Source organism: Acartia tonsa, chromosome 3 (assembly GCF_053477335.1).
Source record: "Acartia tonsa isolate MP-2025a chromosome 3, ASM5347733v1, whole genome shotgun sequence".
Lineage (NCBI taxonomy): Eukaryota > Metazoa > Arthropoda > Copepoda > Calanoida > Acartiidae > Acartia > Acartia tonsa.
In genome coordinates, this window is record NC_137262.1 from 19,260,286 (window position 1) to 19,548,643 (window position 288,358).

Consider the following 288,358-nt stretch of genomic DNA (forward strand, 5'->3'; position numbering starts at 1 on the left):
TAATTATTGGATAGAAGATTGGTTCTAAAATTATAGATGTATGATATTTATGAAACAAAATAACAAGGATGACAACAATCCTTGGCAGCCAAACCCTAAACCATCAAAGTACCAATAAAAATTTTCTTTATTCCAAGCTAAGGCAGTACCGATAGATCGATGGACAGTGTGCATTGGTTAGAAATGCCACCTCAAACAAAAATTAATGTCCTCTATAGCATTACAGACACACCGACTGAGTGATAGCTCATTGGTCTGAATTTCAACCGTCTATCTTATATAGGAGCCATGTAATTTGTGTTTACCCAATAACGTTTCAGCCAGACGGATATTTTGAATTATAAAGTAGACTCGGTAAACACTTAAAATTCAAATCAAGATTGTGTAAAGTTTCACATCTGTAGCAATAATATATGATTTTGGGAAAAATGTACTAATGTAAATTTCCTCAGAATTGTTATCCCTCTCTGAGTGGAAGAGAGGGGTGTCGATTTATCCTCATAATTTTTTTTTCTGATAAATAAAGTACACTCGATCAGAAAAGATGTTTTCGCCTAGATAAAAATGAGGGGGTATTATAATTATGGATTTTAACTTATACCTAATATTTTTTTTTATGGTTTTCATCATTGTTTTAGATCTCAATAACCTTATCCTATTATATAAAGTAGTAGGCTTTTTTTGTCTGCAACGAAGGATCTCGCTAACCGCTTTACTGATATGGTTCTCCCCCTAAAATGAAGCTTTCTATAGGTCCAGGGAGGGTTTTCACTATTTTGTGGGAAGGTATCTCCTAAAAAAGCCTCTATTTAACACACTCAAAATAAAAAACTTTGGACATCCTACTGAAATAATCAAACATAACCACTAATTATCAAATGTGGAATTGAGTTTAACTGATAAGAATATCTTGTTTCAATTCTTCATGAAGGAGAGAACAAAAGTAGAATTGACGGTTCTGTGATAAACAGTTGCGGAAATGAATTGGATTTTGTGCATACATAACTTATGAATTAATACAACCATCAATCAAGAAAGCATTGTCCATTGCAAGCAGAAAAAACATAGTGTATCTGCAGTCTGTTTTTATAAAAAAAAATGGATATTCAGTTTTAAATCCCACTGAATGTCCTACACAATTTGGATCACACCCCTTTGATGATTGTATAACATCCCTCCTTATATTTGTACTAGCGGTAACGCCCCAAGAGGCCTCTAGGGGTACTTGAGGTTATGATGGCTTGAATTCGACCCCTCCTACCTTTTTTTAGTTTTAAAAAAGTAGATTAAGGTTTGGGGTGGTGGTACCCTACCTAAAAATAGCTATAAAACTTCCCATGACCTATGAGATGTTACACTGTAAATGAGAACTGTATCGGTTCAGTGTTTAGCAAGATCCCTCACTACAGACAAAAACACCTTACTACTTTATATTATAGGATTACAATATTGATATCCCTATGTGAGGTGGGGTTAGACACATAGGTAGGCGAATCCACCACCTAAATTTTGCCAGAGGATGGATGGATACACCTCCAATCTGCACGCATCTGCTATTGATGTTAGGGGCGAAGTCACAGGTTATTTATAAGTAAGCAATAATTTTTCATCTTAAATTTAAATATTTTAAATTTTTTTAAATGATAAGAAATCCAAGAAACAAATTCAGGTCCTAAACTGTTAAGTGTTAGATAGAGTTGAAATTGTCCGAGGGGCAGGCAGTCTACTTTTAACCATCTTCAACACAACATTGTTAATATTTGATTTTAAAATTTAAATAGTGCAAAATGTCAAAGATTAACCATAAGGTAGGTTTTATTACTTCAAATTAAAAGCTGGAAGCATTATGTATACGGTAAGGTAAGACCCCTAAAAAGTATTTTTTAGCTTCTGCATGCCATATTTACTGGAAGTCTAAACCTGACCCATACATAGCAAACCATCTTTTCAAAAAAAATTTAAGCATCCAAACGGTTTTAAATTTGAGGCTTAGTCGCGGCTATCGTCCCTGGTATGATCATAGTTAATCTTTCTATTTCTTATTTAGTCAATTTCTTTGGCATTTTCACTGTCAGGTCTAAGCTATAATCTTTTTGGGAACATTCACCTTACCCCCCCAAAAAATATATAACATGTTACCTAAATGGTTCGTAACTATTTCAAGGTATTTTTAAATTCCATAAATACATTGAAGTACGTCAAACACTATTGCCCAAAAATGCATTGATGGTTTTATAATTGTATTAAAATAATGTTTTTTGCGTTATAAACATCCAAAACCTTTGAATAAGATGATTATAACAAGAATGGCAATATTAGTCCATGCATGGCATCAAACAAACAAAAAAAGGATAGTCGAAGCAACAAGAAAACATTTTTTAGGGAAAGATAGTCTATAGTTACTTTATATTATATCCATATAGTAGACAGGAAACATTCATTGCCAATAGCTTTGACGAATATTACAGAGACAATTTTTTGACGTCACCGAAACTGTCCCAATTTTGTATAACTTTTGCGGAACAAGTTCCAATTACGTCATATTTTTCTTTCCCGAAAAAGGGAGGGGGGGAAGGAAATCTCTTCAAAAGAGATGGGGAAAACCCCCTTTTCTCCCATCTCTTTTTTCTTCCCCCCTTCCTTCTCTTTTTCGGGAAAGAAAAATATGACGTAATTGGAACTTGTTCCGCAAAAGTTATACAAAATTGGGACAGTTTCGGTGACGTCCAATTTTTTATACTAACAAATTCTTGTTATTAAGATCCGCTAATTTGACTATTTTGTTTTTAAAAAGATTTCGTTTGTTATGCATTTTTAATTGGTTTTAAATTAATTATATTGTTAAGACTTTGTCTGATGTATCTGATGTCTTGGACGATGAGGTTAAGGTAAGGAAATATCATCTTTTTAACATTTTAGTTGCCAAGCCACACTTTATTAATATTTGTGTATGTATGTTTGTCTGCAACATATTAAAAAATTATTTAAATTATTTCTTTCAAATTTAGTTTAAACTATTATCATGAAGTTAAATTTAATCGTTTTCTGAATAACTTTTCTAAAAAATAGCTCTTAAAAAAACAGATTTATTAAAACAATAGATCGAAATTTCATTGTTATAAATTACTTTCATTGAAATATAAACTATGCTAAATAACAAATATCTAAGAATTTTTCAGGGTTCGGAAGCCGCGCATAAGCCTCAGTTTTAAACCTGCTTGTGAGCAGAAAAAAATTTCAGAAAGAAGGATTGTCTGCTAAAGAGACAGTTCTATACATCCAGCTGAATTTTATAGTGATAAAATGACGATATCAGTGAGGCTTACACGCGGCTTACGCGCGGCTTCCGATCCCTGGTATTTTTAAAAACTGAAATATTTTTATAACATTGTATCATAGACACTTTTCCGCGGAAAGGATATATGAAATTTAGAGAAATTTTTTTGTCCAGATTCCGCAATGATGGAAAAGATTAATTCTCCCCCATTTATTTTTATTCTATCAAATACAGATTTTTGTTGATTTTCCATTGCTTTGTTCTGAATAAATTTATTGTTAAGGACCCATGGTGTGATCCTGAAAACCCACGAAGAATCCGTTTTGAGGGTGAGATTATTTTTAGTAACTAGGCTACTCTACCTACAAGTTATTGTGATTGTCTACATGTTATTCTGTGTTTCCCTTCACCTCTCTTATCCATCCCTTCCCTTCCAAGTCACTAAACCTTTAACAATTCAGCGTTGTGGAGCCGGAGCCTCTTAATTTCTCTTTATTTATGTTTGTCTCTTTCACATTTTTTGTTTCTTTCACCCCAGTCCCATCAAATATCTTTCTTTTCTCTTTAAATATGAATATGCCAATTATGTTTAGCTTATCATCCTTGTTTATTCTTTCATCCTGGCGGCGGCTACAGGGCAGACTAGATGCTTTCATTTTCTAACTTTAGATCAAATACTTCTTTTTCTCTCCCTTCAAAACCATCTTTTGGGGACTTTCTTTGTGCGATATCTCTTAGTTGGTATAAGATGGGGTGTGGGCTGACGTACTATCACGTAATATACCTTAAAACCTGTCCTGAACTGATTAATTTACCGATTAATATCAGCTGGATTAGAACCGGTTCGCAACCCTACTAAAAAGCTTATTATTACAGACAATTTTCTAGTAATATTAAAATGAAAAATCAGAAAATCAATACCAGTTTTGTAGCCCGGGTCTTCGGCCCTTAAGGTCTGACAAAACTGGCTTAAATCTTAACATATTTTAATATCCGCGGAAAGCTGTCCATAATGCGATGCGATAAATAACTATTATTATTTAGATATTACCGCAGCCGCTTATAGAATCAGAGATGGGATTATTAAAACTACTTGTCCCACATCTCATATGAATCAGGTATAATTAAATAACTGCCAAGTCAGGCGCGTGATATGTTAGTTTGTTAAATAAACCTTATAAGTATTCATAGTAAGCGCAAAGTTAGGACAACATTAAAAATCTTTTATATTATAAAGTAAGTTTGTCAAAATGAGGTTTGGAGATTTGTGGCAAATAAATTTTTTTTTAGTTGCCTTTTCCCTGCAAACAATGACTTTTCATTTTGGCCACAATTGTTTAAAGTTAATCAGGGAGGAAGAGAACAATGTCTGATAAATCAATCTATGGTTGTTTCATCACCCTAATATTTTACAATAACCAAATACGAAATTTCACACATAAATATTTGCAGGGGAAAGATTATATTCGGTGGCCATTGTTCTTTCCCTGTATCCCTGGTGTTTAGAAAAATTACTTGTTGTAAAAGTTGACAATTCTAATCTTATTTTCTTCTCTTTCTTTAATTTAATTCAGAGATACAGAGAAAGGGGAATTAACAATACATTATTAAGGACATCGAAGCCTTTTATTTTTTCAGGTTTTTCAGGTTACATGATTTGTAAAAACTCTGGGCTTTGAACCATGGTGCACAAAAAAAGTATTTTTGAATGTCAGAGAATATGCAATATATGGTTGCTATCCAATATTCAAATTTAACCTCCCTCCCTCCTAACTCTGTAACCTTAAATATAATTTTTTTCAATGGTTATCGTAATGATTATCTATATGCACATTTTATAAATACATTTCATTTGACTATATTGATTCTTGTTTATTATTTAGGAGGTTGGAATGCAAATGTATTTTAAGAATGATTTCCTTCAAGCTACTGGTTCATTCAAGGTAATTTGTCATTTTTCAGAGCGGCTTGTTTTTTTACATTTCATTCATTTCAATACATAATACAAGCACAATCAAAAAGAAAAGAAAAAGTAATCTTCCTAACAGCTTGTTTATGAATATCTAAAAATCGTAACACAAATTAAAGTTTATTAAGTTTGGCTGTGAAAATTTGTAAAGAAGGTGTATCAACTTTTTTTTATAGCTAGCCGGTTCTTTTAGTAAGTAGTAGATGTAAAATTTTTCATAGAATTCAGATATGCAATCGGTTTTTTTGTAGACCTCTTATTTTTTAAGTAATTTAAGTTTAAAAAAAAAAAATTAAGTCGATTTTAAGGTACTAAAATGCAACAAAAAAAGAAAGAAAATGGCCATTATGAACAAAAATAGTAAGATCTTTAATTTGACACCTTACTTTTTCAATTCTGTCAGGTAATTATTGAAAAAATCGATTTTTTTAAACCCACGAGAATAAAAACTTTGAACTTAATTTTATTATTTCAGAGGTAAAAAAATATGGGTTCATATATACCTTTAGAATCAGAAAAATATTACGAATTCATTGTAAGCAAAATTGAAAAAAAAAGTTTACAATATAGTATATAAACTACAATAAAAGGAATTATATGAAAATATCATATTATATTGTACAGGCAACGTCTTAATTTTTGAATTGAGTATAAAAATAGGAAGGGGGTAAAGAGGGGGTAAAAAAGGGAAGATAGTGTTGCCTGAACAAAAAATACAATTGGCCATTTGTTTAATTTTTTATTTTTTTACTTTTTTTCAATTTTGCTTACAATGGATTCGTAATATTTTTCTGATTCTAAAGGTATATATGAACCCATGTTTTTTATGTCTGTTTGAGAAAATATTTAGGTCTAAAGTTTTTATTAAACCGAGGTTAAAAAAATAGATTTTTTCAATAATTACTCAACAGAATTTTAAAAGTAAGGTGTCAAATTAAACATCTTACTATTTTTGTTCTTACTGGCCATTTTCTTCTTTTATTTTGTTGCGTTTTAGTACCTTAAAACCGACTTAATTATTTTTTTAAAAAACTCAAATTACTTAAAAAATAAGAGGTCTACAAAAAAAACCGATTGCATATCTGAATTCTATGAAAAATTTTACATCTACTACTTACTAAAAGAACCGGCTAGCTATAAAAAAAAAGTTGATACACCTTCTTTATTAATTTGTCAGAGTTCAATACTTTTTTTTACTACTCACCAAGGACGTCCAAGGGGGGGGGGGTAAAGTGGTGATTTACCCCCCACCCCCTCACCCCCCAACTTTTTTTATTTTACCCCCCCACCACCCATTTAAAATTTACCCCTGCCAACAGATTTCAGGGGGGGTAATTACCCCCCCCCCCAAGCAAATTTTACCCCCGGGGTAAAAACTTTGGAGGGGGGTAAAAAAAATTTTCCCACCCTAGAACCAAATTACCCCCCCTTAAAAAATATTTACCCCCCCCCATATAAAAAAGCTTGGACGCCTCTGCTACTCACTATTATTTTTTAATAACAATGGTAAAAGTGTTATTGCTGTTTTCTTATTGATATAATTGCAATTTCAGCTATAACCAGCAACTAAATTAATTCGAAAAAATAATTCGTAAAGGTTTCGTGATTTTGGAGGTAACACAAGGTAATAAAAACGAACTTTTTATCTGCACCCCAAATATTATTTTAGGTTTATTTCGCTTGTTGACTATACCTTATTCCTGCATAATTGTCCTTGTTATTTCAGGAGCGTGGTGCCAGGTATACCCTGATCAACCTGCCAGAGGAACAGAAGAAAATTGGAGTCATCGCCGCTTCCGCAGGTATCAAAATATCAGGGACTAGCACGTGAAGAAAAAAACTATTTAACCTTCAAACTTTCTGACAATCAAAAAGATTAATTTACTACTCCTGCATGTATTTAGCATTAAGTATCAAAATAATATAATGATTAATGACAGAAAAGGGGGGAAAATAGTTTTTCTTTGGATAAAACACAAATTACATCTCAGAAAGAGGGGAGGGGGTGGAGGAGAAAGTATTGTAGATCTGTTTAAATGTTATTTGGCCAAAATGACAATCTCAAACATTTAATTAGTATTAGAATATTTGTACAGTAATTTATTTGATATAATTCCTGGAGAATATTTTGCTTATGAATCACATAACAGTTCCAGAAAGTAATTTATAGATCGTTCAATAGTGCACGTTCCCAATCGTTCATTATAGTATGACAATAAAATGTGAAAAAAAGCGCATTAAAAAAACACCTATGTCTTAAATTCTTTTTTTTGTTGTATAATATATAAAAAATACCACATGATAAGTCTACCTTTTTAAAAATATTTAAATCAAATGAGTAGTTTTTACCTTCTTAAAAATATTTTTTTTAGAATTTGATGCTGAAGCCATAACAAATGGTTTTGTACTAATTTATGGTTGACCAATACCAAACTTATATAATAGAAAGTTTTGCCCATATCCTGACTCTATAATATTCATTAAGCCGAAAAAAACCTAAACCTTCAAATTTCATGTGTTTTTTTATGGTTTTTTAAATCGTGCATTATTGCTCGAATTGTCACGAATGGGTTAAGTAGAACTGATTTGTTTACTGTTTTATCAAAGTTTTAAATACTATTATTGCACATGAATGATGTAAACTGTGCAATTACCATGGATATAGGGATGGAACAATGGACAATTGATTTAATTTTATACTTCTAGCTAAAAGTTCATGAAAACCAGATTTACCCAAAAAATAAAAAGAAAATAGAAAAAGCAAGTTTTATCTCATTTAGAAAATCAAATATGAGAAAGAGTTTTAATATCAAACTTGCCTTTGAATCTCGTTTAAAACTAATTCTAATATCAACTGAAATTAAAAACAAGAAAAATGGTTTTAACGATGGTTTATTACAAAAATATCACATTAGAGTTTCTATCTATTAAATAGGATTATTTGATTAAAAAGTTTTAGGCAATTCTTTTTTGCTTGTAATTGTGCTGATTTTTATTTGAGTTTGGTCTGCTAGAAACATAATAAATCCAGCGGCATTCTGCGTTAGTCCCAAAAGTTGTAAAACTTAGCTAAAATAAGCTAAATTGCGTAAGTTCGAGTACTCAAAGTCCAATACAAACATACAAACAAATAAATTTTAAATACATTTTCCATCCCTATATCCACGAAATGCTGCTTATGACAGCTCAAAATTAATGTTTAATTGTTATTTGTTCTGTGCATTTTAGTAAATAATAAAACAATGTTTAAAAATCGGCCCCTGAATTAGTCTATTAACAAAGATGGGAGTTTACAACATACAATCTTACTAAATATTTACCAGCTACCAGAAACAGAATTTACATGCTAGAAGGAGTATATCTCTGAAACTAGGATTAAATTTACTTCCCTTTCAAATATTTAGTTAAAATTAATTTGTCCCATAATCCTTTAACTTTGATGTCAGTACTCGCATGCATAAGTATTGTGTGCAGGGATTTTAAGGGATAAGCCATGGGATATAAAGTAAACATTTCCAATGATAATGAACAAAATAATAGATCAAAATTATTGGTTAAAAAGCCAATCAAGCTCTAATAAAAGTACCTATCATCAAAGCTACCTATATTGGCATCATTTTAAGGACATTGTATGGATTGTAATCAATATATATTATTATATTATGTTTAGGTAACCATGCCCAAGCTCTGGCGTACCACGGAGCAGATTTAGGGATCCCCGTCACTGTGGTTATGCCTATTGTTGCTCCTATCATGAAGGTAAATTTTTTTTACATTTTTTGCTTTTACACAATAAGTGTTCTGACACGACAAAAATAATATCAGAAAAGGATCAGAATCATTTTGAGAACATTTAATCTTTACCTATAGTTTTAAGGTTTTAAATATTTTAACCTAATCCAATGATTTTCTGCCTAGGTAGAGAAATGTAAGAGATACGGTGCTAGAGTGATTGTGAGAGGTGTTGATATTGGAGAGAGCAGGTTTATTTATAAAAAATTTCCACCATGAGCCTTAGTTTACAGAAGGAATAATTTTATTTATTTTAATTGGGAGTATACCTACACAATTTTACCGTCCATTGTCTTATCATTTAATACACATCAGTATTTGGAATACTACTGTTTATCTCATAGGATACATGCGCTGAAATTGGCCAAGAAGTCTGGACTTATTTACATCAACGGATATGATCATCCTGATATTTTGGCAGGTATAACTTTCTCATATGTATTTTCAACCAGAAGTTGTCCAAACTCACACCTACCTTTACAATGTAAACAGCAAAGAGTGTGCTCACATATTGGAGAATTAGAAGGATTTAGCAACTGGCAAAGATGAATATGTTACAGACGGACATTCATAAAGAAAGATCTATGCAACTTTCGCTTCTATAGATTAATAGATTGTTGATTTTAATTTTTAGGTCAGGGAACCATGGGCTTGGAAATTCTTGATCAGGTATAGAACTTATTTTTTAAAAATTTTAATAGCAAAACAACTTTACAACTCACTTTTTCTGTCCGTCCGTTAGTAAAAGAAATATGATTTTTCGGCTGCTATAGACAGCTGAATTTTTGTGCATAGATTCCCAGCATAAAATCCAGTCTGTCAGTAAGTCAGTTTGTAGCTTAATATATCGCTAGACCGATATGGTTCTCCTGTACTGTGAACGTTTTTACACATTCAAGAAAGGATCATGGGGGAGGGTACTATGCCAATAGTAATCGCTTCTTAAACAGCCCCCCCCCCCTATTTTTTTCTTTTTCCATTTTAGATTAATAGTGGCATGGAGGGTCAACTTACCTTCCCTCAAGTGTCATTAAAGGCCTCGTGGGGCGTAGCAACGAGTATTTATTAAATCAATTTTACAAGAACGCATTTGTACATAAAATCTCTGTTTGTAGGTACCAGACCTGGATGCTGTGGTTATACCTGTTGGTGGCGGTGGACTTATTGCAGGTATTAACAATAAATCATTTATTTCTTAGTTTTCTTCATGATTTCTTGCCCTACCAACATAACAGATTAGAAATACATATACTTTTCTTTATCAAATAACCGTATGATTTTTTAACACATTTTTAACTGAACGTTTTTTTTTTAAATAATTGAATGATTTAATCTTTCAGGATGTGCCTTGGCTATAAAAACGATGAAACCAGATGTTATGGTTATCGGAGTTGAACCAGGAAAATATTAAATATCTTTCATACTGAATGTATTCTAGTAATTTCTATTACCTAATGGCTTATTTAGATTCAGAATATGCAGTAGAAGGGAATGAATAGGACGACTAGCCTTTTCTTTTCTATTGATAGAAAACAAAAGAAACAATTCAAGACAAATCTGCCTTTTAAATCCATGTACAAATACTAAACAATATAATCATAATAACTAACTATAATTATTCAGGGAGGAAGGGAGGGGACAATGGATCAAAAATTCATATTTCTGACAGTCTTGGACTTTGGGTACCAGAACACATGCAATTTTTATTATTTTGTCAAATTTCAAAGACTTTGGGTACCAGCGCAAAGAATGACGCTAAAACAATTATTCCCAAAGCAGACAACTCTCACTGAACTAACCAAAAAAAATACTAGCAGACTATTTGGAAAATAAATTAAAAATTAGTTTATTTTGGTTTTTAAACAAGATAGTTTTCTTTTGAGAATGGGTGGGATTAACCAGAAATTCTACTGTGATACTTCTGTCACTATCCATTTTAATCAACCTCTTGTCAAATATGAAAACAAACCCCAATTATGCAAGTACTAAGGTCATACCTTTTATGATAAATTACAGACTATTCACAGGGAAATAAGACAGGATAACCTTGTGTCCCCTCCCATACTCCCTGATAATTATTTACCTTTAACACCAATCGTTGTAAATTAAATGAAAGCTAAATTATAAATAAGGAATAAGTTTCGTAACACATAATTAGTTTTTATTTTCATAGAACTTTTCTTAATTAATAACGTTAATGCTTCCTTTCTTTTGAAAAATGGTTTGATAACATTTTGCATAGTATATGTTAGTATTTTTAAAAAGCATTTGAGGTATAATGCATCTTAATTTAAATGAATTCATTTTAGCTGTTTTTACATCAACCTATATCTGTACTAATTCTGTTATAATCAGAACAACATTGCATGGTACATATGTGGTAATACGACAACCAGACGGACAGGCAGTTTACAGAGTTGCTACGCTGTGACTTATCATAACAAACCCACTGCACTAATCTTATTATATCACCATCTATCTCATGACCGATGTTGACCCCGCTATCTAGCGGTCAAACTGGCCTGCCTAAATGTGGGGAGGGGCTCAAACATGCAGCTATCACGCGCCCCTCACGCGCTTATATAACCGGGAGGCGCTGCCTCCCCTTTTACCACCGCTGCCCCCACAGCCCGTCTACCGCCGGGAGCTAAGCCCTAGCGTCCCACACCCCCTTCAAACCTAACCATTGTTATAATCTGTTTTATATATATAGTAAACAGTGCTTGTAAATATTATTCAGTTAAATATATAATTTCTGTATGACTAAATCCTGCTAGTTTGTTTTGGTAGAATAATTCAAGGCTAGGGCTCGTTGAACTCGAACTCGTTACCCTGTGGGCCGAGAACGCTCGGCTTACCAGAACTTGGTGTCAGCGTGTTTCAATCGAGCCTTACAGAAACTAGCCTATTCTACCTCTGATTGGACCCTTTGGCAAGTAAGGGGACAATCAGCCGCCAACTGAGAAGCCAACTGACCCGCGAGACGGCCTTTTTAGGTCGAATTTCCATCATTTTGAACGCAATATGTGGGCCTCTGGCCTACGGCAAGCAGATTTAGCCTGCTAAAAGCGCCAGTTAAGACGCTTTTCCGTACCGTGTAGGAGTAGCGCTAGGTGCGCAGCCACGGTAATCGGATAATTTAGCTCAGACGGCTACAGAACTGAGTCTAAATTGGCAAGTGTAGCTGGGACAAGCCCCAGGACACCCAGGCCAAACCTACGAGACAGACAGCTGGGTGCTGGTCTCCTTGAGAAGGCAATGTGTGGCTGCGAAGCTTCAGCACACAAGTAAGCCCTACCACTGCGACGGATAGCAGATTTTGAGCCACAGGCACGGCAGGACGGGACATTCCCTGCCGCTGCCTTCCAGGATTCGAACCCGAGGCGCTGCAGGACGGGCCATTCCCTGCCGTCATTTTCGGGATTCGAACCAGCGGCGCTGTAGGACGGGTCATTCCCTACCGCCGTCACCCCTCTGAACCTTGCAGGACGGACATTCCCTGCTGCCAGTGCTTCCAGAATCACACCTAGAGCTCCTAGTGATAACAACACATAAGTGTGTATAAATGTCAACCAAGTGATAAAAATAAATATAAAATTGTTGACCCAGTGATAATTAATAAGCTCTAGTGATTCGAAGCTACAGTCTAAGCCACCATGGTAAGCAATACCACCATAGCTGCGGTTCGGCCGCCACCGAAGTTTCTGCCAACCCCAGCCGAACGGGAGGCCCCCTTGTCTCAAGGGCAGGACCTCCACTTCCCCTACCATATCAGGGTGAGGTTTCCTACTCCTGACCCTGCCCAGCATGTACAGGTTGATGCCATGATCGATTCTGGCAACCATGTACCAGGGTCTGCTGTAATTTCTGAACACCTCATGCACGCAATGGGCGTGCAGCGCATGTTGATTCCGGACAACACCCAAATCCTGACTGCTAACGAGGAAGGCCAGCCCCTCCAGGTAATAGGAAAATTGAAAGAATTATATATGGCAGTCTCACACACCCTTATACTCCATCTTTACCACGTGACTGTGGTCCGGAACCTCTCACACCCTCTGAACCTAGGAGGGTATTTTCTCAAGGAGTTCGGAACTAGGCTCTGTTTCGACATGCAACCACCTTGCTTGTGGGTGCGTGGGGAGTTTATCCCACTCCGTGGCGTCCCCATTGACCGGGAGACAGCCGAGAGAGAGCTGAGTTATGAAGGGCCTCTGCCAGGCCCACTGCCAGAGCAGCCGCGTGTGGTCGAGAAAGGCACGCACTGGGTGGATGCTGCGCTCAACGTCCATAAGGGGGCCAACCTGCTAGCCATGGGGTTGCCCCCAGTGCCCAAGGTGCCGCGGGAGAACCTGCCAACAACGTTCCCGGAGATTGCCAGCCCTCCAGAACCAATCTTCTCCTCCGACACCTTTATCAACGGCCAGCCGTGTCCACCTGGCCCCCTCTACCTGGGACCCCCAGCCAGTCAACCAGCCAAGCCCGAGTCCAGACCCGTCAAGTCGCGGTCTGATGCACCCGGAGCCACACTCAACTCCCAGGAATCAGCCTCTCCCGGCGCCGTGCCCGTCAAGTCGTGGCCGGCTGCCTCCGGAGCCATGCATGGCTCCGCTGCCTCAGCCTCTCCTAGCGCCGAGCCCGTCAAGTCGCGGCCGGACGCCCACGGAGCCCAGGCTGGACCCAGCGCCTTGGCCTCTCCCAGCGCCGAGCCCGTCAAATCGTGGCCGGACGCCCTCGGAGCCACACTTGGCTCCGACACGTCAGCCCCTCCCGAGGCCGAGCCCGTCAAGTCGCGGCCGGTGGCTCCCGGAGCCGAAGCTGACCCCACACCAGCCACGTATAGGCTAAGCGCTGTCACTCCAACTGACGGCCAGCCACCCCAACTTCGCACGGCCAAGCGGGTGGTCTTGCCTGGCCGCGGTGTCATGGCGGTCCCTGTTGAGTTAGTAGGCCACCGCACCAAGGATGCCATCCAACTAGCTGCCCCAGAACAGAGGTTTGGGGAGGATCTTGTCATCCCAGAAGGCCTGTATGCCCACAGGCCTGGATCCGCCACTGTGTTTCGAGTGCTAGTGGTAAATGAAGGGGAGACGCCCCTCCTGCTGGACGCTGGCCTCCCAGTGGCAGGGGAGCTGGTCAAGCCCGACATTTTAGAGGTTTCTGATAAGCCTCCTCCGAGTCTCCACTCGTTCCAAGAGCCTGTTGAGCCCCCAGACATGCAGGAGTTGTGGGAGGCCCTTGAGATGGAAGACAACGAGTTCCTGCGCAAGGATCCCTTGCTCAAAAAGGAGGTTTGGACCATGTTATCAGAGTTCAGGGACGTCTTCTCCAACTCTACCCCCGGCTGCACAGATGTGGTCGAGCTGCAGCTGCGCCTCAAGCCAGGGACCCAGCCGATCCGCCAGAGATTTAGGGATCTGAACCCGCGGCAGGAGGCTGAGCTGGAGAAACAATTGGACACTTGGCTACAGGAGGGAGTCATAGAGCCGTCAGACTCCGCCTGGAGCAGCCCCTTGGTGCCCATCAAGAAGAAGGACGGGAGCACCCGCTGGGCCGTCGACTACAGAGCCCTCAACAAGTGCCTGGAGCTGGATAGCTACCCTCTGCCCAGGATCCAGCAGCTGGTAGAACGAGCTGGAGGGCACCGCGTCTACAGTGCCCTAGACGCGGTGGCCGCATACTACACCATCCGTGTGTCTGAGGACAGCCGGCCCTGCACCGCCTTCACCACCCCCAGAGGCTTGTATCAATGGAAAAGGATGCCCTTTGGCCTGGCTACGGCACCATCTGTCTATTCCAGATTTATTGCAGGGGTCCTAAACCCATTAGGCACAGCCAACCTCCAGTCATACCTTGACGACGTCCTGACCTTCCACCAGGATACCTGGGCCCACCTGGCTAGGCTCCGAGAGGTCTTGGAAGCCCACCGCAGGGGAGGAATCCGCCTCAAGCCAGCCAAGACTAAGTTGTTCTGAGCCAAGGTGGATTATCTGGGCCACACCCTCAGCCGTGATGGGATAGCTATGCAAGAGGATTATATTGACCGTATCCTGGACTGGCCGGCCCCCAGCACCCCCAAAGATTTGCTGGCGCTTCTGGGGTTCTTTGGATACTACCGCCTGTTCATCCCAGAGTATGCCGACCTCACCTACGAGATGAATCGGCAGAAGACGGCCAAGACCCTAGCCTGGACACCTGAGATGGAAGCTCAGCTGCTGCAGCTCAAGGACAAGTTCCGTCAAGCCCCCATCCGAGCGCTGCCCAGGTTTGACTTGCCAGCGGTATTCCAGCTCACCACAGATTTCAGCAGCCGCGCCATCTCTGCCATTCTGAGTCAATGCCAGGACGGCAAGGAGAGACTGATTGCCGCCGTGGGGCGCAAGACAACCGACCCCGAGACTCGCTACCCGTCCTGGAAGGGAGAGATGGCCGCCATTATGTATGGAATCCGGAAATTCCACGGCATCTTGTCCTACCGCAGCTTCCAGATCAACACTGATTCCTCAGCCTTGCTGCAGATGAAGTCACTGAACACATCCACAGGGATGGTGGCCCGCTGGCAAGAGGAGCTAGCGGCCCTAGATTTTACTGTCTGCCACCGTCCTGGCACCCAGAACACCAACGCTGACGCCCTCAGCTGCCGGGAGGACGCCAACATGCCAACGGCCAGCGCCGAAGAATTAGCAGAGCAGGCTGAGTATATCCATAACCTTGGCCAGCTAGGGGAGTCCGCAGCCAGCCGGCCCCCTGCCGCCCGACTGGACCCAGCTAGAGTGCTAGAAGCCCAGACACAAGACCCTCTCCTGCTCCGTGTCCGCCAGTGGGTGGCTGATGGCAGAGCCCCAACCAAGGCTGAGCTGCGCGGCAAGGAACGAGACGAGCAGCAGTACGCCAGCCGCTTCCCAGCCCTGGGACTTGACGAGCATGGTTGCCTCACCACCACTGACCAGACCCTGACAGGGGAACGGACAAGATACCTGCTGCCTTCGGCCCTCCAGCAGGACGCGTTCTTTCTAGCCCATGGGACCCCCATGGCTGGACACTTTGGAATGGACGCGACTATCGCCCGCGTTGCCATGCACTTCTGGTGGCCCAACCTGGCCCGTGACGTCCGCCTGATGGTTCAGACTTGTCCTGAATGTGTCCAGAAGGTTACCAAGGAAAGGTTGAAGCAAGGGATACATGTACCCTCCCGCCAGGGGTATCCACAGCAAGTCCTGTTCATTGACCTGGTGGGGCCGCTGCCAGAGACCCCAGCTGGGAACCGCTACATCCTCACCTGCCAAGATGGGTTCAGCCGGTTTGTCAGCCTCTACGCCATCCCCAACAAGCGCACCCTCACGGTGGCTGAAGCCCTGCTGCACCGCCACCTGGCCACGTTTGGATGCCCCCTGAAGATCCACTCCGATAATGGGATGGAGTTCACCGGCCAGGTATTCCAGGAACTGGCCTCCAGGCTTGAGATTGGCCTGACACATCCACCACCCTACAACCCACAGTCCAACCGAGTGGAAAGGTTCCATCGGACGCTCAATACAGGCATGCGTCTGTTTTTAGACAGAGACGACAACAACTGGGAGCCCCACTTGCCTGCCATTGCCTTCGCCTACAACACCAAGGCCTGCAGATCTACCGGCGTGACCCCGTTCCTGGCCTTCTTTGGGAGAGAGGCCAAGCTTCCGGTGGACATGGTGCTCCGGCTGCCAGAAACAGAATATGCCTCGGTTCCAGCCAACGTCCAAGCCCTCCTGCAACGTTACTATGCAGTGTATGATGCCATCCAGCAGAAGGAGGAGGGAGCCATCCGGAGGAGCGCGGCAGCCTACAAAGGCACGGCCAAGTATGAGGTTGGAGACTTGGTCTGGTACCTGGCCCCCCGCCTGGTGCCAGGGAAGGCAGCCAAGATCACCAAGAGATGGACTGGCCCCTGGAAGGTAGTGAGGAAAGCTACAGAAGTCCATTATGTCATCAAACCTGCCTCTCCAATAGCCAGGATCTCGGAAGTTACCGCGCATGTAGGCCGACTGCGCAAATACACTGGAGATGTGACTGCCCACCAGATTCCAGCAGACATTCAAGTTGACGTGGACGGCGACGAGGATGCCACCGAGCTGCCGGTTGGAGCGGCGGCGCCCGCAGCTAGCGACCCAGGACAGTTCCCAGTGCACCAGCCGGCCGCAGCCGCCCCACAGCCCAGCGGCCAGGATCGTGACCCAGTAGAAGAGGACCTGCAGGAGCAACCCAACGAACCACCGCCGCCGCCGCCAGTTCCAGAGCCCCCCAGAGATGCCATCTGGAATCCGGATACAGACATGGAGCACCTGCCAGCCAGCAGCGAGCCTGTAGGAGGAGAAGCAGCTGTTGCAATGGAAGAGGCCGCCCCAGAGGACGAAGCTGAAGCCATGTGCCCCCTGTTGATGACAGCCATCCCTATCCGGGTAGGAGCTAGGAGGCCAAGCAACCTGAACCAAGCAGGCGCCCCCATGGAATTTTATGCGCCCTCATCCATCGTCATTCCCCCCTTGGGAACCACCAGAGTTAGCCTAGGCCTCCGTGTCCAGCTACCCGCTGAGGCAGAGCTAGTCCTGCAGACGAGGCAAAATTTCCAGCGCCGGGGCCTGGCCGTCGCCAACCCCCGTCTAGAAGCCAACCAGGAGCTGACAATGCTGATATCCAACCACAGCCAGACCGAGCAACGAGTGTCCCGTGGAGCCTGTGTAGCCAGAGCTGTCCTCCATCGAGCTGTGCCCCAGGAAGAGCCTGTCCTGCGCAGACATAGGTTGTCGTATCCCCAGGTTCAAGGCCTGGTGGCTCGAGAGCCACGCAACCCTTGAAGGGGAGGTTGTGGTAATACGACAACCAGACGGACAGGCAGTTTACAGAGTTGCTACGCTGTGACTTATCATAACAAACCCACTGCACTAATCTTATTATATCACCATCTATCTCATGACCGATGTTGACCCTGCTATCTAGCGGTCAAACTGGCCTGCCTAAATGTGGGGAGGGGCTCAAACATGCAGCTATCACGCGCCCCTCACGCGCTTATATAACCGGGAGGCGCTGCCTCCCCTTTTACCACCGCTGCCCCCACAGCCCGTCTACCGCCGGGAGCTAAGCCCTAGCGTCCCACACCCCCTTCAAACCTAACCATTGTTATAATCTGTTGTATATATATAGTAAACAGTGCTTGTAAATATTATTCAGTTAAATATATAATTTCTGTATGACTAAATCCTGCTAGTTTGTTTTGGTAGAATAATTCAAGGCTAGGGCTCGTTGAACTCGAACTCGTTACCCTGTGGGCCGAGAACGCTCGGCTTACCAGACATACAGGATTCTCGTTCAACTTAATGTTGGTCATAAAGTTTACATAACTTCTGAAGATCTTATAACGACATATCGATTTTAAGTCAGTCAAAAAGTTATTTTTTTAAAATGTCATACAGTCAATTTAAGAAATCAAATCGACACAAAACTAAGTAATAATTTTTTTTCAATATAAACTTCAATTCCTCAGTTTTTTGCAAGTTAATTACTTTTTCATCATTTTATTTGATAACATACATCACAAAATATGCTTAATTATGTTGATTTCCAATCCTTACACAAATCATAATCTCAATGGTTAGTACGTCAATTAAAAGTAACAACCTTTTAACAAGGATTTTACCTAGCTTTATGGTCATAATACTTGGGGCCAGGGATGTCCAATGGGGGGTGGGGGTAGTTAAAATACCTCACCCCCTTAATTAATGTTTCTATTTTTGTTTGCTGTTATATACCCAACTAGCGGCTTCGCTTTTAAAAATGAATGTGCACCAACTATTTTCGAACATATTAAAAAAAAGAAAAAAATTGTGGGTGGGGGATCTTTTTGTTTTTTGTGGGGGTTGGGGGTGCCCCCCCCCCCCCCCAAGAAAGTAGCCTAAAACCACCACAGGACCAGTAGGTAAATTCCCTTATGAGTAGAATCCGATCGGTTCAGTGGTTACCGAGATCTTAAGGGACAGACGGACGGACGCACAGACAGACATCGTTCTACTTTGTATTATAGATATTTTAGCATATTTCTGCTTTTCTCAGATATAAGAGGCATTGGACATTGTGAGTATAACTTTTTATGAATCCTTGTTTATATTTTACTAGTGGTAGCGCCCTTAGCACCTGGAGGATCTGCATTCCATTCCAAGACATAAATTTGAAAATAAATTGGCTAAAACCATCCTGGGGTCTCTCTAAAGCTTCCTTAAAATGGAGAACTCAATCGGTTCAGTGGTAAGCGAGATCTTATCGTACTAATAAAAATAAAAGGATATTCAATTTAATATTTTCAAATAAATGAGACAGAATTTAATATATACTTATATATACCTATCGAGAAGGTGGGGGGGGGGGGGATTCATTAATTTTTCCCTATACATTAACAGAAACTTATTTTCCATTTAACCATCCCTGCCATCCTTGTAAGATGTAAATGGATTAAAATCTAAAAAAACAATTTAATTTAAAAACAAATTATCAAAGAAATGAAATTAAATAATATTGATGAAAATAAATTATAAAATATGCTAAATATTGAAGGAATACAAATATCTTACTCTTCAATGCAGGGATCTTAAGGGGTAAGACAATATACGATAAATTTATATACATTTCCCAAGGGTGATTTTTAAAATTAATCCTGCTATAGATCAAAAAACTTGGTTGAAGAGTTTGAACACTATCTGTTTTTTTAATTAATATTTATAAAAGTACCCAAAGTTTTTGAGACAACAAATAAGATAACAACAAAGATTTTTAATATTTTTCTAGAGTTTTGTAAAAGTTTCAGTACTGCTATGTTGGCTGGTAGACCTATACCTACTCTGACTAAGGTATGCTTAAAATTTATCTCAAACATTGAAGCTATTAACTTAGATTTTCTAATTATGTGCCAAACAAAAATCTAGTAGAAAGCAAGAAATCTGTTGTGACTTTGATAATGTAGACTGAATTACAGAAAGATAAGATAAGATAAGATAAGATTTATTTTCCTCAAAGGTACAACATATTTTATTAGATATATATCATACATTAAGTTACTATGCTTTGATTGGTTTGATTCTTCTGTTTTGTTATGTTTGATGCAGGTTTGATAACAATATACATAATAACTATTATTAAGTACCTAGCATGGAATTGGCCGAACTTCGTCTCCACCTAGTTACCAGGCCAGTTCAAATAGGATGAAGATAACATTTTACAAGAAAAATTCCATGCAACATTGTACCAGATAGTTGGCATAACCCATTTAGGGTTGTGGAGCCACTGGTGTACTTTGACGCTTGCCAAGCCGATACAATGTTATATGTGCAAATAAATAATAAATAATCTTAACAATGATAGAATACAATATCTTGCTGTGTATTTCAGACATCCTCCTACTATCAGTTGCAACTTCTCCAAGCGTAAATTCGGAACAATTAAGGAACCAAAACCTTCAAAAGAAGTCGCTATTCCCGTTGTGATCCCTTTTCAGCTCTACCTAGACAGATTCCTTTGTAACAAATTATTTTCATTATAGAGTGGAGTTATGTCCGGGTCTAAGGACACCTCCACACCAATAATTACAGGATAACGATAAATATCGCGATAACGCTGGTCCAATCCAAAAATCCAAAAATAAAATAAGATACTCTAATATATAACGTATCATGTACCTAAGTGAACAAGGTGTAATGATTGGTTTCGATTCCTACGGAATCTGATTTTTATTTCTTGAGAAGGGATATAATAATCCTCTGATGTACAAATGTACAAAATAAAGATAGGTCATGTGCGATTCCTACGGAATCTGATTTTGGTATTTTGAGATAATGGGAATGTGTCCCTAAATGTGTAAGGTTCGATTCCTCCGGAATCTGATTTTTATGTTTTGAGAACTGGTCACAGCATAGCTGTGAATGGGGCATCAATATGGGGGGGGGTGGGAGAGGGGGGGGGAGGTGAGGGGAGAGTGGTTTGTGCTCGAAAACGTTTACATTAATCTATTAATCTCACTTTTTTTTTTTTTTGAAAGAGAAGGGTGAAAGTGGGTCATGGTAAGATAAAAAGACTGTGGCGTGCTATTGCGCGCACAATTTGGTCATAGCTTAGCTTTTAGTGGAGTTTTAATCTTACTGTTGTTTAGGCACGAAAATGTTCGGAGAGGAAGAATACCAACAAATGTGGCAGCCGCTACGCAATAGATTGACAATAACATATCAACGACTTCTCAATATAGTTAATGGTGACAATGTCAGTGAGGAAGTGCGTCGTGAGGTAGCCCGTCTACTATACCAGCAAGGTTATCTAGAAACCGGGTTGGCACTCACTCTGTACAACCCAAACAAAGACATGGAGTATCATGAAACTAAATTGGGTGAAATTGCTCAGCGGATAACTGCACAAGAGGGGGCCTGTCTCCAACTTTAGCTCCAGAAAGTGGCCATTACCGGTCAGGACCAGTTATGGTCAAGTTCTCTACGACTTCATATACAAGATATCCGCAAAAATGTCCGCGAAAACATCCGCAAAACATACACAAAACAAAAATCGACAATAATCAACAGAAAAAAAAGCTGCAAAATCGTTTACAAGATGTGTCTGATATGGCTATTGAAAAAAAAACTGGTTTGTGAAAAATAATACTGTTAAAATTTGAAAAAAAAAAGAGATAAATATAATTTTAAAATGTACCATAAATTCATCGATTTGTTTTAATTAATAAAATCCCAGATATCTTGCTATGAACTTTTATTTTATTATTTGAAAGATGTATAAAGCAATAGGATGTCTGTAAATATGTTGCTATGGAATAATCTTGCATTAGCATCAAAAAATAAGGATAAAAAATATAGGTTGATGAAGTGAGAGACTAGTTAAGTAAGGGAGAGAAATCAAGGAATTTAAAAGGTATAGGGGAGGGGGGGGGGGGGAAACGAGGGGAAGAAAATGGGGCGTGGTGAGTGGTTTGTGCGCGGTCGTGGCTACCAGCCAGACAGACGGAGCGGCGCTTATCGTTTGGTATGTGCATAGGGGGGGGGGGGTGGGGAGAGGAAATAGGGGGTGGGGGGAAGAGTGGTTTCCTGGTATAGCACAGTAGAATGAAAGAAAAAAAAGGGCGGGAGGGAAACAATTGGTTGTGAAGCATAGGGGAAAATTGCGCGGGAAACGGAAGTGGGGAAAGTGTATTACTAATTAATAATTTAAATTAAAGATTGCATAATGCATGGTATTAAAACACAAAGGGGGTATAGATATGGGGTAGGTAAGGTCAAGGTTCAATTGTTTCCAAGATGTCAGATCAAGAAGAAGAAGTAGGACAAGGTCAAGGTGCTATACCAGACGGGGCGCCGGGAATTCCGGAGGAGGCTGGAGGTGAGGAAAATGTTCCCCTCCATGATCAGGTGCAGGAGCTCATCGCTATGCTCAATTCTAGCGATGAAGTCGATGATCCTGTACCCGTGCACGGCGTCCAGCAGCTGTTAAACCTCGCGGCAGTGCCTGATCTACTCCCATTTCCGGGGGTAGACAGGCGCTGTCTGGACCTCTGGTTTATGGTCAAGCGCAGGTTGATGGGCGTTGTGCACGAGGGCGACATGCTGATGTGGAGGAGATTCCGCAACGATGCCATCGATGAGGAGGTCCTCCGCATGATGTACTCCAACTATGGGTTAGTCGTGAGGTTAATATCAGTAATGCCCACGTACGCCCGTTCCTTCCAGGCTAACATGGATGCCATCGCCACAATGGACCGCCTGGTCACTGTCCAGCAGGACCTTCTGGAGGAGCTACTCCATCAGGAACCAGATGCCGTCGACGACTCCAGCGACTACGACGAATAGATGGCTATGCCCACTATTCATGAGCTTAACCAGTCTGCGATAGTCATCATAATAAATTTCGATATCTAAATTTAAATAAATAAATATATTTTCGGCCAAAATTCAACCAAAACTTTGTTATTTTTTATTATATAGATAGATAGAGGTTGCGCGATTCGTTAGCTGCTGGATAAAATAATATAAAGTCAAAAATGTAAAATGTAAAACAGTAAAAATGGATAAAAAACAAACTATGCCAAGCTACTCTATACTTGGGTATGTGTGTCGGTTCCTACGGAACCTATTCGTTGAGATATGAGGTTAAGGAAATGCTGTTTTATTGAATTTTGACAAAGTAGTTTAATGCTTACAGAAAGTCGAGGGCTAAAAAGTACGGATAGAAACTTAGTTAAAACAAAAATTCAATTTCAAAAATTCAAAAGAATTCAAAAGAACAGGGTTTTTAATATTAGCAAAGCAATTGTTGAATAAAAGTTAGAAAAATAATTGCATTTTAAAACTCAATCTTGTTTAGGTAATAAGTAAAACATTTTTGCTTGAAAATATTTTTATTATCAATTAATTTAATTTCAAGAGGAAGGTTGTTAAAAATAGTTGGGAAAGAGTTAAGAGGGGCGTGCAGGAGAAAGTTTCTATTGGTGCCCGGTTCGTAAGCAAAGTTGTTCCTGTTCCTTGTGCCATACGTATGTCTGTCTTGAACAAAGTTCCAAGTGTTTTCAAAGATTTTGGGAAAAATGCCTGATTTATAGGCGTGCATGAATTTACAAACATTGAATTCAATTAATAGGTTGAATGGAAGTATGCCATTAGATTTAAAAAATTCAGCTGTGTGAGCTCTGCTTGGCAAGTTTTCGATTATTCTAATGGCTTGCTTTTGTAGCTTAATAATTGGTGCTAACAGATACATAGGGCAGGCAGTGAACAGGAGACAACAATATTCGATATTCGACTTAATGTAAGACGTATAGAGTAGCTTTAGGTGTTTCTTGTCCAACAAATGACGCATTACTTTCATACTATAAATTATTTTAGACACTTTGCTATAGACTTTTTCAAGATGATAAGAAAACTTCATTTTCTCGTCTAATTGAATTCCCAAGTGTTTGATACTACCCTCGTTGGTACCGCTTACAAGATCCAACTTAGTGATTTTTGACTCATTATTTTCATTGTGATTGTTCATGTTTACATAAACTTCGAAGTTGGTCTTAGCAGCGAGCTCAGCAGGGGTGAGTATCTCTCGGGGGGAGGAAAAGACCATACATTTGGTCTTGCGGGGGTGTATGAGAAGCTTATTGGCATTGTACCATTGGGTCAGTCTGGGGACAAGCTCCCTTGCAAGGTTAATTAATTGAATAATATTCTGCTTTTCAATGAAGCCCACTGCGTCATCAGCAAAGAGATTGATTAGGATCTCTTCACTGCATGAAACAAGGTCATTGATAAAAATTAAAAAAAGAATTGGTCCCAGGACTGACCCCTGGAGTACGCCAATGATAATGAATTCAATAGTAGAGGAGAAAAGGCCCTTAAAAAATACACGCTGCTTTCTATTTGCATAATAACTACGGAACCACTTGAGTGCAACCCCCCTTATCCCTGAATTCTCCAGTTTGCTAAAAAGGATGTCCCTATTTATCATGTCGAAACACTTCCTTATGTCCAAAAATATGGCCATACAGGAAGCGTTTCGACTGAGTGCTTGGGTGATCATTGTGCTTAAGTTCAGTACATTGTGAAAGGTTGAGATCCCTTTCATGAAGCCAAACTGGCGATTGCTAAAAAAAGACCGATCCTCTAAAAACTTAACCAGCGTATCACAGACATATTTTTCAATGGGTTTGGAAAAGTTATCAATGAGACTAATGCCTCGATGATTATCTGCCTCGCTGAGTGAACCTGATTTGTGAAGGACAACTATTTTGGAAGTTTTCATTTTTTCAGGAAAAGTGCCATTTTGAAGTGATAAATTATAAACATGTCTTAGGGGAGTGGCAATGGTATCAGCACAGCGAGACAGAACATACATCGAGACATCATTGATGTCTGTGGAACGCTTAGGTTTAATGCTACGAATAATATTAATAACTTTGAAGGGGTACAATGGTTCAAAGAAGAGGGAGTCTTGACATGGGGGTGGTAAGTATTCAAAGAAATTTTTGGGGGTGGAAGGAATTTCAGGCCTTAGGGAAGACCCAATTTGACTAAAATAACGATTAAATTCGTTAGCTATTTCTTGGTCATTTTCAATTTTGTTAGGGCCTACTTGAAGGTATGTGCACTCAGGGGAAGACTTATTAAACCCAATGACTTCCTTAAGAGTTTTCCAAAGTTTTTTCCCATCCCCATTTGCATCTCTTATTTGTTTTCTATAATAGTCAATCTTTGCTCTTCTCACTTGCCTATTGTAATTATTCCTATAGACATTGTAAATACTTTCATTTTCAATTGTTTTATCATTTAAAAAGTTGCTGTACAAAATATCTCTATGCAATCTACAACGCAATAAGTAGTCTGACATGAAAGGCTGTTGGGGCTGGGTACGTTTGTTTTTTCGTTTTTTTCTAACTGGACACTTTTCATTATAAAGTCTCAAAAAGGTTGAAATAAAGTTATCGTAAGCTATGTTTGTGTTGTCCTGGCTTAAAACGTGATTCCAGTTAGTGTGGTAGAGTGCATAGTTTAAGGCATCAAAGTTTTCATCATTCAATTCTCTTTTTTCAAAAAAATCTGGAAGTTTTGGTTTATTTACTTTGTCTATTCGGAATGAATTAATAATTGGCAAGTGATCGGAGATTTTTGAAGTTAAAACAAAAGATGACATTAGGTTTTGAATAAAGTTACCTACCCCGAACAAATCAAGAAGGGTTGCAGTGGTTCTAGTAACTCTAGTGGCTCTGGTAACAGTATTTATGATACCGTTAAAAGAAAAAGACTCAATAATTCTCATGGAATTGCTGTTTATATTACTTATTTTAAAAAGGTCAAAATTGAAATCTCCTACAATGAAGTATGGTATATTTAATGCTGCTATTCTATCAATCAAGTCTAAAAAAAGTTCAAAAAATTCTTCGATTTCAGCATTACTCTGATTGGGTGGGCGGTAGCAATTTAATAAACAAAACTTTAGACCATTGTAGGAAATTTTTAAGCAAATAGATTCAAGGATATTTTCTTTAAATGAGGACTTATCAAATAGTTTATCTACTTTATAATATTTGCTTACTAGAATACCCACCCCTCCCCCCCTGTTATTTGATCGGAGTTTAACATGCCAATCATAATTATTAATCCCATAGCAATCCATATTTACATCCTTATTTAGCCATAATTCTTGAAAGCACAGAACATTTAAGTGGATATCATGTTGCCTGAAGAAGTCTACAGTGGAGACAATATCATTATATTTAGAATGTAATGACTGACAATTAATACTAAAAATATTGAGAAGGTTTTCATTGAATGTTTTCAGTTTCTGTACGATACCTTGTTCACTTGAAAAGACACAATTTATTCCGAATTCATTTTCGAAATCATTAAAGTAGTCGCCGTAAATCGGATTCATAAGATTTAGACCAATGTTATCGTTTAAGTTACCGTTATCCTGGTTAATTTGTTCATTAGGGAGGTTTGTCATAGTAGAGCTGGTCCAGGAGCACCGCAGGAGGAATCGTTTTAACGTCAAGTATGGACATCTGAAACACAGTAGATATTAATGGACAAATAAAGATAGTTAATATACAAAATATTATCGTTGAAACGAAAAAAATTACTATATTTACTATATTTATTCCGATTGTGTTTAGTTTATGTGTGTGTTGGGGGTGGCAACACATATAAAAGCTAGTTTAGTTCCCCCTACTCATTTTCATACAAGTTCCATATATTTTATATGCTAATCAGCAGAAAAAAAAAAAAGAAAAGAAAATAGAGGTATGATTGAGATCATAGTTTAGGATTAATATGCGACATAGACGCTCAAGCAAATTTAAGTAATGTATATATAATATTATTATTATACTATAAAGTCCACGTCATATGGATCAGGATTAACTCAAAAAATATTCAAACCGTTCCGAAAATAATAACTATGCTGAATGTCTTTAGTTAGGTACCTTTTTTCGCCGTACAAGATACTTAACTTCATGTTGAGATTACCGCCTTTGTTGCTTTCTTAGCTTTGGCCCTCGTGGCAACAGGATCAGAAGGTGCTGAGTCAACGGTAAATGCCCTCGTGGCAACAGGATCAGAAGGTGCTGAGTCAACGGCAAATGCGGATGCGGCAGATGCGGCGGCAGACGTGGCGGCAAGTGCGGCGGCGTGTGCGGCGGTAGGTGCGGCAATAGATGCTGCAGGTACGGCGGCAGACGCGGCGGCAAGTGCGGCAGTAGATGCAGATATGGCGGCGGTCACGGCGGCAGGTGCGGCGGTGAGCGCGGCGGCAGGTGCGGCAGTGAATTCTTCGGCAGCGGCGGCGGCGGATGCGGCGGCTGCAGGTGCTGACTGTGCAGCTGGTGTAACGGCGGCATGTGCGGCACTAGGTGCGGCGGTTGTGGCGGTTGCAGTTGCGGCACTACTTGCAGCAGAGTTTATGGGAGGAAACACAGCCAGGTCCTCAAGAACTGGGGCAAGGGCAGACGTTAAATTATGTTGAATCGTGCTGGCTGGGTGGGCAGTAATTGTACTAAACTGCCTTGGGAAGTCATCTTCTGTTAAATCAGCTTGGTTCGAGAAGAATGTTTTCCTTTCCTCAGGCGTTAGCTTGTTGAAACGAAGGATTGGCGGTGCCTCAGACAGAAAAAAATCTTCGCTTCCAGGTATGGGTTGGGCCATTTCCTTCAGGTCTTTGCCGAACGGGTTAAGGCAGCGTATCCAGCGGCTGCCGTTCTTGAGCTGGAATTGAACATATTGGCCAGCGACTTTGGCCCTCGAAATCTGGTTGGTGGCATATACAAAGGTCATGGTCTTCCTATTGAGGTCTGACATATCTTGTTTCGCCTGGACTAATCTGTTGGGAAAGAACGGGACCGGTGACACGTTATTCCTGGGGTTGAACCTCTTGATCTCGGCGTTGTAACGGTCGAGCACAGCCTTCTTATTGTTCATCCACGCGTCGAGGTAGGATCTAGACATAAAACGAAAGATAAAAACGGGGATCTGGCCCTTTGTATATGGGAGCATATGAGCACGCTCAACGATATCACAAAAATGTGAGGGGATATATTCTAATTCCCCTCGTTTAACGGCGGCTTCAAGGGTGGGCCTTATAATGTTTCTGAATATTATAAACTCAGTGATATTTTCACGGCTCCATGGCTGCTGAAAGTTCACTATTCTACAACTCCAATCGCGACATCTTTGCTCTCTTATCGAGTTTTGTAGGAGTTGAAATTTTACGAAATTTTCTCTCGACGATTCGACAGAGTTAAAATAGTCTTTTTGTTGTGTAATCGTGGTCCTAATCGCTTTTTGCTCACTTGCAACAGATTTAGCATCAACGAAATTTTCAATGCCTTCGATAGACTGTATTTTAACATTTAAATCTGAGACTCTCAATTTAATATCGTTTATTTCGGTTTTATGACTGGCAAAAGTACTATGGATAAGCTCATCCCTTACCTTGGCTATATTCGCATCGTATTCTCTAAACTTAACATCCAAAGCTGTGTCCAAATTTGTTTTAAATTTTGACCAATATTCTGGGTTGTCACACGTACTACAGGCCATGATGAAGTGAAGATGGCGGATCCGAGGGTGCTGAGTGAGTGTGTGCCAGCTGACCAATAGTGGGACGCGAAAAAATGTTAGCCAATGGGAGAGCTTATTTGTCGGGAGTACTTTGCGCCGGTAAAATGTTGCCAGACCGATAAATTATCAAAAAGATTAGCGAGTGTTTTCACTATAAATTGTTCATTAAATTAAATTAAAGCGATTAGGTTACACATAAGTTTAGATTTTTTAATTCATTAATGTTTTATTTTCACTTTTTGTGTTAACAATTGACCGATACGTTAACACATACACATTGCCAGGCCTAAATACGAGGTGCCCTCTGGCTACAGTGTCTTCCCTTTCCTCAAACTGCGGAGTGACCACGGGCAGTGGGGAGAGGGGAACCAGTTGAGAGAGAGGGGGAAGGTAGAACTGAGCTTAACACATGGGGTAGGGCGGGGAGAGCTTGCAAAATGCATGTTCTCAGCCCGACTCTCTGAACTAAACTAAACTAAACTAAAAGATATACATAATTAAAAACATTCTTCCTTATGTAACTTTAAAACCAAACAAACCAACACATAAAATTATGATAGGTAAATTATATTTTTGAAATAAAACACAAAATATTAAAGATTATGTGATTATTTAGGCTAGTTTAGCAGATGGTTTAACAGTTCCAACTGTTGGTGTTAACGCTTTTGCTACCGGAGCTCCAATCATTGATAAGGTAATACAAACAAAGATTCATTAGGTCTTTACAGGATTAAATATTTTAGCTGATGAAAAAATATTTGTTGTTTTTTTAATATACATTAGGTACTTTCTGTTTAAATTAATTACAACCTAATATTTATAAAGAAAGCATATATTTCGCTTCAATAATGATTATAAAATATAAAAAAAATCAATGCTTGTTTTTATAGTAGAGTAATGTAATTCACTATGTCTGTCAGTCCGTAACGTTGATGGAAATGGGGTATTCCTGTCCAGTTTTTTGTTTAGGAATGAATATTTCTTACCCAAGGGAATAAATGATGGACCGATAAAATATAAATCAAAATAAATGGTTCCCACATTCTAAAAATTTTCCCACGCTTGACATTATTGAAAAATGCTAAATAAATGGACATTTAAACAAACCAAAGATCGCGTTTTTTGCAATGGAATGAATATTTACATCCACTATTTAAGGGGTTGTTTATATGGGAATGGGGTTTTCTCGGCTGCTTTTTTATATCTAGAAGAAGGCTGAAACTTCATGTCGACATTCATTATGAAGCATAATTACTTCATCCAAGGCGTGTTTAGACTCCATTTTAGCAAGTTTTTGGCAATTTTTAAATTTTTCACATTTTCTTTGGTTTTTTTGGTCCGATTTTCTGTGGTATTCGGCAACCGTGAGCCATGCCTATGGCACCCCTGATCTGGGGTTCGGTGGAGGGTCAACGGCCCTCCCCCGAGTCCTGGGGAAGGGGTCTAGTGACCCCCTCCCTACGCTTAGAATTAATGATTGAATCTGTCATGTTTATTATGGTTAACTGTATTCTTAATTCTCCCCCACCCTTTTCAGGGATGGGGGATCATTATTGCCCAAACTGACCATTGTATATGTATTATTTATGCTTTTATGTTATGATTATTTATTCCTATCCATGTTATTATTGTTTGTTGTATATAGCGTCAGTATCTTTTAAACCTTCAATAAAGTGACAACTGAAATTAGATGTTGATCATTATCTAGTGAAAGCTAGAGAAGCGTAGCTTCTCTATAGTAAGGTGTCCACGTCTGTCACACTGCCGTAATCTAATTGAACTCCGATTTTCTGTGGTATTCGGCAACCGTGAGCCATGCCTATGGCACCCCTGATCTGGGGTTCGGTGGAGGGTCAACGGCCCTCCCCCGAGTCCTGGGGAAGGGGTCTAGTGACCCCCTCCCTACGCTTAGAATTAATGATTGAATCTGTCATGTTTATTATGGTTAACTGTATTCTTAATTCTCCCCCACCCTTTTCAGGGATGGGGGATCATTATTGCCCAAACTGACCATTGTATATGTATTATTTATGCTTTTATGTTATGATTATTTATTCCTATCCATGTTATTATTGTTTGTTGTATATAGCGTCAGTATCTTTTAAACCTTCAATAAAGTGACAACTGAAATTAGATGTTGATCATTATCTAGTGAAAGCTAGAGAAGCGTAGCTTCTCTATAGTAAGGTGTCCACGTCTGTCACACTGCCGTAATCTAATTGAACTCCGGTGTCTGCCATTTATCCTCGGCGGATACCACAACTTTGGTGACAGCTGTGTGAGATTACGGCGAACCACAAGTGTAGAGCAGACGCGCATCTGAGGCTAAGGTACTCCCAGCAGTGAATCTGGCAAAACTGACGCAAGCAACCTGAATTACCCACCCTGGACAGCAAAGTTTAACTCTGCATCCGGCAGTTGTGGAAGCGAGACAGCGAAATTCGACGAATAACCGCGAGCAGCGCTGATATCTAACGGAGAATTGAGCGCCAAAAGGGCTGAAACAGGCCTGCGGACCGGCTGAAACAAGCCAAATAAGTGTAACCAGCTGGAAATAGGCCAACTTTACTGCAAGAAATAGCAGGATCCGAACCAGTGGCGCTAGCAGGACGGGACATTCCCTGCCGCCATCAGCCGGATTTGGATCAGCGGCGCTAGCAGGACGGGACATTCCCTGCCGCCGATAGGCTGAAACATGCCACATAGCTGCAAGCTGCGAGCTAACATATGAGTGTAGTGCACCAGAACAGAGAAAAACTACGTCAACTCCGAGTATCCTGAGAAGCTACAACGCAGCCACCCATCTAGAAAACAGATATTATATCACATTTGCAGGGATTACCACCCTAGTGTGATGGCCAAACAATAGATTTATGAGCAAAGCTTGGCAAACAAATTGTTGTGTTGTGATAAATCTAAGAATAGAACAGGCTTGGATTATTGTGTATTGTGATAACAGCTAAAAATAGAACAGAGTTGGTAAACAAATCTGTTATGCAATTGTGATAAGGACAAAAATAGAAGCTAGATGTAATATAATAAAGACCCTGATATACAATCAAAACAATCTCAAGCCCACAGCACAACAACAATACACCCCTTATTCCAAGGGAAGGGGAGGGGCCCCTCTCCATTGAAGGCAAATACAATCAGGGTGATATAATAGATAAGCCTAGGATTAAGAAGAAAGGCCCTATTACACCAGCACACAGTTACCCCCCTCCCTCACAGGGGGAACGGACGGAGTTACCCCCGTCCCCTCACGCGCTTCCCCCTTCCTACCCACACTAGACTAAGTCCGTCTGTAGTGTGGGGCTAGCGATCGGACACACAGAGCGCCATTCACGGGTAGCGCAACAGAGTGCGGAAAATATCATAAATCCAACGGACGAAGCGGACCAATGAGAGAGCGAGTTGAGGGGTGAGAGCGCGTTTTCCCCGTGTGCGCGGATTTGACGGCGCGGACGCGCGTTACAAGGACAGGAGATTCCACGCACACACACACACACACTCACACCGGAGCGGAGCTACTCCATAGCATTTAACAGGGGTATTTTAGCAAATAAAGAATTGCAAGTTTCTTTCCTTCTAGCTCTAGTGTGATAAAGGAAAACCCAATCAGTTCCTGACAGCAGTTCAGACCCTCAACATCTATCTACCTCTACCAGCCTACCCTACAACCTCAACACCTAACTAGTGATAAGTACAGCTAAGTTATATCTTTGCAACTAAACTCCCAACCTAGTGATACAAACAGTGTTGGCTGTTAGGCTAGGAAGCCTCAAGTGACAAACCATTCATTTTAGTACTGTATAACTTTGTGCCCGCCGTTTCACCGTTGACCCAATGGACCAGCATCAAGCCCCAGGAGGTGACCAAGCCCCAGGATGGCTCCAGGATGACCCTCAGCCGGCCCCAGCCGAGTACCGCAAGCTGATGCTGAGCAATCTGCCGGAGTTTAGAGGGCCGCCCAAGCAATCCTGGTCGGCACATATCCGCAGACTTGAGATGTCATGGGCGGCTTACCGCGTGCCACCTCATGATTCCCTCAACCGCCGCAACGCCCTACTACTGTCATTGGTAGGGCAAGCGGCGGAAATGGCGTCCCATCTGTTTGGCGAGGCAGGCCAAGCCTTGACCTACGAACAGGTCAAGACCGAGTGTGAATTGCTATTTCGCCCTGCTTTTGAATCCCAAACGCTTAAACAAGCGTTTAGGGATTACAAGCAACACTCGACAGAACCTATACAAGCGTACATATCAACTAAGTGCGCCTTGTATAGGGACGCCTACAACCATGAGGATCTTGAGTTGTTGGTGGACGAATTAAATCGTGGAATTCGTAACGCCAATGTAAAACGCCTCATGATGAACCATGAAATTACGAGTGTACCTGAGTACACTCGTAAGGCCATGTTCACCGTGACCATGGTTACTAAGCAGCTGAAGGAAGGTGTGTGCTTAGTGGACTCGACCGACGGGCTGACTGGATCTGCCTGCATCCAGTTGCCCCAATATGACGAATCGGAGCCAATGGAGATTGGCTCCTTGGCTCCGGGTCTCCACCAGATGGGGAAGGTCGCTCCAGATGACAAGGTTCCAGGCCGCTGCTACCGCTGCCAGGGGAGAGGCCACCGAGCTCGAGACTGCCCAACGCCTGTGGAAGTTAGCCTAGAGGAGAGACGCACCCAGCCACGCCGTGACCGTTCTGCCAAGTGTGAGCGTTGCCACTATGACGGTCACACGGCGGCCGATTGTAGAGCTGACTGGGCCCAGGTAGCCAGCCGCAGGCGCACCGCCGACAAGGGTGCCCCTCCAGGGAAGCCCAGCAGAGTGGCCCATATGGAAGGGAGCGCGCCCCCAGCACCACCACAGCAAGCAGCCGCCCCCAGAGCTGCGGACCGAGCCGATGGGATGCCGCAGTTCGGGACTGTCCCAGCTAGGATCAACGTACTGGGCGGCGCGGCTGAACCCAACCGGGTTGGCCTAGGCTTCAGTCTTAACCATCTGGGGCCAGAGCTGATACAGCCCAACAACATAGCCGAGCCAGAGGTGCTGAGGCCCCAGCCTTTCAGCCTCAACATGATGGAACCTGCCCGACTGAGCCTACCCAGCAAGAGTGGAGGGGCGCTGCCCAGCGTCCCTGAGACGGTGTATGGGGAGGTCCTGGCAGCCGCCGAACGAGAGAGGCAGGAGGTGCTAGCCAGCACCTCTGCATCGATGTATGGGACGCCACCCGGCGTCGCCACCTGGGATGATGGGGGGGTGCTATCCAGCGCCTCCCACCTGGTGCCTGGGGCGACAACCGTCGCCGCCACCGAGATACCTGGATCCTGGAACGAGCCAGCCTCCAACCTGATGTCTGGGGCGACAACCGTCGCCGCCACCGAGAGACCTGAGTCCTGGAACGAGCCAGCGGTCCCAGAGGAAGGGGTGACACCCGTCACCCCCGGTCAGCCAGCGCCACCAGCCTGCAGGGAGAGCCCAGCTACATGCCATCCAGAGCCCCCTGCCAGCCAAGGGAACCCAGCTGCTCAACATCAGGATAAGTTGAATTTGTTAAATGTGTTGTATCCAAAATCTTGTAAACACCCAGCCTTGCCTGTGCCCCCTGCACCTGAGGCTGGGGAGATTGAAATTTGGGAAAATAAGGACTTGCCTGTGCCACATGCACCTGAGTTCCTAGGGCAGGGGAGGGCAGTGAGTAAGGGCGAGCCTGTGCCACATGCACTTCAGCCCCATGCCACTGGGCATGCTTTGGACAAGGGAAGGGAGCACTTAGGGCTAGGGGAGCCGACACCCAGGCAAGTGCCAGTCGCTTGCCAGTCTGTCATTGGGGAGGGTATCGGGGTGCCTCGGCCGCATACAGATAACGCTCAATGGAAACTTGTATCTAGCCAGGAGCAGCCCAGCCGTGTCCAGTCCCAAGAAGCAGCCGTGACCAGAGCTGAAGATCCCCAGCCGCGTGTACGAGGAAGATGGTTGCCTGGAAGCCTCTCCCATTGGTGGATGGTCCTGTGGGGCCTCCTGCTGGCAGCCGTGTGGCCTACAACCAGCTACGTCCTGGTGGGGTGGGACTGTGCCAACCCCACCCATGTCACGTCTTACAATAAAGAAAAGATGTGTAACATGGAGCCCCTACACCAAGAGGTGCCCCTGGGCCATGAAGTACACGTCCTGCAGCAAGTCAAGGTGAGGGAAACCACTGGGTACAGTTGTCAGCTCACCGTGTCCCAGTGGACATTCAGGTGTGGGGTATGGGGTCACCTCAAGGTGACCTCGGTCCCCACCCTCATGAGGCCAACCAAGATAGACCCAGAAGCGTGCCGAGACCTGGCCAGGAACCGAGTCTACACGTTGCCAGGCAAGACCCAGCCACTGACGTTCCAGCTGAACCACCCCCTGTTCTTCACCATCGACATGGTGGGCGCCCTCGTCAACAGCCCCGAGGGGGTGGGTTGTGAGGGGGAGGACATCCACTTTGAGGGCCAGCTATACCGCAACGAATTAGTGCTCCAGGAGCGACGGCTGCTGGTCAAGGAGGAGACCTATGTGGTGGAGGATGGACGGGTGGAGTCCCAGTCTGACCACTTGACCCTAGAGTGTCCCCATTCTGAGCTGTCCTGCATCACTGGAGAAGCAACCTACGTGTGGGACCACCTGGGGAGAGATTGCCCCTTGAGGCTGATCCGCAGCCTCCAGCCCAGCCTGGTGATGGATGCATATCTGGTTGACCATCAGGCTCAGTTTTTCATCAACATGACCAACCCCACCTCGATTGTGAACTGCGACTTCGAGGCCCATGCCACAAACAATCCAGCGCTGTTCGTGGCAGCTGACCCAGCCGCGGCTGCGCTGCCCAGAGTGTCGGCCAGGGATGTTGACGTTCCCCTTCAAGCACAGATACATGCAGGTTATATTGGGTTTACCCTGGAAACGCGCATGAAAAGCACCGCAGCAGAAGAAGTGGCGGCCAACTGCTGGAAGCTCCAGCAACTAGACCCGGCCCACCCGGTGCGTGTCCAGGGGAGCACGTTCTCGGTACTGAGGGGAGACATCCTGCTGCAGCTGACCTGCCAACGTCACAAGTACGTTGTCCGCGAACACAAGGAGTGTTGGGACAAAGTGCCAGTAGAGCCCACAGGTTTTGTAGACGCTGTGACACGGGTATACAGTGAACACGCCACCAAGATTCCCTGCTCCTCCACCTACCCCCTGACTGTGCACGCGGAGGAAGGCTGGATAGAGTTAACCCCCGCTCCCAAGAAGAGGCCACCCCCGCTGGATACGCCTAAGCAGTTGTTGACAGAACCCTTAGATGACTTCAGCTCAGGTGGCTTGTATTCGCAGGCTGAGTTGAACGACTGGCAACAACTGCTGGCGTTCCCAGCATACAAGAGTGCCATGCTGACCGGCCTATCCTATGGCTCCTGCGTTCAGCAAGGCAGCTGTTCGGCCACAGGAGACCATGGGATAGTGTCCTACAACATTGACCGACTGGCGGAGGAAGGAGAGGCAGCCCTGGATGTCTGGGCTGGATTTAGACAAGCCATCCACGAGTGGGGAGATGGCGCAGCCATACTGTGTTTGCTGTTGTTGATCCTCAAACTGCTGGGGGACCTAACCATCATCTCCCTGGCAGCCGCACAAGGAGGAGTCCGAGCAGCCCTGAATGCGATATCACAAGTGTTCCTGTACCATCCAGCTTTATATAGGAAAGCGTTGGCTAGAGCCAGGCTCAACCATGCCAAGTCCCGGGACTTTTCAGTGGACTGGGATGCCATTCCCATCGGCAGGGAAGCAGCAGAGGAAATGGTGTCTATGCAATCCACTGACAGCGGGCATGACCGCCCAGGTAGGCCAGGACCGCCCTCTGGCAGACCCCGCGGCCCCTCAGGAGGACAGGCCGCTGCTCAGACGATCAACCTGACAGCCAGTGCCCCAGCCGCTGCCAACAACAACCAGCAGGCCCCACTGCTGACTGTTCCAGCAACAACTGTGCCACCAGCAAACCTGATACCTGCCGGCGCTGACCAACGTGTCCAATCCAAGCCAGCCTCTGCCTTCTATCCCACATTGGGAGCCCACCAACCCTAAGAAGATACTCACCACTAGGATTCCATTGAATCATTATCGTTTGTATATATTTAGCCCTAAGGAGCGGGCCGAAGGCCTCAACCACTGTCGGAAGTCTGGTAGGGAAACCCCCTCCCAGCCTTCCGAGGGGAGAGTTGTGGTATTCGGCAACCGTGAGCCATGCCTATGGCACCCCTGATCTGGGGTTCGGTGGAGGGTCAACGGCCCTCCCCCGAGTCCTGGGGAAGGGGTCTAGTGACCCCCTCCCTACGCTTAGAATTAATGATTGAATCTGTCATGTTTATTATGGTTAACTGTATTCTTAATTCTCCCCCACCCTTTTCAGGGATGGGGGATCATTATTGCCCAAACTGACCATTGTATATGTATTATTTATGCTTTTATGTTATGATTATTTATTCCTATCCATGTTATTATTGTTTGTTGTATATAGCGTCAGTATCTTTTAAACCTTCAATAAAGTGACAACTGAAATTAGATGTTGATCATTATCTAGTGAAAGCTAGAGAAGCGTAGCTTCTCTATAGTAAGGTGTCCACGTCTGTCACACTGCCGTAATCTAATTGAACTCCGGTGTCTGCCATTTATCCTCGGCGGATACCACATTTCAAAACGTTTGTGGTCAATATTATCAAAATTAAATTTTCCGTCATCCTAAGGGATTTTTGAGTTTATATCTTCTAATGTCCTTCATTCTTTTTTATGATATATTGAACATTTGCTTGATTCACATTGTCGGTTTGTCAATCCATGTTTTTTTGTGCTTCGCTTCCCATGGATGTTTTCATCCTTGTTTCTTTTTTATCTAAAACTGTAAGCAATTATAAATGAAAGAAATATAAATGCGTCTAAAAATAAACTCTATTTTCAAATGAATAAAAAAACACAAGATTTCTGATTATCTTATTTGAGAGGAAAAAAAGTCTTGTCTAAATTTATTCTAATTATTCCCCTGACTATAGGTTCTTCTTTAGTAATTGAAAAGATAATAATGTAAAATTAATACCTTGCGTACAATTTAAAAAAAGATAATAATTACCAAGTATGAAACAATCTTTTTATAAATGACATTACTATCAAATATATTTACTGAATTTAAGAATAAAGATTAATTAATTAAAACACATATTGCATTTTAGTTAAGGAGGGGGTGAAAATTAACTGCAAATTACTTTGGTACTTTTTATTACAAAGTAGTGTTCAAACTTTTCAACCAACAATTTTAATCAAAAGAATTTCGTTTTAATTTACTTGGAAATGTGGATGTACATTATTTTTTCGTCAATTGTCTTATCCCTTATGATCTATAAGTTTTTTTTGGTTATTGGTTAATAATTGTCCCTTTAGATTGTATCAGTATCAGAAGCTTGGATTGCCATTGCAATTCTGCGGCTAATTGAGAATGAAAAAGCCGTCGTGGAGGGGGCCGGAGCCGTTGGACTGGCAGCTGTTCTTGCTGGTCTGCTTCCTGAACTACAGGGCAAAAAGTAAGGATGGATAGATTGATAGACATCAAAAGAAACAATGATGACAACATCCATAAGTAACGAAGCACCAAAAAAAACATGGATAAAAATACGGACAAAGAGATTTTTTGTTAAATTAGAGAATAGATCTTTTGGATACAAAATCACGAAACCTTTCTCAAGAATTTTTAATTTTTTTAATATTAATATTTTGTATGTTGACTGAAAGACTTGCGGTGAAAGTAAATTACATACTGGATGCTCAGAACAACGGAAAATTTTGTTTTGATATTATTTTCCTCAAAAAATATAAAAATTGAGACCAAAACACCAAATAAATATGGAAAAATATGAAATAGCCAAAAACCTGCTAAAAAGCAGTCTGATCGCCTTATATGCTTTTAGTTAATTCTGCTCCATTATGATGGGAATGTTGTTAAGAATTTTCAGCCTTCTTTCTTAAATAGGAGCAAAGAAAATCACGTTTCCTCCACTTCGTGCGTAACGGACGGACATTTGCAATTATAGAATAGCTTTGCTACTAAAAAGGGTAATTAGGGTAACACTTTTAAGTCTTCTATAGTTAAAGTTAGAAAGTATGTTTTTCTAGTAGCCTTGAAGGCTAAATAAGACTTTTGTTGATAAAACTGTCTACCACGCAGTTTCAACACATTGCATCACATAAAGTGTTCATTTCCACCAATTTTATAGCCTTCAACTCTCTTACATTAATTATATCTTTCTATTATTCTCTCTCTTTTATTGCTTGTGATTCTGATGACAATTTTAGGTAAAAATTTCTCCACAACCCTCTTTCCTTCCCCCCCCCCCCCTTGTTACCCACATCCCTTTAGTTACATAAAAAAAGCTTTACGCCAACTCTACGCCAACAAAATATTTCAATTTCAAATGGAATTAATTAGCTAAATCTCAGCCCCTGCTAAAATGAAACTGTAGATAACAGTAAATTAATTGGTAAAATTATGTATTTTGAAGAATTCTTTTTAAATGCAGTTGTTTAAATTGATTTATTTGCTCTCTTTTTCATGGGATATTTTATCCTTGTTTTTTTTAATTCAAAAATAAACTGAGAAAACCTAAAATTTCTTTCATTCCTAAGGTTTCAAAGTTTTTCCTTTTTCTTCATATAGTAAAACTAGTATAAAAAGTAATTTACATCAAATTACTTTATTCCTCCTAGTATGTAGTGTAGGACCCGTAACAAAGCCAACCTTTTCATAATTAGACGGACATCTTTTTTAATAGCTGAGAGAAAAAAATGTATCACTAGTTAAAATATTTTTTTTTAAAAAGGATGATTTTGTAGCAGTGGTTTAGCTAAGCTCAGGTTTGCTGGGCATGGATTATCCCTACAGGGTTAGAATCCCCGCAGGCCTTTCTTTGCCATGCACTATTTTTCTTCTCCTTCCCTTCTCTATCCAAACCTACAAACCTTTTTGAAGGTGGGGAGGGGGGGGGGGGGATAGAATATAAGAAGCCAATTGTTAGGAGGTTTTTATGGTCCATCATCTATTTTGAGGATTTTGCCAATTACTTATCCTCAAATTGAGAATTACATTTCTACAATTCATTCAAGAATCAGGGAAAGGTTTTTGTAGGATATTTGTTTTTCGATCAATATTTGTACTGTACATGCAAGTTCTAAAAAATAAGGTTTATCTGACTTTTTTTTTTGTTTCTTCTATATTCAAATATTGTATAATTGATAGTTTTTGAATTTGTATCCTAAAACTTTATGATATCTAAAGATCTTTCAATAGATATTTTACTTATTCTTAAAAGTTTAAAAAGTCTTTTTTTATTTTTGATTCTTGGTATGTTTTTAAGTTTCAATACTATTTTTCAAGAAAATATTTCATAAATATTTCCCCTCAAATTATTCCTTATAAATCTTACTGAAACCAATATATTTGTAAAATGATGACGTGTAAATCATAAAAGAAATTGAAAAAAAGTGTGAACAAAGAAAGGACGGAAATAATTTTGCCGATGAGCAATAGTCAGGAGTATAGGGATAGGATAATGGGCAATACAATTATCTTTCTCTCGTTTTTAGTGTTTATAGATCATTATTAGTAAGGAAAAAAATTATAAAAATTTTAATGTTACCTCCCTATCTTGCAAACTGCAAAAGTAATTCAATTTTAAAACGAGTGGAAAATATTTATTGGGAAAAAATTTTCATATTAACATTTTGATAATCATTTCGAAAAGTATTTTCTGGTATTCTAATTTATATTAGTCATTATACAAAACTTTACACAATAATCTTATTAGTTAGTAAGTCAAGGCTCAAAGAAGTGAAAATTTTTAACTTTTTATCACAATTAAAGCTTATTTAAAGTATCTAAACCTCATACTTTTTTGAATTGAGGAAGTTGAAAAAAAGCTATTTAATTTATTAAGATGTATTTTTAAACATAAGACTAGTTTAAATATCAAAAAAACTGAAAGTGATATTAAATTCACTGAAGTGAAAGAGTCCTTTCTTTCAAAATTATTTATTTATATAGTGGCCTCTTCAGTCTTTTGCAGTTTAGCTGGATATCAAAGTGATAATAGAAACAAGATGATTTTAAATAATAGAACTGACAAACATTTTAATAATAAAATATATTTAGGGTGGTGCTGCCTATTTGTGGAGGAAATATTGACACAACCTTGCTGGGAAGATGTCTAGAGAGAGGTCTAGCTGCTGAGGGTCGTCTGGTCACCTTCAGTGTCACTGTCAGTGACAGGTATGCTACTTAAGATATCTAAGATGTCTCTTTAAGACGTTTTATATCCTTTTAAGACATCTAAAACTTTAAGAGGAAAAGACACGTTTGGTAATTATGTTTAAATAAGCCTTGCATTTTACTTTGAACTTTTTCAAATCAAAGTTACCATTCTCACAAAAAAAATATTCTCGATTGTATTAAATATGTTGTTTAAGTCAAAACAACAAATTAAAAACTTTTCTCTTTACCTCTTAATTGCTCTTTTCATATCAAGAAAACGTTCTGGATTTAATTCAATAAATGATAAAACTGTTGTGTTCAGGCCTGGAGGTATAGCTGAGTTGACCCGCATAATTGCCAATGTTGGAGCTTCAGTCAAGGATATCGTCCACGAGAGAGCTTGGGTTAGGCAGAATACTTTCTCCGTGGGGGTAAGAGTTTCAGTTATATATTTTATTACTGAAATTTAGGGATTTTAAAAAAGCATTTGATTAGAATGGCAATAATACAAACTCCCTTTAGAGGTATTTTAAAGACAAGGGAGATTCCATCAAAGTGCTTAGTCGAGCACACATAACCCCGCCTCCAAAACGTTCAGGGTAGCCCAAAAAAATTAGAGTAATATAATTATATGTTCATGGCCCCAGAGAGCAAAATAGAAAATCTTAACTCACATCCCCTTTATTTTAATTCATTCAAAGATGGGAGGTGTCTTAAATTTTAGTTTTCATAAATCATTATTAATGTTGTTTATTTCTAAAAATAAATTTGTTAATTTTGTTTTTCAATTTGGTTCAATAAAAAAATGAAACCCCTAATTTACTGATTAATAAATTTAGTGAAATAAAAAAAATCTTTAAAAAAATTACCTAATTGATTTGGATAAACTGCAGTTTAGATGAAAATTTATGTTTTGTACTCATTGTTATAACCAGAATGAAAAGGCCAACAAATAATCTGAAATGCAGAGAGGGCACATGCCAAGGGAAAAAACGTGAAAAAAAATTTCTCCAACATATACATATGTTAGCTGCGATGTAACTGTTTATTATTGAATCTTGTGCAAAAAATACATTACTTCCATCCGTTTGGCTACAAAAACTGATTTAGTTCTTGGTTTTATTGTTTTAATATTGCGATTCCATCATTAGTTTACCGTTACCGACGGAAGAAGAATATAACTATTTTACAAGAATAAGAACGATAACACCTAAAACGATTAGGCTGTACCAGTTTGGGCGTTAGGAAGAAATCCGTACGTTTCTTACCTCTTATTATTGATTAGCTATGTTTCCTAATAACATTTAAAATTACTAATTACTACTTCGGAAGTTTTTTGAATAGTTTTTGATTATATGTAGATTTTTGTTTCTAAAAATGTCATATTTCAGCATTTTCAAACTTTTAAACTGATAATACAAAAAAGTTTATTCAAATATAACTTTTCTTACAAACTTTTTAAATTATCTTTAAAACTTTTTTATATCATTTTCTGCTAAATCTATTAAAACTAGGTCTTAAATAAAGATTTGAAAAATTAACATAAACGTATTCGACAAAATTTAAGGATTGTTTTTTCAACAATAGCACAAGCTGTATTTATTAATTCATGTTTTTTTCTTGGGATTAACATAATTTCTAATTTGATTAAATTAAGTTATTATGTTATTTTACTAAATTGAAATATCAATTGGATGGTGCAATATATCGTATGAAAAGGTTTACAAAAATTATAAATTAAACCTAAAGTAATATTCCTCTTTTAAAGATTTTCTTCAAATTTCAACAATCATTTTAGTAGCCAAAGACAGAGCATTGAAATCTAGCAAGGACGAACCTATAAAAAAATGGACTGTTAATAATTGCTACTCTCAAACACTTTTTGTTGCATAATTTGCCATAAAAATTTTAGAAAAAACTTCTTCATATATTAACATTGCATCTGAATTTTTGAATTTTCTTTTACAATATAAAGATAATATTACTTACTTTCAAACCTAAAATTTTTTTTTTCTTCAATAAAGTAAAATCCCCAATTAAAAAAAATTTATAAAAAAAATCCCCATTAAATTTTACGTTTCATGACTTTTCGCACCTAAGTAAGATTTGTTGTCTTATTTTATTAAAAATAATTTCCAAACGTTCTAATCGGTTTGTAAATTGTGCAAGAAAGGAAAATATTACAAAAAAAAGCATAAGTTTTATGAAAACTAATCCTGTTAAAACATATTTTTAGGTGAGAATTTTGGCAGAGACCAGAAACAGAAAACACAGCAGAGAAATGTTCAAATTATTGAAAGAAAACTATGAGGTAAAAGTTTAGAATATTAACTAGATCTATTCATAATAAGCAAGCAAAGCTGTTCTACAAATCATTTGTTCTTTTTATTTTTGTTTACATTGATAGTTAGACATTCTCTAAAAGTGCACGTGCTCGTCAGTCCTTCTGTCTGTAATGCAGGAGTGGCCCCATTTTTTCCAATCAGGTTTTTTTTGTGTTTTTATAAAAATTTTGGGGGTTCCTACGTAACCCTAAAGATTCATGTATCCTCCTTTTAAATTTGTTTCAGTTTCCTATTATCAATTTTTGTTTTATTATCATTCTTGAATTGATTAAACATAAATATTTCCACGAAAACTTTGAATTAACAGGATTTAATTATTTTTTTTGTAAACCTTTCTTTTGTCTTGAGCATGAATAAATTTAAGAAAGTAAATTTATTTGAATGAAACATATTTTTTGATACAGAAAAAAACTTTGATTTAATTAAGATCATGGAATATTATACGGGTACCCAAAGTCTAATAGACATGCTCTCTCGTTCGTTAGCTTAAAAACTTTGGGTTCTTTTCTAAAATCTCGATTGGTTGGTTTAAATTAACTGTATCCAATCTTTCGACCAATAATCGTAATCTACTTAAGGGGTATTTTTTATCATCATTTGGGATGCGTATAAATTTATCACCCGTTGTTCTATCCCCCAAGATATCTGATCAGATATATTTTCTACATCAGATTAAGGTATAAACAACAAGTTAAGACAAGTTGAGATTGGATTTCAACTAGCGGATTTTCTTTATTAGAATGGGTTGGCAAGTGAAAGAAAAAAGGCCAAACCATTCTCCGGGAGGTATGTGAAGCCTCTCTAAAAACAGTTCTGTATTTTGCGAGATCATAATGGACTTGCCCAAAAACTTTACTACTTTATACAATAGGATAAAATTTTGAAGGAAAAAAATGAGATTTGACCTTAATAATTCTAGGAAGTAACAGTACTCGGATTTTATGAGTCCCCACAGGATTATGTCTCTGGTAATCTTAACAGGTATGCTTTTAACAATTGGATTATGTTTCCACAAAATAAAGTTTTCAAGAAAAATAGGTTTTCATTGTTTTTCAATGTTATTAAGAGATTTTATTGTTTAAGAAAAGAAAAAAATATTGAACTTTTGTAGAAAAAAAATTTGGAACATTTTTTTCTGTCAAAAAAATAGATGCGATAATTTTTATAAATTTACAGAAAAAATCTTTAAACTGCAGATCATTGGAAACATTGAAAAAATAAATCTTCTTCTTTAGCAGATTACGCTTCCCTAATGGCCAAATTTGTTTTTGTTATTAATTATTGTGAATCAAATGCTTTAGTTAAGTCAAAGGCACAGTATTACACAAATATGTCACTTATTAATCAAATTTGGGTATTGTATGTATTAGACCTTAGTAAGCCCTAAATGTGAAAACTAAAAACTATGAAAATTAAAAACCTTTCATTGCAAAACTTCAATTTTTAATTACTAATATATTTGATGACCTTCCCAATGAAAAGCTACTTTGTAAAGGAGAATAATATCGGTTCGGCGGTTAGCGTAATCCTTCGGTACAGACAGACACACATAGCCATCCTGTTATTTTTATATAAGGATTGATTTTGTAGTTGTACCTCTCTCCTTTTTCTTACGGAGGAGGGTAGAAAATGCTTGGAAAGTATTTATCAGAAACTTTTTATGGAGGGTTTGTAATGTTTTACTGCAAAAAATCCATGCTTGTTTGATATCTGTAAATCTGGAAAATTACGCAGACATTTGTTCAGAAACTGCTTGTGTACACACCTATCAAATGTTCAAAATCAAAATGTTATTGCTTAGTAAATGTGCTTACCAAACTTGTCTAATTCTATCTTTGATGTGTTTTTAAATATATTTTATATTTATTATATACCGTTAGACTGGGTACATAATTATACAAAACATTAGCATAAGTAAACTAATTATTATTTTACAAGAATGATAATATCCATATAAGAGAGTATCCAATATCAGACGTTAGAACAAGCGAACATAACACTTGAAGAGTCTTAAACTAATATGCAGAATATTAATTTACTTATAAGTTCGCTTATAATACTAAACCTGGTTGTCAAAAAACGTTTAAAAAGCAACAAATATTAAATGGACTTTCTGCCAACAATGCAATGATATAGTGGTTCGCTGTCTTAATTATACCTTACTCTTAAAGGTATCATCATGCCAAGTTTGAAACCGATAGGACAATTCTAACAGGCCTAAGTTAACGACAAGAGCTATCCGTTACGGACGCTTTTAATAAACCTGTTTTGATCTAGAAACCTAAATGTGAAAAGATTTTCCTCAGTTAATTAACAAGGATGACAAAATCCATAAAAGCAAAGCTCTGAAATGGAAGGACAAACTAACACTAACACTTCTAGAGTGTCAGAACTGAATAAGCAAAACAAAATTGTAAGAAAATTTGTTGCAAAATTGATTAAATACATGATACTGTTTAAGGACATACTTACATATTTAGGACTTGATTATAGAGATGCTTCGTTTATAAGATTGTACCTTACATAACATAACATTTATTTAAATTTAGCATGGTTAAATACATTTAATAAAAATATAAATTATTAATTGTAATACAAGTAAGGAATCACAAAGTCAACTAGGACCGTACAAATGCGTAATCCCTAATTTGTTCATAAGATTTTGTTAATATTGGAGATGTAGATATTTGTTGGTTAAGGATTTTAGATAATATTTTCTTTACAAAAATATATTTCTTTAAAAAAATATAGGCGCTAATTAGATCAATATTACTCATTTTTACAAGGACGACATTTTCTTTTGGTGCATTTAAAACTATAATAGCATTTTAATTGTTGTAATAGGAATCAGTATTCAACAAATCAGATAAATCGGATAATTTTAACATACAAAAATTTGTTGTCAAAAAAATCAGTATTTTTTAAATAGACGTACGGACTTTCTGGTAACAATTATAGAGTTGCTACGCTTTCTAAGTCGTACCTAACTGTTACACGAATCATCATGCAAAGTTTGAAACCGATAGGACAATTCTAACCTGTTTAAATTAACAATAACAGCTAACCGTTATGGACGGACGGGTGTCCCTTGTTAGAAAAGCCTCGTTTTTAAAAACAATGACAATTGAAACCAATAGTAGCATACTTTATACACCTAGCATTTACTCGAATAAATTGTTTTAATTTCTCCTTTATAAGGGATGTTACAGGGTAGTTTTGTTACTTATAGAAATAATAAATGTACAGGTATAGATGTATGTATAATTCAGACATATACCTAGCCCAAAGTATTAAAGACTCTTTTCGTTTGCTAGAAAATTGCTTTCTGTTCTTTTTTTTATAGGGACTTGGCTGTGTTTATATGCCCGACGGTATCAGCTGATTTGAAAAACCAATTACAAAATTGGGACAGGGTCCCCGCCCTTTAGACAGAGTTACATATAGCTAATGCCTTCTGTATTCTATTACTTTAATTTAGAAATAAGACTAACAAAAATTTGACAATAAGAAATTTTAAAAATGTATTTAAGATTCATTAAATAGTTGAAATTCTATTTGGAATTATTTTTCAAATAAAAAGTTGTATTAAAAATGCGCAACGTATCAGAGAAATGTTAATGATTTTTAAACACTCTAATGTACCTCGGAATGTATAAAAATGATATATGACACATAATATATAATTAATATAATCAAAGTGTCTCAACAAATATCTTTTATAAGAATTATGTTTCATAACCGAAAATACACAACAAGTTATATAACTTTTATTAGATTTAATCTTTATAATATTAGTATTAACCCAAAAACTAATTAACCAGAAAGGAAATATTGGAAGCATTGGGGTGCACAGGGGGGTGATGCACGAAGTTGACCCGAAATTTTGACACCCTAGACAAAACTGAAATGAAGAGGGTTGTAGGCTGGTGTGAGCTATAGGGAGTGAAATACAGAATCAATAGGGTTGGATACACCCATCTACTCGCCTCTGATTATAGATAAAAACAGAAATGTTTTAAACCAATCTTTATAATCGTTATTCATGTTATATATTTCTGCATTTCTTTGGTTTATTTAGCAATTAGTGGTCGTATCTAACAAAATGTAATGAAATGTAATTGATCTAGCTTTTAATGATTGTGTTAAAACGCTAAACCTTTTAATGATCTAAAAAAATCAAATCAAGACGTACTATATTTAAAAAAAAACCTTTTATCCTATTAATTTCAATAGAAATTAATTACATAAATAAATAATTATATATTTTTAGTGAGAAGTTTGATAATATTGATGATGAAAATCCTTTTGAGGGAAAGATGAACAGACAGTATAATCAGGTTAATTTTGTTATCTTTATACTCCACTACAGGCCTCTAGGGGAAGGAGTGGGGGGGGGGGGGACAGTCGACCCATAATTTCAATTTTAGTTTTAAAGAGAAGCAGAAAAGTCAATTCATTCAAAAACGCAGATTATCTTGTATCTAAATTTGATATAATTCTTTCTTATAGGATCTTCAATCTGATGAGAGTAGCCATGAGGAGGAAGAAGGGGAAGGAGAGGGGGACAGTACTGATAGTGGTACATCCACCCTTGCCCTTGCCACCCCTGACCTCAAGGGGGCCAGTGTAAGTATCTATCTATATGGGAGCGGGATAATACTGATAGTGGTACATCCACCCTTGCCCTTGCCACCCCTGACCTCAAGGGGGCCAGTGTAAGTATCTATCTATATGGGAGCGGGATAATACTGATAGTGGTACATCCACCCTTGCCCTTGCCACCCCTGACCTCAAGGGGGCCAGTGTAAGTATCTATCTATATGGGAGCGGTATAATACTGATAGTGGTACATCCACCCTTGCCCTTGCCACCCCTGACCTCAAGGGGGCCAGTGTAAGTATCTATCTATATGGGAGCGGGATAATACTGATAGTGGTACATCCACCCTTGCCCTTGCCACCCCTGACCTCAAGGGGGCCAGTGTAAGTATCTATCTATATGGGAGCGGGATAATACTGATAGTGGTACATCCACCCTTGCCCTTGCCACCCCTGACCTCAAGGGGGCCAGTGTAAGTATATATCTATATGGGAGCGGGATAATACTGATAGTGGTACATCCACCCTTGCCCTTGCCACCCCTGACCTCAAGGGGGCCAGTGTAAGTATCTATCTATATGGGAGCGGTATAATACTGATAGTGGTACATCCACCCTTGCCCTTGCCACCCCTGACCTCAAGGGGGCCAGTGTAAGTATATATCTATATGGGAGCGGGATAATACTGATAGTGGTACATTCACCCTTGCCCTTGCCACCCCAGACCTCAAGGGGGCCAGTGTAAGTATCTATTTATAGGTTGAAGGGGAGAGGGGCCAGTACTGACAGTGGTACATCCACCCTTGCCCTTGCAACCCCTGACCTCAAGGGGGCCAGTGTAAGTATCTATCTATATGGAAGCGGAATAATACTGATAGTGGTACAGCCACTCTTGCCCTTGCCACCCCAGACCTCAAGGGGGCCAGTGTAAGTATCTATCTATATGGGAGCGGGATAATACTGAGAGGAGTTTTTAAATAGTTTATTTCAAGAATACACGGCCCCCCCCAAAAAAAAAGAGTATGGGGGCCCCCCATACTCTTTTTCATTCCCTACTCCCCCACCTCTCTTTATAAAGGCAGACGATAGGGAAATGGAAGAGAGAGGTGGGGACAAGGAGAAAAGGATATGAACAGGGAGAAAAGAGAATGTTTCATAGAATAGTTGCCAACTAAAAATGAAAATAAGTAGGCATTTTTCTAATATTTTTTAAAAAATCTACTTTCTAATTCTTCTGGTTTTCTTTTTCTATTATATTTTACAAGTAATATTTTAATACCACATCCTTTTACATTATTGGAAAAATATACTTTTTTTACTCTTAGTTGGCAACTGTTGTATGCTTTTCCCTTTTCTCCCTGTTCATTTCCTTTGCTCCTTTTCCCCACCTCCCTCCTCGATTTCCCTATCGTCTGCCTTTAAAAAGAGAGGTGGGAGAGAGAGGGAGTGAAAAAGAGTATGGGGGAGGGGGCGTGTATTCTCGAAATAAACTATTTAAAAACTCCTCTCTGATAGTGGTACAGCCACTCTTGCCCTTGCCACCCCTGACCTCAAGGTGGCCAGTGTAAGTATCTATCAATAGGAAAGGGGGATAGTTCTAATAGTAATACATCAACCCTTGCCCTTGCCACCCCTTACCTCAAGTATCTATCTATAGGAAAGGGGGATTGTTCTGATAGTGGTACATCCACCCTTGCCCTTGCCCCCCCCCCCTTTATTTTGCCATGGGGGTGACTCTATTTTATAATTATATATTTCTATTGATAGGTTGAAGAATTGAAGAAACTCTTGTCTAAAGCTGATATCTCTAGGCTCATGGAATCTTCTGCTGCTAAAAACTAATTAACAAGCTCAAATCCTTTGCCTTTTATCTTTCCTTGTTTAATATGTAATTTACATAGAAGAGTGACAGGGATATTGCATCTTAAGAAAACCTTTTTGCCTTCAAATTTTCAAAAATGATTTGTATTGAAAAATCATTGTTGTACTGAAAGCCCTGTGTTATAAGATATTTTTTACAGGCAGAAAAAATGGAGGCACTCTTGTTTTTCTACACCGTTTAAATTTCTTGTAATTAAGTCACTCTTGATAAATAATCAGTATTTTAATTTTTATAATTCTATGAGATACAAGGGTAGTGCAATGGGCAATAAATTGATCTTCCCTTAATTCTTAAGCAAAGATATTAAATCTTTAAATTTTGGAGAAAAGGAAGTGTTGTAGATTATGAAGCCGCTATTGCCATCTTTGATTATTCCCAATTTTTTTTCTGATTTATTTTATAATATTTTAATGTTGTTTTATAAATAACACATACTTTATTGAAAACATTCCATAAAGCAAATATCTAAAATTTTTAATGTAATTATATTGAATTGAATAAACTATATAATATAGATTAAGAAAAATTAAATGATATTAATAAAAGTGTATAAAATTTTCATGTCTTAAAAATGTGCTTTACTTTCTTTGGCGGTTATTTATACAAAATGCCCGTTTGTCAGCTACGTTTAAGGGGAACCGTGATTTTTCTCGGCTACTAATTATGATAGACGACTGGATTCCCCCTAAACCAAAGAGCATCCAATAAAGAATTGACTTGTTCCGTCAGTCTGTCGGTAATATTTTGGTGGTTATGATCTCTGAGCTATACAATTTATCACATCCAATTGCCTTTTATGCTTAGTTTTACATCCATTTGCTGTCCTGGTCTTATTTTTACATACTTGTTTAAGTTGTGAATGCTAAACTTCTTTAGTTTATTGTTTTAATGGGGTTTCCTTCGAATTTTATATTCCTTGTTTCAAATCAAATATTCTTTATTTTACACATGTGTCTTTAAACATACAAACATTGCAGGGATTCATATATTAAAAGGTTTGGATATTGGAAAGAAACCGAAGTAGCTGGTTTCGTCGTATTTTCACAGTAGCTTTGGAAAGGTTATTTTTTGGTTAGGTAAATATTAATGATCGCCTCGCGTGGCTAGAAATAGGAGAAAAGCTACTGTGAAAATAAGACTAAACACGCAACTTCGTTTTCTTTCCATGATCCACCAATGGTTTTTAAATACTTCATTTAAGTGTGTAGATCATTGTTGTGGACATGACCTCACAATTACATTTTGACTTAACACTTCTATTCTCATCCATAAAAGCGAAGCTCTTAGACGGAAGCACCAGGGATAAGGGATGGGAAACGTAGGAAAATATTATTTCAGGCCTATTTCAAGCCTAGGCCTATTTCTAGCCTAATAAACCAGTTTTGGGATAGCGCAGTGGTTCGTATAAAATGCTAATGAAAAAGCTGTGTGTGTGTGTGTAGATAAAGTATAGAATCAAATTCAGGTAGCTAGTTTAAAGTAAAAAACATAACTTTTTATAAACCTATATATTAATGGCTTTTGTTAAAAAGAAGTTTTTTCTCTCCCAAAATTTTTTATCTTTTACTTTGGTAATTTGAACTGTCAGAAAGCTATCGTTGGGTTTCCCTCAGACAGATTTTAGTTTGTATTATTTGCATTTTTATTAATGAGTAAAAATTTTATTTGAAAATTTCATTGCTAATTAAAATTCAAAATAAATAAATAAATATGCACTTGGGTAACATTCTATCAAGTTCTTTGGATACTATACTGGATATAATGTAATGATATATCTGTACTGTGTTGTATTGTACAAAAATTAGGGTGAAGGTGTTGTATCAACTCCGTACTAAATTTTTAAAATTCAAAATACAACATCTAATTTATAAACTACCATATGAAAATTCGTAGCTACCTTCTTTCCAAAAAAATAATCCCGTTATTTTTGTTTTTTCTATGTGGCCCTTTTTTAATGTTTAACTCTAAGCAGATTTAATAATTAAACTAATGTGATCTAACACCATTTATATTTATTTTTTCGTAGCAGACGAAATCATTATTTTTTCCAGAATTGTCTGCTTCTAAAATTTCCGCCATTTGTGATTTGGGCTTGTTTTGTATCAACCAATCACAGAACACTATTGGTTTAGAGCGGTAGCCAATATGAGCCGTCCGCCAGTAAGGTCATTAAATTAGGCAAATGGTAAAAGTTGCATGATCCCTTTCAAAACCAGGCCGAGACCTAATTTATGGCCAGGTTTCCTATCCCTTATCCCTGGGAAGCACAAACGAACATTAGCACTTGTAGAGTGTTAGACCTGAAGAAGCTGAATATTAATAGATAAAGAAAAACAAAATTGCATGTAAATTTGTTGCAACTTCTTAAAGGGTACGTACATTTTTATTACTTGATTATAGAGATGCTTCGCTTATAACATTATAAATCCAAAAATAAGATGAATAGGATAATTATAATACATAAATAATTGTTACTTAAATAATCTTTTTTAACTTTCTTGTAAAAACTCCTTCTAATCAAAAAAGGTAATCTTCTTTATTCTGACTTTTTAAAAGCTTTGACAAAAAGTAACACAAACAAAGGGAAGCAAAAACAATGTATAAACAAGGATGACAACATCCATAAAAGCGAAGCACTGAAACGGTAGGACAAACGGACATTAACATTTGTATAGTGTCAGAACTGAATAATCAGAATATAGATTATAAGAGTCGAACCAAAATTGAAAGTTAATTTGTTGAAAAAACTGCTGGATACAGGATAATGTTTATGGACATACTTACATTTTTAGGACTTGATTATAGAGTTCATTATTATACTTTGTTGTCAAAGAAATTAATATAAAAAAAATCAGATCAATCGGACGATTAAATCACATGAAAATTTGTTGTAAAAATTAAAAAAATCAACATGTTTAAAATGGACGTACGGACATTTTGGTAGTGATTATAGAGTTGCTGCGCTTTCTAAATCGTACCTAACTACTAAAGGAATCACCGTGCAAAGTTTGAAATCGATAGGACAATTCTAACATGCCTAAATTAACGAAAAAAGCTATCCGTTACGGACGGACGGACCGACGCTAATTATAGAAAAGCTTCGCTTTTAGCAAGGATGAAAATATCTATTTAAATCAGAGAAAATGTAATCCACGACTACTCTAACTTTATACATGTGAGAAGAGGATAGTATACTAGTCCCAAAAGTTTTATGAAACATCTTTCTTTAGGGACCTTTTTTAAATCCTGATTAAGTGTATAACTAGCATTATCCTAACCTTTCACCAATAATTCTAACGTATGAAAGGAATAATACTCTTGATCATAATTTTGGGTTATATATGAATTTATCTTGCGTTGTCTTATCCCTTAAGATCCTTGCTGTGACACTGACTCTTTGGATTTGAACTAAACAAAAATATAAAATTTTAGCTTTAAATTTTTGGAATAGCATCGTTTATACTCAAAAAAATAAATGAAATAGCTGTTATGATGTTTTAACGACCACAGACACACTGTCTTAACCTCTTTTCGAGGAAGCTTTGTGTTTATCAAGTACGAAATTAATTCCTTATCATTAATCCTAGAATTAAGCGCAAATGTCGTCTTTTTTGACTTTCCCTTCATAAAGTGACGCAGCATGGATTGTTTATATGCGCCCACGTTTTTCACTTTTGAATGAGATATGAGAGTGTGAAGATTGCGGAGAACAAAATTGGGCCTATCATTGGTCTCATAGTGTGTGAACGACCCTAGTATATCAGGGATTTGAAACCATAAGAGCTTCAGGTAGAATTTGTTAATTTGATTAAGAAGTATGGTGTATAGGACGATTATATGTAGTTTTAAAAAGGCTTTAGCCAGCTAAGCATGAAACTTAATTATGTTTAATATATGTTTTAGTAATTTTTATGTGCCTTATTGTTGCATTTAACAATGATTTATTAAACCAAATAATTTTCCTTTAAAGCCAAAGTTTCCAAAGATTTTTTACCGTAGAGAAAAATGATTTTTAAAAAGCAAATAAGATTACGTGGTTATAAATAACTGGAATTATGAACTAATTGATATTGTAATTTCAGGTCTTTGAAATAATTTCATCAATAAATCTATATTCAAACCTGCTGTTGAAACTTGATGGTTCCTGGTATTGGGGGTTTGTATGTTCGCCAACTGATCTCGTGAACTTCCCGCTAATTCGGAAGTCAAGCTCAACCAAAGTGTCATGGTTGAGACAATTTCAAAGTCTTAAAGTTTGATGGAGCTGCACAAGCGAATTTCAAAGGAATGGAGTTTGAAGGAGCTGCACAAGCGAATTTCAAATAACCTGATGGTTGAAGGCGCTGCACAAGCAATTTCAAATGGTTCTGAGGAATAGGCATTAGCATTCTTCAAAGAATCTGAAGAATAGGCGTTAGCATTCTTCAATAAATCAATAGCATATAGTGTATTGATGAAAAAAAAAACATTGACAATTTTTCTGTGAAATAATTACCTAGTGAATCAATATGGTGCTCACTAAAAAGCAGAAAATTGAGCGAGCTATCGCTATTGGCAATGAAAGGCTAGAGGTGTTTGACGAACAGATAAAAGTGTTTTATGAAAATCTAAAAGCCTGCCAAAGTTTTAGTTCATGTGAAAATGTGAATTTAAAATCAATTCGTGACATTTTTAGTGAGGTCAAGGACCAATCTGACCTAATAAAAAGTCTAAAACCTGCCGTGGATACTAGTGAGCTGCGCGAGTTCAAGCGTGATTTGGATGAAGCTAGTGAGCAGAAAACTGTTGCAGATAAAGTTTATGCGTCGTTGGAGCAGTGTACAAAAATTCTGTACTGGCTTGACAATGATTCAGACGACGCGAGGTCAAGCACTGTCGCCAGGAACCTCGACGTCATTGAGAAGGTGAAGATGGACATGGGAGTGCTTAAAATTTCCATGGAGTTGCGCCAAGAAGTACGTGATATGTACCGAAGGCTTAGAGAGATGGAACGTCGTTCATCTAATTTGGATGATAGTGGGACACCTGCCATGCTCTCCAGAAGTATGTCTGCCGTGGATATTCGGAGTTCCAACCCGCAGTATGGGCGCTGGGACAACAGTTTGTTGCCGTCGTTCGACGGAACTGACACGGATTACCCAAACTTTAAACAGGTCTTTAAGGATCTATGCAGAATTGTCTGCTTCTAAAATTTCCGCCATTTGTGATTTGGGCTTGTTTTGTATCAACCAATCACAGAACACTATTGGTTTAGAGCGGTAGCCAATATGAGCCGTCCGCCAGTAAGGTCATTAAATTAGGCAAATGGTAAAAGTTGCATGATCCCTTTCAAAACCAGGCCGAGACCTAATTTATGGCCAGGTTTCCTATCCCTTATCCCTGGGAAGCACAAACGAACATTAGCACTTGTAGAGTGTTAGACCTGAAGAAGCTGAATATTAATAGATAAAGAAAAACAAAATTGCATGTAAATTTGTTGCAACTTCTTAAAGGGTACGTACATTTTTATTACTTGATTATAGAGATGCTTCGCTTATAACATTATAAATCCAAAAATAAGATGAATAGGATAATTATAATACATAAATAATTGTTACTTAAATAATCTTTTTTAACTTTCTTGTAAAAACTCCTTCTAATCAAAAAAGGTAATCTTCTTTATTCTGACTTTTTAAAAGCTTTGACAAAAAGTAACACAAACAAAGGGAAGCAAAAACAATGTATAAACAAGGATGACAACATCCATAAAAGCGAAGCACTGAAACGGTAGGACAAACGGACATTAACATTTGTATAGTGTCAGAACTGAATAATCAGAATATAGATTATAAGAGTCGAACCAAAATTGAAAGTTAATTTGTTGAAAAAACTGCTGGATACAGGATAATGTTTATGGACATACTTACATTTTTAGGACTTGATTATAGAGTTCATTATTATACTTTGTTGTCAAAGAAATTAATATAAAAAAAATCAGATCAATCGGACGATTAAATCACATGAAAATTTGTTGTAAAAATTAAAAAAATCAACATGTTTAAAATGGACGTACGGACATTTTGGTAGTGATTATAGAGTTGCTGCGCTTTCTAAATCGTACCTAACTACTAAAGGAATCACCGTGCAAAGTTTGAAATCGATAGGACAATTCTAACATGCCTAAATTAACGAAAAAAGCTATCCGTTACGGACGGACGGACCGACGCTAATTATAGAAAAGCTTCGCTTTTAGCAAGGATGAAAATATCTATTTAAATCAGAGAAAATGTAATCCACGACTACTCTAACTTTATACATGTGAGAAGAGGATAGTATACTAGTCCCAAAAGTTTTATGAAACATCTTTCTTTAGGGACCTTTTTTAAATCCTGATTAAGTGTATAACTAGCATTATCCTAACCTTTCACCAATAATTCTAACGTATGAAAGGAATAATACTCTTGATCATAATTTTGGGTTATATATGAATTTATCTTGCGTTGTCTTATCCCTTAAGATCCTTGCTGTGACACTGACTCTTTGGATTTGAACTAAACAAAAATATAAAATTTTAGCTTTAAATTTTTGGAATAGCATCGTTTATACTCAAAAAAATAAATGAAATAGCTGTTATGATGTTTTAACGACCACAGACACACTGTCTTAACCTCTTTTCGAGGAAGCTTTGTGTTTATCAAGTACGAAATTAATTCCTTATCATTAATCCTAGAATTAAGCGCAAATGTCGTCTTTTTTGACTTTCCCTTCATAAAGTGACGCAGCATGGATTGTTTATATGCGCCCACGTTTTTCACTTTTGAATGAGATATGAGAGTGTGAAGATTGCGGAGAACAAAATTGGGCCTATCATTGGTCTCATAGTGTGTGAACGACCCTAGTATATCAGGGATTTGAAACCATAAGAGCTTCAGGTAGAATTTGTTAATTTGATTAAGAAGTATGGTGTATAGGACGATTATATGTAGTTTTAAAAAGGCTTTAGCCAGCTAAGCATGAAACTTAATTATGTTTAATATATGTTTTAGTAATTTTTATGTGCCTTATTGTTGCATTTAACAATGATTTATTAAACCAAATAATTTTCCTTTAAAGCCAAAGTTTCCAAAGATTTTTTACCGTAGAGAAAAATGATTTTTAAAAAGCAAATAAGATTACGTGGTTATAAATAACTGGAATTATGAACTAATTGATATTGTAATTTCAGGTCTTTGAAATAATTTCATCAATAAATCTATATTCAAACCTGCTGTTGAAACTTGATGGTTCCTGGTATTGGGGGTTTGTATGTTCGCCAACTGATCTCGTGAACTTCCCGCTAATTCGGAAGTCAAGCTCAACCAAAGTGTCATGGTTGAGACAATTTCAAAGTCTTAAAGTTTGATGGAGCTGCACAAGCGAATTTCAAAGGAATGGAGTTTGAAGGAGCTGCACAAGCGAATTTCAAATAACCTGATGGTTGAAGGCGCTGCACAAGCAATTTCAAATGGTTCTGAGGAATAGGCATTAGCATTCTTCAAAGAATCTGAAGAATAGGCGTTAGCATTCTTCAATAAATCAATAGCATATAGTGTATTGATGAAAAAAAAAACATTGACAATTTTTCTGTGAAATAATTACCTAGTGAATCAATATGGTGCTCACTAAAAAGCAGAAAATTGAGCGAGCTATCGCTATTGGCAATGAAAGGCTAGAGGTGTTTGACGAACAGATAAAAGTGTTTTATGAAAATCTAAAAGCCTGCCAAAGTTTTAGTTCATGTGAAAATGTGAATTTAAAATCAATTCGTGACATTTTTAGTGAGGTCAAGGACCAATCTGACCTAATAAAAAGTCTAAAACCTGCCGTGGATACTAGTGAGCTGCGCGAGTTCAAGCGTGATTTGGATGAAGCTAGTGAGCAGAAAACTGTTGCAGATAAAGTTTATGCGTCGTTGGAGCAGTGTACAAAAATTCTGTACTGGCTTGACAATGATTCAGACGACGCGAGGTCAAGCACTGTCGCCAGGAACCTCGACGTCATTGAGAAGGTGAAGATGGACATGGGAGTGCTTAAAATTTCCATGGAGTTGCGCCAAGAAGTACGTGATATGTACCGAAGGCTTAGAGAGATGGAACGTCGTTCATCTAATTTGGATGATAGTGGGACACCTGCCATGCTCTCCAGAAGTATGTCTGCCGTGGATATTCGGAGTTCCAACCCGCAGTATGGGCGCTGGGACAACAGTTTGTTGCCGTCGTTCGACGGAACTGACACGGATTACCCAAACTTTAAACAGGTCTTTAAGGATCTATGCTCTGGTTATGGATTTGCTGACCAGAGGTTAAGTCTGATGTTGTGTATGGAGAAGGTGATAACCAACCCGGAACTACGCAAGCAAGTGTCAGCGATTAGAGATCATAATGAACAATGGGCGTTTCTTGATCAGATGTTTTTATCAAACACTCGCCGGTTCATGAGGATTTTAACTAAGTTGAACAAGATGAAACCTGTGGATAAACCTGTGGACGTGGTTAGCGCAATTGCTACCTTCAAGAGCATGATGCAGGAGGTAGAAGCCATCGTTGGTTCTGCAGCTAAGGATTACAATCACCTAACTCTTATTCATATTTTTAAAGACAAGTGCCCTGAAAATTTGAGAGAGAAGATTATGATGGAGCTAGGTAGCATGAACCAACCAAACATCCAGAAGATTGTAGAACTGCTGGAGAGGACCAGGGGTGCCATGTTGGCCGGTGATATGTCCTATGACACTAACGCCGGCAAGAGAAATCGTGATAGAGCTGCCGCCGCGCAAGTATCTGGCCGCAGTGACAATGAGAATGGAAAGGCTGGAAAGGACAAGGCTTCCAAGTGGAACAGTGCATGTCCTGTTGAAAATTGCGAGGATAAACATCCTATTTTCCGTTGTCCCACATTTAAGAAGATGGATGTTGTTGACCGAAAAAAAGTTGTCCAGCAGAATAAGTTGTGTGAACTCTGCTTGTGTGATGGTCATGCTGCTGACAATTGTAATAAATCGGATAAGCTTGGTGTCTGTGGCACCAATAATTGCGACGGTTATCATAGTCGTATGTTGCATGAGGCTAGTGCTAGTGTGAATACAGTCTACAAATCAAGTTTTGCGCCTAGCACATGTACCTTCCTGCTGCAAATAGTTCCAGTTGTAGCACCTGGCGGCGGCGCCTGCCATGCCGCCGTCATGTTTGATTCGGGTTCGAGTCTACCACTTATATCTGAGAAGATGTCCCACAAGTTGAAGCTGAAATCTACCGGCAGATATACAAACATTTCTGTTGCTGACGGTAGTGAATCATCCTGCCGCAATGTGGTGTTCTATCTGAAGGACAGGGATGGTAACTTGAGAGAATTTGAGGCAGCTGTTATGCCTAACCTCGGAGGTGGCAACGAGATGCGCTCGGTCCATCCGGAAACCGCCGCCGAAATATTTAAGATGCCCCCAGAAAGATTTACATATATTAGTGGAGGCTTAGATATCATCATTGGAAATACACATCCTGACGTGTTTCCATCAACCTACCAGAAAGTGGGCCAGTCTATGTTGTGGCGAACCATTTTTGGTAGTGGTTTTATCTGTACAAGTGCTGACTATGGAGCTGGTCAGCAGAAATCTGCATATAAAGCTGCCGTAGCTGTTGATAAGAGTGCGTGGCCGGTTGGTTCTGCCGTAGCTGTTGATAATGAGCCGGTTGGGTCTGCCGTAGCTGCTATTATTGAACCTGTTGGTTCTGCTTGTAACGCTGCTGATGAACCTTTTGGTTCTGCTAGTGCCGCAGCCGTTGACAACATGGCTACGGTGGGTGTTGCCGTGGCTAATATTGATAATGATGTTAGTTGTGCTGCAGTTATTCCTGATGATATTGGTGACGATACTGTAGCCGTTGAGAATATTGTTACGGCGGGTATTGAGCCGCTGAGTGATTCGGTTCCAGCCGGACAAGAGCCGACGGGAGTTTCGGTTCCGGCTGGACAAGAGCCGATCAGAGTTTTGGTTCCAGCTGGACAAGAGCCGACGGGAGTTTCGGTTCCAGCTGGGCAAGAGCCAATAAGAAATTCGGTTCTGGCCGGACAAGAGCCGACGGGAGTTTCGGTTCCGGCCGGACAAAAGCCGGTAGATGATTCTAAATTTTATGACAGTCACACTTTTATTACTTGCCCTGGTGCTGTCATGAATCAAGAATCGACTTGGCTGCTGCCAACCTTGCCGCCCGACACAGGGTAAGAGGCCTGCAAATGGCGGGTGGAAATATGGCGGTGTTGCCGCCAGAAAGTCATTGAAAAATTTCAAACCACACATATCTAATCTACAACATAAACTATCTATGTGAAAATGATCTTTAAAGAAAAAATATTACAAGTTATATATTAAGCTTGTGAAGGGAACCTAAAAAGGTTCTGCAAAGAATAAGTATTCATTATTCAACTAATTTTATTGTTCATATTTAAGCACAAAAATTCTACAAAATTGTTTAGACTTTTAAAGCAGATTTTAAAAGATTTTGTTTCTTTAAGTATGATTTTGAAAAGCAAAAGTCTGTGTGTATTAACTACAAAGTGATTTTTGCAGATTTTTTTAGATTGAGAAAAATAGATTTTTTAAGAATTATTTTTCGAGGTATTTTTTCATGGTTCACGTTTGCTTAAAAAATGTTATTTCTCAGATTCTCGTATGAGATAATGCATTAAAGTAAAGAACACAACATGTAAAATTATTATGATAATGTTTGAAATAATTTCTTATTATTATTTTTAAAAAGATTATCGAAAAAAATCAAGATATTTGTTTTAATTTGTAAGCAAATAAAGTTTTTTCTTTCACTCCGGAGGCAAGGATTCCAAATAATCCACGCGTAAAGATTTTTCTTCATTCCGAGAGCAGAGATTCGTAGTAATATATGTACCTAGCGACTTCGGACAATTTTAAACCTTGAGAAAGTATTTTATAGCAATTATTTCCTAGGTACATATATTTTCGTTCATGTTTAAAAATGTAAACTCTATTTTCTATGAGATAAGCATTTATAATAATGAACACGATGTATTATTAAATTATTGATTATTATTTATATGAATATCACAGAATTAATTTAAGATAAACTATGCATATTTTAAATTAACCTTTCCTTCATTTTTATCGCAGATATTAAAATAAAAGCGGTTATTAAAAATTATGATTAATAATTGATTCTTATTTTATGAAAACTAAGAACATTTTTTAGTAAAAAGCTACATTTTCATATGCCTATTTTTATGCCTAAAATAAGAATCAAGCGAAATGCGATTAATTTTTATTCTATTTCGTATGCTCAAATTTAATTTTATTGAGTTTAGTTTCTTTTCAAAAGTACAATGCATTATAAAACTTACCTGAAAAGTTTACCAAAAAGGAATAAATGTGTCGAGGTTGCGTGATTCGATATTTATTCTAAGAAAAAAAATCAAGCATTTTTTTAGCAGATTCTTTAAAATTATATATGAATTTCAATCAAGTAAAACATTTTTATTCAGATCAAGGAATGATTGAAAATTCATATTTAAGTCTCATATTTTTTTTATAAAGAAAAATTGGTATTTTTTTTCATAATTTCAATGAAAATTCTAACGAAGATATTATCATTTTGCTATTCTTTAAGTATTAAAAAGTTTTATTGTTGATTAAGATATTACAGTTCTTATTCATTAGGTTTGAAAAACTTTCTGCCCAAGGATTTTGAAAAATTTTTTCTTACTACTCTTTTTGATGCTTAACAAATTTAGTTTTAAGTACCTATAAATCTTAATTTTCTTGTCTAAGATTTATTTCGTTTTATTTTACCATTATTGTTTACATTACATTTCAACCTGATTTCGTAGGTACTTATTGATTTATTAATAATGATTTATTACCTATTGATTATGAAATGATTATTATTTAGTATAGTTGTTATATTTACAACATCATGATTAATAGGATTATCTATTTTAGGATTTGTGTATGTGATCTTGTGATTGTCATGTGCATGGAATGTTGTATGGTACAAACCAATCCCCATCCTTCTATCCTAAAATGTGAGGTATTATGAGTCCTAGTGAGGAGTATAATATTGTGTATGCATTTCACGGGGTTTCATTTAGTTAGGAGCAAAATTGTCACGTTTTCGGGATGTGGCCATTCTCATGTGATTATGGTGAGTTGAGTTTAGTGAGAAATGTTGCTAGTGCTCAGCGAAAAAAAACCTTGAATCTCGTTAAGGAAGTTAATTTGACTTTCAAACGGGGGGTGTGTCTTAACCTCTTTTCGAGGAAGCTTTGTGTTTATCAAGTACGAAATTAATTCCTTATCATTAATCCTAGAATTAAGCGCAAATGTCGTCTTTTTTGACTTTCCCTTCATAAAGTGACGCAGCATGGATTGTTTATATGCGCCCACGTTTTTCACTTTTGAATGAGATATGAGAGTGTGAAGATTGCGGAGAACAAAATTGGGCCTATCATTGGTCTCATAGTGTGTGAACGACCCTAGTATATCAGGGATTTGAAACCATAAGAGCTTCAGGTAGAATTTGTTAATTTGATTAAGAAGTATGGTGTATAGGACGATTATATGTAGTTTTAAAAAGGCTTTAGCCAGCTAAGCATGAAACTTAATTATGTTTAATATATGTTTTAGTAATTTTTATGTGCCTTATTGTTGCATTTAACAATGATTTATTAAACCAAATAATTTTCCTTTAAAGCCAAAGTTTCCAAAGATTTTTTACCGTAGAGAAAAATGATTTTTAAAAAGCAAATAAGATTACGTGGTTATAAATAACTGGAATTATGAACTAATTGATATTGTAATTTCAGGTCTTTGAAATAATTTCATCAATAAATCTATATTCAAACCTGCTGTTGAAACTTGATGGTTCCTGGTATTGGGGGTTTGTATGTTCGCCAACTGATCTCGTGAACTTCCCGCTAATTCGGAAGTCAAGCTCAACCAAAGTGTCATGGTTGAGACACACACATTCTGTTATTTTCATTCTTAATTACTAATGCCATATAAGAATATTTTGACTAGTTAAAGCTGGTGCGCCGAGCATTTTCTAAATTTGGTAACAAAATAATGGTCAAGTAAAAAAGCATGCCAAAAAGTGTCGTTGCTTAAAGATAGCGAGAAACTTTTGAAGGTTTAATAACAGGAAGTCTCTTTGTGTTTCTTCAAACTGTCTGTGCGTAGTAAACGCTGAACTAATATGGTTCTCCTTAACAGTAGGTTTGAGGAGTGTATCAAGAGAAATTGCCACTAAAAATGATCCCTACTATTATACAATATTACTTTAAAAATCTTTAGATTTAGTCTTAAAGTTTATTTCTTTTTCTTGCTTTAAGCAAGCCACACCAAGAATGGTTCTTTATATAGGGTGTTGATAATCAGATACACCCTCATATTCAAACACACACACACACCCTCACGCACATTGGGATATGAATAATGAAACACATATGGTTGTGCTTAACTTTGGACAGTGAAGAAAGTTTCGACACACAGTCTAGGAAACACTATAGAATAAAAGTGGTCTTGTCTAATATGTGTATTTTGACATAAATTTCAGGTCTATTTTTTCTAATATTAACATTGGCCTATTGGCCAACATCACTTTATAATATGCGTGTGGTAGAACAATTTAGGCTAAATTAGGTTTTGCTACATCGGGTAAGGTTAGCCCAATAGGTCAGTGCTTCCCGCAGGGGTTAGGCTTAACAAAAAAATAACTCTCGACCTAATTGCAAACAATAAAAAAGATGGGTGGTTTGTGCTCATTAGACACTTTGAGGAAAAGCACCATTTTTTCTCAAACTTGCACTGTCTCAACTTATCTGAAATAAGATGTTATAAAGCAGCAGTGTTTTAAGGGTTGAAGAAACCCTTTCTTACTTACATCTCAAGGCAGGGACATGTATAAGGAAAATATAAATGCCCACTAAATTAAAATACATATATTTAATCATGAACAAATGTGGTTGATTGGTGACAATTTCCTAGATAGTCCGAGAATGTACGCAAAAATAAGTTTAATGTCAAATAACCACTAAAATACTGCAAAATTAAAAAATCTCTTTATTTTTTGCTTTTTTGTAACTAACCCTTTTTTAGATTTTTGATGTAAAATATTTGTTTTTTTGATAATAAACGTAGGTATTTTTTTGGTTTACTTGTCCTTGTCCATATGGTTAAAACCCTTTCTCTTGTGTCTAGCATCCAGGATAAGAAACACACCTGCTAACCATTTTCTATAATGTTTTCACCCCTTTCTTGGAATATCAAGTAGATGGCTTTTAAAGATATGTTTTCATAGCAGGGATGTAGGGAGAGGTCATTAAGTATTAAGTTGAGGAAATGTGACTTTTTAAAGCTTTGGATTATTTGATGTATATTGGGATAAATTTATCATGTGATCATATTTCTATGCTCAACTAGTTAAAATATTCAATTCATTTAGTTAAACGAGATAAACTGAAAAAAATCCAAAAATTAAAAAACCTTTTTTATTAAATTAAGAAAAAGGATGGCAACATCCATAACAATGAAAAAAAGACTTAATTCTATTTTAACATTAAAAACGGGCAAACAAACGGACAAACATAAAGTGAGATTTTGAATGAATATTGCTATGGATAATCCCTAAAATTTCAGAAGCATATTTATTATAGTCTATAAGATATGGGAATCTTCACAAATACTTTGGTACAATTATCGCTAGAGTTCTATATTCCAAGGTCTCAAGATGGATTTAGGTCGTTTTTCTTCCAACTCCCACCTGCTACGAAGCTGCTAGATGCTAGAGGAGCGGCCGCTAAAACTCTTATAAATATATGCATCATATGCATGAATAGTAAAAAGAACTAAGATAACAAAGAATACAGCAACAATTCAAAAGAACTTATTACTAATCCTTTTTTTGGAGGAAGAAGATAACGAAGTTATAAAAATTAATTCTTTAGGAAAAAAATTATTTTATTTGGAAATTTATTTTAAGAAATATTCTCGTATTCATTCGAAACTGATTACAATCCAGTGGATTAGAACCGGTTCTCATCCATACGAAAAAACTTCGGCATCTCGGGGCTAAAAAAAAACTGGTTTAAAGTCTTATAATTATACATTTTATATCCGCGGAAAGCTGTTTATAATACAATGCGAGAAATAACTATTCTTTATTTTGTTATATTCCTATTAATCCTTAACTCTCTAAAGACATTTTTAATAAAAAATTTTCTCCTTAATTTCTCTTCTGATTTAATACCTGCTAGTATTATTTTCAAATCTAACTTTATTGTTGTTAAAATATCAACATAAAACAGAGGCGTGCAGATACAACCCCCTGGTGTCCAAAGGGGGTTGTGAAACTAAAAATGCACCCCTCTGTATTACACTCGCCTTTATTTTGGTTTAAGGGGATTGTTAAAACCCTATGCACGCCACCGAGTCATAGAACTATAGTCACATTGTTATATCATAGGTTGAGATAAGTTTGTATTATTAGATGATCCTTAAGCAGGTGTTAGGCTCCTGGGTGGTTTATCACCCCTTCCCTTTCCCCTAAGGGCAAGTAGGAATAGAATCAATAAAAAACTGGAACTCCATTGGGTAAAACCTTAATAAGGCATCTAATAAAAGATTATTCATTTACAATTGCAACAATACCTATAAACATTTGGCATGTATTGTCAACAAATTACTTTTAAAAAGTTCGGTTGTGGACTGAAGATCAGACGCACGAACCTATGCTAGTTTTATGGAAGCTGTGCTACTTTTAACAAAAAAGGGGTGTCAATTCATGATGTGTGAAAAGGATATTAGCAAGGAGATTAGTTTACCACAGAAAAGAGTATTCAGGCGATAGTATGCCTCTTGATCTAGAAACATTGTGATACAACTACTATACATATCAAGCTTGCTCCCAATTTAAAATTCTAATTTTAAAATGAAAAAAAAAATTGGGAGTGGGGTATTTTTTTCTAGTGTCCAATTTTTTTTGAGAGGGTAGTGGTAACCTACCAAAAATATTCATAAACCTTTTATTCCAGGACATTTAAAAAGCTACATTATAAAGGGTAATTATATCGGTCCAGTGGTTAGAAATTTCATTGAGTATAGACAGACAGACATCCTTTTACTTTTATATATTGTTTTAAAATAGTAAGGTTATTTGTCTAAATCTAATGAGCTCCAAAAATACTGAACCGTATAGGTTGCACTTTTTACGAAAGCTTTATGAAAAGTCTTTGGTTTTTGGTTTCAGCCTATGTACCTGACCTACGCCCGCCCTACATTGTGTTAAATGATTCAAAACTGTGATTCAAAAGCATAAATAAAAAGGCAGAAAGCCAATAAGAGAGAAAAAAATTTGTTATAGTATTATTAACATCAAATTTTTATTTTTTCTTTAATTCAAAGTTCAATACCTTAATTAAATTTTTTACTCTCATACATTTCTTAGTGTAAAGGAAATAGTTTAAATTGCAAAATACAATTATTGAGTTTCCGCAAAAAGTTTTCAGTACTTTTAAATATATTTTGATTTGCCAGATTATTTAATAAATTATATGTATTAGGTAGCGAATCTACATTATAACTGGAACATTACAATTACTCTAACACTGTCATAAGAATTCATCAATTCTTACTACATTATAGATTAACAAAATTTTGGGTTTTTATTATTGACTTGTATATATTATTTTCGCTGCTATTGGGCCATATTTCAAATATGACGTAAGACGTTTAAATGAAGAAATATAAACTTGTAGCTTGAAGTTGAGTATAATCTAACAGTTTGATTACCGTGTGTATTTATACCATGACTGGTACGGACTAAGTAAGTTGTATACTGGATGTTCTTTGGTAAGGGATTTCTTCAGTAGTCTATCATAGAAGCCGAAAAAAATCTATGGAAGGACGGACTGTCGTAAGGACAGACTAAATAAATTATAGAGTACCTTCGACGCTATAAAGATAAACTAATTCAAGTATATTTTAGCAGTATAATTATTCAGATAGCAATTGGATATTGGTCTGTTTATTTCATTAGTCCCCAAAGTTTTATAATCACTATTTATTATTCGTTGGCGTTACAACTTAGGGGACTTGGATTAGTTAATTATTTAAGTTTAGTGTCCATCAACTATTAATTGTAATATACAGAAGGGGTAATTTTGTGTATCATCTTTATGGGTGTATATCAAATTATCTGCCATTGTCTTATCCCTAATTATTATTAACAATATGTATTTTATCTTTAACCTTCCCTCACCCTTTAATTTCATTTAACCCTTCTCCCAATTTACATTATGTTAGAGTGCCATCACCTCTGCAAATTTTTTTCACGCGATCATGATATTTCAAACCGTAAATTAATACTAAAGCATAATTATTTTCCTCTGTGTCACTCTTATCCATAAAGTTATAGATAATTTATGCTTTAATAAAATTTAGTATTTCATCCCAGGGATCTAAAGGGATAAGACAAAAATAAAATTGATGTACATCTTTATCGGGGATACACAAAATTTCTCCTTCTGTAGATTACAATAAGTGATTGAAACGTTTGGACACTCAATTTAATGAACCAACCAATCAGAATTTAGTAAAAGTCCAAAAGTAAAAGTTGTTAAACCAACGAATACGAAAACTCTGGAGACTACTTATTATAAACAATGTCCCCTCCATTATGGATTTCGTCTCCATAATTATTTTCTATTTGCAATAAATAACATTTTACTAATATGCAACCATGATGAAGTGATAGCACTGAGTTTTGTTTAAGCGTATATAGACGCAATGTATTAGGGCTTGAGTCAAAACTATAATAACAATGGCAATTATGTCCATAGCATTATTGTTAAGCTAACAATATAAAAAAGTTGCTATGCATGGGTTTTTATCTCTAGTTTATTTAGGACCAACGAAACCCTACCTCTCTTTAGTTTAAAAAATATATTTACTAGCCCCTGCAGGGGGCACTAAACTTTCATGACTTCTTCATTAGTGTGTACTAACTTCTTCTAACCGTTGTATTTTTTAACCTAACCAAACTTTAAAAATCACCACTTTTAGAATTTTTAAAACTTTTTTTTGTAGTACATGCAATATGAGAGAAAAAATCCAAGAATTTAATTTTTTCTGGCAGGTATTGCTAATAAATCAAACAAAATGACATTTGGAGTTTGATGTCCGCACATTCCACCATATTTAAAAACTGTGACATAAAAAAGAAAAACGACATTTTTAAAGTGTAGCTATAAAAAGATTCCATTCAAATCAAATTGTTTTGTCAAGACTTAAACAGGCGACCCAAAATATAGATAGCTTCGCTACTACTAATAATGCTTATTTCTTCTTGAAATTTCTGCCTATAAAATATTATATCATTGCTTATCCCATTTCCTTTATTAGCCTTTCCCCTTCCTGCACATTACACCTCCTCAACAGCTTTCCTGTCTTCCCATTGGTCCAGACACTGTCACGTGACGTTAAGGCAGAAGAAAGGCTTGTGCAGACAGGCATTATAAGGCAGGGAGTGGGGGGTATAAAAAGCAGGAAGGGGAATAGTTGGGGGAGTGTGTAAAGGGATGAGATACCGGTGTTCCTAGTGGGCAGACGCAGTAGTAAGTTTCACTCTCTGTATAGTGTATTATACACAAATACAATAACACAAAGTTCTCAAAACATGTAAACATTAAACATGGTGGATTTGTTTACATAAAATAAGTTACTTGATATTTTAAGATTTATAAACTGAACCAGTGAACAATATTTTTCAGTGTATTATTATTAAAAGTATGTGATTTTAAAGTTTTGTTGTGAAATTAAGTTATTTTAAGAAAAAATATTAGGTAAGATATTTAAAAATTATATTATATGTATGGTTGTTTTTATGCAAAGTAATGAGTTTTTTTTTTAAATGTAGCAAAATATCTCGAAAATGGGTGATATGATTGGGTAATTTAGAAAAAGCTTAATTTCTATGTCTTGTAAAGGTTTTAGACTATTTTTCTGATTATATCTTTCTCTTATTCTTTGAAACTAGGGGCGAAGTTACTAATTAGTTTCTTTGTAAGCATCAAAAAACTAAATTTCATCTAGTTTAATTTCTGTAAGTAAAATAGTTAGAAATAAAGGAATTTTTATTCATTAATTTAAAAACAGCTGATGATTAATAACGAATTTTCATGAAACAATATATTTCTCTATGACATAAGCAAAAAAGTTGCTTATCTTTAACTTAAGCTGTAAATGAAAGCTACTATAAAAAATAAATCATGAAAGATTATACTTTGCTACGGCTTTTCAAAATATTTTAAATCAAAGTAAAATAATTTTTTATACGATTTCAGCACATTTTCATGCATTTTAACTAAACTTGGATAGAATGGTAAAATCTTAGATATAGATATTTTAAAATTAATTTATAAACTAATTAGTAAATTGGGAAGGGCGGGGGAAGTGAGGAAAAAAACCTAAACTACCCTAATACATTCAAAAGCTTGCCTTAAAATTACAACCCATTCGATCCAATAATATCCGAGATCTATAGCTACAGACAAAAAAAAAACTTGCTAGTCTATATTATAGCATGTAAAATAGTTTTTTTTTCAATGAAAAATCCCTCGCATTACATTAATTTCAATAGAACAAAAATTATCATATGAAATAGGCATTAAACATGAAGATTGAGATTAATATATTCAAATTATTGATATTGTTTTGATTTGAGCAAATTTGTTTGCCTGGGGCTATCCTAGGGCCATAGGTTTGAAAGTTTGTAATTCTTCTAGAGAATACATGATTGGTTATAGATTGCATTCACAGGGACACATATAATTTAGAAAGATGGGAAGCTAAAGTAATTAAAACTAATTATATTAATTCAATTATATCTATAATACAAAGTAGCTTGATGTCTGTCCGTCTGTCCGTCTGTCTGTCTGTCTGTCCCTTAAGATCTCGGTAACCGCTGAACCGATTGGATTCTACTCTTCAGGGTATATACCTATTGGTCCTGTGGTGGTTTTAAGCTATTTTCTTGGGGGGTGGGACACCCCCAACCCCCCCAAAAACAAAAAAATTCCCCCCATTTTTTTTTTTTTTTTTTTTTTTTTTTGTAGAAGAATTCTTTTGTAGAAATATTCTTTTGTAGAAGAATTCTTTTGTAGAAGATTTCTTTTGTAGAAAATTTCTTTTGTAGAAGATTTCTTTAATTCTTCTTATTTTTTTTTTTTTGAATTTTTTGTTGTTGTCATCTCTTGGGGCAAAGCCCCTAGAGGCTAGGGGCGAAGCCGCTAGTTATCATATATTTGAAGCAAAATAAATCAGAAAAAAATGAAATTTCTGCAGGGATACTTTTGACTTATTAGACTTAAGGCTTTGAAACCCTCCTTCTCTTAAGCAAAGTCCCTATTGGCTAGGGACAAACAAATAAACCAAAAAAAAGAAAGACAGAATTTGCTATACTTCTGTTTGAATAACTTTTAATATTTTGGTCGAGATTTGTTTTAAATTTGAATGAATGTTTTGAGTTAGACCACCCATATATGAGAGTTAAAATGCAAAAGTGTGAGTTTTAAGGACCCGTCTTAAAATACTATCACACCCCACTATCACTCTCATGTGTACATATTGACTGTAGTCATAACATCATTATTAGAATAGATTATTTGGTAGATAGTTATTTCTCAATTTTGGACATAATATCGACATAATTATCAGTTCTCATAACAACAGGCCAATACTTTCTATCAAATTCCAAATGATCGACATTAACCATTGATATTGTGGGTCAACACATTATCTCAAAGTTTGACTTTAATAGATTAAAACCCAGCTCTAGCCTAGATCATGTGTCTCTTAACGTCCTTGCATTTATAGAAAACCAGCCCTTTGATTCCACAACCTTTGTCTAGGAGTAAAAAACTTATCTTCCCAATTGAAACCAAAACATATTCTGTCACTTGTTAAACATGGCAAACAGCAGTATTTACCTTTTTAACGTCTTTAATTATGTTGCAGTACTTGATACGACCCTAAATCGTAACTTGTTCTTAATTTAATTATGACAGAATTTTTTTTTGTAATACCATCAATAAAAAGACTCAAGGAACGAGCTTTAAGAGTTTCAAGAGCCTCAAATTACAATAACCATGACCAAATTATCATTTGAAAATTGTATACCTACTATTTCTAACATTTTTTCTCGTAAAGTCATTTAAAATAATTAGATGAAAATTACAAATATTTTTGTTGAATTTTGTGCTGCTATTTTATCAACATAAAGCTTATACTGTCATTTTGACATTGAATATTAATTATTCATTGATTATTCAATTAATCATTAATTGAATAATTTTCAATCGATGTCGACGTAAATATCACGAAAATAAGCACTACTGCCAATAATATGTCATATATTGTCACTTCTTAAAATGCCAAAGTGTCGAATTAGTGGAATAATATGCAATAACAGGCTTGTTTTATACTTTTTTTCTGTTTTCTGTCTTTTAAAGCTTTCCGGAAAACTGTGGAATGTAAATTAGGAAGACAACATCCATAAGTATTGAAGAAAATACAAATTCGTAGATGGACAAACGGACGAAGCAAGTTATAAAACAATTGGCTATGGGTCACGAAAAAGAGAGTGAGAAAAGCAGGGATCGGAAGCCTCACGTAAGCCGCGCATAAGCCTCAGTTTTAAACCTGCTTGTGAGCAGAAAAAAAAATTTAAGAAAGAAGGATTGTCTGCTAAAGAGCCGTTTTATACATCCAGCTGAATTTTAAAAGGATAAAATCACGATTTCACTGAGGCTTACACGCGGCTTACGTGAGGCTTCCGATCCCTGGAGAAAAGGAAAAGAGAGAGGACGTGATGACTAATGGAAAATCACCAATTCTTTATTATAGCACGTAGTATGAACGACAGACAAACGGATTAAGAAAATAATGTACTAGATTCCCAATGGTATCTTCACAACATATTTTATATATCTATCTTAAATAAGAACGGAGAAAATAATGTTTCCCTCCAAATGTTTAAGACAGACATACAGGAGGATATTTCTGATTACAGAGTAGTTCCGGTACTAATAACAATGATGACAACATCCATAAGTATGAATTAATATCCCGTGCTTTGCCATATAGTAGCTCAAACGTATGAATAAATATCCATGTGTGTGTCATAAAGTAGCTCAAATTATTCATGACAGTAGGTCATGAATTTATCATTGGCAAGGACATGAATATTACTTCTGAAGATTAATATTAATCCATCTTTGGAACAATCTTCATTGTACAGAGGTATGCGGTAATTGTTGTAAAGTAAGCATATCAACTGAACTAAAAGCTAAGACCATTTCTAAAAAAAAGACCCATAATATAACATTAAAGTTTCAAACATTGAAAAAAAATTAATTTAGGATAAATATTGATTCAAAACTTTATAAAAATATAATTTAATCATTATATTAAAATTTGATTGGATAAAAATATAAATTTATGATCAATTAACCCTGTTCTTGATGATTTGCCACCATGATTAATAGTCTGTAATTTAATTTATCATTTGCAGGGAAGGAGGGATCTTTGATATGTAAATTTTATTGGTATATTATTGGTACTTTCTATCATTTGTTGGCTAAAAACTTTGGAGACTATTATTGAATCTTTAGCACAACTCTACCACCAATGATTTTAATTTACAGAAGGTGTAATTTTGTTAATGATAATTGGGAGTGTACATCATTTTATGGGACAATGGCAGTTAAAATAATATACAACTATTTTCTCCATATAAATAGCAAGCTTTATTCCATACATAATATTGATACACAGCTGTGCACAGGGAGAAAAATTATTATTTATCCATTGTATACATGATCCCATACTTCCCTGATATGTCAGTCAGAGCTTGAATAATTGATTTAAATTATATCTCACGAATTTTTCTTACTTACTCTCATTGTCTTGTCATCATTTTCATAAAGATCAAGAGGGGTGAAACCTGAAAAAATTGCTAACAAGGTGGTGAAAGAATGAAATCCAAAAATCCTACGCGCAATAACAGGATCTCTGTCTGTCTGTCTGCACCGAAGGATCTCGCCAACCACTGAACTGGTTTTCCTATACAGGGAAGGTTTATAACTATTTTAGGGGAGAGTACCACCACCCTCCCTGAGAAATCGCAATAAGAACCAAAAAGTTTTTAAAACCCCATCTTACGGCCGTAAAAATATTTTTTTTTGGTAAACGGCTGATCTTTAAATAGATTGAAAAGAAAACATTTTACGTGCCCCTAGAGGCCGTTAGTACAGTATACTATTAGAGCAAGATCAATATAAATCTAATTCAAACCACTGTACTGTAAATTAATATTTTAAAAAACACAATCCTAATATAAAAAAGTAGCATGGTATTTTGTTTGTCCGTTAAGATCTCGGTAATCGTAGAACTTGTTAAGTTTACATAGCTCACAGGAGGGTTTCAGGCTATTTTATTTCTTAAATTGAAGAATTCAATAGGCTATAAATATAGAAATCTTTCTAAAAAACATAGTAAAATATGCCTTTAAAGGATTTGAAATGATAGAAAAGCTTGTTTGATTGGATCAAAATCATGTTTCAAACTTTATATTGTATCATACATTTGATTTAATGTGTCAAATAGCAATGCTACTATTTAATTCATTACATAGCGCCGAAATGATTTAGATTGAACATTTTTGCAGTTAATGTATATCCCAAATATATACAAAAATATAATTGTGTTTTTGTTTTGAAACTATGTATAATGAAGTTATTTATCAAGACATTTTTTAAATCATTAGTTTTAGTCAATTTATTTTGTAAAAATTATCTATAAAATGATTGTATCAATCAGCAGCTTGTAAAAATGTTTTTCCCTACTTGAACATTTTACAGATTACTGCCCCAGATAAGATTTCAAGATATTCCCCAAATTTCAAACATTTGGAAATCCTTATTATCAAATAAGGCAACTCCTTGTTATATAAGAGAGAGGAGCGTAGCTTCTCCACAATACATTTATAATCAATATCAAAATGATTATAAATAAAGATAAAATTTTATGGACAAAAAGGAATGTAAAATAGTATTATAAAGCGAATATAATACTCAAAATGCATTTTACGTGTTTTAGTCGCATGATAATCTTATTTTCCTATAAACCGAGTGGTTAAAAGGTTCACTTTATTCATAATTACTTTGACCAAAATAAAAATAAAAGAAATGATATAATTTGAATTTGAATTAATTCAAAAGCTTAGGAGAACTTAGTTTATTTCTGAATATCTCTGTCCCCGAAGCTGTTATTGCTGTGATAACTATTGTTATTATCATCCTTGTTATGGAGGTATTGTGTATGTGTCTGTAAGTATCATTCATTGCCCTTCAATTCAGTGAGATAAGATAAGATTTGTGGTACAGATAAAACTTTCTTCTATTGGCACCCACCTGGTTTACAATTTGTTCATGGTAAAAGCCCCCTGCGGGAGTATAAAAACAAGTTTTTTAAAATTATAGGAGGGGTTATTATGGATTTTCTACTTTCTAAGATTCTATGCGAAAAAATGTAAGTGAAACAAGGATGGGAAAATTAATTTTTAAAGGAAGAATTAAAACACATTAATACTATTGAGATGATTATTAGATTAAGAAAACAATGGCAATTTAGACAAATCATAAAAATCCTGTGCACCTTCAAAATGAAGTCTTTGATTTTCTGTAGAGATATTTATTGATCCAAGGCTTGTTTTTTTGTTTGGCTTAGATGCTAATTTTAAAAGTATGAAATCTTGATCAGAGTATGTTTAGGACTTGTCTATATTTGTAGATTATTATCAGTTAGGGATGCAGTGATAGGTGAGGAAAAGTCATTATTTACACAGAGTTTTTAAGTTTTGGAAATTTATTGGAATATTTCTTTTATTTGAAAAATTATTATTTATTTTCCATAAATATATTCCTTTAACCATGCTTTATATAAACCTCTATCTTCTTATTATATACTTAGTTTTTAAAAGACCAGCTACTCTTTTATTCTATGTTATATCTAAATCGTTAAATTAAGAAATAGAGATCCCATAAAATACAAAAAGTTCGCTTTTTATAGGATAATTTTTATTCTATTGCATGTTTTACAAAATATTATTTTACCATGAACCAAAGTCGATTTTTGTCTTAATTGTACTTGTTTTTTAGTTTATCATCTCTTAATAAGCCCTATCTATAAAGAGGACGCTTTTAGAATATAATCTTATTTATAATCTTAAAAATATTCAAAGCGTTATTATATGTTTAGGCCAATTTTTGAATACATTTTGATAAGATTTTTAAGGCTGTAAACAATTAGAAAACAAGGTTGGCAAAATTAATAAAAGCGAAATGTAGGATAATTAATATTTTTGTATTTACCCTAAAGCTTATTTTAAGGTTCCTGATAATATTTTACGTAGTCGCCATAGAAAATACTATTCTAAAAATAAACATTTATAAAGTTTCATGAAAAAGTATAAAAATTTATTATAGTTTGATTATCTTTTTGGAAGTGCTTTATTAGGTAATTTTATATACATACATTTTCTGCAGCTTTATACAGGGAGTACGGGAGGGGACAATGGATCGAATATTCAATTTTTAGGAGTCTCAGACTTTGGGTACTGGCTTAAAGGGAATGTGCAAGAATTTAACAGTTTCTGACTGAGTTTGGGTACTTGCGCATGAAATGCCGCTACTCGTTATGTATGTTTTGAATATTGCAGACGGGGAGAAGGGAAGTGGGGGCAAGGGAAATAAACACTCGTTGTGTTAGTTTGGAATGTAGCAGACGGGGAGATGGGAGAAGGGAGGTGAGGGCAAGGGGCAAGGGAAATAAACAGAATAAAAAGGGGCAGTCATATTCTTGCTAGCAGCTGGCCGGGTCCAATAATCTTGTAATATAAAAATCACACCAAAAATCCTCAATATATTTCATCAAAAACAAATTGTGATTACACTTTACATGACGCTTTGGAAATCTATTATTCAATTAACAATCCCTTTATAATTTCCTACAAATTTATTGGATTAAAGTGGATTTCATGCTCTTTCTTTGATAACTCTTATATTGAATTAATTGCCCATTGTCCCCTCCCTTACTCCCTGAGCTTTATAGCATCGTTATAGTCATAGGTTATTGAACAGTAAATAAAGTACATAATAATACTTTAAGTATAACTAACATACATATTAAAATTTAATGGGCAATTATGTATATAAGCAATGCTAAAGATGTTAGAAATTTTTCAGATAAATTATAGAATACTAGCGGCTGTGCCCCTATCATCTAGGGGCTCTATATTCGAAGGAATATGGAAGGGAAGAAATATAACCTAAAACCATAGGGTTATTTGTAAAAATAAAATAGCCTAAAACCATCACTGGACCTATAAGAAGCTTCACTGTAAAGGAGAACCATATCGGTTCATTGGTTAGCGAGATCTTTCGCTACAGACAAAAAAGCTTACTACTTTATATATTAGGATTAAAAGAAAAAAAACAACAATTTTTCATTTAACATATTTTGTATGGTTTTAAAGACAAAATAGCCTTTCCAGGTCAACTGAATTTGAGTTTCTGATTGTGTACATAGCACCCTCATCCTATCTCAATAATCACTACTAGCTAATAAAGCTTCAAACTTCCAAAAAAATCTAAATTTGAAGTTTGAAGCTTTTTTATAGCTATTAGTGAATATTGAGATAGGACGAGAGTGCTATTTACACAATCGGAAACTCAAATTCAGTTGACTCCTTTCCAATATATCTGCTTTTATGCATATACAGATAAAATATAAAATATGGAATATTATAAACATGGAAGGAGGAAAGAATGGAAATTCTTCACACATTTTTACAGAACTTTACACATCAAATACGGAGTAGGTGGTGGTATTATTCTATATTACATTGTCCTATCCCCAATTCCTGGGTATATGCGACTCAATTCAAAGTGTTAAAACGGTTGGTTTTCCTAAAAGATTAGGCAAATTTTGTTTATGGATTAGCAACATTCAAAATATATAGATATAAAAAGAGTGATTTATATAAAGAATTTAATCTACTACACATTTCACAAGGACTCTGGCAGGAAATTGACAACTTATTCATACGTACTGTACTAAATCAATCTTTACGTGGACTAATTTAACCAAATTAGGGTTTTTTTAGGTTTTTGATAATTCATACAACCCCTTTAAGTTATTCATTACAATAGAATACAATTTTAAAATTTATTTACTGTGTAAATATGCATAAATATGACGTTTTTACTGACAATTAGGTTGATTTTTACTCAAAGCATTATTCTTGTAGACAATAAAATGATTATAACTTTCGTTCTATTTAAGATAAATTGATGAAATAAAAAGTATATTCAATTTTATTATGCTGAGAAGTCACTTATTGGTTTTAAGAAATAATAAACCCCTTTGAGTTGGGGAGGGGGGGGGGGGGCGTTGAGTATCGAAATAATGAAACTAATGTAAATTTCTTTTTATGGTGGGTTTTAATGATTCATATAGCAGCCAAACTGTTTTTAGGCAATACCCCTTTGTCTGTCTGTCTGTCTGTCCCTCTGTCTGTCTGTTTTTTTGTCTGTCTGTCACTCCACTTGTCAGTCTATCTGTCTAACTGCCTCTTTTTCGGATTTCAATGAATCATCTAGCATAGCCTAATTCTAATTTGTTAATGCCTCAAAAACTGTCTGTCTGTCCGTCTGTCTGTCTATCCCTCCATCTGTCTGATCATTCACAGGTTCTCTATTGGACTTTATTTAATGAATTGTCTATTATGGTCAAACTGTAATTTGATCATTCTTCTTGCCTGTCTGTCTGTCTCGTCTATCTGCTGAGTTTCTACCATTGGTCTAACAGACTGATTCACTTAATTAATCCCTTACGGTCGGGCCCCTTACCGCACCTTAATCAGTCGGGGGGGGGGGGGGGGCGTCCCCCCCTATTATCTCAGTTCCTATTAGAGCTAGTAAGCTAAAAATTTTTGTGCAAGTCCCCTTGAGATATTTAAGGTTAAGGATATTTTGCAGTTGTTAGATAAATAGACTGTTAAGGGTTAATAATACATATTTAATAATTCATATTAAAATCGATAATACTGTAAAAATGGTTGAATGCTTGTTTCAATAGAAAATTAGATTTAACTAATAATAATGTTGAATCTTGTACCAGGAGATAAACAAATAACCTTGTGTTGCAATAAAAAATAAAAAAAATTATTCAATTTACTTATGAAAAAAAGTGTAATACTGTATCTAAAGTGTGTTACCTTTTTTTATGTTTTATTATTATTTGGCCACAGCTTGGTCAAAAATGCTCACAAATCAGACCTTTTTTGACCAAAGATGCTCAAATGGTTCCCTAACAAGCCCAATCAATCAGTTTTAAGATATCTTTATATTTCAAGGAAAATTGATGAAAATACCAAAAAAAGGCAAATTTGGGTGTTACCTTTTATATGCACAGATACCATAAAATCAACAACAAAAAATTATTTTTACTTTTCTGTCATTTTTAAAGTTTAATTCTGTTAAATTAGCTATTCTTGAAGGGATTTATGCATTGATTATACTGAAACATAATATTGGGCAGAAATTAATGTATTTCAAAGAAAGAAAATTTGGAAAGTAAGAAATTTGACCTCTATCACTTCAGAGGACAGCTGCCAACTTCCAGTTGACAGGAGGTAGTTAAATACTTGTTAGCAATAATAATTAGCCCAAAATGTAAAACAAAATTTTTTTAATATGGGAAAAAAATGATAATCTAAATCTTAATTTTGGGGATGATGATCTTAAAGACACTCTTGCTGTTGGTGATGATGACCCAGATGGTATCCAAATACATGAGCATTATGACAACTTATCTTTTAAACTATGGTCCGATTTTTGTATTTGTAGCATTCTCCAATCAAGAGAAATCCCAAAACATACAATTATGGTTTTCAAATTCTCCAATTCATAAGGTAAATATAGTAGTTTTTAAAAGATGGTAATATTTCTTGTTACAACTTTTAATTGGAGGCTGCTACAAATACAAAAATTGGACCATAGTTCAATAGATGAATTGTCATAATGCTCATGTACTTGGATACGATTTTGGTCATCATCACCACCAGTAGGAGCGTCCTTCAGATCTTCATCCCCAAAATTAAGATTTAGATTATCATTTTTTTACCATATTAAAAAACTTTTTGTTTTACTTTTTGGGCTAATTATTATTGCTAACAAGTATTTAACTACATCCTGTCAACTGGAGGTTGGCAGCTGTCCTCTGAAGTGATAGAGGTCGATTTTCTTATTTTTAAAATTTTCTTTCTTTGAAATACATTAATTTCTGCACAATATTATGTTTCAGTATATTTCAATGCATAAATCCCTTTAAGAATAGCCAATTTAACAGAATCAAACTTTAAAAATGACAGAAAAGTAAAAATAAGTATTTTTTCTGTTGATTTTATGGTATCTGTGCATATAAAAGGTAACACCCAAATTTGCTGTTTTTTAGTATTTTCATAAATTTTTTCTTGAACTATAAAGATATCGTAAAACTGATTGATTGGGCTTGTAAAGGAACCTTTTGAGTATCTTTGGTCGAAAAAGGTCTGATTTGTGAGCATTTTTGACCAAGTTGTGGCCAAATAATAATAAAACATAAAATAAAGTAACACACTTTATAATCTTTTTGTACATAAATGATAATAATATCAGGTTATATTCCATTAATTTATAACCACCTAAATTTTTTGACACTTACAACTTTTAACAGCTCCCTTTAACCAAAATCAAGGATAGTTTATTTAAGTATGTCACCAAAACTTCATTACATAAGTAATACATTTTTACAAACTTTAAAAAGAGGATTGGGAAATATCTCCCTCCCCAACATTAACTTTAATCACTATTGCAAACAATATTAAAAGTTATAAATATATATCAATCAAGATCTTTAGAGGTATTAACTGTGGTTTAATTACATATGTATGAGAGCTCCTTCTTGTGTCAATCACTTTTATTTACTGATTAAAATTTGTACAGTACAGTTGTACAGAATATTGCAAGATTTTTTTTAGTTAAGTCTGGAAATTAATGATTAATTTATCTAAAAATAGATAGCATAGAATTATCTTAATCAGTGGCTTAATTTTATACACCCGCCTTAAACACCTCCCCCCCCCCCCACTCTTTATTTTAAGGGGTGTAAATTTATTTCCTTTACACCCCCTTGGAATTTATAGAGGGGTGTATCTGAGGGTGTAGGCTCTTGTCAAGAGGGTGGACATGGGTGGACACCTAGGGAGGTGTATCCATCCCCCTTAATTTTACAAGGGTGGTGTAAACAACCCCTACACCAACCTGTTGCACGCCTTTGATCTTAACTATACTTTTAGTGTACATAAAGTTGTAAATTCAGTAACTATTCTACAAAAATTATCTTCCTAAATTGATATATGATTTTCAGGGTAATCTCCGGTGGACTAAACATTAAAATTTTATGGAAAAAAAGATATCTTTGGAACATGCATGACTTGAAATTATCCCCCCTTTGTACTCAATACGCATTTTTTATTCTAAGTGCGTCAATTTTGCGTTTAAAGATACCCTTAGTTTAAGCATTAATTTCTCAAAAAAATGATGAAAAAAGATAAATTTTTTTTGGATAAAATGATAAAAGTATATGTAAAATGAAATAACCAGCAAAAAAAATTACAAAATTACGTTAAATAGAACGAAAATTAGAGCGTTTTATATGCCTTATAAAATGCGTATTTCTCATGAAAATTGTAATGATTTAGTGTGTTGAGTAAAATATTTACAAACTTCCCGCTTTTATAAGAAGCTAGAGCCTTTGTGATTTAATTAGGTTGGAAGAAAATGGTTAAAGTCGTTCAAAACCAACTCCATCTTTTGCCAATTTAGACAAAAATGTGTTTTCAAACTTAAAATCTGTTAAAATGTAATTTCAACAAACTTTTAATTCCTAGAAAAGCTAATTCTTTCAGGAAACCAAATTAACAATTCTTAACTTCTTAAGAAATGGTAAACTTACTTACCAAGCCTTTACCCCACGGTTTTTTTTCCAGAGGTTTGTTAAACGAAGGTGAAATTTTAAGGAGTGGATTGAAACCCTATTTTGCAAGTCCATAATTTCGTTTATTAAAGATCTTAAGTAACATACGAAACCACAAACACTCAGATATCCTACTACTAATGTTAATGTATATATATCATTTTGGCTCAAACATAGAAGCTTACCTACCAATTTATATTCCATATAAACTCACCATCAAATGTTTTGAGGTATACAAATCTACCGTTCATGACCATCCCTAAAATCAGCCATTCCTACTAAATATCAATTTAAAATCTTATATATTTTCCACTTTCAAAGGTAAACGGGGGTTTTCTCTACTTAAACGGAAAAGTTATCCTGAAATATTCAACTAATATTAGAAAGGCAACGGTACAAGTTTAAAACAGATGAATATTATTAGTAGTAAAGTCAGTCATTCTATGATAAATTTGATTTAGGTATGTTCATACGTCCTGAAGTGAGAATATCAGTCATAAATTATTATTTTCATTGAGATTTCTTATTAATTTCCGTGTTACTCATGAACATAATTACCCATGTTATTAAATAACTCTAAAACAACAGCATGCAAGACATCAAAACAAGTGTATTAAGCTCATATAAAATGAAAATAAAAACTCTAATCCAGGTTATCTTAATACATGTTTTGAAATTTAATATTTGGCGGGGGGAGTAATTCAATCCTTTTATTTCAGCTAAAATACAGGGATAGGAGAATGGACAAAAATCAATTTTCCTCTTACACGTTTAAATATTGGGGTAAAGAAAGAGATGATGATTGTTTTAACTGTCATTGTCTTCTCCCTCCCTGATTAAACCTACTTTACATACCTTCAAATTTTGCCTGTTAGGTTTTTAGGAACTGACGGACAAAGAAATGGTTAGACAGACAGACGGACATAAAGGAGAAAAACAGACAGACAGACAAAAATATAAACACCATGTTAGTATTATATACGGAAACACCGTTTTGGTATTCACAAGCTTTTTTCTTTAAAATACAAAATATTGTTTGACTTCCCTATCTTAGCTGCGCTTCTTTCTTTGGTATGTGTTCTTGTTGTTGTAGAAAATCTGTGTTCTGTACTGAACATGTTTAGACGCTCTTATTGCGTCTCTGAATGTAAGACATGGACACTCCTTATCAAAAAGTCGCTCTGTCTAGTTCTCCTTTACAAGCTTCTCCTGAGAATGAAACAAAAAGATTATTTACAAGTTTAAAAGAATTATTTTTTTTCTTCTTTAAAATCTTATTCTTTTTTCTTCTTATAATTGCAATGTAAACTGAAATGTTTACATTGCAAGTTTACCTTTATCTTAAACTTTGCTTGTTATTTTAGCATGCTAGCAATTTTAAATACTTTTTGCTTTTTCTATATTAACATTACTGTATGCTTCTGAATTTTTTTTTGTGAAGATTTCCTTACAAATAGACTTCTAGACCGTCCGTCAATATTGTAATGAAATAAATGAAATCTATATGACTTATCTAAGACTTATCTGTGCAATGCGCTGCTGTTCTATAACTCTTATTGTTCGTCCCTTCATCCATCCATCTTTTTTTTATGTTGACAAATTTAAGCTCCTCTTTAAATATTCATATTCAAAAACTTCTAATACATTTAAACGTGTAGGAAGAAATCTTTTAAAAGTTAATATTTTGCAATTCAATTATAAATTCATTCACTTGCTTATTCATTACACACACACACGCACACACTTATACATTTCCACCATCACACACACACACACACACACACAAACAATCCAACTCATGCAATTTGATATGATTATGCATTGAAGTAACCTGCCCAAAAATATTTAGATATCCTTTTTTGATAAATTTAACCCACCACCTAAGGTAAGAACAGAAATTTTTAGCTAACGTTACCAATATCAATAGTTTCTTTATGGATAGCACTTTTGGTATTGATAAGTGCTTATTTTTTCCTCATCGGTATCACCTTAAATTTTCAAACTTTTAAAATTTATATCTAAATCTATATAAAGAATCTATTTAATATTCCAATATACTATTACAAAACTACCAACAAAAAAGAATAATAAAAATCTAAATCTGATAGGAAGTGTAATTTAATGAAATTGGAAATTGTTAATTTTATTTTTCGCATCGTCTCAAAACTAGTAAAAATATTAAATTAACTTTAGCATGTAAGGCAAAGCTTAATCATGTAAAAGTAAAAGGCTTTTCCTTGAACTCGCAAGTGGACCACCAAACTCCCCTCCCCCCACTTCTTAATTAAATTGTAAGTAATACATATTTATTCTATTTAGGTAAGTTTCAAATTAGTTCTGCATGGTTAAAGCTTCAACAAATCTACTCTCAGTCTATGGTAAATAAACCCAGTAATAGTGTCGGACTGATTATGACGTAAAAATAAAATTAGCCAATGAGAGGCCATTATTGAACAATGGTAAAGTTTATAGTGGCCTCTCATTGGCTAATTATTTTTTTACGTCATAATTAGTCCGACACTTTTACTGGTTTCATGGTAAATATGTGTTGCAACTAACCAAGAAAATTGGTTAGGTTTCATTATTATTTCAATCTTAATTAAATTTAACTATCCTTATACTAAAGTAACAGGATGTCCGTTTGTGTGTCTGTGTGTTTGTTTGTACCGAAGGATCTCGCTAACCACTGAACCGATTGGGTTCTCCTTAACAGGGTAGATTCTCATAGGTCCTGGGAAGGTTTATAACTATTTGAGGGAGGGTACCACCACCCTCCCAAGAGAAATCACAAAAAAATTACGTTTCTCGATTTAACAAAGAGAGTTCAACGAAACATAAACGTCAAACGCAAAATAGACATATTTAAATATAAAAAAACATTTAAAGTGCCACTAGAGGCCTCTAGGGGCGTAGCCGCTAGTCTATACTAAAGTAGTAAGGTTTATTAAAAACTTTCTGCCATTACTGTTTGGGTTAAGTTCTACATTTCAGGGTAGCTTAGCATAAGCTTTGGGGTGGCTGTAGGTTAATGACTATGCCTCCATCACTTAATAATTAAGCCCCTAGAGGCAAGGGGACAACCGCTAGTCATACTACATAACATATCATAGTTCTTATTTATAAATGAAATGTTGTTAGTTTGTAAACCTACTTGTGGACATAATTTTCACGATTAAAAGTTAATGTAAGGGGAAGAAATTATAAGGTGTTATTAGCGAAATTTGCGATTCTATCTACAATACTTCTTTTATTATTCTTAACTCATACTCATTCAGTTTCTCATACTTCTTCAAGCCTTTAACATTTTACATCATATTTTAAAAGTTAATATGTTAATAATTGCATAAGCAAATAGAATATTAAAGAAATTAAGAACAGTAAACTGTATTACAGTGTTATAAACTTAGCTTAAAGCAAAAGGTAATGACATGTTCTATTGTTTAAATGATTTATTCAACTTACAAAAAATTAAAATAAGTTTTAATGACAAATACTTGAAAAATAATAATTTTCTTTTGTGTGCTTTTTAGTTTCTTAGTGATGATTGATTGAATTAAGCTTTTATGAATGTCGTTATCCTTGTTTTGTTTGTTTGTCCGTTAAGATCCCGCTAATTTTAATTTTTAGGGAAACTTAACATAGGTGCCGAAATGGGTTTTAGGTTATTCTTACCACTAATACAGAGCCCCAAGATTCTATGGGTGCAACTTCTAGCGTTACAGAAATCAGAAAAATAGTTAATTGTAAATTAAAGAAACAAAACAGAAGTAAATAAATCATAATTTGTCAAATAAAGTCAATTTTAAAAGAAACTTTAGTTGTGTAAAAAGTGCTTTTATTTTGATAAAAAGAATAAAACTACAAATAGTAGCTTCTGTTACAACCATGTTAAACTTATAAACATCGTGCTAACCCACAATACAATGCACAGACTTTCTTAGAAAGATTATAGATTATTTTTAAAATTGGGCTTACCTTTCCTTTTTTTATCCCTATTGGTTTCACACCCTCCTAGTGAATCGCTGTGCACGCCACTGTTTCATATCATTAATGCAAGTTAACTGTCTGTTAAATGATAAAAATGTTTTATTTTAAAAAGTTTTTTATGAAGTCCCGATGAAAGTTTTATAAGTTGAAGCCTTTCAACAAACTTTTTGGTGTGTATTCTTTTCCGCACTTTTATCAAAATTTGAATTCATCAGAACCGAATATTTTTAAAAGCGAAGCGAACAGATAGCTTTTATACGTTAATTTAGGCATGTTAGAATTGTCCTATCGATTTCAAACTTTGCATGGTGATTCCTGTAGTAGTTAGGAAAGCGTAGCAACTCTATAATCATGACCAGAATGTCCGTACGTCCATTTTAAACATGTTGATTTCTCTACCTTTATAACAACAAATTTTTATGTGATCTAATTATTCGTTTGATCTGATTTTTTGTATATTGATTCCTAGGACAACAAAGAACAATATTATAAGCGAAGCAACTCTATAATCAAGTCCTAAAAATGTAAGTTTGTCCATAAACATTATCCTGTATCAAGCAGATTTTCAACAAATTTACTTACAATTTTGGCTCGAATCTTATACTTTTATATTTTGACTATTAAGTTCAGACACTATACAAGTGTTAATGTCCGTTAGTCCTACCGTTTTAGTGCTTCGCTTTTATGGATGTTGTCATCCTTGTTTTTTTTTTTACAAAAAATCAGACATTCTCATACGCCTTGTGAATAACCCATTTTCTGCTACTTTAATTTGCGAATATTAAAGAATATGCAAATTGTATGCTATGCAAAAATGTATGCACACTAATTTTCTATCTTTAGTTTAAATCCTTTAGTATTTATAATTCATTTAAACAGAGCTAACCAATAGGGACAATACTATGAAGAGTATTGAGAAAGTTTAGATACTTAGCAAAGTTCTTATAGTATACTTTAGTATACTTTTTTTGGAAACAAAAAAGTTTAATCAACTTGATATTCTAGCTTTCACCAAATATCAAAAACTATATCTTACAAGTTTTCCGTTAAAATAAACTTAATTTTTAATGCATTTTAATATATACTTTTCATGGAAATATCATTGCGACAATAGCCATCTTTTTGTGAAATAAAGTTTCCTCATTATTGATTGAAAATGGTAAGATAATAGATGTGCGTTCACTTCCGTATACGCGTCTTATTATAAAATCATTGAGTGTCGTTTAAACTGTTCCTTACACTTTGCTGTACTTTCAATTTTAAACACCCTCTCTCTTTTTTGTTATTGCTTCTTTTTGCTAATATGAAACACCAGGCGGTTATGATAAAAAGGTATAAATGCAAACAAATCACAACTTTAAAGGTAGCGCAGTTAATAACAATGATTGCAAATGATAAAATTTTGATTTTAAATACTGATCATCACTCGCTGTAAGATGTCTGAATTGATTTTAGGCATTTGAAAAAAAGAGTATCAAGATTTATAGCATTTAAGTCATTTGACTGGATGATCTAGCAAGGAAGTGATGAATGAATGTAATTGAATTACCTATATACCTCAATTATAGAGTGGCTTTACAAATAAACATTGTAGTTAAAAAAATAAAAAATTATAAATTTCTGTACATTTTTTTTTCTGCATTATATTTTCATGGTTATTAAATACAGAACAGATTTTTATTTAATTTTACCAAATATAAAAACCACAAACAAATCTGAAGGCATGAAAATTTGTCTTGTTCCTATCAGTAAATTAAATCAAATATTAGGACAGGTGATGGTAATTCATTTCAAATCATATATCATTTCAAATCAATTAAAATGTCTATTTGAAACTAGAACTAAACTGGAGATATTAAGAATAGAAAAAATAGAAAACAGAAAAGTGAACTACTAGTAAAATAAAGTTGCAGAACGGACGTAAGAGGCCAACAGCTAGGGTGGCCTATGAAATTTCACCGCTACAACAACATAATAATTTATTAAATAGATTTCACAAGTAGATTGTATATTTAGACATTTTATAGTTTTGACAGAAAAAAGAATTATATCCTAATGAGATTGTTAACCTTTCTTTGAGTACTAACAACAAAGTTTCTCTATAACTTCTGTTAAAAAAATTTGAAAACACTATCGGCTGCGCTCTTAGAGGCATATAGGGACACTTGGGACTAGGGTGGTGGGGGAGGGGGGTGCCTGATCCTCCAGTTTCAATTGTAAAGAAGAAGTGATTTGGGCGGTTGTAGATACTCCAATCTAAATTTATCTCTAGAACACCTTCAATGGGCCCTAAAAAAGATTTAATTTTACTGTAAAGAAAAACTAAGTAGGTAGAGCAGTTTGTGAGATCTTTCATAACAGACACTCAGACATCCTGTTACTTTTATGAAAGGATGCCAAAGAAAAATTAATTCGACGAGAAGAAAAATATAATTCATTTTATTAATCTATTTATTGTTGTCATCCTTGTTAATTATTCAGAAAATGCGCTTAGTGGTTTTATATGAAATTTGACGTCATCACTGTATTCTCTTCCTTTTTTATTCCCCAATTAACTTTTAATATTATGGTAATTAGGGTTTTCTAACTGAGATATTTCAACAAAATGCTAAGAAATTTTTATTGAAATAGCCTTTAATGAAGGTCTTAAAAAGGAAATTTCTTTCATAAGTAACGCTCAAATATAAAGCTGACAACATTTTTAACTAACTTTTATTTTTACCTAATTGGTATATCAAAACTTTTTTATTGTTTTCCAAAAGTTCAACTTACTCTTTTTTTGTGTTGACGCAGATATTTAGACGGAGATAAGGGCATAATTAATTATAGAGTAGAGTAGTTACTTTTTAAGTTTAATTTGAAATACATCTGTTATATTGTACTAGAAAAATATTTCTTTTTGTTTCAAAGATAATCGTTAATTGCTTAAGAGAAAAGGTTAAATATAAAATTTTCTTCTTGCTTCATATTCCTGTCTATAAACCACGATATTCGTACAATTTATAGACTATATCTAAGTTGTACTACTTTTTGAAATAAAACAAACTTTAGTTTCAGACATATGGATTAAATATCCGTTAAATAATGTGTTAAACATTTTTGTTTGCTTTAAAAGCAGATGTCTTAAGTTGATTTTACTGTAACCAGGAATTAATGTAAATCAAGGCAGGGGTGGAAAGGTCAATGGTACTTTTTACACACCTATAATTTCTTTTTAATTAATGAAGCTTTACATATTTCATAAGATGGTTTTATGTTTATATAATTTTCAGATTTAGCTTCTAAAAGGTTTTATGTTATTTTTCTGTCCATTTCTTGCCAGTTTAAATATATAGCTCACTTATGCTAGGGTCGCATTCGCTAGTAAGTTTTAAAAATGTTCCCTGTATTTTATTAGATCATTCCTACAGTTATAAGCTACTACCGGCATGTTAAACTCATAATTATTTGCGAAAAGAATTTAATTTAATTTCCATTGTACTATCCCTATATCTCTGGTATACAGTTCTTGCATACGTGTCAATGTATAATAAGAACATTGAATACAAGGATAGCCAGATGACAAATGGTAGAAGACAAAAAGCAGCCGCAAAATTTTAGCCACCAAATTGTTGCCATAAAATAAAATAAAAGTAAAAGTACCTTAGAAAAAAGCTAACTTCCTCTAACTTTATCACTAGCCACTAAATATTTTACCTAATACCTTTACCTAATAACAGAATGCTATAAAAAAATAAATATGAAAAACACAATCTTGGTGGTAATTAACGCGCATTTGATTTTAAAAGTTTTCTATTACATCTAGTGCCTCTTAATAAATCGTTATTATTCAATTGCGGCTAAATAGCGACTATCTGGCGGTTGAACGGTCCTGATTTAATATTATTTAAATATTCAAATTCTGACAAGATTTATGAACTTTGTCCTGCCCAAATTTTTAAGCCTTTCATATGTTTGAGTGTCGCTATGCAGGGAGGGATATTTCATATGAAGAAAACCAAAGGAATTAGTTTTTGTTTTCACTAAGTTGATCCTAATATTTTTAAACAAAACAGTTTCTAATGAATGCAGGAATAGAAAGTACATTGGCTTAAGTTTTAAAAACTTGGTTTTCTCAATCGTTAGCTTAAAAACTTTGGGTACTTTGTTGGTTAATTCAAACTAGCATTGTTTAAAGTTTCCAACCAAAAATTTCAATCTGCAGATTGATTAATCCTGTCAATTATTAGAGACTAACAACATTTTATCGCCCATTGCATTATCCCTTCAGATCCATGGTTGAATTGGAAGTAAGCAACTATTTGAAAAGAAAATGCAATCTTACTCTCTCTTCAACAACAATAAAAAAAGGCCCACAACCCCATGTAAATATCTGTGCACGTTTATTGTTTAAAGCTTTGACTAATGTGAAAATCAAACAATGATGGAATGATTTTCTACAATAGTAAATACTTTATACACACCTACACAATTTCTTTTATCAGGGAGGTAGGGATATGCCAATAAAAGATTAAAAATTAATTTCCATTCAATATCTACAAATTAAATGATCAATTATTAAATTATTACTAAAATATAAGGTTAAAGCGTTGGCGATTCAATTGTGGGGGAGGGGGTGGGGTGGAGATTATGATTAAATTAATCGAAGGCAATTAACAAATATATAAAACATTTAAGGTTGTATGTATGTACTTATAAATTTTGATGAGCTATCTAATATACGTATACTTTAGGAATCAATCCTCCCAAAGCCTAAAAACTTACACAACTTTACATCTATATTTAGAACTTTGAAACATCGATTGACCAAATACAGTTTTAAAACCTTTATGAATACTTTAATCTTGTTTTCTCTAAACTACTTTTTGTAGGATTGTTGTGTAATACCTTTGAACATGATTGTTCTGTTTTAAGATTAGGCTGTATAAATTAAAAATATTTGAAGCATTTTAATTTACTAGGATTTAAAAAGACATAAAAGTGTCAAAATATGATTTTTATGACTTATAAAGAATGTCTAAAATATTTCTTTTTTTCTTTAATTTTCTCATGTTAGCGTTATTTTTTATACACATAAAATTTATACAATATTTAGGTATATGCAGGGAAAGGCCATTAGATGATAAATAAATACCTAAATTCCATATTTTGACTAAAAATCTCGTATTTCTCAATTCTATTTAATTAAATGAAAAGAATTAAAGGAAAATTACAATAAGTAGAATTACAGGAAAGCAATAGATAGCAAAAATATAACTCAAGATTCAAATGGATTAAAATATCGTTGAAATATCTCTTAACCCCTGATTTTATTACTTCCTCTTATTCTTAATTGTTGTAGTTTTTTTATATTGGTTCTATTTTTAGCTTTGATTTGTTAAAATTCACAATGAATAATGGAGCATGGCTTTATTTACATTTTTACCGTTGTTTTATTAACATAATGTCATGATGTCATTATTAGAAAGCGATTTATTTAGGATTGCGATTTATTTAAGTAATACCTGCTATTAAAGTAGATATTAGTCTTTGAAAGTATGTTCAAGGAGGAAATTTAAATTAATCTTGATTATCTTAACATGAATCATAACAATTGAAGAATTAAAACAACATTTTTTTCTTTTAGATCTAAATTTGACATTTTGTGCCAATTTCAGCTGTGATACTTTGAAAAGTATTCGCTCTTGTTTTTATCTTACTTCGGCTTTTCACATAGGATTCGAAATTGGTCTAATAACAGGGATCTCAAGGGTTAAGCCAATGGCCGATAAATAGATGTACATCCCCAATGATGATACACAAAATTAGCCCTTCTGTAGATCTCAATTAGTGATTGAAACGTATGGATACTTAATGAAGCAACCAATCAAAATTCAATAGAAGTCTCTAAAGTTTGTAATATCACTTTGGGACTTGTGTAATAAACATCCCAATGTGCCCTTCCTTCCTCCCTGCTATAAAATCCTATGAATTTTCTTTGAGTATAAAATATCAAATTATAGGTACCGCACCGATGCAAAAAAATATCTCATTGTTAACTTGTTAAAATACCTTCCCACGACCCAAAAAGGGTGTTTAGGGTATGACGATGTTTCAGTTTGCGGCGCACTAAACTTATTCCCCTATGTTCCAGATCGGTCCAGCGGTGTTTTGGTACAAATGGAGAGCATTAATGCATCCAAAAAAACACAGAACGGGCATTTATGTATTTCATAGATTTAAACAGTTCCTTCTTGAAAAGATATTTTAGAATTTGAAAAATATTCGTCTTAAAACTCCTTTCAAAGAATTTTAATGTTAAATGCTTGCATGTCACTTTTGTGTCAGATATTTGAACTTTATCAGGTTAATTATATATTAAATTGAAAGTAAGAAACAGGCCCAGTCCTGTGGAAGCAAATTTTGTTTGGTGCCCTACAAGGCTCTCTTTAAGGGTGGTATAATAAGTGATTTTTTGCTGTATGGCTTCAAATAAAAGTGAAATGTCTAACATAATATCGATATTATGATATTCTAATGACATTTTGACATTTGTTTTAAGTTAACTTGTATAATTTAAATTTATTATTTTTTTTAAATTTTAAACCTTTCTCTTAACAAATGATTTACAGTAACTTTTTGTAAACGATGCACGGACGTATAGACTTGTTACAGAATAGCTACCACTAAATTTGTTTATTTTTTCTACCTTTATCCATTTCTTTGGTGCACACACAGGGTTTAGAATTTGCATAAGAACTTGGTCTATACTTGACATTTTATATAACCAGTCAAAATATAATTTTAAATATATTAGGGTACAAGGATACCCCTAAAGATAAAATGAGGAATTAGGAAATTTTAGATCCCTTTGATTGTCTAGAATTACAGATTGGATAACACAATGATAATTATTTGTTCTTTAATCAAATCTATCTACTTAAGGCAGAATGCATAACTATTTGAGGGGAAAATTATACTTTTTTTGCAATTTAGCTTTCCCTTTATTAGTGAGTATTTTAAAATGGTATAAGGTAGCATGAAATGGAATTTTATAGTTATTTGAAATTATATATGGTCATCTTAATTTTGCAGGTGTCTCAATATTTGCAATATTTAACAGACATGCAAAATAAACTGTCCAATCAAATTCTTGAAGCGGGAAGAAAGAGGTAGAAATAAAATAGCCTTAAACCATATCAGCAGATATGTGCAGCTTCTCTTAAATAATTAATTGGTACTGGTTAGTGAGAACGTACAAACTAATAAAAACTTACTATTTTATTTAATAGGATAGTAAGATTTCGCAAACGGCTATATAAATCACTTAAAAATTTTTTAAAAACTTTTTTATTTGCCCTAAGGATGTTCAAGGAAGAGGAGAGGATAATACCCCGAAATATTTTTGTCTACATAAAATGCCTCCTTCTTTTACAATAAAGCGAGGTTGCCAAGTATAAAAAAAAGTTTATATAAGGTGTAATAGTAAAGCAAAATGGTATCAACTCTAAATCTAAACTTTTCCCATAAAATGAAGCCTGGTAATTTTAAACTTGTGTGCTTTACTCTGATTCATATTGTTTCAATAGTGCAGCTACTCTATAATTCATGGCCAACAGATACGTTTGTTCAGTCCCAAAAGGATTTACCACTAAAATTTTAGAACATATTCCTCCTTGTTTTATACTCTAAGGCTTTCCAATGAAATAATTTGAAAATTGATTACAGTAGAAAACTATATCCTATTGTATTATACCATCCTTGTTTACATCCTAAGCAATTCTGATTCAACTGATGGAAATTTTACTAAATAATCTATTAATCTTATTTGATGTCATTACTCTTGTATTTGATCCTAGGCTTTTCTCATTCCTTGTCTTTAAATTTAAAAAGGTTGAATGGTTGGATATTGTCATCCTTGTTTTATATCCTTAGCTATTCCAATTCCCTTGTTTGAAATTTTATTACAGGATCCTACTAATTTACGTTAAATCTATTCATTCCCAATTTCAAATAAAACTAGATCAACTTCATTCATAGGAAAAAACAATTTATTGAAATTAATCATATTTTTAGACTGGAGCAGTGTAGTAAAGTGTCTTTCTGTAACAATTGCTTTATAAAAGAAGTGATTCTTTTTTGTGATATTAAAAGGTGGCACTATCCCAATACACGCCCCTATTTATAAATCAAAATTAAATGTGTCACGATGTTAAGACTTTTATTTTTCCAACACCACTTATTAGATGAATATTCTATTTCTAATACAATTTGAAGAAGAATGCAAAAATAGAAAATTTATTTTAATTTATAGTTTCCTTTACACTTTCAAGAGAAGCATAGTCTGGCAGTTAGGGATAGGTAAATGGCATCCACTCATTGTTCTGTAAGTGGGTTTGTATAAAACTACTTATGATTAAATTACTATGAACTTTGGTAAATTATTAACGAATAAAATTTAAAAAAAAACATCTAATCTTTTCTTTCTATCCCAAATTCTCAAGGAGTGAAGGGACTTTGGACTGGGAATTGGTACCCAAATTGAATAAAATATTGATTAATTTGCAGTGTTTGCACTTTTTAACCACTAATTTTAATTTGTTTATCACTGTGAGAAATGTACCTCAAGTCACCGTCCATTGACTTATCCCTTTGACAGAAACCTAAGAAAAGATTAGTTTCTCGTCCATTATTCTATCCCTGTATTTATAGTGCAGAATCATATTGCTATTATAGCCCTTAAGTCAAGATTGTAAAAATATTACCAACATAAAAACTTGAAATATGTTTAAAATTGAATCATGAATAAGAATGAATGAAAAGGATATCAGTATTTATAAAAAAAACAATAGTTAATTTCAAAAGAAAACAATTATTTGAAAAAAAACGTATAGCTACTATATTATTTGGCTTAGATTTAAGATGTATGTCTAATTTTGTTATGGTTATTTCCTTGACAAATAAACAATTACTCTTCTGATCACCTTGTTCGTCCGTCTGGTCAAACTGCTATTAAAAGCCTTTGGATGTTGTTATCCTTGTTATTGTACATTTTAGCTTAATCTTTTAGCAAACATAATCATCTCATAATCTATAGACAAACAATTATATAGGAGTATTTTTTTTATTAACGATCTAAGATTTTAAAAATCATGGATTAGATTAATTTCCTGCACTTTAAAACAACACGTATAATTTCGAAATGACAACATCCATAAGTAGCGAAGCACAAAAAGTTGTGGATGGAAATACGTACAAGTATATTTAATGTGTATTTATTAAAATCAAGAATAGATTTATTGGAGAAAATAAACACGAAACCGTGTTTTATTTAGTAAGATGAAGACGGTTAAAGTAAATTACATACTAGATGCACATAACAATGGGAAAAAATTATTTTGAAACTGTTAATGCAAAAAAGTTTTAAAATTGGACCAAAAATACCAAAGATATGGGAAAATATGTTAAAGATATACAAATAGCCAAAAACCTGTTAAAATGCAGTCTGCCCGCCATTGTTGTTTTCTTCAAACGACAGGAAATTTAATTTTGATATCTTTAACTGAAAAAATTTCGAAAATCGGACCATAAACACCAAAGATATGGAGAAAAGGGTAAAAAATATAAAAATAGCAAAAAACCTGCAAAAATGCAGTCTGACCGTCATCGTTGTTTTCTATAAACGACGGGAAATTTAATTTTAATATCTTTAACTGAAAAAATTTTGAAAATCGGACCATTAACACCAAAGATAAAGGGAAAATTTGGAATATAAAAAAATAGCTTAAAACCGGCTAAAAAGCAGTGCTCCTTAATGATGAGAATGTTGTCAAAAAGTATCAGCCTTCTACCTTTTATAGGAGCCGAGAAAATCATGTTTCCCCCAATTCATTAATTACGGACGGACAGACGGAGAGACAGACGGACGGACATTGTGAATTTTAGAGTAGCTTCGCTACTAAAAACCTACTTTGTTAATATTAACAAAAAAATTTAATAATTATTATAAAAATTTCCGAAATACTGAAAATGTGTTTATTATTGATTGGAATATCGTACAAAATGCTTACAACTAAAATTATTATTCATTTAATAGCCTATAATTAAATTATGCTATTAATGATCATGCTATAGTTACTGTTCTTCTTTTCATTCAATAAAGTTGTTATCTTATTATTGCTGCGCTTTAAATGGAAATTATTGTCCTTTCTTCATGTTATGACTGTTTAAAATTTGTTATTCATTTTTATTGCATGATTGAATTCAATTAAGAAATATAAGCACATCATAGATGAAATCAAAATAACATTAAAAATAAATATTTTAAAGTTAGTATGTTTTTCAACCTATTTTTAAAAAAATACACTATTCTAAGACATGAAGATATATTTCGATTTTAGCAATCATTTTCAATTCATTTTGTCTAAAAAAATATAGGTATGAGACATTGAATAACAGCAAATATGATCAAAGATATTAAACATACATTTATGTAGAACAATGTCACAAATTATTTTGAATCTTAGGTATCACCATAAAATACAGATGACAACTGAAAAAGTTTGAAAAAAAAGAGTAAAACATTAGTTTTTTATGTAAAAAAGGAGGAGTAGGGAATAAATCTTGGCCTTGTTTGAGTTTAGGGGGGGGGGGGCATAGTTTTTATTGAAGGAATTTTTTGGATGGTTAGGAAATAGGCGGAGTTTTAGATAGGTGAGTTTGGTTGAAGGCGGAGACAGAAAAAAACTGGGAGGAGTGGGGGGGGGGGGGGGTTGGAAAAAGGTTGTGGATTTGTTTTTGTCCTTGGTTGTTCAATTGCATGGGTGGAGATTTGGATTTTGAAATCTGTTAAAAAAATGGGTGGAGTTATTCCTGGGATGGGAAAACTTTTAATGGTGCTTGCTTACATGTGAAGACCGGAGCACCGAAACCCCCCCCCCCGCTTAGTTTTGACAAAAATCAAAAATAAGGGGGGGGGGTAGTTTTTTAACCCCCCGCTTAGTTTTGACAAAAATCAAAAATAAGGGGGGGGGGTAGTTTTTAACCCCCCCCCTTAATTTTGAAGAAAATCAAAAATAAGGGGGGGGGGTAGTTTTTTCACTGTACAACACGCCAGAAAGTTGAGTGAGGTAAATCAAGTAAATCCAGTATACCAGAGGGGAAACCTTATTACAAGGATATTCATGTTTTGGGGCATAATTTCCTTATTTATTGACTGATTTTAGTAATTGATGTATCCCTGAACAGAAAATGAAAATAAGGAGGAGGGGGGCCAGTAAAAGGTTTTAATTTTGCGCAAAATCAAAACCTTTTACTGGCCCCCCTCCTCCTTATTTTCATTTTCTGTTCAGGGATACATCAATTACTAAAATCAGTCAATAAATAAGGAAATTATGCCCCAAAACATGAATGTCCCTGTAATAAGGTTTCCCCTCTGGTATACTGGATTTTCTTGATTAACCTCACTCAACTTTCTGGCGTGTTGTACAGTGAAAAAACTACCCCCCCCCTTATTTTTGATTTTCTTCAAAATTAAGGGGGGGGGGTTAAGTCTTTGCCTTGCTGAGCTTTTTTCCTCCTTGCCGTTTTCCAGACATTAAAAAACTACCCCCCCCCCTTATTTTTGATTTTTGTCAAAACTAAGCGGGGGGGGGGGGGGTTTCGGTGCTCCAGTCTACCACATGTAAGCAAGTACCCTTTTAATCTTTATGATATCCTGCTTTGTTTGGGTTTTAGGATGGAGGAAGAAATGGTGTTCTTTTTAAATAACCAAAAAAGTGAAAAAATGTGTACATTTTTTTGATGAAACATGAAATGAAAAGTAAAGCCTAATCGGTTTAGTGGTTACCGAGTTCTCAAATTCTAGATTGACAGAAGGAGGGTCAGACATCATTCTACTTTCTATCAGACTTTAAAAATTGACTTATTGTGTTTAAAATAATAATGATTTTTGATATGTATTATAGACTAACGATAGACTTATTAATTTTAGAATGGTATAGTGTTTAATGTGTATAGACTAATAATAGACTTAATAATTTTAGAATGATGTAATGTTTAATATGAATAGACTAATAATAGACTTATTAATTTTAGAATGATATAGTGTTTAATGTGTATAGACTATGTATTATAGACTAACGATAGACTTATTAATTTTAGAATGGTATAGTGTTTAATGTGTATAGACTAATAATAGACTTATTAATTATAGAATGGTATAGCGTTTAATGTGTATAGACTAAAAATAGACTTAATAATTTTAGAATGATATAGTGTTTAATGTGTATAGACTAATAATAGACTTATTAATTTTAGAATGATGTAATGTTTAATATGAATAGACTAATAATAGACTTATTAATTTTAGAATGATATAGTGTTTAATGTGTATAGACTAATATTAGACTTATTAATTTTAGAATGGATGAAGATGAAGAATATAGCCCATCGAAACATGAATATTCAGACCATGAAATTCTACGACCTAGAGAAAGGTACTGGTTGTAATATTTTTTTAGTAGCGAAGCTACTCTATAATTCACTTTGTCTGTCTTTTAGTCCGAAATGCAGGGATTGAATATGCTTATATTCTACAAATTTCCATCAAGTTTCTTTGTCTATTAATTACGGTGCTAGATCGATTCCTAGATTTTAAGTTTTCGTGATTCAAAGGTTGCATGATTTTAAAGGCTTCGTGATTTCCCTATATTATCAGGTTTAATGATTATTGTATGACACTGCTAAATAGTAAAATTTCTCGATATTCATTCAAAATTTTTGAGCTCCGCTACTTATGGATGTTGTCATTCTTGTTTTTTTTTTATATAAAATTTGCCCTTATCTATTATTTCATTTTAAGTTAATGATTTTTGTGAAAATTCTATTTCAATTTTCCAACAAAAAGGAAAAGTACTTTTTTTTTATCAAATTTCATTTTTATTTAACATTTATGTAACAATATATATAAAAATTGCACTAGATGTATCGAGAAATCATTTGGAATTGAGTATTTATAGCAGGGCTCGGCAGCTGTAAACTAAATAGATAGAATAGGTTATTTTTATATAAAATTTTAGAGATAATTAGTTATATGGTAAGGGAGAACATTTAATATATCTTTGAGAAAATTTTTGTGATAGGATATTTCACCCCTCCCTCTTAGGCTGCCTTTTTCCAAACTTTGCCGAAATGGATTACAGCCTCTAATGCGTGTTGCTAAAATTAATGCGGTTGGTGAGGTCTGATTTTTACAAATCAAATGCACTTTAAATTTCAGTGCATTGTTCAAATTTAACAGAAATTTTGCCCACACATCAAAAATTCTAAAAAAATGTTTATTATGAATGAAAACATCTAAAATTGATTTTAAAAGAATGAACTTCAAGTTTTAATATTTTCAAAATTTTGTTGCACTTATAATGCTGAGAAATAAAAGTTAAAACATGTTTTCTCAATAAAATAAATTCAGAACTTATGAAGTAGAATATAAATTTATAATTCCAATCAAAATAATACGTAGATTTAGGACAAAATTTCTTGAATACTGTATACTGCTTAAGAACATACGCACATTTTTAAGTCTTGATTATAAAGAGCCTTCTCTTATTATAATAGTTGTCCTAGAGAAATAAGTGTTCCAAAATTAAGATGAATAGGATAATTTTATCATACAAAAAAGTAAAAAGCAGCATGTTTAAAATTTATAGTTGCTACCTTTTTTAAATCGTACCTATCTGTTACAGGAATCATCATTCCTAGTTTGAAAGTCTAACATGCCTTAGTTTACTATTAGACGGACGTACGGACCCTTATTATAGAAAAGATTTGCAAAATATTCAACAGAAATAACGTGACTGTTTTGTTTTACTCTGGGACAGAGGGGACATAGGAATGTAAATTTTGGATACTTTTATTTAATCGTGATTGGTTGGTTTTAACTAGCGCTCCTCAAAGTTTTCCACCAATTAGGGATAATGATAAACGAGACCTAATTTTATCTATCATCATTGGGAATGTACATCAATTTATCGTTAATTTTCTTATTCCTTGTATCCATGGTCTTACTGGAGTCACTCTGTCTACCAAAAAAACTCTGTTGTACTAGTAGTGTTCAACTAAAAATTTTTAATTTAGTTTCGCAGCTATTTAGAATATTTGCCTGTCATTTAAGTTCATTAAAATACTTTTATTTTAGAGGATTTTACGATTAAATTGTTCAGAATTTAGGACAGACATTCTTAAAAAGCTAAACAATATGTTTGTTAGAATCAAACTTTTAATATGTAAATTAAATTTTATGATTTATGTCATTTAGACTGAAGAGGGTGCAATGTCCAACGAAATATATTTCAATAAATAACTAAGAAGTATTAAAAACTTTTCACTCAGTGAATTAATTTGTCATGAATATTTGACCTTTTTATCATTCATTTGGATAGGGTTTAATCTCCCATCCCCTCAAAACAGCTGTAAACCTACTAAGAGGCCTTAGAGAGTATAATGAACAATTGTTAATGTAATAATCTAACAAAGACCTAAATTTAAAAAAATATAAGAATTTTTGTTTAAGCCTATTTAAGACTGTCATGTGTTTTTGTGAAAATCTGCCAAAAATTGAAGGTTTGTTTCATGCAATATAATTTAAGTTAGAATCCATTATTTCAACAATGGAATACTAAGGCCCCCTTCCAATTATATACAATTTGAAATTGAAATGTTGACATAAATTTTTTTGCTAGTTCATGTCGACTACAATGGCAAACTATTTGAAACGAATTAAGAATTTTTTACTCATAAAAATATTACAGAGGGCCAAGGCACTCTTCCTTTGGAAGTCTTTGGTGGGGTTGTAATGATTGGGTAACTTGTGAATTATGGGATTGTGAATTATTTACTTCAGACATAATATACAGGTATGACATCATTCAAAACATAGCATTCAGCCGTTGATTTCTTGGATTTATATAAAAAATTAATTGTATGTTTTATGGATATTTAAAAATAATGATTTATTGCTTTATTATGACAGAAAAATTGTTTACCATGAGGGAAAAGGCACGTTTTAAATCATTTGGATGGATTGGCTATTTTCGTTAATTTAGGCATGTTAAAATTGTCCTATCGATTTCAAACTTTGCATGATGATTCCTATATGAGTTAGGTACGAGTTAGAAAGCGAAGCAACTCTATAATCGTTACCAGAAAGTTCGTACGTCCATTTTAAACATGTTGCTTTTAAACTTTTTTAACATCAAATTTTTATGTGATAATATTATCTGATTGGTCTGGTTTTGAGAATACTGATTCTTAGGACAACAAAGTAAAAGTGTTAATGTTCGTTTGTCCGACCGTTTCAGAGCTTCGCTTTTATGGATGTTTTTATCCTTGTTAAATGATATCTATTTAAATACTTTATACTCTGGCACTTTTGTACATGATTGTGTTTGTTTATTCTTATAACTTAATTAAGAAGCCGTCCAATTTTAGCGAGGCTAATTGCAATTAAAAGCTGAAGATCGCATTCATTAAGGGCTAGAGAGAAAGAAAAATTTTAAGTTTAAAAAAAAGGGTGAAATAGACAGAAACAGAGAAAAAAGAAAGAAAAATCTTCAGATAAAAACTTTGTAATATTTTCTTTGCCACTTTTAGATATAATTGTCTTTGTTTAAACGTTTGTTTAGAATGATTAGATAAAATGGTATTCACAGCAATGTTTACTGTCTGTTAGCAAATATTGATTTTTTACCACTTCAAACTTGGTCTTTATAACAGCTAGGAGGTTGACAAAATTTTCATTCTGATAGTATGATTATCGGTAACTATTTATGTGTGTCAAAAAGATCTCGCTAATTGCTGGACTGATATGGTTCTGCTTTTCAGGGAATACACCAATTTTATAGGAGGGTGGGACACTTAATACATTTTTATCATAAACAATTTTTAATTTCAGAGGGGTTTCAGGGGCCCCTAGATGTTAGGAACGAAGCCACTTTAATATGAAGAATTATTTAGTCTGTTTCTCGGGGAAGCTTTATGCTATTTTTCTTAAACACAGTCTTGTACATGAGAAGGAAAAGAATTTTACCTCCACAATATAAAACTTATATTGATATTGAAACCAATTATAAATATCAATGGAATTGGTTATCTTAATATATCTCTCTAATAAAATAAAATCTTATCTACCTCCCAACTGTTTTGGGAATATGAATAGAATAGTTTTAATCATGAGCAAATATAGGAATAGTGATTTAGCATCGGAACAAAAAACTAATTGCCTCCAACATTTCAGTCAGTCATTACATAATTCCCGGATGGTTTAGGCTTTCTTATTGATAAATTCTAGTCTTTGGTTGAGTTTATTTTTTCTCCCCTTTCTTTTGAATTCAGACTGTTTTGATTTCTGTCAAAATAACATTACACTTAGTGAGGACAATAAAATACTTTGTTTCTATAACAAAGTAATTATTAAAGTAAGAGGCACAACAGTTTTTATTCAGATACCATATACCGTCTTGAAATAGAAAACATTCAAATTTTTATTTGTTCTTTTTATGTGTAAAGCTTTTAAGATACATCGTTCAGATGGTTAGTTTTAGTATGCAGGGATAGAACAATGAACGATTATTTTTTTGTGTGGGGGGGGGGGAGGGGTTTCTGGCTTTTGTATATGTATTTTATCTAAGAATATGTTCTTTTTCAGGTCAATTACACCGTTCTTGAGATCACAAGGACACACAGATGGCCGCGGACTTATCTTCAACTCCCGCATAAGTCCCTCGCCGATGCGGACAACCGGCGGTGCAAAACGCCGGCGCCGACAAAAACACTTGTCATCTGCCGCGAGCCCTGACAGCCCACTGTCGCCGCGCAATTTAACCCGCGAATTTGCCGCGATGAACACGTCGTCGGAATCCGACGGCGATATCAAATTGACAGCCTCAACGCCATTGCTGCAGCCATCACAAAAACCCGCCAAAAGAATTAGTAGAAAATCTGCCAATTTACCTACACCCGTATTTTTGGCGGTAGATTCCGTTAGAAATAACGGCATTGCTACAAATAGTAGTAACACACAAGAAAAGTCAAGACAATATACAAAATCCATAGACACAACGGATAACTATGTGAAAAAACGGACAGTTGAAACATTTGAGGAATATAGTCGGGTCGTTACAACCAAATCTAGTCAAAATACGGAAAAACGAAATAAATTTTCTACACCCCCGAGGAACGAAGCGCTTTTGGATGTTTCTAGGTAGGTTAACTTTATAAATATGTTTTCTTAAATTTGCTTAAAATTGTTTAAATCGGTACTAAATTAGAAATTAAATGAGAAATATTTTTCATGTAAAAAAATTATCTAAACATTAATATAAAAATAGGACTATGACAATTTTAATTGCACGACGTTTGTGTTTTAATGTTCAACTGTCAATGGTTATAACAATATATCTGAGTATAGGTCACGGCATTCCCTTTTTTCATGATCCATATTAAACAGATATATTTAACAACTTAAGTATGAAACTAATTTTACTTTTTTAGTTTAAAAGGTTCACCGAAGCTCTTATTTTGGAAAGGAGAGACGTGGGAGAGAAGCCCCCGCACGGGGTATACTTATGCTAAATCTTTAACCTATAGGTAAATATTTTTTTATATGCGTAGCTACTCTATAATATACTCATTCCAAACTCTCATTTAAATGAGAGAAACATAGAAAATTCAATACACGGGATGTACCTTTGCTAAATTTTTTACTTATAAGGTTATTAATCAATTTTTAATTCAATGTTTTTGCTTGACAATTATCATCTTAAGAATTAAATAGGTAATTCGATTACGTATATTCCTAAAAAAAGTTAAATATAATTTTATTTGAGCTACAAATTCAACATAATGGTGTTAAAAATGTATCACATATATATATTTTTCTGATAAATATTTACTCAGTGGATGTATAATTCTGTGTTATAATGACGCACAGTTAAATTCAATAAACGTTGGTATCAAAAGCTATCATAGTGAAAAATAAATAAAGCCATAAATTCTATAAAAGAGAGATTGAAACATCAAAAATAATTAAAGAAGCTCATAAATATGAAACAATTTACTAAAACATCAAGAAAGACAAACAGACGGACATGGCATAAGAGTAGGTAGATGATGCAAAGCAATGAATTATAATTTCTGCCATAGCAAAATTATAATTGATCATCTGAATCTTTGACACAATACAATCTGTCCCGATTTTGTATTACTTTTGAGGAACATGATTGCAGTTACGTCATATTTTTCTTTCCCGAAAAAGGGAAGGGGGAAAGAAAAAAAAGGGAAGGAGTGAAGAAAAAAGAGATGGGAGAAAAGGGAGTTTTTCCCATCTCTTTTGAAGAGATTTTCTTCCCCCCTTCCCTTTTTCCGGAGAGAAAAATATGACGTAACTGCAATCATGTTCCTCAAAAGTAATACAAAATCGGGACAGATTGTATTGTGTCTGAATCTTTACTAAAAATATTAGCCGTCCAAATGATGGAGTGTCTTTTTAACACACATGTCACACATGAAATTTGAAAAGTAATGTTTGAAATTAATTATTCCCTAATTTGTTGTAAATTTGTAATGCTTCTGTGAATGTTACCCCCAGCATAGTAAGTATTAGTTACTGCTGCACTATAACATGTCATATAATTATACAATAAACAAGGGCAATTATAACCATAAATAGAATAGCAATAACAAGCTATTATAAAATACAGCTATAATATTATATATATGTACAATAATTTTTCTTTGAATGGCGGTCGGACGAATAAAAGGCGCTTATCTCAAAATAAAAGACATGAAGCAAACCAAAGTTATAGGTAGTTCGGTTTTTAATTTAACCAAAATCGTATGCCTTACATCCTATATGCTAAAGTAACAGGATGTGTGTACATATATTTATCCATTTGATTAGTCTCGGGTTGGTTTTAGGCTGTTGGGCGGTAAAAAACTGACCTCCGAGAAAAATCCCCCCCCCCTTACTCATTGAATTACAAAACTAAAATCAATATATAGAGGGAAACCCTAACATCTTTTTGGGCGAAGCCCCTGGACTAGAGGTTAGAGACACATCCACTTGTAATCATAAAATACATACCGACATGACGCAAAACAAACAAACAAAGGAAGAGTAGGTTCGCTACTAATAAAATAAGGAAAGAAGACGCCCTGAAGCGACATTTGATACTTCTAGTTTTCACCCCTTAAATTTCTCCTACGCCCCTTATTCACCCCCTTCTTATCAAATACACCTACAAAAATGCACACTTATACACCTCCTTACCCTTTTTAACCCCCACCTACGAGCGTTTTTCATGGGTCTTGTAGGAATTAGCGCATTTTATAGATTAGGAAGAAAATAGCTTTCTCAATTAAATGCTCTAATTAATTGTATTCTGATACTTTTTCATATTAAGTTTTGATTTAATTGAACTATTTTTCTTCTTGGTATCAGATTAACTGCCCATTTAGTGGGTAAAATGTAAAAGCTTCATTATGCAATGTTAGACGAGTGAAAAAAAAGAAGTTTTTTAGACTTACGGTTATTTTTGGAAGGGGTAGGGGCAAGCGGTTAAATTAAATTGCATATGATTTTCCTGTCGCGTTAACTCCCTAAAAATAGTTTGAAACCGGCTAGGATCAATAATGAGCTTCCAAGAAATTGTAAATTGGCAGATTAGAGATGTTAATGAACGCAAGTACAACCAATTTTTTGTGTAGTTTATTTGTTTTTTAAACTTATTTTTATTGCCAAAAAAAAGCATATTCTTATAGGTTCTACAAAGTTAATATTGACATAGGATTGGCTAATACAACAACTACATACTACTTTTCACACTGCTCCTGGGATTTATCAAGATATTTTTAGAAAAAGTAGTGAATATTGACATAGGATTTTCACACTACCCCTTATTTCAATCTAGATATTATAACCAAAAGCGTACATTTTCAAAGTTTGTTAATTTATGTTAAAAAAGACACTAAAGTAGTAATACACATTTCATGATAACATAATATTGTAGCTTAAGTTCAAAATACTCTTTTAAAAATGTATATTTCAATCCATAGACATCAAAGAATCATCGCATTAATCAGACAGACAGACAACTAACTTACTAAGTGAGATTAAACGTATCAAGACTTATTCAACCGCTTGATGAATCTTAATTTAATGAAGAGAGGGTGTGATTAAATTACAACTACTCTACTTGACTTGATAATCTTTAGTTTTTACTTTGCATACACACAGACAAACAGACACACACTCATAAACACACACTCATACTTCATTCACTTTAATACTTCCTTCATATTAGTGATACACACAAGTAAATCTTAAAAACAAAGTGACGAAAAAGTCTTTAAAATGTGGACTTTTTAGGAACTATAATACAAGTTCAAGTGAATATATTAAGTGTGATTTTATTTAATTTTCAAGGAATTTGGACATTTCTATAAATAACTAAACGTGAGAAAAATGTAGAAATAATTTCTACGGATATGATTGAGAATTCTAGATAGTTATAGGTTTGTTTTTAGAATATTAAATAGAACAAGGATGATAACATCAACAAGTGAGTTAGAAAATATGATTTAGGTTTCATTAGAATAGGTCTACACTTTCTAGATAGCGGTTAGATATTATGCGTTAGGTGGGTAAATTAATTACAAAACTGTTATTAATAAACAATTGTACTTTAGGGTATTAGAATTAATTGTGTTTTTTTGATGGATTTTTATTATTACAAATATTTTTTTTTGTAAAAATGTACACAAAAAGTATAGAATAAGAAGAATAAATTGTCTTTACATTATATATTGTAAAACAAAAAAATAAAAATAATCTTTAACTGAATTGTAAACAAATAATTCTTACTAAAAAAAATAATTGAATTTTTTTTTATTTTCCTTATGCAATGTTTTGTAAATTGCAGAAATTCTAATGCTCCTATAAGATATAAAAACCTCTACTTAGTATTGCTAAATATTTGTTGACGAAAGTTTATGATACCATTCTCGACCTATTTTGTGATCTCCTTACCTCTATTAAACATAAAGATGAACCATTTTTCCAGGAAATTTATACAAACTTCTTAGGAATAAGTTTTTACAGAATTACAATCAACTTTCTAAGAGATTAGCCACTTTGCTAAATTAACAGAAGTTATTGGACGTTTAGTACGTGGAACTAAATCTGTAATTATAATTTGTATCAGATATGCTAATTGTTGATTATAAAGTCAACGAATACATTATTTCATTTACTAACGAAATGTCGACAATTTGACATAACATAAAATCGGCCGTGGCTATAACATGATTATTAATAAGAGTTAATTTTGTCGATATAATAACTACTTCGTGGTTACGAGAAGTCATTTCAGACAAAACAAATTTTCCACAAAAGTTAAAATTTTATTTTCCAAGTTTATAATTTATAACTATTTCATAGTAAAATCAGAAATTTTTTAAAACTTTTCTGATTTAAACTGAATTTATTTTTTTCTTGTTATTTGTTAAAGTTTGTTAATATTATTGACAAGTTTACTTAGACTATAGGAAAATATACAAAAGTTTTCGGGTATAGTCCCTTTCATGGCAACGCTCTTTAAGGGGCGATTCTTCGTTTTTTCTCAGTAGCTTTTCTCCTATTTTTAGCCACGCACTGCAGGGGGCTCTAACCCTGCGGGGCCAATTGCCTAACCCGGTGGGGCAATCACCTAACCCAATATAACCTAACCTAAAATAACCTATCAAAAGCCATTTTAAAAGTACGACGAATCGCCCCCTAAGGGGCGTTGCCAGGAAAGGGACTTAAAGGGACTATTCCCAAGTTTTTAAGATACAATTTTTTTCTCACAAAAATGACAATATAAAATCTGATTTAAACATTCTTTTGACAGCGAAAGTTAAAAAATTTAAAGAATAATTGGTTAGAAATCTAATAAAATTAAAGAGTTGAGTCAATTGTAAATTTATCAAAGTGAATTGGTCAAAATGTTGACTTTATTAACGGACAAAGGGTATCTTATAATCTCATGTTATACACAGGGACGTCCATGCTTTTTATTTTATGGGGGTTAAAATGGGGGATTTCAAAGATTTAAAAGGGTAGGTAATCTAATGTATTTTTTAAAATTTGAATTGGGTAAAGTGAGTTTGAGATGGGTAAACTCACAATTAAGGCTAGCCTAGGAGTTATGGTTTCATTAGCCTTGCGTAAATATGAAACAATAACTACTAGGCTAGCCTAGGGATTAGGATTTCATTAGCCTTGCGTAAATATGAAACCATAACTACTAGGCTAGCCTAGGGGTTAGGATTTCATTAGCCTTGCGTAAATATGAAACCATAACTCCTAGGCTGGCCTAAGAAATTTTCTCGTATTCATTCGAATCCGGTGGATAGGAACCGGTTCTCATCCATACGAAAAAACTATGTCTAGCATCGTATTATAAACCGCTTTCTACGAATATAAAAATGTACAATCATAAGATTAAAACCAGTTTTTTTAGCCCCGAGGTGCCGAAGGCTAAAAAAACTGGTTTTAATCTTATAATTGTACATTCTATATCCGCGGAAAGCGGTTTATAATACGATGAAAGAAATAACTATTATAGCATTATGTTTTTCGTTTCAATAGTATGATTTATGATTGAGGGCTCGAATTTAAGAAATTTAAACTTACTTTTTTTCAGGGACACGGTAACTCCAGGACGGGATGATCCTATGCCCCACATGGCCAGGTGGCCGTTGTATTACAGGTAAATCAATCTGCTACCCTTCTTTTTGTACATTTGAAAAAATGAATTACACTTCTACAATGTTATTATTATGTCCTAAAATTGGGGAATAGATATACAGTCTGACTGAATGACAGACTGGCGTACAGAAACCAATGATATCCCATTGCACATTGGGGCAAATCAACCAAAAAGGGGATTTAATTATTTAGTACCCTTAAAATTCATCTCACAAAAATTTCATTTTATACTTTTTTGTAGGTAATTTAACAACAAACAAATTTGCTTTTATGTTTTTTTCTGTCATTTGAAAGGAACATGGAGATAAAGGTCATTTTATGAAGGTAGATAGAAAATTACCAGATTAACCCCTCCCGAAAATAGCCCCCCCTTACCCTTTCTATCTATCCATCAATCTATACATCTATCTATCCATATATCTATCCATCTATCTATCCATCTATCTATCCATCTATCAATCCATCTATCTATCCATCTATCTATCCATCTATCTATCCATCTATCTATCCATCTATCTATCCATCTATCTATCCATCTATCTATCCATCTATCTATCCATCTATCTATCCATCTGTCTATCCATCTATATATCGATCCATCTATCTATTCATCAACTATTCATCTCTTTATCCATTAACTATCAATTTATCCATCCATCAATCTATCCCTCTATCTATCCATCCATCTATCCATCTGATTATCCATTTACTTATCCATCTATCTATCCATATATCTAATCATCTATCTATTCATCTAAATATCTATCCATCTATATATCCATCAACTATCTTGAATTTCGTGTTTAAAATGTCTAATTAGAGGTTTTGGTTATCAGAGCAATATGAGAATTTTTTAGTAGCGCAGCTACCCTATCACTAGCTTTTTGGGCCCTTTAAAGTGTAACTATGTCAATTGTAGTCCGATTTTAGTGTTTAAAGTGTCAAATTTTGGGTCATGGAATTCATTTCAGTAGGAGGAGAGGGGATGGTGTAAATGGGGGTGGATGGGGATCCTTATTTTAGCAAGCTACAAGTTTCACTTTATTTTTATGTTTAATAAATCCATTATAAATGTGGGCATGATTAACATAAATTTTTATTAACTAATATCTATATTTATAATGATATTATGATTCTTGTTTACTGTTTATATGTATACTAGCGGCTTCGCCCCTAGCCTCTAGGGGATTTGCCCCAAGAGGTAATTAAACAAGGATGACAACATCCATGAAAGAAGCGAAGCTCTGAAATGGAAGGACAAACGAACATTAACACTTGTGAAGTGTCAGAACTGAATATTAATGCATGTCTATACAAAATTGTAATTAAAACTGATTAAATACATGTTACTGTTTGAGGACATACTGACGTTTTTAGGACTAAATTATAGAGATGCTTCGCTTATAACATTACACCTTATTGAAATAGGAATCAGTATTCAAAAAATCAGATGAATAGGATATTTTTAACATTCAAAACCATTATTTGTTGACAAAAAAGTAAAAATCAGCTTGTTATAAATGGATGTACGGACTTTCTGGTAACGATTATAGAGTTGCTGTGCTTTCTAAGTCGTACCTAACTGTTGTAGAAATCAGCATGAAAAGTTTGAGATCGATAGGACAATTCTAGCCTGTTTAAGTTAAGTAAAAGAGCTAACTGTACCAGACGTACGGACGGACCGACCCTAATTATAGAAATATGAAAAAAAATTTGGGGGTTTTTATTTTTGAAAAAGAGCTTTAAACAACCACAGGACCAGTAGATATATTCCCTGAAGAGTTGAATTCAATCGATATAGTGGTTAGCGAGATCTTCAGGGATGGGCGGACAGACAAACAGACATCAAGCTACTTTGTATTATATATTAACACCTAGGGATCTAAGGAACAAAACAATAACCGATTAATATGTACATCCCCAATATTGATACATATTTAATAAATACATATTTAATTAATTATATTACAAAATTCTTTGTCTGTAGATGAGAATTAGTGGTTGAAAAGTTTTGACACTCATCTTAATGAACCAACCAATAAAAAATCAATTAAATTTCCTGAAGTTCTTATGCTAACGAATATAAAAACGTTATTATAAAACTTTGAAGTTTGGGGACTAGTGTAATTAACAGTCCCCTTTCTAAATAAAACTGCTGATGTTAAACATGAATACCATGTAACTACATAATTTAAAATCAAAGCATTACCAATAGACAGACAGATAGACTACTTGCTAATTCCAATTTAGAATGATTATAGGAACCTCACGTTATTTGCATATTAACTTTACGTTTCCGCAGTGAGGTAGGGGACATTGGGCTGTTTATAACACTAGTCCCCAAAGTTTTACAGTTGTGTGTTCAAACGTTTTAACTACTAACTTTAATCTACACAAGGGGTAATTTTGTGTATTATCATTGGGGATGTACAACAATTTATTGGCCTTTGTCTTATCCCTTTAGATCCCTGATATTTGTACTAATCTATAGAAACGATTATTCAGTTACATTAAAACATCAAACATAAAAAGGTTTAGATTTAGGTTTAGCCTTCCCCCCCCTTCCTCCCGTCTCCATCATTTAGTGCAATAGAACTTGAAAATATTCATTATCAACTTTAATTCAAAGTCTAATCAAATAAATATTTCTTATAACTATGTTTTTGCGTCTTTTATCTATGTGTATTACATCTTTCATTTTGACTTTAAAAGCGCATTTAAAAGATTTTCCTAACAAAGTTTTCGTGCACCCAGCCTCAGAAAATGCGCTAAAAACCCCTACGGGGGCGCGGGGGGGTAAAAGAAACCAGTACTGGCGATTAAAATATGTCTTTGGGTAATCAAATATCGTTTTTTTAGCCGGCGACACCCGGCGAAAACATGTTTCCTCTTACTGTCTTTTTAAATGTTGATTATAAAACAAACAAAAAAAAACTAAAATCTTGACTTCAACTATAATTATTTAGGACTAATTTCTTCAATTTGTGTTTTTTTCTTTTATACTGTCAAAATATATGTAATGCATGACTCATCAGAAGTTATTTTGTCTAATTACGTTAATTCTAAGAGATTTTATAATACTTTTAAAATTGTTGGTGAAACACAAAAAGTATGCCTTTTTCTGTAAGAAAATTTTTGCATTTCTTGACTTCCATGCATTAGAATGCTTACTTAAAAAGCGTATTTTTACGATTCCTTTGAAATCTGATGTACATTGGGTATGCTAATACTCATAGAATGTTTAAAACTTGATTTGGGGGTGGTGAATTGTTGCCCCTTGTTGCCCCTATGTGCATTGTTTGAAAACACTGGTGTCCTGGATAGAAAACAGGTTTTTTTTGACATACGTCTCACAAGACCTATGTAGTCATGACCGGGAGACAATGAAGGTTTAGTACATGACTTTCGTTAAATCACAGCTGATCATTTTTGTGGATTTTTTTGAAAATTACTTTTTTATCCAAAACTTCATAGTTTTTCCAAAAAAAATCTCAATTTTCTCACATTTGCTGCTTAATTAGCCTAAATTTACGCAAGAAAAGTATAATAAGTAACAGCTGTACTGAAGATTGTGCTATCACCTATAACAAGATCTTTCAGAATCAATGGAATAAGATTTGAAGTCTAGAAATTGAGTAAGAGTTAATTATTTTGAATTAATGTTCAACAATAAATTTGCACGTCAGAACTGCTTCTAGCCTCCATAGGCTTTCACCTGGCTTTAACATGATTCAATCTATCTGACTTTGCCTTTGACTCCACAACATAAAGTTATTGCCCTCAAATTTTTTCACTAAAACATTATCTCCTGTCAATCCACATGTTAAACTTCTTGTTTAAAGACGTTAAAGTTATCGTCCCTGTCCTTCAACTTTAATAAGTATGCCTCATAATACTTTCCACTAAACAGGGTACCTCTCTCCACCCTGGTATAGCCAGACCTCTATTCTAGCCGGCTGACATGTTTCACCCAGCCTATAAATCTTGATGGAAGTCAGTTTAGAATTCTGACCTTGTTTGTTAATCAACAATTTCACACACTTTTGACTCTTTCTTTATGGCACTTGTGTGCTATTGAACTTGTGGCTTGACTTATGCCATATAAAGGGATAACCTCAAGATTCAGAATAAACTTTCAAGTATTCTTACTTTTTACTTCCTTTGGTTTCCTATGAACCAACTACTGTCATGAGAGATCTTTCCATGAATGATAGCCAAGACTGCCATGCATCTAGCTACATGGTCTTTAAGACTCCCTTGCCTTAGTTACTTCAGCTAAGAGCTCATATCCTCTCATTCTCTATTACTCAGAAATTCACCATGGTTTCCGCCTACTCTACTGATTGAAAGTCAGGTGGGTCTATGATTCCAAATTTAACACCACTTGATAGACAAATTGCCCTTTATTTTTGCTTTGCTAATCCTTCATTTTGGTCTTCTTGTTCAATACCTTCCTAGGTCCCTTTACTACTGGTAGCTTTTAGGAAGGGTAGTATTGATCTGCTTAGGACAAAGAACTTGCCTGTGTTTATTTTCAAATTGGATTTTAAAGTCGCCATTGGAAATCAGTTATGATCATGTAACCAGCATTCACATTCACTCTAGTAATAAGCTACTATTATTTTCTTCAAGCTATGAGCCAAGTCAGTTAGCTGCTCTTACACTATCTTGAATACACTATCTTGCAAATTATTCATCCAGCTTAGAATCCAATATGTATCTATAATCATTCTGTAGGTTCACCTATGTAAAACCTTCCATGGTTCTCACTATGACATTTAATCAGTAGTAAAGACAAGCAGTGTGTACAAAAGGCAGAGACTCAATCAAGATCAGCTATAGACTGGTCTTTACACGGATTCAAAGTTCATGTCAAACACTTACAAGTGATAATCCCACTTATTAAAAATATTAACCTTCTACTAAGCTCTTTTGAACCAAGGACTTGTTGTATATTCGATTGTAGCCTGGTATATATGGTAATATATGACTTTAAACATGGCAACTGTGGTTGTGGATATATATGTTATACTCCAAGCAGATATTGTTTTGATGTTGAGACATCAAATCAGCCAGGAACCAATAATAAGCAGGATAACTTGTTAATATTTCAAGGAAACTTGTTTTAAAAATATAATATGTCATGAGGCATGCAACAGGGACATGAAATATTTTTTTTAAAGTTAATTACAAGAGTTGTTTAGACATCAATTCAAATATTTACTTCAAATAACTCTTATTTCATTTCTAGACTACAAATCTTAGATTATTCAAGATTCTTAAAGATTTTGTTATTAATGATAACACAGTTTTTTAGTTCAGCTGTATTTATTATACTTTTCTTGTGTAAATTTAAGTTAACTAAGCTGCAAATGTGAGAAAATTGTGATTTTTGAGGGAAAAACTATGAAAATTCGGGTATTAAAGTAATTTTCAAAAAAAGCCACAAAAATGATCAGCTGTGATTTAACGAAAGTCATGTACTGAACCGTCATTGTCTCCTGGTCATGACTACATAAGTCTTGTGAGACGTATGTCAAAAAAACCTGTTTTCTATCCAGGACAACGGTGAAAACAAATCTGAAAACACATAACACTTGGGTTCTTTTGTGTAAAAAGTTGTTTTGTTGCAAGAAACAAATGGAAATAAGATATCCTGAAAAACTGTAGAGGAAATGCATCAAAGAAACTTCACCTCTAAAAACTATTTAATTCAGGGTGGAAGGGAGGGGACAATGGATCGAATATTCAATATTTTAGGGTCTAAAACCTTGGGTACCAGCTTAAAGTATTCATGAAGGATTTAGGCTAAATTTAGGGACTTTGGGTACTTGCGCACAATTGCCGCAGAATTTGTTATAAATCTAGCAGACAAAAATAAAAAAAAAATTTTTAGCTGACAAAAAAATTTATTTATATTTATATTCTAACAAATATTTTTTTCTCAAAAAAATGTCATTTCGTGACTAGAAACACTACTGTGATATTTGTGTAAAAAACAATCTAAGAATCCTTCGTATTATCTTGAATTTTGGTGGATAAACATTAACATTTACGATTTTCATCAAATTTTCTGGATAAATATGGTTTTCATGGCCTTTCAGCAAAACTCTTAAATTGAATTAATTGCCCATTATCCCCTCCCTTCCTCCCTGTATTTAATTAACATTAGTATGGAACGCATCCGCTTCTTCAATTCCACGGCTACTACTTAATTTAAATTTATCGCCTTTTGCTTAGGAGGTGGGGCTTAGTCTACGTATTGTGACTATTAAGCTTCTAGAGGCAATTTCTTCCTTAAAGCCTTACGTCTTTGGCATAATCATTACAATGCAAGGTGCTTTCCTCAAAATTGCTTAGCGAGCACAGACACCACTTCACTGGTCATTATTTTTTAAAACTAAATTATAAACCCCCTACAGTTTTCAATTTATTTGGACGTAATTATTCTTGTTTTCATTCATAATTTAAAAAATGCCAAATCCGTTGTATTCTTGACCAAACTAAAAAGGAAAAGTTATCTCTTTTTCTTTCGTTTTTGTCATATGTCAAGTTCAGAAATATAGTAAAGTGTTATTTCTCCAATATATGTTTCTATGTCAAACTAAAAGTATAAAAGACATTTTTGGCCATAGGAATCGCAGCGGCAACAAGTCAAATCTGTTTTCAATGAAACAAGGACAAATATTTTCATAAGTAGCGCAGCTGAAACAAACCTATTTTTGGTTAGTGGAATAGCTGGGATACTTAAAACATTAAAAAAGAATATTTTTGTGTGTGTAGATTCATACAATGATATTGAACTTTGAAGCCTAAAAAAATAGTTTTTTACATTACATCTATTATATTTGAAAAAAAATGAAACCTTCCTTAACTTTATTGTCCACCATTTATTATTTCTTTGTATGAATTATTTTTTTATTTGAATTGTCCTTTTTGTTCTTATTTACCCTGGTTTTATTAATGCAATACACTGTTAGAAACTGCAACTGTTTTACATAAAGTAAAAGAAATAATGAGAAAATAGAAAACATGTACGTACAACAAATATTTTTTGTCTCAAAACTTAATTCAATTGTTTTACATTGATTTACATCTTTTTTTTTCAAAGAGAATGTGAGAAAAATAACACTACTGCGTATATTTACAAAATATATATTGTATATAATTATACAATACATATAATGACTTCTCCTCTAAACTCCAAGGGTTCCGCGTCAAGAGGGTGTGGGGGTAACTCCCAGAAATTTCATTCTTCATATATTCAGTCTCAAGAGATGAGGATTGTACAATCTTTTTGGTTGTTGACTCGTTGAGGGATATTTTTTGATGGAGATGAGCATAAAACCATTTTCGACTTCCCCTCCCTCCTCCCTCAATTGCCCCTAGAGGCCTCTAGGGTGCGTAGCCGCTAGTAATATTTAAATGTAATGTAATTATTTTTATTTCAGAGGGCAGACCTTAAAAGAAAGTGATAGTATAAGAACAGACACCCAAACTCAGGAAATTGTCTAATTGCACAATTTAAATTCTTCGCATCGCTTTTTTACATCGAACTAAGTATTCAATCTAAAATTGAAAGTATTTAAAAAATCTTTTAATTTCTAAGAGAAATTTTAATTCTATTATATTTTTGGAATTATATATTTTCTTTGGGAGAGAGTTGAGCTTCCAACCACCACAGGAAAAATGGAAAGCTTCCCTAATAGCAAAAAGTTTTCGACCCTATCATTACTCTTGATTATTGGTTATTAGATATTCTATTATATAAAAATGGGTTAGAATACTAGTGAACCGATTGAGTTCTCCATTTCAGAGAAACTTCATCTATGTCCCGGGGTAGTTTGTAAAGCTATTTCATCTATTCTTTGATTCCTACCCCTTTGAATACAGAGCCCCTATATGCTTGGGGGCGAATACGCTTGTTATTAGAAAAAGTTCTATACATAGTGAAATTTAGTATGTAAAAATAAGACAATTTTATTAGGCTTTTCAAGAGAAGTTATCAAAGAAGACTTTGCTATCAGAATTTTCAGATGACGAATCCTTGAACCTGGAGGAGTATAGAGTATTATCCGCAGCTCCTGACCGGCCACCCTCCTGGAGCACTTGGGCCATGAAACAACCTGTCCACAGACCTTCCAGTTTTACCAGAATAACAAGTTATGGATTGACGGGAGTTAGCAGCTTTTTCCAAATTATCAAGTATTTTATCACCAGCATTTTATTTGCTACCACATATGGAGTTAAAACCGGTTACCATGCTGTTAAACAGCTGTCAATAACCAGTTACTTGTATATTTATCAGCTGCTTTTAAGGAGTTACCTAGCTGTTCAACACCTGTTTATAGCCATCGGAACCTCACTAAGAGCAGCAATTTTATCTGTACCTGGAAGTTCAAACAAACTTGTGTCCGCCATCTTGTTTTTGCTGCTGTGGTTGTGCTCTCTGCCTGTCGTGGCGGCAAAATCTGTTGGATCAGCTGTTCAGTATTCATATTCATCAGTCAGTACAACATTAATAGGTAAGAAATTTTTCAAATTAAAAAGCAGCTATTCGATGATAACATTATTCTAAAGTCAGTCGGAAGAGTAAATTACACATAATAACAAACATTAAATGAGCTTCTGCCATATTATATTGCATGCAGTTTACCCACATTATCTGCAAACAATTATTAGCTCTCAATTTTTTTTTATTTATTGCACCAAGCAGTTTTTTTTTCAACTAAATTATTATCGAACATTATTGGTCTCACAAATTAAAGAATGCTTTAACATTTTGAATTATTAAATATATTTAAAATGGATAACTCTACAAATAAATTTGAAATACTTTAAAGATTAAATTTAATGCCATTTAAATTGAAATGAATGTTTTATTGAAGTTTCATAAAATTGTGGAAATATCCTGTCACAAGTAGTTAACAACTTTTATAATTGGTTAAGAATTTACTAATTCTGTATTTGTTCTAAAGGCGAATAATTTGAATGCTTTAACAACCTATTTAATTATCACTATTTACAAATGATATTGTAATAAAATTTGTTACATTAATCAATAATACAAAAGATAATGATTTTTTTTGTTTTAGAAACTTGGATCCGAACTAAATCAGCATTTGCTACCTTTACCTCCAGAACCCAGTCAAGACAAGCTACTAGCACCACAAGTACCTCACCAATCTTGTCACAAGAAGAAACTTTTACATTTACCTCAGAAGCTATTACTTCAAGCATGGAACAGTCACCTGACATAGCAGCAGTATATACTCACACACCTTCAGTATTTAATGATAAAGTTAATTGGAGACAGGATCACCAAGAAGCTTCTTATGATACCATTGATGACACTCAAAATGATGGTGTAGATACTATAAAAAATGTGACTGATAGCAGTGCTTCAATATGGCAAAGTTTTCTATTTCTGTTCACATTATTTTCGAGTATATCTTCAGTTAAAGCAACATCAACTGACAAAATTGAAAATGACAAAGAAGATTCATCAAAGAAAACAACAATTTTTGAATCCTTAAATATTTTCAAAGGATTGAAAAGTCTACTAAGATCTAAAAAGAAGAAGAAAACTGGAAAGTACAGCAACCTAAGACGAAGCCGACGACTAGCAGGTTTACCACCAGAAATTGTAGAAGAGTTGCGGAAGGCCAGGCGCATGCGCAGAATTGAACGGCAAATCAGCTCAGGTGGAACAGCCAATGATGACATCCAGGATGATAACATACCAGATCAAGACGATGAGGAATTACTTGAACAGATCCTGCAACAGAAGGAGGCTGAAGAGGATTGTGAAATCGAGGATCATGGACATATAGGATCGCTTATTGCCTCAGTTGTTCTTCTACCTGTAACTGTTATTAGTTCATCTTGGAGCTTTGTAAGATCATTCTTTAAGTCATCAAAAAGTACAGGAATTAGGCGAAGCAGACGGTTAAGAGGCCTTCCCCCAGAAATAATTGCTGAGCTCAAAAAGGCGCGGAAAATGCGAAGGATGCAGCAAAACCAAAGTGAAGACTCAGATATTGATGACAATATTATTGATAATAATGATACTTTGGATGAACATGATGAAAAAATAATTGAACAATTACTACAATCACAAGATTTCGAAATTGAGGATCATGGACATTTTGGACATCTTATCATTTCAATTTTAACATTTCCTTTTACAGCACTAAACAAATTTTGGAAATGTCTTACAACAAGGACGAAATCATCCAAGTATGGAGAGCTAAGGCGTAGTAGAAGACTGCAAGGACTTCCAGCTGAGATTATTGAGGAATTAAAGCAGGCCAGGAGACAAAGAAGAATTGAAAGACAAATAAGCAGTGGAATGAATGCTACTATTGAAGATGATACTGTTCCTGATCAGGATGATGACATATTAATTGAAGAAATTTTGACAAGGAAAGAAAATGAGGAAATAAACTCTTCTAAAACTCTAATGTCAAAGATTATGTCAATTGTTCTACTACCCTTCCCTTTCATAAATTGGCTATATCATTATATTATAAAAAAGACAAAATCCTGTAAATATGCAGAACTAAGACGTAGTAGGAGATTGCAAGGACTTCCAGCTGAAATAATCGATGAATTGAAAATTGCCAGACGTCGGAGACGGCTTGAAAGACAATTTAGTGGCGAAGCTATGGATGATTCTATTCTTGATAATTCAATTCCGGATATAGAAGACGAACAACTTATTGATGAAATTCTAACCAGAAAGGAACAAGAAGAATTGGAAAAAGCTACCTTTGGCACCTTGATAAAGTCCGTTGTGTTATTCCCTATTGTCTCAATATCATCCATGTTGAAGAGAATGTCTACCTCAAGAACTGATACGCGAAAAAGTCGGAGGCTACAAGGATTACCACCACATATTTATGAAGAACTTCAAGCTACAAAGAGACAGAGAAGGTCTGCAAGATTACAGAACAAGTCAAATGGCGACTTTATTTATGATTTAGACAATGAACTTTCACAAAATGAAGAAAATGAAATTATTGATCAGCTTTTGATTAAGCATAATGTTACCGAATCAGAAATTGTCAAAGAATCATTTTTGTCAACAAGTTTGTCTCATTTAACTTCATTTATTTTTCTTCCATTGACACTAGTTCAATCTTTGTGGTCTAGAATGAATGGGAAATCCAAAAAATCTACCAATTATGATTTAGAAAATCTTCCAACAGAAATTCTTGAAAAACTGCAGACTGCAAGACGCCAACGTAGAATTGAACGGCAGAAATTTCACAGGGAAGGAGGTGACATACTTACTGATAATATGCCTGATCAGGACGATAATGAACTTCTTGAACAAATAATCAATGAATATGAACATATTGTTCCAAAGCAAAGTTATCTTCTAGGTGCTAAACCTTTTGATAATCAACCTATCAATGCAACTGCTAAAATAACTGGATTTCTATCAAGCTTTTACACCTGGATTTTTAGCAATACAACGATGACAGGAGATGAATTAGAATTAAGACGCAGCCGTCGTCTGCAAGGCCTTCCTCCCGACGTCTTAGAAGAGCTGATGAATGCTCGCAGACAAAGACGCATTCTTCGGCAAAAAGTTGATCCTAACTACGTGATAGAAGATGATAATATTCCTGATTCAGAAGATGATACTTTGCTTGCTCAGATTATTGCTGATAAGGAGTATGTTGTTCCAAAAGAAGCCAAGCTTTTAGGTATTTTTTTTAAATCATTCCCTTTCAAAACTCAATAGAGATCTAAATAATTTGAATAAAACCTACCCAGCCCACCAGTAAGTTTAAGGCATTTTTTTAAAAAGAAAAACAAAAATTAATGCAGATTTATGATCAGACAAACAGTTATGCAGACAGATTTCTTGAGAGACAAACAGGCAACCATGAATACATAGAGAGACAGACCAAAATACAGACAGAAAGACGTACATCAGAATGATTGACATTGAGACAATTAGACAGACATTGAGATTTTTGTAATATGATGATATGTTTAAGGTATGACAGAAAATGTAAACACAAGCAGCGACTATCTCACAGAAGATGAAGAATATCAAGTCAATAAATCTGAATATCATTCAAGAACAGATCAATGGAAGATAATAACTGTGTTTACATCAGTTTTCATGTGGTTAAAGAGTTGGTTTGTCCCATCTCAAGCTAAAGAGCCTTTAAGAAGAAGTGCTAGGTATGGATTTTTTTTGTTCTTGTTACAAGCGAGGCTTTTTATCATTAGGGTCTGTAATATGCATGTCATTATTACATTCTATAATATAAAGTTTAATATAAGGTTTATTTGTTCTGAAGCTGAAAATGCTGGTCTAAATTGGTTGTACTTATCTGGGAAGCTATATAAATGGCTGGGATATCTTACTACCTCCCCTATAGGCAAGGGAAGAAGCAACTAGTTGGGTATAGTAATACCAAGGCAGAAATGTACAAAAAAGAATTCCTGGGGTGGTGGGCTGGATTATATATTATCCAATAAATTGGATTACTTCGCTTTATGATATTTCTAGATAACAAATTAGAACAAAATTCTGGATATTAAAGTTTTTATTTGGATAAAATATGTCTATAAACATAACAAGTTTCTAAGAAAAAAAGAAAGAAGAGAAAACTTGTATTTTTCTAAATATTAATATTGAATGTGAAGCATACTAGAACATAATACAATTTACAATTTGCATACATTTTTACATGTTTTATTACGTCCGCTAGAACATCTTTTTTTTTACTTTTAAGGCCTGAATTGCAGTAAGTTTACCACTTTAATTCTTTTTTAATCCTTGTATTCGAAAAAAAAATAATCTGGAATTATATTTGCAATTTTGATGCTTGTGGGTAGGTATAATGGTATATAGTCTTTGCTGATGTGATATTTGCAGAATTATCTAATTGTATTACAATCTGGTAGACGTGATTTCACACCATATTTCATACCAGGTTTCCCCCAATAGGGGTTGAAGGTTTCCCCTCCCTCCACATTTATTTTGTTGTTGTTAATATAAAGAATATTTTTGGCGAGACAATATATGTTTTTGGGCAATATGTCTTGTTGGGGGGGGGGGGGGGGGGGAGAGAGGAGTTGACGAATGCCTCCAATAAATTGCCTACAAGCTGCCCAAGACCAATACTTCCCTAAACATTGTAGAACGATCAGCCAATTGGCAGGCACATTCATATGCACAACTTACTAATTAAAATATTGCATATAAGCAATTTACTGGGCACAAATTTCGCGATTTCAATTCATATCTCTTTAATGACAATTTTTTTAGACATATAATGTTAGAATATGAAAAAGTAAAGGAAAAATTAGAAGAGACAGTAGTGGAAATAATGGCCCACTGTTAACTTGATTTTATATAAAACCTTTTCTGGCCTTCTTATGTATTTTAATCTAGAAATTTTGTCTTTATTCATGAAAATATAATACAAATTTTACATTGGATTGAATAAAAATAACTAGCATTTTAGATTCTTAGATAAGTATAAACATACATATAATGTCTATTCAAAAATATAATTATATATTATTAATATAATTTTCATTGAGGATTAGTTATAATTCTCCTATTATTATGAAAACAATTATAAAGTATTCTTTTAAAGATAATCACAATATCTCAGCTGTTCTGAGATCTTTATGAGCAAACAGACTGACATATTTTTTTGTATTGATGGGGTTAATGATATTAAATTTAAAAAATCACTTGTTTAGATTGCGAGGCGAGGCTGCCGAAATTGGAGGCGGACTTAACTCTAATGGTACAAAACGGCGGGGAAAATCACCAACAGACAACCTTGAGTGCCTCAGTGATGACGATAATGAGATGGATGAAAATAATGAAGATTTTAATACTGTTGTGCGTGTGCCTCTACGGGACCGTATAGCTCTCTTATTTTCAAGGATTTTTGCTTCTATAGGCATGTATAGAAGTGATCCAATTAGTGTAAAAATGTCACATGAAAATACTCAAGGAAAGGCATTTTATTATTTGTTGTGAGACTTTAGGATTTAGTGTCACGTGATGTCAAGTCTAAGATTAAATAAAAATATTAGTTAAAATATAGATACAAATATAGAATTTGACTGGAAAAAATATTTATAATTGAAGGGGGTTAAGCCATATATGTGTAAACCTTTGATCTTGAACTTTTACTCTCAATTCTTTATCTCTAAAATAAAGAAAAAACACGTAAACCTATAAATCCAACCGTTTTAAATACCTAGTAACTAGTAAGTAACTAGTTAGTATCAAATATACATCTAATCTTTTTTAGTAAGAATGTAATTTTAGTAACAAATACATAAAAACATAGACATAGATTAAAAACATTAACAAGTATGTCTTCTTAACAGGAACCATAGATAAACAACGTGGTAGATCAGAAATGAGCTCTTCATCCGGCTACAACACAGACGAAGACAGCCTAGATATCCACCAATCAGAATACAACTACAACCAAGCTTCTATTCTATCTTCAGTATTCTATGACGTCAAAGATTTAACATTAAGAAAGAGAATAATTCTACCTCATAGTTCTAGTTCAAAACAATTTAAATTTGATGAAAGAATAATGTACAGAACTAAAGATAATTCTTCTATTATTTCTAAAGAAAAAGATAATAGAAATCTGATTAAATTACTTGCTTTGCTGGCATTTTTATCTCTAGCCTGTATTTTCTTTTTTATTCCACTCACAATCAATACAGAGACACAATTCCTGGAAAACAGCCGCCAGATCATCAGTAATGCTACAAATCATTTTCAACAATGGACCAGTGATAATTTGGTTAAACTGAATCCACGGAAGTTGCTCAACAAAGAAATTCTATACCTTCCATTAACCTTAGCATCAAACGCAGCAAATGCTATACATAGCGGTTTCATGCAATTAGGCAATGGCTTTTGGACCCTTTCAACCTCTCTCGGTCAATCGCTGAATATAGTTGTAAATTTCACCGCAAGATGTCTCCAAAGCATTCTAGAAATATTTCTACTGCCCTTGTCTTGGATCCCAAATCTACCTGAAGATATAACAAGCATTGACATTTTTACGGTTCCAGGCAAAGTTTTTGGATTAACTTTTGAGTTTTTGAAGGGCAGCTTTAATTTTGTTGGAAATGGAATTTACTCAATCACATTTTTAGGTAAGAAAGTTACTCAAATATTTTCTATCGAATTTAATGGAAACAATCGTTTAAATAAGCTCTTTCTTTTACTAGAAACTTAAAAGCAAGTCCCATTTTATAATTTTTTTAATGAGATACTGTCTCTTGAGTATTAGTCTGTAATTCTTATATAACAAAGTAGATATTAATTTTTTGAGAAATGTAAGGTATTTATGACTTAATAAGTTAATAGTAAAGTCTGTGACGAAACAGTTTTTTTCTTTATTAAACTCAATTATCTATATTTGAGTTTTTCTATATTTTTTCTTCAAAGTAATTTGAATTAATCATCACATACTATTACCTTATATTTACGGTGACGTCAAAGTCTATACAACAGGTAGCGAAATATAATTTTTATTTTATATTATTTTGTTTAATTTTTAGGTTTGAATGTGACCAGTAATGCAATGAGTTCTAGTTACAGTATCATATCCTCTGGGGCGGATAATACTGTCGAGTTACTGACCTCCGGTATCAGTAAAACTTGCCAATATATGGTGCAAGGATTTACATCAACTGGAGAATTGATAAAGTCTGGTTTTGGATCCACAGCGTCGGTGTTAAGTTCGAATCTTGGCGTTCTTGGAGATAATTTGGTTTTACTTGCCCAGAACTCTGTTTCTGGTTTTGTTGCAGGAAAGATTAGATAAATAACCAATATATGGATAAACAATAAACATACCCTTTTTATAGTTAAAGAGTTGCTTCGCTGTTATTTTGTGTCTATTTAGACGATGGTACTTTTTATAATTTAATCGATAAATCGTAAGTATACTTAAAGAAAAAGACAGTTTCAAAAATGGTCTATTTTATTATGTCTTTGCATTCGTTACAAAGTACATTTGGTGTATCCAACAACTGAATTAATTAAAAAATACCTTTCTATTTTTGCTGTTTTTTAGGAGGTCTTAGAATTAGGTTTCCCTTGAAAAAAATTATTCCAGTAAAAAACTATAAATTCTATATATATTGTGCGTTTTTGTTATATTTACCTATTCCTTAATTTTAGTAATGTACCATACGTTTTTAATAGTTAAAAACAGAATTAAAAAAATAAGATTTATTTTTTGGTACATTATTTCATTTCAATTTACCAATCCCTCTAAAACAATAACTAACTTTCAAATATTGAGTAACATGGGGGAGGGGTCTTTCTCAATTAAGGTTAATAGGATAGTACTATAGTTTCCAATCAAGAATGAACAAAGTGGGTGAAATTTCTTTTTAACGCCAGCAAACAATCCATATTTAACCCCCTCTCTAATGTATCCTAATTTTTAGTAGCCCTTGAACCCAATTACTCACTTGACAATATGGACAATTATTTGCATGTATAGCGCAGCATAAACAACGTAATTTTAATAATATGAAAGTTGGGGAGAGATGGTTGTGGTACACAATCAACATAAAAGGATCCGACCATAAAGTTTCTACATCCCTAATCACAAACAAATACTTACTTTGCAGACAACCCTTATCAGGGGTACAGGGAGAGGTTATCAGGAAAGTAAGTAATTTTCTCTTAGAAAATATAAATTTTTGTATTTTTAAAAGCATAGAAATATTGGGGAAGTTAGTCTGCAAATATTTTTTATGTACAATCAGATCTCTCATATTAAAAAAATAATAAAGTAGTTTAAACTGTAGAGAAGAAGATAAATTATCATATGTTTAGTGTTTACCTTTCCCTTTAGCCCTAGCCCACATAAAGTGTATAAAAGGACAATTTTGAAAGATATGAATAAGTATATTTTGATGAATAATGAGAGATCAAACCAAACCTACTATTTACAAAACTACGCACTACAATAACAAACTAAGAAGAATTTTAGATTATTTTATTGTATTTTAATTGGTTGGTTCAAACTAGCAGTGTCCAAACTTCAATCAATTATTTTAATCTGCATAAGTTTATCATCTTCTGGTGGAATGTACAGAAATTTATAGTCCGTTGTTTTGTTTTTTTCTATAAGAACCATAAAATATAAAGAAAACATAGAATTTGCTGGAAAAATATCAATATAATGGAATAATGAGAGAAAAATATTATCTTTTTGTCCATAATAATCTTATCTTCATAAAGATAATTGCATAAAAAACATGTTTTTCACATTATTTAATCCTTTTTTATTTTAATGGGTCAATATACTACATTTTTTGTTGTTGTAGATGGAGAAAGTCGCTCGAAAAAAGACATGTGACGTCATAAAAATGAGTTGTTATCCCTCTCTTTTTTAGGGGGGTTTCTTTCCTACTTCTCCTCTCATTTCCCTCATTTTTATGACGTCACATTGAGCGACTTTATATATTTACTTTATTTTACTTGTAAGATTAATAAAATTATTAAAGCTTTTCGACAAAATCATATAATTTGAAAGTGAAATACACCTAATCTAGGTTAACTTGTGTATTTAGAAATAAAAGCATACCTGTAAGCATAAGTAAACTTTTTGAAGAGTAGGCCAATAAATAATGTTAGGCGCTTCGCATCCATACTGTGTGTAAACATGTACATGTGACGAATCATGCACAAGATAATTTTTGAAAATATTTTCACATTTGAATTCTTTATATTATCTAATCTTGTTTCCCTAGTAATTACAAAATGTGGAGAACTATTCGCTTCCAGTTTTGCTATAATGTATGAAAATGTAATCAACATTTTCTTCCAAATATTCCAACTTTTCTCCAGCTTTTCTATCAATACCTGGAACTTGGCAACAGGCAAGCTGTCTGAGGTTGGACACAAGGTTATGGAGGATTTAGATTCTGGGTGTCAAGCTACTTCTGGATGGATACAGTCTGTGTGGATGTCTACTTTAGGTATGAAAAATCTGAAATCTGACTTTGAAACCGTTAAATATCTGCTGGATTAGAACCGTTTTCAGGGAAAAACCATTAATAGCCTCGTATTGCAGACAATTTCAACGAATAATAAAACAAAAATTGTAAAATTAATACCAATTTTGTTAGGCCAGAAGGAACTTTAGTCCCTAGGGGATTTTAATCTTATAATTTTTCATTTTATAACCGCGGAATGTTGCGATGCAAGAAGAAAGTATACCTCCATTAAAATAAACTTTAATTCAGGAATTGGGAAACAGGCTGGCAATTCAGTTTATTCTGGCATAACAACAATTTTTACTGGAAGCAATAACGTAGTTACTAGTATAGCAGAACAAACATGGCGACTGGGAGGTCAGAGTATACACAACATTCAACAGCTGATGGGACAGAGTGTACACTATGCTGGTCAGCTGATTTTGAACTTTGTGGATTTTCTGGTTTTGCTTATGGTGGCAATTCTTGAACTGTTTATGAGTTTGTTTGCTTTCTGTTGGTCGTTTGTCTCGGGGTTATTCAATTTTGGATTTTCAGGTAAAAGTTTTGATGTTTTTAAAAAATATATAACAATGTAAAATCTTATTAACGCATTCTGTATTTTCCCCTGCCAAAAACAAAAAGGAGTTGAAGGTTTTATAGTGAACTAAGATAGTCATTCAGGATTTTGCGGCTAAAGGTTTTTGAATTTATCCTCCTTTTTTATAGGAACTATAAAGAGCTTCAAAAGAGATTACTTTTATGCACTTAATACCACTTTATTAAGACGTCATAGATTTTTTTAATATAAATATAAACAAGGAGCTTTTTGTTCAAAGCAAATTGGCAATTACACGATGATTAGATAACTTCTTAGAAATCTTCAACAGCAAAAATTCCTACGCATTGGATTAATATTTGTGTTTTATAAAGCGAAAGAGGAATATATAAAGTATCTAGAATTTTTTTAATTGGTCGGTAATGTAATGGAGCGAGGATTGAAAACTCTATCACGAACTATTAGAAGTTGGATAGGACGGACGGCCATGTATTTTACATAATAAGTAGATGCGCAACTACAAAGCACTAATTACAAGCCTAATCATAAAATAATCAACATTTCAATTTATATAGGCAATAATATCATCGTATATACTTGTGTTTAGTAAGAACAAATATAAATAGTAGCTGCGCTCATAAAAAAAATGTACCAAAGGCTATCAGAATAACACAATAATATACACCACTTATAAAATTGCCATAATCAGCACAAGTCCTCAGATAAAGAGATTTTATAAACTCTCTTATAAGCATTTTCTTTCACAGGGCAATAGGGAATCTTGAAAAAAATATTTGACAAATTTGCGTGGCTCTCACACTTGAGATCTTAAAGGACAAAGAGATATACATGATACTCATAAAATAAAAGTCTTGAAATAATAAGGACATATTTACTAATAAAAGTTTTCTTGACAAAATAACTTCTCCTTTTTATCCCTGACACACTTGTGTATCAATAAAAGTGGAGGGAGATAGGTAATAATAAACAAGAATGTCAGCTCTTTTAGTTAGCGAAGCAATAACAGTACTATAGAAAAAATGATGATAATCAGTATCTCTTAAATAGTTGTACAGTACCTAATTATAAAGTATCAATATTTCACAATATTGGATGCACCCATAGCATAAGACAGTTTAATAGTCTGAAACAAATCAGAGACTGAAATCTGAAAAAAACTAACCTAAACTCAGCCAAAAAAGCTTTTCTAAAATAAAGAAGTCAATTAGTTCTTTAGTACTACTTTATATACATAACTAGCGGATACGCCCCTAGAGGCCTCTAGGGGAAGTCTACCATTCACTTTCAATAGTATTTCTATAAAGTGAAAGAATTTTTTTTTTTGAGGGGGGGATTTTCTAGGGGTGATTTATCTTGGGATGGTGGACACACCCTTCACCAAAATAGTTAAAAACCTTCCTTGGGTCTATAAGAAGCTACTCTGTAAAGGAGACCCATTTCAGTTCAGTGGTTAGCGAGATCTTTCGCTACAGACAAAAAAGCTTACTCCTTTATATTATCGGATAACAATGGGTTTTTTAATATTGTTAACCAATCACAATGTATCGCATTGCTGATTGCTGAAATGAGGCCTGGTTTAATCTAACCTAAGCTATAAAAAGTTATAAAAAATAAGACAATGTTTCACTTAATAGTTTTCTTGCAGATGTTTGGAATTATAGAATGGCTAGGTTATTTATAAAAATTATGTTAGATAAAATAATAAAATATATAACCATTTAGAAAAGGATATGATTTACAGGGTGTGAGAGGGCAATGACTGAAATATTAAATTTACAGCCCTTTACTTTATCTAAATCATACAATCAAAAAGGAATGGAAATTTATTTATTTTCCGTCGTCCTTACGCTTGATCCCTGTATAGTTTCACAACTAAGAGGTTTCATAGAAGTAAATAATAACATATTTTGTGTAAAATACGTATGAATGCTTTTCAAGTGTCCTTTGAACATTTATTTTATTTTATTGATTTATTTGACGTCCTTCGGGGAGCCCAACCCTCACTATTGAGTAACAACTGCAAATGGCTTTCCTAGCCTAACTTTAGATAACCTTAATCAAACCAATTTTATCCTTAATAGTGCCCATTAATCATATTAATATTGTTAATCATAAAAATCCCTAAATGCATTACCAACCGTTCAATTGAACTATAGGAGGAATAGAATAGCTTCTCTTCAATTTACTTTATATTAATTTCAGGTGTACGTGACTCTGGATTAGAATTAGTGACTGGACAAACCGGCATAGCTGCTACAGTATGGTCAAGAATTGTAAACCTTCCCTGGTATTCAAAACAACCTCCAATTGAAGCACCAAATTATGAAACAATAGTCGAAAATATTTTGACTAATACAAAATTCTTACAATCTTTAAAAGAAGTTAGCAATGGTAATGCTAAATTTGATGACACTAATCTTTTCAAAGAGCTGAAACTTATTGAAGAATCTTACAACGAAAAGGCAAATCTTCAATTAGAAGTCTTTAGAAGTGAACTTCAAGAAATTAAAGATAAACTTAACGTTCTAACATCGAATGAAGCTACTGCTAAGGATAAAACTGAAGCTGATATGCTAGCATTAAAAGCAAGACTTGATAATCTTGCAAGTACAATTAATATTCGTGCTGATACTCTTGAAACTAAATCAAACGAGGATAAACAAGAATTTGATACAATTAAAGTAAAGCTTACTGGTATAGAAGATCAATTAATAACCCTTGAAACCCAACTAACAGAACTTCATGCGTCTGTACAAAATTGTTGTCAAAACAGAACTGAAATTGAGGATATGATCAACAAAGTAATCAATGAAACTTTTAATGACACCAATACCAATCCTATGCTTGATTTACTTGCAAAATATTTTGTGACAAAGCCGGAGTTACAACAAGTTTTTCATAACGTAGAAGAAGCTAAGCTAAAAATCAACGAAGACGTAAAATCAATGCTTGAATCAAATGCTAATATTTACAATCGGGAAAAAATTGTTGAAGAATTATTAGTACAACTTCAGCAAAAGTCAGCTGAAAGCAGCCAAGGAACAACTGAAAAGCCAGCAATGAACGTGTTAAACGAGCTTGAGGTTAAAAGTATTGTAGAACAAGCTTTGCTTCAGTATGACGCTGATAAAACTGGTTTATTTGACTATGCACTTGAAACAGCTGGTGGCAGTGTTGTCTCTACGCGGTGCACAGAAACGTATGTCCAAAAATCTGGAATGTATAGCATTTTTGGTATACCTATCTGGTACCCATCAAATAACCCGCGAACAGTCATCCAACCAGGCGTTCTACCGGGCGAGTGTTGGGCCTTCAAAGGTTCCGCGGGATTCATCGTCATCCAGCTATCTGAACCAATCACGCCGTTCCAATTCTCGCTGGAGCACATTTCCAAGTCGATGTCGCCATCTGGAAGGATTGACAGTGCCCCGAGAGAGTTCAGTGTGTATGGCCTGCAGACACAGAAAGATACGGAGCCTGTTAAACTTGGAGATTATGTTTACCTGGAGGATGGCAATCCATTGCAGTTCTTTCAGGTAAAGCATCATCTGTTAGATTGAGTAATTAACTGAAATCAATATAGCATAAAACCTTTCAAATGTAATACTTTTTTGACATTAGCACCGCAAACATTGCGTTTGGTAGTTGGTGTGGGGGTTTGGGGGAGGAGGTAAGATTATAAAATGTTCATATATTTTCAAAATGTTGGTGGGAGTGTTTATCCGTAATACCTCCACTATGTCAGTCAGATGTCAATACTTTTGTGGCTATAACTATTCTTGTTTTGTTTTTCAGGTTCAAGTTGAGACTGATCAGACCTTCCCCTACATAGAGCTTGATGTCAACTCAAACTATGGAAATCTAAACTATACCTGTATCTACAGGTTTAGAGTTCATGGACACACTGGACCAAAATAGATTTTAAGATACTCTTTTGTCAACTGCCTTCAAAGTTCATTTAGTCACCTTAAAATTTAGAAAAAAGATTTAGTTGTTAGGAAGAGTTAGACTTTTTCGTATTGGGTTAGGTATATGGTTAGCGTGGCTAATTTGAAGTATCCTTAAAATATGTTTTGATCTAGTCTTAAGTTGGTAAAACTTTTTTACTGAAATATATTTTATTATCATTTACGTGAAAAAAGTTTATAAATAAAATGTCATAAATACTACAACTTCCTAATAACATAATTTTTAATAAAGTTTTTCAATTATACACTTTAATAATGTCAAAATTTGTCCAGCAATAAAAAAAAGTATTTGTTCCATTGACTTTTAATGATAAGTAAACATTAGGTGTCTGAAAAAATGCAAAAAAAAATTCGATAGAAAAATGGAAAAAATAATCCCTGTTGAATTAAGTGCCTTGTATTGACAAATAATTTTCTTTATAAATTGTAATACTATTTCACAGTTCTATGTCGATAAAAAAGTAGCACCTAATTTCTACAGGGATAAACCAGTATTTTAAAAATGGCTGTGTGTGTGTGTAAAGTTAATGTGCTAAAAATTGAATTGAAAACATACAAAATTTATCAATGCAAAATATTTTAGAATTTGAAAATTACAAAATGGTTCAAATCTTAAGTATTTCAAATTTTTGTGCTAGCTTGTTGGCTAGCCGAATGGCCCTAAGCAGTCTGTATTAATAAAATTACGATTTGATTTGAATATTCGATTCATTTTAATAAGTTGATAGTGTGTAAAATTTGTTTTGAAGATATTAATGTGGTGCCTTTAATTATCAGGTGTTCCTTCGCTTCCGCACATGTTATCTCAGCCGCTGAGTGTTTCATATTCAGAATAAAAATCATATGCGGCTCTGATGATTAAATAATGTGAAACACGTGCGAAAATGAATTCACACCCATTATCAAACTAAAACGGTTTGAAATCAATTTCTCCCCTCTCATAAAAATTACCTAAACATTTTTTTATATCCTTGAGAAGTATGGGAACATTTTTTTTGTTTCGGCCAATGTACAATTTGAAATAGAAGAATAATGGTCTATTACTGTTTGTTTGAAGTATTAAGAGTTTTATTCCAATTAATATCGGCTAGAGAGAGAAATGTGTAAAAAGAGAGGGGAAATCTAAATGTTCTATTAGGTATAACTAGAACCTGTAACTTTATTTCCATAATTGTTACATGCTAGAAATATTTGGAAGTAATCTAAAATGCTTCATATTAACCAATTAATATGTATTTATAAATGTTTTGTGATTAATATTAACATAAAAATATATATATTTGTAATAAAGAAATATTATTTTGCTGTGAAATATGTAAAATATTATATTATCATTGTAACTATGTAAAAAATGATAACTCGTAAACAGTCTGTAATAAATTTAGTTAGAAATTAATTTATGTTTTTGTTAGCAAATCTCCTAAACAAGCCTTATTTATTTGTTGGTCGCAAGGATCTTAGTGGTTGTGTTCTCCTTCAGGGAAATAGGGAACATTAGACTAGAAATTACATTGACATTCCAAAGACGTTTTTCTGATTTATTAGCTAAATTTTTTTCAAAGAGCTTTTAAATTTTGAACCTCAACTGGTAGTGTCAAAACTTGTCAACAAATAATTTTTATCAAAGACGGGATAATATTGGAGATGCCTATACGTTTTTTTGTCCATTGTTCTCTTTCCTTCTATAACTGCATTTTTTTCCTTCCACCATTTCGGTATATTTTACTTTTAGAAGCAAATATGGGCGAAAGTTTCCGACAGTCTGCCATGCTACCTTATCAAGAACTGCACTTCCAAGTTCCAGGATTTTAACGGATAACTATTGTTGATATAATCTATTTTATAAATTTTACTTCCTTTTTTTCAATATTTATTTATTCCACAGCTTTTAATAAAACATAATCAATAATAAACTTGTTTTATCCAAATTTTCTACCTTTTCAAGTTAAATTTAATGATTGGTGTACTGGCATGATGCAGAAATTAAATAATTTTATTCCAATCTAAGTTTAATTCCCAAGAAATGTATCAATGACAATTTCCCACTAATTGTTAGTGCCCCCCCCCCCCAAAAAAGTTGGTTTTCATAGGTCAATTCTATCCCTGTCAGGAAATACCAAAGTTTTTAGTCAGCTATGCAGCCATTTTTCAGAAAAGCCATATAGAACGATGTCTGTCTGTCCGTCTGACCGTCTGTCCGTCTGCCCGTCTGTCTGTCTGTCCCTTAAGATCTCGGTAACCACTGAACCGATCGGATTCTACTCTTCAGGGTATCTACCTATTGGTCCTGTGGTGGTTTTAAGCTATTTTCTTGGGGGGTGGGACACCCGTAGACCCCCCAAAAACCAAAAAATCCCGCCCAATTTTTTTTTTTTTTTTTTGCTGAAGATTTCCTTTGTCCGTTATTTTTTTTTTTACGATTTTTGCCTTAATTTTTTTTTATCACCTCTTGGGGCAAAAATGTTTTCCTGCTGGGTAGGTGCGAAAATTTGCGATCCGTTCTGCTGGGTAAGTAATAGAAGATGTAATTATACCTCTTGGGGCAAAGCCCCTAGAGGCTAGGGGCGAAGCCGATAGTCTATAATACAAAGTAGCTTGATGTCTGTCCGTCCGTCCGTCTGAAGCTCAAGATCTCGGTAACCACTGAACCGATCGGATTCTACTCTTCAGGGAATATACCTACTGGTCCTGTGGTGGTTTTAGGCTTTTTTTTGGTGGGTGGGACACCCCTAACCCCCCCAAAACCAAAAAATCCTCCCCCATTTTTTTTGCTGAAGATTTCCTTGGTCCTCTTACGAATTTCGCCTTAATTTTTTTTTAACACCTCTTGGGGCACAGTCGCTAGAGGCTAGGGGCGAAGCCGCTAGTTTAATTAATAATAGCATGTTGTTTTATTGTTAGTTATGATAGTTTTTGAAATACCATATAGTCGACTATATATACCAACTAGAGTTGTGCTCGATATAATTATCTCGCTATTGGCTAGGTTTATTCAATGTTTTATTTACTTTCTTTTGGTTATCTGAATTCTGACTATTAACCCTATTCTTCCATTATCTTCTCCCTGACGATTTCTTTCTTTAAACTATTTTAGGATCTTAATATTTTTTATTTCAAATTATCGTCCTGAAAGGGTTAAAATGTTTAGTTAACTGTTAAATTTTAGTTCAATATCTGACCACATTACGCACGTATCGCTAGTATCAAATTATTTTAAAACTAAGTTTTCTTTTATTTACTATAATATAAATTTAAATTTTCTGTTTTATGGATGGTAATTTAATACTTCAATATAATTCAAATAGCAACATGAAATAAAAAAAATTAATTTATTCTTCATGCAGTAAAATAATGGGTCTTATCGTTCTGGTCAATGAGAGTTTATTACGAATTATGGGAGCACTATGAGTTTTAAACATTCATCGCTTAGAAAACTTTAGCTCATATATAGACATTTATTTCCTATCTGTCATGGATCTTAATGCAATAAAGCAGGCTGTTTTGTAAATGTTAAAAACTGGAAGATTTCATTAAACAAAAGTTCCCGCAAATATAAGTATTAAATAACAATGCAGGTAAAAAATGATGATAGTTTTGATGGTCCACAAGCTGGTTCAAGGGAATAAACCGTGGTATCAATTCTTCGAACTGCAAAATTCTAATTTATCTTTTATTTGCAGATTTTGAAAGTACATCCTACCATTTTAAAACAATTAAAAGTTTTCAGAATATGATTTTGAGTAATATTTAATTTTTCTTTACTACCTAGCTAGACTTTATGAATTTGTGTATGGGGATAAAGGGCTCTTAATTTGTGTTAGAATGAAATTTTACAAAAGAATAAACACGCAATAGCTAAAAACCTGATCCGTATCAATAATTAGTCAATCTGACAATCAGTTTCCGATATCTATGATATGATATACACACCTTAAAGCAATAATTGAATAATTAAATAAGTTTCTATTGTATATGCATATAAGGCTGAGAAAACTTTATACATCATTTTAACAAGAAAATTACACTTACTTACAATTTAAGTATACGTTGAATCGATCCCAAAGTTTATAATTAAATACTAATTTTTTCAGTTTATACGAATTCACATATTGTAACATATTGTATTTTCTGCTGTTTTAATTAAACACTTAATTACTCACTTCCTTTCATATGAAACTTTGGGTATTCTATCACTTCTGCAAAATAAATGACAGAATCAAACTAGAGCGTTTATTGTCCTTTCACCTTTGCTCCACTGCCAACATCAAACCCCCTCGACATTGTTCTGCTAATAAATGTATTATCCTAGATAATCAATCATACCCCATTATCCCTTAAACTTAAAAAAGAATTTCTAGCAGACAAGATTTAATAGGCTATCTTTAGAAATTTGATAGGATTCTGACAAAAGTTTATTGTTGACTTATATGAATGATACCTTTTCTAACCTTTAACTTTTACTATTGGTGCAATGAAGAGATTGTTCATCTAGACGTTTTTTATTTATTATTCTGCTTTTTTTTTAGCGAACGTGAAATACTTTGCAGATATGATATTTTGTGGACGCAAAGTCACACCTTAACTTTCATATTTATTGGGTCGTTATTAATATGTTAATAACAATAACAACAAAATAATATATTGTTAGAAATTACATTACCATGCTCACAAACATTAGAAGGGTAAAGTATCCATGTAATAAAACTGCATTAGATGTAAGAACAGTCAAAGATTTTAGCAAGAAATTAATGTAAGTCCGGAAAAAAATTATATAGTCCGCTGCTATTTAAGATATACAACAGAATTTTGGCGGGATGATTCAGATAAGCGAAGCATCTCTATAATCAATAGATCTTTTCATGAAAATACTCTTTTTCGAATTTTAGTCTTCTGCTAACCTAAAAAGTTACTTTAGGAGCCTAGAAATACATGTACAAAATTTCAGCTCTCTATCTCTACTGGCGACCTAGCGCCAGGCATGTAAAATATCAACAGATAACGGTAGCACGGCAGTTTTAACAATATCACAGCAATGTGCAGGTTTTAAGCTCTTCTGCATATTTCAATTTAAACACATAAGGGCAAAGATATATTATCCCAAAAATCTTTTGTCAAAGTCTACTCTACACCTAGCGCCAGTCAGTTTTCTAAAATCATGCCTTTTATACCTGTGAAAATAGAAATCGCCAGCGCTAGGTGTAGAGTAGACTTTGACAAAAGATTTTTGGAATATTATATCTTCGGCCTTATGTGTTTAAATTGAAATATGCAGAACACCTAAATTCTTCTTTCAAGCCATTCTCTAAGCATTTTAATTATTTTTATAAAATAACGGGATTTCAAAACTGCCCTTTGAAAAGGCCTAAAAAAATATCTTTTTTTGTCACTTTTTTCATTGCTTATAGTTACAACTTATAAAGATATTATGCTCAGTTAAAAAAATCGGCGCCTCCAGCATCAAAACCGGCAAAAACTGGCAGTTAAACTTCTGTGCCCCTACTTGCCCCCCTCTTCAGTAAACAGTAGTTATCTCAAGAAGTAAAAGAGATATCAACACACAGAAAGAAAACTTTTTAAATAAAACTGAACTAAGTAACCATTACACATTCAATTTTGGGACTTTCCTTCTAGGGGCTTGTGGAGCAACAGACCCCCAAAAACTAAAAATGTGAGTTCTGGACTTATTTTTAAAGATATCAACCTAATTCTTTTTGAGAAAACTTTTTTCACATAACCAAACTCAGCAACCTATACATATTTCATTTTGGGACTTTCCTTCCAGGTGCTAGTGGAGCAAAAGACCCCCCAAAACACAAAAAATATGAGTTCTGAGCTTATTTTTAAAGATATCAACCTGATTTTTTTAAAGAAAATTTTTTAAATAAAACAGAACTCAGTAATGATTACACATTTCATTTTGGGACTTTCCTTTGAGGGGCTTGTGGAGCAAAAGACCCCCCAAAACACAAAAAATAAGAGTTCTGAGCTGATATTTAAAGATATCAAACTGATTTTTTTAAAGAAAACTTTTTTAACATAACCAAACTCAGCAGGGGCGTTTAAGCTTTTTTTTTTGGGGGGGGGCAAAATTTGCTTGTGGGGGGGGGTAATTACCCCCCCCTGAAACCTGTTGGCCGGGGCAAATTTTGTTTACCTTCCCAAAATTTACCCCCAAATTTTTAAAGAAAATTTTTTAAAATAAAACTCAACTCAGTAATTATTACACATTTCATTTTGGGACTTTCCTTTGAGGGGCTTGTAGAGCAAAAGACCCCCCAAAACACAAAAATATGAGTTCTGAGCTGATATTTAAAGATATCAACCTAATTTTTTTAAAGGAAACTTTTTTAACATAACCAAACTCAGCAGGGGCATCCAAGCTTTTTTTGGGGGGTGGGGGCACTCCCAAATTCGTTTGAGGGGGGGGGGGGGGTAATCCCAACTTTACCCCCCCGTAGTGGACGTCTATGAAACTCAGTAATGTTTACAGATTTCATTTTAGGACTTTCCTTCCAGGTGCTAGTGAAGCAAAAGACCCCCCAAAACACAAAAAATATGAGTTCTGAGCTTATTTTTAAAGATATCAACCTGATTTTTTAAAAGAAAATTTTTAAAATAAAACAGAACTCAGTAATGATTACACATTTCATTTTGGGACTTTCCTTTGAGGTGCTTGTGGAGCAAAAGACCCCCCAACACAAAAAATATGAGTTCTGAGCTGATATTTAAAGATATCAAACTGATTTTTTTAAAGAAAACTTTTTTAGCATAACCAAACTCAGCAGGGGCGTCCAAGCTTTTTTTTTGGGGGGGGGGGTAAAATTTGCTTGGAGGGGAGGGGGGTAATTACCCCCCCTGAAATCTGTTGGTAACAAAATTTGCCCCCAGGGTAAAAATCTTTTTTTTTTTTTGGGGGGGGGGTAATTTAAATTTTATTAAATATTTGGTATTTTTTTTGTTAGAGATTTTTTATTTTGAGGGGTATTCAAAATTGTTTACCCCTCCTAAAATACCCCCTCCGAAATGGTTGATATCTTTAAAAATAAGTCCAGAACTCATATTTTTAGTTTTTGGGGGTCTTTTGCCAAACAAGCCTCTAGAAGGAAAGTCCCAAAGTGAAATCTGTAAATGTTACTGAGTTTGGTTATGTTAACAAAGTTTTCAAAAAAAATCAGGTTGATATCTTTTAAAATAAGCTCAGAACTCATATTTTTAGTTTTGGGGGTCTTTTGCCCAACTAGCCCCTAAAATGAAATCTGTAAACATTACTGAGTTTCATAGACGTCCAAAAGGGGGGGTAAAGTGGGGATTACCAACCTCCCAAACAAATTTGGGGGTGCCCTGAGACGTGTTAACTTGCTACTCGAGTCTCACCAGAGTTAACAACCTCATTTATCTCTGAAAATGGAGTTAGAAAAAAGGGAAAACCCCTTAAATCCCCTTGTTGAACTATAAATCCCCTAACTAACTCCTAATAAAATACACCTTTCAAAAAATAATATGCCTAATTTAATTCCCCTAAGTATTTTGAATTTGAAATATTAAAACTTAGTATTGGCAGACAAACATCCTGTTACTTTAGTGAAATGCAAATAAAGGCTTACAGCTTAGAAAACGGGCGAGTAATAAAAAAAAGGTATTTTTAGCAAGGAAATGTAATTTTATTGATAAGGAAAAATAAAGTTTAATAAAAAATGATACTAAGACATAAATTGGTTTTTATTTTAGGATTTGCAACAAAGAATGGAAAGAATTTATGCTGTAAGAAAAAGGGACTAGAGAACTAAAGAAAAAGATGTATGCTCCAAAAGAGCCTTGGTGTCCGACTGCCAGCTAAATCTCCCAGCAGTTCCCATATCAGTTATATTATTGCCAAAAAGAACCTTGACTTAGGCCCCGTGCGCAAATATTCTTACACGCTCCTTTGTTGCAAAATTCTTACATTGCATTCATATAATGTAACATAACTTTTAATAATCACAAATTTCATTACATTTATTAATACAATTAATTCAAAATAAAGATTTATTCTAATACACAATATAGTTTTAAAACCTAATTTGAAATAAACGAGTCCGGAAAAAAGTCCAAATTTGGTTACACTGGAGTGTTTTAATCTATTTGACCATATTCATGCGATATATGTGAAAAAGTATTTGCGCGGATTTGTGCTAAAACAGACTTATTAATATTCATTGAATAACTTTTGTTCTATTGTATAAAAAATGTTATTTAAATACAAAATGTCTAAAAGGTGTTATATTTTACTGATTTATTTTATTTAATTGTTAAAATTCATACTGTTTTTGCATGAAAAATGATAAAATGATCAAAAAAGTAGTACTTTTTACTACATGGAGTCGGATGTTTAAACTCATGAAAAACTGACGTTTCCTTGGACCTTTCCCCGAAACCGAATCTTCCCCTTCAAGTATTAAAACTTCGTTTTTACTATTTCTACTAGTATTTTTTAAGAAAATTGGTAAATTATGAATTTTTTGACTGTTATGAGTGGCCAATTTCTGCAATATTGTATGTCTTATTATGTACTCAAAGTTTTAGCATTCTAATAGCTTGAATGCCCTTGCTACAGGCCTGCGCGGCCTGACATTTATCTTTTAGGCGCGCCTTTAAAATAGGCAATCGTTTGATTACTTCAAGAATATTCTAGAAAGAAAATATACTCATACAGAAGCTAGGCCACTCTATAATTATCAAAATTAAATTGTCTATTTTAAAGAAAATGCATTATGATTTATGGATAAAAAGGGTTCTGTAAATAGAAAAACCATGAATTATAATGCAGCCCCCAACCCCCCCAAAAAAAGCTTGGACCCCTCTGCTGAGTTTGGTTATGTTAAAAAAGTTTCCTTTAAAAAAATCAGGTTGATATCTTTAAATATCAGCTCAGAACTCATATTTTTGTGTTTTGGGGGGTCTTTTGCTCCACAAGCCCCTCAAAGGAAAGTCCCAAAATGAAATGTGTAATCATTACTGAGTTGAGTTTTATTTTAAAAATTTTCTTTAAAAATTTTGGGGTAAATTTTTGGAAGGTAAACAAAATTTGCCCCAGCCAACAGGTTTCAGGGGGGGTAATTACCCCCCCCCCCCCAAAAAAAAAAAGCTTGGTCGCCCCTGCTGAGTTTGGTTATGTTAAAAAAGTTTTCTCTAAAAAATCAGTTTGATATCTTTAAATATCAGCTCAGAACTTATATTTTTTGTGTTTTGGGGGGTCTTTTGCTCCACAAGCCCCTCAAAGGAAAGTCCCAAAATGAAATGTGTAATCATTACTGAGTTCTGTTTTATTTAAAAAAATTTCTTTAAAAAAATTAGGTTGATATCTTTAAAAATAAGCTCAGAACTCATATTTTTTTGTGTTTTGGGGGGTCTTTTGCTTTACTAGCACGTGGAAGGAAAGTCCCAAAATGAAATATGTATAGGTTGCTGAGTTTCGTTATGTGAAAAAAGTTTTCTCAAAAAGAATTAGGTTGATATCTTTAAAAATAAGCTCAGAACTCATATTTTTAGTTTTGGGGGTCTTTTGCCCAACTAGCCCCTAGAAGGAAAGTCCTAAAATGAAATCTGTAAACATTACTGAGTTTCATAGACATCCAAGAGGGGGGTAAAGTGGGGATTACATACCTCCCAAACAAGGAAAGTCCCAAAATGAAATGTGTAATCATTACTGAGTTGAGTTTTATTTTAAAAATTTTCTTTAATAATTTGGGGGTAAATTTTGGGAAGTTAAACAAAATTTGCCCCAGCCATCAGGTTTCAGGGGGGGGTAATTACCCCCCCCCCACAAGCAAATTTTACCCCCCCCCCCAAAAAAAAGCTTGGTCGCCCCTGCTGAGTTTGGTTATGTTAAAAAAGTTTTCTCTAAAAAATAAGTTTGATATCTTTAAATATCAGCTCAGAACTCATATTTTTTGTGTTTTGGGGGGTCTTTTGCTCCACAAGCACCTGGAAGGAAAGTCCCAAAATGAAATATGTATAGGTTGCTGAGTTTGGTTATGTGAAAAATTTTCTCAAAAAAAATCAGGTTGATATCTTTAAATATCAGCTCAGAACTCATATTATTAGTGTTTTGGTGGGTCTTTTGCTCCACAAGCCCCCTAGAAGGAAAGTCCCAAAATTCAATGTGTAATGGTTACTTAGTTCAGTTTTATTTAAAAAGTTTTCTTTCTGTGTGTTGATATCTCTTTTACTTCTTGAGATAACTACTGTTTACCGAAGAGGGGGGCAAGTAGGGGCACAGAAGTTTAACTGCCAGTTTTTGTCGGTTTTGGTGCTGGAGGCGCCGATTTTTTTTAACTGAGCATAATATCTTTATAAGTTGTAACTATAAGCAATGAAAAAAGTGACAAAAAAAGATATTTTTTAGGCCTTTTCAAAGGGCAGTTTTGAAATACCGTTATTTGATAAAAATAATTAAAATGCCTAGAGAATGGCTTGGAAGATGAATTTAAGTGTTCTGCATATTTCAATTTAAACACATAAGGCCAAAGATATAATATTCCAAAAATCTTTTGTCAAAGTCTACTCTACACCTAGCGCTGGTGATTTCTATTTTCACAGGTATAAAAGGCATGATTTTAGAAAACTGACTGGCGCTAGGTGTAGAGTAGACTTTGACAAAAGATTTTTGGGATAATATATCTTTGCCCTTATGTGTTTAAATTGAAATATGCAGAAGAGCTTAAAACCTGCACATTGCTGTGATATTGTTAAAACCGCCGTGCTACCGTTATCTGTTGATATTTTACATGCCTGGCGCTAGGTCGCCAGTAGAGATAGAGAGCTGAAATTTTGTACATGTATTTCTAGGCTCCTAAAGTAACTTTTTAGATTAGCAGAAGACTAAAATTCGAAAAAGAGTATTTTCATGAAAAGATCTAATAATCAATTTAGCTCTTTAAAAGGGGTATTAAGATTCTGGCAAACAATTACAAGTTACTTTTTCTTATAAATCAGTTTTACTCTTAGTTTTCCCTGAAAAATTATCCAACCTGTCGGAAATTTCGAGTTGAATTAAATTGCTGAATCACGATAAAAGCTAAAAGCCGCAAATCGGGCAAATCTTGACAATAATAACTTTATGAAATATGGTTAGTAACTTAGTGACCTTGATAGTGATCACAACCTATTCTTAATATCTTTGTGAACTTAATAGTTATCGAAAATGGTTTTAAGGGAAAGGGTTAACGCAGATCATATTATTTAAATTGGATATAAAATTATTAATAATATAAACAAAGACAGTGCTAGGGCATTTAAAGAAAATCTCTACAGTTTTGGACCGGTAAAAAAAGTTAAACTAAAAAGGTTGGTTTTTGATTGGTATCTACGTTCTAAAAGTGGACATACTTAAAAAAAATAAAGTTAACCTGAACACGGAGGAATTTTGTTTATCATGCATTTGTGGTAATCAACACCCAAGTTTATGTATCCTTATCCCTGTTCACATTCCTATAATTCTCTGGCTGAGTCAGACCTCCACTTGTAACCGCCACCATACTCCATCCTGCTGTGTTGAGGGCTAGTTGATTGTTGCAGGCCAAAGAGTGAATACGCTTCCTCCCGTCTGCATTCGGTTAGATACAAGCCTATATGTCTAGGCTGGCGGTATCTATATTTCCCACGTGTTCAAGTACGTCGTTTCTTACCTAATTAAGAAACAGGACGTCCAAGCCTTTAATTGATATCATATTAAATATATCCTATAATAATAATCCCATTAATCTGCCTATTTCTAACCAGTTTTAATTGTTTAATAAATGTGTATTTTTTAGAAATACTTTGTTAGATTATTGATTATTAAATTGTATCGGAGCTACTCTATACTCGTATTCCAGTCTGTCTGTACATCCCCTCATACGTCATTTTGGCGCAGTCTTGTCTACCACTCCTTTTTTGAGGGGGGAAGGTTTAGATAATTAGCGTACAGACAAAATTAAATTGTAAAGTAGCTTCGATTGCAAAGTGAAATTAATATTTTCCTGATAACTAAGTTTATTCACGGAAACGGTTTACAGTAACAATTTGTTACAGAACATTTATAATAATTATTTCGTGGCAAACTGCCAAATAAAGATAAAAAGGAACCCGCCTTTTATTTTCACACTAGTATTTAATTTCACACATTTCCATATTTTCTCCTTAAAACAGGAAGAAAGGGATATTCCCAAGTTCTTAAAAAGTTTCGTGGTAGACAAATCAGTGTTAACGAACACTACACTCCAGCACCATGACCGATAAGAAAGGTGATGATAAAACCAAACCGCCGCCTCCGCCGGCTCCGGCCGTCTCTGGTACCTCGCAGCAGCAGCAGGCTGACCCGCTTTCCCCTGAAAAAATCAAAGATCTCATATCGGAAGCGTTAAATGATAAGTTAAACGAATATTCGTCACATTATAGAGATTTAATAAAACAAGAATCCGAGATTATGCAGCTCGAAATAGAAACAAAATGGGCAGGGTTTAAGGACACAGAATCACATCGCAGATTATTAGCCGACACCGACATTTTAGATCTAAAACGCAGAGTATCAAAACTCCCAGCGGACGGAAATCTTGGCCCATTGTTTGCGGAAAAAACGTTAAACGAAAGTCTTAACATGACTCATTTTAACACCATAGGTGATGATTCAATTAATGCCACTTTTTATGACCGGATATCGGTCCAGCAAAAGATAAACGTGGTTGAATGGGTCGCCAAGGATAGGATGACAGCCCCAGGTTGTATGGCCTATTCAATTGTAGGCTTTATAGGTCCGGCGGATAATGACAATTGGATGAATGTAAGAGAAACTTCTCTAACTGAATATGAAAAAACCTTGCTAGAAAGGATTCCCTTTATCCCTGATAGGATTAAGTCGTTAGAACCCCTCCGTAAACCTACAAGGTCTGCACCCAATGTAGCAACAAGACCCTCTACAAGAAATACGCCAAACACAGGCACAGCCGCAACGGCAACAACTAGCGCCGCCGACGATGACTTTATTAAAGAATGCTTTATTAAGGGACAAAAATGGGATTCCGATTTTGCGAGGGATGCCCCTAGGTGGGACGGTAGGGCTGACTTTGATAACTTCTTTTCTAATATGTGGAGGGTTGCAAAGACATACAGAATCTGTGACCCAATTCTTTTTAAGGATATTTTATACCAGCGAATTTATGACTCTAGAGGGGAACGATTAGGAGACTTAATTACGCCTGAAAGAAATCAGGCCTTATCTGCTTTAAGTTATTACCTGATGATTAGGAGGCTGGTCACTCCTTTCTCGGATCCAGAAGTAGCCTCTCAGTACTTCTACAACCTAAAACAGGAGACTAATCAACCCCTTGACACCTATTTTGAAAACAAACTTAGGGTGTTCAAACTCATGAATCCTGGCCTCATACCTAAAAAGAAGTGGAAGGAATTCTATCTTAACGTTAGCAAAAATCTGCTGTATACCAACCTTGCCATGGACATGGCCAATTATGTTGAGAGTATGCAATTTTTGGACGATTACAACGCTTACTTGAATAAACTTATTAATCTCGGACAAAGATACGTTAACTGGGATGGGTCTGGCCATATTAGTAAGGAAAACCTCTCGGCTTGCTATTCTCAAGCCATGGAAATGTTCCTACCTAAAAATTCTGCGGAAACGAAAAAACAACCCATAATCAGCATTATCGAAGATAATATCCCCACTAACACGGCAATGTATAAGGAAAACTTAACCGAAGAACCTAACGAGGTTCCCTCTTGGGTAGATCATGAGGACGATCCTATTGCTTGGGATCAAATCGAGGGCGTTATAGGAGTCTTTAATGGGAGGAGTAAAAATATTAAATGCTGGCATTGTAATATCCCTGGCCATGTAGTGCAGAATTGCAACAAAAAGAAAGCTGGGGAGCCCCCAAATCCTGAGTCCCGCTTTGGTAAAACACGGAGTAAATTCACGCCTAGAAAAGCTCCAAGTAATAGTAATAAAATACCTGAGCAGTATGCGCGTAAAACTATCAACCAAATGGATCAGGAAGCCAGCGAAGAATCTGAAATAGATAAATATGTACAAGCGATTGTTAAAAATCACGTCCACTAAATGTAAAAGTGGATTTATGCGATATTAATTGTCCCTATCCCAGAAAATAAAAATTTGCTGAATGAGTTTCATATTTTGATATGAAAGATAAACAAAATATCCCATGCCAAGCTAAGCTTGCAAATTCCTTAATATCAAATGTCCCTTGCCAAGCAATGCTTTGGCGCGAAAAAATAAAACAAATTATTGTTGTTAAGTCTGACTAAGCAACACAAAATAAACTCCCCCCCCCTCCTTTCCCTATCCAAATGTAGCTGATACAGGAAATTGGGGGAAATAGGGAAGTAACCTGAGGAGCATTTCACATGCACTTAATATTTCCATTTTTTAAAAATCTAATAGTCTTTATCAAGAAGCTAATAAGTGAATACCTATTTTCTATTTAGTAGTACTTATTTTTAATATCGCATGACCTATCTAAAATGTAAATATCGTATATTTTGAATGTATATATAGTAGAATCTAAAACATTCTAGTTCAATTTTTAACCGCTAGGGGAACTTAAGCGAATTATCTGTATATAAACAATGATTTTTAAGTTGAACCCTCAGTATCAATTTTATCTGAGAGTTGCTCACTCTTAGCCTCTGATTTTTGTAGCTGAAATATCTCAGCAATTATGTATAAAAACTTATCCATATGGATAAATATTATTGCATTTTGTACAGTGACAATAATAGAATTATATTTAATTTATTATGTATCCGAAAGATGTCGCCTAGAGTGCTACCGCGGTCCGTATAAGTAAATGATAAGATTAAGAAGGGGGGAGGTCTATGGAAAATCTGTATAAATACAAGCAAATTTCCAAATCTAATTCAGTTGTCCTTCAGTTCTTTGTTGTTATCATTTACTCATTTTTGAGCTGCAATCAAGCAGCATTTAAAAATTAAAATCTTTAATCACTTAAGATGTGATTAATAAAATCTTAAAACATTTTGACTAAATTATTTTCCGCTAGGATTACTAGCAGAATGAAATAAAGTTAGTTCTATTAGCTTCCGCTAGGATTATCAGTGGAATAAAAAGTCTATATAAAAGTGAATGCACATTATTAATCGAGGCCAGTTACTATCAAAGCAGTTACTACAAACCACATCCTATTTTTTTAAGCTGATTTCAGCATTAATTATACTCTAGTAAATATATAAACTTGTTCTACCCCATAGGTGGAAAAATTAAGTATAAATACTAACAATATCAGAATAATAAATCAGTCATCATTGACCCTCTTTATTATATTAGCCATATCTAATAATTTTTAAGCTATAATTTAGCGCTAACCTTAAATTATTTGTATCGTGAATCAGATACTAACTAATGACACTATATTTTGTATAAATACAGACATAAGTCAAAAAATAAGTCAGTCTGTTTTTAATGTCTTGTTAGTTGCAAGCTGAACACTTATTTTTAAGCTACTTTGTAGCCCTTCAATCTTTTAAAACTTTTTAGTTCAGTTTTATTCCGATAGGTTTCTATCATATATCCAAGTATATAAATAAGGACCCGTATTAAAGTTAAGTAGTTTCTTTAGAACTATCAACATTCTCATGCTTATTGAGAAATTTCTGGAGCTGAAAAGCGCTTAATAAAAAAACTTAATGAAACCCAGAAAGTTATATAAAATTATCCTAACAATTAACCATATTGTTAAAACATTTCATTATTTGAAAAATTTCGACAGACAACTATACCTGGAACACAGGAAGTCTCTGTGTGAGGATTACCATCGTCTAACCGCTGAGGTGGGGATCTTGGAAAATATGCATCTTAGGCTTCGACTAAAAATATAATTTATTTTATAATGCCTATCTGTGCAAAACTAAAAGTTCTTAATCCCGTGGGGGGGGAATTCCTGCAACACGCTTTAGTGGATACAGGAAACAACTTTAGGTCCCTTATTTCTAAAGAAATCTTAGATGATAACAAAATCACATTCACCCCCGCCAATCTTAGCGCTCTGTCTGTAGATTTAAAACCAGTAAATATCATAGGACACGTGAGTTTAAAATTCAGCTTTGATGGGTCAGATAAAATATTCGAAGAAACGTTTTATATCCCTGAAACGACGTCTAAAATTATAAATCTAGGATATGAATTTCTCAAAGTTAATCGAATTAATTTGTTACTAGATAAGTTCTCCTTTGAGCTCCCCACTGGCGAGCAAATCCCCATAGAAAATTCAACAATTAATATAGTTGAAGAAAGTAAAAACATACCCTTAATTCCTACAAATAATGTTCATACGGAACAAAACTCCCTTATCCCGGGAATAAATTGGAGTAACCAGGGGGGGACTGGGACATTGAAACAAAATAAAACATGCGTAAAATTAGCAAGGAAAACAACATTCTTGCCGGGGGGGAATACAACAATGATAACAATTCCTATTCATCAGAAAAATAGGAAGCTGTATATATCCCCAAATAATTCTAAAATGACAAGCCATAACGGCTTAATGCTTATGGAGGGTATTTATAATGTAAATGAAAAGAGAGAATGTTGGGTAAATTTTGTCAATTTAGCAGGAAAAAATATTACCTTATTGGATAACGTTAAAGTTGGATATTGCTTTGAATTCGAATCGGATTCCCCAAATTCCTGCAATAAAAGTATTAATCAAATAAATAAATTATCAGGAACTACACTTCTTAAAAGAATTAAATTCATTAAAGAAAAATTAGACTTAGAAAATAGTGATCTTATCAAAAATAACCCAGGGATGAAGGAAAAGGTAGTAAAATTATGCCTTGATCATTTTGATATATTTTCGGTTGACGATGCCGATATCGGTAACTGCGATCTCTTACAGTATAAAATAGACTTGATCCCCGGGGCTAAACCTATTAAGGCTAGAAACATTCAATTAAACCCATTATACGAAGCCAAATTAAAAGAACAAATTGAAAATTGGCTAAGGGGGGGCGTCATTGAGGAGGGCTACAGCGAGTGGTCCTCCCCAATCTTTGCGGTAAAGAAAAAACCAACGGCTGGGGGGGAAGGCAAGCTTAGGTTCGTTATCGATTTTCGTGCGCTTAATAGTGTAACACGAAAAATTAATTGGCCCCTTCCCCTGATTTCTAGTAATTTAGAAAAATTAGGCACTGGTAATGTATTTACCACCCTCGACTTGACTAGCGCATTCCATGCGCTAGCCATTTCGAAGGAAAGTAAACACTTGACAGCGTTCACAGCCCTTAACAGGCAGTATCTTTTCAAGAAACTGCCGTTCGGACTGTGTAACGCGCCAAGTGTTTTCTGCCACTTGATGGACAGAGTCCTAACCCTTATCCCTGGCTTATATGAATTTATAATATCTTACCTTGATGATCTTATTATATTCTCAAAGAATGTTGAGGAACATCTGAAACATCTCAGAAAACTCTTCGGAGTCCTAAAAATAGCAAAACTTAAGTTAAATCTAGCCAAATGTAAATTCTTCACATCCGAATGTACATATTTAGGTCATATAGTCAGTTCCAAAGGACTTAAAATGAACCCCGAATATTTAGAACAAATTAAAAATTGGAGCAGGCCCAGGACAGGCAAGGAACTCCAGCGTTTCCTGGGCTTCTCCAATTATTATAGGGCCTATTTCCCATCCTATGCAAAAAATTCTTGTACCCTAGACGAACACAGAAACGATAAAGTTATCGAATGGACCAATTCCCTATCAAAAGATTGGGAAAATTTCATAAATATGTTCTCAAATTCTATAAGTAAAGGCTATCCCCAGTGGGATAATCCTAACCCCTTTATAGTAGACGTAGATTTTTCTACGAGTTATTTCGCTGGAATTCTCAGCCAAAACCAGGGGGGGGAAGAAAGAATTATTGGAATATGTTCCAAAAAATGTAACGGGGCAGAGAAAAATTATCCAAGTTATAAAGGCGAATTAGCATGTCTAGTATTTGTTCTTAAAACCTTTCTTCATTATTTAAGATTCAGAAACTTTATTGTGCGTACAGATTCGATTTCCTTAGTTCATTACAAAAAATGGCAAAAAGGAACAATAAATGGTGTAACTTTGAGATGGATTTTCTTCATCCAAAGTTTTGACTTTACAGTAATTCATCGAAAGGGTAGGGACCATTGCAATGCCGACAATCTATCTAGAGGGCAATTTTTATGCAAAGAACATAAGGAAACCGATTGTGAAAAATGTACTAGCTCATTTACCTTGGATCCTTATGAACAGGATTGCCCATACCAAGACCAGATTTTTGAGTTACATTCGGCTTCGGAAGTCGGTGTGAACAATGTTTGGCAATCTGAAACACAAAAAGATCAAGTATTATCTGAAATTCGTAGGTGGATATTCGAAAAAAAGAAGTTGTCGAGCTTTGAAAAAGCTGAACTAACCGGCCGGAAAGAGGTCCTTTTTAAATTAATAGAACATTTATACGTTATGGAAGGACTTCTAATATTTAGACAACCTCTTAGCAATGGAACATTCATTGAAAGACCCGTCGTACCCATTGGATTATATAATAAAGTTTTTGAATTGGCACATAATAATAGTATAGGTCACAAGGGGGTTAACGAAACAACACGCAAGATAAATGAAAGATTCTTCCTTATAGGAATTAATAAGTTTGTCGAATCACGCATCAAAAATTGTATTACCTGCCTAAGAAAAATAGGGCAGGTACCTAAACACAAGCAACCTATCACCCATTCAGCCATTAGTCACGAGATTTTTGGCCAGGTGTCCGTAGACCTTATCGGTCCTTTAACCCCTAACTATTTTCAAGGACAACATGTCCGTTACATATTTATCCTTGTTGACCTATTCTCTAGGTACATTATCGCTCACCCCATCAAGGACGCCACCGTGGAAAGCACGGTGAAGGTCATCCTTGAACAGGTGGTACCCATCTACGGCTTATTTCGGTCATTGAGAAGTGACAGGGGAACAAATTTTACTGGGGAAGTTTTCAAAAAAGTTATGGAGGAACTAGGTATCGAAACTAAACTTATTCCCCCAAGAAACCCTAATAGTAACCCATGTGAAAGGCATAATCAAAGCATTTATGCAGGTCTAAGATCCGATGACCGATTCGAAAGTAAAGACTGGGCAAGAAAATTAGCTTTGACCACTTTTGTAATTAACTCTAGTACGTCTAGAAGAACGGGGTATACGCCATATTACCTTATGTTCGGCAGACAACCAACTCTCAATCTCGATTTCTTTTCTCCAATCTTGCAGAAAAGGCAGGACATTGACTGCAGGTCTTACTTGAACTACCTAAAAAATTTGGAAGAAATTATTGCACAGGTTTCCAAAAAATCTAAGATCTATTTAGAGTTTCAAAATAAATCTAGGAAGGCTTCATCTCCCCTTTTCGTTAACGACGTGGTCTTTGCATTTTTTAACCTAGTCAAGATAGGGGTCAGTAAAAAATTGCAATCTTTCTATGGGGGTCCTTTTATTGTAACAAAAAAATTCTCAGAGGCCCTTTTTGAGCTCAGTCCCTTTGGATCAAATCCAATAAAAACTAACCAAGTTGTTAGTAGAGATAAAATACGGAAAATAGATTCTAAAATAGAATTATTGGGGGAAACACTTTCCTTTAACGTCTTTCCTATTGAGGAAATCGTCCCGTCTGAGGAAATAACCTTAACAATAGATAATACCGGGCAAACCGAAATAAACGATAATAAAGGTATGGAAAATGACGATTTTACCTACCTAGATAACGATGGTGACGATTTTATAGAAGGGAACCCTGAAATTTAGATAAGTAGACAGTAGATAACGATGGTGACGATTTTATAGAAGGGAACCCTGAAACTAGTCAGGATTTACCCCAGGGGGAGGTGGATTGTGATGGGGGAGGGGATATAATGGAAAATAACTCACCATTTGAGTCACAGCCCAAAGACCAAGAACCCCCTGGCGCAGATCGGTCATCCGGTCCCCAAATTCACGTCGAAAATAGTTTCTTGGAAGAAACCGTCCCGTCCGAGGCTTCTTTCTTCGCACAAAGACCCAAACAATCCAGCCCTGAAAAGGTTATTAACGTTAACAAACAAAGCATAGTACCCAAGTATATATTAGAAGAAGAAAGAAAAACTAGGTCACAAGGGGGGGATAACCGCATACATGTCCAAATCGGACTGCATAACCCAATTAAAAGGAAGAAATAAAATGTATATAAATGTATTATATAAAACCAAGGTGGCAAATGTATATAGCTTAATCTACGTATGTATAATAACGAAAATAAACAAAAAAATATATGTTAAAACTAACTAATTAACATATTTCAGAGAAAAACGAGAAGCATAAAAATTAAAATGCAGCATCATTTGGCAAAGGCACCAGGAGCTCGAGGTAAATTTATTTTGGGATTCTTGGGGCTTTTTATTATTTTGGCAAAATCAAATGCGTCCGAAATAATACAAATAGATGCGACTCAATGTGTAGCAAACGAAAATCCGCGTTTGAAAATCTCTGAATGCGCTGCGTTTCTTAATATTACTAATATTGAACAAAAACAATTTCACCTGCTGCAAAAGGTTGAAAGAAAAATTATACCTGGAATTCGTTGCCACCTCCGAACCAGTACTCATTACTGGTATTGTGGCAGATATAGCCACATACACCTCGCTGCTCCAGCACTTGTAGAGATACCGAACCTCGTAACTTATGAAGACTGTTACACCATGTCCAAAACTAAAATATTTAACTTTGAAGGGAAATCAGTCTCAGTGTATGAACACCAGATGTCATACACGCGTTTCCTGGTAAACGGGACACTTACTTACCCCAACAACATCCTTAACGGCATCGACCCCGCCTGCGAGGGGAACGGCGTAAACATTAACGGCATTTTTATCCCTGGGACATTTGAGGAAAAACAAATAGGGGTCCAGGCTGAGCCTGTTGAATTATTACAAACAAAAGCGGGCTGTTACCTGGGCAGTCACTGGGTGGGAAACAATTGTTTAGATCACAATCTGAGAATAGGCTACGATAGAATTATCTCAGATGATAAAACTGATAGCGCACAAAAATTCACTTCTCCTTGGCGAACGGTAGACATCTTTAATATTTCATTGTTTACATTTGAAGGAGAACAGGGTGCCCAAAAATATCTAGTGATCGATCCCCAAATTACTCTAGCACTAGAACTTAAAGATAAAAAACATTTTGAAAGTCTAATTCCCGAATTATTTTATTACAAAACTAATATTGATAACTTAATGGTATGGTTCACAAATTCTATAAAACCATATTTCCCACTCTTAAACGCTAAAGAAAAAGATGATATGTTACCACTAGAGATTTTCTATTCCTACCAACAATATAACAAATTAATTGTCCCCGAAACTCGCTGTTTACAGAACCATTTTCTGTCTAAAAGCAGTATTCAGACTCATCGTAAAAAACTAGTTAGGGCGCTCGGTGAGCTGGATTTAGTAATACAGTGCGACAGTCTTAAAATCAATGTTTCTTTGGGAGAAAATTTACCCTGTTTTGTGGATCATTTTTCGGTTTCAATCAATAATAAGACTATGGGAATATCACCATTTTCACGCAGATTGGTTAATACCACCCATTTAACCCCGACTAAATGTGCCGAAAATCCAATTTTCTTACATTTGTACCAAGGAAAATTCCTTGGTAATCAAGGGCAGGGTATGCAAATACTAAATGTAAATCAATATCTTATGGATAAACCGATTAGCTTATTTCTATATCATTCTTGGCAAAGCCTAGAAAAAACTAATTTCTCAGAAAGTGCCGAGGAATTATACCTCAGCCAACTTGCCGCAGACTCCAATAATTTTGAAGTAAAAATAACTGACTCCTGGTTTATTCAAACGTATCATAAGGTGGTTGATTTTCTATCCAGTACTTGGTATCATATAGTGCTTGTAGTAGCAGCCATCCTTACAGGAATAGGGTCGTTATTATGCGTCGCTTTTATTATTTACATATTAGCCTGCACCAAAATTCACGCGTACAAAGAAGGAGGTACGAGTGAAACACACGAATTGCGGGATTTTACAAATAATGGGGAAAACTAATCCCCTCAAAAACGGACGACCTGTATCAAGCATATATACCTATAAGATTGTCGTCCCTAAAGGTCGTCTTTGTAAAAATATTTCCTTATTCGGTATAAGGAATTAATGACCCTTAATTTTAAGTTTATTATTTTTGTTTTAGGATATCCCAGGCGGAATTTTTCAAGGGGTTTTCACCACTCCCATGGGGCCGGTCACTCTTCATACCGTCGAGAATATGAAGAGGCACCCTTTTACAATGAAGAGGACTATTACTATGACAGCAATCATGGCTATCCCCAGGGCGGCCCTGAGGAAGCCTACTATGAACCTGATGAAAACAGGTATCAGCCGCGTGTAAAACCGCCGCGCAACCCTGAAAACCTCAGTGAACTGCAATGTGTCTCAAAATCAATCCACGTTTACCGCACCGCGAGAAAAGATGTTCCAAAGGAACTCCTAGACTTGCAAGAAAAATTGCGGCAGGCTAAAAACTTAGAAGCCAACGAATATTCCGATAAAGCCAGGCCTAGAACCAGGCCTCTAATGGAACAAAATAGGGGAGGGGAACCGCAAAAAAATCGGGTGGAATCGCCACCAAAACGTAGTGCCTCACCTGAATTGGAGGTAGTCGCCGTAAAATCTGCCCCAAAAGCGGTAGAAAAACGTCCGCCAACACCAACAGGCAGCGGCGGCCCAGTAGCCAAAAAGGCTAAGGTGGAAATTCAACCGCCTCCATTACCCCCTAAAAAGAAAGAGACATTAGCAGAAAGCAAAAGTGAGCCTAAGGCTTTTTGGGTGACCGCTGAGGAATGGAAAAAAGTCCTATCCTCCACTGTAAAAGAAGCAATGGAGGAAGCTCTTCTCCCCTTCCAGAGAAGTCTGGAAACTAAAATTGCTAGCAATGCTTCATTTGTTGAGAAAGCATATATACAACATGGCAAGCGCCTTATTGAAATTTCCGCAGAATTACTGCGAAACCGCAAAACTTTGCGCGACAAAATTCGCACCGTCTCTGAGGACTCGACCATTGAGTTAAAATCACGAATGACCACGGTTATTGAGGCCACTAGTCGACTGTTGGACCAAAACTCTGACAGGGTAATTAAATATATTAATACTCGTTGTAATGTAATGAATGTACCTGGGCAGAATGTGGCAACCATAGAGGCATCTCTTCCCGCTGGGGACGTACCCCGGCCAGATGATGATGGAGTTGAGCTGATCTCCCATTATGGCGGTTCTGAGTGCTCTGATGAGTACAGGCCCACCGATAGAGAAGGCAATCCAGAGGTCCTGGATCCTGCAGAGGAAAACAGTGACACAGAGCTCGATGCTCAAATCAGTGAGCTCTTTCCATCTGGAATTGATCTGCCTGTTAATCCGCAGGCTGGCGCTGCCTCTGAAGATCCAGTAGCCACGGCTCCCTGTGAGGGCATGTTAGCCCTCCAGAATGCTGTTGCTCCAGAGCCTCCAGCAGCTCCAGAAAATCCTACTCCCGCTGAACCCAATCCTGTGGATATCGTAGAGAGGGCTATGGCCGCAATCGAAGAACCTGCGAGTACCACATCAACCCGCAGAAGCCGGCGTGCAGGTCAACTGTGAGGGAATATTTCATATTCCCTCAGAGGGGGCAAGTGTGGTAATCAACACCCAAGTTTATGTATCCTTATCCCTGTTCACATTCCTATAATTCTCTGGCTGAGTCAGACCTCCACTTGTAACCGCCACCATACTCCATCCTGCTGTGTTGAGGGCTAGTTGATTGTTGCAGGCCAAAGAGTGAATACGCTTCCTCCCGTCTGCATTCGGTTAGATACAAGCCTATATGTCTAGGCTGGCGGTATCTATATTTCCCACGTGTTCAAGTACGTCGTTTCTTACCTAATTAAGAAACAGGACGTCCAAGCCTTTAATTGATATCATATTAAATATATCCTATAATAATAATCCCATTAATCTGCCTATTTCTAACCAGTTTTAATTGTTTAATAAATGTGTATTTTTTAGAAATACTTTGTTAGATTATTGATTATTAAATTGTATCGGAGCTACTCTATACTCGTATTCCAGTCTGTCTGTACATCCCCTCATACGTCACATTAGTTATATTCTCCTGATTAGATTTTGTATTTTTTCACAAACATTGATTATTATTGCACTTATCTCTTATAGTATAATAGTTTTGTAATATTTGATAATTCTGTATAATGGATGACAGACACCCAGATGATCAAGATTGTACGCAAATTTTAAAAGTGTGAGGGCGAATTTCCACTAATATACTGATTATAGAATGTAAAACTTTAAAATCAATATTGGTTTTAAGTTAGTTAGTTAGTTAGTTAGTGTCCGTCAAGCGATACACATCTCATGTAGATCAGCTACCCTTTTTCTACCCCTTTCTTGAGTATTGCTACCACCCCCCTTCTCCCCCCCACTCCATCAACACTAGTGGAGGAGAACCTACGTGTCACTTACACACACACACACACTTACACTGTTGGAAGCCTGTGATTGGTCAAAAGATTCTGGTGGCGACTGGTGATTGGTTGTGCTGGATGTCTGGCGTCTCCTCATTGGTCGCTTACATTGGTAAACCCTACGTCATTGGTCAGGTATTTCCCCCCGTCCGTATAACTCTCTCTAATCTCTTAGTCTAACTCTATCCTTGGAACGATGAGCACACGTGTCACTAAAGCAAAGGCTACTAAGGCTACTTTAGCCGATTGTGAAAACGATTTGGAGTCGGCAGATAGTGCCGGCGGTGTCAATCTGAACCCTGAAGCTTGGCTCAAGATGAGAGCCCTTATTGATGAAAGTGTTTCTTTAAAAATTAAGGAGCACACTAATCAGGCGGCGGAAAGTTTCAAGAATGTGAACCATCAGCTACAGTCTATAGGTAAGAGAATTGAGAGTTTACAGGGGAAATATCAATCAGACATTGACGATATTAGGGCCCAATTATCCGATCCCTCCCTTACTACCGACGAAGCCACTAATCTTAGGATTAAGTCCGTTGAAACCCAGATTGACCTATATCTCAAACTTAGGACTGAAGACAGAGAATGCGACAAATTTCTTACTTATCACCATTTAATTCAGGCGGTTAAGCGCGAACAGAGGCAACGCAGCTGGGCAATACGGATATATGGATATCAATGCCCCTGGAGACAGAAGACCCCGGATGTTGTAGAGGTATTCACAGATGTAGTGAAACCGGTATTACAATCTATGATTGATTCTGGCCGCGCCGCGCCCTTCAACACAGATTTTTTTGCTTGCGTCGAGTATGCCCACCCCTTGGGGCCCGGCAAGAAGGGAGCTGTCCCTCCAATGATTTTTCGTTTTTTTAGCCGCAGATGCATGTACTTGTTCATGCTGAACAAACGTGAGCATTTGGCTGCGCTTGAAAAGAGGGCTGCTGACCGTTCCCAATGGTCAAATGCAGCTGCGGCCTGCAAATATGACAGCAATGTCCGTTTGAGAGTCAGTCACGATCTCGCCGACGTCAATCGCCAAACAATGTCCTTTCTCCATCAAGCGGGCATTGCCCATAAGTGTAAAACTACGAATGCGGGGGTTTCCTTCATGCCCAAGGGCTATAAAGGGAAATGGGTTAAAGTATTTAACCCATTCGCCCCTACGCTCAACGGCTTGTTGGAGCCCCTGCCCGAGATTAATTCTCTGCTCTCTGCCAAATCTCTTGTCTTAAGTGCCTATGAATCAAACGTCCCCAACCATAGTTTATTCAAAGAACTTAAAATTAATATTTCGGAACTTATTCAGATCGCTGACCAGTATGTGTCCAAGCAGGGTCCCATTGAGGAAGGAGGTGCTGACCCTGGGCTAGTCCCACGTGCTGAGGAAGCTGGAGCCGGAGTAGGTGATTTCCCGCCACTTGGCGGCGCGGCAGCTGGAGCCAACGCAGTACCAGCCCCTACATCTTCAGCCCCTACATCTTCAGCCCCCACCGAGCCAGCACGTCCTTCGCCTCCTACAGGTACCAGAGCGGTGACAGCGGCAGCAGCAGCAGCCAAGGATTCAGCGGGCACATCATCAGCACCTATATGAAGGACAGTATAGTTGTCTTTTTATCAATTATAATCACTATATAGTGATATAGTAGTCAGCCTTCATTTTCACACTATGTTTTGAGAACATTTAAGTAGCAGTAATAGTTAGCAGTCGTTTTTTCCATCATTTCCAACTTTTTGATAAACTCTACTAACACTATCTACTAACCCTTAATGTGAATATGAGCTAATAATTTTAATTCAATCCTTGATTACATTGTGTAAAGTGTAATAACGAATATAAAACTATAATAGGCTTTAATGGATTATTATAATACATTGTCATAAGTTTAGCCTAATAATGATAATAATTTAAAATAAAACGTTATGTAGGTAAAATCTTACTCATAATAAGAATGGGTAGGACACTAACGTTATTTATTATGTATTTATATAATTGTGTTCTAGGGTGTGACTGGTACACGGGACGCTCAGGGAGGCCAATGTTGGAGGGAGAACCTTATCAGTTGTGGAACGGTTATTGGATGTATACCTTAAAAGCATGGTTTGTCAGGTAGATAGTTCTATTGCAAGGATGAATGAGAATCCCAATTATGATATTACGTCACGCATTTATGGTGACCTTTTTTCGGAATTTGCCGAGGAGCTTAATTTTGAATCCTTTTATGCTAATAAAGAACAAGTTATAAGCAAAATAAATGAACTTAATAGGCCAACCTTTACTATTTTTAACCTTAACTGCAGATCTCTGCAGTCCTGTTTTACAGAAATTTGTACGTCAATGAACAACTATAGGAATAATGGCATTGAACCTGCCATACTAAGTATCCAGGAGTCCTGGCTATCGAGCAATAGCAATTTAAATTTAATTCAATTACAGGGTTATGAATTGTTTTCTAAGCCAAGGCCTATAGGAAAAGGGGGTGGGGTTGCCTTTTACATCCAGTCAAAATTTAAAGTTGTGGAAATGTTTCCAAATTTTTTTGAGCAATCAATCTTCGAATGTCTCATTTTAAAAATTAGTTACAAAAATTTCAAAGCCATTGTCATTAGTTTGTATAGGACCCCTGGTGAAGATAATGTCCAGCTATTTTTTGAGAAATTACTAGATTTGTTTGATAGGCTTGATGATCTTACCTGTCCCATCTTTTTGTTGGGCGACATGAATATAAATCTTTATCAGTCAGTAGTGTCGGGTAGCTCTGCCTCACAATTTTTAGACAATTTAATCATTTATGGATACATAAATGTTGTGTTACGTTCAACACGTATACAAAATCATAGTCATAGCTTATTGGACCTTATTTGCTGTAAAAATTTTATTCAAAACTTGGCTTTATCCATGATAGTACCCACAGACTACTCCGATCATTTTCTTACTGTAGCAACTTTTTTTGAAGATAATTTTAAAAAACCTAAAAAAGATCAAAATTTCACCAAACGATTACTTTCTGATGAAAATTATGATAATTTCTGCAATGCTTTAAACAATACTGATTGGTCTGTGGTTACAGATGTGGAGGATGTTGATCTTGCTTATGAAATATTTTAAAAAAAATATATATCTCTTTACGATGTGCATTGTCCCAAAGTTGTTATTAGAAATAATAAAAATAAGGTTCCTCAAGAGCCTTATATTAATAATCACATTTTGAAATGCAAGCAATTCAAAAACACTTTATATAAAATCAAAATAAATGACCCTTCTGAAACTAATAAAGCTAGGTACAATGCATATCGTAACGAGTATTTTAGAAGTATACGTCGTGCAAAGAAAATCTATTACCAAAATAAAATAAAGGATGCAGGGAGAGATGGGCGTAAGTTGTGGGGGGTTTTTAGGGAAGTATTGGGGGTTAAAAAACATACCAAGGAGATGGATTACCTTGAAATTAATGATACTCGTATTACTGACAAGCAAGAAATTGCTAATCAGTTTAATACCTTTTTTGGAAACCTTGGCACAAATTTAACCCCTAGTATACCTACAACTATTAGAAACTTTCGTGAATTCCTCCCCCCCCGTATTGATGATAGTATTTTTATTGGACCTCTCTCACTGCAAAAAACCTTTGAACTAATTACAAGCATTAAACCTAAAGATTCTCAAGATTATTATGGCATCTCTATGAAATTAATCTGCAGGACAGCGGGGCCGATTACGGCCCCGCTGCAGCATATTTATAACTTAAGCATTAACAGGGGCATCTTTCCTGATCTTATGAAGATCAGTAAAGTTGTCCTTGTTTATAAGAATGGCCCTATCTCATTGGTTGAAGCCTATAGAGGCGTTTTCATGATAGCGTCATTTTCAAAACCATTAGAACGGTATATCTACAGTTCTGTGTATGACTTTTTGGATGAGAGGCAATTTTTCAGCAGTAGGCAGTTTGGCTTCCGTAGGAGGTTTAACACCAGCCATAATGTCTTAAATTTAATGAATCTTGTAGCGAAGGCCTTCATTGATAATCAAGTATGCAGTATTTTGCTGCTTGATATCAAGAAGGCCTTCGACTTAGTGGACCGCGACATATTATTGGCAAAGCTCTATCACTATGGAATCAGAGGAAATGTACTTAATTGGTTCCGCAGCTATTTCAGTGGTCGTAAGCAGAAAGTCTTTTTTGGAGGGGTGTACTCCTCCAGCCTGGTCGAGATATTGATTGGCATCCTGCAGGGCAGCTGCCTCGGGGTGTTGATGTTCCTAGTGTTCATCAACGACCTCGAGAGCAGCTGCCGCGATGCCATCTTTAATCTCTTCTGCGACGACACACTGTGTTTTCTAAAAAGTGATAATTTCATAAACTTAATACAAAAATTAAATGAAGTGCTACCCAAAGCCAATGATTGGTATGCAGCTAATAAGTTGATCATAAATTCTTTAAAAACAAAAATCATCTTATTCAAAACCCCAAGACAAAATTTTTCTGAAAATGAACTTAATTTAATTGCTGATTTTCCTGTTTTCATAAATACCAACAATCATGGGGAGGATGTGGCAGATAAGATTATTAAGTTAGACAGGATTGACGAGGATAGTGATGACGAAAACAATAGGTGGGCAAAACATTTAGGTATAAGGCTAGATCCTAAGCTGAAATTTACCTACCACTGGGGTGAGATTCACAGGAGGTTACAGCGTGCAATCTTTTCCCTGCGCGTCATGAAACACGTCCTTGACATGCAGCATCTTAAGATGCTGTATTTCGCTTACATACATAGTATAATTGAGTATAGCATTATCATTTTTACTGGTGTAACTGATGGTCAATGCAATATCATAAAAAAACTTCAAAAGAAGTGTGTTAGGATTATTACCAATAGCTCCAGCACTGCCAACAGTAGTCCTTTGTTCAAACAACTAAGAATTTTACCTTTTAAGGAGCTCAGGGATTTTCATATCATGCTTTTTATGCACAAATACTTACATGGTCAGCAACCTGACATTTTTGATGGAACATGGCAATATAGACATCAGTTGCACCAGTACAATACCCGTAATAGGGAGGATCTTAATGTGGATGTTACAACTAAAAATTATATCTTTAAATTACCCTTAATTCAATTTCCTTTAATTTTTAATTCCCTACCTGAGGAACTTAAATCAATTCAAGATTTTAAATTGTTTAAAAAAAGAACATTCAACTACTTGTTGAATAATATTGAGTAATTTTTGGTTGTGACATGCTAGCTCTGTTATACTATAATCTTAATATTTTTAACTTCTTAGTGTTGACGCGTAGGGATCTGATTCGATTAGATTTGAATTAATTAGACTTAATTCTGAGCTTATACTGTTGTGACTAGTCTTATACTAACTATGACTTCTTTATTAATCTTTGTTTTTTTACAGGATTTCGAGAATGATACTTAGTATGTTGAGGGCGAAATGAGAAATGTTGGTATGTAGATTCTGTCCCGTTCTGCTCTATATACAAATCATCCCTGGAGGGATAGAGTGAGCTTGTGTTAATACACCAATCACACACTAAAATTCATCCAGAGAAGACAACCTATGTATGTCCTCCGTGGAAGGATAAAATTATTTTTTGTGTATTAATATTAGTCATACTTAAATTCATCCAGAGAAGACACCTTATTAGGGGCATGACGGGGCGGGGCTGCGGCCACGGTTACTCAATTCGTTGCCTTAATTGTCAAATTTTTTATTAAGTACCTAATTAACCTAACTTAACTTAACTTAATTAACAGCTTTGTTTGCTTTTATCTTTATGATAGTTTATGCATAGGTACTTAGCTAGATTAATCCTATTAGCCTCTTAGCAGGAATCATTTATTGACAATTAAGTATTTATTATTATTTTGATTGAGAAAATCCTAGAGTGAGTTTTTTTAATCTTTCCTCGTAAAATTCTTCTTCCTCGAAAATTCTCCACGCAAACTTTATCCTCGGAAAACTTAAACTTAAACTAAAAATTATTTTCTCCTCGGGGAAATTAATCTCTGCTCCTCGAAGAAACTTATTCTTGTCGCAAACACTTCATACGCCAAGTTTTAGTTTTGCTAACCTGTTTTAAGAAATTTAGACTGAGTTTTTTTAATACTTCCTCGCAAACATTTATCCTCGAAAAAACTTAAACTCTTTCTCCTCGAAAAACTTAATCTCTGCTCCCCGAAGAAACTTATTCTCATCGCAAACATTCCTTACATTAAGTTTTTAGTTTTGCTTGCTTGTTCTAAGATGTTTTACTTAAGTTGTTTACTTAAGTTATTTTATTTTTTAATTGTTGAGCTCCTCGGGTAAGCTCTTAATGGGTTTTTTTAACGCTCCTTAACTTCATTAAGTTCTAATATGGTTCTCGGAATGAATGTCTTAGTGTAGAGAATTTTCTTAAGATATTTATTCTAGAACAATTTTCCGTAATGTATAATATCATAATAATGGGACTCATTCATCCAAGCGATCGTTCTTTCTTCTGATAACTTTTTTTATTGGTCCTAGGACCTTTAAATTGTATTAACCTGTTTTAGTATGCATCTGATGACGTTCCATGGCGGTGGGGGGATACCCAATGACGGCGGTTGACCTGAGAAAGCTGGGGGTATAGGGATCACTCTTGAACACAATAGCGGATTTTTATTGATTTATTTATAACAGCGCACGATCAAATCAATTCAAAGTCGGGATAATCGGCCAGCGATAGCGCCCTAATTCCATCAAGGGCGTGCACCAGCCTCAGGGCTACGATTCTGCACCTGATTATTTCGACAGGGCAACATCCGCAAATTGATCATTTATATTTCATGTTATTTTAACCATTATTAAATATATGATGAATCGATGGGTAATAAATAATAAACCATCATGTTTTATTTAAATGTAATTGATATATGTACTATATATCTTGTATATTAATATATATTATTTATGCCCTGATGGCGGAGAATTGTCCAAGATCAGGGGTTTGTTGGATCTTATGGTAAATAAAATTGAATTGAATTGAATTGAATTGAATTGAACACTATGTTTTGTACATATTAACAAATGTAAAAAACATGTACTGTACAAAATCTGACTCTGAATTAAGTATCCATCTTTTAATGATGCTAAATGTGGTGCCATCATTACCGCTTACATATCCATAGCAAAAAAACATGCACTGAAAAAATTGAAGCAAGATTTATCCACCCATCGTATAATGACTCTAAATGGGGTGCAATTATTACCGCTTATTTATCAATTGCACAAAAATAATAATATCTCCAAAATTGTGATTTATGATTTACACAAGGTAAAATGATAGTAAAACTCTAGTGATATTTAAAAATTGCAATGTCTATCTCTTTATGCATTTATACTTTAATTGTTTTAGCATATTAATATCTGGATCAATACTCTGATTTGACTGTCAAGTCAAACAGTTTTTTAAGTGTTTGTGTTGAAATGATAACACGGCCTGCTAAATAATGTGCATAAAATAGACAAACTATTTAATATCAATAGGGAACATTGAGCATAAACATAATATGTCAGTCCTTAAAGTTTTCACAAACCTTTCTACGGAATATCCTGTGGGAAGCTTTTTATAGTACCTATAAAAATGACGTCATACTGGCCTACCATTGGTCATTTAAATTAGATACTGGCCTGCCATTGGTAATATAGCCTATATTGGCCTATTATTGGTCATTTGCATTGTATGACGTCATTTCTTTCATAGGCACTGAGGTAATTTCAGGCTATTTTTTCTAGGGGCTATGATACCAGCCTAAACAATAGCCAACATTCGCCCCCCCCCCCCCCCCCCTCCGAACCCCCTAGAGTATATGTGCCATAGCAACTATTATAAAGGAAATCAATAAGTGCAAAAATACTAAAACATATTACGTAAAAGTTCAGGTTTCATTTAATTTGTCGATCGCCTTTTTCTCATTATGATACAGAAACACACTTTAAAAAATCTGCAAATTAGCTGATAAAGGGTAAGATTTCTTCAACCATTCTTCAACAAAGAATATGTATAATATGCTTCTAATAATCTAAAGTAGACACATGGAAGGACGATCAAAGAAAGACTATAAAGTTGCCCCGCTGTTAACAAGATGGACTTTTCATGTGTTTTTATGTAGATTTGTATTTGAGTTTGTCTGTCCGTGTGTCTGTCTGTCTGTGCCAATAGGGTAGATATAAATCTTTGTCCTCTTGTAACGGAGAATATGTCCACTCCGAATGTAAACTTCTCAGAGAAAGAGAGAGAGAAAACCATACTCACACACACACACACATACACACATACACACACAAACACACACACACACATACACACACACACAGAAAATAAGTGGGCAAGGGAAGAGAAACGACGGAGTTTAACAAAATTTTGACCGTGTGTGATCGCATGGGTCTTCTTATTTGGTTCTAAACTGTGAAGCTCATGGGTTGTGTTAAATTTGCGCGGCTAGTGAATATTAATTAAATAATAAACTATTTGACATAATCATGAATAAAAAATATAAGGTTTAATTTTGATAAGGGTTGTAAGTATATTAAAAAAGACTTTACAATGGCTATAAATATCTTAAGCAAGCTAAATTTAAAATTATTAAAACTTTGTCCGATATTTTTTCTTTTTCTATAGTGTTTGTTAGTTTCTTCATTAGGTTTTCTATTGAAATATTGTTCGGACCTTTTAAGTAATGGAGAAATTATAACTTTTCTGCCATTGATATCTCCTTCTGAACAACAAAATACATTTTGTCATTTTTATTTCTTTAAATATTTATATTCCTAGGTAACATTTAATGTAAAAAATTAGTTTGGCCTGTTTTTACAAAACTTTTTAGATAAATTGGCCCATTTTGCATGTCTAAATTAAAAACTTTAGATTGTCCTAAAACTGGTTTACTCATTTGTATTTTGTAAATTTATTGTTTTTTTTAAAAGGTATAAACTTGTGAATGTCCAATATAAAGCTTCCAATAAAAGAGAAATCAATTTTTCAAGGGTCAGCGAATATTTTGCGAACAGACACACATACAAAAATATATTTACCAGTTTATAAAAACAATTAAAAAAGTAACATTTCTAAGTATGTTTATGACGAATAAATGGCACCAAATAATAGTGGTATCTGCTGACTTTATTTTTTATACCGAAAATTAAGTTTTTATCGACTAAATTGTACAGTATCATAAGAAAAGTAGCTGTTATTGACATGATGACGCCAATTTAATGACATCATCTATTAAATCTATAAAATTTCATAGGCTAATCCAGAAGTTATTATTTCTCATTTTCTTGTCTGTAAGGGCAAGGAAAGCCTAACTTAGCCTAAGAAATTTTTATAAGATTTGTCAAATTATTATTACAGTCTTTTGTTGATGTAATACCAACCTAAAAGCTTAACAAGTAAAGCCTAACTTTGTCAATCTTACTCCATGGTCTATCATGGCAAAGAACTTTGTCATTTAACAAATAATATAAAAACACGCATTAAAGAAAAAGATTTACGTAGAGATACAGATTAATGCAAAATAAATATGCTTAGCCCGAAAATAAAAAAGAACACTATTAATACAAGGCTCTGTGATTCACTTTTTTCAGCCAATCCTTTGTGATTTAGTGAAACGATTTATCAATCTTTAATGCATATAAATAAATTTGATTTTTAAAAAATAATTTAAAAAACTAAATCAAGTAGGTATACTTGTCAACAAATACATAACTATGGCTACTTTTCATAAGATATGTGTATATTTTTTTTATAGTAGCTATCTAACAAAATATCATGCTAGTAAAGCCTTTATTATCCTTTTAGAAAATATTTTAACATTAATGAAATCTTCAATCTTGTATAAACTATTATATCCAAATCAGTGCAGTTAATAAATTAAAAAAAAACTAAAAAAAACTGCTTTTTTATAAGATGGATAAAATAATGGATAATAAATTATTAGAATACCTACATTTGGTTGTTGTCGTGTTCTTCAAAAAAATATTTATGGCAATCGTAGAAAAACTGACGTGAAAATAATAAAGTTGTAAAATACTAGAGATAATAAAAAGAGATTGACAATATCAAATATAGATAAGATATTCTTATATAAGATATCCTTACAAAAAAGTAACAGGATAGGATGTCTTTAGTCTGTAGCAAAGGATCTCGCTAACCGAATTTTGCAACAATTTTGATCGAGTATTCATATTAACGGTGTTGTACCGTTTGATTTCAGACTTTTCCACTTTTCTGGATGTTCTCTTTCTTGTTTATTGAAGTTTTGCAATTATAAAAACTTTTTTAGATATAAAAATAATTGGAAAGTGATGAAACACCAAGTACTTTAGATTTAATGAAGCAGGGATACTTATGGATAAGATACATATTGGTGTACATCCCCAATGACGATACACAAAATTACTCCTTCTGTAGATTACAATTAGTGGTGGAAACGTTTGGACAGCAACTAAATAAACCAACCAATAAAAACCTAATAAAAATCACCAAAGTTATCAAGCTAACAAATAAGAAAATATTATTATAAAACTTTGGGGACTAGTGTAATAAACAGCCCATTGTCCCCTCTCTCACTGAGAACCAGTATAGCAGAGTGAAGCTAATCAATAATTATCTTGCCTAATTACACAATGCAATTATAATTAATGTCTTCCTACAAAGAAAATGAGCAAAATCATATAAAGTTTCTTGGTTTTCGTAGAACTTAAGGTTTTTAAGGATAAGAAAACCCTAGATCCTATGGTAGCCTACGAAACTTTGAATTTGGCTTAAAAACATTGGGTTAGTATTGCTTAACAAATTGACCTAAACTATTTGATTTTTAAAGAAAGTTTTTTGAAACAATAACTTAAAAAAATATGCAAACGATATTATATAATTGATTTAAAAAATTAAAACAGAAATGATTTAAAACTTATGCTAAGCAACTACATTAAGTCAAAGTAAAATCATATCAGTCATATCAGTAATGATTACCTTTGTCTTAATTCACTATATATTGTCCAGGGTTTTTGTATGTAGATAGAATATTTAGTACATTTTTTGACAGAGAGGTTGTTTTATCAACATTTCACTTTTTTGTTTTCTTCGCCCATATACTTATGAGAACACCCACACCCACACATACTCACTCACCCCCCCCCCCCCCATACACACACGTACTAAAAATAGATCTACACTGTACACACTTACATATGTACACAAAAGGGCAAAAAGTAAGAAAAAAGAGATTTTGAGTATAGTGCAGATATTACGCATTAAAAGCAGGAAGACTCGGATAGGACAAAGGAAGATTTAATATTTTCGTCCTCAGTTTTCTTCATAGCCGTTCTTTTGCATTAATAATGAACATTTTGACAATTGGAAATTTAGAGGAAAAATAATTTTTCGCCAGGTGACACAACTGTAGTCTTTGAAACTATTCCAGTAAGGCTTCGAAGCCGTATAATATCCGTTGGATTCGAACCGGTTCTGAGCCATACAAAAAAATCATGTACTGTATCGTGTTACTAACAATTTTCAACAAATAATAAAATGAAGAATATAAAATCAATAGCAGTTTAGTTGGCCAAGAGGGTCCGAAGACCCGAGCAAACTAAACTGAAATTAATCGTATGATTTATTTTCATTTTACTATCTGCGGAAACTGTCAATAATACGATGCGACAGATTACTATTCTAATATCACTCCTCATTTTAACATTATTTCAAATCAAAAGTAAAAATCTAATTTTAAACTGGAAAAATATAAAACTAAATTTAATTTGTAACTTTATCAATGGGCTTCAGGTTGATATATTGATTTACGACTCTTTTTTTAACAAATAAAAACCAACTGCCGAACGCAGCATTTCCAATATAAATAATATTAGGGAGGGTATTTTATTTCTATTGACTTATCCCTGTATCTATGCCTTCATGAAAGATTTAGTGCAAGGCAAAATAAAAGAAATATTAGGTGTAGTTTTTCATATGACGTGTCAAAACAGGTATAAGAGTTATAGTTTAATCCGAGGCTAGGGACCAAGTTATTAGTTTCTTTTAAAAGTACCTTTAGTTACAATCTTTACCATCAAAAGCTTTAAAAGAAAAAGTAGGGTAAAAAATGGTTTTTTTCAGGGGTGATTTTTCTTGGGAGGGATGTGGTACCTTCCCCCAAAATAATTATAAACTTTTCCAGGACCCATGAGAGGTTTCCCTGTATAGGAGTATCGTATTAGTCTTGCGGTTTGCGAATTCCTTCGGTGAAGAGAAACAAACAAGCAGACAAACATACTTTTACATACGTATTCTTTAAATCTTAAAAGCAAAAAGCAGACGACTAATCCCTTTAATCCTCCATCAAAGACTTGTAGATAAAAAGAAATGTAGTTACAAAGTGTAAAATTAGTTTTTTTTTTCTATGCAGGACAATACATGGAAAGGAAATGTAAACACAAAAAGATAGTATATCTTTATAACACAACCAACCATTTGATTGCACTGCCTTTTTACTATATAGTCATCTATTAGCAACTAAATCCCTAACAACTAGGTGATTATGTATTCGAAGTACCCTAAAACGTAAATCTAAAAAAATAGACATTACAGCTCCGTTAAAATCGGAAAAAACTTACTATTTTATATAACAACTAGCGTCTACGCCCCTAGACGCCTCTAGGGGTACCTAAGGTGGGAGGGGTAAAAGTCGACCTCATCTCATTTTAAATTTAAGTTTCAAAAAAGTAAAAAAAATATTTTTTTTTTGGGGGGGGGGAGGGGGTGAAGACACCCTCCCCAAAAATAGTTTAAAACCTTCCCAAGACCTATAAGAAGCTTCACTGTAAAGGAGAACAATATCGGTTCAGCGGTTAGCTAGATTCTTCGGGACAGACAAAAAACGCTTACTACTTTATATAATAGAATATATTTTTATATAATAAAACTGTCTCTGGATGGAAAAGGCATTCATTGTTTAAATTTTCTGACTCATAATAACACTGCAATCATAAATAATGGTTCTATCAGAGAAAACACAGGTTTAAACAGAGACTAGACAAACACAAATTATATTGTAAAAGTATTCGTTTCTTTTTGTCCTTTCTGTAATGCTAAGTTAATTTTTATAATATCTTAGCAGACATACACTTAGACAATGATTACTTTATAATATAGGATTGGTATACTTTATTATACAATTAAACTTGTAGCCTGCAGTCAATACAATACAAATGAAACATATTTTACTGATGTTTTATTTCAACAAAATTGCTAAAAATAGAACTGATATGAAATATATTGAAATAGAAAATATACACCCGAACTTTTTGACTAGAAATTTTGACATTTTACTCCATTCAAGGATGAAACTATGAAGTTTTTTGACCAAAAAAAATTTTAAATAAAAATTACCATTTAATTTTTGTAAAGTCATAAAAAAAGCTTCATATTGTTTAATGGAAAATACAAATGTTACAATATATAATAGAAAGAAATATTGTCTCAAGTAAAAGCTTTAAGAGGCTGGGGTCAAAGCCGTACTTGTATTTTTTTCATAAAACTGAAAACATTGTAAATTAATAAAAGTTACTGCATTGCATTGTATCGTTGTAAAAAGACTGTAAAACATTCATTTTTAAATTTTAGACAAAAACAAAGCATTTGACACAGTATTTAATTAAATATGTTTCTTGGGGTGAGTTAAGCCAGGGATATAGTATATAGTACAATATTTTTTTTGGATAAAAATTGTTAAGTGTTTTATAGAACTGCTTGTAATGTCACTATAGTTGAAAGTTGACCATAACTGACTATTTAAAAGAATAATTATTATTGATGATTGTTTTAGGTTAAGTATTGATTTAAAAAGTCATTTAGGCTAGGGTTGGGCCCCGCGTGGCTTACTATCTGTCACTTAATCTTTATCATATTTTTTTTATTTAGAAATATTCATTGCCTAGATAAACTTACAATATAAAAAAATAAAATGTATTCTGAGCATTCGTTTTCCTTATCTAGCTCAAAGATTTAAAACAAGAATGACAACTCAATAAGTAGCAAAACTTCAAAACATTTTCAGTCTTTAAAAAGATGCATTAAAAAATAGAAACGTCTTTATTACGTTATTTACGATATGAAGAACAAAGCGAGTTAAGATGCTCATTTGTCCAAAAATTTCAGGTTTTTGTTTTTTGTAATTTTTTGGTCTCCATAGCATTACCGACAGTGCTAATTATCTATCAACAAAGTTTAATAATAACCAAGAAAATTACATTTTAAATTAGAAAGGAATGAGAGAGAGACACACTAAGTAAATTACAGAATAGCATAACTGCTAAAAAAGTTTTAATCTGTAAAAGTTAAAATCTCAGTGACATTTCCCTGATTTTTAATCCGTTTATTTTTGTGCAAACATCTACACAGATACACGGATAGGGCAATGATCAATAAATTAATCTTTCTCAATTTTAATGAGTTAATTTGGCGTTATCCTCTTAGAATTTTTTTTTCAAATTTTAAATTTGAGTATCCCCCCCCCCCCAACAACGACGATCAACTATTTTAGGTTAGGTTTTAGGCTAGGGAGCCGAGCGCTGCGGCTAGGCAGGCAAGGGGGGCGAGCGCTGCGGCTAGGCAGGCTAGGGAGCCGAGCACTGCGGCCAGAGTTCATAGTTCGCTGTGAGGGGGGGGGGGGGTATTCAAATTTTCAAAATTGAAAAAAAAATTTCTAAGAGGATAATACCGTTAATTTAATTTTTACTTTAATAGCTTGTAAATATTTGTTGGGGGAAGAAAGGATTGTGGAATTCTCCAACTTCTTTATTCTCTCCATCCCTGAAATATTTCACAACAAAAAGGGGGAAGGGGAATAGAAAGCGGCTGAATGAAGGAGCTATTAAGAATTTTTCTTTGAATCTAAGCAAATGATTATAAGCTGTTGTTGGTTGATTAGGAATTTTTTTTGCAGGTACTGTTTAAAATCACGTATCTTACTAATTCTAAGTTACAACTTTTTTAACATTAATTTTTTTGGAAAAAAGTGACTTTTAGTAGAACCTTTTATAAAAATCTAACAAAACAGATAAAATTACGCAACTGTAGGAAGTTTACACTTGTTAAAATAATACTCTGTAAAACATAATCACTATTTAAATTTCTTTTATTGTTAGAATCACAACTATTTTATGATTCGGGTATTTACGTCCGTTCTTTGGTCAAACAACGGTAACATAATTAGGTATTAAAACCTTTATGCAAATTCAATTTGCAGTGATTTATTGATTAAAGGTGCTCGAAATTAAAATAATATATTTCTAGTTTTCTTGCATATTTTGTGTTTTAATTTTTTTGGTTGTTTTGAGGAAAGAGCAGTAAATTTTGAATTGTGACAAAAGTATTGTGCTTTAGTTTACCCTAATATCAAGCTACGAATTCAAATCTCCAGGGATATAGGGATAAGACAATTAAATTGTTTCCTCCAATTATGATAAACAAAAGATTTATAAGATTTTTACTTCATATTCATTTTATCTTTTTTTAACCCGACAACAATTCAAAAATACCAATGGCAAAAACTTTTTTTTTGGGGGGGGGGATTCAGTATTGATTCCTTATCCCTTTTTTTAGGGAGTAAGGGGACTTGGACTATTTATTTCACTAGTACCCAAAATTTTATAAAGATTTATTATTCGTTGGCTTAAAAAATAAAATTTTATTAGTTAGTTCAGCAAGTTTAGTGTCTCAGCGTTTCAACCAATATATTTAATCTACTGTTGGGTCAATTATGTTTTCCATTATTGGGGATGTACATTTTACACCAAAATATAGTACATTGTCTCATCCCTTAAAATCCCTGCCTTTCTTTCTCAGCAAATCTCACTTTTTATTCTCCAACTTTTAGTGTCAAATATAGAAAATGTTTGTCTAGAAAGAAAGCTTTTATATCAAGATTTATTTCAGTTTTTACTATCACTGAGCTAGTTAAAAAGTGAAGCTATTTTTTATGTTTAGTTAAAAGTCTGTTTATCAATTATATTATTCAAAACGTGAATAAAAATATAAATTTAAACTCATGTTTTTAAAATTAGGATATAAGTTGTTTTAAAGCCTACAACGGCTGAATATAATGAATAATTTATTAGCTTTTAATGATTGCAGCCAAAAGTGAACAGCTATGGCTGCAAAACCCAAATCAATTGTTGAATTACAACAATCTTAGTTGTTATTTAGAGATTTTTTTTTGAAAATAAGGTAAAAAAGGTAAAGCTAATAACGCTAATTTTGCCTGTAACTATACAATCTAATATAAAAAATTGCTATGCGTTTCAGACAGTGAAAAACAAATTGAATATTTCGGACGGACGAACGGACAGACTGACACTATCACATACAAAGTAGATTTGCTACTAAAAATAATGGCCAGAAGAAGGTAAAAGGTTTGATACAACTTATTATTAGATATTTTCTATGTTATGATAAAGTAGAAATACATGTTAGGGGTTATTTGTTACTTACTTCATTAAATAAATAAGATATCTTTCATATACACATATAGTTGGTCTCTTAAAAATATACGCATGACAAATATTGGGATTCAGAGACAAAAATCTTATTACCAATTTCTTTCTTAAATTTTCATTCTATAATAGGTGGAAAATAATTCCCTTTCCCTTCCTTTGTTTGTGTATAACGAATAGTTATACAATTTAAAAATATTTCCGATTGATCGGAGACATTTATAAGTAATCCATCGTTTCTGTCATATTTCCTCCATATCATCTTATCATATCTTAAATTGTTAACACAGCAAAAAGAATTCCACATCTGCTTCAATCATTTAATAAGATACCTAAGCATTTTAATTTATTTCTAATTGTTTATTTTGCGAACTTGAAACATTTAGCAGTTTTGACACGTCTTTGGCGGAAACTATAGCACACGAGATATGCATTCTTCTGATATCACAAGAATTTTATATTACAGGAATATAAAGGATATTAGAAAAAAGAATAAAATCAATTTTCTTACTATTTTTTACAAGTATTTATCATTTTAATCTGCACTCAAAAAAACACAATTTTATTAGGGATCTGAAATATAGAAATTTGTTTTAATTAAAAAATTAATTCAGGTTACAATTATAACTGAGTGCAAACCCAGAAGGGGTAATTTTGTATCATCATTGGGGACGTACATCAATGTATGTGCCATTGTCTTATACCTTTTGTAATATCTCACACTGTTTAGACGGATTCTTTCTTTGGTAATTGCTTGAAAATTACAGTAATATTATGTGTAAATCAAACTGTAATTAATCTGGGAGGCTCGTGTTATGGATTTTTAGAAATCACATTTGATTTTCTTTCAAGTTAGGAACATTGACAAGGGGTTTCTACCAGGGATAAGATAATAGCCGATAAATTGATGAACTTTATCCATTCAAAACACCCTTCTGTAGAAAACAATTACTGGTTTAAATGTTTTGAAACTTAACCTAATTTAATAAAAGTCCCAAAAGTTGTTAAGACAACAAATAAGAAAACGTTATTTTAAAACTTTGGACCATAGTGCATTAAACAGCCCTCTATAACCTATCCATTAAAGAAAACACTTTATTTTGTGACATTTAAAATGATTATGTCAAAATCTCTAAGCTGCCTTGCCTTTAAAAGCGAATCAAGTTGCCCATGTTCATATTTTTTCCCGCAGTTTTTTCCATTTTGGTTGAAATACAGCAGTTTTAAGAAATAAAATACCAGGGGTGATATCATCTTTGTTTTATTCATAAAATTTATTTTTTTAAATTTAATTTAGAAAAAACCTTGTATTGAAATGAACAGTATTAATATATGAAACTTTTCAGAATAAAAATGGAGATAATGGACCATTGTACGGAGAATCTCTCTTACTCAAATTATTATGAACTTTCACCAGAAAGGTTTATGGAGGTAGGATTAATTCAAATATTAACAGATAATTATGAAATATAATCAAGAAGAGTTTTATCAGAGAGGAAGAGAACAATGAAATTCAAATAAATCTATAGTTCTATAGTCTTCACCTTATATCAAATATGGGCCACAAGCAAAAAAATATTTGGGTTTGCTTTTTTATTGGAAACGGTAGGTAAAGTAAATTTTATAAGAGCCTGGTTGGAATTGATCATGAGAGATTTCAGTCTATAATGTGTCTTTTTAAGTAGTTTTTATAAACCAAAAAGAAAAAGCCTTAATCGAATATTCATAGATCTTTAGGTTTTGTATCTTTCTTATAATTTCAAAAGTAATTGTCCGTATCCATGAAAGAACCAAAACGTTTTTGCTCTCATTTAGTGAGCAATAATTTTTCTGTTCATTGGCCGGGTGCAAAATCTTTTTTATTAGTTTTTGATTTATTTTATTTTCTTGTGTGAATAATCTGCATATTTATGAACTAAATTTGGCTAAAATCTTTTATTTCGTAAGTGAACCTCTTTCCTTACTTTCATTTTTTTGAAAGAGACAAAGGAAGGGTAAGTTTAAACAGACAGAAAGTTTGCGTTATTTTCCCGCCGTAATTGTTATGTTTCTTGTACCTGCAAAAAAAACACATTTTTTGCAGTATACACTGACAGGGATTCACCATTAGAGTAGATAATAGTTATTTCTCGCATCGTATTATAAACGGCTTTCCGCGGATATAGAATGTACAATTATAAGATTAAAACCAGTTTTTAAGCCCCAAGGTGCCGTAGGCACGGGCTAAAAAACTGGTTTTAATCTTATGATTGTACATTTTATATTCTTAGAAAGCTGGATATAATACGATGCTAGACATAGTTTTTTCGTATGGATGAGAACCGGTTCCTATCCACCGGATTCGAATGAATACGTGAAATTTCCTTACACTCTGTTTGGGCACCTCATTGGTTAGAACTGTCTTGGGGGGAAAATAAATAGAAATTATGAAATCTAGAGGGGTCATAGAAATAAAAGCGAAGTAAATGCAGAAAGTCGCTCAAAAATGACACATATGACGTCATGAAAATGAGTGATTGTCCATATCTTTTTTAGGGAGTTTCTTTCCCATTTCTCCTCTCATCTCCCTTATTTTTATGACGTCACATTGAGTGACTTTCTTTATTTACAAAAGCAATCCTACTGAAATTTAAATTATTCTGCCTTTAATTTTTGTAAAATAACTTGATTTTCATAAATTTGCTAAATTTACGTTTTAATTTTTATGTTAAAACATCTAAATTTTTCCATGCCTTTTTAAAAAAATTTTTTTTTGCTGAAACATATTTACACCATGTTAAAACGTAAAAACCACCAGATTTTTTGGAGTGCTAAACTTAACCAATTGAGGTTTGGAATTCTGAGAATTATACAAGCTTTACTCAGCGACTTGAATCTAGTCAGATTTATGAGTCTTTTAACATGTTGCATCCAACTTTGGTGCCAGTAATAGTTATTCATCTCATCGCATCGAAGGCCCATGATGACAAAACTGGTATGAATTTTATGATTTCTTAAAATATTTAAGGAAAGTTTCTGTAATACGATGATGTGCATGATTTTCAGTATGGCTTAGAACCGTTTCTAATCAACCATATATTAATCGGTTTTGAAGCCATACTGGAAAATCTATTCTTTTTTTGAATAAAATAAGTATCATCTTATGTAAAAAGTAATGGAACAGTAGGATATTTTGAATTGAACAGTTAAATAAAAATTGAATAATCTTTTTTTTTACATTTTTGAATATAATTAGTGATTTAAAATCACAATAATTAAATTGTTATTGGGTAGAAAAAGCATACCATCAATAAATGAGAAAAGTAAAAAATTCTAATAAAATTAACATTTATATTATTTTGCTATAGCTTACTGAACAGGTACTTTATCGGGAGTGAATCTGTCGTTTTTACACACACTTTAGTATTATAACAGTTTTTATGTGTTTTCTTTTCATGTAACAAAGCTACTTTAAAAGTTACTTCTGTTTGTTAGTCAGTAATCTATTTCAAAAGACTACTTTGATGTCTAGATTGTATATAGATACATTTTTTTTGAAAAAATGTTTTTATTTTGTAATATTTTTTCCATGAAGCTTAGCTGCTATTGAATGTAACTGTCGTTGTTTTCACACTAGATGTTGTCTTTAACTATACATATAAATTATACATATCTAATTATATCTTTTTATATACATATATACATATTTCTATATCTTAATTGTCATATGCCTTCCCCCGAATCAACATATCAATTTTTGTTAAAAATACATTTTTGATAAAGTAAACGTGATTAAAAAAGAATATACCTGTAAATATACCCTTTTATTTAAATCTTGTGTATAACTTTAATGATAAAAAGTACAAAATTTTGTATATTATGAATTTTAAGAAAGTTAAAATTCCTAATAAACGCTGCTTTTAACAAATTCCTAGAAAATGATGAATAGAAGATTTTTTTAAGGTACAAAGTTGATTATAAAAGAATTTTTTTTTGAAGCTTATTTTAATTCCATAAGTAGCGTAGTAACCAGAATACAATACTACAAATAAATATTATATAGTCGTTGAAAGTAACAAGGATAACTACATACATAAAAACAAACAGCTAAAAATCAGACAGCTAAGAACATTGACAAATATTAGGCTAGTATTATACTTATAACGTTGTGTCAAATAAGTAACAAATAGGATATTCTACACGAGCGAACATATGTATACAAGAACGGACTAACACTTATTGTAGAAAAGCATCTCTATTATATTATATCATCTAAATATTAGAAAGATGTATATGAGAGAGAAGTAAAAGTAGCTTTTTGGGCAGGCATAAAATATGCCATATATGTAAAGTTTCTTATAAAAAACTTATTTGTTTTTGGGTAATTCTTGCATCTCAAAATGTATCTATACATTGTCGTCTATGTATGCAACGCACAAACGGGTAACATGAATAATATAATTTCTATGTATTCCATTTACTGGAAGCGCAGCTAAGCTATTCTATTTCTGATAATTTCTTTACGTCCGTCTAACCCAACACTTTCATGAATACATTTTTTTGTGTTAATTGATGATTTTTAAAATCTGAAAATATGGCTTGAACATTACTTACTTTAAAAGAAAATGTTATACTTATCAATTAATGAAAATAGTTATCAAAATTTTACCATATGATATTATTAGCGGGTATTCTCCTAGATGCCTATATTGGGATTTGGGGCGGGAGGGGGGTGGGGGGCTGTGGATACGACCCCTCAATTTTCAAATTTAGGTTTAGAAAAATAGTAAAAACTAAATTTTTGGGTAGGTATTTTATTTAGAGACGATTTCTCTTGGGAGGGCGTTGCTACCCTCCCCACAAAAATAATAAACCTTCCCTTAACCTATGAGAAGCTACATTGTAAAAAAAAACAATGTATGATTGTTAAGCGGTTAGGTCCTTTGGAACAGACAGACAGACACCCTCTTACTTTTATTGAAGAATAAGCTGCATTACTTCTGAACATAGTTTTCTATGTTCCATTTACTGTTAATAGATTTGGAAATAAGAAGATAGACTAATTGTTCTTTTTATACAAAAACACTTATTGTAAGCTTGTAGATGATTATTATAAGTAAAAAGAACAAGTATGTCCATAATAAGCGCATTGATAAAGAAAAAATGGGACAGTAAACTATAACGCAGTAAACTGAATCCTCCTGAAATATATTTTTCATCAATAAAAGTTTTTTTATGTCTATGAAAATAAAAATGTATTTTATGTCTTTTTGACTTTGATACAACATTTGATATTTTTTACATTTGAACATTTGATATTGAATTTGCAGCTATATTTTCTTCTTGATGCATTTTGGTTTTAGAACTCTAAAATGTACAAAAGTAGCACAGCAATAAGTTTTTAAAGGTCTATTCTGGATAAAAGTATTTTCAAATAAATAGTGTATATATTTATATCTATTTAATTTCAAAATCCGTTAATAGATAGGACGAAAAAGTAAAATTTACGCATGCGACTTAGGTGAAAGTACTACCTATGGAGTAGCAACACTACAATAATTTTGACATGTTTACTTTGTTCAAATTGACACACTGCACTGTAAATAATATATATTTGTGGTTTTTCAGAGAGGGAGAGGACAATGGCGGAAATTAATCAATCAATTCTTTTATTATTAAAATAAAGAATTACTCATCTACCATTGTCCTATCCCCTTAGTTTGTGTGTGTGTGTGGGAACAATATTTACATTTTAATGTTAAACTGATGTTATGAAAAAAATAAGTCCTTTTCAAATAATAACTCTTATTTCTAAATTATTTTATTAATTGTTAAATCTTGGTAGTTATGGACGAGATGAGCCTTGATAAAATTAAAGTTTAAGTGCATTAACAACATTACTCACTAAAACAAAATCAATAATAATTAACAAGGACAAATATATCAATGCAGCAATGGTACTAAAAAGAATTAATAAGTGTAATCCCTATGTAAAAAGTTACAGATTGTCTATCTGTCATTTTGTGTGTGTAGCTAACCGTTTAAACTGATTTGGTTATCTCATACAGTGAAGCACCCCAAAATAAAATAGCTTATCAACTTTTTTTCATTAATAACTATAATTAAGACTGTAGGTTCGACCCCCACTCCCCAATAGGACAATAAAAGAAAACCCGAAAATTATTTTTAGTCAGATTTTATTATCACTAAAAATTTATTTTTGCTGAACAACTTATTATTTTGATTTTAGAATAAGTCTGTAATTCTTATTATAGAGATGCTGAGCTATTAAAAATAACTATTCCAATTAATAGTTTGAATGATCATAGAGTTTCTTTTTATTTTACAAACAAGCTATTACAAAAAATATTTTATTTATATAACTAAAAAATCTCCAAATAATAGTAACTAATGTATTTTTTATACACATATTTATTATTTAAAACAGGGCTCGGCATCCATATTTGTATTCAGTAGAAGCCAGCTGTCTAAATTTTGAAAGACCAAAGCCAAAATTCAGCTAAGCCATGTTAATTTTGTTGATGATATTTTTTTAAGTCGCTCCATTAAAAAAGGTTAGACTAGGCTTTTGCCGCTAAAAAGTAAATAATCTTAAGCTGCTGCCAAACAACATCAGTTTTTCAGTACTATCAAACCGCAGATATGCTGTCCTAAAATGGTCGCTGCCGAGCCCTGAATTTGAACTGCATGCATACACAACTAAATATTTACAAAAGTATTTAATATATTTATTTGTATTTGTACCCTGTGTATTTTGTATTTTGGTTGGATTCATAACGATATATTTTATCTAAAAAAAAAATTCCGTCAGCTAGGTATATTTGGGTATTGTCGGTTTGGTGACATCGCCTCTTGAGGGGCGTTGTTGTATTTTCACAGTAGCTTTTGATCTGTTACTTTAGGTTAGTTTAGGTAAATGTTAATGATTGCCCCGCATGATTAGGCAATTGCTCCCGCAGGGTTAGAGCCCCTTGCAGGCGTAAACATATGAGAAAAGCAACTGGAAAAAAACGACAAAACGTCCCTTAAGAGGCGTTGTGACGAAACCGAACAATACCCGAATATCTTCATGTCTTCCTTATGAAGCATTTGTAGCCAGTAAAAAGGTAAAAGCGATTTAGTTTTTTTTAGATTAAATATTTCTCACCGATTTTTGTTGATTTAAAAAAATGTACAAATTGTATAAAATGGATTCTGTTAAGTCTTTAAAAAAGTAAATTAGAATTTTGTTTTCAACAATGATTATAACTTCAATACAATGATTATAACTTCAATAAGAAGCATATTCAATACAAACATGGATTGCTGTTAAAACAGACAATCAGTTAAAAAGCCTTGTTAACTGTAATTAAGTAATTTATTAAACCCTTCAAAGATATTGATGTTCTAAGACTTCAAGACACAAAAATTATACTAATAAACGATACAGGAAATCGAAATGAATTTGTCCGTTGTGAGCTAGAGAGAATTTCACTTACAGAGATGCTGTGTTCTTAAAAATAAAGATAATATATAGTTGTATAAAAATTGTATTTTTGTTGGTTGAAATTAAATGTTGTTTTAATAATTGTACCCAAATGTTTTCTTTATTGGAGTGATTATTGTATATATTTGATTTTTACCCTTTTTCAGAAAATATTCTAATTTATATTATTTAAAATTAGATAATTATTGTAGATTTAAAAAATAATGCCAAATTCAAATTTATACAACATATTTTAGATTTTTTTCTTTTCTAGATGCAACACCCTTGGAAGTATAAGCCCGAGTTCAAAGTTACAGCTGCAACGTATTTAGCAGCTCTAGTGGTAAGTTCAACCGCTGTATATTTAGTAGCTCTAGTTGTAAGTTTAGCCGTTGAAAATGGTAGCGTTAGTGGTAAGTTTAGCCGCTTTATATGTACAAGCTATAGTGGTTAGTTTATACTCTGTACATATATTTATCAGCCTCAGCCGCCACTTATTTAGCAAATCTAGTGTTCAGCCGCTGTATATCTAGCAGCTGTAATTTTGACTTTACCTGCTTCAGTTAGCAGCAATGGCTTTAGCAGTGTAAGTTTAGCTGCTACGTTTTAGAAGCATTATATATTTTTTTGTTGCAAATTTGACAGCGCAGTTGAACGAAATTATATGTAAATAACAGAATTAGATAATTTATTGTTTTGCTATGGCTGCGCTTAACATGAATATTATTGCCCTTGTATTATAAAAAATAAGATTCATTTATCATAGTAATGTTTTCCTTAAGCGCCGTGATAATATTTTCATAAAGTCTGATAAATGTACTTTTTATAAGATAAGAAGACGCAAGGCTTCTCTTTAACGTCAGTTAATTTTGGTAACAAGTCTTTAGAAATACAAGTAGTTAGATGTGTTTCTAAGTGTTTGTATATTTTAAAGACCACTAAGAAGGCTGATTTATCAGGCGAATCATTTTTAAAAAGTTGTGATTATAGGCCTGCTATAGAATTTCCCTTGTTTATTAGTTAAATTAGTTAAATATTTCATGCTGAACTACTAATGAAAAATCTCCTTGTTATAGCTAAAATATTTATCGGTTAGCTTTCTTTATATCCCATTTTATATTATGCAAGTGTATAAGAGAGTATCCTACTCCCTCACTAAACATTTCCTCATATGGGAGAGGTGGCTGTCCATAAATAAGGAGATCTATTTTTGTACCTGTTTCGGGCCAAAGTACTCCCCTACTCTGTCTATTAATGTCGCACATCTGATATAGCATCAGTAGGAACTCTTTCCAACGTCTATAGTAATGATGTGGCGTTGAGTTGAGATTCGAACCCACCCACCCCGGCCGCGAGTTCAACCTCTCACTAACGAAAACCCAATAGCGTAAAAAAGGATTTTGTGGGATTTATTAAGGCTTACATCATTTCTCCATTAACTGAGATAAAGTAAAATTGACATAAATCTCATCTTAAAATCTCTTTCATAATTATATAATAACATTTTCAGAAGGCTTGATTTTATGATGTACTTTTATCTATTAAGCATAGCACATCCGTAATTTTGCCAGTCTGTAAGTCTACCAGCCCACTATGCTTAATTGATTATGGTTTACATGCTTATGTATGCACTATCGACTATCGACAATAGAGTATATATTAACAATGTATTTTATTGACAAAATAATCCCTTGTACTTGAATAACTTTTGTTAAGGATAAAAATATTTAAAACCTCCTTTCAGTGGAATCAAACTGGTTAAAAACAGTATAGATAAGTTGTATTTTTCAGCTTGTCCAAAACAAAAGGACCATAAAGTTTTGGTTGCCAAGGCCGTTAGCCCCTTAGGATCAAAAAACTTTTGCCTATGTATTTGTGGCCAGCTGTCTATAAATTACACAAAATTTAAAAAAATGGCTGTCAACATCGAGGAATATTTTTGATTATTGCAGTAGCTTTGCGAATAATAATTTGACAGAAGGAATATTTTGTTTTTCCTAATTTTATATGATTTTCTAGATTGGTGGACTTGGTAACGCAGCAATAGTTATTTCCTTGATAGTCATCAGCAAAAGACAAAGCCATGCTTCTAATAACACCAGGTAATAACATTTCCAGTATGGATACGAAACTGATACATATCTGATGGATTTACATATCTGATGGATTAAAATCAGTTATTGAACCATATATGAAATGTATGAAATGTAATATGTATCGTATTATAGACATTTTTCCACAAATAATAAAATTAAAACCATTTGCTTAACTTAGAACTTTGGCTACTAGGGGCCAACTAAACTGGAATTATTCTCATACTTTTTATCTTATTTTTCGCGGAAAGCTGTCTATCAACGATGCAATAAATAACTATTAATTTTATATGATTATGTAATATTTATATTTATTAATAAAATGTATTGCATTAGTTAATAAATTCTATCTTCTATTCCAATATGGCTTCGAAACCGATTCATTATCTGATGGATTAATACCGGTTATGAACCATACTGAAAAATCATGCATCGTATCGAATTACAGACAATTTTCCACTTCCACAATAAGAATCTGCGCCACTTAAATTTCCCTTCAAACTGATTGTAAAATAATTTCATAAAAAGCAATTTATATAATTGTGTTATCAAACGTTTTCCGAAAGTCAAACAAACACAAATTTAAAATCTTTAAAAACAAAAGATTTAACTTTATGATTTGTGGGGTTTTACCCATTTCATTTGAACTTTCAAATATATTTTCAATGCTAAAGATTAAAAAGGTTATTGTAAAATAAAAAAGGTATCTTTGGTCAGGTGCTTACAATTTATTATTTTAGTTTGTTCTTGGCCAGTTTAACACTTGCAGACCTCCTACTACTCTTCGTGTATATACCTCTTGAATTCTGGCGACAGGTAATGGGATGTTTTAATATCGCAGCTACTCTATATTTACGGATTGTCCATACGTCTAAGAATATTACATTAAATTAATGTTGTTTATTTGTTTAATAAGATAACTATCAATTGTTTTAAACCAAATAGAATCTTATATTCAGTATTTTAATTAGAAATATCTAACTTATTTTTCCATGGGCGTGCGGCAGGAGAATATAGAAAGATAATATCCGCCTTTCCCTTTTTCATTCCCGTAAGCCCTAAACTATCCTGGCAAACTGGCAAAACACTTAAGCTACCCTATTGTTCATTTTTAAGAAATCCATCTTTGTTATTATCAACAATCTACTTGAAAATTCATGCAAACTTTTAATCTTCAGTTTAAATTTTCTTACGCCTTTTTGTATCTTTGTAATAACAAATTTCCGACAGAATATAAGTTAAAATTTTTATTACATAAGATCATAATACTATTTTTAAATTTACTTTAATGATATGCAAAAAGTTTAAGATTTAAAAAGGTTTTTATTTCAAAAACTGCATTCTTTTTTATAAAAGAATCCGGACAAGGATAACAACATCAATATAAGGGAGGATGATTAGTAAAAATCAGTGTACATTTTCAAAAAATTAAAGACATATTAATTGAATGTTTTTTTTCTTTTCTCTTATATTATTGTGCAAATTCGTCCTAGAAATCAGCATTTTTATATAAATTCTATAGGGTCTGTCTTAAGGAAAGCCGATTTTTTGAGGAGAGAGGAGTTCACACCTGCCCCCTCCCTAAATGTCCTGATGGGTAACAAATTAGCTTTACAAAATAAACAGTTTTTATTTACATATTATAGACAATTTAAATACGTCTAAACGGAAAAACCAAAAAATATGAATATATAAAATCTTTGCTTATTATATTTTCAGTTGATAAAATTATATTTGTATAAGACTTTCATTAACTTTAATGAAACAGAATACTTTTTATACTTTCTGCAAAATTATATTATGGTATAGTTACTAACTGCGTTAGTGGATCATATTCATCAGTTCATATTCACCCTTCATTCCCACCTAATTTTTGTACTGATATTTTATCAGTATAAGATTGCAGTCATAAAGATGTAATCTATATACCACTTTTATATGATGTTCGATATTGACTTGTAAATTTTATATCGACGCAGTGCTTGATTGGTTAGTTTTAGACACTCGTTTCAAGTCCTAATAGGTGCCCCTGCCGAGAATAAGTTTTGGGGTGGGGTAGATTTTAATTTTTGCTCAAACTAACCTGATGAAAAAAACACCTGAAAGACATTGATTTAAGGTTATGGTTTGTCTAATGTCGACAATAGGGAATTTTGCTGGTTTAATATATTATAAATCTTTCTTAGAAAAAGCAATCATACTACTTTAGTAATATAAAGGATAGAAAGATTTTTTTTATACCTCTTGTGGTTTTAATTAAAAAGCAATATCTAGAAAGCTTTCTATAACAATTCATTTAAGAAGGGGAAAATTTTTTTTACAAGTATTAGAACATCTTTAAAAAGCACAAAAAGTAATGTATTGTCAAACGAAGTGAGTCATAAAAAAGGAAGAAGGAGTAAAAGGATACCTAATAATATATAATAAATTTGACCTTATTTACCTATAAATTAAAGAGTAGCTTCGATATATACTCAAATGGGCTAGGATGTACGATAAAGATTGATTAAAATAGTAAGATTATAAAAATATGAGTTAAAATATTTTTTTTTTAATTTTTGCCAGTACAAATGAAAAGGGAAGTTCTGTCTTCTCATCCTTTTAATACTTCTGTGAACGCCAGCTTGTTCACTTTGTACTTATATCAAAGTTGAACTTTTCTGGTGTGAAATTTAACAAAGGACCCAGAGATGGAAAGGGCACTGACTAATAAAATAAAACACATCAAAATTTTACAAAATTTTACAAGCTTCCTAAAGCAGAATTTCTCAATAATTTGGTAAGGATTAACTTATCATTAATTGTAATATCCTTGTATCCCTGCAAAGGACCTGTTCCTAGTTGAGTAAATTTTCATGATTGATGGTTTGTTTGCAAAAGAACATAAAGTTGGGAGGTTAATAATGTTTCACCTCTCTTAAATAATAATTTTGGACAATATAACTACAACACTATTATTTATTGTTTAAAACAACAAGTGAACGAGATATTTATTTTGAAATGAACATAAAAGAAAGGATATATTCATTGCATCGATTCGAGATTTTTGATAAATAACCCACAAACAAGTGAATTTGTAAAAGTTCAATTTTCTACCTCTCAACTGACATACAAACAATATTTCTTCTTTTAAAGTGTTTTCGTTAAACTTTGCACATTTAAAGTAGTTGCAGCTGTTCTATAATTTACTTGGACTGCCCTTTTGGTCAATATATTGTAGGAAAACATTTGTAATTTCGGTAAATTTTTGTGTCTTTTAAACCAAAAAGACCCATTTGGACATCTTGTTCTTAACTTGTTGTCAAAGGTGATCATTATTGAGATGAAATATGTTCCCGTTGCCATAGCAATCTCACTGATTTTGTCCTCAATCTAAAGTTGATAGTTTATAAGAAAAGGATAATACTGATTTAATTCTTTTAAAACTTTGTAGACAAATCTATTATTAAGCCTTTTTTGATCGGTTCGTTCATTTTTTGCCAAAATTATTATCTCAATTTATTTACGAAATCTTTTTTTATTTTAAAGACAGTGAGAGGTTGCTTATAACTTTTAAACGTATTTTTAAAGCTATTATAGCTTTGAAATTAAAACTTTGATTTTAACATTTTTTATGTTCTTTAGATTGACACTGACTCAGTTAGCGCGGGTATATGTAAGATGACCAGCTATGTGGAAATGTTGGCGGCCCTAGCCTCGGTCATCAATTTGACTGCGGTCAGTATTGAAAGGTAAGCTAATAAGAATCAATTTTATAAGATCTAGATTTTCAGGTTTTCTGAAACGCTCTTTCATTCAGATACATTTAACTTTATAATTTATAAATAGTTTCTTTAATCAGATTAAAATATGCCCTTTTAGAAGTTATGAAGTGATTTATAGGTTTTGAAAAACTGGAATATATAATGTGTTCTTGAGCTTAATTTAAGTGATTTTTTTTTTGAAAAAAAAACGTTATGAGCTTTTCTATTCAGATTTTATGAACACGTAGTACAGTAAAACATCAAAGATTAAAAAAAATACATTAAGTACATACGAAAGTACTATCAGTAAAATACTTTACAAGAACAATTACAAATATTAGTAAAAAAGCAATAACAATCTGTCAAAATTTAAAAGAAGAATTTAGTAAATTTCTTTAAATTGAAAATTAAATATTTATTCGGTAAAGAAGTTACGCTACTTAATATCGTTAAAAAATAGTATTTACTGTTTACTAGTTACAATATTTGTTGAAATGAAACAAACTTAAGCCCATAAAATCCTTTTTACCATTGTTATTTATGTTTAGTGTTGTGTTTTCAGTTCTATTTCTGGTATTGGATTTTTCCCATGGGCGTATTTAGACTCAGGGGTAAAGGCGTTGCCGACTAGTTTTTTTTTTGTGTGGGGAATTTGATGTAATTCAACGCATACAAGTAGGAGGAAAGAAACAGAGAGGGATATAGACAGCTTTCCGCGTATATTAAAATGAAAAATTATAAGATTAAAAACAGTTTTGTTAGCCGAAGGACAGGGCTAACAAAACTGGTATTAATATTATGATTTTTATTTTATCATTCGTAGAAAAATTGTCTGTAAAATGATGCTATACTTAACTTTCCAGTATGCACAGTGGTCCTCAAGGCAAATAAAGTTTGACAAAACCCACCAGAAAAACGGACTATATGGCCATCATATATACCCATTGGGGGGCCAGGAACTGATTTTCTTAAAATAATAGCTGTTCCTTCTTGGGATTTATTCCATTTTAAAGATAATAGACCGAATTCCTTAAAAAAATAAGGTTGTTTGTCACTATTTTTGTTGCTATGGTTTCAGAATAGGAAAAATCCTTATAAACCCTGAAAATCTGGCTCGGGTAGATCACAAAAAGTCATGACCCAACATTTTCCCCCCATTGGCGGAAAAGTTAGAGCACCTCAAAGTTTTTTTTAACCATGCCCTGGTGTATTGGCCCCAGAGGGCCTCCCAGAGGAGCTAGGAGAAATCTAAAGGTACCTATAGAACCACAATGGCTGGCTCTAACTATGATTTAAAGTTGCTGGAGACGCTGGCCAGCCTCCTTCCTGCCTTTAAACGGTGGCAAAATTAGCGCATCCCAAAAATGACCATTTTTTGATGTGTTTTTTGAGCATAGCGCGGCATGTGTGCAGGGCGCAGCCACGTGTATTCCAACTTTTTTGTAGGCCATCCCAAGCCGGTTCAGCAGATGTGCGGCCAGAGGCGGTCGGCCCAGCCGTTTGGCTGACAGCGGCTGTAAAAGGTCGCGAAAATTGTTAAAAATCAACGTTTTTGCGGATTTTCGGTGGGCCAGTGCGGCCAAAACCATCTAACCATCTAAACACACTGTTTTTGGCGGATATTAGTCCTGAACTGGTCGGCCAAATGGCCTAGCTGCAACGGCCCACTAAAGATCTGCAAAAACGTCAATTTTTGACGATTTTTGCAACCTTTGACGGCCGCTGTCGGCCAAACGGCTGGGCTGACTGCCTCCGGCTGAACATCTGCTGAACTGGCTTGGGATGGCCTACAAAAAAGTTGGAATACACGTGGCTGGGCCCTGCACACACGCTGCACTACGCGCAAAAAACACATCAAAAAATGGTCCTTTTTGGAATGTGCTAATTTTGCCGCCACTTAAAGGCAGGAAGGAGGCCGGCCAGCGTCTCCGGCAACTTTAAATCATAGTTAGAGCCAGCCATTGTGGTTCTATAGGTACCTTTAGATTTCTGCTAGCTCCTTTGGGAGGCCCTCTGGGGCCAATGGGGGGAAAATGTTAGGTCATGACTTTTTGTGATCTACCCGAGCCAGATTTTCAGGGTTTATAAGGATTTTATCTATTCTGAAACCATAGCAACAAAAATAGTGACAAACAACCTTATTTTTTTAAGGAATTCGGTCTATTATCTTAAAAATGGAATAAATCCCAAGAAGGAACAGCTATGATTTTAAGAAAATCAGTTCCTGGCCCCCCAATGGGTATATATGATGGCCATATAGTCCGTTTTTTTGGTGGGTTTTGTCAAACTTTTTTTGCCTTGAGGACCACTGTGTATGGCTGAGAATCGGTTCTAATCCAGCGGATATCAATAGGTTTTGAAGCCATGCTGGAAAAACTTTTTTGCCTCCACCCTTTCATTCCTGAAAACAATTTAGTTATCTTTTTCTGTTATCATATAACTCACTTTATTCCTGAATGAAACCCATAAAGCGGAAATATTAAGAGAGAAATACCAGAATTTGTATGTAATACAGGGAGTAGGGAGGTCAAATATATTTTGATTTTAAGTATCCTTTAGGTATGAGCACACTAATTCATTTTGTTTCCTGTAGTGAGTTTTGGGGGGATAAATGAGTTATTTGTGGAAGTCTGGAATTTCTTTGTTTCAAATTAATATTTTTAATTTCAATGATTCCTTTGACAAATTAGCATGTTATGTTCTCTTGTTTTTTTTGTACACGATTTTCGCTTATTATGGATATATTGACATCCTTGTTGAAATTTAAAAAATCTGTTTTTATCCCTTTTGACTGGTGTAATGAAAGTTTTTATGTGATATTTTACCCACAAATTTATAGCTTAATGCAATAATTTACTTAACTCAATTTTCCAAATTTAACATAGCATTTCAACATAGCTAACTCTAAAAAGCAAGGATTATTATATTCAGAGTTATAGTTATACCAATATTTTAAGCCAGGCGAATAGATATATTTCTAAATTTAGATAACTTATGTTAGAATTTTAAACCTTTGGATAATTTGGTGAAATGAATTTAAAGTCTGTCTATCCAACGCATTTTAATATTTGGGTCAGGTATAGACTTCCGGCTCATTTTTAAAATAGTAAACGGTTGATTTCCCTGAGGCTACAGGCGGCTTACGCGCGGCGCCCGAGCCCTGAGGTGAATTCTTAAAAAACGTTTGCCCCACTAAAATCAGTTTGCCCTACTAAAATCAGTGAGGCAAACTAAAAATTTAGAGGGGATAATTTTGCCCCACAAAAATTTTAGTGGGGCAAAAGTTTTTTTTTAAGAATTCACCTCTGGTAGCTGCACTACTAAAAATATAGTTATTCCTTAGTTTTGTATTCTATATTGACAATTAGTACAGCTAATTATCTCTTAGAATTAGATGACAGGATTCACATTTCATACAGTCTTTTCATTTTACCAATTTATGCATTCAGGGATAGGACAACTCAAGATAAAGTTATCTTTCACCAATTGTAGTAGAAAGAAGGATTTAAAAGATTAGATCAGAACTTTGAAACTGACATTTGTGCATGCTCAGTTCAGTGAGAAAAACCATAAAATATATTTTAAGTGATTTTTGGAGACAAAAAGTTTTTCATATTCATTTCTTTTACATTCTGGAGATAGTTAGACGTGGTTATTGGTTCTAGGAAGTCATTAGTATATCTTATACTTTTTATTTTTCCTTTTGATTCTATCTGGTTAGGATATTTAAAGATGTAGTGGTAGAAAATGGCATATTATGCATTGAAGAAAACTTTTTATATATTGGGCAATTATATTAAAATATTGATATTTTTATTTGAAGTTAGGTAGATCTACCTACAAATATACTTATATATTGACAAGCTTAGTTAATTTTTTTTTATAAACAACAGTTTTACATTAGATCTTTCAAAACCATAGCTAATATAATGATTATATTAGTTCTAATTATTTGATTAAGAAATTATTAAATAATTATTTTTCTTAATTAAGATATATTGTGATTGTTCATCCCATGAGATCAAGATCATTATGTACACTCAGTAACTGCAGGTAAACAATATTCTAATAAAGATGAGTATGACAGACACTTAGAAGACCGATAATGTACGCAAATGACGAATTATATTCTGTTTTGAAAACTTTAAATAATAGTTTGTTGAAGATTATCTTTATTTTGTACATTTAAATAAATTTACAACATATACTAAAAATAGTTGCTTTGTCCTTAGGCTCTAGTAAAAGTTTGGGAGGTTATAAAAAAAACCTGAAACCACTCTAAGACATTTATGACGCTTCCCTGAAAAGTACAACCAACTTGGGCCAGCATTTTCCGAGATCTTTAATGACATACACTAAAACCTTACCATTTTATTATAGGAGGTACAAAATATATGCTGTACAAAATCCAACCATGAATTATCTCCATAACAAGGATAATCATGTCTATAAGTAGCGCGGCAATCAAAACAAATAAATTGTGGTATGTCCATTGTCAATGTCTATACAATGAGATCAAGATTCTTTACTTTGTTAAAATTGAGGCGAATGAAAAGTTGTAGATTAATTTAACAATTTCCATATAAGAAAACATATTCTGCATTTTTAAAGATAAAACAAGCAATCAGACATTTTATTGAGGTAAAATCTTTCTTAAAGTTTTTTCTATTTTTCAGGAAAGCATTAATATCTGTTTGGTTGATTTCCTGTGTGTTGGCTCTACCTGTTCTGTACACTAATGTAAGTATAACAAATCCTTATACTAAAGTAACAGGATGTCTGTTTGTCTGTGTGTTTGTGTGTTTGTACCGAAGGATCTCGCTAACCGCTAAACCGATAGGGTTCTCCTTAACAGGGTAGCTTCTCATAGGTCCCGGGAAGGTTTATAACTAATTTGGGGGAGGGTATCACCACCCTTCCAGGAGAAATGGCCCCTAGAAAAAAATTACCCCTTCACAAAACAGACCTGATCGAAACAAAAACCAATTATTTCTCTAATTAGATATTTGAAATAAAAAAAAGCATTGGAAGTGCCACTAGAGGCCTCTAGGGGCGTAGCCGCTAGTAATAATCAAAGAACTTGTGCTTCTAACAAGAATGATACTATCCAAATAAATGCCAAGTAGTTATTTTTTCTCTGTTATCATGAATCAATTAAAATTTAAAGAAATTGTACAAATTCACGTAATTCAAAATTGTAAAATTATTTCTTTAACATTACTTATTCTTAATCCAAACAATGAAATAAACCACAGGATTTCTAAGATCATAAATATTAAATTTTTATTGTCTTTATTGTTGCTATATTTCAGAAATAATAGCAATTAATTAATACCATCAAAAATATACATGAATGAAACATTAACATTAGAGCTGCTTCACTATAAATTTTCAAATTTTATTTTTCTGAAATCGTTCAACTAATATATAAAAAGCTCGGGTCTGAGTATCTCTTTATTTGACAAACAAATTATCCTATGATTATGTTATTGATGCAATCGTTCTTGCCTAATTCAAAATATTGTAACTTTTCCTATTGCTAATAATGGAAAAACTTATGAACAGGCGCTCAAGCTTTCTTTATAGGGTTAAAATAAGGTTTAAGGGTGTAATCTAAGGTATTTTAAAAAAATCTTTAGGGGGTTAATCTATTGAATTTTGTATTATTTTGAGGGGGTTAAGATAGGGGGTTTCAAAGTTTGACACCCATTTTCAACGTCCCGTAGGACGTATGTGACAAAACCATTAAAAAAAACTTCAAATAACATATTCAATAATATTAAGGCGAAAAAAGTAAATGTCTAAAGCTTTTTTTATCCCACCAAAACTTTTTTTTTACTTTTTAGTAATTGGTGTGTCAAACTTGGGTAACTACACTCACACATTCAAACAAGTTTCCAGTTTCCTTCATTTGCGAAATTTTTCCCTCTCTCCATAATTTTCTAATACTTGTGTTAATAGTAAGAAAGAAATTTATAAAATTTTAACAAAATCAATTATTCGTCATCCTATAGCAAGTTGTAATTATACATTAACCAAGTCATCTGTTAACAATTTATGCCTTAAACATTAACAAATCAATATAAACTTTTGAGTTCCCAAAGAATTGAACTCGTAATCTATTCTTGCCTCTAGAGATCCTAACCTAGCCATAATAAAAAAAATGGGTGCTTTCCGTCCTGATTGCTATCATTTTAAATTGCATTTGACATTATGGTGGGGGGGGGGGGGGGGGTTATGTAGTTTACTATTGGCAAATTAAATGAACTTTGTCTAGTTTGTCTGGAAATTAAATTAATTACTGACATTTCTTAACAAGCTATTTTTAACAACGAATCTTTTCTATATTTATTTTATAATTATCCGTCCGTTAAAGAAGCAACCCTAGTCATAATGATTTCTTAATAAGTCTTAATAATTTCAAATTAGATTAATTTAACAAAGAGGTTTTCATAAAATAAATTCGAATATAAGCATGTATAAAGGGATATAGAATAAGTGGAAATTGTGACAGGGGAATTTTTGGCGAAAATTTAAATTGCTATTGGACAATACGTTCCTCCATGGTCGGGAGAGGGTATGTGGTAAAGTAATCTTAGGGGTTGGGGGTCATATTATCCAGTTGTGAGAAACATTTCCATTTTAGTATAAGCCTAAAAATTGAATTAAGTCTTAAAAGGTAAGTTATAAGTTAATAATAAGGATTTTGCACTATCTATAAAGAAATGTTCATCTGTAGCTTTGCTAGCTTCGCTTTAATGGATGTTGTCCTTGTCTTTCTAATGACGTATGTTAAAATTGGGTTTATTGACTCTAATTAAAGATTATGAAGCTGAATCATAATAATTTTTCAATTAAAATCTCTTTTTGACAGTATTTTTATATTTTTTTATGTTGTATATTATGCAGGTTGTAGGCTTTTTGTGGGGGTTAACGTTAAACCCCATCCGCCTCTTTAAGTTCAGTTTTTATATAGGTAAGAGGCGAAGACACTGGGTAAAGAGTAGCTGAGATAATTTTATATAAAAAAAATTGGCCAATTACCAAATAAGTTTGAAGAATGGCTTTTTAAATGTTCATCATTTTGACTTACAGGACCTACTTCTAGCGAAGCTTTTCTAAACTTTTCTTTTATTAAGGATGTGTATTCAACAATCTACGTCGAGGCGAATACAACCTGTATTGATCACTCAAACAGTATTGTAGTCTGGAAATGCACTGAAGACACGTAAGAACTTTTTCCTTCATAATTTCAACTGATTTTGAGTTAAGGAAAATTATAGTAAAAGAAATAGATTAATAGAAGAGAAATTTATTTGGCCCAATAGTAGCTGAGTATCCATGAATTCCCCAATAGTAGCTGAGTATCTACGCATATTCCTCAAAAGTAGTTGAATATCCACACTTTTCCCCTATGGTAGTTGAATATCCACAATAGTTTAGTTTCCTATTGGTATTTTCAAATGCAAATCTTCTTTACATCTCTAGTCCATTATCAATATAAAATTAAGTTCATGAATACAGACACAGACATTTTCTTTTATCAAATTAGATATCCTGAAACTTATTATACCTAAATAATACCATTTAGATATAAATCAATCCGTGTATGTTTTTGTTTTGAACTTGAAGATGTACAAAGAAGCCGAAAAATCTCCACCCACTTATTGCACCTTGAACAAAATCACCTTAATAACAAGGATGACAACATCATTAAAAGCGTAGTTTAACGGCATTCTTGCAATTTCAGAATTGATAAATGAGATGCTTAACATTTTACCTTATTATGCTTTAAAGGAGTTAAATTGCCAAGTTTGAAATTTATAGGACAGTTCTTAAATTTCTAAAATTCTAAAGGATATACGATTACGCACATACCCTTATTATAAAAAAGCTTTGCTTCCATTTATTATATCACATGAAGAAAATCCGAAAAAATTGTTTTAAAATTTTGTTTTACCCAATGGTAGCTAAATATCCACAAATTTTCGCAATGGTAGCTGAATATCCAAAAAGACCCCAATATTATGGGTACTAATATATATGGATACAAGCTACTATTGAGCCATTTATTTTCCTTTCAATTCTTTTTTAGATATTTTAATGAATACTAGATGCCTTTACCCATTAAAGGATCACTTAAATACCTTTGTTTCTTTCAAACTTTTAAGAATCCCCACCCCCTCCTATATTTTTAGACCTATCCCTTCGGGGTAGTCCTTGAGCAAGAGGAAATATTTTGCATTCATCTTTTGTTGTATGCAAAGTACTGAGACTGTCTAAATCTATTCCAAAATATGAATAAAATGACACAAACAAACCCTAGTAATCTCAAAACCTGTAAGTAAGCAATTAACATTTTTTTTGGCTTACTTAAATGTGCCATTGTGCCATTTTTGTGGCAAATTACTGATAAGCCATAAAGAATACTAATTGCTTACTTATATCAGCATTCTACAACAATTTGGTCTTACTTGTGAGATAAAAGAGGGTGGAGTAAATAAATACTCAGTCATTTAAAGTAAAAGTGGCTTATATAAGTTGAATTGAAGAAAAAGGAGGAGGAGTAATAATTAATCCCTTCCTTCCTGTAAGCAGTTTATGAAAAAAAGAGAAGATTTGGCTGATATAAGCCAAATAAGCAACAAATGTGATTGATTGCTTATAAGTAATTTATCCAAAAATTGCATGATTTGGTATATAAGCCAAATAAGCATTTATTGTGATTGATTGCTTGTAAGTAATCTATCAAAAAATTGTATGATTTGGTATATAAGCCAAATAAGCAATCATTTTCATTAATTGCTTATAAGTAATTTATGAAAAAATAGCATGATTTGGTATATAAGCCAAATAAGCAATCATTTTCATTGATTGCTTGTAAGTAATCCATCAAAAAATTGCATGATTTGGTATATAAGCCAAATAAGCATTTATTGTGATTGATTACTTATAAGTAATTTAGCAAAAAATTGCATGATTTGGTATATAAGCCAAATAAGCAATCATTTTCATTGATTGCTTGTAAGTAATTTATCAAAAAATTGTATGATTTAGTATATAAGCCAAATAAGCATTTATTGTGATTGATTGCTTATAAGTAATCTATCAAAAAATTGTATGATTTGGTATATAAGCCAAATAAGCATTTATTGTGATTGATTGCTTATAAGTAATATATCAAAAAAATACATGATTTGGTATATAAGCCAAATAAGCATTTTTTGTGATTGATTGCTTATAAGTAATCTATCAATAAATTGCATGATTTGGTATATAAGCCAAATAAGCAGTTATTGTGATTGATTGCTTGTAAGTAATTTATCAAAAAATTAGATGATTTTGTATATAAGCCAAATAAGCATTTATTGTGATTGATTGCCTATTAGTAATTTATCAAAAAATTGCATGATTTGTTATATAAAACAATAGTTTCTTTGTTTTATCAGCCCACATTTTAATTTTGATTATGATGAAACAAATTGAAAATAATTTCATGGGGTGCTAATAACACTTGTATAACACACTATTATGATTTTTATTTTAATATTTGCGGAAAATTGTCTGTAGTACAATACAATGCATAAATTTTCAGTATAGCTAAGAACCGGTTCTAATCCACCGGATATTAAATGGGTTTGAAGCCATACTGAAATAGATAATAATCACAGTGTATTATTAACAGCTTTCTGCAGTTATAAAAATGTAAAAGTTTAAGTTAATAATCAGTCTTTTCGTAGAAAAATGGATATAAAACAAATACATTTCTTCTGGTTCTAATCCAACGGATTAAAAAATTTACTAAACTTTCAAAGAAATTTAGAAAAGCACAGATTTTATAAAATTAGGATTGGTCTGTATGTCCCTCTGAGATGGTTAACTATTTTCATTAATTTAGGCATATTAGAATTGTCCTAACAATTTAAAACTTTGCATGATGATTTATATTACAGTTGGGTAAGATATAGTAAGCATTACTAGAATGTCAGTACACCCATTTAAAACATATTCTAGTACTCTATATTCTTATTTTCCTAAAATTAGGAGTGTTGCTTAATGGATGTTGTCATCCTTGTCTGAGCTAGCAATCGAGCCTTCAAACATACATATTACACACTATGAACTAATACTAATTTTGAATATAAGAAGTGTCGTTGTTCCAAAAGTGAGGGCGAGGGAAAAGAATAAAACCGTTTCTAGACTTATCTAACAATCAAATAGAATAAAACCACCTTAAGACAAATTCAAATACCTTAGATGAAGAACTTAGTAAAGAAAAGTGGTTAATGAGATCCTAGGCTACATACAAAAAAATCATCCTTGCTTTGTATCAGGTTTTTTAACTATTTTTATATTTTCCCCATATTTTTAAAATTTTTGTAATTAAGAATATCAAAATTAAATTATGATATCCACTCCACAATTATAAGTACTTATAATAAATCAATTTAAAATTATTGCTTCTTTAGATAATATACCAAATCATGCTATTTTCTGATAAATTACTTGTAAGCAATCAATGAAAACTTTTGTCTATTTGACTTATATACCAAATCTTGCTTTTTTTAGTAGCGAAGCTACTCCATAACTCAAATTGTCTGTCGGTCAGTCCGTCTGAGACAGAAAGGAAAACATGATTTTACAACTCCTATAAAAGATAGAGAGCTGAAATTTTCAGGGATTAATTATGTTAACAGTCTTCATAAATATTTTCACCAAGTTTCATTAGGATTCGGCAGTTGGTTAAGGTGCTAGAACGATTCCTACATCTTAAAGTTTTCATGATTGTCTCAACTCCTATTTAACATAGACGGCTGAAATTTTCAGGGATTGAATACTTTTATCAAGTTTAATGAGATTTGCTTATTGGTTGGGATGATAGTTCGATTCCTAGATTTTTAGGTTTTCATGATTTTCTTTACTCCTATTTGAGATAGACAGCTGATATTTTTAGGGATTACAATTTACATATCCCCACAAAGTTTCATTGAGATTTTCTCATTATTTATCTTACAAGGTTTCATAAATTTTGTTACACATTTTGTAACACCCCTGAAAAACTTTTAGATACCACAACTGAGCGCGCAGAAAAGATGATATGAGCGGGCGCGGACAACCAGACCAAGCAGCAAGAACCATCTACCTTTGAAACACTTCAGTCTTTTATAAATATTTATATATGAATCATCTTTGGATAAAATGTCTAATAAGTGAAAAATATAGTTGTTGATAAAAAATATTGTTAAAGCGTAAAAATTGCTATAATTTTTAACTTAGTGTTTTTAATAATGATGTTCATTTTTTCCGGATATCCAGTCATAATTTTTAAGCTTTGCTACTTATGGATGTTGTCATCATTGTTTATCAATAACAATTATTGGTAGCGAAGCTAAGCTACTCTATAATTCAAAATGTCTGTCTGTCCATCCGTCCATCCATCTGTCTCTTTGAGACGGAAAGAGGGAAACATGATTTTCTTGGCTCATATAAAAGATAGAAGGCTGAAAATTTTTAGGGATTAAATATGTTAACATTCTTCATATTTTCACCAAGTTTCATAAAGATTCATCAATTAATCTTGGTGATTTTTTTAGCTTAATGTTTCTTATGAAACTGTTCTATAGTTCATTTTTTTCCAGATATCAATTTATAATTTTGAGCTTTGCTACTTATGGATGCTGTGATCCTTGTTGCATATTTGGCTTATATACCAAATTATGCAATTTTTTTTGATAATTTACTTATGAGCAAACAATAGAACCCGCGACCGTGGCTCAACACGTAGCGCATCCGCTCGTCGTCGGGAAGGTGTTAGGTTCGAATCTCGGTCCGACACCGCGTCATAACTAAAGACGTTAAAAATGGTTCCCACTGCTACTATGTCAGATGCGCAACGTAAATAGTTAGAGTGGGGGGAATGCCTTGGCCCGAAACAGGCGCAACTCATTACCATGCACAGTTAGGACTTCTCAGACAAAGGTCGTGCATCACAGAGAGTTGGTTGTCTGTTAATCTACTGTATTACGGGTATGAGGTGCAGGACCAAGAGTCTGGCCTTGAGTTGACAAGTTAACTGTTCAGTCTAGGTGCAACTCACCCATACGACATTAGCATATGAGCAAACAATCAACATTTTTGCTTATTTTACTTTTATTCCAAATAATACTATTTTTTTTATATATTACTTATAAGTAATCAATGAATATTTTGACTTATTTGGCTTACATGCCAAATCATGCTATTTTTTGTTAAATTACTTATGAGCAATCAATGAAAGGCTTTTGATAATTTGGCTTATATAAGCCAACTTCTCTTTTTTTCATAAACTGCTTACAGGAAGGAAGGGATTAATTTTACTCCTCCTCCTTTTTCTTCACTTCAACTTATATAAGCAAAATCATGCATTTTTAAAATAAATTACTTATAAGAAATCAATCCCAATAAATGCTTATTTGGCTTATATACCAAATCATGCAATTATTTGATAAATGACTTAGAAGCAATCAATCACATTTAATGCTTATTGGGCTTATATACCAAATCATGCTATTTTTTGATAAATTACTTATAAGCAATCAATGAAAATTATTGCTTATTTGGCTTATATACCAAATAATGCAATTTTTTAATAAATTACTTATAAGCAATCAATCACATTTATTGCTTATTTGGCTTATATATCTGATCATGCTATTTTTTGACAAACTACTTATAAGTAATCAATGAAAGTTATTGCTTATTTGGCTTATATACCAAATCATGCCTTTTTTTTGACAAACTACTTATAAGTAATCAATGAAAGTTATTGCTTATTTGGCTTATATACCAAACCATGCAATTTTTTGATGAATTTTTTATAGGCAATCAATAAAAATTATTGCTTATTTGGCTTATATACCAAACCATGCAATTTTTTGATAAATTACTTATAGGCAATCAATCACAATAAATGCTTTTTTGGCTTATTTGCCAAATTTTGCAATTTTTGTTAAATTTCTATTAAATTGTCATTTTAACAAGGATGACAACATCCATAAGTAGCGAAGCACAAAAAAATGTGGATGGGAATACGTTGTAGTAGTGTATTTATTAAAATCAAGAATAGATTTGTTGGAGAAAATAAACATGAAACCTTGTTTATTTTGTATGATGAAGACGGTTAAAGTAAATTACATACTAGATGTACATAACAATAGGAAAAAATATTTTGAAACTGTTAATGCAAAAAAGTTTTAAAATTGGACCAAAAATATCACAAAAATGCGGAAATATGTCAAACATATAAAAATAGCCAAAAACCTGCTAAAAGGCAGTTTCGCCTCCATTGTTTCTTTTCTTCAAACGCCAGAAATTTAATTTTATATCTTTAACTGAAATTTTTTTGAAAATTGGACCATAAACACCAAAGATATGGGTAAAAATGTGAAAAATGTAAAAATAGCCAAAAACCTGCAAAAAGGCAGTCTGACTGTCATTGTTGTTTTCTTCAAACAACAGGATATTTAATTTTGATATCTTTAACTAAAAAAAAAGCGAAAATCGGACCATAAACACCAAAGATATGGGGAAAATGTGAAAAATATGAAAATAGCCAAAAACCTGCAAAAAGGCAGTCTGACCGTCATTGTTGTTTTCTTCAAATGACGGGAAATTTAATTTGATATCTTTAACTGAAAAAACTTCGAAAATCGAACTATAAACACCAAAGATATGGGGAAAATTTAGAATATATAAAAAATAGCCTAAAACCTGCTAAAAAGCAGTCCGACCGCCATTGATGAATAATAGTTAATTGTGCTCCTTAGTGATGGGAATGTTGTCAAAAAATTTCAGCTCTCTATCTTTTATAGGAGCCGAGAAAATCACGTTTCCCCCAATTCATTAATCACGGACGGACGGTCATTGTGAATTATAGAGTAGCTTCGCTACTAAAAAGTAACATAGGTTAGGTTAGGTTATAGGCTAGGGGGACAAGTTCCGAGCACCTAGCCAAGGGCAATCACCTAATCTAACTGAACCTCTCAAAAGCTACTGTGAAAATATGACTAATCGCCCCTTAAGAGGCGTTGACGTGAAAGGGACTATACCCAAAATAAATTTTCCATTGTTCAATCTCTTGCGAAGTTTATGTATAACTTCTGTTAATTAATAAATGTTATCATGTTATAGATTTCAAACTTCGGGTAATGATTCCTGTAACATAAATAAAACTTGGTAAGCGAAGCAATTCTATTATCGTTATCAGAAAGTCTGTTCGTTAATTTAAAACATCTGGCTAAGCTCTTTACATTATAAATTACATTATAAATTTGGTCCACATGTCTTGATTAGGTGGTACCAATCTAGTAGTGACCTAACTTTTTAACCAATTATTATAATCAAAAGAAGTGATATTTTTTTTAATTATCATTGGGAATGTATATTGTATGTAAATTTATTATCCATTTCTTATTCATGAATTATTATATAGACAAAATTTAATGTACATAGATAAGATACATAAAACACAACCTTATTGTTTTTAAGCGAAGCTTTCCACACAAAAAATATATGCAGAAAAGTATATCTGTATGTAAAAAGAATTATTCTTATGGTTTGCATGTTTCTATAATTTTGTCTTTAAATTTAAGGATGTTCAGTGTTCACTATAAGAAAATAAGAGTGGGTTTGAATTTCAGTAATAACCAAAGTTTCATAATCATTTGTTGGCCTAATTTTTTTAAATTTTATTTAATATTGTACACTATCTTATCCCTGAGCAAAATCAAAAATCATTTTTAGGACCAATTATTAAAAAATATTTTATTGTTATCGTAGCATTCTTAAATTAGATTTTCGCTGATAGTCAAACTATAAATTATAAGATTAATTATGGTTTTGTTGGTCCTGAAGGGCCGAAGGCTTGGTCCAATGAAACTGGTATGAATATTAGGATTTTAATTTATTCTTCATAGAAAATGTCTATATTTGGATACAATACATGATTTAGCAGTATGTTTGGGAAATGGTTCTAATTCGGCGGATATTAATCGATTTTGAAGCCATACTGGAAAATCAAATAAATTACGGACTGAATGACGTGAGGCAGTAAGTGAATCATAGAGTAGCTTTGCTTTTTATTCTTTCTTGGTTAGTATTTTTTTCCAGAGGGAGAGAGGAGACAATTGGCTGTTTATTTCAATAGTCCTCCAAGTATTACAATAACGTTTTCTTATTCGATGGCTTTGGGGAGTTTTACTGAATTTTGATTGGTTTATTAACCCTTAACAGTAGGGTTGGGCCGGATATCCGGCTATAACTTTTTTTATATTTTACACCAAAAATCTCTGCTTTTTAAAATTTTAAATTGCTATAATTTTCTTATTATTGAAGATAGAAGAACATTCTTTGAATATGTTTATCTTTATGCAAATTTTATTATATGAAATCTCAAAAGTTTATTAATAAATATTTTTTGCTACTTTAATATCTGGTAATTTAGCCGGTTATTCGGCCGGATATCCGGTAATTTGGCCGGATAACCGGATATCCGGCATTTGAAATCAGCCGGATATCCAGTATCCAGTATCCGGCCAAAAAAGTATCTGGCCCAACCCTACTTAACAGTCGGGCCCCTTGCCGCACCTTTATCGGTCGGGGTGGGGGGGGGGGGGGGGTCGTTCAATGCCCCCCCTCCTATTATCTCAGTTCCTATTAAAGCTAGAGGGCTAAAAATTTTGGTGCAAGTCCCCTGTTTGATAATGAATTTCCGACCTTATGTAAGTCAAAGTCAATTTTCGCTTCCTTCACCCTTTTATTTAACAACCTTTCTTTTTAGGTCCTTTTTTACTTAAAAATTTCAAACGTAAGTAATTTTCTCATTATGGAAGCTAGAAGAACAATTTTTTGCAGAAAATGTTTATCTTCACATAAATTTTATATTAGAAATATCAAATATAAATTTCAGCAGCCGCAGCTGTATTTGTCAGCTGCATCCGCGGCAGTCGTCGGGAAAACGGCGGCGAATCTTTATGAAATGTTATTACAATATGTAGAAATGTTATAAAAGCTTATGTTTAAAATTTGAAGTATCTAAATCAAAAATTACGGCCACAGGAGCCTTTTCAAGATTTCTGTAGACCTGAAGGATTAGGACCTGCAGGATCATACCTGGAACCTAATATTGACTTGAACACCTGTATTTCATATAAGGATGTACTACTAGAGGATATTTAGTATTTTGGCAAGATAAAATGCTTTGTTTAAGTCAAAAAATATTTTTGATCTTCATCTGGACGACCCTGCCATGTTCGCTGGCATCCTGTGCCCGCCAGGATGGAGATATTAAAAAAATTCCAACTCTCAGTTATGTGTCATACTCATGCTTAAAAAGTCACGCAGTTACGCTCTTTATCTTTCACACACAGAAAATGAGATAGAAAAAAACGGAGGTTGGGGTGGGGGAGCGCCCCCTCCCCCTCCGACCGTTAAGGGTTAAGTTGAATGTATAAACGATTCAACCACTAATTTTAATCTACAGAAGGGATAACTTAGCATGTCATATTTAGAGATGTGCATCAATTTATCTGCCATTGTCTTATCTCTTTAGATCCCTGATTTGTTTCATAATTTTATTTGTTATTTTTGTTTAGTGAATGCTTTTTATTACACGACAACAACATATAAAGTTTGAAGTTCCATGTATGTGTTGTAACACTTAATATAGGCCAACGTTACACTTATTCTGGAATGGATAGGACAATGGCAGATTGATTATTATACATTTTTACATAAAATATGAAATGGTTTGGCAAGAATAATTAATATTCCATCGTCCTTCACCAATATCCCAAAGTTAATTAAATCTACAGACCTTTGAATCTAATTTATTAAGCTAGGTATATAAAATTTAAAGTTGAAATCATTTTTTTTCCATTTTAAAGAATCAAATAAAAATTTCTCTAATTTAAATAAAAACAATCAATTTTTAATCTTTTGTCCTAATCCTCATATAAAAGTAACAGGATGTCTGTCTGTGTCCCTGTATGTCTCTATGTCTGTATGTAATGAGGAACTTTGCTAGCAGCTGAAAAGATATTGTTTCTCTGTATGGTTCTTTAAATGTATCTTCTCATATGTCCTAGGAAGGTTTATTACCATTTCATAAGGGTACCAAACTTCTCAAAGTATAAATAGTTCCTAGAAAAATTATTTCCCCCTCCCTTAGTTTTTTTTTACTTTTTCTTTTAAAACTAAATTTGGGGGAAGGTCAATTTACCCTTTTTTCCCACTTCAAGTGCATCTAGTGGCCTCTATTGGCGTATCTGCTGGTATACAAAAGAGTGATGATTACAGGGGGCTTGGTGACGCTTTGGGTACAAGTCCTTTCCAGGTCACCTTTAAACGCCATTATTTACATCTTGATTGAGATGTATAAACTAGCAATGTCCAAACTTTTCCTCCAAAAATTAAAAATTAAAAAGTTAACGGACAGACAGACAGACAAACGGACAAACAGAAGGACAGGCAGACGGACAGACAGAAGGACAGACAGAAGGACAGACAGACGGACAGACAGAATGACAGACTGACAGAATGACAGACTTACAGACGGACGGACAACCAGACGGACAGACAGAAGGACAGACGGACAGAAGGACAAACAGACGGACAAAAGGACAGGCAGACAGATGTACAGACAGACGGACAGAAAGACAGACAGACAGACACACACACACACAGACAGACGGACAGATAGGCGGACATATATACAAGCAGACAGACGGACAGACAGACGGACAGACAGACTAAAAGACAGACAGATAGACGGACAGACAGACAAACAGACGAACAAACAAGACAGACAGACGGACAATCGGATGGACAGACAGACGGACATTTGGAATTACAGAGTAGCTTCGCTACTAAAAAGTAAAAAAAATCGCTTCAAATTTAAATTTATCTGGCCAAAAAAACAGTTATGGATATAAAAAATTTACTTTACATTAAATTGATTTGCCTTAATAAAAGTACTTCAGAGTTATTTTGATAAAACAACATTTTCTTATCCCCCAAGATCCCTGAATTAAAATATGTACAAAGATTCTTAACAAGTTAACTACTTCACATTATTCGTTGGCATAAAAGTTTTCGGTACTTTAATTGAAATTTTTACCACCAGGGATCTAAAGAGATAAGGCAATAGCTAATAAATGGACTCACATCCCCAATGACAATGTACAAAAATGCCCCTTCTGTAGTTTGCCATTACTGGTTGAAACGTTTGCACGCTATACCTAATGAATTTACCAATCATAATTCAATAAAAGTCCCCAAAGTTGTTAAACCAACGATTAAGAATACGTTAAAATAAAACTTTGGGGACTAGTGTAATAAACAGCCTTATGTCCTGACTCTACCTGAAAACCACGCCCGCTCATTTTAAGAATATTGGTGCTTTCACCCAGACTACCATGTTGAGCACTGAAAATCCCCTTTTTAATGAGGTGGGGCCAGGTAGTTTTACAAATGTTCTTAAAAATTAAAAGGTGGCAGGAGTTATCAGTGCTCAACAAGTACTTTGTGTGAAAGCACAAAAATATTTCTACAAATAATCATAAGCTACATAAGACATAATCTGGTTTCTAAAAATTTAATGTAAAGTTTATTTTGTCAATTGTCTTTTCCCTTCCCATAACAAATTTTAGATGCTAATTGTAAAAAACGAAATCTGTGGATGATTGTGTTTGTGTGTGGGTGTATAAGTGCAAGCGTGTGTCGTGCCAGTACAACATGGGTCAACACAGACTGACCCAGGCTGTCGCGTCAGTTGGCCAAGGTTACTCCTGGTAGAAACATATGTATTTGTTAATAATTTGTGCAATTTATTTTCTACAGTGAAAGTTATTTTTGTTTATGAAACCTTCTCTTGTGAATTCTATTTCTTTGTTAACAATGCATTTCCAAACAATTCTAAATATTAAGTATTACTTTTAAGAAAGGTATTTAAATTGTAGGAAATCGTAATGTTATATAAATCTACGCATCTTATTAAACCAAGCTTTGTTGAAAAGAAACTAGGTATACATTTCTGTTAATGAGGTAAGACTCTGTTTTAATTATAAAGTTTATTTTATTACATGTATTTTAAAAAGTGAAATGAAATCAACAAAAAATTTATAGACATTAGATTTGATGAGTTATTTATTGCATCGTATCATAGACAGCCTTTCGCGGATATCAAAACCAAAAAATAAGAATATAAACAAAACTGGTAGTAATACGATGCTATACACAGATCAGTATGGCTGAGAAACGGTTCTAATCCAGCGGATATTAATCGGTTTCCATACTGGAATAGTAATTTATCGCATCGTATTATAGTCAGCTTTCCGCAGATATCAAAATGAAAAGATTAAAACCAGTTTTTTAGTCCTAATTAGAGCCGAAGATCAGGACTAAGAAAACTGGTTTTAATTTTATTTTTTTATTTTAATATTCAATGATAATATTCTGTAATACAATGCTTTACATAATTTTTCAGTATGGCATAGAACCGGTTCTAATCCAGCGGTTAATAAACGGTTTCAAAGCCATACTGGAAAATGGATTATCAATTGATAAAAGCACAGCTTTTAGTATTGGTGTCGGTCCGTCCGTTTTAAAATTGTCTCTGAAGCGATGCTTTACAAAAAAATTTCAGTATGGTGTAGAACCGGTTCTAATCCAGCGGATAATAATCGGTTTCGAAGCCATACTGGAAAATGGATTATCAATTGATAAAAGCAAAGCTTTTATAATTGAGGTCGGTCCGTCCGTTTTTAAGCCCATTGGTTAGCTTTTTTTCGTTAATTTAAACTTGTTAGAATTGTCCTATTAATCTAAATCTATGCACTATAACACTATAATTAAGTAACTAAAATGTAAGTGTGTTATTAAACAGTATCATGCTTATTTCAAAGCTTCGATTTTATGGGTTTGTCAACCTTGTTTCTTTGCGATAAACAAATATTATTTCAGCATATTATGGACAGCTTTCCGTGGATATTAAAATAGAAATTAAAAATAATTCAATTAGTTACATTAAGCGCTATCCTATAAATACTCACCAAGTTAAACTGGTTATAAAACTTTGAATAAAAGTGTGATTTACCCTGCAATGGCACCTCCCTCCTTTGCTCAAATATATGCATCATGAAACGTTTTAAGTAATAAAGCCAATAATCGACCCATTTTAAATATAATCCAATTATGTATGTAGTCCCCAAAGTTTTATTATAATGTTTTCTTATTCTTTGGGTTTACAACTTCAGGAGAGGTAATTTTGTATACATCAATTTATTGGTCATTGTCTTATCCCATTAAATCAAAAATTCATTCTGAATTAACCGACTCTTATGCATACTGAAAAATATGTATTATTATGTAGACAATTTCCTGGGAATAGTCCCTTTCGTGGCAACGCCCCTTAAGGGTCGTATTTTTAAAATGGCTTTTGTTAGGTTATTTTAGGTTAGACAATTGGTCCCGCAGGGTTAGAGCCCCTCACAGGGGATAGCAGTAGGAGAATAGCTAATGTGAAAATACGAAGAAACGCCCCTTAAGGGGCGTTGCCATGAAAGGGACTATACCCAATTTCCGAGTTAAAACGAAATTTCCAGTATGGCTTCAAAACCGATTAATATTCGCTGGATTAGAACGAACACAGTAATAGTGTCTGACTGATTATGACGTAACAAAAAAAATTAGCCAATGAGAGGCCGTTATTGACCAATGGTAAAATTTATAGTGGCCTCTCATTGGCTATTTTTTTGTTACGTCATAATCAGTCAGACACTATTACTGTGTTTGATTAGAACCAGTTCTGAGCCATACTGAAAAATTATGTATAGCATCGTATTACAGAGAGTTTTCCATTTATATTGAAATAATACTAAAACCAATTTTCTTAGCCCCGGCCACGCGGGGTTAAGAAAACTGGTTTTAATCTTATAATTTTTCATTTTGAAATCCGCGGAAAGCTGACTATAATACGATGCGATAAATAATTATATTCTTTCTTTTTCATTCACATATAAATTTCCTGTATGGCAACAAAACCGATTAACATCCGCTGGATTGGAACTGGTTTTAAGCCATACTGAAAAAGCAAGTATCATTTCGTATTATACCCAGTTTTCTACTATTATAAAAATGCAAAATCATAAATTACCAGTTTTGTTTTTAATTCCGTTGTGTTAGAATAGTATTTCAACCCTACATGTTGAATTATAGACAATTTTACACAAAAAAATCATCATGGAATTAAATCCGTCAAGATTAAAACAATATAAACTTAGTTATATAGTTATTCTATCCGTGGAAATCTGTCTATAATACTGAAATAATGTATCATTTAAAATAATCTTTTTTATCTGAAGTCGACTTTATATAAGACCAGCGATCTAAAGGTATCATACAGAACATATATCCTCAATAATGATGAACAAAATTAACCCTCTTAAACAATAAAATTATTGGGTAAAACGAATTGAAGCTGAAATAAAATGAATAAACCAATCCAAATTTATCAAACATTACCCCAAGTTTTTGAGCCAACAAATGAGAATTCGTGCTTGTAAACTTTATTATAATTGTAAAAAAGAGTCAATTGTCCCCCCCACCCATTTTATATCAAAGAGGGATCGAACATTTGGCTCTTAATTGTTGATTGTAATTAAGGTGCTTACATAAATTTATTGTCCATTGTTCTATCCCTTCCGGTTAAAATCGAAAATCCATTAAAGCAAGGGAGGAATGGGACCATGAGTTGTTCAAAACTAATTCCCTAAAGTTTAATAAAAACGTTTTCTTATTCGTTGGCCTTACAACTTTGGGGATTGGTTGATACATTAAGTTGAGTGTCCATACATTTCAACCACTAATTGTAATTGGTGAATTGAGTATCATCATTGGGGATGTAAATCTATTTATCGGCCTTCGTCTTACTCTTATCCCATTAGATCCCTGCATTTAAGCAATGCTAAACAAATAATAAACAAACACAATAAAATAACCTTTGGCTGCTAAACACATAATTTAGTTCATAAAGATTTGTTCACATTTTTAGTAGCGAAGCTACTCTATAATTCACAATGTCCGTCCGTCCGTCTGTCCGTCTGTCCGTCTGTCCGTAATTAACGAAGTGAGGGAAACGTGATTTTCTCGGCTCCTATAAAAGATAGAGAGCTTAATTTTTTTGACAACATTACCATTATTAAGCAGCACAATTAACTATAAAACATCAATAGCGGTCTGACTGCTTTTAAGCAGGTTTTTGGCTATTTTTTTATATTTTCCAAATATTCCCCATATCTTTGCTGTTTATGGTCCAATTTTTTAAATCTTTTCAATTAAAGATATCAAAATTCAATTTCCCGTCATTTGAAGAAAACAACAATGACAATCAGACTGCCTTTTTGCAGGGTTTTGGCTATTTTTATATTATTCCCCATATCTTTGGTGTTTATGGTCCGATTTTCGAAATTTTTTCAGTTAAAGATATCAAAATTAAATTTCCTGTCGTTTGAAGAAAACAACAATGACAGTCAGACTGCCTTTTTGCAGGTTTTTGGCTATTTTTATATTTTTCACATTTTTACCCATATCTTTGGTGTTTATAATCCAATTTTCAAAAAAAATTTTGAGTTAAAGATATTAAAATTAAATTTCTGGCGTTTTAACCCATTAGTGCCGAGCGCCACTTTTATGGACTGATCGAGCTGAAAATTTCAGGGAAGCTTTGTTATGGTAAAAACGGAATTCCAATTTTTTTGTTTTGCTCTAGTGGCATGCACAGGAAAGTTGCAATAAAACCCGGTTCGGCGCGAGTAAAGAAACCGTTCGGCATAGGTAACCCTTTTTGGAGTTTTTTGGTGCTTTCCCCCAGCATTCAAGCCCGGTTTTGTCCTAAATACCCGGTTATTTGGCCCAAAAAATTAAAAATGTAATTTTTGAACGTCCAAAGTGAGTTGTAGAGTAGCTAATACTACGATACGATCCACAATTGAAAACTACATAACCTCATGTAATTGATAGAGCTACAAGTAAGATACAAAACGATTTATATCACATTTAGTGTTTTGGCTAAAGGTGCCACCCTTTTCAGTTAAAAAAGCCCATTTCCTAGAAGTTTTAAAATTTTGATATTATAAGTGGACGGGTATCTTTACTCGCGCCGAGCCGGGCAATAAAAATGGCAGGTATCTTTACTTGGGCCGAGTCGGGCCAATATAGAACGTAAAAAAACGAAAAAAAATCATATAAAAAATAATAATTTAAATAATACAAATTCACAAATGAATGTAGTTGCCAATAAACTTTAAATTTCACAAAAAAAATCACTAACTTTACTTCATAAACAAAAAAGTTAGGAGGGGTATTTTAAAATCACCTCATTTTTCTTGGTTTTCAAATTTTGTTGAGCTATACCGGCAAACGGAAGTAAGCAAAACTGCCTGCTCCAGGGGGAAATGAAAACCAGGGTAGTAGAGGGGGGATTCATACTGAGAATGATGCAATCCTGAAACTGAGAACCGTTTTTTCTCGGCATTTTCTGGAACCGGGCGTTAAAAGTCGGTTCGTCACTAATGGGTTAAGAAAAGAAACATGGTGGCCAAACTGCCTTTTAGCAGGTTTTTGGCTATTTTTATATGTTTCCTCATATCTTTGGTATTTTTGGTCCAATTTAAATTTTTTTTGCATTAACAGTTTCAGATATTTTTTCTCATTTTTATGTGCATCTAGTATGTAATTTACTTTAACCGTCTTCATCATACAAAATAAAACAAGGTTTCATGTTTATTTTCTCCAATATATCTATTCTTGACTTTAATAAATACACTTTAAATCTACTTCTTTGTATTCCCATCCACAATTTTTTGTGCTTTGCTACTTATGGATGTTGTCATTCTTATTTTTGTTTTACTTCCCTGTCATCAATCTTAAAAATGCCCAACTCTGGTGGGCCTTCCCTTCTGCATATTGTTTTGTCATATTAGCAATCTAAATTTTTGTAAATGAATTTAATATTTAAGTAGGATGTTGCATGATGAAAGTAAATGTAAATGGAAAGAGTTAGTAATAGTCTATAGTTCTGAAAATTATATCATTTAACGATGGTGTTGATTCACTATTAATTGTCATCAAAACAACCTTTTCCTGTGTTATAAATTTAAAAATTTAAAAAAAAGCAAATAAGAATAGGTAGTCATTTCATAAGAAGCGCAGCAATGAAAAGTATACATTCTAAATCAAGAATAATAAGATCATAGGAAGGGCAACAATAACAATTCAACCTTTTTAAATCTTTATATTTTTTTCATAAGAAGTGCAGCAATAGCAATCTACACTTTCTTAAACAAGAATAATTAGATTATAAGTAGGACAACAATAACAAGCATAGCTTCTTAAAAAAAAATATTAACCCTAATAAATTGGATATTGATAGCTGATTACTTTTTAGTAGCGAAGCTACTCTATAATTCGAAATGTCTGTCCATCCATCTGTTTGTCTGTCAGTCTGTCTGTCTGTCAGAGAAAAAGTGGGAAAACATGAATTTCTCGGCTCCTATGACAGATAGAAGGCTGAAACTTTATGACAATATTCCCATCACTAAGGATTATAATTAACTTTCACACATCCGTGCGGTTTGACTGCTTTTTAGCAGGTTTTTGGCTATTTTTATATTTTTACATATTTCCCAATATCTTTGGTGTTTTTGGTCCAATTTTCAGATTTTTTTAAGATGACAGTATCATAATAATTTTTCCTATTGTTCTGAGCATATATCCAGTATTTGAATATTTGTATGTCAGTCATCATAAAAAATAAAAAAAAGGTTTTGTGTTTATTTTCTCCAATTAATTAAATCTATTCTTGATTTTAAAGAATACTCTTTCTTTCTACTTGTAGGTATTCCCATCCACAATTTTTGTGCTTCGCTACTTATGGATGTTGTCATCCTTGTTCAATTTTTTATTTGCACTTCTTTATTTCTTCTTGTAAGTCTATATGTAAATCCGTATGTCTGGACTAGCTAAATGACAATCTGTCTGCATGTCTGTCTGCATGTCTGTCAGTCTGTATGTCAGACTGTTGTCTGTCTGTCTGTCTGTCTGTCTATATGTCCAACCATCTCTCAGTCCATCTGTCTATTTGTTACTCTATCCATTTTTCTGTCTGTCTATCCATCTTTCTTGAAGTCTTTCTAACTCTCCATCTGTTTGCATATCCATCTGTCTTTCCATCTATCTATTTGTCCATCTGTCTGTCCGTCCATCTATTTGTATTTAATCTGTTTTTCTGTCTGTCTGTTAGTCTTCTGTCAAGATTAATTATTTTTTAAGTAGTGCAACGATAACAATTTACACCTTTGTAAACAAAAATAATTATATCAATAAGTAGCACAAAAAAAAACATTCTATACTTTTTAAACTAGAATAATTATTTTATAAGTAGCACAAAATAACATTCTATACTTTCTTTAACAAGAATGATTATTTTATAAGTAGCACAAAATAACATTCTATACTTTCTTTAACAAGAATGATTATTTTATAAGTAGCACAGCAATACCAAGGAATACAATAAGTAGCACAAAATAACATTCTATACTTTCTTAAACAAGAACAATTATTTTATAAGTAGTGCAGCAATACCAAGCTATACCTTCCAATACAAGAATAATTAGAATATAAGTAGGGCAACATAACAAGCATACCTTCTTAAACAAGAATATTAACTAATAAATTGGGGGTAGGGGGGGCAGTTTTACTATCTGTTTGAAAGCCTATCTAAATGTCTGTTGATATGTTTGTCTATATTTACATCTGTCTGTCCATCTGTCTGTTTATCTTTCTGTGTAAGGTAAATAAATATTTTTTATAATTTTTAGAAAAAAAGGCATCCAAGTTTTTAATTCCACCAATTTAAAATATTTTTTCAATGCTTTCATGTCATTTTGTCTGGTCTTTGGGACATCTCAAAATTTGTCTGGCTGTTTGTTTGTTAGTTTGTTCATTATGTTTATAAGGGTGGGTTCATATTGGCAATTTATCTGACACCAAAGCAGGAACTTGCACTTGATTTGTATAACTACAATACACCTCTGGATAAATTTGATTCATCTTAAGTCTAAAAACTGTTGGTTACCGCACATTCAATTGTATAGCTATTTGTGAATTGTCATAAGCTCTAGTTTTTAGATACGTAAGAACTATTTCTGAGCTAAGTTTAGTATAGGAGCTACATGGTAAAATGTTTTACCTTACTTAAAACTTTTCATTTTTTTCCTCACATTTTCAATGTAGCTCCTAAACTACAAATAGCTGAAAAAAATGGTATTCAAGGCACAATAATAATCAAAATGTTTAAAAGTTTCCTTAAAAAAGTTCTACCCTAGATTAAAATACTTTTTTTGAAATTTATTCAGGTTTATTAACAAACAGGCATTGGAATATTATTTGTTTCTATATTTGATATATTTTATTAGTATTTATTGTTATTAAATGTTGATAAAAATTCTTGAATGTTTAATTGGAAATTGTTAGGAAATATTTTTATGTAATCCTATTTAGTACATTTGAATATATTTTGTTTGTCTGTAATTATTTTTCATTAGATTACTTCAGTGAAGAACAGAAACTTATCACCTGAAAAAATAATAGGGGGCATTTAGAATCACTTTAAAAATAGATTGTTGTTTTTTTTTAATTCAGTCTGTTGTTAGAGTGGTTTTGCCGGAACTCCTATAGACTTCATTTAATCAGAAACATCAAATTAATTTGTATCAACTTGAATAAATTTTCATCAGAGTCTTTTGTATTATAAATAAATATATAAAATAATTTTTAAAAATGTTTGAGCAAGTTTATGTGAGGTTTTAGTAGCTCAAAAGAAAGGTAAGTAAACATAAAATAGCTGGTGTTCAAGCACATATTTCACAGTAAAAAGGTTGAATTAAAGAAAGCATAAAATAAATAAATGGATGATTTAAGTAAGAAATCAATCCCAAAAATGGCTTATTTAAGTAAGGATTTTGCAACCAAAATGGATGATTTAAGTAAGTAATCAACCCCAAAAATGTCTTATTTAAGTAAGGGTTTTACAACAAAAATGGATGATTTAAGTAAGCAATCAACCCCAAAAATGGCTTAATTAAGTAAGGTTTTTGCAACAAAAATGGATGATTTAAGTAAGTAATCAACCCCAAAAATGGCTTATTTAAGTAAGGTTTTTGCAGCAAAAATGGATGATTTAAGTAAGCAATCAACCCCAAAAATGGCTTATTTAAGTAAGGTTTTTGCAACAAAAATGGATGATTTAAGTAAGTAATCAACCCCAAAAATGGCTTATTTAAATAAGGTTTTTGCAACAAAAATGGATGATTTAAGTAAGCAATCAACCCCAAAAATGGCTTACTTAAATCATCCATTTTGGTTGCAAAATCCTTACTTAAATAAGCCATTTTTGGGGTTGATTGCTTACTTAAATCATCCATTTTTGCTACAAAATCCTTACTTAAATAAGCCATTTTTGGGGTTGATTACTTACTTAAATCATCCATTTTTGCTACAAAATCCTTACTTAAATAAGCCATTTTTGGGGTTGATTACTTACTTAAATCCTCCATTTTGGTTGCAAAATCCTTACTTAAATAAGCCATTTTTGGGGTTGATTGCTTACTTAAATCATCCATTTTTGTTGCAAAACCCTTACTTAAGTAAGTAATCAACCCCAAAAATGGCTTATTTAAGTAAGAATTTTGCAACAAAAATGGATGATTTAAGTAAGTAATCAACCCCAAAAATGGCTTACTTAAGTAAGGGTTTTGCAGCAAAAATGGAGGATTTAAGTAAGCAATCAACCCCAAAAATGGATTGTTTAAGTAAGGATTTTGTAGCAAAAATGGAAGATATAAGTAGGACATTAATCACAAAAATTGCTTGTTTAAGTAAGGATTTTGTAGCAAAAATGGAAGATATAAGTAGGACCTTAATCACAAAAATGGCTTGTTTAAGTAAGCAATCAACTACAAATATAGCCTAAATGGCTGAGAAGGGATTAAATTTTGAGGAAAAATAATCCGGATTAAAATCTTAATCTGTAAGACATTTACGTCAAAAGCGTCCGATTTGGCTGATTCTTATCAGCCACTCTTATTTTTGGGGATTTTTAGGGGTTTATAGGGCAATAATAGTTCTTGAAGTAAGCAATTAACCTACGAAAATGGCTCGTTAGTCCGACATGTCCGATTTAAGTAAGCCACTTTTGTTGTAAAGTGCGGACTTTCCCGATGTGAGCACGTCCTACTTAAATCTGACAAAAATGCTTATATAAGCACAAAAAAAGGTAAATTGCTGAGACAGAGATTACTAGGGAAATATTATTATTTTCAGTGCACTTGACAAACCTGCGTTAATTGGAATCCTGGTTGCCACATATCAAATGGTCATGATCTTCCTGTTTCCCGCAATACTTATGACTTCTTCTTATTATAAGGTTAGTGAAAGCCTCCATTGTTATAGACATAACATAAGAATCTCTAGGTAGCCCCAATTATTGTGGTGTTTAGTTCAGAACCGGTTTTGATAAAGTAGAAATAAACCGGTTATACTTGCAAATGTATTATTTATTAAACTTTTTTGTTTGTTAATCTTTTTGTCATAAACATTGATTTATTTGTGTATGAATGTATAGGTTATCAAGACCCTCTGGAGATCCACAAAGAATATGCCCTTCCTCACAAATGTACACGTCCCCGCCGGGTACATACACAGGTAACATAACTATTCTGGAGGGGCTGTCCTAGAAGTTAATGTTTCCAAAGCTAATCCCAATCCTAATATATAAAGTTTTAAGGGTATTTTTCAGAAACTTAAGATCTCAATAACTACTACAGCTATTGGGTTTTCTATTTTAGATAAGCTTTATCACAGGTGATGGTTTTAGGCTATTTTATTTTCAGATTTAAGTTTTATGATGGTTGGAAGCTATTCTTAGCCAGCTTAACCACTTTGAATACAGACTTACAGCCTCTAAATGAAACGGGCGAAGCCGCTAGTCATTATATAAAAGTAAAATGATCTTTGTATATACCAAATGATATCGCTAACCGCTGAACCGACATGTTTTTTTCTTTATAATGTAGCTTCTTTTAGGTCATAAGAAGGTTCCTAACTATTTTGAAGATAGCACCCCCCCCCCTCCTCCAAATAAAAATCGCCCCTAGAATGACAAAAACATTTTAAAATGCCGCTAGGAAGCGTCACTCAAAATAACTTACCGTCTTCCATTTGTACAAGGTTGCCGAAACTTTTTCATTTTAAAACTAGAATTGAAAATGTTGGAGTCGACTTCTATATACCCCACCCCCCACTCAAGGGCCCCTAGAGACCTCTAGGGCGTAGCAGCTAATTAAATGTAAAGAAGAATGTACGGCTTAAACTGTTTTTAACCTATTTTTTTATCCTATATCAAAAATATACTATGACACCAGTAGAATCAGACTGCAGAGCCCAAATTTGAATTAAGTCCCTAATAAACTTTTTTTGGGGGATTTAAAAATCAATTTTATATGTTGCTGTGATCATTTTGATGGAAGCAAAAGCATTTTTTAGTTTGGGGTTAAATTGTTTCTTACAGAACAATTTGATGTGATTCAGATTATATCAATACAATAATAAAAACTCTACTCTGTTCGATGCAAATAATTTTTTTCTAAAACAATAATTTATATAGAAGAAATTTAACATTAAAATAAAACATATTATTCTGAAGTCTGAACCAATTAGAAGTCTCGTTTCATTTCAGTTTTTACAATTCAAAAAAGAGTGTTTTCACAAAGTGACTTATTTCCAATGTAGTTAAATAATTTTTATTTAATTAAAATGAAAAGAATGAAAACTATACACATAAAAGATACATGCTTTTTAAAAATATTTAAAAAAATAAGTTTGAATAATCTTATAAAAAAAGTTTGTTGTATTGCGTAAATGTTTGTTGTCATCTTTCACTATTTAACCCTTTACAGCCAATTTTTTTGTGTTTGAAATAAGTGATGGAAAACAAGCACGATAAAGTTAATTCATTGATATATTGTAAAGAATTAAGTTTTTAATGAATTAATTTAGATGAAATCAAAAGGCCTAATTTTACTCTATACCAGAATACTATATATATGAAGCAAAACACTCTAAAAGCTACGAATTTTACCCAAATAAAAAAGACCTTTTGCTCTGATCAAAAAAGACCACAGCAACAGTAAAATTAATTTTTAAATCCCCTCAAAAAAGTTTATTGGGGACTTAATTCAAATTTAGGCTCTGCAGTTTAATTCTACTGGTGTTATAGTATATTTTTGATATATGTTTTAAAAATAGGTTAAAAACAGTTTAAGAAATCCTAATACCCTTGACTAGCCTAATTTTTTTTTTAATGATTTTGCCCATTATTTTGCTGTCAATTGATTTTTCAGTTAAGTTTTCAATTAATAATTATATGCTATGTACAAAAATCGTTCTTTTGCCATAATACGAAAAAACTAATGAATAGTCTGGTTTTGTCTGTTAATTAGCATTTCCTGGCAAAATGTTGCATGCTTCTAATAATTTTTGATTAATAATAATGGTGTATAAATTTTTTTTTTTTTTTTTGGGGGGGGGGTTCGGGGTGTCCCACGCCCCAAGAAAATAGCTTAAAACCACCACAGGACCAATAGGTATATACCCTGAAGAGTAGAATCCTATCGGTTCAGCGGTTACCGAGATCTTAAGGGACAGACGGACGGACGGACAGACAGACAGACGGACGGACGGACAGACATCAAGCTACTTTGTATTATAGATATGGCATATTATCAAATGTTAGTCAATAAAATCAATAAAAGTTAGGTTAATATCTAAAATTAACACAACAATAATACGTCTTTATAATTTTAAATTCATGGATACCTCTTATTTTGTCTCATAATTATTATGCACATTTATATTGCTTAACCCTCCCTTCACCCCTGCTATTATTATTGAATACTATTATCCATGGCTAGTATCCCTGGTATTAATCAGAGAGGGGGCGACATTGGGCTGTTTTTACAGTAGTCCTCAAAGTTTTATATTAACCTTTTCTTATTCCTTTGGTAATCAACTTTGGGGACTTTCCTTGAAATTTGATTTGTTGGTTTATTATACGTTTATTACACATTTCAACCACTAATTGTAATCTACAGAAAGGATAATTTTGAGCATAATTATCGGGAATGTACATTAATTTATCGATCATTGTCTTATCCCTTTATATCCCTGGGTATTTACATAAGATCAAGGTTATTAATCAGTTTCAAAATTTCTTTTCATAATTCTTTTCCATCCCTTTATTCCTGGTTATTATTAAAGATTAATGAATGTCTGAATATTATTTTTGTTCATCATTCCTCTTTATATTACATTCTTGTCTTCATTATATACGTCTGTACATACTTAACATGAATGATTTATATAAAAGATAGTTTTCCATGGAAAAGAAAAATAAATATAGAATAATTCCTGGTTGGCCCCGAGGAGCTGATGGCCAATGCCAGAAATTCATCTCTAAGTTATTTATTTAAACGGAAAGAATAAATGATGACCTATCGGTCCATCATTTATTCCCTCGGGTAAGAAATATTCATTCCTAAACAAAAAACTGGACAGGAATACCCCATTTATTTCCCGGGTATGATCATTTATATCCCGGGTATCATTTTTAGAAGATTTTTAATTTTTTTTGGAAGATTTTAGAATTTTTATTAATTATTAATATTAAAAACTTATTTTTATGCTAGTAAATTTGGTTTAATTTTGGTTTTTAAATTTCATTTATTTCCCTGGTATAATTTTTCTTTCTTTTAGTAAATAATAAAAATTCTAAAATCTTCAAAAAAAAATTAAAAATCTTCTAAAAATGATACCCGGGATATAAATGATCATACCCGGGAAATAAATGAATATTTACATCCACTATTTAAGTGGTCGTTTATATGGGAATGGTAATATACAAGCTAAGTCGTCCATAAAGGGTAAAACTGTATAAATGTTTTAGTGTACCATCGACAGAGGGTAAAAGCGACGCAACCCTATTATCAGCACCAGGACAAACACCTCCAACTGTGCGAACTAATCTCTCAGGTATAATTCGGATGTATAAGCGTGAGGATGATGGAAGGGGGGGGGGGGGGGATGAGGTTGCAGGGAGGATGTCAACAAATGATTAGAAAGGTGATTTGTAAATGGAAGATAATTATCTTTCCGTTTTTTTCCCGACAAACAAATTTATCAAATAGAATGTCAATTTATATTTCTTGAATCATTTACATAAAATTTGATTCAAGGATTATATGTATATTAGTAACACTTCTAAATACAGTAAATATACTTTAATTGTAATTTGCAAATATTTCTAAACTTTAATATACAAATTTAAAATAAATAAACTTAATTTGAAGGTTATGAGCCAACAAGAATCAACAGAAGCACAGGAACTGGAAATGGAATACAAGCAAAAGCTAGAAGCTCTCAGGTAATAATTATTACAGCGCTGTAGATTTAATATTGGGCAGCTAAACATCAAGATGAAATCAAATATTTTTTGTCTCTATCTTTAAGTGTATAAATTACCTAATCGATTAATTTATTTTAAGAAGTTTTAGGCTATTTTACTTCCTTCCTATAGCCTCTAATATCTGATAAGAAAAAGATGTTTATATTGCAGCTGGAATATTTTTCATTACCAAACGTTTTTATTATTAATGAAACGTTTAAAAATAGTTAGCTTTTGAAGTCTACTAAGATGGACACAAACAAAGAAAAGATATTGTGCAGAAAACAGACAATTTTCTTAAAATATAAAGGTCCTACGTATTCAAAGATTCTCATATAAAACAATGCCTATCCGTTGATCTTTCTATCATGTCAGTCCGTCAACAATGCTACGGGATGAAAATGTTCAAATAAGCTATTCTGTTCTCGTACTGTCCAAGTGTCCATTCATAAAGGCAAATGTCCGGCTGTTTTAATTCTCATGAAATTTCTTTTATTTCGCATGATTATCCCTGTTCCATGTTTTTGCTGACTTCGCGTTTCTATAAAGATTATATAGAAATTCTATATTTCTAAAACTTTAATATTGCAAACTTTTCAAGTGTTCCATCACTTACGTATAGTATCAAATTAGTAAATTAGTAAAACGGTAGATTATTACAAAAGCAAAAGTTGCCCCTTCCCCTTTTCTTCACTATCATTATATATGTATCATATCCACCGAGTTTTTAATTAATTTTTGTAGGATTTGCGGAATTGAATTCTCAAAACCTTGTGTAAACATTGATTTTTAGCAGATCATTTTTCCCGTATTTCAAATAGTTATCAAAACTTAGAAGCATAAATGGTTTATAGCAGCCACTATCAGCAGAAACTCCCTTAAATCAGCTGCAAGGATTAAAAATTCCATCCAATTTAAGCCTCAGCCACTAAATTTCAAGTCAGCAATCTGTCAACCTAGTTGGTGCCTATGACCTTTAAAATTTGTGTGGTGGTGGGGGGAATTCAATACATTTCAAACAAATCGCTTGGAGAGGGTAATCACCCCTCCCTTTTACCCATTAGTACGTAAATTTATCAAAAAAATGAACTACTAGAACTGTGGATGGTACATTTAACTTCCATTTTCATATCCCCGAAGGCCTTAATTTAAAACAGATATTTTTTTAGATGATAAGTTCAGCAAGCCTGAATACAGCCAAAGTTAACCAATCAAGAAAACAAATAATCAAGGTAGGCGTGTCTATTTCTTTTCTTTATTATTCATTACCCGACAACAAATTTACAATTTACTTGGAAACTGTGGCTTGCACAGTGAGTTTTAGAGAAGTCTTCACTTGTTAGGTCAGGTAAAAACAGCACTAGTAGTTGTACTGGTATACACTATACATTAAAGAAAAATTCTTACCATATGTGTAAAAAAGATTGATGGAAAATAACTTTAAAATGTGCTGCAAAGTTTTTTTTAAATTTAAAATGCAGCTTATAGTTATATCTATACAAAGTTTAATATATATAGAATGTATATATTTCGTAGAATACTACTGATTCCATTTATAAAATTGCGAAGGAAAAGTTTAAAGAAAGTGGGGATTCAAATTTTATAAAGATCTGCTTTTTTTGGTCTGAATTTTTTTTTGTGGGGGGGGGGGGGTTGAGAAAATAAAATTCAATGTTCTACCTTTCACAGTCAATCTAATGTTTCAAAAATTCTCATGAAAAATAAAAAGAGAAGAAATTTTAAACTTCTAATAAAATGTTTAAAAGGCTTTAAAACGTTGCAAATAATACCTTTATCTGCAGTTTATGCAGAATAGAAAGATATGGAATTTAAAGAAAAACTATTAAAGCATCTTTTTCCATAATACCGTGCAAATTTGGATTCTTTTACATTTAGTTCATTGCTGACATGATTTTCAATATTATCTTAGCCAATACTAATTGTATTGACTACCATAAGGTCGACATATTATATACATATCCTTGTAAGGTTGTCTTGTTAATAATTGAACTTGTGGAAAAGTTTATGGTAAAAGGTGCACAATTCCTGTCTCTGGATTGGACAAAATACAATTCCAAATTGACAGAAAAATCCTATCCTAATCTTTTTTATCTTCGTTACTTTCGGGAAAATAAAATGTTTTTAGTAGCGAAGTTGCTGTATAACTAGGATATGTTCAACTGACCGTCAACCACAATTTTTTATGAAGATATGTGAGTTTATTAATGCTGCTAAACTGAACACACTCTCCATGTTTTTTTCCCATTGGATTGCTTCTAATCATATGACGAACACTATGCATTTTCCCATATTAAATCAAGGATGTTGTTTAATAGAAAAAGCCTTTACTTTCTTTAAATCAGATAAAGATTTAATAGATATATACCTTCCCAGGACCTGTGAGAAGCTACATTGTAAAGGAGAACCATATTGGTTATGTGGTTAGCGATATGTTTCGGTACAAACACACAAATGAGGATCGAAGACATCTTTTGTTTTTATCAGCAGCACAAAGTTTTACAAGGACTCTTCATTTTTGTTATCTTTGTACTTCATATAATGAAAAACATTTATTTGACAAAAATATAATAATAAATACCTCTTTGACCCTGTGAAAATAAATTATAGATATACATATTCTGTAATTTTTCAATTTTGTTTGATAATCAATCAAGTACTTGGGTCATTTATATTTTATTAAAAAGATTAAATATAATTTACTTGAAGAATATATACTCGTTATAGCTAACTAATTAATTATTCAAGTTTAGGAATGAATTTTATAAATTTCAGATGTTGTTGGTTATCATTCTACTGTTTATTCTTTGCTGGTGTCCAAGGTAAATTTGGGTCATCTTAAAAAACGCATACCTAAACTAAAGAAAATAATTACTATACAGATTTAAAAAAAACATTTTTTTGTTTCCAGACATCAATAGATCAAAACGGATTTATTTATTGAATATGTCATTTTTTTAGTAAGCTATTTTCTAAGATAGTCGTTTTTTAAGTATAGCAGTAAATTTCATGCAGATGTGCAGCATCTCTATAATTGTCATTCTCTATTTGAACTTTGACTTACATTTTCTGTTGACTTTATCTTCAGTGGACTTTTCCTATCTTTAACTCTAGCTGACCTTTTTTAAATTGCACATGAACCATGTTTTCTTATCTACAAGTTCGCCCTAAATTTTTCATATTGGGTTATATGTAATAAAAAATTGAAATGTAATAAATACTCTTTTTTTGGTAAAAATAAAATTGTATTTGTTTAGATTTTTGTTGAATCTCTTGAAATGGTATTCGGATCTGCTACCACAAAGGCCAGGTAAGTTTTTTGTTTCTTGAAATTTGAAGGACATTTATTTTACTCCTTGAATATTTATAATATTTGTTTCTGAAATAAAAATGATACATAAAGGAAAAAAATCGTATCCACCCTTTAAAACAATCCTCTCGAAAATTTCAAAGAGGGGATAAAAAAATTATAACTGATTAAGGAGGTTAAGCATAGACTTTTGGAAAAAAATACAAACATTAAGATGACTAAAATTACTTGATGTGATTCTATTAACACTATTGTTCTTGTTTTTAGACTTCTTTGTGAGTTTCCGATTTTACTACGTGACAATCAGCGCTAAAATTCTACCGGTCATCCATGCCATGCTGAATCCTATAATTTACAGGTATAAACATCCATATCATGCCGAATCCTATAATTTACAGGTATAAACATCCATGTCATGCTGAATCCTATAATTTTCATGTATAAACATCCATGTCATGCTGAATCCTATAATTTACAGTTATAAACATCCATGTCATGCTGAATCCTATAATTTACAGGTATAAACATCCATGTCATGTTGAATCCTATAATTCACAGGTATAAACATCCATGTCATGCTGAATCCTATAATTTACAGGTATAAACATCCATATCATGCTAAACCCTATTATTTACAGGCATCATTTCATGTATTCCTAAATAAGTATTCCAAACAAGGATGATCAAGTCCAATATTTGTAAAGATTTTTACTACGTGACATGGTTTATGCCAAGTTGAATCCTATTATACATCAAGCTTATCAAATTTATAAGATTTTTCACTGTTTTTTCGGCCCTGGGTCAACAAATCTGAAATTAATCATATAATTGTTCTCGCTCCATCTGCGACAAACTTTCTGTAACACAAGTGCAATTAATAAATATTTTAAACCAATATAATGACTATCTATATGTTAATGATGTAAAAAAACTTCACAAATAGAAAAAAAATACGCAATAAATAATATACAATAAAAATCACATAAACCTTTAGCCAAATGGAAATTAATTTTAATTTTAGTTTGATGTGTCGAAGTGTGAGACGAACAATATTATCCTGCTTCTCTGTAAGTCCATCTACCACTAGGAATGTTAACATATTCAACTTGCAATTTTTTTTTATCCAAATCTTACCGTTTTTGGCACCCTGTACCCATTTGAGAACCCTCTCCTCCCACCTTATTTAGAGGTTGGAGTTTTTTTGATTTTGTTTTTTGAGGGAGAGGGGGTTGTTTATTATTTTATGTCAGGTATAGGCAACCCCCGTAGGAATTTAGAATGATTTTAAAAAACTATCCCCCACCCAAATAATTTCAATTTATTTCGCTACTAATATGAATATCACAGCTAAAACTGAAACAGTCTCTCAGAAAATTTAAGATTTACAATTTTTATCGCTTAAGTACTTTAAAAAGTAAAAAAAGCGTGTATCGTCATGAATGGTGCTGTTGTAATAAAGTTAATAAGAATGAATTATTCCCAGGGGAAAGTTTCAACACCAACAATGTCACGACAACTCATTTGAACTTCAGGTAAACTTTAAATTAATAGTGTAGCTATTCTATACATCAATACATTCACTGTACATATAAGGATGTTTTCGTTCTTGTTTAAACAATTTTTATGAAGTGTAGAAAATTATGTACATAATTTTTTTATTGCTTACTTCTTAAGGTTCAAAAGCTTGAAAACATATAAATAATTATCATTTGTTAATCTCATAAAAGCTCATCAAGGTTCGTGTCCTTTATATAAGTAGGTAGTCACAACATAGGTTGGGCCGGATATATAATTAACCTGATACCGGAAGATTTCTAATGCCGTATATCCGGTTAACGCCGGATAAACGGCATTTTTGTTGTATTTTATAAAAGATTATATTGCCGGATATTCGGCCGTATACTTTAAATAAAAGGTATCCGGCCGGATATTGAAAATGGCCGGATATCCGGTCCAACCCTAGTCACAACGTCAGTACAATAGGTATAGTTAGGTTTTTTTTTAAATTTAGAAATGGTACCATTGTATTTTGGTTGTGAAACTTTACAAAATTGTTAAAGATTACGATTTATCTCAAAAAAACGCGCGGCTAGCGCCAAATTTATGTAAATTGTAAGAGCGTTCAGATAGATGTTGTCATAATTTTTGTAATATTATAATGTAATATAAAATCACAAAGCATCATCATGAAGCGTTTTGTAGAATTTTTATATTGTTTTCTGTCAAAAAAAAAACAAAAAATCATCTTTTCTTTATTCTTCAATAATAAATATTCTATATTCACTCATACAGAAAGGTCATGATTTAAAGAGACAAGACATTGGCCGATAGATTAAAGTACATCCCCATTGATGATACACAAAAAAACCCCTTCTGTAGACTACAATTAGTTGTTAAAACGTTTGGACACCCAATCTAATGAACCAACCAATTAAATTCAACAAAAGTCCCTAAAATTGTTAAGTAAATGATTAAGAAAACATTATTATAGAACTCTAAGAACTAGAGTAAAATACAGCCCAATGTTCCCTCCCTCCCTGCAGAAAAGTAGAGATTATTTCTTATTGAAAATTCTCCGAGTGTACCTTATATTTATTCATCTTGCATACTTACCAATAAATATCTACAACTTGTTTTTTTTTACACATTTTCTAGGAAAAAAATGCATTACATTCCATTAATAAGCATACTTTTTATACCCTATGATTGATTGATTGATTGATTAGCCATAGTTTCTTAGGGTTTGGACCTAAGTAGTCATGGAGTAGGTTGAGACACTTTTGTATAGCCACTAGGGCTATTAAGCTCCACGTTCAAGCACATTTTGACTTGACCCGGTATCTTATGAGAGCTACTCATTATTACCTCACCCTCGCCGAGTATGGCAGGTGTCCCAAATTAAGTCACCGTGATGAATGACGCTCTCTGCAGAGGAGCTTGGGATAAGGGAAGTACTGATATTATGTACGTGACTATTGAGTATCCAAACTTGCTCAATAATCCCCTTCTTACACAACCAGGGGAAGTTGCGTGATTGTTGCGAAGAGAAATTCGAGTCAACACATGGAGAATTGAACTCGAACTCTCACCACCGTAGCACAGTGTGTAACCACCCTATTTATATCCTATTTACAGAAGATGTTATAATTTTTATCTAAACTCATTTATATATGTAAATGACAAATATTAATATAAATTTTAGGGTAAAATTATCCAATTATGCATCCTATTATATAATGGAGTAATGTTTTTTTTTGATTGTTTACTTGATTTTAACTAAAGTCCCGGGATGATTTCAGGCTATTTTTCTGCCCTCTCCCTTCCCCTACTAATAAGAGTTTCTAAATGTTATAAGGCGCATCCGCTAATAAATATTTTGTAAAATAACATAAAAAAAGCGAAGCTCTGAAATAGTAGGTCAAACAAACATTAACGCTCGTAGAGTGTCGCGAGAACTTAATAATTAGAATATATATGTATAAAAGTCAAAACAAAATTGTAAGTAAATTTGTTGCAAAACTGCGTAAATACAGTATAATGTATAAGGGCATACTTTGTTATAGAGATGCCTTGCTTGTAACATTGTACTTTGTTGGCCTAGGAATTAGTGAACTATCAAACATATTTCATTATTCTTTAGCAGTGAATAATTAAATTTCTCTTATAGGGCATTCCTCATTCCACAGTTGAAATAAGAAAATTCTCAAAATCTGCCCTCAGATGAAACAATTAAAACAGAGGCATGTAGTAGTTACATTTAAAATTTGGAGGGCCTGCCTTCTCCTTTTTTGAACCCGTTGAATGCCAAGAAATATTATTTTTGAGTCAAAATCAATGTGAAGATAATCCCAACACAGCACCAAGTTTTTTTTCTGTGATTATCTTATCTTGCACAAAGTAGGAGTGTCCAAACTTTTCCTCCAACAATTTTAATCTGCAGTAGAAAAAATTTAGTTTATTATGACAGTGTACATTTATTATTTTTAAGATTGATCAAATGACACTTAATGAAAGCATTCCTTCCTTAGCTTTGAGCTTCAACAAAATTAAAGAACCTTAATTCGAAACTTATTTTTTTAAAATTTTATACTTGGTTCTTAGTTATGCAGTTCTTTGACTAAGTTTAAATCATGTTTCTTGAGCGGATGTTTAGAATATTTCACATGGTTTACGTTTTTTTGTTGGAAAGAAAAGGGAGTTGGTTGTTAATATACTACTCCTGTAGAATAAAGGATTATACCGATTGCGATATGATATTCATATCTATTGATTGTATTTATATGTATAATATAATGTTACATTTAGTATTTATAAAAAATAAATATTTTTTTTAATGTTATTTCTTAATTATCATATTGGTCCGTAATAAAGAAACAAGGGAAAATAGCGCACAAGAAGTACAGTTACTAAAAAGCCAACAAAAATGATTGCATAAAAGTAACTAAAATTATTCTAATTACTTAAAAGTAAAAATCTTCTTAATCTAAAAAAAAATATTTGCTTCATCATTTAAAATAGAATTTAAAGTAAAAAAAATGGTCTGTGTGTTTGTTATTAAGATTTCGCTAACCGCTGAATCGATATGGTTCTCCTTTCTCTTCATATATCCATGGTTTTTAACAATTTTGGTACAGGATAACAACCCCCCCCCCCCTCCGTCTTAACTCAACTGCCCCCAGAGGCCTCTAAAGGCGTATCCGCTAGTATATAATAAATATATATTACTTGTCAATAACAACTACAGATTTATGTAAGACACTAGAGTAGTTGCGCTATTTAAAATATGTGGACTATTTTAAAATATGATCGGGCAATTCAAACAAAAGGGATAGTTCTACGAAAAGTATTTAAATAGTTAAGGTACTTAGAGTAGTGAACTTTTATATGTCTTAGTAGAATATATTAGGCATTGGATAGATATGATTATATGTTAAAGAATTTTTAACATTGACCAGACCAAACTTTTTTTATTTGACAATATCTAAAAAAGTCAAAGTGATTTGCCACATAAATTACATGAGAATGGTCTATTTTTTTCCAAATATGTATAGCCAAAACACCAATATCAGATAATCTTTTTCCACATATTTCACAAGAGTTATAAAAAAATTGAACAGGGGTTCCCCTTGGGACAAGTTACTTAAAAAACAAAAAAAATAACGTTCGGTTCATTATAGGACAGGTTTTCTATAGATTCTTTCTAAAAAAAAAAAAAAAAAACCGTCCGGTTTACTTACAATATACACATTATCTCACGCGGAAATACCAACTAACCATACAACATATATATATATATTTATATAAAAAGACCATTCTCATGTAATTTATGTTGCAAATCACTAACTTTTCTAGATATTGTCAAATAAAAAAAGTTCGGTCAGGTCAATGTTAAAATTCTTTATCACATAATCATATCTATCCAATGCCTAATATATTCTACTAAGACATATAAAAAGATCACTACTCTAAGTACTATACTAAATATTTTATTGGTCATTCTTTGTTGTTATGTGTATTTTGTTGTATAAAAAGTTTGAAGTTCTATTAACTAGTAAATGCTATCTAAGGTTGTATTTATGACAAAAAAGTTTTTGCCATATATAACATGCAACGAAGTTGAAAATAAAAATGAAAAACTCATTTTTTAAGGAAAATCCCTGGTCAAATCTTTTAATTTTAATCAATAACTTTATATTATGAACTACTACGTTATTTAAAATAGAAAAAACTTACAGTTCACTATTTTTTTCCAAATGCACTTCGTGAAACTATCCCTTTAGATTCAATAAATTTAACGTTTCACTGATTTTCTTAGTTATAGAAAATAATTTTGTTGGCCCCGAATTAAATTCTTATTTTCATTGTTGAACTGTAGCGATGGAGAAATTGATAAAATAAACGTATCAGTGGTTGTCATATTAACAAAAGGCTTTTTAATTTTTGAGCATAACGTTTTGTAGATTTTAATCTAAGGCAAAGTACTGTTACAAACTCTTTTTGGAATAGTGTCTTTTTAAAAGTTTCTAAGGCTGAATCCATAATTTGACATGAAAAGACATTCCCTCAGCCAGGCTAATAGACAATTTACAATTTTGTGTCGAGAAAAAGTTTATCTTCTATTTTCCTATCCTTGAATCCTTGTTTTCAAGGTCACGCAAATGCATAAAAGTTACAAAGAATGAAAAAAATAATGCATTAGATTTATAAATCCAATATTTGAAAACGTTTAATGTTCAAACAGTATAATGTATTTAAATATACCATTAACAAATAGGAATCTTAAAGTTTTTGGTAAAAAATATCAGATTATTATTAACATTCAGATCAGAATAGATTGAACTAACCATTATTCAGATAAGTTTCTTAAACTTTAAATACTTTTAGAGCATTTTTAAAATTTCATACAGCCACAAAGGAGCTACAAAAACGTATCTTTTATATCTAGTTTAGGTTAAAACAGATATAGCAGACCTTCGTAGGAATAGGTTCCTCACTGTTAGATCCCCCACAGTTGATAGGGCATTTTATTTTTTTGTGCATTTTATTTACGGAAATCTTTATTTTAGGAACCAAAATCTAAGCATCTGAACAATTCTTATGTTTCCAACGGATCAGCAAAAAACAGGTAAATATATCTAACTTATTATCTTGGTTAATTGTTACTGAAGTCATGGGTTTAAGTCTAATCCAAATTCTTTCATTTGATCATATTGCTATTGTATCAAAATTATAAAATTAATAATTTTAAAAATTTTCTTAGAACATAGCAGCTTTTTTTTATATTATCATCCAATTTTTTATGAGCGACTATATTTATTGTCACTCTACTAATAAAATAAACCCGCGACCGTGTCTCAACACATAGCGCATCCCCTCGTCTTCGAGTTGTAGTAGGGGTAATGGTTGGCCTATATACATGCACAACTCATTACTATGTTCATTTAGAACTACTCAGACAAAGGTCTTGCAATCAAAGGGTTGGTTGTCTGTTAAATATTGCTAGTAATGAATTAAATTTTATTCAGGGAAAATGGAACAACCAAAATAGTTGAAGAGAATATTTCCTGTAGAAGCAGAACCTGTATTTTAGACTGGAAATAGAATAAAAAGTTAATAAATAAAAGTTTTAATAAGAATAGTATTACAATCTTTGAAGGATAATGAATTTCATTATTTATTACACGTCCAACAATTATACCAGTCAAAAAAGAAAGACAAGCAAAACAAGAGTTTTAATTCTGGTTCTTATTGTATAAAAATTTCAATAAAACTTAAAAATAATGAGGAAAAAATGCATTATGTTGAATGTGGCTATTAGTTTTGACTAGGGTTGGACCGGATATCCGTCCAACGCCGGATATCTGGATAATTAAGTAGCAAAAAACAAATTTCTTTTTCAAAAATCCGTCTAGCATTTATCCATCAATCACCGGCTGCGGCGGCTGACAGCTCACGGCGCCAAAAATTATATTTTTAGATTCCTAATATAAGATTTTTATATAAATAAAATAAAAAAATTTAAAAATTGTTCTTCTAGCTTCCAAAAAAGAAAATTTAAGCCATTTAAACTTTAAAAAGTAGGGATTTTTGTTGTATAAAGCCAAAACAATAGAAAATTCTCCTTTTTTCAAATACACCAAAACTATTTTTCTATGAAAAAAATCTTTATTTGAAAGAAACAGTAATAATTGTAAATTTTCGTAAAAAAAACTAGAAATAAAGAATGATTTGTTATAAAATCATAATCAGATTTTGTATGTAAAATATTTTAAAATTCATTGACTAGAACGTTCATAAGAAGCGAAGATAAAACAGATTTAGTATTATCCACTGTTGCAGTTCTTAACAGGTACGTATTTTGCAAAACTAACCTAATACTAAAGTAGAAATCTGTAGAGTAACTTAGTTAAAAATATGATCTCAATTGTTGTATATCGTTTCATGTTGTAAGCTATCAATCACTTTGATAAAGTCCAAGTAACAATAATTAGTTATAATTTTTCAAATTTTTTTATTAAAACATTAAAAAAATATATTTGTTATAAAGATATGAGACCAGATTTAAGCTGTAGGAATAACTTATTTTATTACATTGTTTAACAGGCAATCAGCAGCAATTTGTTTATTAATTTTATTTATGAATATATGTTTAAAAATTAAAAGGTAATTCCTATGTCCATATTTTTCTTTATATTTTCATATATAATAATGCTTGAAATTGATGTTTGTATATCTAAAAAAAATTAAATTCCAGAAAAACTCAGTGATAATCAATGTTAATGTACCTTTATGTACCAGTAAAAAAATATAATAAGTAGATTTTTATAAATGTATTTATTTTATTTTTAAAAGCAAAGCTTTTCAACATTATTAGGGCCTGTCTGTCTATCGTGGCACATCGTGTAATAGATGCATTTTGCAATATGAAGGTATAATTAGCTGTTTTCTTAGGCTTTTGTGGCACAAATTCTTTCAAATTGTAATTTTTAAGGCAAAAAGGCTTGTTAATTTACGTTGTATCTGTGAAATTGCATCGCAAATGTTAATTATACTGTCACTTTACAAATATTATGTCCGTTTGTACGATTTTTTGTCACACTTTTTTAATATACTTTTAAAAAATAAGAGTTAAAGATTTATTATGAATAAAATCTTTATTATATTATAGTTTTATTTATTACAAATATAGAAATTAATTATATGTATCTTTAAAAATATGTAATAAATGTTATATATTGTTGTTAACATTTTTGTAATAAATTTATATTGTGTAATATTACTTTTATTTTCAACAAGGGATCTTCTCTACAAGTCAATCTAGTCTTTGTGTCCCAATGTCTCTTGAAAAAAGATTTATGTTAAAACTAAAACGTGGCTTGAATTGAATTTAAATTATTTAGCAAAGAACGTAAAAGGAGTATGACGGGGGTGGGGGAATAGGGGTTATACCGACCTAAAAATTATGCAAAAAGTAAAAAGTTCCTAAGGCACCCCCCCCCCTTCCTTGATTTTTAGACGGTACTTTTCTCGGCTGCAGATTAGAATTATTTTGTCATACAGCGAACAACTTGGAGTTGCAGAAAAAATTGTATGATGTGCGCTTTATCATTTTTCCTTTGGCGAATTATTTAAAAACAAAATTTAAAAATTTTTTTTTTGACAAATGGAATGTAATTACATCTTGGACGATAACCTTTAATAATATCTGCTTGAGGGAAAGTATTCTGAAATATAATTGATGATATTCAAGAAAAGACTTAAATATAGTAAGATTCTTTAGTTTGCATTGAAAAATATTTTAAATAGACACTGCGAAATTTCTTGCTCGGGGTACTTAATTGTTTACACATTAATACTTAATTCAATTATTGCTTTTCATTCTTTAATTATTAAAAGTGATTCCTATATAGATATGTATAATGTATATTGTATACTGGAAGGCAAATAAAAAATTTCTTACACTTACATTTTGTTAAAGATATAATTACATTCTATAATAAAAGGAAAATATATATGATGCAAAATGTTTATAAAAGTTGTTATAATGTAATGTAGTAGCTTGCTCACCAATATCATATATGAATACTAATTTTATCAGCATCATAAACAATGATAAATTTGTACATAAGAAGCGCAACAAGAACAGTAAAGTTAAATCGTGTTTACAGATTTGAAACCTCGTAAAAGTGTCTGACTATGACGTCAGAAAAAATTAACAATTAACCAATGAAAAGCCAGTATTCACTGTAATTGACCAATGGTAAAATATATAGCGATCTCTCATTGGTTAATTGTTAATTTTTTCTGACGTCATAGTCAGACACTTTTACAAGGTTCCAGATTTGTCTTAGCTTACAACTAATCCTTTTTATGACTGACAAAAGATCTCAATAAATAACAAATAGTTTTATTTTTCAGAGAAGTTTTATAAAATGCAAAGGTGGTGACAATTTTGTTGCAATAATTCCAGCCGTTCTTAGGTAAGATTAGTAAAAATTGGCGGCTGCTGAGTCCTGCAAGTAAAAACCTAGTTTATTTTTAGTACTTATCTTTCTTTTTCCTACAAAGATGTATTAAAAGATACTTATTTTGTAACTGAGGTTAATATCTTTAATTACTCCCATAATTTTCTCAAATTACTGGTGTTAGTACTAATTATAAAGTAGACGAAAAGTATTTAATGTTGAACAGTCATACTTTTTCTAAAAAAAGGGATCTAATTGGTCTAAAAAATTTAAATCTTGCTGTTATAAAGATCTTAGGTGGTATATAACATGCTTAAGTTACTTTATTACAATTACGATTTATAATTCTCCAAAACTAGCAGACAAAAAATTCCAAAAAGTAACTCTGAATTTGATTGTGTTAATTTTAGTACCATAAAACAGTGTAAATAGGAACTATCTTATCTTAATATATTTACTTATACTGAATAGAATCATTTATTACTCTTATTTTATTTCAAACGATTTTGGACGAAATTATATGAATATTTATACAATACAATGAAGGTTTATTAAAAGTCAAAAAGAATAAAGTCCAAGTTCCCGCAATGCTACATAGTACGTCCCAATTGGACCTGTATATTGTGGACAGACAATTCTTACACTGCACATTAGACTTGCCCAGAATCTGAACGGTTATGACAAGATCTTATCCAGAGGCCAAAAATAGCTATATTTTATAAACAAAACCGTAGGTATTAACTATGTTCATTAGAACATTTTTAAAAAAAATTCTAAAAAATCATAAATAGAAGGAAGGCATTTTAATGCTGTCTTAATATACAAAACCAAACATTTAACTACATATTCCTAGTTTATTCCTAGTCAAAATATTGTACATGCATATATTTTGAGAATCTCATGTAACTTTTTCTGTCAAAAAAATCACAAAAATGTAAAACATGAATTATTGTACAGGTCTGCTGGCCAAATAAAAATGTAAAGTATCCCAGAAACAAGACATTTCTATTCAAACCAAGTTTCTACAACAAAAACATGGGAATAGAATTTGCATAAAATAAAACCATAAAAAATCTAGATTATCTACACTAAGTAAAGGAAGGAGTAAATGAGTTTATAATTGAATATTGAGACATAATTAAGTAAGAAATGTGTAAGTCTAAAAAATCACTTCACATAGGTTATCGTTTATGTATATACATTAAGCTGATTGCGATTTCCCCCATAACGTAGTTTTGATTACTACCTTAGGTAAGGATATGCAAAATAAAGTTTAGAGTAGCCCCGCCGGGATAGTACCACGCAGTAGCAGTGCCCTGGCCTATAGGTTTAGCGTCAAGAATTTAAATCAACCGAATTCAGTAGGTCAAGTGGTTAGTAATATCTTAAAGACAAATAAAGATCTTTTTCTTATGGATGAGAACCGGTTCCTATCCACCGGATTCGAATAAATACGAGAAACGGCTCCAAGACAAACGCAGGAGTCCCAAACGTCAGAGTGGACAAACGCAGGAGTCTTAAAATATTAATTTAAGTAAGTATTTCTATACAGGTTAGGTTAGGTTAAGGTATGAATATACAAATAAGCCCCCCGCAGGGGTTAGGCATTTAAAAAATCTAAAATATGGATTAAAATAGGTTAGGTTAGGTTAAGTGTCCACTCCTGCGTTTGTCCACTCTGACGTTTGGGACTCCTGCGTTTGTCCTAGGACCCGAGAAACATCTTTATATTTTTGATATAATCGCCAGACAATTAATATTTGTTTACAGAACCCTTATCTCTAATTCCTTTTATTCCTGAACTATCAAAGTTGTTGTTTATTCACGATTCTAAACTAGAGAAATACAAATTTTATTCATTTAAAATCCCATTTCAACTTCAAATAAGAAAACCTAAATGTTTTCATAGCATATTAAAAATCAAATGAAGGTATGTTTAATAAATTTCAGAGTTTTGATTTTAATTTTGAATAACATTTTGAAATGCGTATGTTTGCTTTGTTACAGGGATAAGATTAACCAAAGCAATAAAATATGAAACCATTACTTTTACACACAGTTTCAATGATTTATTTTGATTTTATTTGTCTACGCTGACATATTATCGACATGTTTTTTTTGTACAAGCATTTAAGATGAAAGTAGCTATGGTTAACCTATCTTTGACATGAAGTTATATTACTGACATATGTATGTTGCTTTAATAACAGCACGCATATGATTAAAAGGTACTGAAGAAGGTAAAATCCAAAATTTAAATTAGCTGCGCATTAAAATAAAACAATAGAGGAGGAAAGGGTTAAACAATTGTATGTCCCTGCCCCGTAGAACCTGTACCGAATTTCAATTGAGTCTTTGAATATCAGCCAATAGCATCGTAATTTTCAACACAGGCAAGTCGCTACAAAAAAGCAGAAAGCAATTTGCTAGTAGACGAAAAAGATCCTCAAGACCGAAGCCAGTTAGTTGTCTAGCTATAGATCTAAACTTATTACATTTATTAGCTTCGCTTCCTAAAATTTGTTATTATTTTCCCTTTTGAAGTTAGATTTGCAATTTGTCTCATATTTGTGGTTGCCAAACCATTATATGTACAAATCTTCATTTAAACAAAGAGATAGAAAGATACAAAATCGTGTTATCAAAAGTTTAGGGCGACTGAACACAATTTTGTTCAGAAATGCTACGAATTGAAAAAATGCGCCGTTTAAAGATTTCATTTGATTAAGAAATTTTCAAAGGATTCCTAGGAAAATGACTTTTAATTTATTTAAAAAGTAAGGGGTAAGCTGGGGGTTAATAGTGCTCAATCAGCACTTTATGCTCAAGCACTATTATTTTTTCTCGTATTCATTCGAATCCGGTGGATAGGAACCGGTTCTCATCCATACGAAAAAACTATGTCTAGCATCGTATTATATCCAGCTTTCTACGAATATAAAAATGTACAATTATAAGATTAAAACCAGTTTTTTTTAGCCAGTGCCTTCGGCACCTTGGGGCTAAAAAAATAGTTTTAATCTCATAATTGTACATTCTATATCCGCGGAAAGCCGTTTATAATACAATGCGAGAAATAACTATTCCTAATCAGAGACACACGTACAGTTCAGGTAAAAATAATTTTTTTTATCTCTAAAGCTAAACTTATATATGGAATATTATCTATAGAAGGTTAATAAGCACTAAACTGAAATGACAGGTTAATTATAAGAAACTGTCTTGACGGTAAAAAAACAAGGTCTCAGCCAAGGATATAGTCTAACCTTACATATAAGTTTTAGAATGTTAATTTTTTTGTAATCCTAAAAAGCAATATGAAATTAGTCTGACAACTGTTTGAAGTAGGAAGATATCAAATTGCTTAACCAGTTGGCTTTCTTTTTTGAGGATTTTTCAAATATTTTTTGTAGCTTTATATTTAACACAATTCTGTAAAAAAAACTACAGATATAGGTAAAAACGAAAATAAGTTTTTGACTGACAGTTTCATTTCCTTTAATATTTACTTTTCAGAGTATATCCTATTTCGTAGATTTGGTAGCGAATTTTCTTAACAAGTCATTCTTGTCTGTCTTTAAGGGGGGGGGGGGGGGTTAATGCAACCATCTCGTAATCAATGCGCAAATGGCACTTAGAATTCGAATTTCTTTATGGAAATTGGCATGAGTAATCCTTGGTAGGTCTATTTTTCCCAAAATTGAATAAAAAGTTGGAAAAGTAACGACATTTAGCCGTATTTTTGGCTATTTTCAGGGCAAAACCATCATTAATTACATAGGAATGATTGACTATAGATTTTCTGAAATAGATTTTCTGAATGGACATAAATTTAGAAAAAACGAATAGACTGCGTGGGGACAGGGGAATATTCAAAATCCTAAAAAAGTCGGGCTATTTGATTAGAGCATTTAATAACAAACAAAATTCTAAGACAATCGCAGTAACTTCGGAATAAGTGGATTAAAATTGTCAAAATTAACTATTTCTCAGGGCCCCTCTTGAGTTTTGGAATTTTTGGTTTTTGGCATTGGTTATTGACTGTACCATTTTCTTAGTATCTTAGGGATGTAATTCTTAAAACTTGCACCTTAAAATATTTTTTTTTGTGTTTTAGTTATCTTGGAGGTTAAATAAGGTTGCATCATTGCAGTTATACCACTCCTAAATTTATACCAGAGTAGTGATCATTCCCTTTATCCCTGCCATGTTCAGATATCAGTTGACCTAACAGGTGATAGCCTGATATCTAGTTGCCGAATGTGTACGCAGTTTCCTGGGTGTTTCCTCATCCTAGCTCAATATTTACTACTAGCTACAAATCTTCAAACTTCCCTTGAAATAATCAAAATTTGAATGTGTAAACGATTTATACATTATACATTATAAATTTGAATTTTTGATTTTTTTTTTGAAGTTTGAAGATTTTTTAGCTAGTAGTAAATATTGAGCTAGGATGAGGAAACACTCAGGAAACTGCGTACACATTCGGCAACTAGATATCAGGCTATCTAACAGGTGCAACAATAAAGAATACATTGTGTTTATACATCTACACACAAAAAATGAAATAGGAAAATTATTATAAATAGAAGATTGTGAAAAAGAGGCTAAATTGTATTACGATAGATACTCAATTATCCTGTTTTAAAAAATTCTTCTAATACTTGAGACAACAATCTTTCGGGTTCCCCAATATATTTTAGAAACTAAAATACTAAAAGCTGGAAGCAATATTATTATTTGCAATATTTAATATCTTATTTAAATACACTAGCGGCACCGCCCCTAGAAGCCTTTGGGCAAAACCAGTCTACTCTAAACTTTGATACCCGCTTTTTTTGTTGCTGTTATGTATTCACAACAAATGTCAAAACTATTTCAGAGGCGTAGCAATTCTTTAATTGTTACCAGAAAGTCTATTTCAAACATGTCTTTTAAAACTTTTTTACCAAAAATTTTTGTATGATAAATTTGTCCTATTTATTTGATTTTTTTGTAATAATGATTCCTAGGCCAACAAGGTACATTATAGTAAGCGATCGCATCTTAATAATCAAATTTTAAAAATGGAAGTATGTTCTATTACTTAATCCTGTATTTAAGCAATGCGGCAATTTTGCAACAATTTTATATAATATTTGTTGAGATTTACAAATTAAAGTTCTACTTATTATGTTTTGACACTCTGCAAGAGTTATTGTTCGTTTGTCCTTCATTATGATTTTAGAGCTATGCTTTCATGGATGTTGTCATCCTTTTTATGAATGAATTTTAACAAAGATTTCTATAATATGAGTAAGTCGTTCCTTCTGTCTACCAGTCAATAACGGACAGCTTTTATAGTCTGTGCGTCACCTTACAGCATGCTGTTTTTTTTTAACTTTTTGTATTACATGATAATCCAAGTTTTTAGTAGCTAAGTCCGTAACGCTAAGGGGGAAACGTGATTTTCTCGGCTCCTATCCTTCGCTTTAATGGATGTTGTCATCCTTGTTTTATCATTATTTGGAATGTACGTCAATCTATTGTCCATATTTGCATAGGATAACATTTATTTACTAAAAAGTTTAAATACATATCATTGATTACTGTAATTTAAAATCCTATTTTTAAAGTAGCTTCGCTCAAAAAAAATATAATCTGTATGGGTTGTATTGTTCCGCCTTTTATTAATGTAACTCCTCCTTTTTTGTCAGGGATCTAAAGGGATAAGACAATGAACGATAATTTTTTATAAAACTGCAAAACTTCTGTAGATTACAATTAGTGGTTAAAACATTCGGACATTTAATTTAATGCTCCACTAATCAAATTCAAAAGAATTCTCCAAAACTGAAAAAAATATTATTATATTGGAGACTAGTTTAAAAACAGCACAACATCCACTCCCGTCGTTTTTGTAATGTTCTAAGCGAAGCATATTTACCTTAAAAAATTGGTATATCCATAATAAGTACACTTTTATACCTATATTATTGACATTTAATGTCCTATAACTTTACATGTGTTTATATGTGTGTATCAATTTGATTTATAGAGCTATGCTTTTATGAATGTTGTTATCCTTGTTTAATTAGAAACTCTCATCATAATGTTACTGTACTATAAATTATCTCAAGTTTATATTCTAACAAGGATGACAACATCTGTAAAAGCTAGGCTCTGAAACAATAGGACAAACGAACATTAACAATTGTAGGGTATCATAACTAAATAAATAGAATATAAATGTATAAGTCTAAATAAAATTGTAAGTATTTTTTTGCAAAAATGCCTATATACAGGACAATGTGTAAGGACATGTTTACAATTCTTAGGACTTGATTATAGATTATTGATACATTGCTTTTACCATTGTATCTTGTTGTAATAGGTAAAAATAAGATGATCAGGATAATTATATCATATAGTAAAATTAGCTGTCAAAATTTTTTTAAAAATTAACATGTGAAAACATTCTGGTAACGATTACAGAGATGCTACTTTTCCTAAATCATTTAATAGAAATAATGTAGAAATAATCATACAAAGTTTGATATCTTTAAAAAATTTAAACATGTTTAAATTAACGAAAAAAGTTATCCGTTACAGATGTGTAGACAGACAGACGGACCGACCCTAATTATAGAAATGCTTAGCTTTTAAAAATTTTGTCAATAAACGTGCTGAGTAAAATGAGACAAATTAACAAGGACATTCCTGATTCATGGACGTGGATAATAATTTGTGTGATGAGATGTTAAATCAAATAAATAATACACAATCTTTAAGATAATATATATACTAAATATGGCTCAAGAGGCATGAATTTTTGTTTTGGTTGTAAAAGTTTTAAAACAATTTTATCCTATTTGACTTTTAAATGTTTTGTTGTTTGAAAATCATCTTTATAATGTAGCTGCGCTGGTATTCTTCTCCTTATTAATTACATTACTCCTCCCCCCTCGTAAAGTTAAGGATCTGAACATAAATTTTATTTTAATTTGTCGTAAAAATGTGGAAAACACGTGATATCAGAGGCATATGATAGAAATGTGTGTAGAAGGGTGTCAACACCATCCTTAAAACTAAAATTGGGATAGCTTGTCTTCCACTTTTTTCAACCACTAACGGTTGCCCCCAACTCACTGTGCACGCCACTGCTTTTTTTTTAGATATTATAATAGAAAGTCAATCCGTACATTTAGAAAATCTTAGCTAAAACTTTAATTGAAGTATAATTCGATTTAATTTTCATAAAATAATAATTTTTTTAAAAGGTATAAGAAGAAAATTATCTTTAGCTTGTTTATGCTGTGAAATTATGGTAATATTTATGTTTGTTTGAAATTCAACTGCTTATCCTTATTACATTAACTCCCCAACTCTAATTTTCACACAGGAAGTTGTTTAATTGTCCAAAATTTTTCTGTCAAGGATAACTAACGAACAAGTTTAAAAAGTTAATTAACAATAAATGTTAACACAAAATAACACACAGAGTCCTGCAGGGTAAATGCCCTATTGAAAGTACTAGAAACATGTTTTTTTTTATTAGAAATTAATATTATTGTAGTGAGGGAGAGTAACAAAGTAAATGATGGTCTAATGAGTGAAAATATCCAAAATTGTTTTTCTTTTTTAAATCTTTTTTCAAACCTAATTAAAAAACACTCTACTAAAAAAAAACTGATTCTAAAGCACTCTAATTAAAAGTGCTGAGTTTGCATGAAAGGTATGACTTTAATTTTTAACCTGATGGTACAAATTATTGAAAACTGCACAGCTGTTTCTTGTAATTTTACCCTTTCTCAGGGATACAGGGATAAGTAAATTAAAAATAAATTGTTTCCACTAAAATAATTTAAGTCTTTACAAACTATGATTTCTTGTAAAGTAAAGGTTGATTATGTTCCCATTTATTGACCTATAATTGTTTTCAGTACTCCAAGATACAATCACGTTTTTAAAAAATATAAAAAATAAATATTTGAAAAAATTTTATTTTAAAAAATCTGAAATTATTTTTAAAATATTTGTATTTACCTTTAAAAATGCGTTTACTCTTTAAATGAGAAAAAAGTTGTATTTTATACAATAAAATTTCTTTAAAATTATGATCTGTTTGCATTGCATATAATTAGAACTGTTATGAATAGATTATGAATAGACTTTTTCAGAAATACTACTATTCAGAAAATCTACAAGTATGCAAAATCTACGCAAAAAAAAAGAAATTTGACATAAATTGAGGTTAAAATGACACTCTTGGCATTTAATAGCCGCTGTCATCCGTTTTTAGTCCGTTATAGCTGTTAAGCAGCTGGTACTAGAATTATTTTAAAAGTTTATTGGTACTATAATTGATGGATTTGTTCTTAAAATAGCCCCAAAAACGCCAAATGGCTGAGCTGGCAGCCGTTAGCCGTTACTTCTCCAACTTTTTGTTCAATTTTGGGAAAATAGACCTACCAAGGATCACTCATGCCAAACTTCATAACGAAATTCAGATTTTAAGTGCCATTTGCGAATTGATTACGAGATGGTTGCATTAAAAAAAAACTTATTTTACTATAACTATAACAAGCTTTGTGATAAATAACATTGACCTTTATAATGAATGATAACTTTAAACTATCTTTGTGTATTGTGTTAGGTACAAATTAGTTTTCTTAGTTGGCTGAGTATTTTAAACCAGCTCTTATTGATCAGTTGATTCATTCTAGGGCAGGTACTGTACATTATTATGGTTCTAAAGTTTTAAAATCATCACTACCTCATTTGCTGGATTAAAACTTTTCTTAAGATTTCTGTACCTTATGACTAGGGTATAATTGAAGTAACATCCTTCAGACAACCAATTTATTCCTCTTCTATTGAGGAATATATAACTTATCAGTGTATATGGTAATGAGTTAGGTCTGTTAATGAGCAAATGTATAAATGTATTCACTCTTTCTTACTTTTGATGTATAGTATCAATATTTTTCTAACGTTTTTTGGCATTAATTGTTTTAATCTTATGATTGTAAAGTTTTACTGAATATATTACGGTGCTAGACATTTTTTTTTCGTATGGATAAGAACCGGTTCTAATCCACCGTATATTAATCGGTTTCAAATGAATATGAGAAAAATTATTTTAAAAATATCACTATCAGACTGCAGAAGATTCATGCTTACAATAATTTTGAATTTTTTACTGTACTTATAAAAAAATATTTATTCTATTCACACAGTGTTGCATATTTTAGGATTTAGATGTCATTTTCATTTCAAATTATAGTAAATACAACATAAATATTCACTGAAAAAATATAGATACAATAGAACTACGTCATTATCAAACATATTTCTTTTAAAAAAAACTCAAAATTTAACGCGCCTTCTCACTGTTATTAAGACGAAGAGTTCGAGTCTCGGTTGAAACTGCGGCATCTCTCGGCATGTGAACATGGCTAATTTACCTTATTAGAGGGCTTATTTATTATAACATATCTCTGGCCTACGTATGGCAGATGGCCTTAAAGGTCGAAACCTGACAGCAAGGTGTAGAGAATTGTAATTATTACAACTATGTAGATTTATGTAGATTGATTGATGCCTTCGAACTAAACAACTTAAAATAAAAAAATAATGATTTTAAGAGTACTGTTTCTCTTCTAGTGGACTTATAAAATTACAATTACAATCCATTACTATGAGGGGGACCCTCAAGCCCTTTGGGTTTTATCCCTGTGAAACATTTTTTAACAAAACTTAACTTCCCCAACGATTAACTTAAGTTTTTGTTTTGACTTCAAAGGTCTATGACTGACATATTGTGCTACTAGAAAACTATATATACCATGAATATAATGGCTGATGGTAGGTAATCTACAAGAACAAAAAATAAAGGAGGGGGGGGGGGAGGATGGAAAGATAATGGTGGTCCACTAAAAATTAGTTGGACTTTGTTAAAATTCTTTTTCAGGACAACTTAAATTCTTTAATTCAGTGTTTGCGAATATAAATTGCACATAAAGAAAAATTACAATCCCATTTTTGCATATTTTCAAGGACAAGTATCTTTAAAACAAGGACGATTATGATAAATATTAAAAACTTGTTTGATGGTTGATAAACTCTATAAACTCTTTTTAGACCAATCATTTGATTTCAGCACCTTAATTTCAAGTCATAATAACAATCAGCTGACATCATCTGACAATGGCAATAGTACGTAAAGAACAATACCGTTTTAGTAGGGATTCGAACCCATTGCCAACTCCGCTACGCTAATACAAACTTACTTTATGCGAAAAAATAAAATGAAATATACTTGAGTGGAGGGGGAAGTGATGTATATCTTGAAACTCGTAGCCCAAATTTTATTAAACATATTTTTGACTGTAGGAATTCAAAACGAAAACTAGGTCTTTTTAGTCATAGTGATTCTACTAAATGTAATCTATGTAATGTAGAAAGAAGTATAGAACATTCGTTATTTTTTTGCTTTTACCCAAAATTCTTTAAACATGCACTGGCTTTATATTTAGACTATTATTTTAATAATTACACCCCTGAATTCATTCATCTTAAAGAAATTTTTTATTTTTTAATGGTTGGTACCCTATATTTGCTAAAAATGATATATTTTTTCAACTATCATTGCTAATTCCAATTGCCTAAGATCGGTCATTAAAAATTAGTAAAGATGAATGTTTCTCAAGATGGACCATGTTAAACTGTTTCTCTCAATCAGTGTTTGTTGTAAAATCTGCTTTAACAATTTAAACAATATGGGTCTAAATTCTGATTTTCTAAATGATTTTCATGAGTTTCTATTAAAAAAGATAATAATATCTCATACTTCAAATGTACATGATTTATATTCCATAATTCATAATTTATCTATTATAAACATTTAGAAATACATAAATAAAAGTTTAACTCGAAATAAATTATATAAAAACAACAACAAGAAATTACTTCAATTTATGAAAACCAATTCTCACATTCTACTTGTTTTTCTGAAATTTTGTACCTGTCTATGGATATAAAAGCTTGCGATTCTTATTCCTAAATGTTGGGTTTCATTAGGGTTGGGCCGGATATCCGCACATTTTTAATATCCGGCCGGATACCGGATATTAAAACTATCCGGATACATGATACCCGGCTGATTTTTGACGCCGGATATCCGGTTATCCGGCCGGATATCTAGTAAATTGCCGGATATCAAACGTTGGCCAGATATCCGGCCCAACCTAGTTTTCATGAATATCAAAATGTTCTGAAGGTTTCTAGGGATACAGAGATAGATATCTTAAATAATTAGAAATAAAATATTTAAAACATTTAATTAATTCACGACTTTTAATATTTCTAAAGTTATTATGAATAAGTTGTTATATGCAAAAAAACAACCTTTATATTATGTAAGTATAAAAAAAGTAAACATAAAGGGGGGGGGGGGTTTAATGCAACCATCTCGTAATCAGTGAGCAAATGACACTTAGAATTCGAATTTCGATCTGAACTTTTGCATGAGTAATCCTTGGTAGGTCTATTTTCCCTAAATCGAACAAAAAGTTGGAAAAGTAACGGCTAGCGGCTCAGCCGTTCAGCCGTTTTTTGCCTATTTTCAGGGTAAATCCATCATCAATTACGTAGGAATCAACTTTTTAAAACATATTTTTGGTTTAATTCATGTTAAATGATAGCAATAACCAATTTTAAAACTTCTAGTACCAACAGCTACCGTCTAGAACCGTTTGATAGCGTTTTGGAGTAGAAAAGAGTATTATGTTGAGAGAGGTTTCGTGACTAATTTGCAATATAGATATCAAACAAATGGCAAAACAGATGAGCCGCCAGTCGTTAGCCGTTACTTTTCCAACTTTTTGTTCGATTTAGGGAAAATAGATCTACCAAGGATTACTCATGCAAAATTATAGATGGAAATTCGAATTCTAAGTGCCATTTGCTCACTGATTACGAGATGGTTGCATAAACCCCCCCCCCCCCCCTTAATTTCTGCTAATCCTATAAACATTTTTTTAAAAATGGTTTAATTTTTAACATCAATAAGTAGTGAAACTAATAAACATTGATAGACTAATAGACAAAGTAGATTATATAACTGACTTTAAGTTGCCCTAAAAAATAAAAAAAAAATTCAAATATTCCAAAAACCAAAGAAATCACGAAACCTTTTAAAACAAGTATTTTTGTTTTTTGAAACATGAACGACAGACAGACGGAAAAATAATTTACTTATGAATAGCGTTGCTACCTCTAAATTATTTTATAAACCTATAATATAGATTTTATTAAAAGGAAAAATAAATGTAGCTGTATTGATTTTTTATCCCAATTAACAAGAATACTAACAAGCGTTACATTACTAAACTCTGCATAAGTCTAGGATAACAAATAAGTATTCTAAAAGAACTCAAAACAGTTTATTTTGAACACTTCGCCACCAAATCCATCCCAATGTAAAACTTTCATAAAAATTGTGAATCGACTGTCTGTCCGTTATGAAGATCTTGATGAATTTACATACATCTCAAAAACTTAAAAAATATGTCTTTTGAAGCATGGCCGATTGACAGACTTGACAAACCAATGTATAAACTAGATACGCTTTTTTCATAAGATCTTTCACTAAAAATTTCAGCGTTATGAACTGATTGATTGATAGACTGACAAAATAGTGAATTATAAAGTAGATTCGCTTATAAAAACAAATTATTTAAGAGAGAATCTTCTAAAATATATTTCAGAATATTTAGCCAGCATATTATCTGATAGAGAGTAAAAGTGTTGTGTTTTTTTTTTAATAGCGAAGCTACTGCATAATTAATCCATTATTATATCTGTAACAGTCATTTCTTAATTTCTAATAAAAATAAATATCTCATGTTAACCCTTATTCTTTTTTTGCTTTTTTTTCATATAATTTTTCTCTAATGGTAGCGTAATTTGAATTTTTGGCTCTGCTTTGTTGCAAATGTTTATACTTGTAATTGTTCTAATGCTGTGTTTTATTACATATTTATCTCAGAGATCTAAAGGGATAAGACAATGGCCGATATTTTAATGTATATCTCCCTTGATAACACACAAAATTACCTCTTATATAGATCACAATAAGTGGTTGAAACGTTTAGACACTCCCCCCATTAATGCAAATAATCAAAATCCATGAAATTCCCCAAAGCTGTTAATCCAAAGAATAAGAAAACGTTATTATAAAACTTTGGAGACTAGCCAATTGTCGTCCCCCTTCTCTGTTTATCTACTATTCAATTTATAGAGTTTGGAGAGAGATAGGATATAGTACCTGAAAATAATATTTTTTTCCAAAAAAAATCCGCTAAACCTGTTATTAATCACAACATGTAAATGAACATTGGATGAAATAAGTTTTTCTTAATGTGCAATATCTCTGCTATGTTAGATTATTGATTTTTCATGAGATGTAAAGCATTTTATGTTTACATACTTTATATATAGCTTTCATTTTTGGTGCAATAGCAAAAAAAGGAAGAAAAATATATTACTAATCTATGAAACATAACAGATATATGTCTGTCAGTCTGTCCGTTTGATGCTAAAGATCTAACTAAAAGCCGAAACGAACAATAATGAGGACAAAAATTCACTGGAAAAATAAATCATTGACTTAAATTGTAAATAAATAATACAGAAAACAATTTTCGTAGACAGCAAATTTGATGTGAAGCAAAATGACTGTAAATTAACTTTAATACCTTGGTAAAAGGAGACTTACTTCTGAGAGGCTTTGCTGTATTATTTTTATATTATTTCTTAACCCTTACAGATCGGGGGGGGGGGCTCCAAAAGCCCCCCCCCCTCTAGTTTTTTCAATCTCATTTTTTTTGTAGGTAAGATGGAGTGCTGTGACTTCATGACTTTTTAAGTTTAGTAATTATACGTCGGCAAGAGTTGATTTTATTCGGATATCTGGTCTGTGTCGGTCGTGGTGTCCGGTCAAAGTCGGTTGGGTAGCACCAAATTTAGAAAAAAATTCTAAGTAAATCTTAATTTCTACATTATGACTTTTGTGTATAAGGTAGAAACCTAAATTTTTTTTAGTGAATACTTAGATATCAATGACCTTCTAAGAAAAGTGGTGTTATGACCGTTTGACCGCTCCCTGACCGACTTTGTGACCGATTTTTGTCCGGCTTTTACTACAGACATATATCATGAATATCGTGGCTTCTATTACAGCTAGAGACCTATAATTTTTTTGGTAAATCTTTGAGCAACAACAAACAGATAAAAATATTAATTGGCGCCGCCAACCGCCGTTTTACCGCCGTAACCGCCGAAAATGGCGGTTTCCGTTATTTGCCGTTTTTAGGCGATGATCAGAAAAAGTAATTTTTTTGTTATGAAAAATAAAAGTTCGTCCTAAAATTTGGTCATCCTAGCTGCAAAATTAGCCGCTCTACAGCTGTTTTAAAATTTAGCGGCTGGCCGCTAAAAAGCGGCTAAGGAGCGGCCAGGCCGCTATGACTAGAAAAAGTAATTTTCTCTAAAAATACACATGAACCACCAGAAAAAAATTTTACGTCTTTATCTGTAACAGGAGCCGAGATAGAGGGGGGGGGGCTCTTGGAGCCCCCCCCCCCCCCCCCCGATCTATTAAGGTGGGAATTGGGGCCCGAGCTGTAAGGGTTAAACAATGCGTTGCTTATGAATTATGTAATTTGAGATTCTTAAATTATGTTATGTTTTACTGTAAAGATTTTGTCCATGATTTTTTTTATATAAATAGATCAGAAATATTTAACGTAATAAATTGTAACTATTTATATATCTATTCAATATATTCACTCATTTTGGTTTTTTTTGGCTGGGGACAGGAGGAATAAAAAGGTTTTGCATCAAAAATGCATCCTTTGAAAATAGAATAAATGAAGAATACTTTTTTTTAACTGGACATCAAATTATGTATTAACATAATTTAAAGAGTAAATCAATATGAAACGGAGAAAGCCCAATCTTACCCGATTTTGTATCACTTTAGAAAAGTGCGATTCCTGTGACGTCATATAAAAAGGGAAGGGGGGAAGAAAATCTCTTCCCTTTTCTCCCATCTCTTTTGAAGAGATTTTCTTCCCCCCTTCCCTTTTTCTTTACCGAAACGTATATGACGTAACTGGAATCGCACTTTTAAAAGTGATACAAAATCGGGACAGATTGGGCTTTCTCTATGAAACGAATAGCATCAAAAATTGATCAAGTTGAAAGTTTAAAATTTTTCTACATACTTTTTTCGAGCGATAAGAGCATTAAAAGCACAACAAATTTATAAAATAATTTTAAAATTAATCAAAAATTTAAAGTTACAACGAATTCCGTTATTTCGTTTTCTTTCCATAATCAAAGATTCGAGTTAAAAATATTATATCTGATCTAATAATTATATTTGTTCCAAGTATCTCGTACAGGTACGCATAATTATCAACACTCAGGATAAAATAATATCAGGGAGTAGGGGATAAGACATTGAATTATAAATATATTTCACTCCCAATAGTGAAGCGCCAGCTCAACCCCTGGATATTTTAACTATTAAGAAAAAGAGAGTGATGTGGATCAATTCATCTTCCATTGTCCTCTACCTCAGAGGAAAAATATAAATTGAATATATACATATAATATAAATATTATATTTGGCCTTTACATCTAATACAAAGACTGAAGTATTATAATATAATATAATAACAAGTCCGATTGTGACCATAGCATGAAAATATAAAAGTATGTTTTAGACTCTAGAGACAAGTGACGTGAAGAACCAAAAACAAAATTTTATTTATATCTTTAAAAAAATTAGGACAGTTTTTCGAATCAGAACACCAAAAAAAGCAAAAGATTAACACTTTAAAGATGTATACTGTATAGTAAGTAATGCATTATGCACATTCAATGGAATGGCTGCACAATTTTGCCAAATCCTATAAAAGATTTCTAGCCTACAGGTTAGGTTTTCCTTAGCCTTACATAGATTCAAATGACTTAATAGATATGTAAGATTTAGGGAAACCTAACTCATTGGCTAACCCAAGAAATTTTACAGAATTTAGTCCATAAAATAGAAAAAAAATGAATTAAAAGCTTTTCACAGATAAATATAGACATACATACACACAGAGTAAGGGAACAATGGCGTTTCTAGAACATGTGTTGCGTGTGAATACTATGAACAAGTGTTCAGCTATGATTACGTTAACATTGAATCGATTATTAGTCAGTTATATTTTTACATAGTGTAGTGGTGATAGATTTACATGTATACATGTTTTTTGTCTGCTATATGTGAGTCATAAATACAAAGATTTTTTATAAAAAGGTTGAAAAATACGCTTTTTTTTGGCAATGCTAGCTAGAAAACAGAAGTACATATGACAAGCTCAAATTCAATTTTAAAGCGTTAAAGTACATTTTCTCGAATTACTTTTTAAAATTTAATATTTATTAATTTTAGTGCTAAATTTGCAACATGATATTAACAAGTGTAAAAACAACCTTAGAAACATAAATAAATTTACATTTTTCAAATATTTTTGATTTTCTCTTCTGCTATTTAAGATAGATTGCAGATTTTTTTGAGGATACCTTCTTCAGAAAATCAAACATTATACAGCTTACTTTGTATGCTAGTCTATCAGTCATGCAACAAAAGACATATTTTTATTTTTCGAAGGTTTCGTAATTTTCATCACTCCAATTATCTATTCGTATGTTCTTCTTTATAATAATTGATTTATAATTCACCGTGCGTCAATCAATGATTTTGGCGCTTCGCTACTTACTGGATGTTGTTATCCTTGTTTCTATAATATCACATATTTCAATGTTTTGGGCTGAATGTGAAAACCTTTCCAATATCTCACTTTTTAGAAGCGTAGCTACTCTATAATTCGAAATGTCCGTCCGTCCGTCCGTCTGTCCGTCTGTCCGTCCGTCCATTCGTCCGTCTGTCTGTCCGTCTTTCCGTCTGACCGTCCGTCCGTCTAAGACAGAATAGGGGAAACGTGATTTTCTCGGCTCCTGTTTAAGATAGAAGGCTGAAATTTCTTGTCAACATTCCAATTAATTAGGAGCATAATTAAGTATAAAAAATGAATGCCAGTCGGATTCCTTTTTAGCAGGTTTTAGGCTATTTTTATATTTTTCTCCATATCTTTGGTGTTTATGGTCCGATTTTCAAAATTTTTTAAGTTATAGATATCAAAATTAAATTTCCCGTCGATTAAAGAAAACAACCATGACGGTCCGACTGCCTTTTTGCAGGTTTTAGGCTATTATATTTAGCACATTTTTCTCCAAATCGTTGGTGTTTATGGTCCGATTTTTAAAATTTTTCAGTTATAGAAATCAAAATAAAATTTCCTGTCGTTTTAAGAAAACAAACATGGCAGTCAGACTGCCTTTAGCAGGTATTGGGCTTTTTTTATATGTTTTACATATTTCCCCTTATCTTTGGTGATTATGGTCAAATTTTCAAACTTTTTTGGGATACCAGTATCAATATAATATTCCCCATTGTTATGAGCATCTATTATGTCGTCATCATACAAAATAAAACAAGGTTTCGTGTTTATTTTCTCCTATAAATCTATTCTTGATTTTTAAAATACACTTTAAATCTACTTGTACTTATTCCCATCCACGATTTTTTGTGCTTCGCTACTTATGGATGTTGTCATCCTTGTTATGTTTGTCAATCCGTGATTTTTTTGTAGTTTAATACTTGTGGATGTTGTCATCTGTGTTTATCTTTAAATTAAAGTTTTGAATTGAATTAAATTAATCAATTTTAAAGTTTAGCTTTCTATAAAATATTAAAAGAAGGGTATTATCCAGGTTTTAGACTATATGTGAAATGTCAGATTTGAGTTTAGAGGGAATTTTCAGGTAATCAAAACTATAAACAAGAGTAATAATGTCCATTATGTTGAACATAATAAATTAGAATAACTGGTCAGAAAGAATTTTTGAAAATTTAATATAAACACATTAGGGGTACTGGGAGAACGTCGAAGCTTTTATTAAAGGAGAGAAAAAAAAGAGAGAGTGCGGATAAAACAATTTGCGAACCGTATCGTTTTTTATAACCCAAACTTTTTAACCTAGGGTGAATTTAATTTTATTTTCGATGGGGTTGGGTTGAGAGATAAAGTGTGGTAACCTAAATATATGGGGTTTTGTCAAAACAACTTTCTTGCAGGGGAATTTGTAATATTTAGGGAACCCAAATAATTGCTTACATTAAAGGTTTTTATTACATTTTAACTATTCTTTTAAACACACTATCACTCTGGTGATAGAAAAAAGATCATTAAAATGTGCCTAATTTTCAGTCAGTGTGACCCTGAAGGGAAAGGTTTCATTGGTCCTGATCAATTTCAAGATCTCTGTTCACAGTTTGATATTGCCCAGGTAATAAGTATTATTGGAATAACTATCTAATCATAGGAGTACCTATCTCCTCATGGGTGAACCTATGTTATGATATCCTGAGGATAAGTTTTTATTGGTTCTGATAAATTTCATGATCTTTGTTCACAGTTTCATATTGTCCAGGTATGATATTTGTGGGTACACTCTAGAGCAGGGGCGTCCAAGCTTTTTAATTTGGGGGGAGTAAAAAATTTTTAGGGGGGGGGGTAAAAAATTTTTAGGGGGGGGGGTAATTTGTGTTTGGGGGATAAATTGGCGCGCGAAGCGCGCCGCAAATTTTTTTTACCCCCCCCAAAATTTTTACCCCGGGGGTAAAATTTGCTTGGGGGGGGGGGTAATTACCCCCCCTGAAATCTGTTGGCAGGGGTAAATTTAGTTCACCCCCCCCAAAATTTACCCCCGGGGTAAAATTTTTGGGGGGGGTAATTTAAATTTTATTAAATATATAGTATTAAAAATTTTTTTATTAGAGATTTTTTATTTTGGGGGGGGTATTTACCCCCCCAAAATTGTTTGGGGGGGGTAAATACCCCCTCCTTAATGGTTGGAGGTGCCTACGGCACCCCCAGGGTAGGGGTAAATTTTGAATGGGGGGGGGGTAAAATGAAAAAAATCGTATGGGGGGGGGGGGTAATCGCCCCATTACCCCCCCCCTTGGACGCCTATGCTCTAGAGGTAATGGAGTAACCGAATATTATGTTAATTGGCAGTAATTAAAGTTAAGTAAGTTTTAAATGACGATTTTTTAAAATATAACTAGAAACAAAAACTACAAACCAACCCTTAGGAAGTATCACAGGGATTTGGGAAGGAGGGAGGGGTTAAAGGTAATATCTCATGAAAAATTAGGTTAAAAAGTAACATACTGGGCCTGGGGGACACCCTCTCTACAAATGACATGTATCTCCAGGAAATTATTTAGGCCTCTCAAAGTTGAGATTTTAACCCTACCCCCCTCCCCCTTTCTTGCTCTACAACCTTCAATTTTCCCTTTTGCAAATAATTAATTTTATTATCTATATATTGTGATGGTTTATAGGTCACCTTGACTATAAAGCTAACATAAAAAATCAATTTACAGGCAAATTTTGGCATTAGGCTAGATTTATGTACAAATATTACTTTTTGTAGCAAAGATACTCTGCATGTCTTACTAAACAGACCTAAGAAAACAAGGATAATTATGTCAAATGGTGGCAAAAGAAAAACGCACAGCATTATGATTTTGTTTGAAAAACATTTCAGAGTAGGCTAGGGATTAAAAGAAAACTGAGCAATTGGAGAGAAATTAATAGTATATATAGAACAGTTTGGCTCAGAAAACTCCTATTTTGTACTTAAAGTAAAGGTGATTTTAAAGGGACCCTAAGACTTTCTTAACAAAAAATACTTAAATTTCCTGTATTTATCACTAAAAATTAAAGATGTTTAAAAGAAGGTGTATCAACTTTTTTTTTTTTATAGCTAGCTGGTTCTTTTAGTAAGTAGTAGATGTAAAATTTTTCATAGAATTCAGATATGCAATCGTTTTTTTTTGTAGACCTCTTATTTTTTTAAGTAATTTAAGTTTTAAAAAAAAAATTAAGTCGATTTTAAGGTACTAAAATGCAACAAAAAAAAGAAAGAAAATGGCCATTATGAACAAAAATAGTAAGATCTTTAATTTGACACCTTACTTTTTCAATTCTGTCAGGTAATTATTGAAAAAATCGATTTTTTTAAACCCACGAGAATAAAAACTTTGAACTTAATTTTATCATTTCACAGGTAAAAAAATATGGGTTCATATATACCTTCAGAATCAGAAAAATATTACGAATCCATTGTAAGCAAAATTGAAAAAAAAAGTTTACAATATAGTATATAAACACAATAAAAGGAATTATATGAAAATATCATATTATATTATACAGGCAACGTCTTAATTCTTGAATTGAGTATAAAAATGGGAAGGGGGTAAAGAGGGGGTAAAGAGGGGGTAAAAAAGGGAAGACGAAAGTGTTGCCTGAACAAAAAATATAATTGGCCATTTGTTTATTTTTTATTTTTTTTTACTTTTTTCAATTTTACTTACAATGGATTCGTAATATTTTTCTGATTCTAAAGGTATATATGAACCCATATTTTTTTACCTGTGAAATGATAAAATTAAGTTCAAAGTTTTTATTCTCGTGGGTTTAGAAAAATCAATTTTTTCAATAATTACCTGACAAAATTCAAAAAGTAAGGTGTCAAATTAAAGATCTTACTATTTTTGTACATAATGGACATTTTCTTCCTTTTTTTGTTGCGTTTTAGTACCTTAAAATCGACTTAATCTTTCTTTAAAAAACTTAAATTACTTAAAAAATAAGAGGTCTACAAAAAAACCGATTGCATATCTGAATTCTATGAAAAATTTTACATCTTCTACTTACTAAAATAACCGGCTAGCTATAAAAAAAAGTTGATACACCTTCTTTTATAAAATTACTGAAGATGGATTTAAAGAAAATATGTGAAAACGAAAAAAAAGAACATATGATTCAGAAAATAAGTTATTTTTCCTTTTTACCGTATTTTGGATAGTATATATCATTTTGAAAATAGTTTGTATGAAAGTTAATTACTTTTTGGACAGCTAAAGATGAAACTTATGATTATTCTTTTTTTTCTTTAGGAAATTGTCCCTCAAAAGTTATATTTAACATACAATATATATTTCTATAACTTAAAAAATATACTGTCCAAGATTAGCCGTTTGAGTGATCTTAATTGTGAATATACTGTTAATATAACAGGGCATCAAAGTACTTTATAGAGATACAGATATTTTAACAAGGTTGCGTGATTTTTAATATAGTTTATTAATCCTAATATAAAGGTAACAGGATGTCTCTTTATGTGTCTGTGTGTACCGAATGATCTCGCTAACCGCTGTACCTATATGGTTCTCCTTACAGTAAATCTTAGGATTTATAGATACTTTGGGTTAGAGCACCACCCTCCGCAGATAAATTGCCCCAGGAAAAAATTACCACCCCAAAAAATATTTATCTTTTTCTTTAAAGAACTAAAATGTAAAACTATCTTGTTTAAACTAAAATAATGTCGGCTGACGGGGATGAAAAAAAAACAGAAAAGCCTAGAGTTTACCCTTAAACTTTGAAAGTATTATCGCTGCTGAAAAAATCATTACATATAGAAACACTTTTAAAAGTAGCTACGCTACCATAATTAATATCTTTGTTTAATTAAGGAGGATAGTGACGTAATATTTGCTGATCTCGACCATGACGGGGATGGAAAAATTAATTTCGAAGATTTCTCTTTCGGGTTCAGAGATTTTTTGGTGCCAGGTGATTTTTTTATTTTTATTTAGACAAAGAGTTATCATTTGGACAAACGAACATAGCACAATTGTGAAGTGACCATGCCAATAAAATCACAATGAATTTCCAAAAAATGATTCCAAATTACATGGTCTCGCCATTCTGTACGTATATTAACCTGGTATACACTTGATTTATATTTAGAGGGTCCGGCAGTGGTAGTATTCAGATGTCTCTATTACCTGTACGTGGATTAACCTGGGTATATACACTTGATTTTATTTAGAGGGTCCAGCAGTGGTAGTATTTAGCTGTCTCTATTACTTGTACGTGGATTAACCTGGGTATATATACTTGATTTATATTTAGAGGGTCCAGCAGTGGTAGTATTCAGATGTCTCTATTTCCTGTACGTGGAGTAACCTGGGTATATACACTTGATTTATATTTAGAGGGTCCAGCAGTGGTAGTGTTCAGATGTCTCTATTACCTGTACGTGGAGTAACCTGGGTATATACACTTGATTTATATTTAGAGGGTCCAGCAGTGGTAGTGTTCAGATGTCTCTATTACCTGTACGTGGATTAACCTGGGTATATATACTTGATTTATATTTAGAGGGTCCAGCAGTGGTAGTATTCAGATGTCTCTATTTCCTGTACGTGGAGTAACCTGGGTATATACACTTGATTTATATTTAGAGGGTCCAGCAGTGGTAGTATTCAGATGTCCTGTACGTGGATTAACCTGGGTATATACACTTGATTTAGAATTACAGGGTCCCGCAGGGGTAGTATTCAGATGTCTCTATTTCCTGTACGTGGATTAACCTGGGTATATAAACTTGATTTATAATTACAGGGTCCCGCAGGGGTAGTATTCAGATGTCTCTATTTCCTGTACGTGGATTAACCTGGGTATATACACTTGATTTATAATTACAGGGTCCCGCAGGGGTAGTATTCAGATGTCTCTATTTCCTGTACGTGGATTACCCAGAGGAAATACACTTGAAGTATTAGATGAAGAGGAAATTCAACGCGAAATGGAGGTAAAACTAAGGGATAATATGTGTTTGTTTTGTTAGAAAAAAACTGCTAATAAAAGTGCACTACAGAATCCATTTTCTTGATTTTAACATTTCATACTTCTTTTGGCTAAATAGATTTATTTAGATTATATACCCAGGTCTGAAGTTTCCTTACATTGATATTTCACATTTTTAAGGACGTCACCGAAACTGTCCCAATTTTGTATAACTTTTGCGGAACAAGTTCCAATTACGTCATATTTTTCTTTCCCGAAAAAGGGAGGGGGGGAAGAAAATCTCTTCAAAAGAGATGGGGAAAACCCCCTTTTCTCCCATCTCTTTTTTCTCCCCCCCTTCCCTTTTTTTTCTTTCCCTCTTCTCTTTTTCGGGAAAGAAAAATATGACGTAATTGGAACTTGTTCCGTAAAAGTTATACAAAATTGGGACAGTTTCGGTGACGTCATTTTTGACGAAGTCCAAAATATTCTAAAATTATAATAAATAATAAAATAATTAGTATTTAAAAACATTAAAAAACAAAAAAAAAATTAATATTAAGGCGAAACACGAAAGAGCCAGAGAAGCATGGCAGTTGTTTGCAGATAATATGGGCAAAGATAATACAAGAAAGTAAGCTAAAATCTGTTCAATTTTGGAAATAAGATGATATCAATGGCTATTCATTAAAGAAAAGTAACTACTTCTACTTATTTAAACTATAAAAATAGACCTCTAGAGTACTAAAGTTTTAACATGGTAAAAGATAAGACCCCTAAAAACGTTTGATATATTTTTTTTATATGTTTATTTTACAGCATTTGGGGGCTAATCTTTAAATTCATACTTTTACTTACAATAATGATCAAAAAGTAAAATTACAAATTTCATATCAAATTAAACAAGCTTTGTATAAAAAAAAATGTATTATTAAAAACTATTTCTGAGTACATTGGAAAAAGAACAGTTTAAAGTAATAACTCTATATTACCAATATTTTTCTATTTCTAACACTAGTTACTACTAAAGATGTAAAAAACACATCCACAATTATTTGTGCCCAGTTATAAAAGAAAAATATACTATTATTTTTATCAAAAATAACCTCTTTATTGGTGGAAAATAATGAAATAACATATTTATTTACTCAGGGGCGTCCAAGCTTTTTTATTTTGGGGGAAGGGGGGGGGTACTTTTTTTTTAAGGGGGGGCAATTTGCTTTTAGTGGGGGTAAAATGGCGCTCGAAGCGCGCCGCAAATTTTTTTTACCCCCCCCCCCAAAAAAAAAATTTTACCCCGGGGGTAAAATTTGCTTGGGGGGAGTAATTACCCCCCCTGAAAACTGTTGGCGCGCCAAATTTTTTTTTGTTTTTTTTATTCTGGGGGGTTATTTCCCCCACTAAAATTGTTTGGGGGCGGTAATCACACCTTTACCCCCCCCCCCCTTGGACGTCTATGTATTTAGTATTTACTTGCTAGGCTGTTAAACTATTTTTTTCTTTTTGCTTGTTTTTAACGATAACGAGATCAGTTAGGATAAAGGGTAAAGAATATGAAAGGTATTGTAAGGTTAATTGAGAAGGTGTTCAAAAAAGAGCAAAGTGTTCTCTTAATCACTGATAATAACCCACAACCTTCTATTAAAAGACGTTGAAAATAAGTGGGGGTAGGGAATTTTTTCGTTTGTTTGTTTATTACTATAGGTCAGTTAGGGTTATATTTTGTACCCGGTAACCCCACGTGGTTGTGTTAGACATATAACAGTTATTCTCGCATTGTATTATAAACGGCTTTCCGCGAATATAGAATGTACAATTATGAGATTATAACTAGTTTTTTTAGCCCCGAGGTGCCGAAGGCACCGGCTAAAAAATTGGTTTTAATCTTATGATTGTACATTTTTATATTCGTAGAAAGCTGGATATAATACGATGCTAGACATAGTTTTTTCGTATGGATGAGAACCGTTTCCTATTATAAACGGCTTTCCGCGGATATAGAATGTACAATTATAAGATTAAAATTAGTTTTTTTAGCCCCGTGGTGCCGAAGGCACCGGCTAAAAAAACTAGTTTTAATCTTATGATTGTACATTTCTATATTCGTAGAAAACTGGATATAATACGATGCTAGACATAGTTTTTTCGTATGGATGAGAACCGGTTCCTATCCACCGGATTCGAATGAATACGAGAAAAAAAATTCTCCCCTCCTGCAATTTCCATATTCATTTCAAAAATAAGGGTAGCTATCATAGCTCAACCGGCCACTTGTGGGAAAGTGAGAGGATATGAAATGGGGGATAGAAAAGGAAAAGAGTTGTAAAAGGAATCTTCATAGAAAAGGGAAGAAAAAGAGAAAGATATGGGGGGGGGGGGGAGTAGGTAAACTAAAAATGGCAGAAATTTGAAATGAAAAAGAAAATCTAAAGATGCGTTAGAGAAATTATAAACAATTAATTAAAAATGTAAAATATATTATCTTGCTTGGAGCATTTGATTGTCCCTTTCTCTCTGATTTACAAAGAATAACTAAAAGAGTTGTTATAACCTTAAAAACATAATCTTATTCTTAACATATGTAATAATCATAAAATTGTTATTCTTTACATATTCAGAAATTTGGGAGCCTAATTTCGTATTTCTAAGTTAAGCTTTTCATTCAGACCCTGTAGAATAACAGTTATAAAAACTTACAGCATACGTTTAATTTGTAATAATGAGAAGTTCAGTCTTTGTTTAAATATTATGAGCCCTGAAATTACTTGATGCTTATTCTGCGCGTTTCAGGAAAGCATTAAATTGGTCTGAACCAGGATACAAGTTAACTAGTTATAACAACAAGAATAAGCTCCCATACCCACTTTAATTTATATTGTTATCAAATATTGTTTTTGTTGTATTTTTCTGATTTTTATCAACTTTACAACATGAGAGGTATACAAAACTTCATCAATTGTTCAATGAATAATGATTTTTATAAATAGTTATTAACTATTAACAATGATTAAGTGTTTTTAATTTGTAATTAAAGAATATCGAACAACTACTGTAAACGCGCCACGTGGATTAGATGGGACACATTCACATAATTTTAATAAAACCAAATTCATGAAATTCAGGCCTACCTATTCTAACAATCAATTCTACAAAAAAATCACTAAACCTTTGAAAGTACGGTGGGGGTATATTTTTTTCATGTAACTGAAGAGGGGTGGATAAGAAGGGGAGGAAAAGGAGAAGGGGTTGTGGGAAAATTTTCTTTTAGAATTGTTTGTCAGAATATCATTCCCTTTTCCCTGATGAAATTTAATGTGTATTTTTGTCACCTTGAGCTTAGCAAAACATTTGACAACATATTCTATTTAGATTCTTGTCGATGAGTGGAGATAAGATCATGAATATTTTTGATGAATTGAAGGGAAGCAACGCCCCTGCGCATATTATTGAGGTAGGAATATGTTAATTGAGGTTAAATATAAAATTCAAATTTACATGCATAGTTTAAAAGTATTGACATTTACAAACGGAAATTTGATTTTAGGAAAAGTAAATTTTTTTGACAGGGGTATTTTTTTCTTAAGGCCTTTTCTCTTCGGAGAATGGTAGCAACCTCTCTTAAAATAGTCATAAACTTTTCCAGAAACTATGAGAACTTAAACTGTAAAGAAAAACCATTCGGTTCAGCGGTTAGCGAAATAAAACAAACACAGACAGACAAAGATCCTTTTACTTTTATATAAGAATATTAATCATTTTTATAGGGATTTGAAGACGCGCTGTCCTCTCTACTAAAAGATGTAAAGAAAATAGAAATAGACCAACAGCAATTAGAAGATCAATTTAATAGGTAAGGTTAATAAAAAGGCAAATTATTTAGCAAAGTTTTTACATTGGCTAACTTAATACATATAGAAAATATTACAAAGTAAATAAAATAATCCAATTACAACTTAAAGTGGCTGCTGTGCTAAAAATTTCATGATTTAGGAATATTTTTTTGTTTATTTGTTTAGTTAGATTTCTTGCTATGAAACCTCCAATGAAACTGTGAAAAGTAAATAATAAAAAAGCTGTGCCCCGTTTATTAAGTAGAGTTTATGGATTACATAAAAACTTTTTGGATACAGGCATAAAAAAGCGGAAAAAGATTTTTTGAATAGCAAATGATTTCCATAAGTAAAGCGGAAAAAACTGCAATTTAAAGAAAATATCAGTATTATTTTTTTAAACTGAAATTCAGGAAGAAAAGTGTGTTCCTTCCCTTTCTTTGCTTACTTTTTTCTCGCATATTATTCGTCTCTGATCCATGATGAAAAGTTTTTATATGTATTCATACACTCTGCCAACAAACCTTGTAATTAGTCTGATTAGAATAATATGAATGCAAACATGAAACGCAGTTACAAAAAAGGATAAGTTCTCTTTTCATTAAATTTATCTAATTGTACAGAGACAGCGCATATTGGCACCAAAAAAATAACGTCATGTGATAAATAATCAAAGAGAGGCGAGTATAAATTTTACCATATTGGTCAATTACAATGTATACTGGCCTCTCATTAGAAATCTTTAATTTATGACTTCATTTTTTGGTGCCATTTTGCGCTGTCTCAATAGTTCAACATTGCTTCTGAAAAAAAAGATTTGCTGTTTGACTTGAGAGCAAAGACAAAGAAGTTTATAATTCTATTGGCACGCTTTATAGTGCCTATAAAAAGTGACGTCATATTAGAAGAGTCCATTATTCTAATATGACTTAATTCAGAATTTTTCGGCCAAAAGTTCTTAAATTGGGTGCCTGTAAAAAGGGGGATACATTAAAAAATTTTCGGCTGAAAAATCCCGAATTACGTCATATTAGAATAATGGACTATTCTTATATATCGTCATTTTTTAAAGGCACTATAAAGATTATCAATTTTATTATTAAGGGAAAGAGAAAATCACAGCGCCCATCTAGCTTCGATTGAGGCGGAGCTTGATCTTCAAGTTGCAAAGGTAAATATTTCCACTTAAAATCCTGATAACGGTTAAAAAGATAGAAAGGAAAATTTATTTACTTCTGAAAAATAATTTCATAAAGAGAGGGGTAGGTTTCTGGTAAAATCCGTAAAGGTTATGTGTTATAAGTAAAAAACAGTAGTAGAACGATACAAATTTATGTTACGAATTCATATTGTTAACTTAAAAAAAAAATGTCTATAGTTCTTTTCAATAAGAAATACACATATTTAGTGAATATTATCGTTCTACTACTATTTTTAAGCCTTAAAACACACACCTTTACGGATTCTACCAGAAACCTACCCCTCTCTTTCTTATAAAACTAAGAAATATTACAAATGGAGGTTTAATTTCTTATGTCATTGAACTTTTTGTCTAAAATGTGAATTACAAGTGTCCTAAACGTTTTAGAATACAGTTAGGAAAAATGTATGTAAATTGAATTTAAATGTTAATATCTAAAATCTAGAAATTAAGGGAAAGAATAATGAAAGAAAAATTACAAATACAATAAATTGATGTACATCCGTATTCCGTATAAATAATGATAAGAATCATTGTTGGAAAAGTTTAGGCACTGCTAGTTTATAGCAACCAATAAATTTTAAGTACCTAAAGTTTTTCAGCCAACAAATGAGAGAGCGTGAATATAAATAAAACTTTGGGTACAACAAGTATTATCTACAATGTAATGTCCCCTGTCTCGCTGCAAGCAAATAGAATTTGGGAAACATTAATATCTTTCCATTGACCTAACATTGTATATATCTGACGGAAATTAAATTAGGAATCAATTTTGTGCCCACAAATTGAATTTAATTCCGCGTTGTAGAATTTTATATTTATTAGAGGAAATCTTTTATATGATTAGGGTCTGTAGGTCACAACGCCAGGGACTAATAAGTGCACTAAATGTTAAAGAATTACCCCATTTGAAAATAGGTATAATGGCCTTTAAATAGATTTTCCCATGAAGAGAGGGGATATTGAACCATAAAGCACACTGTTACCCACATTTTATTAACATATTTATTCGTTGGCTCAAAAACTTTGGGTACTTCTAATGAATTATGATTAATTGGTTTCAAACTAGAACTTTCCGAACGTTTCCATCAAAATCTAATTCTACACAAGGAATAATTCTGTTTGTCATTATTGGGGGTGTTCATAATTATTATCGCCCATTGTCTTATCCCTTATATAAGATCCCTGGATTTTTTACAATCTATGAAGCAAAGCTGCTCTATTAATATTAACCATTGTTATTCAAAATCTTATTTAAAAATTATTATAAATTAATTATATTTAATTGTAATTAACATGAACGAGTAACTATCTAAAAATTATAATATTTTCTTAGCATCTGTTTATTCACCTTGATTGTTTCCTACCTAATTCTTTGAATGTTGTCTTCCTTGTTTTAGTAGATAATTATTTTTAGACACGGTTTTATTTATTCAATTTAACTTTATGAAATCTAGGTTTATCTCTTCGACAAAAATGTTTTATTTGTGCTTTATTTATACTTAATTTTAGGAAGGTCTAAAGTAATACATTAAAATGAATTGTTGTAAAAGTTGATTTGACAAAAATTGACCACAAAAACAAGCCTCAACAAATCATATAGTCTACAAACAACAATAAAAATTATTGAGTGATATAATTTTTAGTCGAAAAAATACTATGTTATCTATAAGGTTGTTTCTAATCGTCTTGGGAATATAGAAAAAAGACCAACATTTATCAATTGTATGAACAAACTCCCTAATGATGCTATCAATAATAAAAAGTAGTACGATGTCTGTCTGTCTGTCTGTCTGTCCGACCGTCCGTCCGTCTGAAGCTTAAGATCTCGGTAACCACTGAACCGATCGGATTCTACTCTTGAGTGTATATACCTATTAGTCCTGTGGTAGTTTTAAGCTATTTTCTTGGGGGGTGGGACACCCCCAACCCCCCCAAAAACAAAAAAATCCCCCCCTTATTTTTTTTTATCTATTCTTTTTTTTTACTTTTTTTTGTCTTTTTTTTACTTTTTTTTTCTTAAATTTTTTTATTTTATTTTTTTTTTATTTTTTTTTTAATTTTTTATATTTTTTTTTAATTTTTAATTTTTTTAACTTAAATTTTTTTTTTTTTATTTTAAATTTTTTTTTTAACTTTAAATTTTTTTTTTAATTTTTAATTTTTTTTAAAATTTTTTAATTTTTTTTTGTAAAAGATTTCCTTGGTCCTTTTTTTTGCTGAAGATTTCCTTGGTCCTTTTACGAATTTGGCTCTAATTTTTATTTTGATCACCTCTTGGAGCAAAGCCCCTAGAGGCTAGGGGCGAAGCCGCTAGTTATACATATACAATTGCATTGATTTTAAATATGTCTATGATTTTAACATTCTAAGAGACGGACAAATACTTGGACAAACACAGCCTAATTATGGAAAAGCTTCGTTCCGTTTCGTTTGTAAAAGTATATTGTTTGTTTTTAGGTTGAAGCAGCTGCTAGAGAGAAGGCTAAGAATGATTTCGATGCTGAGAAAAGGGCTCTTCAGGTCTTAATTAAAATACATTTTTTCTAACTTTTCCTGGCACATTTCATAGACAAATATTCTCAAAATAAATACCATAAGTAAAACAACTAAAAAAATAAAACCCTATAAATTATTGTTTTCTTAAACCTATTGATATTTAATCCCATGTTTTATTGCATTAGTGATCGTGTAAAAAAGATAAAATAAAATTGTATGCATTATTATCTTAAAATAAGGATCTTTTTAGGGCAAAATTAATTGACTTAAACTTTAGTAATTCGATAGATTTTTATACTTTCAGGAAAAAATGGAATTGGAAATAAATGAGTTACAATCGCATCTAAAGTAAGTTTTCATGAATTTTTATACATTTTTTTTCTTTCGCGTAGCGTAAATTGTGTAACGATCTGTCCAGCCGTTTACGCGATCTTTCGGGACATGCGCACAACTTATTACTTTATATAATTCCCCTATAGCCTCAAACGAAATGTTTCTTTAATTAAATTCATTACATACAAATAACAAAATTAATTTGCCAAACCTTTTATTTTCGAAATAAATCAAACATCTTACGTAAATTATCTTTCCTTTGTTCTCATTTATTTTTTAACATTGACGTATTTTATCTGCAGTTTCTCAGTGACGGTGTGAAATAACCTATATGACAACGAAAGTAAACTTTAATACCTAAAATTATTAAAATAATTATACACTCTTTTACACAATTCTTTTCGTTTCTTTGTGGAATCAAATTTTATCGTTGAAGGTCAGAAGGTGGGGGGGGGGGGGGGGGGGAAGGATGGGATTTTCTTCCCTACTAAGAAAACTGCCCTATTTATCCAATTATATAACAACTATAATAGCCGCCAAGAGAATGAAATGGAATGCCTTGGGTTCATTTCATTTCGGTTTCCTTTTTTAAACAATCATAGTATCTTCGAGAACTTGCGTCACTGTTTTATTGTCCATCAATAATGCTACTCAACATTTGAACATGATTTTCCTTTTCCAGATTGTAAGATCTACCTACATTTTGAGTGTTTAAAAAAAAAGATTTTTCTTAAGATTAAGCACGTTTATTATCGAATGAACGTAATCTGAGAGAATACTTATGTACAAAAATTTGGATAACCAGAGGATCAAATGAAGGCAAAAACAACCACATGACTAAAATCATTTTGATGCAGGTTATTCCAGAAAGTGGACACATGGATGAACAAGGAGGACCAGGTTGATACAGAGGCCAAGAAAAAATTGGATGATGCTACACAGGTATTTTAGTGGATTTTACTTGTGAAAAGAAAGAAAGCTAATAACCAAGAAGTCCAAATAAAGTTTAGATTGCTATTTTTAACCAACGTCCCTTTCTACAATAACTTTATTTAATGAATACATATATTAAATCAGATATATTTTATCATTTGATAAAATCAAATTATCTTATTATATTTTGCAACTATATATTCTTTTAAATGCTGATTTTTATTGGTTTGCCATGTTTAAAGTATGTTCTTCTTAATTACAAAGAGAATAGGTCTTTAAAAATACAATATTGTCTTTAACTGCATACTGAAATAAACTTTTCAATAATTTTAATGCTTTCAATTTGATTGAACTGTCTTTGTTTTAGGAAAACAGGGAGCTAAAGAAACTCGTGGGTGAAACACAAACAAATCTTGCCATTCTAAAGTAATAATTTTTAATACAAAAAGTGTTTTTTTTTATAAAGACTAATTCAAATGACTTGGCCATTCTCGTACAAATATGCCATTGTTGATGTATGGTTTTTTAATCATATTTCGTCTAACCTTCTTCTAACTCCCTCTGTTGTTTCGTTTTTATGGATTTTTTATTCGATTCACTTATACTACTCGATGGTCATTAAGACAAGAGTTCTTGTTTAAAAGTAAAGATAAATATTTCACAATTAATGTTAATATATTCATCGTAAAGAAACAAACGCATAACTAATCTTGTAGTTTACTTCTTTTTTCATCTAAATTTTACCATTTATATTTTATGTGGTAAATTTAGTTTTTAAGATTGTAGATATCCTTTAAATTTTTTCTAATGATTTTCAGAAAATCTTCAAATTATGGCGTCATTACTTTTTTTAAAGGGTTACACGGATATGACAATAGATGATCAATTACCAGCCACACAGCATTATTTAAAATTTTTCCCTTGGTTAGCTTGTAATATTGGGAGAGGAAATGGTCATAGATTAATTTAATTACTATAGTCCCTTGAACTTCCTGTTAATATTTAAAAATAGAAAATGCTAACATATCCTCTTTAAAAAAATGCATTTTCTGAAAAAAGTTTTTTGTGTATAGCAACTGTTTATGTGTCCTTGTCTCTCAATTACATATATATAATTAGAGCATAATATATTGATTTACACCCCTCTCTGAGACTGGAGTTTACAAACAAAGAAAGAATCAAAATTTTCAATTTACAATTAAGTTTTGTTTTGGGGATGGGGAATTTTAGTTTTAAATATTTTATTTTTTTTCCACAAGAGGACCCCATAGAGTTATTGCTATAACATCAAATATTTTTTATAGAAAAGCTACTATGTAATTTACGTTGCCTGTTTGTCCATCTGTTAATACCGCAATTGATAAAATGTGTTTTTCTTGGCTGCTATTGTATTGATCGACTACTATTTTTATTTGTGATGATACCCATTTTCAAAGACGGTATGGCAGACATGCTACTAAAGATATATTTAGGTTTCGTAATTTATCATTGAATTCTATCCTCTCATGTTTATCCTCTCATTTTACATTTGCGCGATAACATTGTTCATTTATCCGTTCACTTATGGATATTGTCATCCTTGTTGAACTATCCTATTATATAAAGTAGTAAGCTGTTTTTGTCTGCAGCGAAGGATCTCGCTAACCGCTGATCCAATATGATTCTCCTTTACAATGAAGCTTCTTATAGGTCCAGGGAAGGTTTTTAACTATTTTGGGAGAGGGTATCTCCCACATTAATTGCCCCTAGAGGCTTCTAGGGGGTGTAGCCGCTAGTAAATAATAAAACTCAAAATTTTTATTTATTTTATTTAATTATTAAAGCCGTTAACTTTAATAACCATAAAAAGCTGTTCTGAATAATCGTCCTCAAGATTTAAAAGGCAAATCTTGGTAATTTGAAATTAATTAAAAAAATATAAACTTTCTATTTTATACCCAACTATGGATTGTGTGTGAACTTGTTATTTTCTGAAGAGGTGTGAAATCAGATAAAATGTTTGAAATATAAACCTAGGAACACAGTTATAGTGTCTGACTGATTATGACGTAACAAAAAAAATTAGCCAATAAGAGGCCACTATAAATATTACCATTGGTCAATAACGGCCTCTCATTGGCTAATTTTTTTGTTACATCATAATCAGTCAGACACTATTACTGTGTTCTAAACCTAGATAGAAATTTGATTTTTGGACAAAATTAATCAGATTCTTATATAAGATTAAATTTTTAAAAGTTCATGGTTAAAATGATTTGGATCAATAATAATATTCATTTTAATTAATTGAAATCCTTTAAGATGAAAAGCAGGGCCCGGCAGCAGCGACTAAGCCTCAATTTTTAAACTGTTTGGTTGCTTAGAATAGTTTTTGAACTTAAGGATTGCCATGATTTGGTTAAGTTATAGACTTTCGGCTGGTTTTTAAAATTGTTCCATGATTTCCCTGAGGCTTACATGCGGCTGAGGCGCGGCTGCCGAGCCTTGAATTGAAGGATATTCTCCCTCCAAATCATATCAAATGAATATAAAGTCATCCATTCTGTTATTATAATTTTGGAGAAGAAAACTCGAGACCCCAACTAGTATTTACATCTATTGAATATCTTAATAACAAATTGTCAGAATAATAGTTTATTATATTGTATTATATAGAGTTTTCTGGGGATAGGCAAATAAAGATCTATGAGATTAATCTCAGATTTGTTTATTCCATTATTCGTGGAAAAGTCTCTATAATACAATACGATACAATTTTTTCAGCGTGTCTCATAACCCATTTTAATCCAGTGGAAATAATCCAATAAATATGATTCTGTGGCATACTGAAAATAACCCTTAATTATATGTTTTTTACTTTTAGATCCGAAATGAGCCAGTTGAAAAACCAATATGAACACAAAGTAGGCGAGTTAACGAGGTAATCAATTCAAAAATAGATACTTCACTGTGAAGGAGAATCATATCAGTTAAGTGGTTAGGGAGAGTCTTCGCTACACGGAAACACATACACAGACGGACATCCTTTTACTTTTTTTTAAAGAATGATGTTTGTATTTAGTGAGAAAGAAAGTATGATGGAGTATGTTTATCAGTATGATAATCTACAGAAACAGCTACAATTATTACAGTAAGTTAATATTTTTTTTTTGACAGGTGTTTTGAATTTTCAAGATCAAAATAACTTTTGATTGCACATTTTTTTAGAAGTTCTTACTTTGCAATATCGGTCAAAAAGATATCATTTTCATGTTTATTATTTCATTAACAAAGATTTAAGATATAAAATCTTGACTTTTATAGCTGATAAATATTTGGAAGGAAAAAAGTTTTTGATCGATCTAGATATATTTGTTCTAATATTAATTGAATTTAGTGATGCAAACCGCAAGTTACAAGATACAAACGATCATATGATGGAGATGGTTGATGTTCAGAGGTAATTTAGATTAGTGAAAAGCTTTTGACTTTTTTCATTTGAACTTTTTTGAAAACATCACTTAGATTATAAGACTAGAAACAATATAACAAACCTTTAAGAAATTAGCAACTATTATTTTTAAAGATATTTTAAAGAAAGTAATTAATATATTTTCTATAAAAGAAGAAACCCAATTTTTATTGAGAAAATGATGATGTAATATTAATATATATATTGCTCTAATCTTTATCAATGCAATGTAGAAGATAAAACCTTTTGGAAAAAGGAGATTAGTTAGATTTGCTTTTCTTTTCAAAAAATCTAATTTTAAATCTTTTTTGATATTAAATAAATTAAAAAATGATGTTTGTTTTCTTTTTCTATTTCTATTTAAGATTAATTTCAAAGGTTTCGTTGTTTGTAAATCAGAATATTAAAAACAAATTTTAGGAATCTACGTTTTTATAACAAATTAGAAACCTAAAAAAATTTTGGAGAAGGATCTAAAGAGAGTAAAAGAAGATTAAAATAATTAACACTTTAAAAGATGCCTTTCTAAGGTTTTAATTTCCGATAACTTTAAGCATATGATCTGTTTGTCCGTCTGACCATTACTTTAAGAGCTGTAAGTAATATGAATTTTCTAGACTGATCTAAAAAAATACAGAAAACTATTGGAGTGCGGAAGGGGGGGGGGGTGGTAACAATATCGCCCTAAAACAAGATATTAATTTAAGATCTCCACGCCTGGATCAGAGAGGCCACCTGGCACATGAACTTGGATACATTAATTCCAGGTATAAAAGCTTTTCCTCCAATTCAATGAGAGACACAGTAAATTTATTTAAAACAAATACGTTTTTTACCATATAATTAAATTGTAATAATTTGATGTAAAAAAAATTATTCCCATGCCAACAAGACATTATTTTGTATGTATTATTTTCCTTAATATACAAATTATTATTGTCAAAAAATAAGAGTTTACTTAAATTTATATAAAATAGTCTTTGATTGCTAAATTGTTGAATTTATTCTTTTGAATAAAAGTTTCTTTTTTATTGAGTTGAGTTTAAAGCTAGAGAAAAAAACAATCCTTTGATTTCTGAGCATCTTATGTAATACTTTTATCTAATATTTTATTGGATTAGCTTCTCAATAATTTGGTAAAATATAGTTGTCATCAATAATCAAGAAAAGTCAATACAAGAAATAGGAAAAGTTATAAATGTTATATGCCATTGTGGAGGCGCGTGCACAGGTTTTTGACAGTCGGCAAGGAAGGGGATTCTTTGTAATAAGTATTTTTTTGAACAGCAGTTCTTTACTTTAATCATAATGTCTATCTTTATAAATACTACTTTTAAAAAGACTACAATATCGCTGCTCCTTATTACTGTATAATAATTACATAATACTTAAGAGCAAAGCCTCTCTGCAATTTCTTGTCATGCAACAAACACATATATTGCATCCGAATAAATAATGGTTATAGAATACATATGCATTAAATGATTCAGCTGTAACTAAATAAAAAAATTACAACTGTGACTATAAAGAGGAAAAATGTCAACATGACATTAGTGCAGTGGCGTGCACAGCAGTTCACCAGGTGGTTGAGGGGATTGTATCCATTCGTGGAGGGGAAAAGGTAAAGGCAGACCGTTAAAATATCTAATTTAAGGGGGGAGTTGAGACTCCCCTTCCGCACGGTACTGCTTCAGTGTCAAATAATGGTTAAAAAAACTTTTAATTTAATTTGTCATTCTTGATATTTTATTTTATCTAGTGAAGTGTTGGATCCTGATGATAAGAGTGAAGAAAGAGCTTTCAGAATCAGCACTTTTCTTAATGATATTGGTAAGTTTTTTTTTATCTCAAACATAATTTTCATATTATGCACCACCGGAGGGAGAAGGAGAAGTACAATATTTAGCTACTAGCGGCAGCGCCCCTAGAATCTAGGGATTCTACATTCGAATGGAAATGGAAGGACAGAAAAATAGCCTAAAACCATATTCAGACCTTTTTTAGAATAAAAATAAAATAGCCTAAACCCATCCCGGGACCTATAAGAAGCTTCACTGTGAAGGGGAACAATATCGGTTCAGTGGTTAGCGAGATCCTTCGCTACAGACAAAAAAAGCTTACTACTTTATATTATAGGATTAAGGACTTTTAGCTAAAGGTTCAGAAAAGATTTTTAAGTAAATTAAACAGAAAACTACTAAATAAATAATATCTTAAGTAGTACTAAAAATCATTAAAACTACTTGAAAATAAGAATTAACTTTAAGCTTATTAAGTAAAATATATTTTAACTCTTTTCGTCCTTGTATAATTAATAAGGAAAACAAAATTTCTATTTATTTTTAATGATATCAGATTTTTCATACTTTTTTTTGATAAGCTTCTTTTCTTAATTACACTTGCCTAAGCCTAAGTAAGATCCACGTTTTATAAATAAAATAAAATAGTCAAGATGTTTGCATGACATAATTTGGGGAAGATGGGAGGGGGAGGGGAGGGGGGGGGATTAATTTACCGTCCATTGTTTTATACCTTTCGATGTGTTACATTCATAACTCGAAATAGGTTCTGATAAATTACAAATTTTCAAGGATTTTTGTCGATGAAACTTGACCATGGGTTACAAAAAGAGCCATTTTGCATATTTTTATGACTTAAAATAAAATTCATGCTACAGTCTTATGTTGATGTATTAACAGTTATAGTTTGATAAGTAGTAAGCCAACCGTGAATGAGCTTAACGTGTACACAATCTGACCCTAATTATATTAAAGCTGTGCGAAATATAGAAAATATCTTGATATATATTTTTTAGTAGAAAGATTCAATTATACTTTTCTATCTCAATTTATCCCGAGCTATAATCTTATTAACTTATTTTGAGGGTGACACCTCAAAGTAATTGCAGGGATAAGAGGATAATGCAATGGCAAGAAATCAATTACCTAATATTCTAAGTGTGCAGTTCAGCGTTTTGTAGATGTTTCTGTTGGAAATATCGTATTATAGAATATTTTGACTGACATTGTCAAATCCATTCCTTAACAAAATATCAAAACTAAATTTTCTATAGGAAGATTTAAAAATTATTAGGAAATAAAGTATTTTAGAAATTTTATAAAAGAATAGTATTTAATAAGGAAAACTTTCTTGTCGATATTTAAGAAAGTTAAGAAAACTAGATTATGAATAATCAAAAATTTATTTCTTGTTGGTTATAATATAATTATAATTTTTTAGTGTTACACTCATTTTGATAAGGAACTTGTCTTGGCAGCCTTAGAAACTTTCAGCCGCGTGTCTTGTATAAGCCAACCAATAAGCCTTATCTTTGGCAGCTTGACTAGAGGAAAGATTAATACACTGTAAACTACAGCCACCCTCATCCTAAGCTACCATCAGCAATAACTACCTAAATTAATATTCCGTTACCCGCAGCTACAGACACAGCCAAATTCAATCACATTCTAAGCCTCACTCAGCCATCCTCAGACACGAGGCTTTTTGTAAGTTGGATCAGCAAATACAACAACCTGTACAGCTTAAAGGGAACTGAACGATCAGCGAAAGCTTACACGGCGTAAAATCAAGGAGATAGATAATTATTATTCAGTTTAAGATAAAATCCTCAAAAATTGATGCTGCTTTTCACCCTAAAAATCCCTTTATTTATATTTGTAAACTAATTATGTTTTATGCCATATATGTACAAGTATTATGATTATATTATATTATAGATAGTGGCCTATCCACACTACAAGGAGAAGAGGAGGGAGAGGATGGATCCAGGTATTAACATTTATTTTTACTGTTAGTTTGACTTTAGAATGTCGTTTGTCAACTATAACTTTTATTATTTGTCGCATCTTTAAAGAAGACAGTTTTCCGCTAAAGTTTAGACCAACAAAACTAAGATTAGTTCTAACATTTCTATTTTGTTTAAATGAGAAATTCTCTTTTATTTTTCCGTTTTGCTCATAACCGGTTATAATCCAGCGGAAATAAACCGGAATTGGACCCATGCCGTACATACCTTTCCAACTCTTTTCAAAAGTTTAATGCATCAAATTATAGGCAGTTTTTCTCGGATATGAAAAAAATATCGAAATTATTAATATTTTTTTTTGCCACCGATGAGTAATGGTCATCAAAATATTTGTAAAGCAAGTATAAATAAATTTTTTTGTACCTGGTTATAAACCTATGAACAAAGTACATGTGAACAATTACATTTGTAATTAAATTTTTTTTTTCAAAAGTTGAGGAAACACACGTTAAAGAGCATGCTAGGAAACGAAATATGGAAAATATTTCCATTTCTTCAGTGTTGACTTAAATATCTTAATCCTTTTCCATTTCAGAGTATTTACATCTACAGATTTGGATGGGAGAAGGACAGCTGTAAGTAAAAATTAAAAAAGAATATTCTAAACATATTTCCAAAAGTAAAGCTTTTCTTCAAGCTACCTCTGTAAGACTGTCAGTAATCGTGGTTGTGTTGACGCGCCATGACCAATTTCTTATTGACTGTACAGTAAAGATAAACATTTTCTGAAAAAAAAAATTTCTAGCCTCAAAGATATGAAAATGACAGCCTTTGGAAATTATTAATTAAAAAAGGACCTAAAACAAAGGTTATTAAATGAAAGGGTGAAGGAAGAGAAAATTGACTTTGACTCATTTATAGTCGGAAATTCATTATCAAACAGTGGACATGCACAAAAAATATTAGCTCTCTAGCTATAATAGGAGCTGAGGTAATAGGGAGGGGGGGGGGGAGGGAGGACATGAAAGCCCCGCACCCCCGACCGATAAAGATGCGTCAAGGGACCCAACTATTAAGGGTTAACTAATCTGCTTTAAAATTTCATTTTCATTTTTTGTAGATGGATTTAATCCACGAGGAAGGATTTGAGGATGGACTAGTTCCTGATCTTAAAAACTCTCCACATTCTTCCCCTCTTAACTCTATCCATTCATTCACTAGACAAGGTAATACAAACTATTCAAGCTTTTAAGCCAGGCTCTGCAGCTGCGACTCAATTAAATTTTTCAAGTTTTGGTCTAGGGTGGCTTAGGCAGCCTTAAACTGTTTAAAAATATGACAATTTATGCCTTGGAAATTGTTTTAAACTGAAATATTCAATTAAATCAGAATATCTAATTATTTTTATATCAGCATGTATCAAGTTATTATATGTTTAGGTCCTCTTGTAACCCCTCCGGGGTCCCTGCATTCTCTACCAAGACTGTCTGCTCATTCTTCCCCCTATCAAGATAGAAGTGGCTTTAAGGTAATCAATATAATTGCAACATACAAGAGATATTAAGAATAAACTAAAAAAAACAGGCTCAATAAAGATCAATAGAATTGTAATACACAAGTTATAAAATTCAAGTTTTTCTAGAACAAATATTATTTGCTTGTTGTAAGATATTTGCATTACATTGGGTTTTGGATACCCATTTACAATGATGACGTATAGTGCTTTCTTCATGATCTAAAGGGACAAGACAATGGACGATAAATTGATGTACATCCCCAAAAATAATCCTTTCTCCAGATTACAATTAGAGATTGAAACGTTTGGTTGCTTAATAAACCAAAATTCAATAAAAGTCCCCAAAGTTGATAAGCTGACGAATAAGTAAATGGTCATATAAAACTTTGGGGACTAGTGCAATAAAGAGCCCAATGTCCCCTCCCTCCCTGGCTTTCTTTGATTAAATTTAACTTTTCTAACAATCTATCCACCTCCCCCCCCCCCAAAAAAAAATAGACAATTCAACAAAATTACCAAAATTAAGAATGAATTATTGAATTAGACAAGTGCTGACTCAATTTCAAGAAAAAGTTCTCAGAAATCCCAAGGGTTTAACAGAAACTCCAGCAAGAGGTGAGAATGTATATTTTTAGCATTGCTGGTATTTTTCTCATGCAATAGGGGGTTTCAATAGTGTATCAGAATTAAAATTACATTTTTTTTCATGTGACGGTGGGGGGGAGACTGGGGATTTGCAACTCTATGTTTATTGATTACAGCTTGCTTAATAACATTTCATGGGTCAAATTCATATAAAGACAACCGAATAGTAAAATTATTCCTTTGGGTAAGATTTTTTGATATTAATTGCTGCTGCTTCTCATTAGAATATTTACAGCAAGTGGATCCATAGACCAAGCAATTAATGAGGACATTTTAAATGACTTATCTTGTGATAAAGTTCACGTAATATTATATCATAAAATAAAAAGTTTCACATGCTAGTCAAATTTAATTTCCTACAAATTAAAACTCTTTTTTAACAATTACCAATATAAAAAGTACAGCGTTTAAATATAACTTTTTAATATCAGCGTTTAGTGAGATACTTTGCTAACAGAAACACACAGACTTCCTGTTACTCTCATGTAAGGATGTAGGATATAAGTTCATTGAGATACCTTAACATTAACTAAATTCCAATTACAGGACAAAAAAACATAAATGAAATATTTACAGTACATAATACAAATGCAAATATGTATAACAAAATAAAACAATTACTATATTATTTAGATCTTTGGTACCTCCATTGAGTGGTATAGGGGAGAAACTTTCAAGAGAGATTTCCTTTGATCATAACAATTACCAGCCATCTTATACCTTTCCTTATTCCAGTGCAAGGTAAAGTTACATTTGGTTTTGTACTTTATAAACAAAGATGACAACATCCACAAAAGCAAAGCTAAAAATTTGACAAACAAATATAAACACTTGTATAGTGTCAGAACTTAAAAAGCAGAATATACATTTTTAAGCGTTAACGGAATGAATGTAAATTTGTTGCTAAATTGCTTAAATGAGTTATTTAAGCAAACAAAATTTAGCATAAATGGATATTTAAATACCAAGGTATTAAATGATCGAGCGTTAGCTCATCATTTAATATCGCGTTTTTTGCAATGGAATGAATATTTAAGGATATATTTACATTTTAAGGACTCGATTTTAGTGAGGCTTCACTTATAATATTACAACTTGTTCCAAAAATCAGATTTTAAATTAACTTTCTGTTAATGATTATATAGTTACTAAGCTTACTAAATTGTATCTAACTGTTAAAAAAGTAATCACACACAAATTGAAATAGATAGGACAATTTTGACATGTCTAAACTAACGATAAAAGCTGACGGAAACGTACAGAATGGCTTCGCTTTAAAAAATAACAAGGATAATCATATGCCTAAGTTGCAATGAAACAACAAGAAAATATTCTTTAAAAATTTGGATCTTTGAAAGACGAAGTAGGTGATATCCTCGTATTTTCACAGAAATTTGTGATAGGTTAATTTAGGTTTGGTTAGGTAAATGCTAATGATTGCCGCGCAGGGTTAGGAAATTGGCCCCTCATTGTTAGAGCCCCCCTGCATGTGCAAGAAATAGGAGAAAAGCAACTGTAAAAATACGTCGAAATCCGCTACCTTGTTTTCTTTCCATGATCTAAACATTTTTACTTTCATATACCTTTCCTTATTCAAGTGTAATTGTGTAGTTGTACTTAATTAGAAAATAACAGGGAAAAAATTGTCCATATTTATCGCAGCAAGAACTAAAACTTAAAATATCGTTTGTCGAAAAGAAAATGAATTAGCGGGGTTCGTTGTATTTACACAGTAGCTTTTCTCCTATTTCTAGACACCGAGGGACCAATTTCCTACCCCTGCGTGGTAATCATTAGCATTTACCTTATTTAACCTAATCTAAAATAAGCTATCAAAAGTTACTGTGAAAATACGACGAAACACGCTATCTCATTTTCTTGTCATGATTCTTTTTGTCTTTTACATGAACAATTACAATCAACCTAATTTTTTGCAAGTCAAATATAATCAAAACAAAACAATAAACAATAAACATGTATCTCTAAAAACTTTTTAAAAAACTATCATTTATTAAAGAACCATTTCAACACTCCGCCAATAAGCTTTCTTATTATTTTTAATTAATTTTTTTTCTTAACTAATTGACTGATTGAGAAACATACAGTTTTGTAAATGTTTATTAAAAAAATTAATAACCATAAAATACAATGAGTTTATTTATTAGTATGATTGATCATGAACCAGCCCTATACGATGAAATATCTGGTCCAAGAAACCTGGAGCCTACTGGTCCTCCAGACAGAACTTATAAGGTTTTATTTCTACAACACAAAGTAATGGGATGTTTATAAGTCTGCCACTTTATGCCCTCCTGCTTTATATTACAGATGTAGATATCTTTAATCTAGCTAATTATTTTGTTACTAGCAGCTTCGCCCCTAGCCTCTAGGTGCTTTTTTCCTAAAGGTTCAGGGGATAATTTAAAATTTTTTTTTAGATATTTTCTGTATTTTATAACTTTTTATTAACTCTTTATAACTTTTTATAACTCTTCATAACTTTATAACTCATTACAACTTTTCATACCTTTTTATATTTATTTATATTGATTTATTTTTTTTAAACCTTCAAATTTTTCTCTTTTTTAATGTTTTCAAAAATTTTTCTTTGCCCCTATCCTTTTAGGGCTTCGCCACTACAGGAGAAGGAAGGTTTCACAGACAGACATCATTCTACTTTGTATTATAGATAAAATAGATAAATCTATTGATTGATAAAGCCAACATAATTCGAAATCAATAAAACAACTTTTAAAAGTTTATTTAGATGCTTTTTCAATACAAACTCACCCCTTCGTTATTTTTAAAACAAAATAAATTCCGGGGGGGGGGGGGTTGTTTTTTCTATGCCTATCTTTTACGGTAACTAAATGAAGTTATACCTAAATTGCCCTAACCCTGCGGGCTATCCTGAAATATAACCTAACCAGATTTGAAGTAAAAACCAACCCATGAAAAATTCCCTTATTTTTAAACAATAAAAGGGTCTTTAGGAAGGGCAATTCTCAACTCCATATTTTGAGGAAAATCACCTTTATTTCTTACTGAGTTCTTTTTTGTTGAATTCAATCTTTAGCATTGATTGATTTATTAAAAAACTTTTACAGTTTCTTCACATTATAAGTTTTGAAAATAATACATAATAAGAGGGAAGCCAGGGATATACAAACATTTATACACTTCTACATCTTTGTAAATAAATTAAAAATAAGAGGGGCGGGGTAGGTTTTCCTTTTTTTGTTTATTATTTTTGGTCAGGTTAGGTCATAATAGGTTCCAAGGTAGCACAAAAGGTTTATGGCTACCCGTAGATGTTAGGCATAGAAAAAAGGCATAGGCTACTTGAAAATAAAGACAAATGTTGCTCTTCTGACACTGTGTAAATTGTAGAATCATTTTTAAGCCCAGGTCCTATTGCATGTTATGCAAAATAGTTTACTGTTGACTGTTTCCAAGATCTTTATGAACCGATAGACGCTCAATTTTTGTTCTTTTAGGTGGTATTTGCCGGAGATGCAGCCGTGGGTAAAACTTCATTCATCAATAGAATTACTAAAGGAGTTTTTCTATCTAATCTTAGCTCAACTTTAGGTTAGTTGTAATTATACTAAGTTTAAAAACCTCAGTTAAATCCACAAGTCGCGCAGCATTATCAAACATCTTAGTTTGAAAGTTGTTGTTGTCTGTAACTAAATATTTCGATAACTACTAAATCGATTGAGTTTTCCATTTGAGGGAAGCTTTACATAAATCCTAGGCGGTTTTAGGCTAATATAAAGGGCTTCATATTTAATTTTCGTTTTCTAAGGTGCAATATGAAATATTTGCAAAAAAAAGATTTATTTCTCTCGTATTCAGTAATGAAAAGTTTATTTATGTAGAAATGCTTAATTTGAGTAGGAATATGGAACCACAAGAAAATTAATTAGTGTTTTTAGTGGATAAAACATTTGTTAGTAAATAATACAACCCCAATGATGATAAACAAAAATACCCCTTCTGTAGATTAAAATAAGTGGTTGAAACGTTTTAAAAATTAACTTTATGAACCCACCAATCAAAAATTTACAAAAGTCCCTAAAGAAAGCGCTACTAAAAAACTTTGGGGACTAGTGTAATAAACAGCCCATTGTCCCCTCTCTCTCTGCATCCTAATACTATGTATCATGTTATTCAGGTGTAGATTTTCAAGTGAAAACAATCCGAGTGGATGAAAGAAATATTGCCATTCAGTTGTGGGACACAGCAGGTCATTTTGCCATTTTTATATGCCAGCAAAGACCTCTCAAACGGTTGCCATTAAAGAGTTTCCCAAAGTATTATTCAAAGTAGTAAGGGTCAGTTTGGGACTAACAAAAACTTCTTTATAAAGCCAAAATCGACCCACCCAAATAATGATACTTATAACATACTTTTACTATGATAAATTCACTAAATTCTTTTCTTCACAGCATTTATTTGAAATATATTTCTGTGAACACAGTGCCATCATCAGTATAAATGACTTAAAACATATAAATTTAACATCTACATATTTAAAAGAATAGTAAAACTAATAGTTATTTATCGCATCGTATTATAAACAACTTTCCATAGATATAAAAATGTACAATCGGCATCTCGGGTTTAACAAAACTGGTTTAAATATTATTATTGTACATTTTACATATATTTAAAAAAAACTGGATATAATACGATGCTATACATAATTTTAGGTATGGATTAGAACCAGTTCTAATCCAGCGTATATTAACCGGTTTCGAAGCCATACTGAAAAAAATATTCCTTATTCTATGATAAGTTTGTAAGAAATGCAGGTAGAAATTGTAGCTTGAAGAGAAAAGAAAAAAATATTATATTAGATCTAATATTTAGGACAAGAAAGATTTCGGAGTGTAACGAAGACGTATTTCCGGCGTGCTGACGGAGTAATGCTACTCTATGATGTAACATCGGAGAGATCTTTCACCTCCGTCAGAAACTGGGTTCAAAATGTTGATGTAAGTAATTTTCTTTCAAATGTTACAATATTTGTTGTCCACCACTGATAACATTTTTTGTTGGATGGGGGTGGGGGGGTAGTCAGATAAATAAAGTGTAAACAATATAGGAACAGTATGAAGATTCCCTGAAAAGCAGATCCTAATTAGTCAATTTCTCTTCAGAGGGTTGTGGTACCCCCCTTAAAAATAGGTATGAACCACAATGGACATATGAAAAGCATCACTATATGGGATAACTTTATGGGTTTAGAGGTAAGCAAGATACATATAGACAGACAGATACACAGATATATATCCTGTTATTTTTATAAAAGGATTATTTAGGAAGTATCACAAAAGAGAATTCCAATAATATTGTGTGGAAATAAAACTGACCAAAGAGAAACTGCCTTAGGAGACAGGAGGAGGTGAGACGATTAATTTAATTTCTTTAAGTTTTTTTAACATTAAAATAATTGAATAGAAGAGATTCTTTGATTGTAAATCCTTTTTCTACAAACCCTACCTACGCATAATTTGTATCAAAGTAATATTATATAGGAATCGGCATATTATTACTTTACCCCATCTCCTCCCAACATACTGGTTAAACGAAATAAATGAGGTACATATTAGCAAGCTAAATTTACTCTCAAGAAGTATTTGCTACTTAAAATCTTTAGACACGGCCATATATAAGTCAATTAGCGGCTCTGGGGGCTCTTGGGGTGGGGTGTTATTGCAGTTACATCTCATTCTCAATTTTAGTTTTTTAAAAAAGTAAATTATTTTTTTTGTGGGGAGGTATTTTTCAAGAGGCGATTTCTCTTTGAATGTTGGTGGTACCCTTCCTCAAAATAGTTATGAACCTTCCCAGGCCTTATGAGAAGCTACATTGAAAAGGAAAACCCATAAAGTTTCAGCGGTTAGCAAGATGCTTTGGCACACACAGAAAGACTGAAATACATCCTGTTACTTTTATATAACTTTATTTAGGTGTATATCAAAAGATGAAGGAGAAAAAATGGCAAGGGATCATGGGTATGAAATTAGAAGCGCAGCTACTATAAATATATAACTACAACATGTCTGTACTTCGTAAGTCGGGATACATAACTTTTAAAAAGATTTACACTTTTTATTCTCAATTTTAATTGGCTAACTATCAGCATTATTTTCTTCTTTGATTTATTGCAAATACCTTTACCATTTACCATTAAATGTTTACGTGTTATTGTTCTGCTTCTAATGAATACAATTTTTCTTGTTTATAAAAGTAATCTATCTTATTTTTAATTCCTTATCTAAGAGATAACACAAAGATAAAATAAAATGAAATGTAATTAATTTCAATTTGTAGAGCCCTTTTCATGGAGACAAGTTCAAAGGATGGTTTAAATGTTCTAGACAGCATTGTGCTTCTGGCCAGGTATAATTTTAATAAATATGATCGGTATTTCTATTTTATATTTACAGAATCTCACATCAAAAGAAGAAACTTTATACTAATATTTAAAAAATGGAAGCCCTATTTATCAAACAAAAAACAACAGCTAAAACCACAAAAAAAAACCAAATATACAGCATCCTAAGAGTAGCGAAGGACAGCAAAGCAGATGAATGGACAAAGGATTTTGAACAGGAGATGTTCATTGTACATAAAAATTTTACAAAAAAAGACTCAAAGCATCCATAACACAGCATCTGAGAGCAATACAAGTTCCAAAGGAATATCTATCAAACATTCCATAATAGACAGACAGACGGACACAGTTAGCTGTAAAAGTAGAAAATCAGTAGTCATAAAATTTTTTACTCAAAATTTCATTTTTCTAATGGTAACAGTGTTTTATACAGCAGATGCCTAGTATGCAGCAAAATCCTCACTAAAAGCTTTCTATTCTTTATAGCAAAAAATCAGTCTGCCTAGGTATTCCACATTTCTTCAATTGTTACATACGGATAGACAAAGTACATTTGGTACTAAAAATATGAGAGTAAATGTGTATCTTAAGTGTAAACAGAAAGGTACACGCCTCCATACATTTATATAAATAAAATAAGTTAATTTTATGGCTTCTTAATTTCTTCTTTTTCAACAAGATTTCAAAAGAAGATAAAATTTACTTAATCGTTTGCAAAGATTATTTTTAAAATAATTTATGGCGAGCTTTAGATTTGATAAAGGATTTGTAATCGATATTTATCGCATCATCGTATAGACAGTTTTCCGTGGAGAAATTCCAGTTTTGTTGGGTCTCAGATACAACGCTTGGTAGCAGTGGTTAGGCATAAAAAAGTGATTTTATCGTATTTGTGGGGGGGGGGGGGTAACTTGGAAAATTACAAACATTCCATAATGTTCAATAATTTTTGATAAGTAATTAATTTAAGGGAGATGTGTAGCTCAGAAGATGTGGAAGTACAATCATCTGCATTGAAACTAAGGTCAGCTATAATAGTGTTATTGAACCTCAGTGCTATAGCATAAACCTCTCATTAAATCTCCTTCGTGGATTTATGCACAAAAATATAGCAATTCTTATTATTTATCTTATTAATCAAATATCTAATAATCCATTTATAAACCCTTCAACGCTTGTAGGTTTATATGGTAATTATGCCAAGGACTAATAAAAAGTGTTGGACTTAAATGCATGTAGTTTATCGTTACTAATAACGTTCTTTTTATCAATTCATAAAAAAAACATTCATTTAGAAAAACTTTAAAAAATCTATTTTAAAGATTTATTTAAAACAAGTTCAAATTTTACTCTGTTGAAAAAATAATTTCATCCTTAATAATTGTGAAAAATCAATTAAATTTCAAACCTTAATTACTCTTCATGATTTTTAATTTTTCTTACCCAGATTGTTTCAATTAACATAGTCAGTTAAATTTAAGTTTTACCATAAAATATCCTTTTTTAGTTTTTGAAATTAATACTAATTCCATCAAGAATAGAGCCTAATCGGTTCTTCGGTGACCAAGATCTTAAGCTTCAGGCGCACGAACAGACGGACAGACACCATTCTACTTTGTGTTATAAATATAATCTATTTTTAGAGAGATGGAGACCAAATCTAATTGTTGTTCAACCCAGAAGAAATCTGCTCTACGATAATAGTTTTTGACTTTCATAAATTAGTAAAATAATTGAAAATAGTATAATGTATATTAGATCAAATGGCAGGCATTAATAAAAAATCTAATCAAGACAATGACAATTATATCCAGAAGTAGCGAAGAAGTAAAAGTTCACAAAGTTTTAAATGGTAATACAAACCAAAATTTCATATTTATCTATAATACAAAGTAGAACGATGTCTGTCTGTCCGTCTGTCCGTCTGACCGTCTGTCCGTCCGTCTGTCTGTCTGTCCCTTAAGATCTCGGTAACCACTGAACCGATCGGATTCTACTCTTCAGGGTATCTACCTATTGGTCCTGTGGTGGTTTTAAGCTATTTTCTCGGGGGGTGGGACACCCCCAACCCCCCCAAAAACCAAAAAATCCCCCCCCATTTTTTTTTTTTTTTTTTTTTTTTTTTTTTTGAAGGAGTTTCCATGGTCCTTTATGGTCTCTCGCAATAATTTTTTTTTATCACCTCTTGGGCAAAGCCCCTAGAGGCTAGGGGCGAAGCCGCTAGTACATATATATAATCCTTATACTAAAGTAACAGGATGTTTGTCTGTCTGTATGTGTGTCTGTCTGTCTGTCTGTGTGTACCGAAGGATCTCGCTAACCGCTGTACCGATCGGGTTCTCCTTAACAGGGTAGCTTCTCATAAGTCCCAGGAAGGTTTTTAACTATTTTGGGGGAGGGTACCACCACCCTCCCAAGAGAAATGACAATAAAATCAAAATTTTAAAAAACGTTTAGGAGACTTCAACGTCAAATGAAGAAGTATCGTACGTAAAAAATTATATTAGAGACTTTATCAAACAAAAACATTTAAAGTGCCACTAGAGGCCTCTAGGGGCGTAGCCGCTAGTTGAAATATAAAATACTAGCGGCTTCGCCCCTAGCCTCTAGGGGCGTTGCCCCAAGAGATGACAACAACAAAAAAATTAAAAAAATAAAAATAAGAACTAAAGAAATCTTCTACAAAAGAAATTTTCTACAAAAGAAATCTTCTACAAAAGAAAATTTCTACAAAAGAAATCTTCTACAAAAGAATTCTTCTACAAAAGAATTCTTCTACAAAAGAAAATTTCTACAAAAGAATTCTTCTACAAAAAAAAAAAAAAAAAAGGGGGGATTTTTTTTGTTTTTGGGGGGGTTGGGGGTGTCCCACCCCCCAAGAAAATAACTTAAAACCACCACAGGACCAATAGGTATATACCCTGAAGAGTAGAATCCAATCGGTTCAGCGGTTACCGAGATCTTAAGGGACAGACAGACGGACAGACGGACAGACGGACAGACGGACAGACATCGTTCTACTTTGTATTATAGATAGGGAGATTTTGAACAAATATTTAAAATTTCCTTATTTTACATACTTACATACGGACGGAGTACAATTTCCAAATTATAGAGTAGCTGTGCTGAACTTCTAATAAGTTCTTGTAACTTATACTTCGAATAAAATCACGAAACCTTTCATTGATTTTGAAAAATATAAAAGAATTTATCAAATAAAGTATTTAGTGGGTAATTTGAATTAGATATTGATCGCATCGTATTATAGAAAGCTTTTCGCGAATAATAAAGGTATTAACTCTTTTCATTATACATTATGTTTCGTGGAAAATTGTCTATAATACGAAACAATGTATGATTTGTAGTATGGATCACAACTGATTCTATTTCGGATTCGGAGCCCTATTGGAAAGTTTTCTTCTTTAAATTTTATAAACGTAAAATTAATTGCTAATTAAAATGTATTATTTATATTCAAAATAGAATAGATCAAATTCTTTTAATAATTTGCAAAGAAGGCATTCTTTGCATATCTGAATAATAAAATCTTATTTTCGTCTTTGTGATTTTTTACTATATGTTTTTGTTTGTATTTGATAATTGTCAATTTTGTACAAAGAAAGCGTATGAAAAACGCAATAACAGGTTCTTAGTTATTATCTGTATAGAAATACATCATATTTATTTAAGTTATGTTTATATTTTTGAAAATATGGCCGTTATAGGTGGAAAGTTGGGAAAATTTACATGTTTTATTTGTAACTAGCCTCTAGAAGCATTTGGAGGAAGATTGAAGGGCGATTTGAAGATTCTTTACATTGCATTAAACTGACATGTTATGCAAAACATTCATGTTGAACAATTATGAAATTAAAATGCACAAAAAGTTCTATTAACAGTAAAGCATTTTTTAAAATTTGTTTTTATTATGAAAATAAGTATAACAGATCATTTTACTTCAGATAAAATTATTTTTCCGTTCTTTTTAAACTTTAACTATTCCAGCTTTAAAACATTATGAATATTCTAATTTTAGATTATATTTGCTAATAAAAATATCATTATCTTTCAACCATGGTATGCGTTTTGGTGTGGCATGCCTCCACTAATCTCAAGACAATTATAATTCCTACTAAAGTTTAAATTATTTGGTTCCATTCATTCTCTGGTCCAGAGCAGGGATAAATATTATATAGCCCAACTTTGTTTTTAAGATCAGGGATCTTGAGGGATAAGACAGTGCCCGATAAATTGAAGTATAATGTATATCCCCAATGATGATACAAAAAATTTCCCCTTCTGGAGTTTACAATTAGTCTTTGAAACATTTGAACACTGAACTCAATGAACCAAGAATTCAAAATACAATTAAGTTCCTAATACTAACGAATAAGAAAACTTTATTATAGAACTTTGGTAACTAGTGTAACAAACAACCCAATGTCCCCTACCTCTATGCGAAATTTCACTCAAAACAAGTTAAAAATCATGTTCAATACAATAAATTAACCCTCCCCCCCCCCCTTGTATATCGTTTCATTATTAGGATAGCGGAAAAGCTATGTTCACAATAATTCTATAGAACTATGTCCTCTTATTTTCTTTCTTTCCTTTATAACTTCATCTTTCTTATTTAACTTTCTTTTCTTTTTTCTTTTTCTAACACTCTCAATAGTTGTCCGTATATTTTGCTTATAATTTAAAACACCTTCGTTACTATTGAACCTAATTGTCCTTGTTTTATATAAATTGTCCCGGGACTACTATCCAATCTAAGTTCTTAGAAATTCATTAATCCAAATGACGTTCATTTGACCAAGCAACTTAATTTAATTTTCTTTGAAATTTCAACCTCCTTGGATATTTGGACTAACCTAGGGTCGGCTTATCAATGCATCAAGAGTATCTATAATAATTACTTGAAAATCTTATGCTTACAAAAGATAAACAGGAACAGTTTTCTAATTAGAAAATGGGTGTTTTCCTTCCCGACGAATTTTGTTGGTTAATATTGACTATTTCTTTTAAATTGCTGTTTTGAAAGAGTGGATATAAAGTTTAAAGTCTTGCAGAATAGCATAGAAATGGTATATCTATGTTAAAAAGATAACTTGATCCATATTCATTCTATGCTATATTCATTGGTTTTAAATATGACTTATTAGTTACAATTTAAAAACACAAAAAAGAATATATAAAGTTTATTAGTACCGAAGATATTCTATAATTCAGCGACCACTTCAATTCAGTACAGCCACTCAACCCGTAAGTTACCAAGCCTTAGTCTCAAATTCGTATTTAGCCGCAACTGTACGGGCCCGGCTAAAGGCAAGTCTTCCGACCAATACAAAAATGCTCATTAATATTTAGAATAAGTTGTAACTGAATGTAAATAACTGTTTTTAGAACTCATAATTTGCCTATTCATGAGAGACAAGTCCAGACAACTTAGTATGACATAGTCATAATTTTATATCTTTAAATACAGACAAAATATACCCAGATTTATTTTGGAAGTGTTAGTTATATGGACTAACCCACAAAAAGATTATCAATAAAAGATAATCCTAATATGCTATGTGCCTGTTTGTTTGTAACAAAGGGCAAAGATTCCTATAACAACTACTGTACTGTTATGGCTCTCCTTTATATTGAATCTTCTGAAAGGTCCTTGTAAGGTTTTAAAAAGCTACTTTATGGTAGAGTACCACAAACCTTCCAGGAAAAATCACCCCTGGAAAAAAAACTACATCCCACTCCAAATTTATTTCATTTTTTATTAAAACTAAAATGTGAAGTTTTGGGTCAAACCACCCTCCTTCTCTTGATCTCTCTAGGGGTGTAGCCGCTAGTATATACTAAGGAGCTTCAAAGATAATGTGGGAGATTCTTTGAAACTTTCTCAAATTGCATTTCTCCTGATTATAGAGTGTAGAAAACATATTTTAAACATTTATCTTAAAAGCAATAAAAAACTTTTAACTAAGTATGCTCATTTGGGGCAGTCTAGGCCAAATTCGACTTTGAACACCTTGCAAATTAACTGGACATCATTCATATTGTTTCAAATTGAGATAATTTTGTGCAATTATTAATGTACTGACAGGAAACCAGCTTTTGTGTCTTTTTCTCGTGCACTATTGTGAGAATCACCTATCCTTTAATTTCTTATCTGGAGGTGGTGACGATGACCTCTCCTAACCAACGGAGAAAATCCGGAGTGCGGCATTCCTAGTGAGGCGCGCATTACTCCGCCAGCTTTCTTCTTTTGTTTCCGGAGAACGCATGCAATAAGATGTATGTTATATGCTTAGAAAAGATTTTCATTTTATGTTGAATTTCACCTGTAAAACTGTCCTGCTTGCACGGATAATTGACCAGGTATAGTTGTTTTCATGCGTGACGAACATAGGTCAAAATATAGAGCAGAATTGCTATTGTTAAAACAAAACAAAATTTCATGTGCATCTTTTAATATTTTATTGATAAATATGGGCTGCAGATGCTAAAAAAATACTTTTTCGAGAGTCATACTGTATTCATATTAAATCATCCATACAAATATAAAATAGTTAAATATGAATATTTATACTTTAATTTTAAATTTAAAGAAATGCATTTTTTAGACAGAAAAATATTTTTTATTTGCAACTTTATAAAATCTTTATATGCAAAAAAGAATAGAAAATCAAATTTGGTGAAATAATGAATAAATAAAATATAAAATTTTATATACAAAATATTCTTAATACCATAATCTCAAAATATTAGTAAAAAACAAGGCTGAAAACGTCCACAATGGCATTTAGATATTATTTAGAAGACCCAACCAAAATTATTTCACACGTGTACTGTATTTGTAGATGTATTTACAGCGATGTTATGTTTGTATTTATATCAACCCCAGGTATCACATTTTAAAAAATCAAATCAATTGAATAATTTTTATCATTTTTAAGTTTAATGATCTGAAATTAGTATACATCCTGTTACATTTCAAACACATAAAACTATATAAAACATGTTTAACAGATTAACGATGACGATTTTATCCAATAATAAACAAGCTGGAATTATAAAAACAACATATACGGACAGATACATACACAAATCTAACAAGCAGCTTTTAAAAACAGTAAAGTTTTCTTCTATCAGTGAACTGAGCTGGATCTTTAACCCTTAACAGTCGGGCCCATTGTCGCACCTTAATCGGTTGGGGGGGGGGGGGGGGGGCTTAGAGACTTCAAATTTTAAACTTAAGCTTTTCTTATATGCCTACATAACGTAATGATATTTCATAAAGATCCGCTGCCGATTTTCTGCAAAATAAATTTTCTTCAAGCTTCAAAAATAAGAAAATTACAGCCGTTTGAAATTTTTAAGTAAAAAAGGACCTTAAAACAAAGGTTGTTAAATAAAAGGGTGAAGGAAGTGAAAATTGACTTTGACTTACTTAAGGTCGAAAATTCATTATCAAACAGGAGACTTGCACAAAAAAATGTAGCCCTCTAGCTTTTATAGGACTTGAGAGAATAGGGGGGGGGGGGGGCGTTACCTAGTAAGATTGCACATCAAGCAGGGAGATCTTGGACGTGTTTTAGCAACGGTGGACAATTCTATCATTCAAAAACATTCTTTCATTGTCAAACAATCTTTACCGTGCATCGGAAAAATATATACAGAATCTACACTAATGCGCATTGCTTCCTTTCTCATGGGAGATGCCACGCTCAAAATCCAGCACAAATGTCGTCTTCAGGATAAGCTTTTTAGGGTTTAATCACATAGGACGTCTCAAACATACAAGGCAACTAAGTGACGACACAAAGGGTTAAATGTGTAGCCGTAGCCATGACCGTATTCATGGCCGTAGTCGAAGCCGTGGCCGTCGCCACTGCCAGTGCTGCCAATAACACATGGATTTTAAATGTTTGAAGTTTTTACGTATTATTATTATTATTTTTTTTCTTCATATTTTTACTGAAAATTAAAAAAAGAGGTTGTGATTTAAAGATCACATATAGCAGTGGCCAAGAGTAGCCAATTTGATTTAAAGATCGCTATTAGGTTAGTGGCTGTATCTCTGACCACGGCTACGGCTACACATTTAAAGATCCAGCTCTGTACAAAAAGTTATGTATCTTATGCCCTGTTTAATTTAGCGGATGACAACTAGGTATGCTTCAATAATAAAGTTACAAGAATAATTATAACCAAAATGAGGACATGTGTACTTAATTTTTTTTTAATTACAACTATTCACAATATTCGGCTTTAAATTCATATTTCAATGAGAGAACAAAAAAATTGTATTAATTTTGTGCATAATGATTCATTAAGTTAAAATGGGGGATGATCATATTAGGAAAATAGCAATATGTACAAATTTTTTCATATTATTCTAATATTCTGATTTTTTATAACATTATCTGAATTTGCTTGTCTTTCTTTATAAAACTACTTTCTTGATCGTAAAATATTCTTAAATCAAGATTTAACTTACATTATTAATATACAAGTTATAGAACAGCTTCGCTTCTAACCCTATGACCAATACTTTGTTCATTAGATTTGCTCTGCTTGAAAGAAGGAGAAATAAGAAAAAGGAGAAGAAGTAATAGGAGAAAAAGGAAAGGATCAAGTCAAGCTAAGTATGCCAATTGCCTGTTTTGGCACACAGTACTTGACTTGGGGGAATATTGGCATACTCTACTTGACTAGGGTGAATATTGGCACACTTTGCTTTACTTGGCGTAATATTGGCATACTCTGCTTACTTGTCAAGATATACTTTTTCTAAAATTTTGAAATAATTTATGTATATATACTAGCGGCTCCACCCCCGCCCCAAGGGAGGAGGGAAGGAGAGAGCTGAAAATCTCTTTTACATTTAAGTTTTAAAAAGAAAACTATTGTAACAAAATCATGGTATTTTAAAGGACCAATAAGAACTTCATTGAAAGAAGAACCATAACAGTCCATCGATTAGTGAGATCTTTTATTTTGAAATTTAAATAGTTTTAGGCTAATTTTAGTAACTTTTCTACTACTTGGAATAGAGAGCTCCTAGATGCTAGGGACGCAACTGCTAGTTTATATATTTTACGTACATGAAGTAGAAAATTTGTAGGTTGAATTATTATAATATAAATCCGAAAATATAATAAATTCATCTTTTTATTTTTTTGTCATGCTGCTTTGTTTGATAAACTATTGGCATACTATGCTTTACTTGATGAAATATTGGCATACTATGTTTTACTTGGGGGAAAATTTGCATACTTTACTTGACTAGGGGAAATATTGGCATGCTCTGTTTTACTTGTTGCCATTGGCACACTCAGCTTGACTTGATCCAAAGAAAAAGATAAAATAGTGAAAGGAGAAAAGAAATAAAGAGTGGTCTTGTTTGATGAAAATGTAAGCTGACATGTCTGTCTTGATGATTCACATTGGTCATGTTTAGTATATTGAAGAGCAATATTAAAATAGACTTTTATTAGATGTACTATGGTCTACATTATGTTTATTCTAAACCAAATGAAAATGACTGTCTTGAATATTCAGCTGTAGTCTTGTTATCTGCAATAGCAGGATCAACCAATGTACACTTTTTTTTTATAAGCCACTAAATAGCTTTCCGTGAGTAAATTAAAAGATTTTTGCAACTTATTAACCCATAGTGTATATCAAAGGATTGCTCCAGTAGCACACAGACAACGGAGGCGAGCAGACGTCTTCATGTGTTTCCTGTGAAGATTGATTTTTTTTTAATCTTACCCTTACAGTCAGCTTATTGCAAACATGGGTTGAAAATGTATGGGTACCCAAACCAATTCGTGTGTTGTGAACATTTACCATCAAACAAAAAAAAAATCTGCAATATACAACAAAAACAGTGAAGCCACCTTTTTTTGGCCTGCAAAAAAAAAATTCCTTCAAACAAAGCTTGTTTGTAAGATGATATTATCATCCCCCTGCCTCCTTTCATCCCCAAGATACAAGGTGACCCAAGCTAACCGCTGCGCTGTACAACACCCCAAACATTCACAATGGGAATTTCTAGGAACTAAACAAATTATGCTGAGGATACAGATTTGTTGGATGCTACTCATTATTTATCCTCTGGCTACTACTCAGGCTATTGGTGTCTGCCATTAATTAAAATGAGTAAAAGGCATCCTTTATTGGATGTATTGCGTCGGGCTGCAGACGACATGTTATCATTTCTGGCATCTTCAATTTAAATTTTCCGCCAAAATAGTATGACAGATGAAAACAGCATTGTACAAATTGTAAATAGAAACAATAGCAAAGCAATGGTTTATACATCTTCAATCAATGTTTCAATTTAGTGACAATTTATCTA

General features: G+C 33.0%; 8 protein-coding genes across 11 annotated transcripts; 7 read left to right on the forward strand and 1 right to left on the reverse strand.

The window, feature by feature from the left end:
- Positions 1-1,690: 1,690 nt before the first annotated feature.
- LOC145313582 (L-threonine ammonia-lyase-like) lies at positions 1,691-50,339 on the forward strand. Its single transcript, XM_080153045.1, has 22 exons — positions 1,691-1,808; positions 2,847-2,888; positions 3,561-3,606; positions 4,322-4,395; positions 5,161-5,220; positions 6,973-7,048; positions 8,917-9,005; positions 9,165-9,229; positions 9,383-9,459; positions 9,673-9,707; positions 10,154-10,208; positions 10,379-10,436; positions 19,852-19,915; positions 29,271-29,348; positions 38,099-38,238; positions 40,860-40,976; positions 41,281-41,389; positions 43,195-43,269; positions 44,223-44,284; positions 47,574-47,640; positions 47,813-47,929; positions 49,668-50,339. The coding sequence occupies exons 1-22, from the start codon at positions 1,788-1,790 to the stop codon at positions 49,740-49,742; spliced, it is 1,602 nt and encodes a 533-aa protein (XP_080009171.1). The 5' UTR covers positions 1,691-1,787; the 3' UTR covers positions 49,743-50,339.
- A 47,006-nt stretch (positions 50,340-97,345) lies between these two features.
- Positions 97,346-121,848, forward strand: LOC145313584 (uncharacterized). The gene is made up of 9 exons (XM_080153046.1): positions 97,346-97,419; positions 101,628-102,182; positions 102,473-102,568; positions 107,665-107,730; positions 115,181-115,230; positions 115,715-116,254; positions 116,825-119,443; positions 119,741-119,930; positions 121,467-121,848. Exons 1-9 carry the CDS (start codon positions 97,346-97,348, stop codon positions 121,750-121,752), a joined length of 4,476 nt encoding a protein of 1,491 aa, XP_080009172.1. The 3' UTR covers positions 121,753-121,848.
- A 248-nt stretch (positions 121,849-122,096) lies between these two features.
- Positions 122,097-123,593, forward strand: LOC145313585 (uncharacterized). Its single transcript, XM_080153047.1, has 2 exons — positions 122,097-122,900; positions 123,309-123,593. Exons 1-2 carry the CDS (start codon positions 122,141-122,143, stop codon positions 123,572-123,574), a joined length of 1,026 nt encoding a protein of 341 aa, XP_080009173.1. The 5' UTR covers positions 122,097-122,140; the 3' UTR covers positions 123,575-123,593.
- Positions 123,594-125,498: 1,905 nt separating this feature from the next.
- LOC145313586 (uncharacterized) lies at positions 125,499-130,664 on the forward strand. Its single transcript, XM_080153048.1, has 4 exons — positions 125,499-125,747; positions 126,015-126,302; positions 128,527-129,860; positions 130,120-130,664. Exons 1-4 carry the CDS (start codon positions 125,564-125,566, stop codon positions 130,240-130,242), a joined length of 1,929 nt encoding a protein of 642 aa, XP_080009174.1. The 5' UTR covers positions 125,499-125,563; the 3' UTR covers positions 130,243-130,664.
- A 16,679-nt stretch (positions 130,665-147,343) lies between these two features.
- On the reverse strand, positions 147,344-154,499 carry LOC145313580 (uncharacterized). 2 transcript variants are annotated; one of them, XM_080153043.1, is made up of 6 exons: positions 153,551-154,499; positions 150,932-151,069; positions 150,254-150,397; positions 149,543-149,638; positions 148,570-148,661; positions 147,344-147,784 (listed from the first exon to the last, which is right to left on the reverse strand). In XM_080153043.1, the coding sequence occupies exons 1-6, from the start codon at positions 153,578-153,580 to the stop codon at positions 147,709-147,711; spliced, it is 576 nt and encodes a 191-aa protein (XP_080009169.1). In that variant the 5' UTR covers positions 153,581-154,499; the 3' UTR covers positions 147,344-147,708. The 2 variants fall into 2 exon arrangements, 1 of the variants encoding a protein (XP_080009169.1); XR_013877418.1 differs by lacking the exons at positions 147,344-147,784; positions 148,570-148,661; positions 149,543-149,638; positions 150,254-150,397 and adding an exon at positions 153,023-153,151 and having other exon boundaries at positions 153,551-153,686.
- Positions 154,500-154,974: 475 nt separating this feature from the next.
- Positions 154,975-156,617, forward strand: LOC145313581 (uncharacterized). Its single transcript, XM_080153044.1, has 2 exons — positions 154,975-155,604; positions 156,196-156,617. The coding sequence occupies exons 1-2, from the start codon at positions 155,086-155,088 to the stop codon at positions 156,478-156,480; spliced, it is 804 nt and encodes a 267-aa protein (XP_080009170.1). The 5' UTR covers positions 154,975-155,085; the 3' UTR covers positions 156,481-156,617.
- A 16,147-nt stretch (positions 156,618-172,764) lies between these two features.
- On the forward strand, positions 172,765-229,377 carry LOC145313587 (galanin receptor 2a-like). 3 transcript variants are annotated; one of them, XM_080153050.1, is made up of 21 exons: positions 172,765-172,845; positions 174,762-174,773; positions 179,154-179,222; positions 180,899-180,981; positions 181,713-181,788; positions 184,597-184,703; positions 188,709-188,768; positions 189,392-189,455; positions 191,855-191,943; positions 213,132-213,234; positions 213,433-213,512; positions 216,811-216,896; positions 217,214-217,287; positions 218,478-218,540; positions 220,102-220,148; positions 220,584-220,636; positions 220,904-220,994; positions 221,658-221,721; positions 222,118-222,168; positions 227,203-227,261; positions 227,662-229,377. In XM_080153050.1, the coding sequence occupies exons 1-21, from the start codon at positions 172,768-172,770 to the stop codon at positions 227,735-227,737; spliced, it is 1,485 nt and encodes a 494-aa protein (XP_080009176.1). In that variant the 5' UTR covers positions 172,765-172,767; the 3' UTR covers positions 227,738-229,377. The 3 variants fall into 3 exon arrangements, with proteins under 3 accessions (XP_080009176.1, XP_080009177.1, XP_080009178.1); XM_080153051.1 differs by lacking the exon at positions 174,762-174,773; XM_080153052.1 differs by lacking the exons at positions 227,203-227,261; positions 227,662-229,377 and adding an exon at positions 224,304-224,870.
- A 19,084-nt stretch (positions 229,378-248,461) lies between these two features.
- On the forward strand, positions 248,462-279,731 carry LOC145313588 (ras and EF-hand domain-containing protein-like). The gene is made up of 32 exons (XM_080153053.1): positions 248,462-248,526; positions 248,973-249,051; positions 252,311-252,410; positions 253,328-253,434; positions 253,973-254,043; positions 256,779-256,860; positions 257,174-257,259; positions 258,344-258,410; positions 260,901-260,963; positions 261,244-261,287; positions 262,130-262,214; positions 262,573-262,631; positions 265,069-265,125; positions 265,267-265,335; positions 265,582-265,644; positions 266,364-266,423; positions 267,416-267,486; positions 269,394-269,445; positions 270,018-270,057; positions 270,543-270,648; positions 270,862-270,950; positions 271,483-271,553; positions 272,217-272,324; positions 273,749-273,836; positions 275,081-275,174; positions 275,761-275,832; positions 276,459-276,583; positions 276,911-276,993; positions 277,562-277,606; positions 277,926-277,994; positions 278,960-279,013; positions 279,633-279,731. Exons 1-32 carry the CDS (start codon positions 248,495-248,497, stop codon positions 279,688-279,690), a joined length of 2,349 nt encoding a protein of 782 aa, XP_080009179.1. The 5' UTR covers positions 248,462-248,494; the 3' UTR covers positions 279,691-279,731.
- Positions 279,732-288,358: the final 8,627 nt, after the last annotated feature.

Excerpts from the sequence above, each read along its gene's own strand:
- LOC145313582 (XM_080153045.1), top strand. The coding sequence starts at position 1,788 with ATGTCAAAGATTAACCATAAG. Across the intron at positions 1,809-2,846 it reads TGTCAAAGATTAACCATAAG|ACTTTGTCTGATGTATCTGA; the intron begins GTAGGTTTTATT and ends TATATTGTTAAG. Across the intron at positions 10,437-19,851 it reads ATGGTTATCGGAGTTGAACC|AGAGTTTTGTAAAAGTTTCA; the intron begins AGGAAAATATTA and ends TAATATTTTTCT.
- LOC145313584 (XM_080153046.1), top strand. The coding sequence starts at position 97,346 with ATGGATGAAGATGAAGAATATAGCCCATCGAAACATGAATATTCAGAC. Across the intron at positions 102,183-102,472 it reads GCGCTTTTGGATGTTTCTAG|TTTAAAAGGTTCACCGAAGC; the intron begins GTAGGTTAACTT and ends TTACTTTTTTAG. Across the intron at positions 115,231-115,714 it reads AAGAACAGACACCCAAACTC|AGGCTTTTCAAGAGAAGTTA; the intron begins AGGAAATTGTCT and ends GACAATTTTATT.
- LOC145313585 (XM_080153047.1), top strand. The coding sequence starts at position 122,141 with ATGAGCTCTTCATCCGGCTACAACACAGACGAAGACAGCCTAGATATC. Across the intron at positions 122,901-123,308 it reads TTACTCAATCACATTTTTAG|GTTTGAATGTGACCAGTAAT; the intron begins GTAAGAAAGTTA and ends TTTAATTTTTAG.
- LOC145313586 (XM_080153048.1), top strand. The coding sequence starts at position 125,564 with ATGTATGAAAATGTAATCAACATTTTCTTCCAAATATTCCAACTTTTC. Across the intron at positions 125,748-126,014 it reads TGTGTGGATGTCTACTTTAG|GAATTGGGAAACAGGCTGGC; the intron begins GTATGAAAAATC and ends ACTTTAATTCAG. Across the intron at positions 129,861-130,119 it reads ATCCATTGCAGTTCTTTCAG|GTTCAAGTTGAGACTGATCA; the intron begins GTAAAGCATCAT and ends TTTGTTTTTCAG.
- LOC145313580 (XM_080153043.1), bottom strand. The coding sequence starts at position 153,580 with ATGCCTCTATGGTTGCCACATTCTGCCCAG. Across the intron at positions 150,398-150,931 it reads GAGGTGGCAACGAATTCCAG|GGCTGGATTGTTTGGGTCTT; the intron begins GTATAATTTTTC and ends TAACCTTTTCAG. Across the intron at positions 149,639-150,253 it reads TTTGGGCTGTGACTCAAATG|GTAGTTCAAGTAAGACCTGC; the intron begins GTGAGTTATTTT and ends CAAATTTTTTAG.
- LOC145313581 (XM_080153044.1), top strand. The coding sequence starts at position 155,086 with ATGAGCACACGTGTCACTAAAGCAAAGGCTACTAAGGCTACTTTAGCC. Across the intron at positions 155,605-156,195 it reads AGACCCCGGATGTTGTAGAG|ATCGCTGACCAGTATGTGTC; the intron begins GTATTCACAGAT and ends GAACTTATTCAG.
- LOC145313587 (XM_080153050.1), top strand. The coding sequence starts at position 172,768 with ATGGAGATAATGGACCATTGTACGGAGAATCTCTCTTACTCAAATTAT. Across the intron at positions 180,982-181,712 it reads CATGCTTCTAATAACACCAG|TTTGTTCTTGGCCAGTTTAA; the intron begins GTAATAACATTT and ends TTATTATTTTAG. Across the intron at positions 220,637-220,903 it reads TCTGCTACCACAAAGGCCAG|ACTTCTTTGTGAGTTTCCGA; the intron begins GTAAGTTTTTTG and ends TCTTGTTTTTAG.
- LOC145313588 (XM_080153053.1), top strand. The coding sequence starts at position 248,495 with ATGTCAGATTTGAGTTTAGAGGGAATTTTCAG. Across the intron at positions 272,325-273,748 it reads TTTCCTTATTCCAGTGCAAG|TATGATTGATCATGAACCAG; the intron begins GTAAAGTTACAT and ends TTTATTTATTAG. Across the intron at positions 273,837-275,080 it reads CTCCAGACAGAACTTATAAG|GTGGTATTTGCCGGAGATGC; the intron begins GTTTTATTTCTA and ends TTGTTCTTTTAG.